The 241,655-nt window shown below is 50.6% G+C and overlaps 13 protein-coding genes, 3 long non-coding RNA genes, 32 other non-coding genes and 4 pseudogenes across 86 annotated transcripts; 40 read left to right on the top strand and 12 right to left on the bottom strand.

The window, feature by feature from the left end:
- The first annotated feature begins 13,158 nt into the window (after positions 1-13,158).
- Positions 13,159-24,418, top strand: MMP25 (matrix metallopeptidase 25). The gene is made up of 10 exons (XM_086376146.1): positions 13,159-13,291; positions 13,731-13,863; positions 15,511-15,646; positions 15,754-16,046; positions 20,617-20,793; positions 20,878-20,962; positions 21,128-21,210; positions 21,574-21,726; positions 21,812-22,069; positions 22,234-24,418. The coding sequence occupies exons 1-10, from the start codon at positions 13,202-13,204 to the stop codon at positions 22,500-22,502; spliced, it is 1,677 nt and encodes a 558-aa protein (XP_086232272.1). The 5' UTR covers positions 13,159-13,201; the 3' UTR covers positions 22,503-24,418.
- A 2,226-nt stretch (positions 24,419-26,644) lies between these two features.
- On the top strand, positions 26,645-30,914 carry LOC147345588 (interleukin-32-like). The gene is made up of 7 exons (XM_086376147.1): positions 26,645-26,684; positions 26,805-26,846; positions 28,332-28,370; positions 28,513-28,569; positions 28,924-28,950; positions 29,124-29,183; positions 29,674-30,914. The coding sequence occupies exons 2-7, from the start codon at positions 26,832-26,834 to the stop codon at positions 29,986-29,988; spliced, it is 513 nt and encodes a 170-aa protein (XP_086232273.1). The 5' UTR covers positions 26,645-26,684; positions 26,805-26,831; the 3' UTR covers positions 29,989-30,914.
- A 6,234-nt stretch (positions 30,915-37,148) lies between these two features.
- On the top strand, positions 37,149-40,677 carry LOC147345587 (uncharacterized; annotated as a pseudogene). The gene is made up of 7 exons (XR_015154878.1): positions 37,149-37,217; positions 37,338-37,379; positions 38,853-38,891; positions 39,034-39,090; positions 39,445-39,471; positions 39,647-39,706; positions 40,192-40,677. The product of XR_015154878.1 is annotated as an uncharacterized LOC147345587 (transcript).
- A 6,408-nt stretch (positions 40,678-47,085) lies between these two features.
- On the top strand, positions 47,086-51,275 carry LOC147345586 (interleukin-32-like). 5 transcript variants are annotated; one of them, XM_086374320.1, is made up of 7 exons: positions 47,086-47,312; positions 47,442-47,476; positions 48,928-48,966; positions 49,098-49,151; positions 49,984-50,010; positions 50,188-50,241; positions 50,701-51,275. In XM_086374320.1, the coding sequence occupies exons 2-7, from the start codon at positions 47,462-47,464 to the stop codon at positions 51,019-51,021; spliced, it is 510 nt and encodes a 169-aa protein (XP_086230446.1). In that variant the 5' UTR covers positions 47,086-47,312; positions 47,442-47,461; the 3' UTR covers positions 51,022-51,275. The 5 variants fall into 5 exon arrangements, with proteins under 5 accessions (XP_086230446.1, XP_086230448.1, XP_086230445.1 ...); XM_086374322.1 differs by lacking the exon at positions 49,098-49,151 and having other exon boundaries at positions 47,188-47,312; XM_086374319.1 differs by lacking the exons at positions 47,086-47,312; positions 47,442-47,476 and having other exon boundaries at positions 47,942-48,966.
- A 2,650-nt stretch (positions 51,276-53,925) lies between these two features.
- ZSCAN10 (zinc finger and SCAN domain containing 10) lies at positions 53,926-58,608 on the bottom strand. Of its 2 annotated transcripts, none has more exons than XM_086376143.1 (5): positions 58,019-58,608; positions 57,439-57,706; positions 57,160-57,233; positions 56,925-56,982; positions 53,926-55,761 (listed from the first exon to the last, which is right to left on the bottom strand). In XM_086376143.1, exons 1-5 carry the CDS (start codon positions 58,415-58,417, stop codon positions 54,191-54,193), a joined length of 2,370 nt encoding a protein of 789 aa, XP_086232269.1. In that variant the 5' UTR covers positions 58,418-58,608; the 3' UTR covers positions 53,926-54,190. The 2 variants fall into 2 exon arrangements, with proteins under 2 accessions (XP_086232269.1, XP_086232270.1); XM_086376144.1 differs by having other exon boundaries at positions 57,160-57,224.
- Positions 58,609-70,538: 11,930 nt separating this feature from the next.
- ZNF205 (zinc finger protein 205) lies at positions 70,539-83,286 on the top strand. Of its 20 annotated transcripts, none has more exons than XM_086376098.1 (8): positions 74,684-74,784; positions 75,461-75,602; positions 76,846-77,029; positions 79,236-79,449; positions 79,706-79,797; positions 80,172-80,292; positions 81,701-81,802; positions 82,062-83,286. In XM_086376098.1, exons 4-8 carry the CDS (start codon positions 79,266-79,268, stop codon positions 83,126-83,128), a joined length of 1,566 nt encoding a protein of 521 aa, XP_086232224.1. In that variant the 5' UTR covers positions 74,684-74,784; positions 75,461-75,602; positions 76,846-77,029; positions 79,236-79,265; the 3' UTR covers positions 83,129-83,286. The 20 variants fall into 20 exon arrangements, with proteins under 20 accessions (XP_086232213.1, XP_086232208.1, XP_086232219.1 ...); XM_086376097.1 differs by lacking the exon at positions 76,846-77,029 and adding an exon at positions 75,770-75,844; XM_086376096.1 differs by having other exon boundaries at positions 74,684-74,944.
- A 6,271-nt stretch (positions 83,287-89,557) lies between these two features.
- Positions 89,558-95,602, top strand: ZNF213 (zinc finger protein 213). 2 transcript variants are annotated; one of them, XM_086376125.1, is made up of 6 exons: positions 89,558-89,840; positions 91,627-92,126; positions 92,737-92,860; positions 93,350-93,414; positions 93,619-93,742; positions 94,070-95,602. In XM_086376125.1, exons 2-6 carry the CDS (start codon positions 91,728-91,730, stop codon positions 94,720-94,722), a joined length of 1,365 nt encoding a protein of 454 aa, XP_086232251.1. In that variant the 5' UTR covers positions 89,558-89,840; positions 91,627-91,727; the 3' UTR covers positions 94,723-95,602. The 2 variants fall into 2 exon arrangements, with proteins under 2 accessions (XP_086232251.1, XP_086232252.1); XM_086376126.1 differs by lacking the exon at positions 94,070-95,602 and having other exon boundaries at positions 93,514-93,647.
- A 990-nt stretch (positions 95,603-96,592) lies between these two features.
- Positions 96,593-103,172, top strand: LOC147345581 (putative caspase-16). 11 transcript variants are annotated; one of them, XM_086376103.1, is made up of 11 exons: positions 96,593-96,865; positions 96,945-97,085; positions 97,179-97,374; positions 97,487-97,575; positions 98,467-98,577; positions 98,719-98,886; positions 99,453-99,675; positions 99,997-100,113; positions 100,506-100,580; positions 101,047-101,150; positions 101,756-103,172. In XM_086376103.1, the coding sequence occupies exons 1-11, from the start codon at positions 96,791-96,793 to the stop codon at positions 101,867-101,869; spliced, it is 1,413 nt and encodes a 470-aa protein (XP_086232229.1). In that variant the 5' UTR covers positions 96,593-96,790; the 3' UTR covers positions 101,870-103,172. The 11 variants fall into 11 exon arrangements, 9 of the variants coding, with proteins under 9 accessions (XP_086232229.1, XP_086232231.1, XP_086232232.1 ...); XM_086376105.1 differs by having other exon boundaries at positions 96,597-96,865; positions 101,864-102,028; XM_086376104.1 differs by having other exon boundaries at positions 96,694-96,865; positions 96,992-97,085.
- Positions 102,583-102,655, top strand: TRNAR-CCG (transfer RNA arginine (anticodon CCG)). Its single transcript has one exon. It is a non-coding gene; the product is annotated as a tRNA-Arg (tRNA).
- A 703-nt stretch (positions 103,173-103,875) lies between the features above and the next one.
- Positions 103,876-112,420, bottom strand: LOC147345577 (uncharacterized). Its single transcript, XR_015154875.1, has 2 exons — positions 111,934-112,420; positions 103,876-106,021 (listed from the first exon to the last, which is right to left on the bottom strand). It is a non-coding gene; the product is annotated as an uncharacterized LOC147345577 (long non-coding RNA).
- On the top strand, positions 104,885-104,957 carry TRNAR-CCU (transfer RNA arginine (anticodon CCU)). The gene has a single exon. It is a non-coding gene; the product is annotated as a tRNA-Arg (tRNA).
- Positions 111,050-111,122, bottom strand: TRNAK-CUU (transfer RNA lysine (anticodon CUU)). The gene has a single exon. It is a non-coding gene; the product is annotated as a tRNA-Lys (tRNA).
- Positions 112,090-112,161, top strand: TRNAP-UGG (transfer RNA proline (anticodon UGG)). The gene has a single exon. It is a non-coding gene; the product is annotated as a tRNA-Pro (tRNA).
- A 2,616-nt stretch (positions 112,421-115,036) lies between the features above and the next one.
- TRNAP-AGG (transfer RNA proline (anticodon AGG)) lies at positions 115,037-115,108 on the top strand. Its single transcript has one exon. It is a non-coding gene; the product is annotated as a tRNA-Pro (tRNA).
- A 535-nt stretch (positions 115,109-115,643) lies between these two features.
- On the bottom strand, positions 115,644-115,716 carry TRNAK-CUU (transfer RNA lysine (anticodon CUU)). The gene has a single exon. It is a non-coding gene; the product is annotated as a tRNA-Lys (tRNA).
- A 3,221-nt stretch (positions 115,717-118,937) lies between these two features.
- Positions 118,938-119,009, bottom strand: TRNAP-AGG (transfer RNA proline (anticodon AGG)). Its single transcript has one exon. It is a non-coding gene; the product is annotated as a tRNA-Pro (tRNA).
- A 2,252-nt stretch (positions 119,010-121,261) lies between these two features.
- On the top strand, positions 121,262-121,334 carry TRNAK-CUU (transfer RNA lysine (anticodon CUU)). Its single transcript has one exon. It is a non-coding gene; the product is annotated as a tRNA-Lys (tRNA).
- Positions 121,335-122,693: 1,359 nt separating this feature from the next.
- On the bottom strand, positions 122,694-122,766 carry TRNAK-CUU (transfer RNA lysine (anticodon CUU)). Its single transcript has one exon. It is a non-coding gene; the product is annotated as a tRNA-Lys (tRNA).
- A 3,550-nt stretch (positions 122,767-126,316) lies between these two features.
- Positions 126,317-126,389, top strand: TRNAK-CUU (transfer RNA lysine (anticodon CUU)). The gene has a single exon. It is a non-coding gene; the product is annotated as a tRNA-Lys (tRNA).
- Positions 126,390-127,585: 1,196 nt separating this feature from the next.
- Positions 127,586-127,657, top strand: TRNAP-CGG (transfer RNA proline (anticodon CGG)). The gene has a single exon. It is a non-coding gene; the product is annotated as a tRNA-Pro (tRNA).
- A 2,091-nt stretch (positions 127,658-129,748) lies between these two features.
- On the bottom strand, positions 129,749-129,821 carry TRNAR-CCU (transfer RNA arginine (anticodon CCU)). The gene has a single exon. It is a non-coding gene; the product is annotated as a tRNA-Arg (tRNA).
- A 1,159-nt stretch (positions 129,822-130,980) lies between these two features.
- Positions 130,981-131,053, top strand: TRNAK-CUU (transfer RNA lysine (anticodon CUU)). Its single transcript has one exon. It is a non-coding gene; the product is annotated as a tRNA-Lys (tRNA).
- Positions 131,054-134,593: 3,540 nt separating this feature from the next.
- TRNAP-UGG (transfer RNA proline (anticodon UGG)) lies at positions 134,594-134,665 on the top strand. The gene has a single exon. It is a non-coding gene; the product is annotated as a tRNA-Pro (tRNA).
- A 783-nt stretch (positions 134,666-135,448) lies between these two features.
- Positions 135,449-135,520, top strand: TRNAP-AGG (transfer RNA proline (anticodon AGG)). Its single transcript has one exon. It is a non-coding gene; the product is annotated as a tRNA-Pro (tRNA).
- A 429-nt stretch (positions 135,521-135,949) lies between these two features.
- Positions 135,950-136,022, top strand: TRNAK-CUU (transfer RNA lysine (anticodon CUU)). The gene has a single exon. It is a non-coding gene; the product is annotated as a tRNA-Lys (tRNA).
- Positions 136,023-137,187: 1,165 nt separating this feature from the next.
- TRNAP-UGG (transfer RNA proline (anticodon UGG)) lies at positions 137,188-137,259 on the top strand. The gene has a single exon. It is a non-coding gene; the product is annotated as a tRNA-Pro (tRNA).
- Positions 137,260-138,040: 781 nt separating this feature from the next.
- On the top strand, positions 138,041-138,112 carry TRNAP-AGG (transfer RNA proline (anticodon AGG)). The gene has a single exon. It is a non-coding gene; the product is annotated as a tRNA-Pro (tRNA).
- A 427-nt stretch (positions 138,113-138,539) lies between these two features.
- Positions 138,540-138,612, top strand: TRNAK-CUU (transfer RNA lysine (anticodon CUU)). Its single transcript has one exon. It is a non-coding gene; the product is annotated as a tRNA-Lys (tRNA).
- An 877-nt stretch (positions 138,613-139,489) lies between these two features.
- On the top strand, positions 139,490-139,561 carry TRNAP-UGG (transfer RNA proline (anticodon UGG)). Its single transcript has one exon. It is a non-coding gene; the product is annotated as a tRNA-Pro (tRNA).
- Positions 139,562-140,344: 783 nt separating this feature from the next.
- Positions 140,345-140,416, top strand: TRNAP-AGG (transfer RNA proline (anticodon AGG)). The gene has a single exon. It is a non-coding gene; the product is annotated as a tRNA-Pro (tRNA).
- A 734-nt stretch (positions 140,417-141,150) lies between these two features.
- TRNAK-CUU (transfer RNA lysine (anticodon CUU)) lies at positions 141,151-141,223 on the top strand. The gene has a single exon. It is a non-coding gene; the product is annotated as a tRNA-Lys (tRNA).
- A 1,161-nt stretch (positions 141,224-142,384) lies between these two features.
- Positions 142,385-142,456, top strand: TRNAP-UGG (transfer RNA proline (anticodon UGG)). The gene has a single exon. It is a non-coding gene; the product is annotated as a tRNA-Pro (tRNA).
- A 434-nt stretch (positions 142,457-142,890) lies between these two features.
- Positions 142,891-142,963, top strand: TRNAK-CUU (transfer RNA lysine (anticodon CUU)). Its single transcript has one exon. It is a non-coding gene; the product is annotated as a tRNA-Lys (tRNA).
- Positions 142,964-143,789: 826 nt separating this feature from the next.
- On the top strand, positions 143,790-143,861 carry TRNAP-UGG (transfer RNA proline (anticodon UGG)). Its single transcript has one exon. It is a non-coding gene; the product is annotated as a tRNA-Pro (tRNA).
- A 1,270-nt stretch (positions 143,862-145,131) lies between these two features.
- On the top strand, positions 145,132-145,203 carry TRNAP-AGG (transfer RNA proline (anticodon AGG)). Its single transcript has one exon. It is a non-coding gene; the product is annotated as a tRNA-Pro (tRNA).
- Positions 145,204-147,681: 2,478 nt separating this feature from the next.
- On the top strand, positions 147,682-147,754 carry TRNAK-CUU (transfer RNA lysine (anticodon CUU)). Its single transcript has one exon. It is a non-coding gene; the product is annotated as a tRNA-Lys (tRNA).
- A 546-nt stretch (positions 147,755-148,300) lies between these two features.
- Positions 148,301-148,372, top strand: TRNAP-AGG (transfer RNA proline (anticodon AGG)). Its single transcript has one exon. It is a non-coding gene; the product is annotated as a tRNA-Pro (tRNA).
- A 2,668-nt stretch (positions 148,373-151,040) lies between these two features.
- On the top strand, positions 151,041-151,113 carry TRNAR-CCU (transfer RNA arginine (anticodon CCU)). The gene has a single exon. It is a non-coding gene; the product is annotated as a tRNA-Arg (tRNA).
- Positions 151,114-152,514: 1,401 nt separating this feature from the next.
- On the top strand, positions 152,515-152,587 carry TRNAK-CUU (transfer RNA lysine (anticodon CUU)). Its single transcript has one exon. It is a non-coding gene; the product is annotated as a tRNA-Lys (tRNA).
- Positions 152,588-161,727: 9,140 nt separating this feature from the next.
- LOC147345550 (olfactory receptor 1F1-like) lies at positions 161,728-165,224 on the top strand. Its single transcript, XM_086376132.1, has one exon. It carries the CDS (start codon positions 163,904-163,906, stop codon positions 164,858-164,860), a length of 957 nt encoding a protein of 318 aa, XP_086232258.1. The 5' UTR covers positions 161,728-163,903; the 3' UTR covers positions 164,861-165,224.
- Positions 165,225-168,894: 3,670 nt separating this feature from the next.
- LOC147345548 (olfactory receptor 1F1-like) lies at positions 168,895-172,529 on the top strand. Its single transcript, XM_086376135.1, has one exon. It carries the CDS (start codon positions 171,410-171,412, stop codon positions 172,265-172,267), a length of 858 nt encoding a protein of 285 aa, XP_086232261.1. The 5' UTR covers positions 168,895-171,409; the 3' UTR covers positions 172,268-172,529.
- LOC147345549 (U6 spliceosomal RNA) lies at positions 169,593-169,689 on the top strand (annotated as a pseudogene).
- Positions 172,530-177,039: 4,510 nt separating the features above from the next.
- On the top strand, positions 177,040-179,402 carry LOC147345547 (olfactory receptor 1F1-like). Its single transcript, XM_086375603.1, has 2 exons — positions 177,040-177,114; positions 178,340-179,402. Exons 1-2 carry the CDS (start codon positions 177,040-177,042, stop codon positions 179,285-179,287), a joined length of 1,023 nt encoding a protein of 340 aa, XP_086231729.1. The 3' UTR covers positions 179,288-179,402.
- A 3,196-nt stretch (positions 179,403-182,598) lies between these two features.
- LOC147345546 (U5 spliceosomal RNA) lies at positions 182,599-182,714 on the top strand. Its single transcript, XR_015155119.1, has one exon. It is a non-coding gene; the product is annotated as a U5 spliceosomal RNA (small nuclear RNA).
- A 7,664-nt stretch (positions 182,715-190,378) lies between these two features.
- On the top strand, positions 190,379-191,336 carry LOC147345545 (olfactory receptor 1F1-like; annotated as a pseudogene).
- Positions 191,337-194,524: 3,188 nt separating this feature from the next.
- On the bottom strand, positions 194,525-205,772 carry ZNF200 (zinc finger protein 200). The gene is made up of 5 exons (XM_086376129.1): positions 205,593-205,772; positions 204,544-204,870; positions 203,704-203,795; positions 203,275-203,398; positions 194,525-196,811 (listed from the first exon to the last, which is right to left on the bottom strand). The coding sequence occupies exons 2-5, from the start codon at positions 204,788-204,790 to the stop codon at positions 196,093-196,095; spliced, it is 1,182 nt and encodes a 393-aa protein (XP_086232255.1). The 5' UTR covers positions 204,791-204,870; positions 205,593-205,772; the 3' UTR covers positions 194,525-196,092.
- On the top strand, positions 197,752-197,854 carry LOC147345544 (U6 spliceosomal RNA). The gene has a single exon (XR_015155110.1). It is a non-coding gene; the product is annotated as a U6 spliceosomal RNA (small nuclear RNA).
- Positions 205,773-205,825: 53 nt separating the features above from the next.
- Positions 205,826-217,236, top strand: LOC147345541 (uncharacterized). Of its 2 annotated transcripts, none has more exons than XR_015154873.1 (2): positions 205,826-206,235; positions 216,874-217,236. It is a non-coding gene; the product is annotated as an uncharacterized LOC147345541 (long non-coding RNA). The 2 variants fall into 2 exon arrangements; XR_015154872.1 differs by having other exon boundaries at positions 205,840-206,235; positions 216,871-217,236.
- On the bottom strand, positions 210,824-211,987 carry LOC147345542 (pyrin pseudogene; annotated as a pseudogene). The gene has a single exon (XR_015154860.1). The product of XR_015154860.1 is annotated as a pyrin pseudogene (transcript).
- Positions 210,824-226,100, bottom strand: MEFV (MEFV innate immunity regulator, pyrin). Its single transcript, XM_086376065.1, has 9 exons — positions 223,557-226,100; positions 220,729-221,550; positions 218,126-218,505; positions 217,610-217,705; positions 214,523-214,753; positions 214,101-214,123; positions 212,580-212,695; positions 212,370-212,402; positions 210,824-212,019 (listed from the first exon to the last, which is right to left on the bottom strand). The coding sequence occupies exons 1-9, from the start codon at positions 223,831-223,833 to the stop codon at positions 211,988-211,990; spliced, it is 2,010 nt and encodes a 669-aa protein (XP_086232191.1). The 5' UTR covers positions 223,834-226,100; the 3' UTR covers positions 210,824-211,987.
- Positions 226,101-227,195: 1,095 nt separating this feature from the next.
- On the bottom strand, positions 227,196-230,665 carry LOC147345539 (uncharacterized). The gene is made up of 2 exons (XR_015154877.1): positions 229,950-230,665; positions 227,196-228,137 (listed from the first exon to the last, which is right to left on the bottom strand). It is a non-coding gene; the product is annotated as an uncharacterized LOC147345539 (long non-coding RNA).
- Positions 230,666-235,719: 5,054 nt separating this feature from the next.
- Positions 235,720-236,520, bottom strand: LOC147345538 (mitochondrial import receptor subunit TOM20 homolog). The gene has a single exon (XM_086376140.1). It carries the CDS (start codon positions 236,399-236,401, stop codon positions 235,964-235,966), a length of 438 nt encoding a protein of 145 aa, XP_086232266.1. The 5' UTR covers positions 236,402-236,520; the 3' UTR covers positions 235,720-235,963.
- Between the last annotated feature and the right edge of the window lie 5,135 nt (positions 236,521-241,655).

Genomic DNA, 241,655 nt, shown 5'->3' with positions numbered 1-241,655 from the left:
GCTGTGGCGCACAGACTAAGCTGCCGTGCGGCACGTGGAGTCTTCCTGGGACCCGGGAGCTAACCCGGCTCTCCTACATTGGCAGGTGGAGTCTTAACCATGGGACCACCAGGGAAGTCCTGAAGTTCCCAGAACCGTCACTTCTACAGCAAGCTTCTGGTCAGACAAGGCACTGAGTCAGCCCAGGTTCAGGGGAAAAGGAGTAGCTTCTGCCTCTCCGCGGGAGTAGAATTTGCGGTCATTTTTTGGGCTCCTTCGGCTTTAGTAAATATGGCCCAACTGGTTTCCAAATGGTAGGTATTAATTTACACTCTGTAGTAAAAAGTCTAACACCATTTCTAATGTTTGTTGATGGCCTAAAACAGGCTTCCTCTTCCTTCTTGTCCCACATCTGGACAGAGTAATAAGAAGGCCCTGATGCCCGCTCCCATGCAGAGGAGAGAAATTGAATCCAGGAGCGCTCTGGCCAGAGTGCAGGGGCCCTCAGCCCAGCCTCTCCCCCTGACCACAGTGAACGCCCCTCCTCGCCCTCTCAAGCCATTTCAGATCTGCTGGAGCACCTGCCCGGCTCACCCCAGGAAGCCTCACTATGTGAGTCACCAATCTCATCCTGTTCTCTTGCTCCGTGTGGCCTCATCAATCTTCACATCTGAACCACATTTATTTTTAAATGTAATTTTGCTTATTTATTTGGGTCTTAGTTGCAGCACGCAGGATCTTCAGTTGCGGCTTGTGAACTCTTAGTTGCAGTATGTAGGATCTAGCTCCCAGGCCAGGGGTTGAACCCAGGCCCCCTGCATTGGGAGCATGGCGTCTTAGCCACTGAACCCCCTGCAGAAGTCCCCTGAACCAAATTTTGTGTGGAAGGTTTGATCCCATTACAGAGCAACCATGAAACATACTCCTATAAGCAGAGTGTGAGTTTCATCTGGCCCGAACCTAACGAATACAAGGCTTTTTAATTTTTGCCAATCTGATGACGGACATGATATGAACTAATAGAAAACTTATTTATCAGTCTCTGCTCTCAGTTTCTGGTGCAAAGCTCCTAAACCCCTTGTTAATAACGAGGCTAGAAGAGATGAGACTTTGGTTAAGTTGGTGTCAGTGAAGTGGGTTTTGCTGGAACTCATGGAAACAGGTGGGTTGGAAAGAGAAAGGATGCAAGGGCAGGGGTTGCAGAGATTCTGGTTCCTGGTGGCCATATGGTCACCCACAGTCTGGAGAAGCAGCTGTGCTGTACTCAGATTTTTGTTTTTGTTGTTTAGTTGCTCAGTCATGTCTGATTCTTTGCAACCCCATGGACTGAAGCCTGCCAGGCTACTCTGTCCATGGGATTTCCCAGGCAGGAATACTGGACTGGGTTGCCATGCCCTCCTCCGGGAGATCTTCCTGACCCAGGGATCGAACCTGTGTCTCCTGCACTGGGAGGCGGGTTCTCTACCATTGAGCTACCAGGGAAGCCCACTCAAGTACTGAAAGTAACAGCTGGCAACAGAATTTAGGAATGGATCCAACTCCCAGGGAGTTGGTTTAAGGGAGGCATAAAGAAATGAAAACTAATAAGAATAAGGCAAACTATTAATATTCTGCCAGCTATTGTTGTTATCTGTAATAGCTAGAAGGAAAGTAAAAGGGAGTGCTGGCTGGAATCTTGGTACTGGGCAGATTTTGGTGAATCTGAGGTTTGACCACTAGTCTAGCGCCAGCCATGGAGGGAAGAGTCACGCTGGGACAACTGTAAGTACCTCTGAGACCTCGAGTCACCAGGAAGGGAGTCAGGGTGTAGGGAAGGGCAAACCCAAGGAGCTACTGAGAGCAGGGGACAGCCTGGAGGGGACTTCTCGTTTTGTGTATCCTTATCCTCACCTTCTTGAAGACCCTTTACTGAAAGGGATGGTGAGAGTTGCTAGCTTAGGGGCTGTTCCCTGGTTCTGAATCTGCAGAGTGTTGAGGGCATGTCTGAGTCGGGACACACAGCTCAACATGAAGCCATCACAGATGGTTTTACGGTCTCCAGCCCTTCAGGAGGTTATTTCCGAGGGAACAGCCAGCCTGGTAAACTAAAAGCCCCCATAAGGTCTAATTTCCCTGAGAAGGAGAAATTAGAAATTCTCCATCTCCCCTCATAAACACCAAAAGGAAGGCTCCAGATGAAGCGGCTGATAATGCAGTTTGCCATCCACCTGGGATGACCCGGAGGGACTTTGGGATGACCTGGAGGGACTTCCCTGGTGGTCTGGTGGCTAAGACTCCATATTCCCAATGCAGGGGGCCCAGGTTTGATCTCTGGTTGGGGAACTAGATCCCACATGTTCCAACTAAAAGGTCCCCTGCGCCGCCACTAAGATCTGGTGCGGCCAAATCCACAGACATTAAATATAAAGTGACCTGGACGTTCACCCACTGAGGCTGCCCCTCACCAGGGTCACAGTACGTGCTGTGGTTGGGGTGGCCCTTCTGCATGAGTACCTCAGATAACCTGACTGCTGCCAAAACCAAAGGACAGTTCAGGAAGCCTTATGAATTTGTGGTCCCAGCTCCCCCTTCTGGGTCTTACTAAAAAAAATCAGGCTAATTAACAAGAAAATCGGGAAAGGCAGAGTAGAGAATCAAGAGACAGATCTCAGCAGGTGAACAATTTTTAAAGGGTTATTAAAAATAAGGTGAATAAAGTGAATATCGACAGAATGAAACAAAGGAAAACAAGCGGAGGGAGGGACTTCCCCGGTGACCCAGTAATTAAGACCCAGGCTTCCAGTGCAGGAGGCACAGGTTTGATCCCTGGTTGAGAACCCTGCATGTGGCCAGAAAAAAAAAATGGGAAGCTAGCAACGTGGGGAGAAGGCAGACTTGTGTCCCAGAACTCTCTCTGAAGTTCTGCTTGGCCATGAAAGTTTCGAAAGAGAAAAACGGAAAGTAATCTCAGCTAATCATTGATCGCCATCCCCCTTTGCAGGCAGCCTTGTAACCTTTCTTTAGATGTTACCTTGTTCACACAATTTCTTTGGGAGATTACTGAAGGGGAAGCTAAGGAAGAAATCTAGCCATCTGTTAATTCCTTTTTCTTCATCTCTATTTCTTTGATCTAAGGAAAGAAACAGGTTAGGCAAAGTATTGTGTGAGCAAAAGATTTGAAAAGTGGGCTTGGGCCGGAGGTTAGTTACAATACGGCTTTGCTAAAGTGACAAGCCAAAAGGGACCTCCTGCAGAGAGCTCTTTCCTGCAAAAAAAACCCCAAAAAACAAACCTCTTTTCCTGCAAAAAGTTGCTTACAAATCCCCACTCTTGGACATCACTCCATTTCCACAGCATCATGGGCAAAGGTCTGTCTCCTACAACTTTCTCCTGCTGATATAGGGTGCCTATTCTTAGAGTGGAATATGTCGACATGGGTCTGGAGCATCTCTGCTGACAATTTCAGTTGCCCACTCACACATGTGGCCAGAACAAGCTACAGTTATTGTGACGCCCACAAAGATACAGCCTATTATGAGCGATAGCATTAATCCCATTCTCTTGGGGACAGTTCTTGGAATGATGCTCACTGTAAATTCAGTATTGCTCAAGATGGCGCAGCTTATATCATGGCTGCTGTCTGGTCATCATTCAGTTAGCCTTTTCCCCCAGGAGCAGTTACAGTATCTGTAAAACAACTCAGGAGTGTACATCCGACACTGAAAGGTGCTGTGATTCTATTGTCCGGATCATTAACTGCTTGAGCAGGCTCTTGTGACTCAGGGAGGCTCGGGAGGCTTCAGCTTTCCTTTTCTCCTTCGGCTGTGCCGGGTCTTCTAGTTGTGGTACGTGGGATCTAGTTCTCTGACCAGGGATCAAACTTGGGTGACTTCAGCTTTTCTATAAACAAGAGGCAGGGGCATGGAAGGACCTTTGTGTTTGGGGTGGGAAGGGTACCACAGTGTTCTGCTCAGTTTCAATTCCTCCCTTCTGCCTCCCCGCAACCAACTGCTTTCTATCCCAGTAGATGGGTTTGCATTTGCTAAACACAAAAGGAATCATATGGTTTTCCAAAAATTAACCTTTTTTTCTTATTGTGGTATAATACACGTATATGAAATTTATCATCTTGACCATTTTTAAGTGTAGAGGTCAGCGGTATTAAATACAGTCATATTGCTGTGCAGAAATGAGCACCCTCATTCCCACAACTCCTTTCAGCTTATAAAACTGAAATTCTGTCCCCATTAAACACAGACTACCCCTTCTCCCCACTCTTGGCCCCCAGCAGTCACCACTGTACTTCCTGTCTCTGTGAATTTGACAACTCTAAGTACCAGATATTCGTGGAATTGAATAGAATTTGTCTGCCATTAAGTCTTTCTCAGGGCTTCCCAGGTGACGCTAGTGGTAAAGAACCCACCTGCCAATGCAAGAGAGAAAGAAACGCAGATTCGATCCCTGGGTCAGGAAGATTCCATGGAGGAGGGCAGGGCAACCCACTCCAGTGTTCTTGCCCGGAGAATCCCATGGACAGAGGAGCCTGGTGGGCTACAGCCAGGGGTTGCAAAGAGTCAGACACGACTTAGCACGCACGCACACGAGTCTTCCAGGGACAGTTTTCTGTCAATGTTTTTCCTTTGAACTGGCCATGTTTCCTGCCTCTTTGTTTGCCCTGTGATTTTTGTTGAACACCGGACATTTTAATCTAATAATGTGGTAACTCTGAAAATCAGATTCTCTCCCTTCCCCAGGGTTTGTTGATTTTTGTTGTTGTTTGGGAGCTTTTTTATTTTTATTTCTTTAATGTTATAGGCTGTCTCTGACTGAAATGTGAATTCTATATGTTCTTAGGTCTTTTCTGAGCCTAGGGCACACTCAGTCACTTTCTAATTTTCCCCACGAATGTAGTGTTTCTTCTTTTTTTGTAATGTCCTCTTCTTTAGTGTCTGACTCCTGAAAGGGGAAAATCGAAAAAAGGTGGTGAAAAAGGGGTTCGGCCCTTTAAACCCTCACTTGGGAATGAGGGGTCGGAGGCTGCAGCAGGGGGCAGGGGCTGCAAGAATGACTTCCGCCCCCTCTGTCTGCACCTCGGTGATAAGCCGTCACAGCCCAGATCCCCCACCCCTGGAGGACCGGCTTGTTTCTGCTCACGGTCCTTTCTGCAAGCCCTCCAGGTGGGGGATGGGCGGCTGCTACCAGACTGAGAGCTGACAGGATGCCCATTTACAATCGGAGGCTTCCCCTTGAAGTTGGAAGCCTTCAGGGTTCCAGAACAGTTCCATCAGAGAGACTCTGCCCTGCAGTTGCTGTCCAGGTGGGGAGACAGGTTTCTGGTGCTTCTTGCATCACTATCTTCCAGAATCTTCTCTGATCCAAAGCCTTTTGTACAAGAGTGGGAAACTGTCGGGGTGGGGTGGGGGGAGAAGGGAAGTTCCCAGCACTCCTGGACACAGGAGCCTCACTCACTGTGGTACCAAAACTCTGTGTATGAAGCCCTGACTTGGCTGCAATTAGATTGAGAGAACAGAGCACAGAATGGCAAGAGTTCATGACCTTATGGAAGGCGGGAAGTTTAAAAAGCCTTTATGTGAGCAGTTGTGTCTCCTCTACCTAATGTTTCATGGGAATGAATATTATGTCCTACTGGGCACATTTCCCCTACCTGGTATCATAAACTCCAAACCTATAGATGAAATCACAGGGTCTGTGGAATTAACGTAAAAGTTCTACTAGTTGGAATTCTACTAATTGGAATATTCAATCAGACTTTATGTGAAGTGCCTCTTTTACCTGAGTGCAATTATGGGATCGAAATGAAAAGATTTCAATGAAATTTTAATTTCCATGAAATTAGAAGACACTTGCTCCTTGGAAGAAAAGCTATGACCAACCTAGACAGCATATTAAAAAGCAGAGACATTACTTTGCCAAACAAAGGTCTGTCTAGTCAGAGCTATGGTTTTTCCAGTAATCATGTATGGATGTGAGAGTTGGACCATAAAGAAAGCTGATGCTGAAGAATTGATGCTTTTGAACTGTAATGGTGGAGAAGACTCTTGAGAGTCCCTTGGACTGCAAGGAGATCAAACCAGTCAATCCTAAAGGAAATCAGTCCTGAATATTCATTGCAAGGACTGAGGCTGAAGCTCCAATATTTTGGCCACCTGATGTGAAGAACTGACTCACTGGACAAGACCCTGATGCTGGGAAAGATTGAAGGCAAGAAGAGAAGGGGACAACAGAGGATGAGATGGTTGGATGGCGTCACTGACTGGATGGGCATGAGTTGAGCAAGTTCCAGGAGCTGGTGATGGATAGGGAAGCCTGGTGTGCTGCAGTCCGTGGGGTTGCAAAGAGTGGGACATGACTGAGCAACTGAACTGAACTGAACTGAATTATTGGATTGACACTGTATCTGACTGGGCACTGTTTCCCTAAATAGTACTGTGAAATGGAAGGTGTGCAAATCTGAATTTCAAGCAAGGTTAAACAGGAATCAGCAAGATTGCCCGAGTCCACACAGTGTGGAATAGAAGGTGGGGTGCTGGCTCAGACAAATCTCTGCGCAGTAGCCCTATGTGGAGTGTAGACTGTGGCTTAAGGCAAAAGCCTGTGAGCATGCCCAGTGATGACTACTGGGACTTTGAACTAGAGAGTTTCCAGGGTTATTTACTACAGTAAGTCCCCTACATATGAACAAGTTCCATTCCAAGAGTGTGTTTGGAGTCCAAAAAAGCTAATCTAGGTACCCAGCTAACACAATCAGCTATGCAGTCCTGAACTGTAATGGTCTTATAATACTTTTCACTCAAATAGTATATTAAAAAACAAAAAATAAAAGAAACATTTTTAATCTTACCACACCATACCCTGAAAAGTACAGTAATACAGTGCAACAGCTGGCATACAGGGGCTGGCATCAAGTGAACAGGAAGAAGAGTTACTGACTGGAGCAGGGAGAGGAGGTGGGAGATGGGAGAGCTGAAAGGTTGTCAGCAATAGGAGACGGACAGCAAGCTGTAATGTCACTCGCACCTTATGTGACTGGATATGCCAGTGTGCACTTGCATCTTTGAAAGTTTGCAACTTGAAGGTTCCTAGATAAGGGATTACAGTACCTAGTTTTCAGATGTTAACTGAAGCTACCCTATGACTGAAGGACATACAATGATCTTGAAAGCTGAAATATCCATAACGTCTAGGCAGATGTCAGAAAAATGCTCCAAAGGAGATGGCAGTGCCCAGAAATGTCCCACCATAAGATGGAAGTGGTTTTCCCAGGATGGTGCTGCCTGGGGAGACCGTCAGGAGCGGGGAGCCTCTTCTCTGAGGACTGAATCTGCATCTATGTGAGCAGTTCTGAATTCCATCTCTGGACAGGGAATGCCCCATTAACAGCTCTTAACTGACCTTCAAATCGCTGCTCGGTCTGTGGACAGTAGTTCCCAGGTGAACAGACAATCTCGTCTTTGGAAGATCACCACTCTGATCAAAGAAGGTGAAAACAGGTCAGCCTGGTGGGCTGAACTGCAAGCTGTTTTCCGAGCTGTGATGGGAGACTTGGCGGTGGTGAAATTTCCTATGATTTGGTTTCTACAGACTCACGGTCAGGCAGGAGGGTGATGGAAAACTAGCTTCTTAAAGGGATGCCTGGGGACTTCCCTGGTGGGCCAGTGGTGAGGACTCCTAACCTGTACTTCCACTGCAGACCTGGGTTTGATTCCTGGTTGGGGCACTAAGATCCTGGAAGCTGAGAGGCCAGGCCAAAAACAAAAAATTAGAAATAAATAAATAAAAGGATGCCCCTATGGGGCACAGCCCTGTGGAAATCACTTTGGAAATCTGAGGGCACTTGTAAGTAGGATATGACATTTCAGTGTCCATTGCTGGAACCCTCTTCCAGCTTAACAAGCACAGATTCAGTGTGTTCACTTAAGGTAGCCACGACCTGGACCCATGAAATAAGTGCGCATGGGGCCCCTGCAGCAATATTGAGATGGGGCTGAATCTAGGCATGGTCCTCTTATACCCCCTCCTGGGGTGGCATGTTCTCTGGGGGGCAGGCCTGGATCGTAACTGGCAGGTGAGGCTAATGCTGATGTCCTGGGGATGCACATGTGTCCTGCCTGGAATTGACCCCAACTCTGGAGTGGGCTTTGCTTACCCAGTGGTAGATACAAATGCTCAGAATGATATAAGAGATCTGCAACAGAAGATACTGTGCCAATTTGCGTGGCCGGTCATCATTTCTTCAGACCAAGGACCCCACTTGGTTGCCCGTGATGTCCAGAGTACCCGTTTGGTAGGGAATTGGAGCAAGCAGTTGAAACACTAGTTGTTTAAAATGAGACCAATAAAGAGCTGGGTTACACACCTCCACTTGTAACACAGATATGAGCGTGGCCAAAGGAGTGTCCCCACTGGAGGATGTCTCTGTTTTTCTGGTGGGTCTGGGGAAGACAAAGTGGAGAGAACCGCATTTTTGCCAAGGCAGGAAGATACCCATACACCAACTCATTTTTTTTGTTGTTGTTTCCCATCACACCATTTTTTTTCTTCCCATCTGGCTTCCCAAGTGGCGCTAGTGGTAAAGAACCCACCTGCCAATTCAAGAGACATAAGAGATGTGGGTTTGATCCCTGGGTCAGGAAGATCCCCTGGAGGAGGGCATGCAACCCACTCCAGTATTCTTGCCTGGAGAATCCCATGGACAGAGGAGCCTGGTGGGCTGCATAGTCCATAGGGTTGCAAAGAGTCAGAAGTGACGTAGCACACACCTGCTCCTGTGATCAGGGCTGCAAATACAAGTGCCCAAGACAGCAATGATTCCCAAATAAGAGACAGAAACACTACTTCAAACCTTATGTCAGAATTCCTAAGTGCCTGCTGGGGCAACATACGCCTTCACCCCCCGACAAAGTTAGTGTCGACAGCGAATGCAGCTACAGTGGTGCTGTTTAAAGATAGCTCACCAGCTCCAAGGCTGTATCCTGAGCCCTCCACCTCCCACCTGTTTCTGAGACAAAAAGGAGCAGGCTCTCAGAGGCAGGTTCCCCCGGGAACTCTTGTATACAGTTCAGTCGCTCAGTCGTGTCCGACTCTTTGCAATCCCATGAATTGCAGCACGCCAGGCCTCCCTGTCCATTACCAACTCCTGGAGTTCACCCAGACTCACATCCATCAAGTCGGTGATGCCATCCAGCCATCTCATCCTCTGTCGTCCCCTTCTCCTCCTGCCTCCAATCCCTCCCAGCATCAGAGTCTTTTCCAATGAGTCAACTCTTCGCATGAGGTGGCCAAAGTACTGGAGTTTCAGCTTTAGCATCATTCCTTCCAAAGAAATCCCAGGGCTGATCTCCTTCAGAATGGACTGGTTGGATCTCCTTGCAGTCCAAGGGACTCTCAAGAGTCTTCTCCAACACCACAGTTCAAAAGCATCAATTCTTCGGCGCTCAGCCTTCTTCACAGTCCAACTCTCACATCCATACATGACCACAGGAAAAACCATAGCCTTGACTAGACGGACCTTTGTTGGCAAAGTAATGTCTCTGCTTTTGAATATGCTATCTAGGTTGGTCATCACTTTCCTTCCAAGGAGTAAGCGTCTTTTAATTTCATGGCTGCAGTCACCATCTGCAGTGATTTTGGAGCCCAGAAAAATAAAGTCTGACACTGTTTCCACTGTTTCCCCATCTATTTCTCATGAAGTGATGGGACCAGATGCCATGATCTTCGTTTTCTGAATGTTGAGCTTTAAGCCAACTTTTTCACTCTCCACTTTCATTTTCATCAAGAGGCTTTTGAGTTCCTCTTCACTTTCTGCCATAAGGGTGGTGTCATCTGCATATCTGAGGTTATTGATATTTCTCCCAGAAATCTTGATTCCAGCTTGTGCTTCTTCCAGTCCAGCGTTTCTCATGATGTACTCTGCATATAAGTTAAATAAGCAGGGTGACAATATACAGCCTTGACATACTCCTTTTCCTATTTGGAACCAGTCTGTTGTTCTATGTCCAGTTCTGTTGCTTCCTGACCTGCATACAGGTTTCTCAAGAGGCAGGTCAGGTGGTCTGGTATTCCCATCTCTTGAAGAATTTTCCACAGTTCATTGTGATCCACACAGTCAAAGGCTTTGGCATCGTCAATAAAGCAGAAATAGATGTTTTTCTGGAACTCTCTTGCTTTTTCCGTGTTTCAGCAGATGTTGGCAATTTGATCTCTGGTTCCTCTGCTTTTTCTAAAACCAGCTTGAACATCAGGAGGTTCATGGTCCACATATTGCTGAAGCCTGGCTTGGAGAATTTTGAGCATTACTTTACTAGTGTGTGAGATGAGTGCAATTGTGCGGTAGTTTGAGCATTCTTTGGCATTGCCTTTCTTTGGGATTGGAATGAAAACTGACCTTCTCCAGTCCTGTGGCCACTGCTGAGTTTTCCAAATTTGCTGGCATATTGAGTGCAGCACTTTCACAGCATCATCTTGTATACAGACCAAGGTGTAAATCAACACTTTGCTTTTCTTTAAAAAAAAAAAAAAGCTCACCAGTTCTGCACCTGTGTGACCACAGCCTCTGTGGGCCGAGGAGGGAGACACCGACTGGACTAGCATCGCTGCCTGCAGTCTGGACCAGGACAGTAGCCCAACCTAATGTCCCTTCCAAAGGTGGAAGCCTTTGGGGAATCAATGCAGAGAAGGCGGAACAGGTTCAGTATAGAGAAGGCGCAACAGGAGCTAATATAAAGATAAATTAATTATGTCATAAGGGAAAGCCAGTATTACATTAACGCCTTGAAAGAGGCTCAGAGCAAGAGATGATATTGTCTCTTAGCTCAATTACAACCAGATGCCCGGAAGGGTGAGGCCACTTGTGCCAAGACTACTCTTGCTTTTGGAACCTGACAAGATCAGATGGAAGCCTGCAACCTCATCCTGGCTACGGATGGGGGTGATTGCTGACTGCGTGGAATTCTGTGACATACCAGTGTCTTTCAAGTTACATATTGTTTTTTGGGGGGCTTATTTAGGTGCACTGGTTGTAGCCCGTGTGCTCTTTAGTTGTGGCATTCAGGATCTAGTTCCCTGACCAGGGATAGAACCCTGGGCCCCTTGCACTGGGAGCACAGTCTTAGCCATTGGACCACCAGGAAAATCCCAGTGTTTCCCTGAGTTCTGTGAGCTGGTCTAACAAATAACTGAATCCAAGGAGGGGGAAGGCATGGGAACCTCTGACTTGTAGCCAACTTGGCTGACCTGGGGTGACCTGCAGACCTCCTGCCTGCATCTGAAGCGGGAGCAGTCTTATGGGCCTGAACTCTTAACCTGTGGGATCTTAGATAACTCTAGCTATGGTCAGAACTGAAGGACACCCTGGCTGGTGTCACACAGAACTGTCTGATGCGGGAAGAAACCCCACACATCTGGTGTCAGAAGTGTTGTGAGTGTGGCCGTGTGCAAGAGAGCAAAGGAGACCCAGGAGGAGGAGGAGGGGACGTTTTCATTGCACACGGGGATCCAATATGGACTGAGCCGTGTCCCTAAATACATAGGTTGAAGTCCTAATCCCCAGCCCCTCAAAATGTGACTGCATTTGGAGACAGGACTTTAAAGAGGCCATTAAGGTAAAATGAGGCAGTTGGGGTGGGTCCTCGTCCAGTGTGACTGGTGTCTATGAGAAGCGGGGATATGGACACCAAGACACCAGGGCTGCCTGGGCAGAGGAAGGACCACGGAGCCACCTGCAAGGTGAGAAGCCTTGGGAAAAACAACCTTGCCTCCAGAAGTAAGGAAATAAACTGCTGTTGTTCGGGCCACCTGGTCTGTGGTGGTTTGTTCTTGCAGCCCCAGCGGCTCAGCACAGGATCTCGATGTTTTAGTTTGCATTTCTACCTTGCTAATCCTGCTCACTGTTTATTTTGTTTAAAAGGCACACGGGGGTCCCATCGCGGCCCAGCTCTGAGACCGCCCCCCCCCCGCCCCCGACAGGAAGTCCACCCCCGCTTCCTCCTCATCTTTTTCCAGCTGCTCGGCCTCCCAGCACCCGGCTCCCCGCGGGCGTGAGCGGCGGCTCTGCCTCCCGGGTCTCTTCCCATTCGCCCCCTCTTCTGCGCTGCGCTCCAACCGACCTGCCACAGGCGCTCCAGCTCCTGCGATGTTGTTTAGTCTCTAAGTGGTGTCCGAGTCTTTGGGACCCTGTGGACTGTAGCCCGCCACGCTCCTCTGTCCAAGGCACTTCCCAGGCAAGAACAGTGGAGTGAGTTGCCATTTCCTTCTCCGGGGGATCCTCCTGACCTAGGGATCAAACCTGAGTCTCCTGCATTGGCAGGCGTATTCTTTACCACTGAGCCACCTGGGAAGCCTAGCGAGGATTTTAAAAGCCTAGTACTTGCCCCTAGGTAGTCCCCGGGTCTGGGATCTAGAGACGCTAGAACCTCGGCGTGGGAAGCAGAGACCCTCGCAGCCCACGTAGTTAGGGGAATTAATTCGGGGACCATAGGCAGCCCCAGGCGCGCACACCCGGGCGGCGGGGGGGCGGGGTGGGAGGAGTGCGGGGCTGGCAGGGATGGGCGGGGGGCGTGCCGCGGCCCCTTGGAGGGGGAAGTAGCCCAGCCGCCCGCCGCCCGGAAATCCCCTAGCCGAAGCGCCGGCCGCGCGCCCGGGGGTCTCCGGGAAGGGCGGTGGGGGAGGGGAGGGCCCCGAGCCGCCCCTCCCCCGGGCCGGGCGGCGCGGATCTGAGAAAGCAGAAGCGAGCGGCCCTCCGGAGAGTCCCATTAGAGCAGGGATCTGGGAAGAGAAACTTGCGGCCGGGCTCTCTGAAGCAGTCTGGGAGGCCTTGGATCCGGTAGGGTCTTTAGCCATCACTGACGACGTAAGGTTGGCCCCAGCAGTCTTCGCCTTCCCCGCCCCGCCCCCGCCCCGCCCCGCCGGGCTAGCCCTCCTGTCCGGACGACGGGCCGTCGGCGCGGACCGGACCTGTGCGCACCCCCCGGAGGCCGTGCCGCAGACCCGGAGCCCGCTCCCTCTCAACCTTCCCGGCCCTCGGCTGGACGCCCCAGTACCCCCCGCATCGTACCTCCCAAGGTCCCGGGTCCCCGCGCGCCACCCTTTCACCCCCTTGCCCACTCCTCGTACGCGGTGCCAGGTCCCTTGAGCCTCTCCGGGCCCCCGACCTCCTCCCCAGATCTCCAGGGCGGTGCGGGGCAGGTCCCCGGGAGCCCAGCCGGCCGCCGGGGAGGAGAGCGCCATGCTCCGGCTCCTGGCCTTGCTGCTCCCGCTGCTGCAGCCGCCCGCGCGCGCCCGGGAGCCCTCGGCGCAGGACGTGAGCCTGGGCGTGGTGAGTGCAGGGGTCCGCCGGCTCAGACCTGCAACAGAGCTGAGAGAGGGGAGCCCGGGGCCTGGACTTCTGGGTTCAGAGAAGGCTGGGGACGCTTTCCAAATGTCCAAAGAGTGACCGAGGATGGAGACTGGGGACCCGAATCCTTGGATTCGTGACCGAGGGTGGAGACTGGGGACCCGAATTCTTGGATTCGTCAGGAGGTTGAGGGCCGGAATTTGGAAATCTGAAAAAGGGTTGGGGTGGGGAAGTGGGCACTCTTGGGAACAGATGAACACTAGCAAAGCCGGGGCTGGAGGGCCTGGACCTTGAGGTGGGGAGCAGACGGTTCCCCGGGGCTGGCCATGCCTGGTGAGTGGTGAGGCTTCCAGGATGGTGGTTGGATGGGAGAGTCCCTCCACAAGCCTTTCTGCTTCCCCTGTTCCCAATTCTGGTCTAGGACTGGCTGACCCGCTATGGCTACTTGCCGCCCCCTCACCCCGCCCAGGCCCAGCTGCAGAGCCCTGCAAAACTGCGGGATGCGATCAAGGTCATGCAGAGGTTTGCCGGCCTGCCGGAGACAGGCGTCCTGGGTACGTGGCCTCCACCCCCTCCCCAGCCCTGTCTTGGCCCTGCACCCAGCCTGACCATTGTTGCCCACACCACCAACTGCAGGGTCTAAACATCTGCATGTAGCTGAATCACCAGGGTCTATGAACATGCTGACCTCAGGTCCCAACCCTGGAGGTGCTAAGACATTCCTGTTTCAGTAAATATTTATCAGGAATCTTTTCCCGATGAACTGACATGTGAGGTCATTCCAGGCTCCACTGGTATAGTGGCGAACGAGGTAGATGAGGTCCCCGCTCACGTGGAGCTAACGTTCTAGAGGGAGAGAGGCTCAGAGCAATAACAGTGATGAGTGTTCTGAAAAAAATAAAATGTTAATGATCCTCAGGGGCTGGTCCGGGCAGGGCAGGCCCCTCTGAAATAGGTCACGTGAGCTGGGAGGAGCTCATGTGACATGAAGAATTCCTAGGACACAAAGAGGGGGAATGTGGGAGGCGATCTCGCAGGCCGGTGCAAAGGCCCTGTGGCAGACACAGGCTTGTATGCCTGTGATGAAAGGCGGACTGCAGAGCCAAACAAGAGCCAGGAAGGGTGTTTTGGTTTGACTTCAAAAGTGATAAGAATCGCTGAGAGGGTTTGAAGGAGGGAGGCAAGGAGACCTGATTTACAGTTTAGTTTCCTCTGCTTACTGGACTTCCCTGGTAGCTCAGATGATAAAGCGTCTGCCTACAACGCGGGAGACCTGGGTTCGATCCCTGGGTTGGGAAGATCTCCTGGAGAAGGAAATGGCAACCCACTCCAGTATTCTTGCCTGGAAAATCCCATGGACAGAGGAACCTGGTAGGCTACAGTCCATGGGGTCACAAAGAGTCGGACACGACTGAGTGACATTTACTTTACTATTTACTGCTTACTGGTGGAGAATGGAGAGTGGGGAGCACAGAGACCAGTGTTCAGGCAAGGATGTGATGAGAAGCAGTGAATCCAGAATGTGTATTTCAGAGGCAGAGCTGAGAGGCTCCTCCATTGGGTTAAATGAGAGGAAGAGGGAAGCAGAGGGGTCCCGTCCAGATGCGAGGGAGGTAGAACCTTCTGGCCCCAGGATGTGCTCAGTTGCTCCTTGTCACTTCAAACGACAAGATGAGGTTGGACCTTCATGTGGAGCTGAGGGGACTGCTGGGAATGGAGCTGAGCTGGGCAGTAGGATTCCGGGTGACCTGACCTGGGAGGGGCTTGCCACCAGAGACCAGATACCTGGCTGGCCCGGGGACTTTGAACTTGACCTGGATGTGATGGGGACTCGGGAGCTAGCCTGTGAGGTGTGAGTAGCCTCCTAGGGGCTTCCAACCTTTAAGAGAGGCATTCTCCTGGCACCCCCAGGGTTCTTTCTCTGGAGTCCAGCTGCCAGGACTCAGGTAAGCGGGCCGCTCAGATCCTGGCCTGAGACTCTTGTGTCCATCCAGGACCAGGTGTGAAGGGTGATCATACCCAGAGGGCAGTGCCATAGTTTGGTACGAGCTGGTGTTCAGAATCAGATAGCCCGGATCCCAGTGCAAGCTGTGGGGCCTTTGTGAGCAAGTGTCTGTAGCTCTTGGAAACTCAGTTTGCCCATGGAAAATGCTAGCTCGCGCCTGCTGCTGATTCCCCGTCTGCCGCAACCTCTCCTGCAGACCCGCTGACGGTGGCCACGATGCATAAACCCCGCTGCTCGCTGCCCGACGTGCTGGGGGCAGCAGGGCTGGTGAGGCGGCGGCGCCGGTACGCTCTGAGCGGCAGCGTGTGGAAGAAGCGGACACTGACGTGGAGGTCAGTCCTGGTGCCCTGTTGACCACCCTGGGGCTGCCCGCTGGGCCCCAGCTTCTTTTGTCTGCCCTCTCTCCTCAGAGCCCCTCACTTGGCCCTCCTCTTTCCAGGGTCAACTCCTTCCCCCAGGGCTCTGGGCTGAGCCAGGAGACTGTGCGGACCCTCATGCACCACGCCCTGACCACCTGGGGCGCCGAGTCAGACCTCAGGTTCCAGGAGGTGGGTTCGCAGGGGCCCACGGAGCCTGACATCCTCATCGACTTTGCCCGGGCCTATCACCAGGACAGCTACCCCTTCGACGGGCAGGGGGGCACCCTGGCCCATGCCTTCTTCCCGGGGGAGCACCCTATCTCTGGGGACACGCACTTCGACGATGAGGAGACCTGGACTTTTGGGTCAAAAGGTACCATCTCCCCTCTTCTGAGAGGTCCCCTGTCCAGACCTGCCTGTCCTTAAGAATGAAGTTTACATTACGTTTACTGATGGACACTCTATCAGTTGGGCTTCTCTAGAGAAACAGAACCAGTAGGATGGGTGTGTGCACGTGTGTGTGGAGAAAGTGATTTACTTTAAGGAACTGGCTCACAGAATTGCAGAGGCTGGTGAGCTCCAAAATCTGTAGGGCAGGCCTGCAAATTGGAAATTCAGGAGACTTGATGGTGCAATTTTGAGTCCAGTATTTGCAGAGCAAGGCAGCTGGCAGGCTTTCCATGTTGCCGTCTTTGGGCAGAATTCTTTCTTCTCCAGGAAACCTCAGTTTTGGTTTTTAATGCCTTCAACTGATTAGACGGGCCCCGCCCACACTATGGAGGATAATCTGCTCTACTTACCGTGGCTTATAGATGTTATTCATGCTGATAAAATAACCTCCACAACAACATCTTGACTGGTACTTAATCAGGCATTGGGGCACCCTAGTCTGGCCAAGTTGACACAGAAAATTGCCCATCACAGAGGGGAAGTCCAAGTTGGGGCCAAGGACTCAAAAGGGCAAGAACTCAGGTCTGCCAGTAGCTGAGTCAGAAGAGTAACTGGCAGTTGCTACACAGGGTGTCACAATTACGTGGAATCACAACAGAGGAAGTCCTTAAGCCTGGGGGTGCTCACACAAAGGCTGGCTGAAGGGATGGGGACTTCCTGGAAGCGGTGACTTTGCTTGTTTCACATATGTAGACAGTGCGTGCCAACTAGCGCCCAGGGTCCCACTCTCCTGGAGTACCAGGGTGGGGGTGGGAGGGGACATATAAAGCACAAGCCAGTGAGCTCGCTGAGGCCAGGGGAGTCAGAGGTGGGGGTACAGGGGTGAGGATCGGTCTGGGATATTCGGGGCTGGAAGGCACACACGTGCTGTTAGGAGCGGACCGCAGAGGATGGAGGGCCAGTCTCATATGATGAGGGGCCTGGGAGGGCATGTGGCGGGGCCTGGACAATGGGATTCCAAAGGCAGTGGGAGCTGTGGGAAGTTCTGCATTCCAGAGATACCACTGGCTGCCCTGGGGGGCAAGATGGGGACAGGGAGGCAGGGAGGTAGCTGGGGGTCCAGGTAAGAGATGGTGGGGGCGATGGGAGTTGGGCTGGAGGGCAGTGGGCAGCTCAGTGGGGAGTCCATCAGGATGGACAGAGATTGGGATCTGATTGGATTCGGCAGCAAAGGGAGTGAGGATGGCCGGATACCAGCCAGGTTTCTGGCTCAAAGGCCCTGGAGGATGGTGTCCCATTAATGCAGGTGAGAAGAGGGCGGGGAGGAGGAGCAGGCTGGGGAGGGCAGGTGAGTTCAGGTCGGGGCCTGTGTCTGCAGCGCCGAGTCGGTGCAGGTGGTGCGTTGATGATCCAGTATCTTGTGCTAGAATTTGGATTCCTCCAACTCAAGTCAGGTTTCCCAGGACTGGCGCGTGAGAGGAAAATTCTTGTGCAAGCAGTTTTGGGGGGCACGTTCCCAGGGGAAAGGGAAGCAGGAGAGACGTCGGGGGAGGGAGGGGGGAGAAGCTAAGCTAGGATGTGGTCTCAGCTGGAGAAGAGCCTGACCCCGCAGGGAACTCTCTGGAGTTCTCTGGAGCGTAAATAGCACCCCAGGGTTGGTTCTGCCTGGAGGCAGGGGGCCCAGCTCTCCCACTTCCCATCCCTGGAACTGCTGGGGGAGGCTGGGCCAGGAGGGAGAGCCATTTGCTGGGGATGGGTCCTCAGGCTCTGCAGACGGACTCAGGTGAGGTGGGGATAGCAGACACAGATCCACCGCAGGGAGGCTGTATAACAGCATTTAAGAACTTGGGGTTGGAGCTGAACTCAATTCAGGGTTCCCCCGCCTGCTGCTGCGTGTGCCAGTTACTTGGCCTCAGAGGGCTCAGTTTCCTCACCTGAGGAATGGGGATCATAGTATGTACTGGTCTCATGGGCTTGCAGATGAAACCAGTAATTCATCTACAGCTCTCAGCACACTGTTCACTGTTGGCCACTATGAGCTGGGTCTCCCAGCACATTTGAGAGTTGGTGGTACCTGGGGGGTCAGGTTCCAGGAGAAGGTAGAATGTGAAGACCAAGTTCAGAGGTGGGGAAGTCTCACAGTTAAGGGGAGGGCAGCAGGTGGAGGGGTTGGGGAAGGATGAAAGCAAATGGAGAAAAACTAGGCTGAAAGGTGATTAGGAAGACAAGTGAAGGAGGAAGTGGGCAGCAGTGAGCGGGGCTTCAAGTCATCCAGTAACTTACTTATGGTTGGATCTCGCCATGTGGGGACAAAGTGACCTTAGTGCCCAATGGCTTGGTGGGTGGAGGGAGAATCCAGACCACAGAGGCATGAGAGGAGCTGAGCAACAGAAGGCTGAGTTCAGACTGCTGAGCAGAGAGCTTGCTGGCGGGGTGCGGGGTGTGGATGGTGGGCAGACAGGTCCAGGGGGTGCCCTAGGATGAGGGAGTCTTGAAGACTCGGGGACAGTGGATGAGACAATAGAGGTGGGGGATGAGTGTATGAATCGCGGATTAACGGATGGATCAATGAACTGATGAACGGACACACGGATGGATGGAGGGACAGATGCATGCATGCATGAAGGCAGAGATGAACGGATGGGTGGGGCTTTGTCCTTGTCCTGGAGGAGGTGAGTGAGGCAAGGATCTCTCCCAGGGCAGGGCAAGAAGCAGGAGATGAGCTGGTGGGGGATGAAGCTCTGTGCCCCATGAACAGAAGCTTACCAATGACACAAGCGGCCTGTCTTGATGAAACAGGAAATTTGTCATCTAAGAGTTGCGGGCTGGGGCTGGGACTGGGTAGCACCTGGAGGGGCTTTGAGTCTGGATTTGAGGCTGAATGGGGGGAGCAAAGGAGCTGCCTGCTGAGGCTGTGGGTGAGGGTGAGGGGAGGTGCAGAGGACCCCCCAGAGATGAGCACCGGGAGTCTCTGCGGCTGGATCTGCATGGTTGTGTAATTTCCCTAGCTAAATAGCGTGACAAGGGTGCAAGGAAGGGGTGTGGCCAGAGGAGAGGCAAGGACACCGGGTGGGGCACGTGGTAAAATACAAAAAAGATCTACCTGATTAAGACACCAAATGTCCTCCGTCCAGTTTCTTAGAAAAAGCTCTCAGCACATATTGAGAAAAGCCACAGTCAACATGGGAATTCATCAGTACTTATGAGTTTGACAGACATCTGAAACCACTGCTGAGAAGCAGGACAGCCCAGCCAGGGTTCCGTCTCTGTCATTTAACTTGACCTCTCTGTGCCTCAGTTTCCTCACCTGTAAAATGAGGATAGGAGGTAGAAGTAATTGAGGAAAAGCCTTTGCTGCTCTGCTCACGACTCACTCATCTTGTCCTTAGATTCTCACTTAGTGGCCTTGACGGGTGGAGAGAAATTTGCTTTTCAGTTCACCAGGTTACTTCCAATAATTGCACTTTCACCACTGCTCACTCTAGTTAGACATTTCCATGACAGTAGATCAACCTGGGGGTGGCGGGGGGCGCTGCTTGTCTCTTGCTGTCTCTGTGCCTTCTTAGCCTCTCACTGGCTCGGGAATCAATGAGGAGCTGGGATTCAGCCAGCAGCTGGGAGCGTGGAGACAGCTTGGTCCTGGCGCCTGGGCTGGGTCCCCAGGGAAAAGCCTTCTGTGGTCAGAGAGGTTGGGCGCCAGGGCCAGCGGGCTGTGGTTAGAGAGTGCTTGCTAGAGCTTCGAGTTCCGAGTTCCGAGAGATGCAGGCTGCAGGGGTGGGGGATGGAGGCTGTGGGATGGAGAGATGGAGCAGAAATAGAGGACTGGGGGTCCTGGGCACTAGCCGGGTGGGGATGGAAGGAGGAGGAGGGGGGCCATGGAGTCTGACCTACCTTCCCTGTGGGTGGGAGTGAGAATGGTGCAGAGGGGCGGGGCCTCTGGAGCTGCCAGAAGGGAGTTTCCCCAGAGCTGGGGCTCCCTCCAGAGAACCACACACCCAGAGGATCCTGCTTCCTCTAGAATGTTTCCTTTTTTTTTTTTTTAAAGAATATTCATTTATGCATTTGGCTGTGCCGGGTCTTCCTTGCGGCCCTTGGGATCTTGCAGCCTGCAGGCTCTCAGTTGCAGCCCGTGGAATCTAGTTCCCTGACCTAGACCCCCTGCATTGGGAGCGTGGGGACCAGCGGGGAGGTCTCCCCACATGTTTCTGTATGTTGCCTTGCTGGGGCAGGGGCTCCATCCTTATACAGTTGCTCCTTCCCCTGTCCATGCCGTTTCCTCCTGCTCTTTCCCTAGTCTGCTCTGAGGTCTTTTCAGCCCGTCCCCCCGGTGTGCAGCACTACCAAACCAGGCTACAGGAGACTATCTTCCGAACAAGTGCACCCACAGAGGAGGGAAAAGATGACTCAGGGAGGGGGTCCGCGCAGAGGAGGCCACGGCCACCTCGGAGGGTCTCCTGGCTGTGTCCACCAGAAGGCCCCTTTCTCCGGGGCTTCCTGGGGGCGCCAGGGTGGGGGTGGAGCCCGGCTCCAGCGCATTCTCCCTTCCTCCCCAGATGGCGAGGGGACGGACCTGTTTGCGGTGGCTGTTCATGAGTTCGGCCACGCCCTGGGCCTGGGCCACTCCTCAGCGCCCGACTCCATCATGAGGCCCTTTTACCAGGGCCCAGTGGGCAACCCCGCCGAGTACCGCCTGTCTCAGGACGACCGCGAAGGCCTGCAGCAGCTCTACGGTACCGCAGGCGGCGGGGTGCTCGCCCCCTGGTGGCCTCTGCAGTAGCCTCAGGGGACCCAGCCCTGTAACCCTTTCTCCACAGGGAGAGCACCCCAAACCCCATATGACAAGCCCACACGGAAGCCCCTGGCTCCTCCTCCCCCGCCCCCTGCCCTGCCCCCGGACAGGTGAGTCCTCTCCAGGTAGGAGGCTTTGGATGCGCTCCCTAACCTCAGGGTCCTCCTCTCCAGATGGGCAGGTGAGAGTCCTTGCTTTGTAGGATGTGGTAAAGGTTAAATAAAAGGAGCGGGACCCCGCCCCTCCTCTCTGCTCACCTCTCTTTTCCTTCCCAGCACCCCCCAACCCCTCCCTGATCGATGTGATGGCAATTTTGACGCCATCGCCAACATCCGAGGCGAAACTTTCTTCTTCAAAGGTAAGTGACTTCCATCTCCCCGGACGCATACAGCTGGCTTCGCATCCACTTAGAGTGACCCGCCGCCCGGGCCCCGAGGGTCGCAGGGATGCCGGACTTTCAGTGCCAAAAATGGGAAACTCCTGGCCCAGCCGGTCACCCTAGAGCCACTGCAGCCTTGATTTTTGATGGACCTGCGCCCCCCGCCCCGCCCCGCCCCCAGCGGTGGGAGGGGAAACCCTGAACTGTGTCCAAGCCACACCCTGGCGGGCAAGGTGGGTGCGCGGTAGTAGAGGGGTGTACAGAAGGGGTGACCTCCTGCCATCTCATCTCACGCCTATACGCCCACCCCTTCTTCCAACCCCCAATCGCCCCCCAACCCAGGCCCCTGGTTCTGGCGCCTCCAGCCCTCGGGACAGCTGGTGTCACCCCGGCCCGCCCGGCTCCACCGCTTCTGGGAGGGGCTGCCAACCCAGGTGAAGGTCATTCAGGCCGCCTACGCCCGTCACCCGGACGGCCGGATCCTCTTATTTAGCGGTCAGTGCGGTCCGGGTTTGGGGGCGGGGGCGCTAGCGCGGGGCATGCGCAGCGCGGCTCACCCGGGCCCCTGCCCCGCCCGCAGGCCCGCAGTTCTGGTCGTTCCAGGACCGGCTGCTAGAGGGCGCCGCGCGCCCGCTCACCGAGCTGGGGCTGCCCCCCGGGACGGAGGTGGACGCCGTGTTCTCCTGGCCGCTCAACGGGAAGACCTACCTGATCCGGGGGCGGCAGTACTGGCGGTACGACGAGGCGGCGGCGCGCCCGGACCCCGGCTACCCGCGCGACCTGAGCCTCTGGGAGGGCGCACCGTCGGCCCCCGACGATGTCACTGTCAGCAACACAGGTGGGAGAGCTCGCGCATCCGGGGGACTGGGCGATGGGGGCCCAGGGACCGTGGGGGTGGTGGGGCCTACAGACCCCGGGGTGGGGGGAGAAGCGGTGCGGAGAGAGGGGTTTGGAGGGTGGGCAGGCGTGCTACCAGCCCCTGAAACATCTCCTTCCCCGCAGGTGACACCTACTTCTTCAAGGGCCTCCACTACTGGCGCTTCCCCAAGGGCAGCATCAAAGCCGAGCCAGACTCCCCCCAACCCATGGGTCCCAAGTTCCTGGACTGTCCCGCCCCCACTGTGGGCCCTCGGGCCCCCAGACCCCCCAGAGCGACGCTTAAGCCCGGAGACTGCGACTGTCAGTGCGGAATCAGTCGGGCTGCGGGGCGGCCTTCGGTGCTCCTCCTGCCTCTTCTGTCCCTGCTGGTGGGGGGCCTGGCCTCCCCCTGAAGGGAACCTGCGGCTGCGTGGAAGGGAGCGGATCGCCCATGGGGCCCCTGCGGGTTGTGGCTGTGGGAAGTCTGTCCCAGGGGCTGGGCTCAGCCAGGATGCAGCTGGGGATGCAGGTGGAGCTAAGTCCAGGAGGGCGGAGACACAGGGCCGGCCCTGGCACTGAATGCCCTGAGTGTGGCCTCCTGGGCCTTCCTTCCTCCCCTGACCCTTCCTTCCTCCCCTGCCCCTGGCCATGACCCCGCAGGACTCTCCTTTTCCCGGAACACCTGGCCTTTCCCGGAGCTCAGGCGGCTGAATTCCTGCAGCCCCACCCCGCCTGCCAACAGCAGCAGCTGTCCCAAGTGCTTGGCTCTACAGGACAGCCCCACTCCCCCGTGCTGAGCAGGCTCTCCAGCCTCTGCTCTAACGTTTCTCATCCTGTCCTCCCTCCACGATGTCCCAATCGAAGCACATTGGTGGGGTCCCAAACCCAGCTCTGCGACCACTCCAGAGCATGTGTCCCAAGTCCGGGGTGACATCCGTGGTTCACACGTGGGTGATGCTCCTCAGATGGCCCACCCCTGTGGCCCATCCTTTCTGGTCAGCACGCTGGTACCAGAACCACCCACATTCAGTACGACACCCTCCTGCTCCTAAAACACCTCTCCCACCACTTCACCTGAGCCTCTGCCACCCTCTCCAGAACCCCTTGGCTCCCATCAGCTCAATGCTGGTGGGAGGACAGTGGACTGGTCCCCTCTCAGTCTGGGGTCACTGCCTCCTCAGTGTTCCTGGGTGACAGGTGGGTGGAACCTGGGCCACCTCAATGACCCCCTTCCCCACTGAATTCAGAATCTAAATGAGTGCCTCTGCAACTCTGCTTCTGGAACATTCCACACAGGGTGACCCAGGAAGGGAGTTCCCTGGTGGTCCAGTGATTAGAATCTGGTGCTCTCACTGTCATGGCCTGAGTTAAATTTCTAATCCCAGAACTCAAATCCTTCAAGCTGATCGATGTGGTCCGAGAGAAAGAGAGAATGACCTAGGGAACTTGAAAAATGCGGATTCCATGTCTTCACTGTGAATCCTCACTCTGGGTCTGGGGCCAGGAATCTGCATTTGAACAAACTGGGTGGTTGATGTGGGGGTGGGCTGGGGGTGGCCCCGATCTTCAAGGGACCAGGGCCAGCAGCTGCCATCTCAGGTCTCTGTCTTCTGACTTGTGCGTCCCCTCCATGTTCTCCACCCAGGGGCCAACCTCTTCCTGTGTTTACAGAGCCTACTCACAGCCTGGGTGAGAGAGGTTCACCCCCATGGCTGGAGTCACATACCCACCATTTCTTAATGTGCCACCAGCCTCAGCGGGCCCTCAGTGCTGCAAGAGCTGACTCAGGGGCATGGAGCCCAGCGTGGTCACGACCAGGCCAGAAGGAGGATGACAGCCCGGTGTCTTCAACCAGCCAGCCACCTGGGAATTCAAAGGCACCAGAAGCCATCTGGGCCTCTGTCAGGACCCTTTCTAAGTATGAGGAGGAGGAAACTTGTCTTCAAAAAGCTTATCAGCCCCGAAGCAGGACAATAAAAATAACAGGAGAGAAACCCCTTCATTTCCTCGGAGCAGTGATGGAGCCCCAAGGCGAAGTTTGGTGGCAGGAACGTGACAGACCCGAATCACTGTTTTCCAGAAGAGGCTGGAATCCAGCATTGATGGGGGACAGGGTGGCTGAGGATGAGCTGGGGGGCAACCAAGAGTTGGTTGGAGGCGCCCAGAGAGGGATGTCCCATGTGACACCTGAGGCTCCTTTCGCTGCAACAATGGACACTTGTCCAGCCTCTCACACGTCATGAAGTCAGGTTCACAAAAATGCCACATGGTATTGAATTATGTTATTTAAAGAATGGGAAATAAATGAGACAAATTATTAAAATATAAACACTCAAAACTTTAGTATTTCAAAGGGCAACACCGGAAAAGTAAAAAGACACAGAATGGGGACAAAAAGTTGCAGATGATACATGTGGTAAGGGCATGGAGCCGGAAAACTTATTCGACCGTTGTGTGTGCGTGCACGCTCAATGCTGTCTCCATGGCCCCATAGACTGTAGCCCCCCAGGCTCCTCTGTCCATGGGGTTTTCCAGGCAACAATATTGGAGTGGGTTGCCATGTCTTCCTCCCAGGGATCTTCCCTGACCCACAGATTGAACCTGGATCTCTCGCATTGCAGGCAGATTCTTTACCACTGAGCCTGGGGAAATAGTCTAGTGGTACCTCAAAAAGTTAAAAGCAGACTTAGGGATTGCATGGTGGTGGGCCATGGGGATGATGGCTTAGGGGTGCAGGATGGTTTCTGGAGATGATAAAAGTGTTCTCAAATTGATGGTGATGATGGTTGAGTAGTACTGAGCATTAAATTAGGCACTTTCCTGGGTGAATTGTATGATATGTGAATTACATCTCACTAAAACTCTATAAAGAAAAGGGTTCAGCCCAACGTGAGACATGAAATGCCTTTCAGGAGGTGGCCTTTCTGAGACAGATGTGGAGGTGCCCAGTGTCATGTCTCAGGCAGCCAGATCACTGGAAATACGACCTGGAAATGAGGTGTGCAGCTGAAGCAAGTGAAAGCTGCTCAGCTGTGCCTGACTCTCTGACCCATGGACTATGCAGTCCATGGAATTCTCTGAGCCGTGATACTGGAGCGGGTTCCTTTCTCCAGGGGGATCTTTCTGACCCAGGGATCAAACCCAGGTCTCCCGCATTGCAGGCGGATTCTTTACCCTCAGCCACCAGGGAAGCCCACAGCTAAAGCAAGTGTGGCTCTGTTGTCTCCCTCCCGCCCGGAGTTTTGAGGTGGCTCAGGGAAGGATCTGGACTTCCTGGGTGTGGGAAGGGAGTTTCAGACAACTGAACGGGTCCCTAAGGGGCAGGGGTGCCGGCTGGGGTATGGTGGGTCCAAGAGAGACTTTCCCTGAGGAGCAGGATTCGTAGGTTGTCCCCGTGGGGTGCACACGGGTGGCCCATCAAGAGCCCGGTTCCTCTTCAAGGATATTAGACACTGAATCGTGTTCCCCTAAATTCACACAGTGAAGTCCTAACCACCAGCGCCTGGAGGGGGGTCTTTACAGGGAATCAAGTGAGCATGAGGCCCTTAGGGTGGGCCCTAATCCATTATGACTGGTGACCTTAGGAAAATGGGGAATTAGGAGACAGATACTTGTCTAGGGAGGGCACCATGCAGACCTGGAGACATCTGTCTACAGGCCTAGGAGAGAAGCCTGGAACACGTGCTTCCCTCAGGGCTCTCAGAGCAACCGCTGCCTGCTGACGCCTTGATTTCAATTTCGAGGCTCCACTGTGAGCGTAAATGTGTGTTGCTGAGACCCGGGTCTGTGGCTCTTTGATGTGGCAGCCCTGGGTCTCTAAGACGGATGCCAGGCCATGGCTGTGAGGGGCTGTGGTCTCAGGGGGAGGTGGGCCAGGCTGGGAGAGTCAAGCCCTGTGGGGCTGGCCAGGGCCAGGGAGACCCCTGCCATGGTGACTGAGGCCCGGGGGCCCGAGCAGGGCTCAGGAGACCCTGGTGAGCGGGGCCCAGACGGCCAGCAAGGCTCCCTTCTGCCCCTTCTGAGGGACACATCCTGTGGGTGAGGCACACAGGCCCGGCCCTGCCCTGGATGCAGGGGAGAGTCTCCACCTCAGGGCCCCTGCAGGTCCTGTGACTTCCTGAGGGCAGGGCAGCTACAGAAGCTTCTCTGGATGTGGGGTGCAGTCTGTTCAAGGGCCCTGGTCGGCTCCCCCTGAAGCTTCCTCAAACTATCATCCCAAGTCTGGACTTTACCCCGTCCCTCCGCGTGCTCTAGCCGATGGTGGGGGGTCCTAGCCCAAGCTGGGCTCACAGATCCCCACCCAGCTCAGGGAGAAGGGTCCTGTCCTGGGACCCTGAGTGTGAGGGACACGCCCTTCCCGCCCCGCCCCTCAGATTCTGGCTCCACGTCTTCCCCTCCTTCTGACTCCCCCCCTTCCTCTTCTGTTTCTGCTTCTATTTCTATCTCAGTTTCTGTCTCAAACACACCCAGCTGACCCTGCCTCCTCCTGAGCAGGGCTCCACCCTCTCTGCCCCTCCCTGGCCGGCTCTTAAGTCGCTGGGGCTCAGCAGGCAGCGGGGCAGTGCTCAGCTGGAGCTCTGGCTGCAGGATCTCAGGTGAGGGGCTCTGGGGAGCCCGGCGTGGGGGTGGGGGAGACCTGCAGGCGGAGGACCCTCCAGGGTGGTGGGCGAGCCCTCTTCTCTGAAGCACTTTTCCTCCCACTCTTCCTCCACCAGGTCCCAGCGGGAGGACCCTGAGCCACCATGTGCTTCGCTAAGGTGAGTGACAAGAGATGAGGGGAGAGTGGGCCTGGAGTCTCATTTGCCACCTGTCCCCGCTCCCACCAGCTCAGCCCCAGCCCTGCTGACTGCTCTGTGCACAGCAGCCTCTGTCCCACCCTCCCTGGGCCCTGGGGTGGCCGCAGGAGAAAGTGAAAGTGTGAGTCGCTCAGTGGTATCCAATTCTTTGCGAACCCGGGGACTGTAGCCCACCAGGCTCCCCTGTCCATGGGCTTCTCCAGGCAGAGATACTGGAGCGGGTTGCCATTTCCTTCCCACTGGGGAAGCAGAGGGTCAAAACATGGGACCCGGGCCATCAAAGCGCCCCAAAGCGTCTCACAATGACCCTGGTCGAATGCTCTGCTGTCACCATCCTGAAATTCTGGATAATTGTTGACAAGCACGCTCCAGTTTCCTGTTGCTCTGAGCCCTTTCCTTATGTAGCAGGTCCTGGCTGTGGGGCTGGGGCTCCTGCTGGGCGTTCGGTTTGGGGGGCAGCTCAGTGTGGGGGCCTGTGTTGGGACCCAGGAAGGAGCAATGGACCAGGGAGTGAGTATAGGAATTAGAGTCATCATGCTGGTGGGTGAGCCGGATGTGGAGCGTCTGCAGTGTCCTAGGAATCAGCCATCCTCGGGCTCCTTCTAATGCTTATTCCTATTTATTGAATTTCTTTTGTCTCTGAATGATCTTAGTTGCAGCGTGTGGGGTCTAGTTGGCTGGCCAGGATTTTCACAGAAAAGCTGAAAGCATTTCTCTCAGGGCCTGGATCAACAGGTGAAGCCATGCTGAGCTCAGAGTCTATTCTTACCCTTTGGGGTGCCCTCCGCCCACTGTCCCACTCAACTACCTAGTTCTGAGGGTGACCAGATGCTCAGGAGCTCCAGGCCATGGAACACCGGTGTCTGGCAGTGGTCATTGTGGGCTGACCCAGGTTGAGTGGCCAGGTCCAGTGAGAGGATGAGGGCAGAGAGTGTCCCCATGGACCTGCGAGGTGTTTACTTGCCCAGTCTTGTGTGATGCTGGGCTGACAGGATGGGGCCCCGGGACACAGGGTATGCAGACGGGAGCCCTGCAGGCGCTATGAGCTGCACTGACCACACAGGGCCAGGAGGGCAGCAGGGACCCCCCAGATTCCCGCCGTTAGGTGGAGTCCCCCGTGGGGTCAGTGGGGCACCTCCCTCCTCCATGACTCATAAAGCGTCTGGAGGGATAGGGGCTGGGGGCCGGGGGTCTGCAGGGTCAGATGTCAGGAAGACTGGCCACCGTCTCTGTCAGTGCCTCAGACCCAAGAGGACAGTGCCAGTTCCTCCCTGGTCAGCTCTCAGCGGGATCACGGAGGGCTAAGCATCTGGGAAACAGGTTGACCCACCTACTCCAGGGTGAGCGTCCTCCTTGGGTGAGTGTGCGTGTGTGTGTGTGTGTGTGTGTAAAACAGGTCTCGGTGGTTACAAGACCAGAACCTGAGTTTCACTGTTACCTCCACAGGGAGTCCCACATAACCTGGCTTCTCTGAGGACCAGGATGGTAAGAGGCTGATCCCCACGAATAGCTGGGGGCTCGGGAGGCTTGGGTTTTGCTGGGTGAAGCCGAGAACGATCTGGCCCACTTGGGACCCAGCAGGGAAAAGAACCGAGCTTCTTTTACTCAAGTCCATCTCTGTTCACAGCACAACCGGGTGGATGATTTCTGTGATGAGATGGGAAATGAACCAGAAGAAGCACAGGTGGGTCAGTGTGCCCCAACCCCGACCCTCCCCAGTGTGAGGGAGGTGGGGTGGGTTCAAAGTCATGGTGATGATGAGGGTCACAGCTCAGCGCCCAGTCCTTACACTGGACAGATGCACACCTGTGTGGCAGGTGAGTGCACAGGGAGGGGATACGGAGGCCAGGGATGCTGAGGGCGGCGTCCAGGCCACAGGGCAACGAGGGCAGGGCAGGGATGCCAGAGCATGGTCCCCGGGTTGAGGGTTAGTTATTGGGGTGACTGGGCAGAGATGAGAACTAGCTGGGCCTTGGGATTCAGGGTGAAAGTGAGAGAGGGTGGGGGTGTTTTAAACAGAGTGTTTTTTCCCCACCAGATGGAGGCAGTCCTAGCAGAGATGGAGGTGAGTTTGGACCTTGCCCCATGCTAAGCGTAGTCCTCAGAGCTGGATCAGCCAGGGTATGGGGTCTGGGGCCCTGGCTCCCTTCAGACTCACCTGGATGCACGGGAGGCCAATGGGGACCACTGACCTCAGCAGGGAGGCAGGAGTGCAGACTGCACACTTCCTCTCCCCAGGAGGGACTCAGCGAGGACATCTGTGAATTCATAGAAGATCACATTCAAGAGAACCTTCCCGTGAGTAGGAGCCACTGTCTCAGTGCCTTCCTTCCTTCCCCTCCCCACTGGTCTCTCTTGTCCTTGGGGCTGCTGCAAGTGCACAGAGCTCCCTGGAGTGGGGGATGAAGGGGGGGGTCCCTGAAATCTCAGGTGGTGCAGCCTTGCGGGCATCAGCCTCCCCACTCAGCACATGGTGGCCAGAGCCCTGGACTGAGCTTCCTGCTATGAGCCCCGTGGGCCTGGTGCTGGGTTCAGAGGCCAACCACCTGCAGGCAGGTACAACCAAGCGCCAGGGTTCGTTCTTCAAGGGGAACCGAGGGGCCAGGCCCAGTCTCTGGGAGAAGTGCTCATGTCTGCTGAGCTGTTGGCCTGAAGGCAGGCAGTCTGGGTTGGCCTGGGCTGGGCTTCTGAGCCCCAGCCTCTTACAAGGGCTGGGAGGCCTCGGTCAGGTCAGGACCAGGGTCTGCCTCTCCCAGGGCAGGTCCCTGAAAGGCCCCCATCCATGCAGGAATCCCTGCAGGAGTCCAGTCCCTTGCTTCAGGAAGCACGGCAAGGAGTACGCCGCAGAATCCAGAGACCTTCAGTCTCTGCCCGTCTGGAGGTCCAGAATCCGGAAGAGAGCATCTGGGCCAGAGCCCTGGGGAGGTTCCAAGTAATTCTGCAGAGTCTCCAGCAGCGGTGTTGGGATGCGCTCACCTGGCTGCGGGAGAAGGCGGTCACCTTCCTGGAGGCCATCTGCAGTGTGGTGAAGGCCGTCTGGGGAGTGCTGACGGATTTCTGCTCCTCTGTGGGGCAGCTCTTCGGAAACCTCATCCAGGTCTAGGAGCCGCAGGTGGTTCTGGAGGAACTCCTCCTCATCTAGGAGGCCCTGCACCATCCCCTTCCCAGAAACCATCTTGTGAAGCGACCTTTGCACTCCTGCTCACCCTTGACCCATCCTTTAACTGCCCTCACCTCCTGTCCTGCAGGGACGACACCACAGCATCAGGCCAGGTTTCCCTTCTCCAGGTCTGACCTGTCTGTCAGGGACAGGGATGCTCTGCTGACCCAGGGATGTGGGAGAGGCTTGGAAGCCCGGAGGCGCCAAGGACCAAGGTGCCTTCCGTGGGTCAGCATGCCTCTGTGCCTCTGCCTATCGCTCCAAACCATGTCAGATGGGGCGCTGAGCTGATCCTCAGCGAGGGGGACCCCTGAGGGCCGGCTGTGGGTCTCGCAGGAGGAGTCAGTGGTGGACCCTGACCCTGACGTTAGCGTCTTAGTGCCCTCATCATCCTAAGTGACCCAGCTTGCTGTCACCTGAGGCCCCAGCAGGGCAGGAGACCTGGAGGAAGGCTCTCCCTGTCTCCTGGGCCTGCGCCTTCCTGTCTGAGGAGGACAGCAGCCTGTCTGGGAGTTCCGTGTGGCAGAGCCCCATTCCGGCCACACCCTTCCCCCTTCACTTCCAGGGGGTCCCTCTGACAGGCCTGACTCTGGAAGGCCTACCTCTGGCCTGAGTTCCCTGCTGCAAGAAGCCGCCCACTGCCAGGCCCTGAGCAGCCTTGTCTTCCTGGCCCCGTCCCTGGCTCACCTCCCCATCAGTATGCAAGTCTCCTGTGCTAAACCTGCTCTTGACTATTTCCTTTATTTCTTTTTACATAATGACCTTACATCTGATATACTACTTCTCACGATAGTGAGGTTCCTCAGTTGATATAAGGAATAAGGTTTTTTTTTGTTTAACATTAAATTTCTTCACTGTTTCAACGTCAATATGAGTTTGTTTTTTGTTGTTGTTTTTAGATTAAATCTTTTCTCCATTTCAATGTAAGTTACATGAAATACATTTTCTAAACATTCCCCCTCCCAAAGAAATGTTTCAGTTTTTGACCAATGATATGTGATTTGTGCATGGACAATATAAACTCAGGAGGTAACAGAACAAAATCCAATAAAAATATGGAGGAAAGAGTCCTCCAAGGTGCAGGAGGGAGTGATGTGAATGGAATAGGTGCAATTTCCAGGGATTCTGGGCACAAGTTTCTTCCTTCCTATGGAGAATTCTGAAACAATGAAATATTACTTATGTGAATATCAGTCATCTCACTTCTTGGACCTTTTAACCAGCACATGCAAGTTATAGACAGCAGTTTTCATGGGTTATTTGCTGTAAAGCAGATGTTTTGTACTCCATTTAGCATAGGATAGCCATTTGAAACCCTTAGGTGGTATTTCATGGGATAACAAAGGTCCATCTAGTCAAGGCTATGGTTTTTCCTGTGGTCATGTATGGATGTGAGAGTTGGACTGTGAAGAAGGCTGAGTGCTGAAGAATTGATGCTTTTGAACTATGGTGTTGGAGAAGACTCTTGAGAGTCCCTTGGACTGCAGGGAGATCCAACCAGTCCATTCTGAAGGAGATCACGCCTGGGATTTCTTTGGAAGGAATGATGCTAAAGCTGAAATTCCAGTACTTTGGCCACCTCATGCGAGGAGTTGACTCATTGGAAAAGACTCTGATGCTGGGAGGGATTGGGGGCAGGAGGAGAAGGGGACGACAGAGGATGAGATGGCTGGATGGTATCACTGACTCGATCGACGTGAGTCTGAGTGCACTCTGGGAGTTGGTGATGGACAGGGAGGCCTGCTTTCTGCGATTGATGGGGTCGGAAAGAGTCGGACACGACTGAGCGACTGATCTGATCTGATCTGATCTGGTGAACTCTGGTCTTTTATGCTTCAGCTCAGAAAGAATTCAGGGAGAGGCGAAAGGAGCCTGGCAGCCTTCAGTTCACGAGTGGCACAGTCAGACACAACTGAGGACCTAAGGCTCTCACTGACCTGTCAGACCCCGTCTCATCTGCAGGACGCTGCTCTGCATCTCCTCGCCTGCGCAATAGTCCTTGGCTGGGGGCCAAGCTCCTTTCTCTCCTGTTGGGGTCTCTGCACATGCTGCTCCTTTTGCCTGGGATGCCCTCCTTTTTCTCCGGGGCAGCCCTGCCCCTCTGTTTCAAGCCAGGTCTCCTAAGGCCCCACCACATTCCCTGGCACGTGGGTGGGCTCAGGAAATAATCATGCCTTGATATGCTGTGAGTGCTGTCGCTCTGTCGTGTTCGCCTCTGCAGCCCCACGGACTGTGGCCCACCAGGTCCCTCATCCATGGGATTTCCTAGGCAAGGATACTGGAGTAGGGTGTCATTTCCTTTTCCAGGGATCTTCCGAGCCCTGGCATTGAACCCAGGTCCCTTGCATCTCCTTCATTAGCAGTCAGATACCTTACCATTAATGACCCCCATGCTGTGGGTTCTCCCAGTTCCTCAGTCTCTTAGCTGACCTGTCCTCTCTCCTGGAAACATTCCTCCCAGGAGTCTTGCAGGAGTCTTAAACCTAAACCTGTGACATGTGCGGACTCCCGTATCCCTGTCTTCCTCCCAACACCTAAACGACTGAACCTTCCAGCCCCAGGCTCAGAGCTTTCCCTTCCAGCTGTGCCCAAGAAACACCTCTACTTTCCAAATCCAGTTGTCCTTCAAGGATATCAGAAGTCACACTGTGTCTCCAGATTCCTATGCCGAAGTCCTCTGAATGCCACGTCATCTGGAGGTGGTCTTTACAAGGGATCAAGGTGAACGTGGTCCTTGGGGTGGGCCCTAATTCATTATGACTGGTGACCTTATGAAAATGGGGGATTAGGAGACACATACATGTCTGGAGAGGATTCCGTGTCAATGTGGAGATGGCTATCTAAAGCCTAGGAGAGACCTGGAACACAGGCTTCCCTCAGGGTTCTCAGAGGAACCATACCTGCTGACACCTTGACCTCCACTTCTAGGCTCCCCTGTGAGAGAATAAATGTGTGTTGTTGATATATGGGTCTGTGGTTCTTTGTTATGGTGGTCCTGGGCCTGGAAGACTTATGAGAAGGCCATGGAGGTGCTGGGCTGAGAGAGGCTGTTGCCTCAGCAAGGAGGCTGGCCAGGCTGGGAGCGACAAGCCCTGTGGGGCAGGCCGGGGCAGGGAGACACCTGCCACTTCGCCTTGGATCAAGGGGACCCCAGAGGGCTCAGCGCCCAGACGGCCTTCATTCTCTCCTGAAGGCCCCAGTCTGTGTGCCAGGCAGCCCAGGCCACTCCTGTCAACAACTGTGCCAAGCTGTTTGGGTCTTTAGGGACAGGCCCCACCGTCCACCCCAGGACCCTGAACCCCAGCCTGGCTCTCCGGCGTTCTATGATGTTTGACTTCTTCTCCTGCTTCTGTGAAATCCAATCAACCCACATTGCTGGGGACCCCACATCAGCCCTGAGACCACCCCTGGTCACCGTGCCCCAAGTCCTGGGTGACATCACTGCTCACACATAGATGATGCTCCACAGTTGGCCCCGTGTACCTTCTTTCCGGTCAGCACCCTGGAACCAGAATTGCCACTTTCAGGGGGACACCCTCCTGCACCTGGACCCCTCCCTGCTCCTCCACACCTGAGCCCCTGCCGTCCTCTCGGGAGCTGCTTGGCTCCCATCAGCTCATGCTGGTGGGAAGACAGTGGACTGGCCTCCTCTCAGTCTGGGTCACGGCTTCCTCATCGTTCCTGGGTGATGAGTGGGTGGAACCTGAGCCACCTCATTGACCTCTGCCCACCCCAGACTCGTCACAGAATTCAGGATCTAAAAACCAGTGCCTCTGCAAATCTGCTTCGGGAATATTCCACACAGGATGACCCAAGAAGGGAATTGCCTGGTGGTCCACTGGTTAGAATCAGGTGCTTTCACTGTCATGGCCTGGGTTAAATTTCTAGTCCCAGAACTAAGATCCCTCAAGTCGCTTGATCTTGCTGGGAAAAAAAAAAAAAAAAAAAACACAGAGAGAGAGCATGACCCTGGAGACTGAAAATGCAGATTCCATGTCCTCATCTGAATCTACACTCTGAGGTCTGGGGACAGGAATCTGCATTTTAACAAACTGGGTGGTGGGGCGGGGCGTGGTCTTCCTGGGCAAGGGAGCTGGGCCAGCACCTGCATCTGTTTGTCTTGTGGCTTTTCTGTGTCTCTGCCAAGTTCTCTAACCTCTTCCTGTGTTTACTGAGCCCAGCTCATCGGCTGGGTTAGAGAGGTTCACCCCCCATGGGTGGAGTCACAGACCCCCCATGGGTGGAGTCACAGACCCCCCATGGGTGGAGTCACAGACCCACCATTTCTTAATGTGCCACCAGCCTCAGCGGGCCCACAGTGCTGCAAGAGCTGACCCAGGGGCATGGAGCCCAGCGTGGCCATGACCAGGCCAGAAGGAGGATGACAGCCCGGTGTCTTCAACCAGCCAGCCACCTGGGAATTCAAAGGCACCAGAAGCCATCTGGGCCTCTGTCAGGACCCTTTCTAAGTACAAGGAGGAGGAAACTTGTCTTCAAAAAGCTTGTCAGCCCCAAAGCAGGACAGTAAAAATAACAGGAGAGAAAACCCTCATTTCCTTGAAGCAGTGATGGAGCCAGGCTGAAGTTTGGTGGCAGGAACTTGACAGACCGGAATCACTGTTTTCCAGAAGAGGCTGGAATCCAGCATTGATGGGGGACAGGGTGGCTGAGGATGAGCTGGGGCGCAACCAAGAATTGGTTGGAGGCGCCCAGAGAGGGATGTCCCATGTGACATCTGAGGCTCCTTTCGTTGAGACAATGGATACTTCTCCAGCCTCTCACTTCATGACGTCTGCTTCACAAAATGCCACATTGCATTGAATTATGTTTTTTAAAGAATGGGAAGTAAATGATATAAATTACTAAAATATAAGCACTTAAAACTTTTGTATTTCAAAGGGAAACACCGGGAAAGTAAGAAGACAACCGATAGAATGGGGAAGAAAATTTGCAAATGATTCATGTGGTCAGGGCATGGAGCCAGAAAACATTTACTACTCTTGTGTGTGGTCGTGCACGCTCAATGCTGTCTCCGTGGCCCCATAGACTGTAGCCCCCTAGGCTCCTCTGTCCATGTGGTTTTCCAGGCAAGAGTATTGGAGTGGGTTGTCATGTCTTCCTCCCAGGGATCTTCCCTGACCCACGGATTAAACCTGGTTTTCAGCATTGCAGGCAGATTCTTTACTGCTGAGCTACCAGGAAAGCCTGGGGAAATAGTCTAGTGGTACCTCAAAAAGTTAAAAACAGACTTAGGGATTGCCTGGTGGTGGGCCCTGGAGGCTAAAGGGTGCAGTATGATTTCTGGAGATGATAAAAGTATTGTGAAATTGATGGTGGTGATGGTTGAGTAGTACTGTGCATTAAATTAGGCACTTTCCTGGGTGAATTGTATGATATGTGAATTACATCTCACTAAAACTCTATAAAGAAAAGGGTTCAGCCCAACGTGAGACATGAAATGCATTTCAGGAGGTGGCCTTCCTGAGACAGATGTGGAGGTGCCCATTGTCACGTTTCAGGCAACCAGATTACTGGAAATACGACCTGGAAATGAGGCGTGCAGCTGAAGCAAGTGAAAGCCGCTCACCCGTGTGACTCTTTGCGACCCATGGACTATGCAGTCCATGGAACTCTCCGGGCCATGATAGAGGAGTGGGTTCCTTTCTCCAGGGGGATCTTTCCGACCCAGGGATCGAACCTATGTCTCCTGCATTGCAGGCAGATTCTCTACTCTCTGAGCCACCAGGGAAGCCTGCAGCTGAAGCAAGAGCAGCTCTATTGGCTCCCTCCCACCCTGGAGTTCTGAGGTGGCTCAGGGAAGAATCTGGACTTCCTGAGTGTAGGAAGGGAGTTTCAGACAACTGAACGGGCCCCTAAGGGGCAGGAGGTGCCGGGTGGGGTCTTGTGCACTCAAGAGAGACTTTCCCTGAGGAGCAGGATTCATAGGTTGTCCCCGTGGGGTGCACACGGGGGGCCCATCAGGAGGCCGGTTCCTCTTCAAGGATATTAGACATTGAATCGTGTTCCCCTAAATTCACACAGTGAAGTCCTAACCACCAGCACCTGGAGGGGAGTCTTTACAGGGAATCAAGTGAGCATGAGGCCCTTAGGGTGGGCCCTAATCCATTATGACTGGTGACCTTAGGAGAATGGGGAATTAGGAGACAGATACTTGTCTAGGGAGGGCGCCATGCAGACCTGGAGACAGCTGTCTACACACCTAGGAGAGAAGCCTGGAACACATGCTTCCCTCAGGGCTCTCAGAGCAACCGCTGCCTGCTGACGCCTTGATTTCAATTTATGAGGCTCCACTGTGAGCGTAAATGTGTATTCCTGAGACCCGGGTCTGTGGCTCTTTGATGTGGCAGCCCTGGGTCTCTAAGACAGATGTCAGGCCATGGCTGTGAGGGGCTGTGGTCTCAGGGAGAGGTGGGCCAGGCTGGGAGAGTCAAGCCCTGTGGGGCTGGCCAGGGCCAGGGAGACCACTACCACGGTGACTGAGGCCCGGGGGCCCGAGCAGGGCTCAGGAGCCCCTGGTCAGCGGGGCCCAGACGGCCAGCAAGGCTCTCTTCTGCCCCTTCTGAGGGACACATCCTGTGGGTGAGGCACACAGGCCCGGCCCTGCCCTGGATGCCAGGGCCCTGGGGAGAGTCTCCACCTCAGGGCCCCTGCAGGTCCTGTGACTACCTGAGGGCAGGGCGGCTACAGAAGCTTCTCTGGATGTGGAGTGGGGTGCAGTCCGTTCGAGGGCCCTGGTCGGCTCCCCCCGAATCTTCCTCAAACTATCGTCCCAAGTCTGGACTTTACCCCGTCCCTCCCCATGCTCGAGCCGATGGTGGGGGGACGTGGCCCAAGCTGGGCTCAGAGATCCCCACCCAGCTCAGGAAGAAGGGTCCTGTTCTGGGACCCTGAGTGTAAGGGACATCCCCTCCCCGCCCCGCCCCTCAGACCTCTGGCTCCTTGTCTTCCCTTCCTCCTGACTTCCCCCCTCCCCCCTCTGTTTCTGCTTCTATTTCTGACTCAGTTTCTGTCTCAAAAACACCCAGCTGACCCTGCCCCCTCCCCTAGCAGGGCTCTACCCTCTCTGCCCCTCCCTGGCCAGCTCTTAAGTTGCTGGGGCTCAGCGGGCAGCGGGGTAGTGCTCAGCTGGAGCTCTGGCTGCAGGATCTCAGGTGAGGGGCTCTGGGGAGCCCGATGTGGGGGTGGGGGAGACCTGCAGGCTGAGGACCCTTCAGGGTGGTGGGCGAGCCCTCTTCTCTGAAGCACTTTTCCTTCCGCTCTTCGTCCACCAGGTCCCAGCGGGAGGACCCTAAGCCACCATAGGCCTCACTAAAGTGAGTGACGATGAGAGATGGGGGGAGAGTGGCCCTGGAGTCTCATTTGCCGTCTGTCCCCGCTCCCACCAGCTCAGCCCCAGACCTGCTGACTACTCTGTGCACAAAAGCCTCTGTCCCACCCTCCCTGGGCCCTGGGGTGGCCGCAGGGGAAGTGAAAGTGTGAGTCACTCAGTGGTGTCCAACTCTTTGCGAACCCCGGGACTGTAGCCCACCAGGCTCCCCTGTCCATGGGCTTCTCCAGGCAGAGATACTGGAGCGGGTTGCCATTTCCTTCCCACTGGGGAAGCAGAGGGTCAAAACATGGGACCCGTGCCATCAAAGCGCCCCGTCTCACAATGACCCTGGTCGAACGCTCTGCTTGTCACCATCCTGAAATTCTGGATAATTGTTGACAAGCACGCTCCAGTTTCCTGTTGCTCTGAGCCCTTTCCTTATGTAGCAGGTCCTGGCTGTGGGGCTGGGGCTCCTGCTGGGCGTTCGGTTTGGGGGGCAGCTCAGTGTGGGGGCCTGTGTTGGGACCCAGGAAGGAGCAATGGACCAGGGAGTGAGTGTAGGAATTAGAGTCGTCATGCTCGTGGGTGAGCCGGACGTGGAGCGTCTGCAGTGTCCGAGGAATCAGCCATCCTCGGGCTCCTTCTAATGCTTATTCCTATTTATTGAATTTCTTTTGTCTCTGAGCGATCTTAGTTGCAGCGTTTGGGGTCTAGTTGGCTGGCCAGGATTTTCACAGAAAAGCTGAAAGCATTTCTCTCAGAGCCTGGATCAACAGGTGAAGCCACGCTGAGCTCAGAGTCTATTCCTACCCTTTGGGGTGGCCTCTGCCCTCTGTCCCACTCACCTACCTAGTTCTGAGGGTGACCAGATGCTCAGGGGCTCTGGGCCATGGAACACCGGTGTCTGGGAGTGGTCATCGCAGGGAGAGCCAGGCTGAGCACTCAGGCTCAGTGAGAGGATGCGGGCAGAGAGTGTCCCCACGGACCCGCGAGGTATTTCCTTGCCCAGTCGTGTGATGCTGGGCTGACAGGATGGGGTCTCCGGACAAGGGTGTGCAGACGGAGTCTTGCATGCGCTGTGAGCCCCACTGACCACCCAGGGCCAGGAGGGCAGCGGGGACAGCGCCAGGTTCCCACTGTTAGGTGGAGTCTCCCGAGGGGTCGGTGGGGCACCTCTCACCTCCATGAGGCATCAAGTGTCTGGAGGGGAAGGGGCTGGGAGCAGGGGGTTTGCAGGGTCAGAGGTCAGGAAGACTGGCCACTGTCACCGTTAGCGCCTCAGACAGGAGAGGACAGCGCCAGTTCCTCCCTGGTCAGATAAGCGGGACAAGGAGGGCTAGGCATCTGGGAACCAGGTTGACCCGCCTATTCCAGGGCAAGGGTCCTCCTTCAGTGAGTGTATGTGTGTGTGTGCGTGTGTAAAACAGGTCTCAGTGGTTACAAAGCCAGAACCTGAGTTTCACTGTTAAATCCACAGGGACTCTCACGTAACCTGGCTTCTCTGAGGGCCATAATGGTAAGAGGCTCATCCCGACGAATAGCTGGGGGCTCGGGAGGCCTGGGTTCTGAGAGGTGAAGCCGAGAATGATCTGGCCCACTTGGGACCCAGCAGGGAGAAGAACCGAGCTTCTTTTACTCAAGTCCATCTCTGTTCACAGTACACCCTGGTGGATGATTTCTGTGATGAGATGGGAAATGAACCAGAAGGAGCACAGGTGGGTCAGTGTGCCCCCTCGCCGACCCTCCCCAGTTTGAGGGAGGTGGGGTGGGTTCACAGTCACGGTGATGATGAGGGTCACAGCTCAGCACCCAGTCCTTATACTGGACAAACGCACACCCGTGTGGCAGGTGAGTGCACAGGGAGGGGATACAGAGGCCCAGGGATGCTGAGGGCAGCAGCCAGACCACAGGGCAACAGGGCAGGGCAGGGATGCCAGAGCATGGTCCCCGGGTTGAGGGTTAGTTATTGGGGTGACTGGGCAGAGATGAGAACTAGCTGGGCCTTGGGATTCAGGGTGAAAGTGAGAGAGGGTGGGGGTGTTTTAAACAGAGTGTTTTTTCCCCACCAGATGGAGGCAGCCCTAGCAGAGATGGAGGTGAGTTTGGAGCTTGATCCCTGCTAAGGGTAGTCCTCAGAGTTGGATCAGCCAGGGTATGGGGTCTGGGGCCCTGGCTCCCGTCAGACTCACCTGGATGCACAGGAGGCCACAGTGGGGACCCCAGACCTCAGCAGGGAGGCAGGAGTGCAGACTGCACACTTCCTCTCCTCAGGAGGAACTCAGCGAGGACATCTGTGAATTCATAGAAGATCACATTCAAGAGAACCTTCCCGTGAGTTGGAGCCACTGTCTCAGCGCCTTCCTTCCCCTCCCCACTGGTCTCTCTTGTCCTTGGGGCTGCTGCGTGTGCACAGAGCTCCCTGGAGTGGGGGATGAAGGGGGGGTCCTTGAAATCTCAGGTGGTGTAGCCTTGTGGGCATCAGCCTCCCCACTCAGCACATGGTGGCCAGAGCCCTGGGCTCAGCTTCCTGCTATGATCCCCGTGGGTCTAGTGCTGGGTTCAGAGGCCAACCACCTGCAGGCAAGTACAACCAAGCACCAGGGTTCGTTCTTCAAGGGGAACCGAGGGGCCAGGCCCAGTCTCTGGGAGAAGTCGTCGTGTCTGCAGAGCTGTTGGCCTGAAGGCAGGCAGTTTGGGTTGGGCTGGGCTGGGCTTCTGAGCCCCAGCGTCTCACACGGGCTGGCAGGCCTCGGTCAGGTCAGGACCAGGGTCTGCCTCGCCCGAGGCAGGTCCCTGAAAGGCCCCCATCCATGCAGAAATGCCTGGAGGAGTCCAGTCCCTTCCTTCCGGAAGCACGGCAAGGAGTACGCCGCAGAATCCAGAGACCTTCAGTCTCTGCCCGTCTGGAGGGCCAGAATCCGGAAGAGAGCATCTGGGCCAGAGCCCTGCAGCGACTCCACGGAATTCTGCAGAGTCTCCAGCAGCGGTGTTGGGATGCGCTCACCTGGCTGCGGGAGAAGGCGGCACCTTGGCTGAAGGAGAAGGCGACGGCCTTCCTGGAGGCCATCTGCAGTGCGGTGAGGGCCGTCTGGGGAGTGCTGATGGATTTCTGCTCCTCCTGGGGCAGCTCTTCAGAAACCTCATCCAGGTCTAGGAGCCCCAGGTGGTTCTGGAGGAACTCCACCTCATCCAGAAGGCCTGCACCATCCCCTTCCCGCAAACCATCTTGTGAAGCGACCTTTACCCTCCTGCTCACTCTTGACCCATCCTTTAACTGCCCTCACCTCCTGTCCTGCAGGGACGACACCACAGCATCAGGCCAGGTTTCCCTTCTCCAGGTCTGACCTGTCTGTCAGGGACGGGGATGGCCCCAAGGACCAAGGTGCCTTCCATAGTCAGCATGCCTCAATGTCTCTGCCTGTGGCTCCAGACTGTCAGATGGGGTGCTGAGCTGATCCTCAGCGAGGGGGACCCCTGAGGGCCGGCTGTGGGTCTCACAGGAGGAGGCAGTCGTGGACCCTTATCCTGACACTAGCATCTTAGTGCCCATCATCCTAAGGGACCCAGCTTGCTGTCAGCTGAGGCCCCAGCAGGGCAGGAGACCTGGAGGAAGGCTCTCCCTGTCTCCTGGGCCTGCGCCTTCCTGTCTGAGGAGGACAGCAGCCTGTCTGGGAGTTCCTTGTGGCAGAGCCCCATTCCGGCCCCACCCTTCCCCCTTCACTTCCAGGGGGTCCCTCTGACAGGCCTGACACTGGAAGGCCTACCTCTGGCCTGAGTTCCCTGCTGCAAGGAGCCGCCCACTGCCAGGCCCTGAGCAGCCTTATCTTCCTGGCCCCGTCCCTGCCTCACCTCCCCATCAGTATGCAAGTCTCTCAGACTTTCCCCTGCGTTCTCCGGTGCCCCTATGCTAAACCTGCACTTGACTATTTCCTTTTATTCTTTTTACATAACGACCTTACATCTGATATACTACTTCTCACAATGGTGATTATAACCGTTGATAGTATGGATATTTTGTTTAACATTAAATTTCTTCCCCGTTTCAACGTCAATATGAGTTTTTGTTGTTGTTGTTTTTAGATTAAATCTTTTCTCCATTTCAATGTAAGTTACATGAAATACATTTTCTAAACATTTCCCCTACCAAAGAAATGTTTGTTTTTGACCAATGATATGTGCTTTGTGCATGGACAATATAAACTCGGGAGGTAACAGAACAAAATCCAATAAAAATGTGGAGGAAAGAGTCCTCCAAGGTGCAGGAGGGAGTGATGTGAATGGAATAGGTGCAATTTCCAGGGATTCTGGGCACAAGTTTCTTTCTTCCTATGCAGAATTCTGAACAAATGAAATATTACTTATGTGAATATCAGTCATCTCACTTCTTTGACCTTTTAACTAGCACATGCAAGTTATAGACAGCAGTTTTCAGTGGGTGATTTGCTGTAAAGAAGACGTTTTGTACTCCATTTAGCATGGGATAGCCATTTGAAACCGTTAGGTGGTATTACATGGGATCCGAGGAACTCTGGTCCTTTATGTCTCAGCTCAGAAAGAATTCAGGGAGAGGTGAAAGGAGCCTGGCAGCCTACAGTCCACGGGGTGGCACAGAGTCAGACACAACTGAGGACCTAAGGCTCTCACTGACCCGTCAGACCCCGTCTCATCTGCAGGACGCTGCTCTGCATCTCCTCGCCTGCGCAATAGTCCTTGGCTGCTGGCCAAGCTCCTCTCTCTCCTGCCGGGGTCTCTGCACATGCTGCTCCTTTTGCCTGGGATGCCCTCCTTTTTCTCCGGGGTAGCCCTGCCCCTCTATTTCAAGCCAGGTCCCCTAAGGCCCCACCACATTCCCTGGCACATGGGTGGGCTCAGGAAATAATCACGCCTTGATATGCTGTGAGTGCTGTCGCTCTGTCGTGTTCGCCTCTGCAGCCCCACGGACTGTGGCCCACCAGGTCCCTCATCCATGGGATTTCCCAGGCAAGGATACTGGAGTGGGGTGTCATTTCCTTGTCCAAGGGATCTTCCGAGCCCAGGCATTGAACCCAGGTCGCTTGCATCTCCCTCATTAGCAGTCAGACCCCTTACCATTAGTGCCTCCCACGCTGTGGGTTCTCCTAATTCCTCAGTCTCTTAGTTGACCTGTCCTCTCTCCTGGAAACGTTCCTCCCAGGAGTCTTGCAGGAGTCTTAAACCTACACCTGTGACATGTGGGGACTCCCGTAGCCCTGTCTTCCTCCCAACACCTAAACGACTGAACCTCCCCACCCCTGGCTCAGAGCTTTCCCTTCTAGCTGTGCCCAAGAAACAGCTCTACTTTCCAAATCCAGTTGCCCTTCAAGGATATCAGATGTCACAATGTGTCTCCAGATTCCTATGCTGAAGTCCTCTGAATGCCAAGTCATCTGGAGGTGGTCTTTATAAGGAATCACGGTAAACAAGGACCTTGCTGCTGCTGTTGCTGCTAAGTCGCTTCAGTCATGTCCGACTCTGTGTGACCCCAGAGACGGCAGCCCACCAGGCTCCCCCATCCCTGGGGTTCTCCAGGCAAGAACACTGGAGTGGGCTGCCATTTCCTTCTCCAACGCATGAAAGTGGAAAGTGAAAGTGAAGTCGCTCAGTCGTGTCCAACTCCTAGCGACTCCATGGACTGCAGCCTTCCACGCTCCTCCGTCCATGGGATCTTCCAGGCAAGAGTACTGGACTGGGATGCCATCGCCTTCTCCGATGAGGTCCTTGGGATGGGCCCTAATCCATTATGACTGGTGACCTTATGAAAATGGGGGATTAAGAGATACATACATGTCCGGAGAGGATGCCGTGTCGACGTGGAGATGGCTATCTACAAGCCTAGGAGAGACCTGGAACACAGGCTTCCTCAGGGCTCTCAGAGGAACCATACCTACTGATCCCTTGGCCTCAACTTCTAGGCTCCCGTGTGAGAGAATAAAGCAGTTCCTCTTGGGAACTGCTTGGCTCCCATCAGCTCATGCTGGTGGGAAGACAGTGTGTTGTTGATACACGGGTCTGTGGTTCTTTGTTATGGTGGCCCTGGGCCTGGAAGACTTACGAGAAGGCCATGAAGGTGCTGGGCTGAGAGGCTGTTGCCTCAGCAAGGAGGCTGGCCAGGCTGTGAGCAACAAGCCCTGTGGGGCAGGCCAGGGCAGGGAGACACCTGCCACTTTGCTTTGGATTAAGGGGACCCCAAGGGCTCAGAGCCCAGACGGCCTTCATTCCCTTCTGAAGGCCCCAGTTTGTGTGCCAGGCAGCCCAGACCACTCCTGTCAACAACTGTGCCAAGCTGTTTGGGTCTTTAGGGACGGGCCCCACCGTCCACCCCGGGATGCTGAACCCCAGCCCTGCCTCTCTGGGCCCTCTGTGATTTTTGTCACCCTGTCCTCCTTCTGTGACATCCCAAGCAACCTACATTGCTGGGGACCCCACATCAGCCCTGAGACCACCCCTGGTCACTGTGCCCCAAGTCCTGGGTGACGTCACTGCTCACACATAGATGATGCTCCACAGTCGGCCCCGTGCACCTTCTTTCCACTCAGCACCCTGGAACCAGAACTACCCACTTTCAGGGGACACCCTCCTGCACCCGGAACACCTCTCTGTTCCTCCACACCTGAGCCCCTGCCGTCCTCTCGGGAGCTGCTTGGCTCCCATCAGCTCATGCTGGTGGGAAGACAGTGGACTGGCCCCCTCTCTGTCTGGGGTCACTGCTTCCTCATCGTTCCTGGGTGATGAGTGGGTGGAACCTGAGCCACCTCATTGACCTCCCCCCACCCCAGACTCGTCACAGAATTCAGGATCTAAAACCCAGTGACTCTGCAAATCCATTTCTGGAATATTCCACACAGGATGACCCAAGAATGGAGTTGCCTGGTGGTCACTGATTGGAATCAGGTGCTTTCACTGTCATGGCCTGAGTTAAATTTCTTGTCCCAGAAGTAAGATCCCTCAAGTCCCTTGATCTTGCCAAAAAAGAAAACAGAGAGAGAGCATGACCCTGGAGACTGAAAATGCAGATTCCATGTCCTCATCTGAATTTGCACTCAGGGTCTGGGGACAGGAATCTGCATTTGAACAAGCTGTGTGGTGGGGGTGGGGCGTGGTCCTCCTGGGCAAGGGAGCTGGGCCGGCAGCTGCATCTCTTTGTCTTGTGGCTTTTCTGTGTCTCTGGTAAGTTCTCTAACCTCTTCCTGTGTTTATAGATCCCAGCTCATCGCCTGGGTTAGAGAGGTTCACCCCTCATGGGTGGAGTCACATACCCACCATTTGTTAATGTGCCACCAGCCTCAGCGGACCCACAGTGCAGCCCAGAGGTGACCCAGGGACATGGAGCCCAGCGTGGCCATGACAAGGCCAGAAGGAGGATGACAGCCCGGTGTCTTCAACCAGCCAGCGACCTGGGAATTCAAAGGCACTAGAAGCCATCTGGGCCTCTGTCAGGACCCTTTCTAAGTATGAGGAGGAGGAAACTTGTCTTCAAAAAGCTTGTCAGCCCCAAAGCAGGACAATAAAAATAACAGGAGAGAAAACCCTTCATTTCCTCGGAGCAGTGATGCAGCCAGGCTGAAGTTTGGTGGCAGGAACGTGACGGACCCGAATCACTGTTTTACAGAAGAGGCTGGAATCCAGCATTGATGGGGGACAGCGTGGCTGAGGATGAGCTGGGGGGCAACAAAAGTTGGTTGGAGGCGCCCAGAGAGGGATGCCCCATCTGAGGCTCCTTTTGCTGTGACAACGGACACTTCTTCAGCCTCTCAGACTTCATGAAGTCTGCTTCACAAAAATGCCACATCGCATTGAATTATATTATGTAAAGAACCGTACAGCTTCAGGAGTTGGTGATGGACAGGGAAGCCTGGCATGCTGAAGCCCATGGGGTCTCAAAGAGTGGGACTTGACTGAGTGACTGAAATGAACGAACAGTCCCAAGATAACAATGCAAAAGCTTCTGTGTTTTAAAGTAAACCATCAGGAAAATGAAAAGACAACCACACAATGGGAACAAAAATTGTGCAAACGATGTATCTGATAAGGGATTGGTACCCGGAGCATAAAACTCTTCTGACAACTTAAAATAAAAAGACAAATACCCCAGTTTAAAAACGTGCTGAGGATCAGTGTATACAGTTCTCCAAGAACTGTATAAACATGGTCCACAAACACATGAAGGGTTGCTCAACAGCGTTTGTCTCCGGGGAACTGCAAATAAAAATCAGGGTGAGATACCACTTCATGCCCACTAGGATGCCAGAATCAAAAGGTTGTGATAATAAGTGCTGATGAAGATCAGGCAAATTCGAACTTTGATATACTGCTGCTGGCAATGTGACGTGGTTTTATGACCTTGGGAAATATTCCAGTGGTACCTCAAAAAGTAAAAAGCAGACTTAGGGGTTGCCTGGTAGTGGGCCCTGGAGGATGATGGCTTAGGGGTGGAGAATGGCTGCTTGAGGTTGTTAGGTAGTTAGAATAGGAATCAGGAGTCCAGAATGGCAGTGGCTAAAAGACAAGGAAGGGAAAAGCCAGCGAAAACAGAGCAAAGGAAGGTCCGAGGACCGGAGTGAGGACCTCAGGTAGAACCAACAGCACTCCTGGCTGGCCCAATTTACATAGTGTGTTTAGGGGTCCTCAACAGTCAACCCAACTTACGTGCAGGCAGGTTTCGTTTTTCAGTTTGAAGTAATCAGCTGCTAGCATTTTCAGTGTGAATTAGTTACCAAAGTTCCACAAGAACAGGTTTCCCGTATTAATCTAACATCTGCGCTTTTAAGTTTTACTCAATTTTAATTAAACAGGCAAATACACTGGACGATATTGTACTAAACACGGGGGTGGACTCGAGAAGAGAAATCACTCCAGGGTGAGGCTGGTTGGCCTCGCCCACAGTTGGCTCTAATAGCTGTCTTTCCCCACAACACACACCCCGCCTCTGCCACACACCCCAACAGACACACACATACAGACACACCGACAGACACACACAGTGAGCCTTGGCTCCACTGGGAGAGAATATACGTGTGTCGCTGAGACCCGGGTCTGTGGCTCTTTATTATGGCGGCCCTGGGTCTCTGAGACAGACACAGGGCCATGGCTGTGTTGGGCTGTGAGGGGCTGTTCTCAGGGGGAGGTGGGCCAGGCTGTGAGAGTCAAGCCCTGTGGGGACGGCCAGGGCCAGGGAGACCCCTGCCACTGTAGCTTGGGACTGAAGGGCCCCCCCCATGGGGCTCAGGAGACCCTGGTCATTGGGGTCAGTTGGTCAGCAAGGCTCCCTTCAGACCCTCCTGGGCCCCATCCTTTGTGTCAGGCAATCAGGCCTGGCCCTGCCCTTGATACCGGGGCCCCGGGGAGAGTCTGCACCTCAGGGTCCTTGCAGGTCCTGTGACTTCCTGAGGGCAGGGCGGCTACTGAAGCTTCTCTGGATGTGGAGTGGGGTGCAGTCTGTTCGAGGGCCCTGGTCGCCTTCCCCTGTATCTTAACCCCCACCTGGTTGACATCCTTTTCTGGAGCTCCGCAAGCTTCCTCAACGTGCTGTCCCAAGTCTGGACTTCCCTGTCCCTCCCTGCCCCCTAGTTGATGGGTGCGGGTGGAGGGTGAGGCCCTAGCTGGGCTCAGAGATCCCGTCCCAGCTCAGGGAGGAGGGGCCTGTCCAGGGACCTAGAGTGTCAGGCACACGCCCTCTCCGCCCAAGCCCCTCAGAACTCTGTCAGCCCATCTTGCCTTCTTTCTGTCTTGGCCCTGCTCTAGTTCTATTTCTGTCACACACACACACAAACCCCCGCCCCAGCCGGCTTCCTGGGCTCTTCGATGGCTCCACCCTCCCACCCCTCCCTCCTCTGCCCTTAAGTCCCTGACTCTCAGGGGATGCTGAGTCTGGACTGCTCTGCAGTGGACTGCTAGCTGGGGCTCTGCCGCAGGCTCTCAGGTGAGGGGCTCCGGGCGCCTGGGCTGAGGAAAGAGGGGAGACCTGCAGGCAGAACTTGCTCCAGGGTGGTGGGCGAGCCTGCTTCTCCAGATCACTTTTCCTCACACCCTCCCTCCCACCGCCTTACAGTGGCAGAGCCTTGGAGCACCATGGCTTCCGCTAAGGTGAGTGATCGCAAGAGTGGGGAGAAGGTTGGGCCCTAGAATTTCCTAACTTGCCTCTGTCCCAACCTCCCTGGGCCGAAGTGGGGGACCCTCCGGGGAGATTGGCCTTGAAGACCTGTGACCCATGCAGTTGACAGGGTCCTCTCTCACAGCGATCCGGGGCGGCGACGGGGAGTGCTCTGCTATCTCTACCCCGACATTCTGAACAGTTACTGACACAGACCCTATACAAGCCTGTTGCTCTGAGCCCTCTCTTTTATTTCATTTGGAAAATTCTCAGCTGGACTTCAACTATTTGTTTTCTCTCCATTTCTAAAAGGGTTTGTGCACAAAGATTTCTCTCTCTCTTTCTGTCTCATTCTCTCTTGCTCTCTTTATTTTAACTTTTGATTTTGTGTGGGAATAGAGACGATTAACAATGTTGTGATAGTTTCAGCCATACATATACACGCATCCATTCTCCCCCAGACTCCCCCCACCCTAGAGCCCCGTCCTTACGCAGCAGGTCCTGGCTCTGGGGCGGCATTCCTGCTGGAAGACAGGTATGGCAGCAGCTCTGTGCAGGTCCTGGTGGGCTGGTCTGGGCTGCAGAGAACTGAGGAACCAGAGTCATGGGACAAAGGAGTCACTTTAGGAATTAGAGTCGACATTCTGGTGAGAGAGCTGCAAATGGAGGGTCTCCAGGGTCAGAGGAATGAGTCATCTCTGGAGACTTTTTCTACAGCCTGGAAACCTGGGGGTAGAGGCATGTGGTGTTTTACTAGAAACATTTCTAGCATTTCTCTAGGGCCTGGATCAGCAGCTGAAGCCACGCTGAGCTCAGAGTCTATTCTTTCCCTTTGGGGAGCCCTCCCCACTCTGTACCAATCCGCCCACCTCAGTCCTGAGCATGATCAGATGCTCAGGGGCTCTGGGCCATGGAACACCGGTGTCTGGGAGTGGTCATCTGGGGTGACCCAGGCTGAGCAGCCAGGTCCAGCGAGAGGACAATGAAGGCAGCAGAGTGTCCCCACGGCCCCGCAAGGTGTTTTCGTGCCCAGACACGTGTGATGCTGGGCTGACAGGATGGGGCCCTGGGACACAGGGTGTGCAGACGGAAGCCCTGCATGCCCTGTGAGCCACACTGACCACGCAGGGCCAGGAGGGCAGTGGGGACAGCACCAGATTCCCGCCGTTAGGTGGAGTCTCCCGAGGGGTCGGTGGGGCGCCTGCCACCTCCGAGATGGTGTCAAGTGTCTGGAGGGAAAGGGGCTGGGGGCCGGGGGTCTGCAGGGTCAGAGAACTGACCAGTTCCTCCCTGGTCTGCTCTAGTGGGACCACGGAGGGCTAGGCATCTGTAACCAGGTTGACCCGCCTAGTCCAGGGAAAGGGTCCTCCTTGTGTGAGTGTGTAACAGGTCTGCAATGGTTGGTGAGGTCTCATCAGCCTGGGTGTTACTGTCATCTCCACAGGACATCGACGATTTCATCAATTCCCTCAAAGCCAAATTGGTAAGAAGTTCTTCCTCATGTATGGTTAAGGGGATGGGGAAGCTGGGTGAAACTGAGAATGTTCTGGCCCACCTGGGACCCAGGAGTGAAAGGACCAGGCCTCTTTGTCCCAACTCTGTCTCTCTTCACAGTTTCAATTCGTGGAATTGTTTTGTACAAACCTTCAAAAGAAGTCTGAAGAAGAGGTGGGTCAGTGCACTCCCCTCTGTCCAGTTTAAGTGGAATAGGGTGGCTTTGTTGCAGGAAGGAAGACCTTTTCCAGCGCCTGAGAGTGGGCTCTTGTCTAACACTCGGAAATAATTCTCTGAGGAGACATACGTGCTGACAAAGCAAGAGAGTTTATTGAGAAAGGGCGCCCGGGTGGGGCGCAGGAGGGTAAGGGAAACCAGGAGAACTGCTCTGCCTGCTGGCTCACAGTCTTGGGCTTCATGGTGATGGAATTAGTTTCTGGGCTGTCTTTGGCCAGTTGTTCTGACTCGGAGTCCTGCCTGGTGGCGCACACCTTGCTCAGCCAAGATGGATGCCAGCGAGAAGGATTCTGGGAGGTGGTCAGACACGTCCTGTCTCCTTTTGAGCTTTCCCCAACTCTTCCAGTTACTGGCAGCTTGTTAGTTCCCTGTTCCTCACTAGGACCTCCTGTCCTAAAATTACTCAGGCAGATGGTTATGGTGGTGCCTGGCCAGGGTGGGCAGTTTCAGTCAGTGTGTTTCCCCTAACAATTTCATGATGATGGTGATGATGAAGGTGATAGCTCAGGGCCCAGTCCCTACACTGCACAAAATTCACCTGTGTATCCATTGTATCCACTGACTGCACAGGTGGGGGATACGGAGGCCCAGGGCTGCTGGGGGAGGTGTGCAAGTCACAGGGCAGTATGACAGAACAGCAGTGTCAGATGCCTGGTCCACAGCCACCGGGGGAGAGGGGACACCAGTGAGCACAGACTCGGGCTTGAGATTGAGACTCGAAGTGAGAGAGGGTAGGGGAATTTTAAACTGAGTGATATTTTCCCAATAGGTCTGCTCAGATCTTATTTTAATGGAGGTGAGTTTGGGTCTTGCCCTTCCCCTGAAGTTGAGTCCCCAGGGTTGGGATCAGCCAGGGTACTGGGTCTGGACGTCTGTCTTCCTTCTGACTCTCCTGGACCCATGGGAGGCCCAGTGGGGACAACAGAGCTCAGCTGCAAGCCACGTGGGCAGTCTCCACATTTTCTTTCCTCAGAGCATATGCAGTGCAGATATGGCTGACGCCGTGGATGCTCAAGTTAACAACTCGGTGAGTTTGAGCTGACATCTCAGCCCCTCTTGATTCCCTTCCCCACTGGTCTGTCTTGTCATTGGTCCTGCCACAGGTGCACAGAGCTCCCCGGAGCGGGGCTGGGGGGCCCTGAGAGCTCCGGAGGGCAGCCTTGGGGCATCAGCCTCCTCACTCAGTGTGCGGTGAGCAGAGCCCTGCCTTCAGCCCCCTGCCTGTGAGCCCTGGGGCCTCATGCTGAGTTCAGAGGTCATTCCATCTTCAGGTACAATAAAGCACCAGGGCTCATTTCTCGAGGGGACCCAACGACCAGGCTCAGGTTTTGGGAAAAGTCCTCTTGTCTGTGGAGCTGTTGGCAGGAAGGGAGGCAGTTTTCATTCATGGGCTTCTGGGTCCCAGAGTCTCCTAAAGGCTGGGAGGCCTCGGCTCGGTCAGGACATTGCCCCAGACATGTACCTGAACAGCCTCCCATCCCTGCAGGAATCCTGTCCATTGCTTCGTGAAACACTGCAGGAGTTGCGTCGCAGAGTCTGTGAGCCCTCTGGCTCCTACAGTCCCCCAGGCCAGAACCAGCCCTTTGACTCCTCCACTTCAAGGAATTGGTATGACTGGATACTTGAGCTATTTAAAGAGCTCCTGCAGCGACTGCAGCAGAAGTTTCAGAAAGCCCTGGAGTGGCTTCATCAGATAGCGGCTGCCTGCCTACAGGGCTTGCGCATAGCGGCTGAGGCCGTCTGGAGAGTGTTGAATGATTTTTGCTCCTCTCTGGAGCAGCTCTTCAGGAGCCTTATCCAGGTCTAGAAGCCCCAAGGGGTCCCCAGGGAGCTTGGCCTCATCTAGACGCCTCAATTTCCCCTTCTCACAGGGCATCTTCTGATGCACCCTTTACCCTCCTGCTCACCCTTGACCCATCCTCATAGCCTGCCTCACCCCCTCCCCTTCAGGGAGGGCACCACCCAGCCCATCTAACTCTCCCTGCCTGAATTTTCCTGCACCAGGTCTGACCTGCCTGTCACTGTAGTGCTGATGTCCTAATAAAAGTCAGTTGACCCAAATGGAGTGTCTGTGTGGATGAGAGGCTGGGGGTCGGATGGCTACAGGCAGAGGTGGTGGGTCAGATGGATCCAGGTGGGGGTCCTGGTGCTGGATGGATAAGCAAAAGCCACTGGACTCTCTAATCTGTAACTGGGAATGAAGGAGGAAACAGACAGAACAGGCTCCATCTTGCAAGCAGGACTCCATCTTGGGTCAGACTGTGGACTTTGAGCTATGTGCCCAGTATCTATGGAAACGATGTACCAACTGGAAAACCCCCCACCGCCGATGGAAGAGCCCCAGGGCTCGTACCTAGACTCTCCATTGCCTAAAAGAATTCCCTAATTATCTGTGTAACCAAATAGAATCATGAATTCTATTATGCTTATTGGGATATGACCACAGGCTTATTGATAATTGTCCACTGTTAACTACTTAGGCTCAAGGCATATGATCACAGGTTAACTTTGATTGTATCTTTCTTTTTCCTTTATTTCAGACTGGTTTCAGAGAATTTGGGGAGGTGGGTTTGAGCATGTACATTTAGGGTATATAAGGGGTCCTTGGCTAAGAGGAGACTCTACCTCAGGCCCCCTGGTGTAATAAACTGCACTCCACTATCTGCATTGTCTTTCTGAGTGAGTTTGTTTCCCAGAACAGGAACACTGGTCGTGGACTGACTGGTGGGGAGGACTGGACCATCACACTCCTAGGGCACAGGGAGCTTGGGGGAGGGGCTTTGACCCCTCTTGTCTTCTCCTGACCTCTCTCTCCTGGCCTTCAGTACTCCAGCTGGGGCTTGGAAGCTCTACCATCTTTCTTCCAAGACCAGAGCCCCAGGGGCCAGGGGAAGGGGAGGGAGGGCGCCCAAACCTGGGCCAGGAGGGAAAGCAGGGTAGGAGGGCGGGAGTGGGCTTCTGGGCCTGTGGCGTCCCTCACCTGGGCCTCAAGGCAGAGACTGGGGGCCAGCGAGCAAGGCCTGAGGGCCAGCCTGGCTCACCACCTCTGAGGACACATCCCCCTACCCTAGGTCCCTACCTCACCTCCCCAGCCCTGACTTCCTGCCTCAGGGAGGTACCCACAGCAGTTTTCAGGGGTTCTCTGTAGCCCAGTCTTCCTCCCCACCCTGAAGGGCTGCACTCCCCCAGGCTCAGAGCTCTCCCTCCCAGCTGTGCCCAGGAATCACCTCTACTTTCCCCAGATTCAGGGCTGGTTCTCCTTCAGCTGCTTGAGCTCTGGTTGATGAGTTCACTTCCTTTCCACAAGCATTTGCTAAGGAGCAGTTATGTGTCTGGTTGATGGAGGGGCAGTAATTAAAATATGGTATTTTTGTGGTTGAAAAGCCACCGGGTAAAGGTATTGTGCTCTGGAGCTGGAGTGCGCTGCTTTTCTCCTCCTGTATTCTTACCAGAAGTCATGTGATTTAAAATCTGTGCACCAGAGGAAGAGGCCAACCAAGTGGGCCTGATGGGCAGGAAGAAGGTGGAGCAAACCTAGAAACCAGCTCCCGGTTTTTAAGAGGATTATGGGCGGTTGTGCTGTGCTGTGTTCAGTCACTCAGTCATGTCTGACTCTTTGAGACCCCATGGACTGTAGCCCACCAGGCCCCTCTGTCCATGGGGATTCTCCAGGCAAGAATAATGGAGTGGGTTGCCACATTCTCCTCCAGGGGGTCAAACCCAGGTCTCCTGCATTGCAGGTGGATTCTTTACCGACTGAGCCATCAGGGAAGTCCAAGTGGAGTGGGTAGCCTATCCCTTCTCCAGGGGGTCTTCCTGACCCAGGAATCCAATCCGGGGCTCCTACATTGCAGGCAGATTCTTTACCAGCTGAGCTACCAGGGAAGCCCCTATGCGTGATTAGGGGTCCCCCAACAGTCAACCCAACTTACCTGCAGGCAGGTTTAGTTTTTCAGTTTGAATTAATCACCCACTAACTGCTAGCATTTTGTTTGAATTAGTTACCAACCTTCCACAAGAACAGGTTTCCCGTATTAATCTAACACCTGGGATTTTAAGTTTTATTCAATTTTAATTAAACAGCCAAATACGCTGGAGGATATTGTACTGAACACAGGGGTTAGTGGTGGACTCCAGAGGAGAAATCACTCCAGGGTGAGACTGGTTGGCCTTGCCCACAGTTGGGTCTAACAGCTGTCTTCTCCCCTCACAATGCACACATGCATGCGTGCATGCACGCACGCACACACACACACACACACCCTGACAGCATACACACACACCCCCTGACAGACAGACACACACACACACACACACCCTGACAGATACACACACACACCCTGACAGACATACACACACTCACAGTGAGCCTTTTCCGGGGGGAGGAACTCTCCTTGGATCCACTCCCACCCAGCCTGCTCTTGAAGGGGTGGGGGAAGCAGAGAGCATCACCACAGACCCAGTGGAGAGGGTAACTGCTGCTGCTAAGTCACTTCAGTCGTGTCCAACTCTGTGTGACCCCATAGACGGCAGCCCACCAGGCTCCCCCGTCCCTGGGATTCTCCAGGCAAGAACACTGGAGTGGGGTGCCATTTCCTTCTCCAATGCATGAAAGTGAAAAGTGAAAGTGAAGTCGCTCAGTCATGTCTGACTCTAGCGACCCCATGGACTGCAGCCTACCAGGCTCCTCCATCCATGGGATTTTCCAGGCAAGAGTATTGGAGTGGGGTGCCATTGCCTTCTCCAGGTGGCACTTAAAAAAAACATAAAGAGGGGCCATGTTCAGAAGGCTGTTTTACTTTGGGTATTTTAAAATACATTCCTGAGGTCTGGACGAGATGCTTCTGTGCAAGGGAAGAATTACCATGCGGGGTCAGTGGAGCCAGAGGGAGGTGACTGGAGGTGGGTGGGAGCAGGGCGCGTGCGCGGCAGCCCAGGGAGATGCGCTGCGATCGGCCCCGCCGAAGCGGGAGCAGCTAGTACAGAGTCTCTCGGGCGTGGGTTCTCAGGTGGCGCAGCAGGTGGGAGTTGCGGCTGAAGCTGCGGCCACACTGTGTGCACGAGTAGGGCCGGGCCCCAGTGTGCACCAGCATATGCCGCAGCAGGTTGCAGCTGCGGCTGAAGACCTTGCCACACTCCGGGCACTCCTGGGGGGGCTCAGCCGGCCCAGATGCGGCCTCGTCCCCCGCCCCGGCGTGGGTGGCCAGATGCCGCTGCAGGTGGGCGTTGCGCCGGAAGCTCCGGCCGCATTGCTCGCAGCTGTAGGGCCGCTCGCCCGTGTGGCTGCGGCGGTGGCGGGCCAGGTTGGAGCTGTTTCGGAAGCGGTGACCGCAGGTGTCACAGACATGGGGTTTCTCCCCGGTGTGGATGCGCTGGTGGCGCGCCAGGTGGGCGCTCTGGCTGAAGCCCTCGCCGCACTCGCTGCAGCGGCAGGGCTTCTCGCCTGTGTGGCTGCGCCGGTGGCGGGCGAGGTCCTGGGTCTGGCTGAAGCTCTTGCCACACTGGGTACAGTGGTGGGGCCTTGGGCCACCGTGGGTCAGGAGGTGGCGGGCGAGGCCCGCCCGCCGCATGAAGCGCTTTCCGCAGTGCGGGCATCCGTAGGGCTTCTCGCCCGTGTGCACCCGCTGGTGACAGACCAACTGGGAGCTCTGACTGAAGCTGCGGCCGCACACCTGGCAAGAGAAGGGCCGCTCGCCCGTGTGCACGCGCCAGTGGGCCCCCAGGTGCTCGCTGCGCCGGAAAGCCTTGCCACACTCGCCGCACACATAGGGCCGGCGCTCAGGCCCGGGGCGCAAGCTGCCCGAGCACTCGGAGCACTGGTGGCCCTTGTCCTTGGCGTGGATCCGCAGGTGGCGCTTGAGGCTGGAGCGGCGCTGGAAGGTCTGGCCGCAGTGGGAGCACAGGACTACGGTCAGCTCGGGGGGTGCCGGGGGCTTGGTCTCCGGGGTGCCGCCGGGGGGCTTCTGGTCCTGGGCGTGCGCCAGCAGGTGCTGCGTGAGGCGCGCCCGGCGCTGGAAGCCCTGGCCACATTCGGCGCACAGGAAGGCGGGCTCGGAGGAGTGCGTCTGCAGGTGTTTGTTCAGGTGCGAGCTCTGGCGGAAGCGGTGGCCGCACAGGTGGCAGGTGTGCGGCCGCTCGTCTGTGTGCGTGCGCATGTGCAGCTTGAGGATAGAGCTGCGGCCGAAGGCCTTCCCGCAGCACAGGCACAAGAAGGACCGCGCGCCCGGGTGTGAGCGCAGCTGGTGCGCCTCCAGGCGGGCCAACTGCGGGAAGCTGATGCCGCAGTCTGTGCAGATGAACTTGAACTCCGGGTCCGACTTGGGGGCGTCCTCGGCTGCTTTGACCTTGAGAACGTCACTCCTGCCTGGAGGGGACATTTCTCCTCCGGGGCTGCTCGTCTCAGGGCCTGATCCTAGCGACTGGGCGTGGGGCTCTTCTGCCACCCTGGGGCTCTCTGCCTGAGAGTTTGCTGAGGCAGCCGAGGGCCAGGACACCCCTTTCGGCTCTTCTGCCTTAAAAGCCTCTTCTAGGGTTCTGCCTCCAGTTCCTAAAAAAGAAGCAGAAAACAGGACAGGTCGGGCTTTTTCAGAGGGCCTTCTGGGAATCGCTAGAACCTCAGTGCCCCGAAGCGGAAAGACACCAAGAATTCTGCAAAGTTTGTAGGTGGGCAGAGGGTGGGGTAAAACCCAAATAACATACAGTTTACCAGTTGTAAGGTGTATAATTCTGGTCCATTAGGCCTGTTTATAATGTCAGGCAATCATCACCACTATGTCATTCTCCCAAATGGAGACCTATATCGGTTAGCAAGCCTTCCCATGACCACCGATTTTATTTAATTAATTAAAATATTTATGTATATATTTGGCTGTGCTGTGTCTTAGTTGCAACACACGGAATCTTCATTGTAGCACGTGAACTCTTATTAATAGTTGCCACCTCGTGGGATCTAGTTCCCTGACCCAGGCTCCCTGTATTGGGAGTGCAGTCATAGCCAGTAGACCACCAGAGAAGTCCCTTATATTATTTAATTTTAGCTGTTGTAATTAATTTTATTGAAGTATAGTTGATTTACAATGTTGTGTTAATTTCTGTTGTATAGCAAACTCTTTCAATTATATATATATATATCCTTTTCTCTTATGTTTTATTACAGGAGATCGAGTAGGACATTGTTGTTTTTCCACTGTATTAATATATGTAATAATTGGTATCTGCTAATCCTAAACTTCCAATCTACTCCTCCCTCCCCCTTGGCAACCACGAGTGTTCTGTGTATTTCATAGATCAGTTGACATGTGTCATATTTTAGATTCCACATATAAGTAATACCATACAGTATTTGCCATGACCACATTTTTTTTTTCTTGGCCATGTCAAATAGCTTGGGGAATCTTAGTTCCTTGACCAGGAATTGAAGCAGGGCCCATGGCAGTGAAAGCCTGGAGTCCAAACCACTGGACCACCAGGGAATTCTCAACCACTTATTTTAAAAGCTCAGAGTTTGGAGGGGGGGCGGTTGATGATTAGATGCAAAGAGCCTTAAAATTATATCTATATAGATATGGACATATCAATATAGATCTATATAAATATATATCACCTCATCAAAATAGCTCATTTTTAGCCAAAGAGGCCAAAAAGTCAGGGGTCATCTTGGACATACAAAAAACCTTCAGTGGTCATAAACCCAGGAAAAGGCTGTCTCACCCAGAGGATGCACAGGCCAAGCCTTCTTTGCTGGGACGTCCTCAAAGGTCAGGGACTCCTGTGACAAAGGGATGGCAGAGATTGTCAGTGAGTGAGGAACGGGGCTCGGGGACCTAAGAGAGATGAAGAGCTCTCCAGGTTTAAATTAAGGAAGACAGGGGTTTGCTGAAAGCAGAGTCGGAGAACATTGCAGAGCAGGAGATAGGCCTGGAGTGAGGGCACTCGCCCAGCTCACCAGCACTGCTGCCAGCTCCTGATCTCCCGAGCTCTCCTCTGGCCACAGCTCGGGGCCCTGGAGGGCTGACGGCACTGGGGGGAGACAGAGAGCTGTGAGAAGGCAGCCCTACCACCGTGCGGCCTCGGGGTTGTGCAGCCATGGCCAGGGCCCTGGGACTCTCCGCCATTCCCGCCAGCTCAGGAGGCCGCCCCCTTTCCCTCCCTGCCCACACCCACCTGGCCCCCCAGCTCCCCCCACACCCCAGGCCTCCATCTCCCTAGGGCCCCGGCGCCTCACCGCTCTCTTGCGGGGCCTGCAAAGTCCTCTTGGGACCTGGGCTCAGTGGCTGCCTTGAACTCAGGGGGCGTCTCCAGTCCCCCATCTCAGCAGGCTTGGAGGGCCCCGATTGGGATGGCGGGAGCGCCTGTGATGGTTCCAGAGCTGGAGGCCCTTCTGAAGCTGCTTCCTTCTTGGGACTGTGGCTGGAGACTTGGAAAGAGCCCCCCTGTTCCTCCAAGGTGACGTCTGCACGGGGACAATTCTTGCCAGCATTAAAACTGAAATCCTGTTCAGAGCACACCCATGTCAGGGGACAGACAGGACAGTAATCCATGTCCTACTAACTCCGAAGGGCAGTGGCACGGTGGAAAGATGAAGCTCAGACAGGGAGGGAGGGAGTTAGGAGGTCAAGAAGGAACTGGCAGAGGAAGACAAGTGGGACCTTAGTGCCCCAACCAGGGATCGAACCCCCTGCCATGGAAGCACGGAGTCTTAACCACTGGACCACCAGCAAAGTCTCAGCTCAGTGATTTCTTAACAGGGTGATAAAGTCCCTGCCTTTCCCCCTGCTGTCCAGCCCACTGGCCGCCCCTCTTACCAGCGGCCCTACGTTGCTAGACTCCCTCTGGACACCTTCTAGCAGCAGTACCACCTCTTCACCATCCCTGAGCTGCTGGCCCTGCAGCCGGGCCAGGAGGTGTGGGGGCAGCACACTCAGGAACTGCTCGAGCACCAGCAGCTCCAGGATCTGCTTCTTGGTGTGCAGAGCCGGTCGCAGCCAGTGGTTACAGAGCTCCCGGAGCCGGCTCAGGGACGCCCTCGGCCCCATGTCCTCCTGGTACTGGAAGCACCTGAAGAGCTGGTGAGCCACCTCAGGCCGGGGCCTGGCCTCTGGCCGCCCAGGGTCCTCCTGGCTGGCAGCCTCCTCCTCTTCCTCCAGCTTGACTGCTCCGAGCTGCTCCGGCTCCCCTGCAGCTGGGCTGGGTTCTGCAAGCATCCTTCACCTTGGGGACTCCTCACCGTGGTTGCTCTCGTGTTCAAGTCTCTCCCTCCTGGCTCCCACACCTGGGGTGTTAAGGGGTGCCTGCAGGTGTGGTCTCCAGAGGAATCTCTTCTCAAACGGGTCACGGGTAGTGGCTCAGCCTGACCAAACAAAGCAGAGAAATCAAATTGCTCAGTATCATCCATTCCTTCCTGCAGCACTGAGAAGGTCACCTCGGTTTGCCCCAGGGACCAGAGTTGGCAGCCCCGAAAGAGGACAGTCTGGCTGTCCCTGCCTCTTGATATGGTACCACAGGGGGTACCTGGCACCACTGAAGGGGGAGTCCTTGCCAAAAATGCTCCGTCGCAATCCAATCCAGCCTTTAGACCCAACTTCCAGTTAAAGGGCATTGCAGGGAATAAGAACAAGTTGGCGGAGAGGCTAAGAGTGATAGTGTTTAAAGATACAAAGTTGTAACAAGTAGTAAATAAGCCATAGCGATCTAATGCACAGTATAGCAAATACAGATAATAATATCGTACTGTAATACATTATGTAATATGATACTTATTGCTACATCTGAATCATATTATAATATATAAATAAAATGCTGTATATCTTAAAGTTACTCAATGTTACATATCACATTTATAAAACAGGGACTTCCCTGGTTGAGGAACTAAGATCCCACAGGCCGCACAGCGACTAAGTCCGGGCTCCATGGCTAGAGAGAAGCTCGTGCTCTGCAACTACCGAGCCCATGTGCCGCAACTAAGACCCAACACAGCCAAAAATAAATAAATAAAATATTTTAAAAACGATTATAAAACAAACAAGCCAAATGATCCATTGAGTAAACAGCTGAACAGATCCGAAAGACCGGACATTCCCAGAAACCTGGTCCAAGTTCTTCCAAGTCTGTTATAAAAAAATAAGTGCCTGTAGGCACATTGCTGTAGAGGAGACTAACAGCTGATTTAAGGAAACGTGCGAACCTTGACTGGATCCTGACCTTTAAGGGATGGTGGTGCTAAAAGTTATTCTGGGAAAAAAGCTTTGGGGAAATAGTTGGGGAAATCTGAATCTGGTGGAGCCCTGGGCAATAAGGGAAATGACTACTAACTTCTGAGATGGGATTCCAGCCTTGCACAATGTTGGAAGTGTCTTCATTCTTAGAAAATGTTAAGGATCTGGAATTGAAGAGGCGTGAGGTTTCATCCACACTTATGGATCAACAAGGCAAAAGTGGCAAAATTATAGCAATTGTCGAATCCGGGAGGTGGGCGTATGGATGTTCATTGCATTGCTCTTTCAACTTCTCTGGAAGTTTGAGAATTTTAAAGATAAAAGGGTGGGCGGTGGGTATAGTTCATGCATGGGATCACTCCTTAACCAGACGTCCTGATTCTCACTTTCTGGTGCTGGAGGTGGCTTTCAGGGGTCAAAGCCAAGATCACCCAGCTGACCAGGGCAGGGCTGACCTCCCAACTAGTGTCCCAGTCTCGTTCCCTGGGTTCCATCCCAGGAGACAGGCCAGGATGAGCCAGGGAGACGGGGTCGGTGGGTGGGTTTCCACATGAGAGACTAAGCTGACTGCCTTCAGAGGTTTGTGACACATGTGTCCCCGAGGCAGGCCAAAGCAGAGAGGTGTACAGTAGGTGCAGCCTGGGGAGCTGGGTGATGAGTGGGAGATGCAAACATTTCCCTTTCTTTCCTAGTTTTTGTTTTTGTTTTTTTTTAAAGAAATCCTGGATTCTTCCTTTGTCCACTGGGAGGTATCCATCACAACATCCCTGTGAGTCTAGCTAACAATAAAAAAAAAAGTGCTTCTAACTTGGCAACAGGGGGCACTGGTTCTGTAAGACTGTTCCTTCCTTTGGGGCTAGCAGAGACCTACCTAGGGGGAGGTTCAGCCCCACCCCTAGAGGACTCAGTTCAGTCCTTCAGCACAACCCAGCCAGGAGGCTTACACTTCCAAAGAAGCTTGTACTTTTGTTCCAGAGCTTTGAGGCACTTTTATTTTATGTTTTGGCTCAGCCACGTGGCTTGCAGGAACCTAGCTTCCTGACCAGGGATTGAACCTGTGCCCTTGGCAGTGAAAACGTGGAATCCCAAGTCACTGGACCGCCCTGGAACTCCTGAGTCACTTTTATATTTCAATCCGGGCAGGGATTACTTTATGGATATGGAAACCTAAGTTCCAACATCTTTTTGCCCTCCCTGTTCTCCAGCCTCAGGGCTGCAAAAAAGCATTTTCCAGACCTGTTCCCCTACCCACACATGAACATCCAAGGCAGAGACTTGGGCAGAAGCCCTCCTGCATCGCTTCCCACCAGGTAAAGGCAGCAGAGCGGTGCCCACACCTGCAGACTGTACACGCTGGGCGCACGTCTAAGTGCTGGCTGTTCTCACTGAGTGAAAACACAAACAACCATGGCTAATAGCTCGTCCTATCATGACCATGTTACAGCCCAGGACACCTAGACACAGAGATACAGACATTCTTCCAAGAAGGCAACCCAGCCTTGGTGATGGAGTCAGGGAGAGGTCGGCCTGGCCAAGAGCTTTGATAGTTTAAGCCCTCTTCATTCGGGGTTGAGGGATCTCTGAACCTCCTTTTCAGGTGGGGTGAGTGGGGGTTGAATGCGGTTAAAGAACACAGGAAACTGAGCCTAGCACTTCCCAGCTCAGAGGAGAGGGTTGTGATGCTAAAACACAGACCCAGGCCTGTGTCCTGGCTACCTGACCAGCCCCCAAGCCCCAGCCTCCCTCCACCCCCTCCAGCATCTTCCCAGCTTCCCTTCCTCTCCCTCATCTTACCCACTCCTTCCTGCCACTCTCCAGTCTCCCCCAACCACTCCAGAATCTCCCAGCTTTCCCCACCTCCATCCTCTCCCCCAGAGCCTTGTTCAACTTCCGTTCTTTCCTACATGTTGGCACACAGGGTTGCTTCCACTCATTGACACCTCTCTTCTGGGATGCCACACACATGACCCACCTATCTACTTTGCAGTTGTAATTATTGAGGAAGGCATGCAAACATGTCTGGGGCAGAAGAGGTCTTTACCTTTCAAGAAAACGGGTTTTTGTTTTCTTGTGTTTTGGTAGCATGAGCAAAAAAGTGACACAGAACCAGTCACATGTGATCAGAACGCAGTGTTAACAGCTGGCATGTACTGAGAGCTTCTCTGCTTAGGGTCGCTTCATCTCACTGCATCCCAAGCAGTAAACTATAATTTCTCCATTCGACAGGTGCAAAGACCAAGCTCCTAGAGGATGGGTGACTTGCTCATGGTCACACCAGGGGAAGCGAAGATTTGCTTTAAGGAGAGAACACCGATCTTACGGTGCAAAAGCTCAGAAACAGAAAAGGACCCAATTACCCTCCTGCCGTGTGCGATCTGCCTAGTCTAAACCCAAATATTACAGCACAAATCTGAAAAACTAAGGGCATTCAAATTTCCAACCCTCAGGCCTAAACTCTTGGGATGCCACAAGCTTCAGGTGAGGTCTCACCAAAAGGTTTGAAAGAGGTGGAATTCAAGGGACGTTGGCCTGGAGAGTCTCTCCCGCCCCCAAGTCTGCAGGACAAAAGCTCTGTGAATATGCGCATCTGTAGGGGGTGAGCTGGGTTGCAAGAGGCAGGGTGTGGCGCTCTTCAGCCATCCTCCGGTGTTTGACCAGCTTAACTTGGAGCCTAGAGTGGCGGAGAGGCTTAAGGTAGACCAGCCCGGGTGGAGGTGCAGCCGCAAGACCCGCCCAGACAACAGGGGCGCCCAGAGCCGGGGTCCTTGGCCAGAAACTTTCCCTTGCTCCCTGGATCGCTCGTCTTTGTTGGCTGCGCTCCCCTCTAGTGCTGAGCTGAGTCGAGGAGCCCAGTCAGTCCACCTGGGGGAACGTGGAGCCTGCCTTCTGCTCCCCAGAGGGCATAGCAAGCCCACGTCACAGGAAGTCCCGCGATCCTCCCAAATGCCCCCACTTACACAGGCCTCCCAGTCTTCCCAGCCCTGGACTCCCCAGCAGTGGGCTTCCCAGCACAGACCAACCACGTCCGCCCAAGACTCTTCTGGCACTCTAATGCCTTATCCCACCAGCCCGCCAGAGGCCTGGAGCCCCCTTTCTCTCTCCAAGCTACAAGGAACCCCTTAAGTTTGTCCTTGGCAGCCTGCACCCCAGCCTCTCTGCAACTCACCACTCGTGGGGGTGTTCTCTGAGGGCCCCTAAGGCCAGAGTCAGCCTCAGCCAACCTGGGGAAGGACTCCGGGAAAATGGAACAGGAAGTTGCCTGCCCCAATCCCATCCAGGTGGTGAGGGGGGCTTCCTTGAGTTAACCCTTAACCTCCCAGTTTGGGAGTGGTTTGGGGAGAGGGCGGGGCCAGGGAAATAGACAAAGCAGCGGGTTAAGATTCCAACCCTGGCTGGCATTTGAGAGTCTAACTACCCCTCCGACCCACCTAGTCAGGACCGGCCCTGTGCCCCTTGAGGGTCTGTCAACCTGTATGTTTGGTGGGGGCCAAGAGCTGCCATTTAAAAACGCTTGCTGGGGTTTCCGTGGCAGTTCAGTGGTTAAGACCATGTGCTTCCACTGCAGGCGGAGCAGGTTCAAGCCTGAGTCTGGGAGGTCCCCCTTATCTCCATGTATGGCCAGAAAAAAAAGCCTGCTGTGTGCGTGGTTCTTTGGTCAGCATTTCATTCATGCAGCAAATCTTTGCCAAGGGCCTGCTGTTGGTGTTGAGGATACTGAGCTAAATGTGAGGGACAGTTCCAGACTTCAGGGGGTTTACAGGAGCAAACCACAGGTACTAAAAAGAAAACAGAGCAGGACCACGTGTTGGGGAAGAGAGGTCGCCTGTCGACACTGCCGCCTAAATCCCTCCCAAGAATCTTTAGGGGTGGGTTCTGTCCCCTCTTTATCAGTGACTAAGTGGGGCTCCCAGGAGCCTCACCAACAGCCTTGAGTCCAACTCCAAAGTCAAGCCTTTCCCTTCGCTCTAAAGGGCCTTTTTGGGTCACGTCCTTGGCCCCAGAGGGATGCGCGCCTCCCTTTGGGGAGTCCGTGGTGTCCGGCTGGGCGTCCAGGGCGCCTGCTGTTTGGGGGGTGCTGGGCCACATTCTCAGTGGCCGACCCTGCGCTCGCTCTGGTTCCCCGGGGCGGGTCTGGTCTCCTGCACTGACAGCACCTGGACTTTGTTCCTTTATTTTAACTGTCTAGTGTGGATCTCACCGGACAGTGGGCGGTATCCCTTCTCTGCTCCGTGCCTAGCGCCTGGCACATGTGAGGATGGACGGAATGCCTGAGGAACGGCCGGGCAGAGCCCCCCGTCCTGCAATGTTTACTGGCACCGTGCGGCTGGCGCCCCGCGAGGCTAACTCCCCGCACTTTACGGGTGGACGGGACGGGGCGCTGCCGGGAACCTCACACGGGGCGGGACTATGAAACCCTACCATGGTCGTAGAAATGAGGCCACACCCCTGGGCGTGGCCGGGGCGGTGGAGAGGAGGTGTGTCCTGCACCCCTTCACCTCCTCCGGGCCTCCACGCCCCAACCCGGGCACCGCCTCCCCGGCCCCGCCTCCATGACCCACCCGCGCGCCGAGCGCTGCGGCCCTATTTGACTAGGCGAGGTCCGAGCCCTGCGACCGGGAGCAGCGGGCCCCGTCCGGACGCGATGGGGCAGAGCTGCAGAAAGGTCGTGGCCTCCTCGGGTAATGATCCGACGTGGTGGTCTTGGTGCATCGGGCCTCAGTGAGAACCTCCGGGAGCTGGCCGGGAGCGCAGCGGCCAGGCTCGGTGATCGCTGCTGACAGTGACTTCCAGGCGTCCGACTCAGGTGCACACCTTCCCTGGAAATCTGTCAGAAAAGCAGAAATGGAGTTGACCCAACCCCCAGAAACAGCGTCCCGGCAGCAAGGCAAGTGACGCAAGATCAACACTAGCTTTTGGCCTCCTCCACCACTAACTCGCCGCCCAGCGATGGGCCCTGACTAATATCCGTGCTCCTGGCCCATCTCGCGCGCGCATCATTCATTCGGGGAATTTGCTTCCCTGAGTGCGTCCAAGCGTGGTCCCTGACCCCAGGGACCCAGTGCTGAATACAAACACGAGTGCTGCCCCCTTGAGGCTTACAATCCGGGCAGGACCAGATCACTGAGGAGAGGATTCCTTTTGACTTTTATTAGCTCAAATTGGAGAAGGCAATGGCACCCCACTCCATTACTCTTGCCTGGAAAATCCCATGGTCGGAGGAGCCTGGAAAGCTGTGGTCCATGGGGTCGCTGAGGGTCAGACACGACTGAGCAACTTCACTTTCACGCATTGGAGAAGGAAATGGCAGCCCACTCCAGTATTCTTGCCTGGAGAATCCCAGGGACGGTGGAGCCTGGTGGGCTAACGTCTATGGGGTCACACAGAGTCGGACACGACTGAAGTGACTCAGCAGCAGCAGCAGCAGTTCAAATTACTTCGCAGAAAAAAATAGGGGGGCAGGGTGCTTAGGGGAATTCCCTGACAGTCCAGTGGTTGACTCCGCGCTTTCACTGTGGGGCGGAAATTCAGTCCCCAGTGGGGGAACTAAGATGCCGCAAGCCAAAAAAAAAGAGGCTTAATGCACATTTAAGTCCCTTCAAATTCGTCCTCATCTTTGAAAATACACTCTCCTGTCCCAGAGTGTTAGCCGCTAAGAGAGGAAAATTCTTGTGAAGTTGCTGGTTTGTTACTTTACTCCATTTAGTAAACGATAAACGCATCCCGAAAGGATTTCTAATATACATCCACCTGTTTAGTGTATATATCAATATCTTCTAAAATTATCTTGAAAGTGAACACAAACTATTCTAGTTGTTACCTTAGATTTTGGGAAAGTAATTGGTGTCTAAAAACAAACAAAAAATAAGCCCCAACTTACCATTTATTTATTAAATATGAAAAAAAGTGTCCAGTATTATCCAGGTCAGCGAAAGTCCTTGAAAATACTGATGCGGTCTTCATCTTTTCTGTTATCTCTTCAGAGATTGCGAAAGAAAAACAAGTTTCTTGTATTTTCAGTTTCCATAGGATTCCTCCATTTAGAATAATTCAGGGCAAAAGAAGAAAATCCTTCTCCAGCTCTGGGAAGAGCTACTGTTAAAAACACTATGATCCCTTGATTAGGCTCTGGCTTATCCAGGGGCTTGAGCTTCCCTTGTGGCTCAGCTGGTAAAGAATCCACCTGCAATGCGGGAGACCTGGGTTTGATCCCTAGGTTGGGAAGATCCCCTGGAGAAGGGAAAGGCTACCCAGTCCAGGATTCTGGCCTGGAGAATTCCATGGCCTGTATGGGGTCGCAAAGAGTAGGAAACGGCTGAGTGACACTCACTATCCAGTGGCTTAAGTACGTTTCTAAACTGCATTAGTAACAGCTTAGCATTTTCCTCTGGGCAGCTGCCATCTTAAAGGAGTAATTAGGAGTGTTTATGGCACAGTCAGAACCCTCACTAAGGACCAGCCCTGGGACAAAGGCACTGGGCATTCTGATGAGAGCAGGAGTGAGCACTGCCTGTTCAGCTCTGTCTTGAGTGTCTGTAAATGAAAGCTGTCCCCCAGGCTTTTCAGCTTGTGTCTTTGGCAGGAGCCAGCCGTTGGCTCTGCGAGCTCCAGCTGCAGTCAGCTCTGCCAATTGTTGCTGTGTGACTTGGGCAGGTCATTTAATTGCATCCCGTCACTGTGCTGCTCAAAGCTCCTCCATGGCTTTCTGTGGCACTCAGAACTAAGTCCAGACAGCTCGGCCTGGGGCTCAGCCCAAAGCCCCTTCCTGCCACGGATCTCATCTTCTGTCCTCTTTTCCTTTGCCTTTCAGTTTCTGAACATGCCACACTGATCCCACCTCACTACCTCATTATTTTTATATATGTAAGAAATTTTGAGATACATTCTTTCATTTATTCTGGCTGCACTGGGTCTTGCTCCTGGTATTCGGACTGCTTTTGTTGGGGCACACCAGCTCTTGAAGGGGAGGGGGCGGGGAGGGGGGCAGTGCTCAGCAGGGCAGGCTCAGTTGCCCCGGGGCGAGTAGAATCTTAGTTTCCTCACCAGGGATTAAACTCCGTGTTCACTGCATTGGAAGGTGGATTCTTGACCACTGGACCACCAGGGAAGTCCTCCTCTTCATTCTTTTTTTTTTTTAATGAGTTGGTTTAATTCCAGGTGGTACAGAAATCAGGACAGAATAAAGACTTAAGAACCACACTTTGGCAGGAATCTGGGCTAAGTTTACTATGATCTCACAGTTAAAGCAGAAAAAAGTGAGAACTAAAGAGAAGGTGAATCACTGTATGATTTATTTATTTTTAACAGAAGTTTTTTCTTAAAGGTACAATAGGTTCCAAGACAACACTTCATTCTAGCTATGTGTGTATTAGTCACTCAGTCGTGTCCGACTCTGCAACCCCATAGACTGTAGCCTGCCAGGCTCCTCTGTCCATGGAGTTTTTCAGGCAAGAATATTGGAGTGGGTAGCCATTCCCTTCTCCAGGGAATCTTCCTGACCCAGGGATCAAACCTGAGCCTCCTGTATTGCAGGCAGATTCTTTACCATCTGAGCCACCAGGGAAGCCCCTTCATTCTAGCTATAGGTGGTAACAGATGTTATGGCAGGGAATCCAGATGTTTAAACATGCATGAGATTAAGGATCGTCATTGCCTCAGACACTCCCTTTTCCCAGATTTCTAAATTCTACCTGTGACCAGAGGCCCCTTAGCTTTTAGTTCCTCAAGATTCTTCTGCTCTTTCTGTATCAGTTTGAATGCTTTATTTTCCTCATCTATCTCCTTGGCTTGCCTTTGTGGTTGGACATGGTACCTGCCACCCCTTCCCCAATTTTATTTTAATTAATTAATTTATTTTGACCACAACATGCAGCTTGTGGGATCTTAGTTCCCTGACCAGGGATCGAACCTGTGCCCCCTGCATTGGAAGCATGGAGCCTTAACCATCTCATCAGTCCCCAAGTTCCATAGGTCTGATAGCCTGAACATTGCTTACATCTGTGTTTCTCTACCTCCACTGCCACTACCAAGTCCAGGTCACCACCATCTCTTGCCTGGATCATAGCAATGGCCTAACTGGCTTCTTTTCATTCACTTCCTTTTTTTGTCTCTCCCACCCCACCCCACCCCATACACTGCACAGCATGTGGGAATCTTAGTTCCCCAACCGAACCCCTTGCCCCCTGCACTGGAAGTGCAGTCTTAACCACTGAACCACCAGGGAAGTCTCCCTCCTTTTTTCTTTTAAAGTGAACTTTTAGGTGAACTGCACAAATATGTGCACAAACTCAAAATGAAGAACATCTTGAAATTCCAACTGAAAACAGCCCTTGAGCCAACATCCCAATCAAATCAGAATTCACTGGTACTCTACTCTGGTGCCCCCTTGTGGTCACTTCCATTCCCCCATAATCTCGATCTTGACTTCCAATCACAGCAGATTTGCTTGGTCTGTTTTGCAACTCCGTGCAAATGAAGTCACACGAGAGGAACTCTCCTCTGACCTTACTCCACAGTGGGGGACTCATCCACGTGTTGCTTATTCCCTGAAGATACGCCCCCGTGGTGGTGTTTATTCATTGTGTCGCTACGTGAGCGGGGAGGGGGTTCAGTTTGGGCCATACTTAATAGTTCTTGTAGGTCTCTGGGAACCATACAGGTGTGTGACTGTGGGGCGTGTGCCCAGGAGGGAATCGCTGTGTCACAGGGTATGTGGATATTCAGGTTCAGAAGGTTCTGTCCCACCTGTGCAGGGAGCTGGTACCATGTCCTTTCCCGATGTCTGCAGACATCCTGTGCGTTTCTCCGCTCAGTCCTAGGACCAGCCATTTCTCCACGGAGCCCTGATTCCTATCATTACTGATTTTTTTCACATTATAAAGCATTCACAAAAATAGGATTTTTAAAAGGAGAAGTAAAACTAATGGAAGTTCTACATTTCTTTTCATACCCAGTCAAGTGAAAAAAAAAATAGAGATATTTGTGAAAGACCACATGATATGTAGAGGAGGGAGTCTGCGAGCTGAGGGTAGGGGGCAGAGACTGCATGCAGCAGGATGAAGGGCTGGAAACATTAGCTGAAAACGACATCAAGGGCCGGTGTCTGAGTGCCATTGTCATCTGCTCCCATGAGTGGCCTCCAGGAGGGTTCTCTGATGCATAGCCAGTCACAACGCCTCCTAAGTGCCCGCATCCCTGCATCAGTGTCTTTCACTTTTGTGAGTGAGTGCGGGCTGAAACTCTACCCAAGACTGGGGGACACTTTAGGGTATCTGACAGCAGGAGGCAGACAGAGCAACAGCGAAGGGTATTTAGGGATAATGACAGTGACCTGGTTTCCTAAAAATGCAGCAACTTCTAAGGAGAAAATAAGTTAATTTACTCTAATATCTACCCCAAAGAGCCAGGTGGAGTGACTACTGAGCTCAGTCTCAGTAGACAGTCCCCTTCCTACCTGTACTGTAAGCTGTCTTTGGTGCCCAGGTAGAGACAATGTTCTGGAAGGTGGAATGTGGGTGTTTGGGAAACATCCAGTCAACTCTACATTTCTGGGGGCTTTTCTGGTCCTGGTGTTCATGGGTTGCCTGGCTGAAGCTGCCAGACTTGACAATCATGGTAAGAAATGCTTGGAGCTGCTGCCTAGGGAGGAGCCTCCTTGTCCTCCTGGAGCTTGCCCAGGGCAGGAAAGGGCCGTATGTGCCAACTGTGATGGGCAGACTTCTGAGCCAGCATCACAGCTGAGATCCAGGAGCCAGGTTTGGGGTTGGCAGTCTCTCTACCTGCCCTGTTTGCAAGATCAGAGGTTAGGGGCCTCCCTGGTGTTCCCGTGGTTAAGAATCCACCTTGCAGTGCAGGGGACACAGGTTCAATCCCTGGTCCAGGAAGATCCACAAGCCTCAGGGCTAAGCCCCAGTGCCACAGCTACTGAGCCTGCACTTTGAAGCCCGAGAGCCAAAACTACTGAGCCCATATGCAGCAGCTACTGAAGCCCACAAGCCCTAGAGCCCATGCTCCATAAGAAGAGAAGCCACCGCAAAGAGAAACCCACACACCACAACTAGGGAGTAGCCCCCGCTGTCCACAACTAGAGAAAGCCCCTGCACAGCAAGGAAGACCCAGCACAGCCAATACCAAAGTATTTTTCAAAAACCAGATGTTAGTCTGTTCACTCCTTGCAAAGAAGCAAAGGTTCCATCATAAGAGCTGCTGGGTAGTTTCAGTTGCTGCAAGGCTGGGGCATCAAGGAGTGGGTGGTGAGTAGATTGTGATGTAGCCACACAACAGAATGTGCCACAGTTACAAAACAGCAAGGCACTGCTTGAGAACGGCAGAACTCTTGGCACATAACCGTCTGTCCAAATCTGCACCAAGACTTGACCGAACTCTAGCACGGCTTCCAGCAGCATAAGGCTATGATGACTGCAGCCCCCCTTTAAAATGCCTGCCCGAGATAGCTCCACATTGTAGAATTTACTATTTGTTCTAGCCAACACCTGATGATGGGCCCCTCACCTCACTTTCTTAGAGCATTTACTAAACAAGGCTTATAATGTGAACATATGTCTCTTTCAACCCAGAAGCATCCCTCACAGCCCTGAGAGTCATACCTGTGAAATGTACTCATCAGAAAGAACAGGGCCTGTGTCTCCCTTCCCCGTGGGAGGATGGACTCCGAACTCCCACATCTGCCAGCTGGCAGACACCCCCCCTCCCCCCCCTCCCCCCTGCATCTTCACTGACCGGCTCTTTGTGATTTTTCACTTTTCTGACTCTACTGACCTCCCCACCACACCCCAGTTCTCCCTTTGAAACACCCAGTCACCTCTGCACATAGGATGGAGCTCAGCTCTTTGCCCTGCTGTCTGTAGATACCGCATAAAACCTGTTTTCACCACTTACTAATGTCTGGTTGTGTTTATCTTTGACAGGCTGCATGCTTTGCTTTCTCTATTTCTATGTTTTTCATACTGAACATCTGTAAGATATGTGTCACCTACGTAGAGGGGGCAAGTCAGCAGCATACACTCTCATTTTTGGAACAAAACTCCCATCGGACGTGGAAGGGCGGAGATCCGTGGCCCGGGAGGCTGAACTGAGCGCTGGGCGGGAATTCGCGCTCGCGGGTCTTCGGAGCCGGCGCTCTCGGGCAGAGGGCCCTCGCGCAGCCAGCCCCATTCTCCCCACGGGGAACTCGAGGACTCCCGGGCGTCCGCCCCTCGGTCCTTATCGCCCCAGTTGCCCACGTGCCCCTGGTCCACAGGCGGGCTCCACGAGAGACCCAGGAAAACCGGAAGTTGAAATGGGCAGCCGGACGGGAAACGTGGGCACACCAGCCAAGGTCAGGTAGCAACAGGATAGCCCTCCAGGCCGGGCGGGACTGCCCTCAGGGGCGCGGACGAGAGCGCGCAGGTAAGGGAGACTGGATTGCGTTCTGTGGGAGGGACCATGCGGAAGATAGCCAATCACAGTGTCTCCCGCGGGCGCGGGGCGGGGTAGAGTCGTTGCCTGGACGACGCGCTCCCCGCGTCCGTATTCTGCTGGCAGCGCCATCTGGGTTGTGCCGACTTGTGCGTGTCCTGGGCCTCGCGTGGCTCCGAACGCGTCCTCCAGCTGCCACCTCGAAGCCAGGGGATGGAGTCGCGGGTTCCCTCTACGCCTCCGGGGGTCAGCGGGCCGCCGGCCGCCCGAACACTCACGACATGGTCTCCAGCTGCCCTGAGAGTTCTTAGTTATTTTCCTTCTTAAATTTTTTTTTAATGGCTCCATCTACCTAACACTTATCAGTTCATTTCAGTCGCTCAATCGTGTCCGACTCTTTGCGGCCCCATGGACTGCAGCATGCCCGACTTCCCCGTCCTTCACCAACTCCCGGAGCTTGCTCAAACTCGTGTCCATCGAGTCGGTGATGCCATCCAACCATCGCATCCTCTGACGTCCCCTTCTCTTCCTGCCTTCAGTCTTGCCCAGCATCAGGGTCTTTTCCAATAAGTCAGTTCTTCGCATCTGGTGGCCAAAGTATTGGAGTTTCAGCTTAAACATTAGTCCTTCCAATGAATATTCAGAACTAATTTTCTTTAGAATGGACTGGTTTGATCTCCTTGCAGTCCAAGGGACTCTCAAGAGTCTTCTCCAACACCACAGTTCAAAAGTATCGATTCGTCGGCGCTCAGAGTTCTTCATAGTCCAGCCCTCACATCCATACATGACTACTGGAAAAACCATAGCTTTGACTAGATAGACCTTTGTTGGCAAAGTAATGTCTCTGCTTTTTAATATGCTGTCTAGGTTGGTTATAGCTTTTCTTCCAAAGAGCAAGCGTCTTCTTTTTCTTCTTTTTCAGTGGTTAACATTTGATCTGATATTACTCGATTATTCCTGTTTTTCTTGACTTCTCTCACATTCCTTTATTTGCCTTATCCTCTCTCTTTCCTAAGGCTAAATAAATCTCTGCAGTGCCCTGTCTCCAGCCTGGTTTAACCGTCTTAATTAGTACATATTTGTTTTTGTTTTTCTTGTAGCAAATGATTTTTTCCCCTCGTTTTTATTATCCTGGCTGTTTTTGTGAGGTCCTCTTTAAGACCTGAATCAGCTTGCAGGCCAGTCTAGGGGTAATTCACAGAGTTATTGGGTTGACCAAAAATCCATTTTGTCCAACCCAGTATTTACTAAAGATGGCATTTTCTTACTCAAGCTCACTGAAGTCACAGGATACCAGAGTTGGCATTTGTTGAGCATTTCCCGTGCCCGAAGTTCCAAAAAGCCCCTTCATCCGTGACAATTCTTTTATAAACAGGCTCCTGAGGTAAGTACACCCCTAACCTGGTGGCCTGTGAACGAGACAGCAGATGTCTTCTGCTGGAATTGTATACAGTTCTTAAACTGCTTGTTGGTTTTGGTCATGAACATCCAAAACATCAGGATATTCCACATAAAAATTGAATTCTTTTGTGGCTTCTCTTGAAAAATCCTCAAGTTTTTGGCTATATCAAACCCCCAACCATCCCCTTTAAACAAAGTGTGGTTTCTTGAGAACCTTGAAGGCCCTCTCACTCCAGTGTTACACCCCGAGCACGGATCGTTTATTGTACTAGCTGGTTGTGAAGTGAAAGTCGCTCAGTCGTGTCTGACTCTTTGTGACCCCGTGGACTATGCAGTCCATGGAATTCTCCAGGCCAGAATACTGGAGTGGGTAGCCTTTCCCTTCTCCAGGGGATCTTCAGTACTACCTGGTTACTGAAATCATTTACGTTTTTGACCGCTTTACTTATTGACTCACTCTGCCCTGGCACCTTTCTGAAGTCTTTCAGGGACTGCAATTCTCACACAGCAAATATTGATAATCCTTCCTCCTAGACGGTTTCCTCTCATTTCCAAAGAGTTAATGTCTGCCATATAGTAGGTACTCAATAAATATTTTCTGAACAGTTAAATAAATGCTGAGACTTTATTTGGTCTAATTTAGGTGATCCCATATTGGCATCCAAACCTGTGGGCTTTCTCAGTATCCCTGAAGTAGCCCCTTTTGTCTGATAGAGAAACATTTGCCCAGGAATCAGGACACACACTCTCTCTCTGCCCTTGGTATATTCCTGGGTCTGCCATGTGTGAGATGGTCCACCTCAGGGTGAATTCCTTTACTCTGGACACCGACTTGATGAAGAAACACTCCCAGACTGCACAGTTCATCTTTTCCAAGGCCCCTTGTGCCTTTTCCCTCAGTTTATAACCCTCTCTGGCTTGAAAACACTATTTATTGACCAGAATCAAACTCCAGGGGTAATTTTTCTTTCATCATTTTTCATTTTTTCATTTTTCAATTTTTCATTTCTGACAGAGTAGTAGAATCCCTCAGAATTCTAGGACTCCTAAAACAAGTTGAACTCCACAAGCAGAATTGCAAACCCAATTTGCTGCAAACCCCCAAAATGCTGCAAGGGCCAAGTGGGGAACCAAAGGTGGTAAACTGAGAGCAGATTCCCTAATGGGAGAAATATGGGTTCAGGATTGCTCTGGTTGTTCTTCTTTCTCAAGACAGTCAATCTCATGGGGACTCTCCTAAGTTTTGTTTTGGGATCTAAGTTTTTGTTGTTGTTGTTGTTGTTGTTTTTAATTAAACCCTTGTTGAGTGCACATAGCAAGCACACCAAGGGGGTGGTACAGGGGCCAGTGGTGTCTGTCTTCCTGGGTGACGTGGATGCATCTCGGAGGACTCTGATGGGCAGAAGGCAGGGGGCCTGGGAACGTTTGCAGGAGGAATCTTCCTGGTATCTGCCTACAGGGCTGACCCTCACCCCTTTCCTGACACCCGGTCTCCTGTGCCCTGTTAAGGAGGAATGGGTGCCTTGCCCCAGGAAGAGAAGCATAGTCTCTGCTCTCCTATTTTGGGAAACTTAGTTCTCAGGGTCCGAAGGAAAGATAGAGGCAGAGAGGTGGACTATGAACCCACCAGAGGTGGACTATGAACCCTCTCCTGTGCGGAGAGGAGGAAGCCTGTACCGGTTTCGGAGAGAGGAAGGACATCATTCGTGCGGGACCGTGAGCAGCATGGACGCCCGGCTCGGGCGGGTGGTTGCAGCCGCAGGGAGGGCTGTCTGAGGGTTTGGGACCCCATGCTGGGTCAGGGGTGGCTGGGTCAGGCCCCTATGTCACTTTTACCCCTAGCCTTGAGAGGGAGCTGGGGGTAGGGGGAAGGTGTCTGGAAAAAAATCAGATCAATCCCACATCTTTCCAAGGTGTGAGGCATGTGGGGTAGTTGTGGGTAGAGAGTTGTTCCCAGGTCTCTCTGTTTCCTAGGATTGCTCTTAGGCAGCGAGACCTCCATGCCAGCCTTAAGGTGAACTCAGAGGACCTGCTGACCACTCTGGGAGCCTTAAATGAAATCCAAGGATGTCTCCACGGAGACACCGATAAGACCTTCAGAAACTGTGTACTGAAAAGGAGCACCGTGTTCCTCCACTGGGCAGTGTCCGTCCTGTAAGGACAGCTGCAAATCTGAAACGTTTTCAAATATCAAAATCCTTCGACAAAATCTATGTTCCCGCTTTGGCGCCCCTGCTTGGCTGGTTTCACGAGTACAGGCCGGGTAAAGCGGTCGTGAGCCAGCAAGGAGGATCTGGGGAGTCATCTCCTGACCGGCCGAGAGCAGGTGCAGCCGGCCTCGGGACCCCAGACCCGGAACCCTCCAGGCTGGGAACCCTGTAGGGCTGCAGCTGCGCGGGGAACGGGATCTGGGAGGGACTTCCTGTCGTCCCTAATCCCGGTCTCCACCCGGCTCCTTGCGCCCGGTGCAGGCTGCGGAGACTCCTTTCCCCGGGGGCGGGGGCTCCGCCGCCCGTAGCGCCCCCTCCGCCTCCACGTCGGTGAGAGCGGGGCTGGGAGGGCGCCTGGATCCCGAGAGCCGCGAGGGTGGCCGGCTGGCAGGAAGGGCCGGGGTCAAAGGTGGAAGGCTACGGGCTGGCGGGGAGAGGAGGAGGCCTGGACCGGGTTCGGAGAGAGGAAGGACATCATTCGTGCGGGACCGTGAGCAGCATGGACGCCCGGCCCGGGCGGGTGGTTGCAGCCGCAGGGAGGGCTGCTGACAGCGGGCGGCTCAATTTCGGGATCCCAGGTGGGACCGAGTCAGGTCGAGGGCAGGGTGTGTGTGTGTGTGTCCGGGGCCGGGAGACTCCGGAGCCTCGATTCCTCCGCCGAGCTGGCTGCGGCGGGCGGGGCCCCACTCAGCACCTGTTTGGTAGCATCTCTGCAGATCTTTACGCTCTTCGTGACGGGAGATACAGATTCCAAATTCCCCCAGCTTTCCCTAACCCAGCTGCTCTGAGATTCGGAGTTGTTGCTTCAGCGATAAAGGGGATCACAGAAAACAGCATTCAGTCAGAGCGAGGAACCAAAAACAGTTTAGAGAGGGAGGCCGTTGGAGGGCGTCCGGGAGGCTTTACGTCCGATTGGGGCCAAGGATGGGTCTGGTCCCGCGTGGGGATTTCGGGGCTTTCAGGGGGTGTCCAGGGGACGCTGGCTGATTTCCTTCTGCTCCTCCAGGCTCCTGGCCAGAAGCTGGAGGGGGCTTGGCCAACACAAGCACAAAACGACTCAACGGTGCTTTCTGGCTCTGAGATAAAAAAAAATGTCTGCAGACGACGGAGGCATCCGGGCTGCCCAGGACAAGGAGAGAGCCCGAGAGGTATGAATGGGGTGTTGGGAAGGGGAGGCATGCACTGGAAGGATTGGAGTGGGAGGGGATTTTCAGGACAGGGCATTTGAAAGAGTTAGACTCTCTGAGGGAGCAAGGCTGGTAAATGAGTTTAGGGGTGTTGAAGAGAAGGTATGATGGGAAATACCTTCCACCAGGGAATTGACTTCTATGGGACTGTTTTCCTTTGCCTGGTGAATTCATAGTCAGCAGACCAAAAGCTATATAATATGGTAAGGGGGTTACATGGGGGGTCCTACAGGTGGGATTTGCTCTGGGCAAATGGGCACATGGCAAGCCTCACCCCTCTGCCTGGGTCCCCAGCTCCTCTCACTCTGGGCCTGAGCACTTAGTCCTTCCTGTACCTGTGTGTGTGTAATTAACAACCTGAGGGAGGACCAGGGTCACCAGCCGTGGGGGAACCTGAGTCAGCTGCAGCTGAGTGTGCGACCTTGTGCAGGGCCCCTGGCCTCTGGGAACCAGGCGTGTCATCTGTAAAATGCGGATCATGTGCCTGCCATGCCCACCTGTCTCGCCAGGTGGTGGGGAGGCTGGGAGAAGATAATAGGCAGGGGAGTCGTCTCTGTGCAGCTTGTCAGCCCCTAGGAGCTCATTACTGCAGCTTGTAAACCAGCACCACCCATAGCAACTAGATCCTGGGTCAGAGCAACCTGGAACTCCTCAACTAGGATTCCAGTGGCTGCAAGTGCAAAGACAAATCAAGTGTTTGTTTTCTGTGTTCATATCATAGAAGCACAAAGAATTTTTACCGCTGCTCAGTTTCCCTTCCATCATGCCTTTGTAACACCCAATGGGCCTCACAGGCCCATAGCATTCTCTGCTGATGTTGGATTCTGTCAGCTCCCACAGGAGAGTGATAATAATAATTACCAGCACCGCTCTTTGTTCATCTAGAACTTTCTGGAGAGGGTAGCTCTCGCATGTCACCAGTGCGGAGGTAGAGCAGCTGGGTCTCAGAGGCCACCAGGCCCATGTGGCTCCCAGGCACTCTGATTCCCGGCTTGAGGTGTTTCTCGTCCAGACCCTAACCTGTACCCAGGTGGTTGGGAGGTGGAGGGATAGACTTGAGTTCCCAGCAGGAGGCTGGCTGGTACCCAGTGCTATGGGTGAGATGAGGCCTCACAGGACCTCCCAGTGCAAGGGAAGTGACTTTCCGCAATGCTCTGCTCTGCTTTGGGCTGAAAGGCTAGTGACCAGAGGTTATGGATTTCAGCCCCGGCAGCCTGACTCCAAAGCCTGCCCCTCAGCCTCCCAGAGGGCTGGGCCCTGAGGCTGCTGTGAAGCGGGCAGGGAGGGCCCTGGAAGTCCCACCGTGGGAGGCAGTGCTGAAGGAGACGAGCCTGGGAGTTTTCTTTCCATCAGACCTAGATGGACGCAGGGACTCAACACATTTAGAGGTACTCTTAGACTTTTTCCAAATCAGAAACTCCAGCTTCTTTGAGCAATTGAGTAAGGCCTGAAATGGCCCAAGGCCACAGGCCTTCCTGTCACTTTCAAGAAGTGGTGGCCCTGGAGGTGACTTGCAGGTCAGCTCCACTTGAGTTCCAGTCTTGGTCAAGTCACTCCCAGCTCTGTGACCTTGGGCCATTGTCTGATCTCAGAGCCTGGGTGTGTTAGGTTCCTGTGTTTGCTGTAACAAAGGACCACAAAATGGGTGGCTTAAAACAACCAGAATTTATTCTCTCACACATTTGAAGGCCAGAACCCCAAAATCAACGTGTTGGCAGGGCCCCCTCCGAAGGCTCTGGGGGAGGATCCTTCCTGCCTGTCAGCTTCTGGCGGCTCCAGGCGTCCCTGGGCTTCTGACAGCATCGCTCTGATCTCTACTAACAACTTCACGTGGCTTTGCCTCTGTTTCTCTGCCCTCTATTTTGTTGTTTTGTTTTGACTTGTGGGGTCCTAGTTCCACGATCAGAGATGAAACCCTGGCCCTTGGCAGTGAAAGCTTGGAGTCCTAACCACTGGACCACTGGGAAATCCTTGTGTCCTCTCCTTATATACAGACACCAGTCACTGGATTTAGGGCCCAACTGATTCCAGGATGATTTCAAGATCCTTAACTCATTACATCTGTGCTGAGTTGCTTCAGTTGTGTCCGACTCTTTGCGACTCTATGGACCTTAGACTCCATTACATCTGAAAGACCTTTAATCCAAATAAGGTTCCAAGTAGACATGAATTTTGGAGGAACACTATTCACCCGACCCAACTACACTGTTTCCTCATGTATTCAGTTCAGTTCAGTCGCTCGGTTGTGTCTGACTCTTTGCAACCCCCTGAACCGCAGCACGCCAGGCCTCCCTGTCCATCACCAACTCCCGGAGTCCACCCAAACCCATGTCCATTGAGTCATTGATGCCGTCCAGCCATCTCATCCTCTGTCATCCCCTTCTCCTCCTGCCCTCAATCTTTCCCAGCATCAGGGTCTTTTCCAGTGAGTCAGCTCTTCGCATGAGGTGGCCAAAGTATTGGAGTTTCAGCTTCAACATTAGTCCTTCCAATGAACACCCAGGACTGATCTCCTTTAGGATGGACTGGTTGATCTCCTTGCAGTCCAAGGGACTCTCAAGAGTCTTCTCCAACACCACAGTTCAAAAGTATCAATTCTTCTGTGCTCAGCTTTCTTTATAGTCCAATTCTCACATCCATACATGACCACTGGAAAAACCATAGACTTGACTAGACGGACCTTTGTTGGCAAAGTAATGTCTCTGCTTTTTAATATGCTGTCTAGGTTGGTCATAAATTTCCTTCCACGGAGTAAGCGTCTTTTAATTTCATGGCTGCAATTACCATCTGCAGTGATTTTGGAGCCCAGAAAAATAGTCAGCCACTGTGTCCCCATCTATTTGCCATGAAGCGATGGGACCAAATGCCATGATCTTGGTTTTCTGAATGTTGAGCTTTAAGCCAACTTTTTCACTTTCATCAGGAGGCTCTTTAGTTCTTCTTCACTTTCTGCCATAAGGGTGGTGTCATCTGCATATCTGAGGTTATTGGTATTTCTCCCAGCAATCTTGATTCCAGCCTGTGCTTCCTCCAGTCCAGCGTTTCTTATGATGTACTCTGCATATAAGTTAAATAAGCAGGGTGACAATATACAGCCTTGACATACTCCTTTTCCTATTTGGAACAAGTCTGTTGTTCCATGTCCAGTTCTAACCATTGCTTCCTGACCTGCATACACATTTCTCAGGAGGCAGGTCAGGTGGTCTGGTATTCCCATCTCTTTCGGAATTTTCCACAGTTTATTGTGATCCACACAGTCAAAGGCTTTGGCATAGTCAATAAAGCACAAATAGATGTTTTTCTGGAATGCTCTTGCTTTTTTTTAGAGAATAACAATCCACACTGCTATGGGAGGTGTGAGGCTCACGTTGGGAAGAGGTGTCTGCCCCATGGGCACCTGCAGGGCCATGTCCAGCCTCCCTTCCTTCCCCCATGATCCTGCTTGCTGGTGGGCATGAACCAGGGTGTGCGGGTCTTGGGGACGGAGAGGGGAGCAGGGCAGTCTTGCACTTGGGTGTACGCTCCACCACCCGCGGGGTCTGCCTCTGTGCCTCCCATCCTCTGTCCCAGTGCTGATGCAGCCGTCATTCCTAGACTCCAGGTCATGGGCATTCTTGTCAAGAAATGCTCTCTGAGTCAGAGGGGACAGTGCCTCTAGGAGAGGCCCGGGAGTCACCCCACATCAAGATGGAGCCAGAGGAGCCGCACCCTGAAGGGGTGTCACAGGAGACCAGAGCTGAAGGAGCGCGGGGCTGGGTGCCCCTAAGCCAGGGCACTAAGGAGAAAGTGTGTTTCCTGCCTGGAGGAGGTGAGAAAGGGAACGGGGAGAGGGGCCCTTTCCCTGCTCCCAGCCCAGGTAGGAAGACCCAGGTGTCTGCCCCACCTTCCCTGCAGAAGCTGCCCGACTCACCCTCAGAGCCCACTGACCCTCCTCTCGGGTCAGGTTGGGGGGTGGAGTTGGAGGCAGCGGGGGGTCCCTGGTGGGCCTGGCATTCATTTACTCCCGGGAGCAGGAGGGCCAAGCAGGGCGAGGTGGCCGCCTGAGGACCTCTCTCCTCTCTCAGCCCTCCCAGCCCCCCAGACCCCTGTGCTCTCCCGCGAGGGGAGGACCAGAGACCGGCAGATGGCTGCGGCGCTTCTCACCGCCTGGTCCCAGGTGAGTGTCCACATCCAGGGCTGGAGGCAGAGCCAAAGGACATGGAGGGACAGCATCTGTGACAGAGCTGTGCTCCGGATCCTAGCGCTGGACCTGAGGGTGGGAGCCAGAGACCCTGAGCTTTGGAAGTGGTGCCGAAAGGGAGTCTTGCTTTTCTCCTGTGCTGTCCACAGTCGCATGGTTCTTGCCCCCAAAAGTCTTCCTTAGGCAGCTGCCCTGCTTCACCAGCAGACCCAGGGCGGGCCTCACCCAAGTCGGCAGGATGGGGGTCCAGGTCTGTCCTCGTCCTGGCACCACTGAGCGCCTCCACCATGTCCTGATGAATCCTGGAGATGGGGCATGTCCTGGAGAGGGGGCCTTCTGTGTTATTTCAGATGCCGGTGACCTTTGAGGACATGGCTCTGTACCTCTCCCGGGAGGAATGGGGGCGGCTGGACCACACCCAGCAGAGCTTCTACAGGGAGGTCCTGCAGAAGAGGAGCGGGCTCTCCTTGGGTAAGGGCTGGGGAATCAGAGCGGGGCCCGTCCACTGCCACCTCCTCTCCCATTTCCAGGGCTTGAATCCCCTCTTGCAGTTCATCCGGACCCCGCTGTCCTATAGAACCTTCCTAGTGGTAGACGTGTTCTTTCTGTGCTGATGTGGTAGCCACAAGCCAGATGTAGCTAGTGAGTCCTTGAAATGCAGCTGGAGCCACTGAGCTCTTTTATCTCATTTTAATCAGCTCAGATTTGAGTTGAAGTAGCCACGCATGGCCAGCAGCTGCCATGCTGGACAATGCCCATCTGGAGACTGTGCTCTAGTTCTTCCCTAGCTCCTTCCAGTAGCTCCCCTTCTTCTCCCCTCCAAGCCCAGCTTCAGAGGTGTCTGAGCAGAAAGCTTGGCTCCGGGCCAGGCTGCAGGCCCAGGGGACAGGTAACGGTGCCAGCTGGTCCCTCCGGGCCTTTGACTCTGAGCTGTTACATCCCCCTCCCAGGGCCATGTCCTCTTCTCAGAGGGGCCTTGGTTCCCTTGGTTTTTCTCATGGTGAGTATTTAAGTCCCAGGGCTTTGACTCCTCAGTTTTAGGCTCTAGTTTTCATGACAGAATTTTGTGAGGGTTTATGGAAAAATCAGAGCGTTCATTTGGTCAGTCAGTCTGTCTGCGTGTCTATTATACACCGCCTAGTCCCGGTGGAGCCACAGACTGGGTGATTCCGCCTTCTGACTTTGGTGGTGGGCCTCAGGATCACAGCAGTGGCTCTGCTCACGCCTGTAATCATCTCAGGTTTGCTCGGCACCCAGTGTTGGGACTCTCTGGGGCCTCAGCCAGCAGGTCCAGGGAGATCAGATAGAACCAACCTCCACTCGCAGCCCCATGGTGGGCCTCATGAATGCCCTAAACCACCCATTGGTCCACACATTCCTTCCCTCCCATGGGGCTTGGATCAGGTCATGAAGCCCGGGCCCCCTCTGCTGTCTTCCTGGCTTGACCAGAATTCCTAGGCCCTCAAACCTGGGGGACTTGGCAAATGGGCCTGGTCCCTGACTTACGGGTGGTCGGTGTCCCTGGCCCTCTCAGCCAGGCCCTCCCTCTGGCCTCTCTCTGCCCACTGCCCCTGTCCCAGGAGCCCTCTTTGTGGTCCTGGGAAGGTGCAGGTGCAGGAGAGGAAGATGCATCTGGATTCTGACTGAGGGGGCCACTGCTGGGGGCTGTGTGACACAGGGGTGGCCAGCCCTGAGAAGAGTGTCCGGACGATGCCTGGGAAACTGTGTCCTGAGAGGGTGTGGCCATCTGGATTTGCCCTGTGTTTGCAGAGCTGCACCCCCTCTTTCGCTCCATCACCTCTCCAGGGGGTGGGTGCTGGTATCTCCCACTGTGCAGCCCAAAGGGCCCTGACTGAGCGCAGCATCTCTTTCCAAGCAGGGTTTCCCTTCAGCAGACCTTTCTGGGCCTCTCAAGTGCAGGGCAAGGGTGAGGCCCCGGGCTCCAGCAGGCAGTTGGGACATGAGGAGGAGGAGAAAAGAGGTGCGTGCAGAGGGGACAGGTGGGCGGGGTAGTGGGGTCTTGGTTGTCACTCTTTGATGCCCCAGGTCAGCACGGGCTGTTTCTTGTGGGGTGCAGACACAGAGCCCCTCCTGGGGCCGGGCCACCCACCCCCGCTCCTGTGTGGAGGTGGCTCTTGCTTCCAGGGTGCCCCGCAGGTGCTTGCCCTCATGTCCATCTCCAGAACTCCCCTGGGGCCCTCATGAAAGCCTCTCTCTTGCTGGAAACCCTGTTTATCCAGGAGTGGTGGAGGTGGACAAGGAGGAGCTGGCTGCATCCCTGGGAGCCCTTGGCGATGCAAAGTCCTTCAAAAGCAGAATGGGAAGAGCCCAGGGGGAGGCCCCGCGGTGCGGGCAGCGAGCAGCCAGCGGCCAGAACTCAGGGCCAGCCAAGGACGATGTGCAGCCCTGTCCCGTGGAGGAGGCACAGCTGGAATCAGCCCCGCCTGACACCGACCTCCCGAAAACCCAGGAGGGCCACTTCGCGGAGCAACCCAGAGAAGGGGGGACGGCCGCCCCCGAGAGCAGCGAGGAGGGCCTGGCGCTGGACAGCGAGGCGGGCAAGAAGACCTACAAGTGCGAGCAGTGCGGCAAGGCCTTCAGCTGGCACTCGCACCTGGTGACGCACCGGCGCACGCACACGGGCGAGAAGCCCTACGCCTGCACGGACTGCGGCAAGCGCTTCGGCCGCAGCTCGCACCTCATCCAGCACCAGATCATCCACACGGGCGAGAAGCCCTACACCTGCCCATCCTGCTGGAAGAGCTTCAGCCACCACTCGACGCTGATCCAGCACCAGCGCATCCACACGGGCGAGAAGCCCTATGTGTGCGACCGCTGTGCCAAGCGCTTCACCCGCCGCTCGGACCTGGTCACCCACCAGGGCACCCACACGGGCGCCAAGCCGCACAAGTGCCCCATCTGTGGCAAGTGCTTCACGCAGAGCTCGGCCCTGGTCACCCACCAGCGCACCCACACCGGGGTCAAGCCCTACCCGTGCCCCGAGTGCGGTAAGTGCTTCAGCCAGCGATCCAACCTCATTGCGCACAACCGCACACACACCGGCGAGAAGCCCTACCACTGCCTCGACTGCGGCAAGAGCTTCAGCCACAGCTCGCACCTCACTGCCCACCAGCGCACCCACCGAGGCGTCCGGCCCTATTCCTGCCCGCTGTGCGGCAAGAGCTTTAGCCGGCGTTCCAACCTGCATCGGCACGAGAAGATCCACACGGCGGGGCCCAAGGCCCTGGCCATGCTGATGCTGGGGGCGGCCGGGACTCTGGCAGCACCCCCGCCTGCCCCTACCTAGGAGGCTGGGAGGGAGGGGCCGGGGCATCTGGTGTGGGAGTGTGACCTGGGAGACCCAGGAAGGGAGGCAGGGAGGTGCTGGCATGGGGGTGGCAACACAGGAGAAGCTCAGATGAGGACCAGGCATGCTCGCCGCAAATTAAAGGCCTTGGAATTCAAGCGACAGCCTATAGCTTCCTTTCATGGGGCCCTGGAAGCTGATCCTGGTCTCGTGGGGAAAGTGGAGCCTTCCGGGGCAACTATGCATTCTCACTCAGTCCTCTGAGAAGGCACCTTCCTCCCCAGCCTTTACCTGGCTTGGGACCCATTCCAGAATCTAGAGGTTTCCAACCTGAAGCCAACCAGCCACTTCTGCTGCTGTTGTCATTAGGTATTCCCGCTGAGCCCTGGACCCTGCCATGCCTCTTTTCCTAGGGAGTCGGGAGCAGGGCAGAGTCAGCATGGGAATTCATGCTCAGTGTCTTCTGCCTACTTTGTCTCCTGTCTCAGGCACTAGGGCCTGCATTTTGTGGCTGCACATTTTCACCTGCATCCCTGGGGTCCCAGCTTCAATCCAGTGAGGATTTCTCACTTACCAGGGACCCCCTACTTCTCCTGGTCCTTTCTGAAGCTGATGCCATCTCCTGCTCCTACTTCTCACCTTGGCCTCTTTGCACAGTTCAGTTCAGTCTCTCAGTTGTGTCTGACTCTTTGCAACCCCATGGACTGCAGCATGCCTGGCTTCCCTGTCCTTCACCAACTCCTGGAGTTTACTCAAACTCATGTCCATCAAGTCAGTGATGCCATCCAACCATCTCATTCTCTGTCATCCCCTTCTCCCGCTTTCAATCTTTCCCAGCATCAGGGTCTTTTCAGATGAGTTGGTTCTTCACATCAGGTGGCCAGAGTATTGGAGTTTCAGCATCATTCCTTCCAATGAATATTGAGGACTGATTTCCTTTAGGATGGACTGGTTTAATCTCCTTGCAGTCCAAGGGACTCTCAAGAGTCTTCTCCAACACCACAGTTCAAAAGCATCAATTCTTCGGCGCTCAGCTTTCATTATAGTCCTTTGTAATTTGCCCTGCCTGAGCCTACCTGCCTGTTTTACCCTTGGCCTTGATGAAATTAAATGAAAACTTCGAGTTCTTAACCACTGGACCGCCAGGGAATTCCCCGGCCCAAGTCCTTGCTAAAGGCATAATGCCGTCCCCGGGCCGGGCCGGGCCGGGCCGGGTCGGGGACGTCGGCTGATTCAGCACTGGAATAGCCTGAGAAACTCCTCCCAAACTCGTGTGACCTCGCAGAGTTGGCGGTCTGGGTGTCGCCTTATATCCAGGAGGACGGGTTCCATAAGGTCCCGCCCCTCCCACGTTGGCCTTTGCCAGTCAAGTGTCGAGGCGGAGTAGGGGTGGGCTCCAGCAAAAGTGACCAATCACGACCGATGTTTATTCTCTAGGCATCCGCTCCCCCGCACGCCCCCACGCCGCACGGTTGCCTGGCAACTGGTCGACGCTTTGGGCTTTGGAACTTTGTCTTTTTCGCTCAGCTCAGGCCCCTGGCCTACCACCGAGACTCCAAACCTCCTGCCGTCCTAGAGAGGGGGCGGACAGAAGGCGAGGGCTCGGGCCACAGCCGCTTCCAGCTTAGCTTCTTGCGGAGAGCTGAGATTTGCTGCCCAGAGACCCCGGGAGCCCGAGCCCAGAGACCACATGAGGCCCTGGAAATGGCTGGCCTGTGCACGGTAGCCGGCGAGTCGTGGCCCCGGTACAGGAGCTCAGCGAGAGCCCAGACGCCTCCTGCCGGCACACTAACACCTGCTGAGCCTTAGAGCAGGGCCTAACTGGGCTGCCTGGAAGAGTCGGGTGTGGAAACGGCCTGAAGAAGACCTTGATTCTTTTGCTGGGACCCGGGTAAAATGAGGCAGTCCATACTGGAGGGGTACGTGGTGATGAGTGGCGCGCAGGGGTGGATGGTAAAGGGCGAGGAAACGTTAAATACGGGCTTTGCTGCATTCACTCCTTCATTTTTCAAATACGAAATGAAAACGTGCCTTCCAGGTCCTTTGCTAAATATCGAAGAATAAGCGATGCAAAAGCCAGACAAGATCCGTGCCCTCAAGGGGTTCCGCTCTAGTAAGGGAGACTAACAAGCAGTGTAAACGTATAAATGACATATACATTACTTTCAAGTAGTGACAGGTGCCAGAAAGAAAGGAACCGGGTGAAGTAAGGGAGGATGTTAGGTACTGGTTGTCGGAGACGGCCCCTCCCAGGAAGGAACGTTCAGGCTTTGGGGGTAGGACCTTCCAAGCTAAGGAAACAGAACGGATAAAAGCCCTGCCCTGAGAAAGAGATTGGTGTTCCAGGAGTTGAAATGACACCAGTAGTGGAAGGGAGGGGTGGGGGTTGATTAGAAAGGTGAGACTGAGAGAGGCTGTGGCCTGCGATTTCTCCCTGGTGTCTTGTGTGAAGGGTGGAGAACGGGCGTTCTTGAAGATGGTCCTACCGTGGCGTCCGCATTCTCATGCTCCTCGGCCATCCAGAGATGTGTGATCAGGCAGGCTTCCTGCCTGGGTTGCAGAGGCAGGACTCTGTGGCTTGTGCCTGTCACCTCCTGGAACTAATGCCAGTTTTTCTGTTCTCAACTAACAAAGCGCCAGTTGAGCCCTAATGATTAAGATCCAACAGGCCACTGACCAGAACAAGCTGGGCTCAAATCTTCCAGGGAAAGTGGAAAAGATGCCTGGGAGGTCCTAACTCCTGCTGTCTTTCGTGCGTGAGTCCTCTTTCCTGTGGCATGACCGTTTGACAGGCTCCTGGTGATGCATAATTCCCTGAGAATAACCATTCTTTATTGAGTGTTTCCTTGTGTTAAAAGTTAGTATTAGGCTAAGTAGTCTATGTGTATTCTCTCATTTATTTAATCTTTATAACAACCCTATGAGGTAATGAATCAGGATTCAGTTCAACTGCAAATAATAGAGACCCAAAATAAAGATGATCTTAAACAAGACAGAAGTGAATTTCTTAAGACAACACCTGTAGGTGGGCTGGAGATAGCTTATGGCAGGACTGGCATGGCAGCCCTAATCCACAAAGTCAGTAGATACCTAGACTCCTCCAAGCCTGCTGCCCCACCACCGTTAAAATCTCACCTCACTGACCCCAAACAAGCAGTGGGACTTAACCATATGTGCCGATTTTTAAAATTTTAACCAAATGGGAATATTATGTACAACTTCATGTTAATAAATCTGAAATTGTTGATGAAAGGGATGATTTCCTGGAAAAATCATAATATCAAGATTTAGTCAAGATCACATAGAAATTCTGAATATCCAGTATCCCCTAGGGAAATTATAAAAATAAAAACAATGTATTTTTACCATTTTTCTTTAAAGACTGGAAGAAAACCTGATTTTAGCTTGGGTTTAGGTTTGACAGGAAAGGCACTAGGACCACTGTCAATTTTCCAGTAGGCTGGGTGAGAAGAAAGACTCAGCTCAGAGGCTTTGAACATTATTTGCTTGAGATGGGGAAAGACTTTAGGTGGGGAAATCAGCTACCCTGCATAAAGTGCGCTCTGTGTGTGCATGCGTGTACGCAGTTGTGTCCGACTCTTTGAGATCCCATGGACTGCAGCCTGCCAGGCTCCTCTGTGCATGCAATCTCCCAGGCAAGGATAAACTCTTAGTAGGCAGTAATGCTAGTTAGGGTTTACATTCTGGTTAAAATAGAGATCCAGAATAAGAGTGGCTTAATCTCAGGATCTGTCTCTCTCTTACACCATCATCTGGGCATAAATCCACCCACAATTATCAGGAATCCAGGCACTTCCACCTTCTTGCTTTGACACCCATAGGGTTAGTGTCATCTGCATGGTCCATGCCCCCATGTCCAAATTCCTGCTAGCAGTTGGGGAAAAGAGAATAGGAAGATAGAACCCCTTTCTAGTAAGATACATACAGCACATCTGCTCATGTATCATTGTCTTCAGTACAAATACATGGCCATACTTCAATGCAGTAGACTGGGAAATACATAGTCTTTATTTTTAAGGGCCACATGCCCACTGAAAACTTACTATTGAAAGAGAAAACTGATACTGAGGAACCACTAGTTCTTCTTCAAATGAGAATAGATGCTCCATAATACAAGCATGGAAATATATATCAGAGACAAACAAAATGTATTTTCATTACCCAAGCCAATGATGCCTGCTGTCCTGAGTTTTTTCAATATTTATTTCTTTTTATTCATTCATTTATTATTTTTAGCTGCACCAGGATCTTAGTTGTGTCATGTGGGATCTAGTTCCCTGACCAGGGATCTCGAACATCGGCTCACTTCATTGGAAGTCCAGAGTTTTACCTAACCAGAGGGAAGTCCCTGTCCTGATTTTTAACACTTTGGGAGTTCTGGACAATGCTATACGACAAAGAAAAATAATAAGTACAAATTCTAGAAATGAATATAACTTTTATGGAAAGAAAAATTTTACTCTTTACAATATATATTTATATTTTCTAGCTAGAAAAATAAACTAAAACTATCAGAAGGAAAAGAAAATGCAATAAGATGGTCAACTTCAATATAACTACATACGAATAATTTACCAACTACCAGGAATGCCCAATAGAGTATTTGGTCGGTGTGCCGGCTATTAATTTATTGTCTCTCAGACCCCCCCCAGTAAACCCCTTTGGTCCTTCTTTTTGATAATGGAGCCAGATTCTTAGACGTTTCTCCTTCGCCAGCCAATTAGATGTTAGTCTTTGTCAGTAGAGGGCGTTGGAAGAACACTAAGGCCACAATGCAAAAAAACCTCCTGTGCCGTTCTCCCCTGGGGCCAGTAGGGGGCGGCGAGGGACCCAATAACATCCACGTCATCAGTCTCAATTGAACAGACTGGGCTCATCCCGTCCAGTAAGTTGTTCGAACAAATACAGAAAGGTGTATGCAGTGAAGATCTACAAATACGGGAAAATGGAAACAACCTAAGTGTCCACGAGTAAGAGACTTTAACTGGAATATGGAACCTTCCTGCTCTGGAATACTGTGCAGCTTGCAAGATGGATTTTATTTATAAATGCTGCTTTGGAAACATACCTTCGATAGACTTTTGAGCCAACGAAACATAACTTAAATAGAACGATTCCAGATATATATTAGAAATATTCATAGAACACTGAAATATTAATAGTGCTTATTTATGAATGACCTTACTAGATATCCTTTCAGTTATTTTTATCTTTAGTTATTCAACAAATATTGTGCCGAGCACAATATTTTAGGTGATGGAAGTAGAGCAGTGAAAAGTCTGATCTTGTGAAAATTATAGTCGAGTAATGGATTTAAATATTATACAGATACATCAGGTAGTGATAAAGGTTGGGAAGAAAAATAAGGCAGGGCAGAGGCATAACAGCGGGGGGAGGTAGGGGGCAGGAGCTGTTTACATAGGGTTAGGAAAAACCACTTTGATGGAGTGCCACGTGAGCTGACTGAGGAAGCTAGCTTTGTGGATATGGATACCTTGACAAGTTTATTTTCTTGCCTACACTAAGGATGCAATTCTTGCAAAATCAAACAACCAGACACGAAAGGATTTTCCACTTCAGAAAAAGATTTTGGAGCCTCAGATCTCCAAAACGAGTGAGGGTGGAAGCACGGACAGATGTACAAAGCTTTTCCGATGCGGCCCCCCTGCTTCAGATTGTCCCCAGCCCGGAGAGCCCCGCTGTCCTTCAGTCAAATCTATCGGTGGCAGAGGGCGGGGGTCCTTCGGGGTGAGCGTCGCCGACGGCCGCGTCCGGCTGAAGAGACCCTGGTCGACTCTCAGGGACAAAGAATCGCCGCCGGAGGTCCCCCGCCCCTCACTGAACTACTTCCACAGCAAGCATCCACTAAGAGCAGATGAAGGCTTGGGCGGGACCCTATAAGCTATAAAGGGGTCTCCCAGCGCCGAGCTCCAGCTCCTGGACCACGGTCCCCCCAGTACTCGACCCACTCTGGAGCGGGAAATGCCGAGGACCGACGGAAGAGTCCGCGCCTGAGCATCCCTTCCGGCGGAACTGGCGTCCCACTCGTAGCTCGGATAAGCCATGTATCTGCCCACCAGGCGAGTCTTGGCTTCCCCTTTACGCCCTTCAGGGGCCAGAGGAGCACCAAAAAAACTGAAAAACCAAGAGAGATGAAGACTGTGCGAGTCTCCTCAGACTGGGGGAATGGGTGCGGCTGTGCATGGGTCACTGCCTTCTGATTGGCCATCCTTGGGAATTCTGCCCATTCATTGGTCATCCGTCAGAAAGAAGGCGGGTATAGTGGGAGAACGGCCTCCTGGGGAGTGTAGTGCTTAGTGCGTGCCTCGACGCGTGCGCTATGTCGCTTCCCAGCGGGCCCCGCGCGAACTTCCGGCACCCAGAGCAGGCGGCGGAAACTGGGATCGCCTGGGCTGTTGTGGGCGGTGTGTGTCTAGGGGCGGGACCGGCGACGCGGCCCGCCAGGCACCTTAGTTTTAGTACCGGTCTCTGGGCGGCCCGGCCCGGCCCCCGGAGGCTTAGGCCGAAGGGGCCGCGCACCGCTTGGAGGTGCGGAGGGGAAAGCCTGGGGCGTCGCTTCAGCCGCCCGCCCCTCCGCCTCTCATCTCCGGGCAGGCAAGGCTCCTGGGACCCTGGCGGGGCTCCGGCCGGGTCCGCGCTCCCGACTGCCGAGTCCTGCTGAGCGACTCTGGTGAGTCCCTGGCTCTCTCCGAGCGGAGCCTCCTCCTCGGTCACTGGCGGATGAGCGTGGAGAGCGTACCTTTCAGGGGTTTTGTAAGGAGTAGGAGAATAAAGTAAAGGACGTGCTTCGCGTATAGTAGAAAAGAATTGGAAACGATCTGAGTGCCTCGCTCAGCTGGGATGGGTACTCATTAAGAAACGAGTATATCCGTACTGCAGGATCTCCTAGAGTGGCTGCTGAAGAAGCATTATTAGGTAGAAAGGCAGATTACTAAACCGTGTTGCAGTAAGAACTCATTTATGTAAAAACACGCACAAAGCACTCCCCTTCCTCCCCCTCCCTCCCCCTCCCCCCATTTCTGTGGATACATTTCCAGTAATTGCTCCGGGAAAGATTTGGGAGGTCAGCTGTCAGACTATTAATGGGGGAGCAGCTGCAATGTGGAAGGAAGAATTTCTCTTTGATGTATTACTGTATTGTTTAAATCCCTCCTTTTATTACAATGGTTCATAATCACTTTTTTTCTTGAAACAAAAAAAGCAATTAAAGGGCTTCCCTGGTGGCTCAGTGGCCAAGAGTCTTCGACTGCCAGTGCAGGAGACATGGGTTGGATCCCCGATCCAGGAAGACCCCACAGGCCGCGGAGCAATTAAGCCTGTGCGCCACAACTCCTGAGCCCACGTGCCACAACCAATGTCGCCCCTGTGCCCTAGAGCCTGTGCTGGGCAACAAGAAAAGCTAGTTCAATGAGAAGCCTGCGCAGGGCAACTAGAAAGTAGCCCCACCAGTGTCCACGACTAGAGAAAAGCCAGTGCAGCCAAAAGTAAAATAATTAAAATTACTTAAAAAAAAAGCAATTGTAGAAACCCAAAATACACACGTTTCACTGTGGTGTAGAGTTGCAATAAGGTATAAGTATGTGTCATGTTCATGTGTATCTATGGATAATGGATGGCTCCAGGTGGTGTCTCTTTTGGAATTAAGTTTTCAGATTGAGAAAGATAATACAGCACATATATTGTATAACAATAACACTACCAGGAGAATCTGGGACAACACTCAGTAATCAAAACATTAGTTTAAAAAAAAATTTTTTTTTTGGAAGCACCACAAAGTTTGCAGAATCTTAGTTCCTCAACCAGCGATTGAACTCAACTCCCTAGCAGTGAAAGCATCAAGTCCTAACCACTGAACCAACCACAAAATTCCCAGTTAAAAGAATTTTTTTTTTTTTTTAATTGAAGAATCATATACAGAAAATACATCAGAAGTTCAGCCTGGGAGAAGGAAATGGCAACCCACTCCAATATTCTTGCCTGGAAAGGTCCATGGACAGAGGAGCCTGGCGGGCTGCAGTCCATGGGGTTACGTGACTGAGCACATGTGCATGAGGGTTGTGGGAGATGGGTTGGTAGCAATAAACTGGTGGAACTAAAAAAAAAAGAATTCAGCTTGATGAATTTTTATGAACTGAACAAATACATTAATATTTCTGCCATACAACATATGAACATTTACATTACCTGGGATAAAAGGAAATTATAAATATGCTCATCTCACGTCAGTAGACCAGGTGGTGAAAACCTGGGAGTTTGGGATTTGGGAACTGAGGATAAGGGGCCTTGCACCTGTACTGGGAGGAGAGAGAGAGAGAAGCATGAGCTAAACATCAGAGGAGCGCCTATAAAGGCCCTAAGGTCAGGAGGAATTGGAGCTAGAGTCCCTGGACGTCCTTCCAGGCCGGTGCTTGCTCATATACCACGCCCCCCGCCCCACTCTTTTGCTCTTTCCCCAGGACTGCCTGTCCAGATGCCAGCCCCGCTGCCACTGGGGAACCCTCTGGGAGACTGAAGACCCAGGCTGAGGCTGACTGGCCCTGAGCCCTAGGCCAGGGCGATGGCAGCCCCCCCAGAGCCTCAGGACCAAGCCCCTGAGGAGGGAGAAGGGCTTCTGATTGTGAAGGTAGAAGATTCCTCCTGGGAGCAGGACCCTGCCCAGCCAGAGGACCACGGGGACCCAGAGGTGTGCCGCCAGCGCTTTCGGCAGTTCTGCTACGGGGATGCAGGCGGGCCCCACGAGGCCTTCAGCCAGCTCTGGGAGCTCTGCTGCCGCTGGCTACGGCCTGAGCTGCGCACCAAGGAGCAGATCCTGGAGCTGCTGGTGCTGGAGCAGTTCTTGAGCGTGCTGCCCCTGGGCGTCCAGGACTGGGTGTGCCAGCGGTGCCCAGGCAGTGGCGAGGAGGCTGTCGCCTTGGTGGAGGACCTGCAGAAGCAGCCAGTGAAAGCTTGGTCACAGGTGAGGGGCCCCTCCCCCACCTTGGGGGCACCTGGATGGCATGTGAACTGAGGAGAGCTGGCTGTCTCCCTAGAGATGAGTCCTCCATAGGTCAGAGGCGGGGGTTGGAGAGGACACGGAGAGCCGAGGGAGCGTCCACGGGAGCTTGTCATAATGTGTGGCCTTTCTGAAAGATACCATCCAAGTGAATCTGGTTTCTTTTTGGTGACTTTGGAGGGCAGCAGCAGGACCAGAGGAGGCATGTTCCGAGAAAGCAGCTTTTGGCTCCACAGGATCTGCAAACGTTTATTTGTGTTCTTGGGAGGCATCTGGGGAGATGCTGATGTGTTGCCTGGGAGTGGGGTCTTGCCCTTGACAGGAAGGTCTCCCACCACGGCCCCTTGCTAAGTGGCTTTCTGATTCTGGCCTTTGGAGGCTGGTCCTTGCCTCATGCTTGGTCGGGGAGATAACACTGCCCAGTGTCTTCTGGTCTCCCTGGGGGCTCCGTGCTGACCACCTTGCCCACCCCCAGCCTCCTGAGGAATGTGTCCTGTGTCTCCTTCCCAGGGATTAAACTCTGTCTCCCCGGTCTGGTCTCGATGCTGATGAGCGTGTTGTGGTTCCTGCACAGGATGTGCCCTCAGAGCGGGCGGAACCTGAGGCTGCAGTCCAGGGGTCCCAGGCCCAGGGGCCTCCCTGGAGGGCGGGGACACGAAGCCGGCCACCTGTACCCTGGGAGCCGCACAGCCGTGGTGGTGAGTAAGCTTGAAGGTGGCAGAGTGGCTGGTCAGGGGCCTGAGTCCTTCTCAGGTGTTACCCTAAGGGGAGCAGGTAGGGTATTTCTGTTCCAGCAAGGCAGGGTGTGTGTATGTGGGTGTGTGTGCAAGGCATGTGGTGTGTGTGTGTACAAGGCATGTGTGTATGGTGTGTCTTTGTGTGTGCAAGGCATGTGTGTGTGTGGTGTGTGTATGTCTCTGTGGTATGTGTCTATGTGTGGCATGTGTGTGTAAGGCATGTGTGTGGTGTATGGTGTGTGTCTGTGTGTGTGTGTCTGTGTGTGGTGTGTGCATGGTGTGTGTATGTGGGGTGTGTGTGTGTGTGTGTGTGTGTGTGTGTGTGTGTGGCATGGGTGTCTGTGTGTGTAAGGCATGTGGTGTGTGTGTGTGTGTGTGAGAAAGACAGCATGTGAGAGCCCTTGCTGCCGGCCTGGGCCAGGCTATCTGAGGCTCCATTCTTCCCCACAGCCCAGCTTCCAGCTCTTAAACAGGGGAGCACCAGAGAGACGACAGATAGCTGCTTTGCCTCTGGGGTGAGTTACCCATCCCTTTGTCCCCTCTGACCCTGATGAGTCCCTGAAATGGATCTCTCCTTCTCACAAGGCCTCCTCCATCCATCCTTTTCCTGCCAGGACCCATCCTGTTCCCATCCCAGCGCCCTTCCTATCTCCACCCATACCTGCCTGGGGAGTCCTGAGCAAGGCAACTCTGAGCTGGGCTTCCTCACCTCATTCTAGGGACCTGTGACATTTGGAGACATTCCCTTTTATTTCTCCCGGGAAGAATGGGGGTCCCTGGACCCTGCCCAGAGGGATCTCTTCTGGGACATAAAAAGGGAGAACTCTCGGAATGTTGCCCTGGGTAAGCATTGGGCACAGCCGGGGCTCTGGGTGGGATCCCAGGCATAGATTGTTTAAGCCTGTAGTTAGTAAGTGGAAGGTGCGGTAGATCGGTTAGGTCTGTAGTTAGTAAATACGTCTGTTCCGGAACCCTGGCAAACCCCTTGGGTGCTCCAAACGGTTTCTCTGCCGTCGTTCTCATGTCCCTGTTGCATGGAGGCTGGTCTTCTGGAGTGCAGGGCTGTCAGACTGAGCGCCCAGGCGCTAGCCCGGAGCCCCGTTCCCGCTCCTCTCCTCTGTGGCCCCGGAACCGCATGGCACTTAGGAGGCTGCCTACTATCCCTTGCAGGTTTGGGGCACAGGAGCCACAGTGAGAAGTCCCGGCTGGAGGAGGTGGTGACGGCGCTCCCGGACCAGGCTGCTGGCAACGAGACCGCATCCTGGAGGCCGGAGGAGGCCTGGGAGGGTGGGGCCCGGCCGGGGGCGCCCCGGGGGCGGGTGGTGGGGGCGCGGCGGGGCCGGCCGCCCACGCACCGGCGGCAGCTCCGGGACCTGGCGGCCGAGAAGCCGCACAGCTGCGGCCAGTGCGGCAAGCGCTTCCGCTGGGGCTCCGACCTGGCGCGCCACCAGCGCACGCACACGGGCGAGAAGCCGCACAAGTGCCAGGAGTGCGACAAGAGTTTCCGCAGCTCCTCGGATCTGGTGCGCCACCAGGGCGTGCACACGGGCCAGAAGCCCTTCTCCTGCACCCAGTGCGGCAAGAGCTTCAGCCGCAGCGCCTACCTGGCTGACCACCAGCGCATCCACACGGGCGAGAAGCCCTTTGGCTGCAGTGACTGCGGCAAGAGCTTTTCACTGCGCTCCTACCTGCTGGACCACCGGCGCGTGCACACGGGCGAGCGGCCCTTCGGCTGCGGTGAGTGCGACAAGAGCTTCAAGCAGCGCGCCCACCTCATCGCCCACCAGAGCCTGCACGCCAAGATGGCCCAGCCTGTGGGCTGAGGACGGGAGCGGGACCTACCCACCCGAATCCACCATCTCAGTGTGGCTTCCCGCTCACGGAACCGGCGGCCCTGCCCTCCTGGGACCCTGGCTGACGCCTCGGGGCATGGAGTCCTCCGTGACCTCACTGCCAGACTTCTAATGCTCCAAGGTTTTTCTTGCCCCTCGTTTCCTGAAGCCCCAGCACGTTGCAGGCGGGTGGCCTGAGCACGGGGGAGAGGCTGACACACAGGGAAGTCAGGACTCGGGCAGGGCCTGGAGTCCCCATCCCAGAGCCCTCTTCAGCCCTGCTTGGCCCCGTGGCTCTTTGCTCCCAGCCTCTGGGCTGGGTCCATGGGCCAGGCCTTCTGTCCTGCCGTCCTGTGACTTCCTGTGGGAGGGAGGCTAAGCCTCAGGGTGCTGCTGGGGTCGGGGGTCGGGGGAGGGGTCGGCCCACACCTGTGAAGAAGTGGATCCTGGGCTCAGAGGCTTGCTGGCCTCCACCCCTTTCCATGTCCAGGCACTGGCCTCTCTGGCCTGTCCCAGCGGCACAGAAGCTGCCCGCCTCTGCTCTCAGCCAACCTGCCCCCAGCTGAGTTCCCGAGAGTCACCCTCCACCAGCTGGGGAGGGCGGCGTGGGCTCCAGGGACAGAGGCCAACTGTGCAGACGAAGAACAGGGCCGGCCGAGGCTGGCTGCCTCCGCTGCCCCCCACCCCCTCGAATCTCGGGGTTTACGGTACTTCATGCTAGTGCTCTGTCGGCACGCTGTTGCTGACTCCTGAGGCATTGCAGTCCCTGCAGAAGGGCATTCACAGGGACTGACCACAGGCCCTCCCAACGAGCTGGCCCAGCTGGCCTTAGAAGGGCAGCAGAAAGATGAGAATAAACATGGAAACTTTCTCCAAGCTTCTCCTGTTCTTTTGGTGGCTGCTGGGAGTGGGGGGTGGGGGGGCCTGGAATTCATCCTGGGCCTCCTGACCTGGTGGTTCTGTAGCATCTGGTGCTGGACCGTCATTGGGTGGGGCCACCGTCTCAGCTTCTGGGTGGCCTGAGCTCCAGGGGCTGCCGTGAGCCTCGGGGGCGTCCCCGTGTCAGCCAGCGCCTGCCCCGGCCTGAGGACAGCTCACGGTGGGACAGCCGACACACCCTTCCCTACCCTGCAGGAGAGTGGGCGGCTAACTGGGGGCCGGGGTTTTCACTGGGGCCCGCGCTCTGTCCCTTGAAATGAGACAACTTGGAGCCCGTGACTGGCCAGGGCAGGGGCTCGTGCTCTTGCCTGGACCCTGTGCTGGACCCTAGGGAGGGAGTACTGCTGAGATGAAATGGACACCAAGCAGACTTTCACATCTGACCCTCCCCTGCCTGGCCTGGGCCTGGGCTCCTGCGGAGCTGGTGGGTGTGTGCTGAGATCACCTTCTACCTTGCCAAGTCCTTTCCAGTTCAGCAGGTGGTGGCCTTGGGGCCACCTGCAAGACAGTGGGGGTGAGCCGAGACAAGATGTGTTGTCCCCCAGTCTGTGCGCCAGCCTCTCTGGCCCCCATGTAACCCAGGCTTCATCCCAAGGTTGCTGGACGGACCCCATTTCCCCAATGAAGCTGCGGGGCTCTCCCTGGAGAGCAGAGTCCAGCCAGGGGTTCCTGCCTCTGGGGTGGTGCCTTCGCTGCTCCCCATGCCCCCAGGCTGGCAGTTGCTGTGTGGCAGGCTCCTATACGTGCCCTGAATGAGTGAGTAGGGGTGGTGGGTGGCGGGGGCAGGGCATGAATTTTTTCAGTGCTGGTGGCGGCTCAGAAGGGAGACACTGGAGTGTAACGAGATCAGATAGCAGGTGGGCCAGAAGCTAAGAATAGACTGGGCACAGGCTCCTGGCGCAGGTGGGGGTGTGTTAGTGCCAGGCAGGAAGTAGCCAATGGGAGCCAGGGAACAGACCAGGGCCTAGGGGTGTCCAGGACCCAGGGTTCCAGGGCAGGGGGCAGAGTCCAACTCTTCTCATAAACAGAGCTGATGGGATAAGACTCGGAGAGAGGCCAGGCCCTGGGACCCAGAGCATTGGCACTGAAGCTGTTCGAAGGAAGCCCCGACATCATCCCCATGGCTTTCTTGGTGGCTGGGACCCTGCAGGTGGCCTCACAGGTGGCGGATGCTCAGGAGAGCCTGGGAAGAAAGGTAGGTGCTGTCTGGCCTAGCCCCTCGCTGCCTCCAGGTTGAGCCCCACCCTGGCCCAGCTCTGGCCTTGCCTCCCCAGGGTAAGTACAGCGTGAAAGACCCAAGGGTGGCCCTGGCCCTCTGCAGCCCTGAGGTGTCAGCCTCTACGGCCGCTCTCCTGGAGGGTGTGTTCCAGACCCTGGGCTTTGAGAGCTGCCGGAGGCAGGAGGCCTCCATCCAGGTGAGCCCTCACCTGCCCCCACTCCCCCAACCTCTGCCCTCAGCCCCGCCTGGGGCCTCCCTGCACTCAGGCTGGCACTCGCTTCTGCCCCAGGGCTTCCGTGGGGAGCTGACGAGGTTCCGGGAGCAGCTGGATGCCCATGGGGGCTCGGTGGGCTGTGCTTTCGTGGCCTTGGTGGCCCGCCCCTGGCAGCTGAGGCAGTCGCAGCAGCTGGTCCGGGAGCTGAGCCGCTGCAAGGCCCTGTGGGGCCGCCCCAAGGTCTTCCTGCTGCTCTTCAGCGCTCCCGGGGGTGAGTGGGCCGGCCGAGCCCCCGGGTGGGGGGCCGAACAGAGTGGGGGTGGGGTGGGCAGGAGGGCCGAGACCCTCCCTCCAGGCCCGTGTGCTGCTGCTTCTCCACCCAGCTGTCCCCGAGCCTGGGGCCTTCCTTGCCAGCCTGGGCGAGCTCTGCGGCCGCCGTCCTCACTGGTCACTGCTGCAGCTGCTAACGGAGGTGAAGGCCCAGGCGGGGCGTCCCGGGAGGGGTATGACGGCGCCGATGTGTTCTCTAGGGGGCCAGAGAAACCACCCAGAGGGAGGGCCTCCAGGTACTGGGGAGGCTGTGACCCTGGCTGAGGCCCGATCTCATCCCCATCTGAATCCATTACCCCCACTCATGCCACAATAAGGCTTGTCTACACATGGGCGTCAGCCTCTAAGCCTCACTTCCCATCCCCTCCCATGCCTGTCCTCAACCCACTGAGGGCACCCCAGGTTTTCCAGCATCTGCTCAGCTCTGTGCCTTTGCCCAGGCTGCTCCTCTGCTTGGAGTCCTGCCCCCCCCCCACCCTGTCATCCCAGCCTGGCACAGACCCTCCAGGCATCAGCTGTGCCCCTCATCACCCAAGGGTGGGTGCTTGAATTCCCATCCACCCCTGTTCACACTCACCCAGCCATGACGGTCCCATCAGACCTGTGGGTCCCTGGGAATCAGGTCTGGTCTTGAGGCCCAAAGTTCTCACTGGGCAGTGGGTGGTCATTGGCTGACCCCAGAGGTGAGGGTGGGCCCCAGCTCTGCTCCACAGTTCTCCTTAGGTGGCGCCCACCCCACGGGCCTTCCCGGGTGGGCCCTGACCCACTCTGGGAGCACCCCACCTCGGTGCCGGGCCAGGGAGCAGCGTGCCTAATGGCTCGGCCACTGTCTCCCTGCGGCCATCCATGTCTTGGAATTCTGTGACCCTGAGCTTGACTAGGACCTCCCTCGGGCCTTCCCTTTCTTTCCTGTCTCCTCCCTCCATTCTGGCAGGGGATCCCAAAGAGCCTGGCCAAGCTGTTCCCTGGAGCCAGGGCACCCCCATAACTGCACCCCCACAGAGTGGCCGCCTGAAGAGTCCTCTGCCCCTAGGTCTTCTCCAGGACAGCTGAAGAGTCCGCAGGGGCTGCCTACTGCCCAGTGCTTCGGAGCTCCTTGCGGGGGGCACTATGCCTAGGGAACGTGGAGCCCTGGGGGCCCGAGGTGAGGAGGCAGGGCAGGGGTCCAACCACATGGCAGCAGTTCTGAATGGGATGGAGGCATGGAGGCACGGGGAGACCTGGGCTGGGGCAAGGAGCCGGGAGGTCCTCCGACTGCATTGAACCCACTTAGCCCTGTCTGTAGCCAGAGCCCGGCCCCAGCGCTCAGTATGACCTGTCCGGGGCCAGGGCCGCCCTCCTCCTGGCTGTGACCCAGGGCCGGCTGGGGGCCCAGCACGATGTGGAGGCGCTGGGGGGCTTGTGCCAGGCCCTGGGCTTCGAGACCACCCTGAGGACAGACCCTACAGCCCAGGTGAGGGGAAGCCCAGAACTTCTGAAGGTCCTCTGAAGGAAGGGTACCCCCCACCCAGACCCTGGGGACTCTGTCCGGGGCCTCTTACCAATTGTGGGCAGAAATGCACCCCCAGCCTCCCTGTTGCATGCATGCATCTATGCGAACCCACTTCCCTGCTCCTGCAAGTCCAGTCTCCCGGGCCGCTGCCACCTCTCACGCCGGCCCCTGCTCAAGGCTCTAGATGGACCCTCAGGCTTTTCCTGGGAGGGTCTCTCGTTCCTTCCCAGACAGCTGTCAGCTCACTGCTCTCCCCTCATGGCCCTTAACTTTTTGGTGCAATTTCTCCGTGGTGATCGGAGAACCAGCTGCAGGAAGCTGGATCCACATCACCTCCAATGAGGCCATGCCAGGCTTTGCAGCAGGGAGGTTGGTTAAAAAAAGGTCTTACTCTCCCTGGGCCTGAGGCTGGCAGGAGGTGGGAGGTAGTGTGGGCTGAGGGCTACCGAAACCACCCAGGAAGGGGACACCAGGTACTAGGGAGGCCATGACACTGGCCCAGGCCCGATCTCATCCCCCACTCCCAGACTTTCCAGGAGGAGATGGCCCAGTTCCGGAAGCGGCTGGACGCCCACAGGGGCCCCGTGAGCTGTGCCCTTGTGGCCCTCATGGCCCACGGGGGGCCTCAGGGGCAGCTCCTGGGGGCTGACGGGCAAGAGAGGCAGCTGGAGGTGCTTGTGCAGGAGCTGAGCCACTGCGGGGCGCTGCGGGGCCGCCCCAAGATCTTCCTGCTTCAGGCTTGCCGTGGGGGTGAGCAGGCCCCGGGCCCGCCCTGGAGGCCTGCCTCCTGCTGCCCTTCCTCTCCTCATCCTGCGCTCAGCCTCTCAGGACTTGTTGTTCACCTCCTCCAGAAAGCCTGAGCACTCCCCTTCTCCTGCCCGCCTCCCAGCCTCTCCTAGAGGTCATGTCCATGAACCTGAGCCTTCACCCTCAGCACGTGTCATTTAGTGTTCTGAGTGTTTCCGGCCTGGCAGGCTGGCCCAGAAGCTCTGGGGGTTGGGGGCTAGAACCCTGGAAGCACCCTGGGGTGTCTTCTGAGTGAAAGGACCTGACTGTCCCCTCCATCCCCAGGGCACAGGGATGCGGGCGTGGGACCTGCAGCTCTCCCCTGGTTCAGACGCTGGCTGCGGGCACCACCAGCCACCCCCTTCCAGGCCGATGTCCTCCACGTCTGTACTGATGTGCAAGGTGGGTCTGCCTACCGGAGGGCTTGGGTAGGGCTGGTGGGGAAGCTGCCAGAGGGCATTTCTGGGGCTTTGAGCTGGGATCCTGCTGCCACCTCTCTCCTCTCTTTGCCAAGAGGACAGGAAGGGAAACCTTCCTAAAGGGTAAGGACCTTTGAAAATCGAGAATTTTTCCCCCTGCTTGAGCCCGAAACAGCCCTGGAGACAGGAAGGGAAAATAGCTCTTCTCAGGTCACACAGCTGGTAAGTGGCAAGGCTGAGATTTGAAACCGGATCTGTCTTTCCTGCCCTGCACTCTTTCTACTGCTTTGTGTGCCCTTGAGCCGGACTTGAGGGGGCCCTCGGGGAAGGTGGAGTCCTGGGATGCTGGGTAAAAGGTGTCGGTCCCTCTTGCAGGCAGGTCCTCCAGGGGCCCCACTCCAGGGAGCCCTAACCAAGCAGATGTGCTGATGGTCTATGCAGCCGCTGAAGGTAAGGTCATCATGAAACCCAGTTACACAGAGCCCAACCTCCTGGCCAGAGATCTGAAGTGGCGTTAGGGACATCTGGGGCTTGGCTGTTGGGGTGCAGCCCCATTGCAGTTAAGCCATCTTTCTTCCATATTTATTTTTTGTGACAATAGTAACATGGAGAGCTCAAACTGAGGGCTGGCTCTGCTAAGCACTTGACTTGACTCCTCTCGTCTAGGCTGTAAGGTCCATGAGGTCCACATAGTGGGTTCACAGTAAATGTTTCTTAGACATCGAGTCCATGGTATACTCACTCCACAAACCTTGAGCAACAACTTAATCCAGAAGCAAGAAGGCGCTGCTCCCTACCCCAAACCCTGGGGTCCTGTGTGCTTGCCCCCTCTTCCACTAACAAAAGGCCCCTGGGGACTGGAAGGCAACTGGGAGGGGACCAATTGTGACCTTCTGGTCCTGGACCCCTGGCCTAGGCTGTGTGGCCTATCGGGATGAGAAGGGCTCAGACTTTATCCAGACGCTGGTGGAGGTCCTCAGAGCTGACCCCAAGGCAGACCTCCTGGAGCTGATGACTGAGGTGAGTTGGGGGGTAGTGGGGGTGGCCTGGGGAGAGGGACTGGATTCAGCCTTCTTCTCAGCTCCGGTGTTCTGCTCACCTCCTAGTCTTCCTTTTGCTGAGGGAGGAAGTCCTTTGCCCTCAGAAACATGAGATAGTTGAACACACAACACTGGGCACTGGACAGAGCCACGGCCAGCAGTTATTAGCCACATGTGCTCACAGCTGGGGGACAAGGCCACCTTGGGCCCCACAGGCCATTCGGGGTTGCCCTGGGGAGCAGAGAGAACCAGCAGGGGCTGCAGACACAGGCCCTGTACATGCAGGATGTGGGGTACTTGTTGGACTAATTTCACAGGTTGGCAGGGAACTGAAGCCCTTCAGGATGAGAGAGGGGGTGGAGGGCATCTGATCTGGTTGGTGGGGGAACTAGCCGCGAGAGGGGCCTTCCCTGCTGGGTGGGGGGCACATCTAACAAGAGCAGGGAAACCGAGGGGGCCTGTGAGCCCCAAAGATGTCAAGGCAGCACTTGAAACTCCAGGCCTCACAATACACTGAGTGCCAGGCTGGGCGCGGGCGTGGGGAACCTGGCCGTCCTGGACACAGGCTGAGTGTGGTCCACACAGGTCAATCGGCAGGTGTGTGAGCTGGACGTGCTGGGTCCCGACTGTGATGACCGCCGCAAGGCCTGTCTGGAGATCCGCAGCTCCCTGAGGCGCCGGCTCTGCCTGCAGGTCTGACCGCGCCTGCGGCCACCCAGGAGTGCTGACAGTGGGGGGCCGCACACCAGCACCGCCAGTGACCCCGTCCACCCCTCGGTTTCCTCTCCTAAAAACGGCGCGATAACACAGGAGGCTCGGCTGGCATGGAATAAACGTGGTGATCGCTGGACACGTGAATAGCGCCCGCATGCAGAGAACTAGGACAATAAGCGAGATGATGTATGAAGCGCCGGGCACTTCGGAGGCTGGGCCCACCGGGGGAAGACGGGGCTAAGAAAGCCCCACGTGGGCTGGGCGGCGCTGGATGTCCTGGGAAGGGGAAGCCCAGGGTCCACAGCACCCTCCCAGCACCCCCACCCCACCTGCACCGCACGCTGGGGCCGCGGACGGGGTTGGACGGCAGGTTTAGTGGTGCTGCGATAGGGGAAGCAAAGGGGCTGCGGGAGCAGCGGGCAGCCCCGCCTCAGCGTGGGCCTGGGGCTGTGGGAGAAGAGATCAGGAACCCTGGGGACAGGAGGGGCTTGGGCAGCATCACGCGGGCTCGAACTCTGAGTTGCACGGCCACCTCAGCGGTGCTCAGTCACGCCGCCCAGCTGCGGGCTCAGAGCCCGGCTCACCAGGAGCCCCGGGGGCGAGGCGCCGGGCCAGTGTGCGCACGCGCACTTAGGGGCGGCACTACGCAGGCGCTTGCAAAAGGTTTATGAGAAAAGCTGAGAGACCATCCTTCGCAAGGCCGCGTGGCCTAATGGATAAGGCGTCTGATTCCGGATCAGAAGATTGAGGGTTCGAGTCCCTTCGTGGTCGTTGCAGCGTTCAGTTTTCCTCCTTAGATTTAAAATTTTCCGTGCCTCCCAACTGCTCCTTACGCAAGCCTAGGACCCTCGGGCTGTCAGCCACACTCCCTCCTGCCCCTCAGATGCATCCCTGCTGCTAAGAGACTTGGAACCCCAAGGTGAACCCTTGGGCGCTGTGGGGAGACCCACGCTGATCAAACCCGGACGGACTGCTGACCCTGGAACCCCGGCCATGAGTCCCAGGAGCCCAGGGGCGACTGGCTGCATGAATACAGTTCAGATGACTAGAACTGCGACAGATGAGGGGTTGGACTTTTGCGGGGTGGCCCACCCTCAAGGGGTCGGGGGCATTTAAAAATATAAAAGATTATTGTGATGAAAAAGTTTTGGAAATAGATAGAAGTGATGGTGGTTGCGCAATACGGTAAATGTAACTGATGCCACTAAAATGTACACTAAAAATGGTCAAAATGGCAAATATAATGTTACGCACATATTTAAACACTAAAAAATTTTTTTAATTATAATAGGTAATTTCGATTTCTTGCAGTGAATATACCCTTAAATGGTTCAGTTCAGTTCAGTTCAATCGCTCAGTCGTGTCCGACTCTTTGCGACCCCATGAATTGCAGCACGCCAGGCCTCCCTGTCCATCACCAACTCCCGGAGTTCACTCAGACTCACGTCCATCGAGTCAGTAATGCCATCCAGCCATCTCATCCTCTGTCGTTCCCTTCTTCTCCTTCCCTCAATCCCTCCCAGCATCAGAGTTTTTTCCAATGAGTCAACTCTTTGCATGAGGTGGCCAAAGTACTGGAATTTCAGCTTTAGGATCATTCCTTCCAAAGAACACCCAAGGCTGAGCTCCTTTAGAATGGACTGGTTGGATCTCCTTGCAGTCCAAGGGACTCTCAAGAGTCGATTAGTGTGAATGTATATTTAAAATTTTAATGTAAAGAATATGCCCAGGATTGAGCCATCATTTTACCCAGAAAAAATGACTGTCCCTGAGGAACCAAGTTCTGGCTAAGGAATTTCTGGCTAAGTGGAATGACCAAGGCGATGGGACCTTCTCCCCCCAGGGAGGACGGTGGGGGAATGGCAGCTGAGCCTGTACCCCAATAGAGGGCGCAAGTAATCTTGAGGTCATGGGGAGTGTCACTGTCTCCTTTATCAGTTTCGTGATGTTTCAGTGGTTTGCTAAGGACTCATAAATAAAAAGAAGAGAAATTGCACTAAGATAAACATTTTAATTATTTCCCCCACTTTTACTGAGATGTAATTGACATACAGCACTGTATAAGTTTAAGGTGTACAACATAATGATTCAATTCACATACATCACAATCATTATTACAATCATGGTTTAGTGACCATCCATCATCCTTGTGATGAAAACTCGGGGTTTACTCTCTTAACTCTAAAGATGAGCTCTTCTAACACAGCAGTGTTAATTATCTTTATTATGTTGTACACTGTATCTCAGTACTTCCTTACAGCTGGAAGTTTGTACCTTTTGACTGCCTTCATCTAATTCCGCTCGCGCCTCCCCCGACCCCACTTCTGGGAACCACAATGACAAATATCTTCGAGAGGGGAAAGAATACCCATCTTCTGATAGGAGAGTAAACGCCGGGCTCTCTGATATTACAGTTCCACACTCTACACACTGAGCTAGGTGGGCATATACAGAGCCATCACGGAGGGTCCTTAGGACAAAGACCTAAGACCACTGGGCTCTGCTAAAAACCGCGTAGATTTGGGACTAGGAAACACTCTTGGTCTAAGAAGCAACGCGAAGAGGAGAATGAAGGTCGTGACCGACGCTTTCCCCAAGCTCCGGGCTGTGCCCTCTCTCCCCTTCGCGCCCACATTTTGCCTAGTGAACTCCTTATTGATGCTAGTTCTCACGGGACGTAGATTCTCCTAAAAGAAGGGGGAAAGAGCTCGTCCGGGATTTGATGCCCAGACCTTGTGTACCCTAAGCGAGGATAGTATCCCAGTCAAGACGGTGGAGCTAACTGCTACCTTGGGTCTTTGAGCAGTTTCCTTCGCGCATGCGCAGTCTCCCTGGGGTCCCGGGATGCTCGGGGGCGGGCGGGATCTGAGCGAATGCACCGGTCGCATATGGTTGTCAGGAGGACCAAAATCAAGCCAAGCTGGAGCCGGGATGCTGTACAGAACCGCGGGAAGGTGAGAGAGAGGCTGGTCTAAGACTGTCGAAAAAGGTTTTTCATCAGCCCCGGTGGCCTAATGGATAAGGCATTGGCCTCCTAAGCCAGGGATTGTGGGTTCGAGTCCCACCCGGGGTAAAAGGGAAAAAAAAAAAAAGTTGTATTTTAAACCTTCTAGAGCAGGGGGGATAAAAGTTAAATGAAGCCGGCTGTCTACTACCCGAGTGGGAAATTAAGGCCCCCCAGGGGGTTACTCAGCCAGCCGCCACCCTGAACGAGTCTCCCATAAAAACATGCACGTTTTCAGATGTCAGAAGAGTGCTTGCATTCTTTACGTTATTTTAACAACCGTCCCTTCTACTTGATATAGAAATAATTATTCATTTTTCTAGATGTATTAATTGTATTGTGGTTACTTATATTTTAAAAAAGTCTATTTTTTATAAACACAGCCAGTTATTTAGAGATTAAATTATGTGACAGCCAATGTGCTTTAAAATAGTGGGCTGGGTAGTGACTACAGTTAATAGTATTGTACTGTATACATGAAATTTGCAAAGAGAGATCTTAAGCGTTTTCATCACACACATCAGGTAATATGTGAGGTGATGGATGTGTTAATTAACTTCACTGTTGTAAATATTTTACGATGTAAATATATATATCAAACCGTCATTGTACACCTTCAATATACATCATTTTTATTTGTCAGTTATATCTCAGTAAAGCTGGAAAAAAAGATAATGGACTGGATCGAGGTATACACAAAACAAGTTTTTCTATGAGGTGATAATGTCTTAACTGAACACATTATACTATTTTTCTCTGCTTTAGTTCTTGCTTGAAATAGTCCATGATGAAGTTTTCTCTCTTTTAAATCCATGCAATATATGCCTTCATCCTCAAGGTAAAAATCTCCCAAATTTCAGGGCATGGTGGAGAGTAAAATTAGAAACCTCCTCTACTACATACCCACAGAGGAGATGATCGCTGAGGCTTTGTCATATATATAGATGCAAAGATATTACTTTGCCGTCAAAGGTCCGTATAGTCAAAGCTGTGTTTTTTCCAGTAGTCATTTATGGATGTGAGTGTTGGACCATGAAGAAAGCTGAGCACTGAAGAATTGATGCTTTTGAACTGTGGTGTTGGAGAAGACTCTTGAGAGTCCCTTGGACTGCAAGGAGATCAAACCAGTCCATCTGAAAGGAAATCAGTCCTGAATATTCATTGGAAGGACTGATGCTGAAGCTGAAGCTGCAATACTTTGGCCACCTGATACAAAGAACTAACTCACTGGAAAAGACCCTGATGCTGGGAAAGAGTGAAGGCAGGAGGAGAAGGGGACGACAGAGGATGAGATGGTTGGATGGCATCACCAACTTGATGGACATGAGTTTGAGCAAGCTCCGGGAGATGATGATGAATAGGGAAGCCTGGTGTGCTGCAGTCCATGGGGTTGCAAAGTGTTGGACATGACTGAGCGGCTGAACTGAATTGCTATATCTCATGGGCTTCCCCAGTGACTCAGTGGTAAAGAATCCTCCTGCAATGCAGAAGCTGCAGGAAATATGGGTTTGATCCCTGGGTTGGGAAGATCCCCTGGAGACAGGAATGGCAACCCACTCCAGTATTCTTCCCATGGTGGTCCATAGCATCACAAAGTCCATAGGGAGGTCAGACCCACCTCCCAGAATATTGGAAATAAAAGCAAAAATAAACAAATGGGACCTAATTAAAATTAAAGGCTTCTGTACAACAAAGGAAACTCTAAGCAAGGTGAAAAGACAGCCTTCAGAATGGGAGAAAATAATAGCAAATGAAGCAACTGACAAAGAACTAATCTCAAAAATATACAAGCAACTCCTGCAGCTCAATTCCAGAAAAATAAACGACCCAATCAAAAAATGGGCCAAAGAACTAAACAGACATTTCTCCAAAGAAGACATACAGATGGCTAACAAACACATGAAAAGATGCTCAACATCACTTATTATCAGACAAATGCAAATCAAAACCCCAATGATGTACCATCTCACGCCGGTCAGAATGGCTGCTATCCAAAAGTCTACAGACAATAAATGCTGGAGAGGGTGTGGAGAAAAGGGAACCCTCTAACTCTGTTGGTGGGAATGCAAACTAGTACAGCCACTATGGAGAGCAGTGTGGAGATTCCTTAAAAAACTGTAAATAGAACTGCCTTGCTGCTGCTGCTGCTGCTAAGTCGCTTCAGTCGTGTCTGACTCTGTGCGACCCCATAGACGGCAGCCCACCAGGCTCCCCCATCCCTGGGATTCTCCAGGCAAGAACACTGGAGTAGGTTGCCATTTCTTTCTCCAATGCATGAAAGTGAAAAGTGAAAGTAAAGTCGCTCAGTCGTGTGTGACCCTTAGCGACCCCATGGACTGTAACCCACCAGGCTTCTCAATCCATGGGATTTTCCAGGCAAGAGTAGTGGAGTGGGGTGCCATTGCCTTATGACCCAGCAATCCCACTGTTGGGCATACACACTGAGGAAACCAGAATTGAAAGAGACACGTGTACCCCAGTGTTCATTGCAGCACTGTTTATAATAGCCAGGACATGGAAGCAACCCAGATGTCCATCAGCAGATGAATGGATAAGAAAGCTGTGGTACATATACACAATGGAGTATTACTCAGCCATTAAAAAGAATACATTTGAATCAGTTCTAATGAGGTGGATGAAACTGGAGCCTATTATACAGAGTGAAGTAAGCCAGAAAGAAAAACACCAATACAGTATACTAATCCATATATATGGAATTTAGAAAGATGGTAACGATAACCCTGTATGCGAGACAGCAAAAGAGACACAGATGTATAGAACAGTCTTTTGGACTCTGTGGGAGAGGGAGAGGGTGGGATGATTTGGGAGAATGGCATTGAAACATGTATAATATCATATATGAAACAAAAAAAGAAATTATATGATAATATATTTGATAAAAATTTACAAAAATAAAGTAAAAGCAAAGTCCATAGGGTCACAAGGAGTCGTATATAACTGAAGCGACTGTATATATATAGTATATATGCACATAGTTTTCTTTTCCTTTTAAAGACCATGAACGAGATTCTTCTGATCCTCCAGCTCTGGGCTTACTTCTTCTACTTTCCCAGGCACCTGGGGTCCTGTCATCCCTTCTCAAATCAGGAACTTCATCTCAATGCAGCATCTCCCACCATCATATGTGGCCTGCAGAGAACAGTGACCACAGAGCTATCCAAGCTGCCAGTGTTTCCCTCACTGACGTCTCTCCCTGACTTATGGAAGGGAGTGTCCTCAGGGCCCTCTCAGTGGGGTGGTGGGTGTGCTCATCAAATATGACAGACTCATTGAAGCATTTCTATCTTGCAGAGTCTGAGTTCCTTTCTTTACATGATGCCAGGGACATTCTTGAATTCTAATCCCCTTAAACACAGGCCACCACTGTGTTCAGTCCTTAGCCAACCAACCAAGAAACATTCAGCTGCATGAATAACATTTAAACACAGGCTTTAGCCACTCCTTTGCAGTCAACCTGCTCTCGTGTTTCAGGAGTGTATTATCCTCTGTCATTTAATAAAAGATCTGTCTGCTAAAAAAAATTAAGAAATAAACACAGGCTTGCTGGGATGTACGCCCAGAACAATAACTTCACTAGATCCAAAAATCACATCCCGTCCTCTTTATTCTAACATCCTCAGATCCATTCCCACACACGTTCCCTAGTTTTCTACCAGCATCATTCTTTGGGCATATGAATGAGTTCCTCCCAGGCGAGCCTTTGTACTTGCTCCTGCAGCGTGCTGATCTAACTGTAGTTATGGGACAACCAGCGTTAGAGGGTAACAAGGCTGGCTGGTGTGGGCTTTGAGGAGAACTCTCCTCCCCTTGCAAGACAACCACTCCAGGTGAGATTATTGTGGTATATTCAAACAGAGGAAAGCTACTTTCCCCAGATATCAGAACAGTCTGTTTTCACTGGCAAGGGAGACTCCAAGTGACTCAGGGGTTCAAGATCTCAACTTAGTCCAAGACCACCTAAACTTCTCCAGGCTTTGGCTCCACTCCTTCGTAATCAACGCCTTTCCTTTCACAGAAAAGATCTCTCGAGGCTGTGAACTCAACTTACAGTGTCATTCCGCAATATACATCATTCAGTTATGTGTTTGATTTTCAGCAGTGTCAGCCCTGCAGCTATACGATTATTCTATGGCTGACAGAAAATATCCCTGGATCTCTGGGCGTGACTTAGGCTGAAAGTTTAAAGGCCTGATCTTGTCATTTTCTTTCTTCAAACAAACAGGCGCCCCCAGGGGAGTCCTTCCCACATCACAGTCCTTGTGGTCACCTCTACTGCTGCAAGAGTCAAGTGCAGGAGCCACGTGGTCCCCCAGGGCACCTGCTTCTGTTGGCACTTCGTCATAATCAACCACGTGATAGGCGGCTTAATCACGGTGCTGCTGCATGTCAGGCGTTACCAGTATCCCATTTTCCACTGGCAAGGAGCTCAAGTCCAAATTCATTACCAAACCAGGGTCCAGGCAGCAGTCAATAAACCCATTTGTTGGTGGGGGGAGGGTGGGAGTAATGGGAAGAGGTTGTTACAAAGATACAAAGTTTTAATTATAAGATGAATAAGTTGTGGAGATCTGATGTACAGCATCCAACTATAGTTAATAATACCTTATTGTATACCTGAAATTGTTAAATGTAGACCTTAAGTGTTCTCAACACACACACACATACACAAAAGGTAATTTTGTGAAGTGATGGGTGTCCGGCTCGGTATGTGGGATCTTAGTTCCCCACAATGTTCATGAGCTGAACACCCACCCCACGACTCCCATCCCTCACCTTGTCTTTAAAACCTTTCCCTGAAAACCCTCTCTGGAGTTTGAGCCTTCTGAGCACTAGCTGCCTGGACTTCTTGCTTGGAGTCTGTAATAAACTCCTTCACCACGACTCAGCACCAGTAGATTGGCTTTACTGCACGAGGCTGAGCCGACTCAAGTTTGGTTCCATAACAATTCATTCTTAGACTGTTTTAGGACATATTTTAGGACACAACTATTTTAGGACGTATTTCCTAGAAAAGCTGAGACAGGGATTTTTGTGTAATCGGTTAGTGAAGGGAACATTCTGAGGAGGCATCTGTAAGGGAGAGGAGGACACAGGATAGACAAATGGGCTAGTTTTTAAATTTATCTCTCCGGCTTCATTGTGGGAGCCAGTTCTTTACAATCAATCATAATCTCTCCCTAACTTCCCCCAGAAAGACAGACTATAACAGAACTCTGATGAGTACAGTCGGGTCCCTCTCTTTTGGGTGAGTAGGGTGCCCCAATCCAGCCACCAAGAGAGACACGACCTGGCAGGCACCTCCCCAAGCCCTCTCCTGCCCCTCTCTTACCCCCACCTTGGAACCTAGATCCCCAGATGACCCAACATCCTGAGAGCCTCAGGAGTGGCATCGCTAAGCTTTCCAGCTCCCCTGTCTCACTCTCAGAAAGGAAGTCACATCCTCACTGCTGCTTCTTGGGGAGCGGAGGACCTCACCTCTATCTGAGGTGTCCCACGACTTCCAGCTTTCTACTTTAGAAAGGAGATGAGGAGCTCCCTTCCCTGCTCATCTCCCCCAGGAGGGAGGAAAGCGCAGCGGATGCCTGTGGGGACACACAGGGTGCGAGGAGGCGAGGCTCCTGGCTGGGGATCGCCCCTGGATACAGACGGAGCACCGTGTAGGTCCCGGCGCAGGGCCAGAGTTAGCTGAAAATCCATCTCCTAGTCTCCTCTTGTTGCTGTCGTTCAGTATGTAGAACTCAGACTGATCTCATAAGAAAGTGGGTTCCAGTCCTAGTTTTGGGGACAATTCTTGGCCTTGCCGGGATCTCAGGAATTGCAAGAAAATTCCTAGAGGAAGATCCCGCGTGCGGTAACTAAGACCTACTGCAGCCAAATTAAAAAAAAATTTTTTTTAAAGCTCCTAGAAAAGGATTTCTCCGTGTGCTGAAACTTACAGTTTCAGCTTTTAAATTCCAAAACACATATAATGAAACAAAGATGAAACAAGATGCTCTGCTGAGACTCAGTGTGCCAGTCTCCCTGGTCTAGCAACTTCGAACTCAGAAAGAAGCCCCGTGGGAAGAAGATTAGTTTATATGGACCTTGTCGCTCTCTAAAATCACTTTGGTTTAGCTGTAAAGCCCTAGGGGCAAAAGCTGCGCCCAACGTGGGGCTCGAACCCACGACCCTGAGATTAAGAGTCTCATGCTCTACCGACTGAGCTAGCCGGGCTGTTGCGGAAGGGGGAGCTACAGTTCTCCTGAACTTCGCTGAACCTAAAACTAGTAGAGACGCACTCTGAATCCCGCGCACATCGCCTCCCTCCGTTAGGGTGTGGCAGGTGCCGGGTTCCAATCACCGGCGATTTCTCATTTTCAAACTCTCAGCCCCTTTCAGGAGAGGTAGCATGGCAATCCACTCCAGTATTCTTGCCTGAAGGATCCCAGGGACGGGGGAGCTTGGTGGGCTGCCGTTTATGGGGTCGCACAGAGTCGGACACGAGTGAAGCGACTTAGCAGCAGCAGCAGCAGCAGCAGCAGCAGCAGCATTAAGCCGATCGGGAAGGGTTGATGGCCTCGCCTCCGGGACAAGCCGGGAGACCTTCCTTCCCCGGAGGGTGGGGGTGGAGTAGGGGGATGTGGACCCCTTGCTCGTACAAAAATTTGGAGCAGCTGCCCTTCGGGGAGAAGTGAGCACTACCCCCAGTTCTGACCCCTACATCAGGTTCCAGATCCGTGAGGGTTTCCTGCGGCCGAGCCCAGACCAGGAGGGACCAGGAGAAGCTCGAGGGTCACCCCGGACCGGCCGGATGGGAGGTGGCCGAGTCTCATTCTCCTCGTGTCGCATGTTGGGTGAAATTTCTGTCCTGGGGTCCACCATGGGAGACCACATTCGCCCAGCAGCACGGTCCCTCCCCCTCCTCTAGCTGCTGCGGACTGCGTGGCCCTCGTGGCCGGGGGTGGGGGTGGGGGTGGGGGGATGGGAGCGGGGCGGGGATCTGGCTCCGCGGCCCGGGGGCCAGAGCGCGCGGGAGCCCCCTCACCCGGAGATTCCGGCCGCGCTGCGCCTCCTCCTCTCCTTCTCGAATCGAAACCAAAACCATCCACAGGATCTGGCTGCGGATTCTCAGGCCGGGATCCGAGGGCGGAGCCGCGGTCTCAGGCCTCCAAGGACAGGCACCAGGAGCCACTGTAACACCGGCTCGTTGGTCTAGGGGTATGATTCTCGCTTTGGGTGCGAGAGGTCCCGGGTTCAAATCCCGGACGAGCCCAGCGTTTTTTCTTTTTCCCTTTCCCCAGACACCAGCTAGCTTTCGGTTTGAAGACTTCGTAACTCTGCGGAGTCCTGAGGGACCGAATCGTGGTTCCCGCCGGCCACGATCCGATCGTCCGCGCTCGGTTCTGTTCTGCCAAGTGGCCATCACTGCGCTGGGGTCGCTCTGGGCCTGGCGCTGGGGGAGGAGACCGAGATGAGTCAGTCTCGGCTCTCGGGAGACCAGCTCCGTGTGCCAGACGGTCACTGGACTGGGTGATGATGTGACTTGGGGCGTGTGTTTATACTTTGGGTAATAAACTCAAATTTTATGACCCAAGTAAAGGACAAGCCCACGTTTCAATGCCTTTCCTATTCGAGGGTCTGCCCAAAGGGTCTTCCACGACCCAGGCAAGGAAGGAAACCGCAGAGGAGACTGAGCATGGGGCCACAAAATGGACCACCAGTCCCCACCGGGGTCCAGGGGGCGGTGCTCCGGACACGGGGTCTCCTCTCCCGCTAGAAGAACCGCGGTGTTTTCATAGGTTTTATTATTATTTTCTGAGGCCAACAGATCCAGCTACTGAGAAGATGGCTTATTACAGTTTCCAAGAGGAGGTGGCACGTCTCCGTGGGGGGAGGGGGGACGGGGACGCACCAGTGTCGGAAGGAAGAAGAAAATGTGGGCAGGAGACTTTCTTGTGGCTTCAGGGAGGGTGAAACAGGTCAGGCAGGGAAGACAGGTTTAAATGGCTGGCTGAAATAAGTTCGGTGGGCTCGGGGGCACAGGTGCTGTCCCTGGTTGTCTGTTTCCTGGCCTTGAGGTGACTCTGCAGGTGGATTGTGGCCCAGAGGGTGAGAGTTTGATAAAACAGGTGGTCGTGGGCTGTGGACCCTGGGTTGGTTGGTTTACCTTTGAAAAATGCCTGCTGACGGAGGAATTGTTTGCTATCTCGAAGAACTGACCAGGTCGGTGGGCCTGGAAGATCCCCTGGAGTAGGAAATGGGAACCCACTCCAATATTCTGGCCTGGAAATTTTCCATGGACGGAGGAGCCTGGCGGGCTACAAGCCATGGGGTCGCAAAGAGTCCAACACGACTGAAAAACTGAGCACAATTGACCAGGGAGGAAGGTTCAAGAGGGAGGGGACATATAACTTATGCATGATTCACGTTGATGAATGGCAGAAACCAACACAATACTGTAAAGCAATTATCTTCCAATTAAAAATTCAAAAATAAATGTTTTTAATGTTAAAAAAAAAAAAAAAAGAATTGCCCAACCTTGGGAGAGGCCTTTGCTCCAGAGTCAGCAAGGTTCCAGACGTCTAAACAACAGAATACAGAAAAGACATGGCTGATACAGGAAGGGATTGAGACTTTGGTAGGAATCTGAGGGCCCCCAATCTAGGCAGCTTTCTGATCCCGGGCCCAGAGTCGGGCCTCCCCAGGGTATTAAGGCACAGAGCCCCTGCCAGGCGAGCTGCCACAGGGCCAGAGCTGCCCAGCACATGCAGAGGGGGCAGGGGGCTGGTGACCCTCTTCTCTGATCTAATCGCCCCAGTTTCTCTGGTTAAGCCTGGAGTCTTGCATGCTCGGTGCCCCTTTCATGCCTCCTGACTCTCAAGTCCCCTACTGAGTGCGTTTCCTGAACAGAACCCCGGGTCCCATTTGGATGTCCAGGGAGGCCTCTTTGGCCTTTGAGGCCTAGTGGGCATCAACCAGGGTAACCAGGCTCCCTGGCCAGCACTTTCTTCCCCCACAGACAGAACCTTTTAAGACTCGCATTCCTTGAAGGGAAACCACCACTGCCTCCAGCAGCAGGTCCACTCATCTTTGTGTCAGGGGTGCCCCTCCCTCCGAGCTGCCTCAACCCCCTCCCTACTTGGGCACCCAAGGTCTGCTGTCCTCTACGGCAGGCCCTGAGTCTAGGTTCTGCCTGCAGCTGGGGTCTGACTGTCATCTGTCCAGGGAACGGGAAGTGAGCACTGCAGAGGAAGCTCCCTGTGGAGCTTTTTGGCATCAAATTTGGCATCAAATCCCAAAGGAGCCCCATTTGCTTTTTCTGCTCACTTTAGGGCTGAAACAGAACTCCTGGCAGAGCGGGTGTGGGTCCTGGCCCTGTGAGAATGGATAATGGGGCAGGCACAGTGGGTGGTGGACCCAGACCCGCTGGATGCGAGTGGCCAGAACAGGGTCACTGAGGTCAGGGGTCCGTGTGTGTTCAGTGGACAGGAAGTCACCGTGACCCAGGTCACATCAGCGGCGACAGCACCTTGGGGCATCTTTTCTGAGCAACTTCCTCCCTTGTCCTTTTACTCCCTACTTAAACCCCCACCCATCGCTGGGGCCCCTTCCTGGCTACGGTCTGCACTGGGATTCGAGTCTGGGACTCTGGAGGCGGTTCTCCAGGCTGGACCAGCTATGAGACTGGCAACCCCTCGGCAGGTGTTTTCAGTGGGTGCTGGAGGAGCCAGGTGGTCCCGGAGGCGTCTAGGAGCCCGCGACGTCGAGGACGGGATCCGAACTCTACTTCCAGCTTCATTCTGCAGCCCAGGCCTCAGTCCGGTGACAGAGGCGAAATGGGGGCGCTCTGCTGAGCTGATCGCCTCAGTGTTCCTTGTACAGAGAAGGAGAGGGGAGGAGCCGAACCCTCCAAAACCTCCATTGGAACTCGCCAACTTGGAGCCTCAGCGTGGGACAATGAGGAAAGTCCCATGTCCGCCCCCTCCCACCCCTTCTCCCACCCCCGTCCACGGAATCAAATCCTTCCATTCATGACACTCACGGGGAAAAGGGAACCATCCATGGACTGAGGAATCAGGGACAGTCCCGGACCAGGGAGGACAGAGCCACGTTGAGCTCATCAGGAGGGGAGGAGACTACCATTGTGTGGCTCGTTGGTCTAGGGGTATGATTCTCGCTTAGGGTGCGAGAGGTCCCGGGTTCAAATCCCGGACGAGCCCAGCTTTTAATAAAAGGCTGTGTCCCGGGGACACACTGTTGTTACGTTCACCGGATATGGATATTCCCACCTCAGCTGTCATCCTCATCCTTCCGAGCAGTGGTCTGGGTTTCTCAGATCTACAGGGCCACTCCTGGTAGAGAGAACATGGAACTCGGTTCTCCCCTGACTCCCAAAGAAGCATCCTAGTGTAAGCTGAGCTTTTTATGACCGTGGACATGTTGTCCTGCAGATGCAGAGATAATAGTAGCTGGCTCGCTCGCTCCCCTAAATAAACCAAAGGAAAAACTGGTGTGTGGGTTTGGTCTAGAATCCAGGTTCAAATCGTTAATGGATCTATTTCTAGGTTCCTTTGGTTAAAGAAGTTGAGAAATCTGGTGAGTTAGCAGATCCACTGTAAGGAGTGGACATTTTGGGCTTATGAGAGCTTGGGCAGGGTAGCGCGGTGCAAAGTCACAGGCTGCGTGACTTCACCTTTGGTGCATTTTGTTCCTAAACAGAAAGGCAGGAATTGCTTAGAGATCCTGTCAAAAGGACGCCCAACGTGGGGCTCGAACCCACGACCCTGAGATTAAGAGTCTCATGCTCTACCGACTGAGCTAGCCGGGCACATGTGACCGGTAGACTCCAGCCAAGCTTCGGAACTTGACTGGCTGTGGATCACCCCAAATGACTGGGTGGGGTACGTCCCTGGGTTAGCAGGGATGTGGAGTCCTCTCAGGGCCTTCTGTGTGTTTAGACTGCCCAGAATTCCCCGAATCCCCAGCAGGAAAGAGGCCTTGCAGGGGCAGGGGAGTTGGGGGGAAGTGGGAGGGGTGGGTGAGTGAGGGAAAATGGGGGAGTCAGGGAAAGTGGGGGGAGTTGAGGGGAGTAGGGGGACTGGGATAGAGTAAGGGACATGTGGGGTGAGATGCCACACTGACAGAGGGACAGACAGACAGCTGTTCAGCAGCTGCCAGGAGCCCTGCAACTGGCACAGAACTGAGGGTGGACCTGCCCAAGCTGATCGGGATACTCCTGGATGAGGAGACCAACTGAAATCGGGCAATGGCAAGGGACCCACCACTGTATTTGCACAAACAAACCCGTGAACTGAAAAGAATTGTTAGACATGCTGGATTCTACTGGATTCTATGTTCACATAACACCATCCATGCTTCCTGCGCATTATCTAAAATAAACTTTTTTTTTATTTAAAGTTTTATTTTGCCCAACCCTTCTCGGTCTGTCCTTTGGGTGATCTTGAATTGTTGGAACCAAGGACCTGGTGGTGGATTGCTGGAAGGGGTTGGAGACCCCGGGGCACCCACCAGGACACCTACCCTGCTCACTCCTGTTTCGGCCAGTCTCCCAGGATTCAGAATCAGAAGTGAGGTGGCCCTGGAGGAAGAAAGCAGATGCTTGCCCCGCACTTGTGAGACCTGGGTAGGCTGAGGATGAGGCTACCCTGCCACATCCCCCTCCCAGCTTGCCTCTCTAGAGCAGAAAGCCACTTCAGATATACAGTGGACTGGGAGTGAGGGCAGAGGTTATCTGCTCCCCCCCATCCCCGCTACCCCAAATTCTGGAGACAGGGTGCTTCAGAGAATTTTCTGAGGATCCCTTGAGATTTCAGACTCCACCAGTCCCCATGTGCAGAGCTGGCCTGCATCCTGAAACCAGCCAGCAGAATGCAAAGGGAGGTTAGGAGGCAGCAGGAGCCTGCAGGCACTGAGCACCATAGAATACTGTGGGGCCATCCTTAATGCTGTTGGATGTGCACATGGCATTAGATTATTTTAAAACGGAGGACTTTATTTGTAGAGTTAAGGCAAAAAACTTTTATGGGTGAAACAATGTCGTACACAGGTTTCAAATATACACAGAGACAGGGGAGGCTCTGGTGTGGGGGTGGGGGATAAGGGGTTATGTGATTCTGCTTCATTTTTTTTTTTCAAAACTTTTAAAAGTAAGGTTTATTTTGAAAACTTTATTCTTTGATCAAAGAATGGAGAGGTGCAAGTACATCCTCTTCTAAATTTTATTTATTTTTTTAATCCACCAGAAACTTTCAGCGATTTCATTTCTCTTTTTCTTTTTTTAGTTACTATTTCTTCTAACACTGTTTAGCCCCATCTTTCTCTTCTCTTAGGTCTTCAAGACTCCAATATTATATATTTTGTTAAAGCCCCACAAAGCCTTGAGGCTCTGTTACTTGGTTTATTTTTTTAAGTTTATTTTCTCTGTTCTTCAGATTGGGTAATATCTATTGTTATATCTTCAACTGATTCGTCTGTCCTGTTGATCCTGCCATTGCCTGTCAATTAAGTTTTTTATTTTGATTATTGTATGTTTCTGTTCTAAGCTTCTCAGTTGGTTATTCTTTATTTTATTTATTTGAGACTTTCATTTTTAAATTTGTTTTAAGTGGCTTGTAATTGCTCTCTGAAGCATTTTTACATGGCTGCTTAACCACGTTTGCCTTCCTTGGCCGATGGTTCCAATACCTGAGTCAGCTTCTCTTGATTGTCATTTATCCTTCAAATTGACATTTTTCTGGTTCTCAGTTTCATCAGTGGTTTTCAATTGCATCTTGGACAGTTTCGGCATTATGAGACTCTAGATCTCATTTAAATCTTCCGGGTTAGCAGCCTTCTCTGAGCAGGCGCCCCCCGGTAGGGAAAGAGGGGGTCACCCTGTTGCTGTCTGCTGAGGGCAATTCCCACAGGATGGGACCTGCTGGGTCCCACACTGCTGGGCTGGAGTGAGAGTTCATACTGTCCACTAGGCTTCCGCCGACGGCCCCTGGCAGGAGGCAGGAGGGGCGCCTCCTACTGCTCCCCGAGTGAACAAAGAGAAGGTTGGGGGGAACGTTAATGTCCATCATTAGAAGCCGGATTAAAGCAGGGCGGGGGAGGAGGGGACGCTGCTACTAGGTGCTGGGCCAACGGCCCGGACGTTTCAGGTCCCAGGAGGGGAAAAGGGAGGTGAGGAGACACTTCGGCCGAAGTTAAGGGGTCCATTTCCTCAGGTGGATGCTCGGAGCAGTCCTGCACGGGCTCCCTACTATCTCCTTTCACCCCGTGGGAAGAGGGGTGGTGGTCCAGGGGAGCTTTCCGACCCCGCTGCTGCTGCGCTAAGTCGCTTCAGTCGTGTCCGACTCTGTGCGACCCCATAGACGGCAGCCCACCAGGCTCCCGCGTCCCTGGGATTCTCCAGGCAAGAGGAGTGGGTTGCCATTTTCCTTTCCAATGCATGAAAGTGAAAAGGGAAAGTGAAGTCGCTCAGTCGTGTCCGACTCTTAGCGACCCCATGGACCGCAGCCAACCAGGCTCTTCCGTCCATGGGATTTTCCAGGCAAGAGTACTGGAGTGGGGTGCCATTGCCTTCTCCGCCCGACCCCGCACGGGTCATTAAGAACAGCAGCAGCAAAGCCGGGCGGCCACATGTTCCCCGGGCCGGAACGGACCCGGGAGCCTTCCCAGACCCGGGCGGGGAGGAAGCGCTGCTCTTCATCGCGCGGCAGCGTTGGCGCGGCGCGCCCCCTGGCGGCCAGGCGGGGAAAACCACCTGCCTGTGCCGCGCGGCACAGGGACGCGGGCAGGGTTCGGCGTCCCAGGCGGGAGCTGTGGTCGCCCGCTGTGCCTGGGGCTCTCTCTTCATAATTCCCACCCGCTAAGCTATTTAATGTGGAGCCCAAATTCAGGACTCAGATTCTGGACCTCTAGCCCTTCCGCTCAGGCTAGCGGGCTGAGTGGATGGGGTGGGCGGGTGATGGTACATCAGACCACACTTGGTGTCCACAAGAGGCCCTGGAATAGGTACACTGGGAGTTCTGGGGATAAAAAGATGGGCTCGTCCGGGATTTGAACCCGGGACCTCTCGCACCCTAAGCGAGAATCATACCCCTAGACCAACGAGCCACAGTAACACTTTCTTTGCCCATTCCATATTATCGTCACATCACTTCCCTGTCCAGCCTCAGGGCCACGGCTCCCCGCTTCCGAGGTGCTTCACAAAGGGCTTCCGAGGTGCTTCACAAAGGGCTCCGGTAAGTTCAGTTCTCTGCCGTCTAGAAGAGGAGAGTGCAGTGTCGCCGCCCCTGTGCGCACCAGGTCCGGGAGCCTGATCCTCTGGACATCTGGTACTCCGTTCTGCCTCCCCTAGTCCTGGCTCGACTGGCGACGCCAGGCCACCATCACTGAGGCCTCCACCGCAGAGGAACTTGAGGGTCCTTTCCTCTCTCTACAACCAAAGGCTGGGGACTGGGAACAGAGCTGGAGCCGCGTTGCCTGGATTCTTCTGCTCCCGACAAGGCCACGAGCTACACAGCTGTCAGTCTTCTCCATGGAAGAGAATTATATTCAGAGAAATGTGGGTCTCCTGAGGCTTAGGGGCCACGTGCACTGGTCACCCCAGAGGAGCAACTAATGTGGCCTGGGCCTTTCCCAGGGCCCTCCCGCGGGAGCCTCCATCCCTGAGCTGGTGGCCTTGTCCACAGGCCACCCGCCACCACCACCATCCCCGGGCCCCTGCCCCGGAGGCTCTGCCCTCTTCAGAGCTCGGCAGAGGGCCCGCTCTTCCCTGTACACCCAAGCCCAGGCCCTAAAACGTTCAGAAGAGCTCACACCTAGATTCTGCCGGGACTTGTCAGACCTGAGATACCACCCTTGCATGTCCCTGTTGACCCTGCGACCTCAGTGACCCTCCTCCCCACTGTGCATTCTGACTCATCCCACACACTCCATGTACCAGGCCCTGTGCTGAGAACTCTGCAGGGACCAGCTCTAAGGGCACCAGCCCCAGTGGGGGAGGCTGTGACCTTTGAGCAGACACACACACACACCTGGAAGGCCAGGAAGGCTGGTTCGAGTGCTGACCTGGGGGCAGAGAGAAGAGGGGGAGATGTGGGGCAGAGCAGAGGCAGTGGGGTTGACTGGAGTGGGTGTTGGAAGAGGGGCTGATGCAGGGTCCACGGGTGGAAGGATGGGAAGACTTAGCCTTGTTGTGGGGGAAGGCCCAGGGCCTGCTGGGTCTCTTGGCCTTTTAAGCCAGGGATCGTGGGCCCGGGCTCCACCCGGAGCAGGAACAGTGTGTTGGGTCTTGGAGAAGGTTTCTATTGCCCGGGTTTGGGGCAAATGGAGCTTCAGCTTTGGGTATTAGCATTTCTGATCTCCTCCAATGGACCTTCAAAGCTAGAGCTGTCACTTGGTACTGTGGGGGGGGGGGCGGGGGAGGGAGGCAGGGAAGGGGTCCCTGGAATGTCCCAGTCTAGTCCTTCTGACTTTTCAGTAGCGGCAGCTTTTCTAGACTCTGGAACTTTGTGGGTAAGAGGAGAGAGGTCAGGAACACAATCCTACCCAGGATGGGTTTTCCAAGCTCAGCAGGAATGGTAAACAATGTGCCCCCCCCCGCCCCACCCCCCACCCCCCATCCCCCCATCCCCCCACCCCCGTCCCAGAGACCTTCTGAACAGACGAAGCATCCTGGGAAGGGCCCAGGATCAGTTTCTGACTCTTCCAAGATAGTCCCAAGACACAGGTGGTCGTGGGCAGAGCAGTGGCTCCCTGGAGTCGCGGATGCGAGGACCCTACACAGGAGCAAAGGAGTAGCCCACGAGCCCTCCCCTCTGGGACTCTGTGGTGCTGCGCATAGGTCAGAAGAGGAGCGCAAGGGGCTGATTCTTAAGGTCATTTTAAACAACTGAAGCCATAAATAGATGGGAGCTCAATCATGAGTTAGATTCCGGATTACATAGGCAGAGGGAGCCATGATCCGGGCTCCTCTGAGCCATACTCGGACCCAGGAGAGGGGCTGTTCCTTGCCCCCACCCTCAACCCCCGAGGACCACCCTGAGAGACCCTGACCCAGGGCTGTGACTAATGGCCCCAGGCCAAAAGTTCCACTTTAACAGTAAGAGAAAGAATCCCTGCCTGCCGACAACTGCATGAGAATGGGGGTCCGGGGAGAGGCGGCGGAGGGCGCGGGGAGGCGGAGGGGGGACGATGCCCAGCTGGACGTCCAGGGACTGTGCCAACCGCCTGAATGCCCAGAGGGCGGGCTCCAGGACGCCCGCACCTGTGCCGATTTTTTTTTTTCTTCTTCTTCTTCTTTTTTTTTGCAGGACCCGCCTTTGGGACTCAGCTGCGGGGAGTCAAAAACGCCCCTCGTCTAAGCCCGGCTAGCTCAGTCGGTAGAGCATGAGACTCTTAATCTCAGGGTCGTGGGTTCGAGCCCCACGTTGGGCGTGTGCTTTTTGGATGATGAAGAGGCCACAGGGGCGGCACACCACCAGAAGGAAAATACTAAGAACCGTTTCCAGAGGTTTTTACCGATACAGGCAGCCAGGGGACCTACGTTGCCAGCAACCTAATCGGTTCCCTGGATCGTCACACATTTCAGCCGCAGACTTCCGTCTCCACCTTGAGCGAAGCGGTTCAGACCTTTGGCCCGCCAGCCAGCTTTTGAATACCTGGCCCGAGAAGACGCCCAGCCCCTGGATCTTAGATTTAGTAAACCCCGAGCGACCGGCGCCGCTGCACTTGACTAGGAGCTCATAGAACCCCGGACTCCGGGAGCCCCAGGGTGCCCGCCGCCCGGGGTGTAGGTGCCGGCGGCGGGGGTGGGCAGGGCGGGGATGGAGGGCGACTCTCCGGGCCCGGAGCGCCCCGGCCAGTTCCAGGCACCGAGGTTTGGGGAGCGCCATCAGGAGGCTCCTCCGAAGCAGGGCTCCCCGCGTGCCTGAGGAGGGGCTGCTCAGAACTTCCCTCCCCAACCCGCCCCTCACCCCCGGGCCCGGCAATCGGTGGTCTCTTATTTGGGGGGGGGGGCTCTCAACTTTGCTCCACTCTCCCCAGTAAAAAGGACATGGACACGGGGCGTTTCGCTTCCCTATTTGGGGGAAAGCGAGGATGACGGGATACAGTTTCCATCAGCGGATTTTCTTGTTTTCTCTCAAGGGTCTAGCCTTCTAAAAGGGCAGGCTGGGTGTTTGACGGGAGCAGGTTTGCTTTCTTTTTTGGTAGGAACCCAGACTTCTCTTAGAGTGCCATCAGCGAGGCTGCCCCTGCCCCTCCCCCGGACCCTTGGAACTCCAGGTCCCAGGACCCAGGCTGCTACTCCGGCCAGACTAAGGCACACTTAGTCTCAGGAATATTTCCTGGTGTTCTTAGGTGAAAAGAAAGAACGGTCTGGGGTACAGAATAGTTAGGTCCGTATACCTTAGTAGCTTTATGGGAGGGGGGTGGAAAAGTCTTACCTTCAGGACCAGTGTTAGCTGTGGTTGCCCTAACAAATTACCACAATCTGGGCAACTTGTGTGTGTGCGTGCTAAGTCGTCTCAGTCGTGTTTGACTCTTCGCGACCCTATGGGCTGTAGCTCGCCAGGCTCCTTTGTCCGTGGGATTCTCCCGGCAAGAATACTGGAGTGGGTTGCCATTCAGAGGATCCTCCTGACACATGGATCGAAACTGCGTCTCTCTGTCTCCTACATTGGCAGGTGGCTGCTTTACCAGTAGCCCCATCTGCAGATATGTGTGGCTAGGATTCTGTGAATGCTTGCTCCACATGGAAGAATCTGAACTCCCTTACCAGCTTAACAAAAGCTGCGCCCAACGTGGGGCTCGAACCCACGACCCTGAGATTAAGAGTCTCATGCTCTACCGACTGAGCTAGCCGGGCTGCTTGTTTACCCTGTCTCTCCTTTGGAAGATCGATCCCTGTCCATAGGTCCCTGCTGTGCACAGCTTGGCTTCTCCCAGTTTTTTCGAAAAACTGCCAGGAAGCCTCAGGTTTGAAGGCTGCGAGGGCGCGGGACAGCCTTGACCGTAATTTAGAGACTTGCTTAGCGGGGCGGGGAGGGGCGAGGTGGGGGGCGGAAGCTGACCCAGACGGACAGGCATATGGAGGCCCCGGAGCGCGCCGCGCTGAGACACCGGTGCCTGGGCCCCTGAATCCCATGCACGTCACGGGACCCCGCACGCAGGAGGCGGCCCCACGAAATTGTCTTCTTGCTTCCCAGATATGGGATCAGAACCCAAGCTTCCCCCAACCGTCCCTCCCTCCCGTGAGGGCCGGAGGGAAATCAGGACCCTCTTGCAGACGGGAGGGCAAGGTCACTAAGATAGGTGGCACAAGGCGTTCTTTTCTACAGTGGTCTGGGGGTGAGTCCCCAGGGCCTGCGAGAGCTCCTAGGGCCAAACCTTGGTCCCCCTGACCCCTGCCCCGAATACTCACCACTCACTTACCACGCCACGCCCTACCCCGCCCCGCTTTAGGCGGCCCGCCTGAATTATCCAGAACGACCCAGGAGACCCGCTGCAACCCTGGGACAGGGAACCCGGTACCCAGGGGGTGTGACGCAGTGTCCAGCCAGGGCCAACTTCTTCCTTCCCAGTCAGTTTCTGGAATAAGGAAGGGAACTGTGAGGCACCTAGAGCTACACGGGGACTTTGGGAGCCCAGCCCAGGAGCCCCAGGGTCTGCCCTGGACCCTAGTCCCCCTTCCTGGAGGGTGAGACTTGGCTTTGATCCAAGGTCAGTGGCTGGGGCTGGTCAGTTGGTCTCCAGTTTGGGTTTCACGGGGAGCCCTCATGCAGTCCCTGCGACTGGGCCTGGGCCAGAGGGAGAGCCCAGGGGCAGTGGATGGGTGGAGAGGCGACCTCCCCAGCCTCTGGGGCCCACAGTGTCGATCTCATTTCTCTCTGGAGAGTAAGGCAGATCCTCCAGCCACAAGCCCCCCTTCCCTCCGGGGAGGGAGGATCTGGGGGACCGCCTAAACTGAATGAGGGAGAGGAGAGAGGAGGACGTGGATGACACCAAGGACAGTCAGTAAGATTATGATAGCTTGTTGGTGTAGGGGTATGATTCCTCCTTTGGGTGCATGAAGTCCTGGGTTCAAATCCTGGACAAATCCACTTGTTTAAGGCAGTTCAGTTTCAAGTTTTATGACGCTCTATATATGTTTGATTCTGGAGAGAGAGAGATATATATAACACCTAATAAATATACTACTGTTCAGGCACCCTACCTTCTGAGATTCTGGATGACCATGAGCATTAGGACACCATTCAACCCAGCACAGTGCCTTTTTGAGAAGAATACTGTTAATACTATTTTTATATTCCTTTTGAATAATCATCATTATTTTCTAATGGAGTGTGTGCACTTGATGGGCCCTGTACAGCTTCTCCAACCCCAGAATCAGATTGAACACCGCCACTCTAAGTTCCCACTCACATTGATTTTCCAGCAGTGCTTGCTTTTTCCACAGAAGCCACAGAAAACTTAACTTTGCAAAAAAAAAAAAATATATATATATATATATATAATCATAAAACTTGAAACTGAACGGCCTCGAACCAGTGGTTCACATAGAATGGTGTCTAATGGATGTTGACTATTGCTCTTTCTCTCAAAACTTCAAAACATCCCTGGAAAATTTAAAATGCCATAAAGGTGCCTTCACACACAGTTTGGGGACTGCAGAACTAGGCCAAAAGTGTTGCCCTGAGTACAGGAGTCATGTGGTTTAGGAACAGAAGAGGCCATCAGAAACAGCTCCTGCAGGTGGCCCCTTGGGCTGGGTGTGGGGGTGATTGCTATGGAAGGGGCTACCCTTTGAGCCCAGTCTTTCCCCCTGCCCCAGGGGGCCCTGTCTGCCTGAGTGACACCCTGAGCCAGCAGCCCCACACTCCTAGCTGGCTCCAACACCGAGGGCTGTTGGTCTACACAGACAGTACAGCCAGGCCCTGCCTGCTTGGTTCTGAAGAGAACTCTTGGGGTTGAATTCGGGACCTCTCACATCTAAAGCAAGAAAAGCACCCTCAGAACAGAGAAGTCCTTCTGGCTGGTGGTCCTTGGCATCTGCTCTCTCTCAGTCTGATGTATATCCTCATCTCTGCAGTCTGGAATGCCAGTGTCTGTGGTGCTGAACCACTGACAGATTTTCCTAAAACAAAAAACAAACAAACAAAAAAACCCCCTAAACCAGCTAACCATAGGGGTTCATTTGGGATTTGAACCCAGGACCTCCCACTCCCAAAGCAAGAATCACACCCCTACACGAACAAGCCACAGCATATGGGCTCCTATTTTTCCTTGGTGTCATCCACGTCCTCCTCTCTCCTCTCCCTCACTCAGTTTGGGTGGTCCCCAGATCCTCCCTCCCTGGAGGGAAGCAGAGCTTGTGGCTGGAGGATCTGCCTTACTCTCCAGAGAGAAATGAGATCGACACTCTGGGCCCCAGGGGCCAGGGGATCGCCTCTCCACCCATCCACTGCCCCTGGGCCCTCCCTCTGGCCCAGGCCCAGTCGCAGGGACCGCATGAGGGCTCCCCTTGAAACCCAAACTCAAGACCAACTGGCCAGCCCCAGCCACTGACCTTGGATCAAAGCCAAGTTCACCCTACAGGAAGGGGGACCAGGGTCCAGGGCAGACCCTGGGGCTCCTGGGCTGGGCTCCCAAAGCCCCCGTGTAGCTCTAGGTGCCTCACAGTTCCCTTCCTTATTCCAGAAACTGACTGGGAAGGAAGAAGTTGGCCCTGGCTGGACACTGCGTCACACCCCCGGGTACCGGGTTCCCCCTCCAGGGTTGCAGCGAGTCTCCTGGGTCATTCCGGTTCAGGCCACACGGTCCGCCCTAAATCAGGGTGTAGGTTGGGGTGGGGTGGGTAGTGTGTATTGGGGGCGGGGGCCACGGGGCCCAGATTCGTCCTCAAGAGCTCTTGCAGGCCCTGGCGACTCACCCCAAGACCACCGTAGATAAGAACGCCTTGTGCTACCCATTTCTAGTGAGCCTAATCTTCAGGACTCCGTCCTCCGTCTGCAAGAGGGTCCTGATCCTCCCACCCCACGGGAGGAGGGATGGTCGGGGGAAACTTGGGTTCTGATCCCATATCTGGGAAGCAAGAAGGCAGTTTCATGGGGCTGCCTCCTGCGTGCGGGGTCCTGGGACCGTGCATGGGGCTTCAGGGGCCCAGGCACTGACCTCCCAGCGCTGCACGCTCCCACCTGGCCTCCATCTGTCCGTCTGGGTCAGCCTCCCCTTTCCCCCCTTCCCTGGGCACCCTAGGCAAGTCTCTGCATTTCAGTCGAGGCCGTCCTGCCCCCTCGCAGTCTTCAAACCTGAGGCTTCTTGGCTGTTTCTCAAGTAAACTGGAAGGGGCCAAGCTGTGCACAGCAGGGACCTATGGACAGGGGTGGTTCCTTCAAAGAAAAAAAGATCAAAGAGCCGCCCGGCTAGCTCAGTCGGTAGAGCATGAGACTCTTAATCTCAGGGTCGTGGGTTCGAGCCCCACGTTGGGCGTAGCTTTTGTTAAGCTGCGTTAGGGGAGTTCAGAGTCTTATGCGGCAAGCAAACATTCACAGAGTCCTAGCCACACCAATCACAGATCCCGGGGACCAAATTTCAAGACCTCGAACTAGGAAAAGAAAACGGCAACTCACTCCGGTATTCTTGCCTAGGAAACCCATGGCCGGAGGCGCCTGGTCCGCTACAGTCCAGAGTCAGAAAGAGTCCCACACGACTGAGCAGCTAAGCAACAACGACGACCTAGGGTCACGGAGAAAGCATGGAACTTTCATAAAGAAGGAGACAGGGAAGATCTTCATTTCTTGATGGTTTGATCTTTTGGAGGTGCCTGCTGGCTGGTGACAGACTCCCAACCCCAGGGCTAGCTAATTCCTAGAGGAAGTAAACAGTTTGCAAACCAACAAATTCAGTCCACACACTGAGTCATGTCTTTATCTAACTTTCACACACCAAGCCAATATTTCCCCTGGCCCGAATCACCCAGGGCTTGATCACCCAGCCCCCACACCCTAAAACCCACTGAACTGTTCAAATGAGCCAGCCCCTGTTGACTCCACCCTGCCTTACTTTTCCCATGGAAGGGATTTGCCCAGAACCGCAGGAGGCTCCCAAGGTGGTCCTCTCCCACCGTGTGGGGCTTTGGGGATCAGAAGGGGGATCCGCCACTCTTCTCCCGCGCACAGGCTGGCAGTCCTGGGGCCAGGCGCATAAGGCGAAGCGGTCACCTCCTTCCCCTGATCCTCCTCCTCTGGAGGTTCTAGGGCACAGGCCCCACCTTAGGGGATCGGCGCCTGCTTGATGCCAGTCCCCTGTGCCTGCCTGCTCCGTAGCCACAATCCACAGCCCCACGCTGTCAGCCTGAGGCTCGGGGTCCCCTGGACTGCCGGTGCTCGTCCTGTAAGATGCCCTCCCGCTCATCCAAGCCTCTGGTCCCACGCCCCCCGCCCCCCGCCCCCATGTTTCTGCTGCTCACTCCCCTAGGGCGGGGATCAATCCCCCTGTGGTCCAGGAATCAACCCTTCCTGATCCTGGCTTAGCGGGCCTCTCTTTCTGCCCCTGCTGGCCTGGGTTTCCTGGGTCTCCCCGCCCCAATTCAAGGGCCCCTCTGCCAGTCTACTTCGGAATAAACCTGACTCGAGGAAGGATGGGAATAGTTGTAAACGAAGAGTTGAGAGCGACTTTGCAGGGGTGGCTCGTTGGTCTAGGGGTATGATTCTCGCTTCGGGTGCGAGAGGTCCCGGGTTCAAATCCCGGACGAGCCCAGGTTACCCTTTCCGGGTTACCTATAGTTTTAGAGCCCGGAGAACCGAGAGCAAACCTAGAGATTTATCCGGCCACGGTTGCTGCGCTCCACTTCAGGCCCCTCCTTGTTGATGCTGACCCCGGCTCACACCCCTCTACCTCTCCCGAGCCCGGGAACCTGAACTCACGGTCCCTGCTCCAGCGCACAGCTCTGCTCGGTTCTTCCTTCCCCGCACGCAGCTTTTTCCCGAAACTGGACACGGGTTTCTTCCGGCTGGTCCGAGATGCGTTGGTAAAGGTGTAAAAATACACATTGGCTTTTGAAAACTCGATCCAAATAAAGTAAGAGATCTGATAACTTGTTGAAATGATACTTTAGATATATATTGGTTTAGTTAAAATATACTGCACTTAATTTCACCTTTTTGTTACTATTTTAAAAATCTGTGGGAATTCCCTGGTGGTCCAGTGGTTAATCAAGATTCGCCGTTTTCATTGCTGGAGTCTCGGGTTGATCCCCAATAGAGTAGTTAAGATCTGACATCTAATAAGATGTTAAATAGAAATTTGATTGAAGGCATTCTTCTTTTGTTCCAGAATTCAAAATTCTTCCACTACATACATTCACCATTGGAAGGGAGGCTTATACATGTGTATGTGTGTGTGTGTGTGTGTTAGTTGCTTGGTGGTGTCTGACTCTTTGCAAGCCCATATACTGTAGCCCACCAGGCCCCTCCGTCCATGGGATTCTCCAGGCAAGAACACTGAAGTGGGTTGCCATTTCCTTCTCCAAAAGGAACTATAGAAAGAAAGAAAGTGAAGTCACTCAGTCGCTTCCGACTCTTTGCGACCCCATGGACCAGAGCCTACCAGGCTCCTCAATCCGTGGAATTTTCCAGGCAAGAGTACTGGAGTGGGTTGCCATTTCCTTCATATATATATATATATATATATATATATATATATATGACTTATTTACATTGTTGTAGGGCAGAAATCAACACAACATTGTTAAGCAATTATCCTCCAATCAAAAAATAAAGAAAAAAATATATTTGCCAACTTTTAGTTTAGCTCATTGAATTTCTTACCTGGCAACTTGGAACCCCACGTATGTGTTCTACTGGACAGGATGGAAGCTGCAGCCGCTTAGAATCCAACCTTGAAGGTCCTACAGTGTCACTTCAGCCCTACATTATTATATGAAGAAGTCACAGCCACAGTTCACTGAGGTTCAAGTGGGGTCAGTCCAAAGACCCCCACTCCTCACTGCAAAGAGTGTCAAATAATTTGTGGTCATTAAAAAAGAAAAAAAAAAAGCTTTATTCAGACTCACAGATATTTAGAGAAAAAGCCAATGGCTACCAGTGAGGAGATGGAACAGGGAAAGGGGCATATGGGATAAGGGATTAATAGGTAGAAACTACTATGTACAAAATAAGCTACAATGATATACTGTACAACACAGGGAATAAAGTCAATTTTTCTAGTAATTATGAATGAAGTATAATCTTTAAAATTGTGAATCACTATATTGTACACCTGTAACATAAAATATTGTACATCATTTATACTTCAATTTTTTAAAATTTTTATATAATAGAGTGTAACACATTTAAAGTACACAATTTCATACATTTTGACATTTGTGTACTCCCAAACCATCACCAGAGTCAAAATAATGAACAAATTCATCATCCTCAACATTTTTCTCATGGCTTTGTTATCTCTTCCATCTACCCCTCAAACACTAGTTTGCTAAGAGTTTTTAAAATCAGGAATGGAGGTTGGACTTATCAAGTGCCTTTACTGCATGTATTGAGATGATCATATGGTCTTTTTCAGTCTATAAAAAGTACATTGATTTTTAAATGTAAACATTCTAAATAGTTTAAGGACATATCAGAACTTTAAAGATTTTGCTCCTCTGTGACATGTCCCTTATCCCCTAGCCAGCTCCCTTCCTTCCTCACTTTCACTGGAGACACCTAAAGAAACACCCGTCCTCCAACTTTGGGGGTCCTAGAAGGTGCAGCTCTCAGGGATGAGGTTGACAACAGTTTTTGCTGACAGAAGCCACCCCAACATACAGATGCCAAAATGTGACCGATTACCCCGGGTGGGACTCGAACCCACAATCCCTGGCTTAGGAGGCCAGTGCCTTCTCCATTAGGCCACCGGGGCGTGCTCTTCAGGCGCTCGCTTCCTGTCCAGGACCCGCCCCTTCTACACTTAGAGCGCGAGACTTCTGTTCCAGTATTTTGCTGCGCTGCTTCCTTTGTTTAGGGACAAGCACGGGCTTGGGATATATGCACCCTTGTGCCCGGTACCCTAGGGTCCCAGGGTTGCCCAAGTCCCCCCGCGCCTGGTGGGGATGGAGGAGGGAGTCGGGGTGGAGGTGGGGGTGGTGGTGGAAGCCACCCTGAGTGTGTATCACCGAACCCCGGACCCTAGAACACCAAGCATAACCTCACCATCCCCTTCAGGGTATCGGCACCGAAACTTCCCCCAGGTTCCCTCTCTCGGAGCAGAGAATCCCGCCTCTGCCCTAGTTGCGGGGCGGGGGGCGGGGGAGAGGGGAGGAAGGGCGGTGTCAGGGCGACCAAGGACCAGAATGCGTCATCTTCGTTCTGGCTCTTTGGTTTAAGGGTACGGTGCTGGCCTTGGGGGCGACTGGCCCTTCACGACAGTCTTGGGCATCCCCGAGTTTCCAGACACTGTCGCTTTCAGGAGGGGCAAGCCGGGAAAGCTCCAGGAGGAGGGGATCCATCACCTCTCCCCCCTTTTTAGTGCCCAGCACAGGGAAGGCGGTGGCTACAGACTTTTCCTGCTGGAAGAAGTGTCCCTCACCCTCTGCTCGTCTCACCTGGAGACTCAGGGGGACCACGGGACCCGGATGGGACCTGTGGGCAAGGACCGAGTTGGGGAAGGAGATGGAGTTCAGAACCTCCGCACTCGTCCTCCGAGCCGCGCGCGGCACCTTGTCCCACGACGACGCCCTTGGGGCTCGAATCCGGGACCCGATCTGGGATGATGCTAAGGAAGGGAGGAGGTCGCAGCTTCTCGCACTCCGGGCGTCCAGGCTGAGGACTCTGCGACCCCAGACCACAAATTGCCCCTACCGGAGCAAAGGGGACTCGCTGTGGAGGCTCCAGCGAGTACTCGCTGGAGCGAGGGACTGGGGACCCGACTTTCCTCTGCGGACCTAGAACTTGGGTCAAGAGTGGAAGACAGCAGCTCCGCGATTCAGTGCCTGTAACCTCTGGCAGGAGGAAGAAGATGGGAAGAAAAGGCGATGTAGGAGTAGCCAGCCAGTCACCTGGGCTTGACCTGTTCTAGCAAGGCCCGGCTAGCTCAGTCGGTAGAGCATGAGACTCTTAATCTCAGGGTCGTGGGTTCGAGCCCCACGTTGGGCGGGGTTTCCTATTTTGGGAACCCCTGTCATTTGCATAGGCTTTGCATGGGCTTTTCAATAACTCCGAATCCGATTTGGAGAAATCTTCCTGAGAAACGGCTTCCCTGGTGGCACAGCTGGTAAAGAATCCACCTGTAATGTGGGTAGACCTGAGTTCCATCCCTGGGTTGGGAAGATCCCCTGGAGAAGGGAACAGTTTATGGCTCCAGTTTTCTTGCCGGAGAATTCCAAGGACTGTATAGTCCATGGAGGGTGGCAAAGAGTCAGACAGGACTAAGCGACTTTCACTTTTCTGAGAAAACAAACACAAAGTCTTAGTCACCTTATCCTATGAGGAGGAAGAAAGGACACCGATTTGGGGTGTGATTTTCCCCTCAGGAGACATTCGGGGCAGAGGGAGCAGGGAGGGTGTGTCTTAAACAAGAAAAGACAAAGCCAGGCCTGGAGGGGTCCCTGCCCTATTGCTGTGGTGTAGGTTCTGCTCCCTGACTGACTGGGGTCTCCGTGCCTCAGTTATACTCTTCAGATGGCTTTGGATGGTTCCATAGGGCCCCTGGTGCCCTCACACCAAGTGAGACTCACATCCTACCCCTCTCTGCTGTTGCTAAGTCACTTCAGTCATGTTGGACTCTGTGCGACCCCATAGACATCAGCCCACCAGACTCCCCCACCTCTGAGATTCTCCAGGCAAGAACACTGGAGTGGGTTGCTATTTCCTTCTCCAATGCATGAAAGTGAAAAGTGAAAGTGAAGTCGCTGTCTTAGCGACCCCATGGACTGCAGCCTACCAGGCTCCTCCATCCATGGGATTTTCCAGGCAAGAGTACTGGAGTGGGGTGCCATTGCCTTCTCTGATCCCTCTCTGTGGGCAGATTCAAATGCTGGACAAGCCCTTCCCTTGCCCTCAGGACATTTTTGTGGTGTGCCTGGAATGACAGACTCTGATTCCAGGTGCTTTTACTTTATGATGGAGAGCAAAGGGGTTGAGACAGGAGGGAGTAGGTAGTGACAGGGAGTCCTGGGGTCCAAGCCCTGCTCTCCCCCCCTTGCCCTGGGTATCACTTTGGGACACTGTGGACTGATCTATGTCCCTGACCCACACATCCATACTTCCCTGCACAGACTCTGTCCCTGAACCTCAGTTTCAGGAGCACTCTAGTAACCTTGTGGAGATCTAGGAAATCTCCACACCCAAGTGGCTGGTGGCCTGGGGTTTTGAGCCTCCCTCTAGGTGTGAGTGGTCCAGGATGCAAATCCTGGGCAGTTCTTTTAGGGTTGGGGGAGGGCTACAGGACCAGGCTCCTCTATTCCCCATCTGGACTTCACAGATCTGGACCCACCAAGCCTGGGCTCTCAAGGGCCTCTCAAGGGCCCCATCTGTAGAGTGGGGATAATAGCAGCTCATGCCTCAAAGATTTGCTTGGGATATTAAGTTAATTTTTTTTTTGGTAAATCATTTAGAACAGTGTCTCAAGACTGCAAAACTAATTCTTGCTTGAGCTTCCATCCTGTCTGCCCACCACAGGCCACCTCCCTGAGCCAGGCAACTCTGGGCTGCTGGAAGCACTGGTTTTCTCTCTGAGGCCCCCTCCCAGCTCCCTGGGCCCACTCTTGTCCCACACTCTTCCACACCTCACTCTCTTCCACCCCACTTTGGGCAGAAACCTGAAGAGTCTTGTCCCAGATGGCAGCTTCTAGCTCTGGATCCTGAGGGTTCCCATCAGTGATCCGACCAGACTCAGAGTCAGTTGGGGCTCAGCAAAATATTTTGGCAGAAGGAACCCACGGCTCAGGCCTGCTTTCCACCACCCTGAGGCAGGAGCTGTGTCCTCATATTCCTGGCGCCTCCTCAAGCTGACACACCCACATCCCCTGGCCTTATGGTGGGGACTGGAGTCAACATGTGGGCCTCAGGCTGTGTCAGAGCCCGGAGAAAGACCGAATTCAACTCAGTACCAGGCAACATCCGGGATCTCAGGCTGCGTCTGACTTTGGTGGTTTGGGTTGAGGGCCACCTGTGCAGCTGAAAATACCCATAATCTGAAGCAGACCCTGGCATCATCCTGAGCCCAGACGTGGCTTTAACAGATATTTGGCAACAGCAAGTAGGTGGGCCCATCCTCATTTGGGGCCGAGTGTCCGTCTACACGTTGTGAGATCATCCCGCTTGGGTCTGCCCTGAGTTCTGTCCATGCTGCAGGGCTTCTGGCCGCCGCTGAGCCACCAGCCAACTGCCGTCCATCCGTCAGTGCGGAGCCCCACTGCAGCCCCGCACAGCTCCTCCTCTGTCTGAGGACACCACAGATTCTAGGCAGTCTAGACACTCAGAATGCCCGGAGAGGACTCCATGTCCCCTCTGACCCCGATCCTGCCCTCTCCTGTCATTTGGAGTGGTCTATAGCCAGTCACCTTCGGAAATTCGGAGCACGTGGCAAAGCGCAGCTGCCCGGCTAGCTTAATCTCAGGGTCGTCGTGGGTTTGAGCCCCACTTTGGGCGACTTTTTCGATGCCTTTTTTTTTTTTTCTCTGTATATTGTGGATTCCTGTCCCATGTGAGCTAGTTTTCTACTCCCAGCTGTCCACTCCCGACTAAAAACTGCCCTGTTAAAGGCTCAGTGAGTGGAAACACATAAATTCCTGATCACCATAGGCGTCTATGCTGGGTCCTGCCCTCGCTGTGGTCCTCTCCTTTGAGCGTTTGGGCCTCTCGTGGGGGCTTGTAGACTCCCATTTTTGGAAGGCGAGGGGAGTAAGGAGTTCAGGACAAGGCCAGAACTAATGCCCGTTAAAGCTGACAAGCCCCCCAATTAAAAAGTGTGAAGACCTAGGCTGCCCGGGGAATTCGACCCTTTTGCTCCTAATGGAGACTCCTAGTGGCTCAGCTGGTAAAGAATCCGCCTGCTATGCAGGAGACTTGGGTTCGTCTCCCTGGGTTGGGAAGATCCCTTGGAAAAGGGAATGGCTTATGGATCCAGTATTCTGGCCTGAAGAATTCCACGGACTGTATAGTCCATTGGGTCACAAAGAGTCGGACACGACTGAGCGACTTTCACTCACGCCTGAACCAGTGAGCCTTCCCTGGGAACCTCCGCCTTCTCCTCCTCTTGCTGAGATAGTGCTCTGTTTGGAGGAGAATTTGGTTCAGATGTCAATTAAATAGAGGGATAAAAGGTTGTTCCGGTAGTTGCAGAGTCTGCTTTGCCTCAGGTCCAGGCACCCCCGATAGGTCCTGGAGAGAGCCGCCTGCGGGCGAGGTGCAGGGCTGGAGTCAACGGCAGCCACTTGAGGCCAGGTGGGTGGGTGGCTTCAGGGACCTCCCAAGAACGGAGAGCTGCAGCTTCCCAGTCTCCCTCCATCTCCCACAGCAGGAGGAGCCAATGAGCTAACCATCTGTCTGAGGCCGGAGTTCGGCTGCGAACCCGCGACCTCAAGAACCCACAGAGCGGGTTTTGCAGGTGCACACACTGACAACTGAGCTACAACGGCGAGCTTCCCCGGAGTCACCTGCAGAGGGAATGGGGGAGGGGTTGTTGTGTGTGTCGGCTCGTTGATCTAGGGGTATGATTCTCGCTTTGGGTGCGAGAGGTCCCGGGTTCAAATCCCGGACGAGCCCGTTCCTTTTCTTTAAAAGGAGAACTGCAGGTCGACCTGATGGAGCGTCGGGGAGACGCAAGGTGTGTCTAGGGCATCTGAGGCCAGGACCGCTGCTGTCCGGCCGGATCAGTCGGTAGAACAAAGCGACTCTCACATTCAGCCTCGGGGGTTGGGGGCCCCACGTTCGAAGAGGGCTGTCTTGGTTTTGACCTGCGGGGGCGGGAGCGGGGAGCTGAGCCGGGAGAAGCGCTAGCAGCACGGGAGGCCGAGGCGGAGGCGGTGTCCTCTCGATGCACTCCGCCGGCATTTGTTGAGCGATCACCCGGGGCCACGTCTTGGGGGTTCGGCCGCCCGCAAAGCGAGCGTCCCAGAGATCGAGGCTCCGGGACCCTCCGCGCCCCCGCCCGCTCTCGAGCGCTCCCCACCTGCACGCGCGACCCGGAGTCCCTCTCCGGCTTTGTCCAGCGGGTCCCCTGCGCTCGCGGCTGCGAGGTGGCCTGCGAAGTGACCGATGAGCGGCGCGGGGACAGAGGCCGAACGCCCTTCCTGGTCCGGGGCTCTCTGTCGCCCGACGGCGGAAGGGAGGCGGCGCGGACCCCGGACTGTCGGAGCGCAGGGGCTTCTGTCCGTTTTGCCGGCCCGGGAGCGCTGGGTTTTCTCCGCGCGCACCATTCTTGGCACCCCGCACTTCCCAGTGGGTCTGAAATTGGGGTCTCCCTTCGGCACCACCTCACTGGCGTCGCGGGTCCAGCTCCCAGACACCACGGCATCAGAGAGGGGAGCCAAAACCCGTAGTGTGTGCGGCTCGTTGGTCTAGGGGTATGATTCTCGCTTAGGGTGCGAGAGGTCCCGGGTTCAAATCCCGGACGAGCCCTGCTTTTCTTCCCCACTTGCGGGTCTCAGGGCCCACTCTGTGCCTCCCCTTGTCGTCGTTTCAAAATTTTCATTGAGGCCCAGTAGCCAAAGTGTCTCCACGAGTGTCTTTACAAGCTACATTTTCAGTCCGAGTTCCAGACACGGAAGACTGAGAGAGGTTCCCTTCCTCTGCATTAAGAGCCGGTGGTTCTTCGCTTGCAGGTCTCTGAACCGTCAAGCCTGGGTCCCACAGTCCCAGGTCAGGAGGCCAGGATATTGGCGTGCAGAGAGGAGATGCGCTGCTGGCATTTGCGTCTGGAGCCCAGCCCCGCCTCAAATCCAGTCCCTCCACGTCCTCGCTGACCCCGGGACTTACTCCATCCTGTCATTTGGGGCGGTCCACAGCCGTCAAGTTCCGACACTTGTCTGCAGACGGCTCTGTGCAGCCGCCCGGCTAGCTCAGTCGGTAGAGCATGAGACTCTTAATCTCAGGGTCGTGGGTTCGAGCCCCACGTTGGGCGTAGTTTTTGCCACCTATTTGGATTCTTGGCTCACGTGGGTTGGTCTTCTGCTCCCAGCTGTAGATTTCCGATTTAAAACTGCCCTGTTGGAGGCACAGGGTGCAGACATACAGATTCCTGCTCACCTTAGGAAGCCAGCCTGGGTCCTGCCCTCAGAGTTGTCTGCTCTTTGTAGCAGATGGGCCTCTATTCGGGATAGCTAGACTCCCATTTATGGAAGGTCAAGGGAGTAAGCCGTCTACGGGGTCGCACAGAGTCGGACACGACTGAAGTGACTTAGCAGCAAGGGAGTAAGCAGGTCAGGACAAAGCAAGAACCAACGCCCTTTAAGGGTCACAAGGGTTTTCCTCCTCAGGGAACACTGCTGCTGCTGCTGCTGCTAAGTCGCTTCAGTTGTGTCCGACTCTGTGCGACAGCATAGACGGCAGCCCACCAGGCTCCTCTGTCCAAGGGATTCTCCAGGGAAGAACACTGGAGTGGGTTGCCATTTCCTCCTCCAATGCATGAAAGTGAAAAGTCAAAGTGAAGTCGCTCAGTCGTGTCCGACTCAGCGACCCCATGGACTGCAGCCTACCAGGCTCCTCTGTCCATGGGATTCTCCAGGCAAGAGTACTGAAGTGGGGTGCCATTGCCTTCTCCACCACCAGGACTGGTTCTAATCAAAATACAAAAGAGTGTAAAAACCTGAGCCCCTCCTCCTTCCCCTGGACCTGGGATCCATGGCCGGAAACCGCCTCCCCCTCCTCCTCTCGCTCAAAAACGTTGCACCGTTGGGGCAGAATTGGATTCAGAAATCTAGGGTTCTTCCAGAATCTGTTTTCCTCACTTCCTCAGGAGGCCCAGGCACCGCCCCACCCCCCACCCCCCATCGGTCCCCGTGTGAGGACGACTGCAGGCGAGGTGTTCTGGGCGGCCAGTCTCCTGCCTCCATTTGAGGCCAAAACTGATCCGAGCTGCAGCTGCGGGGTCTCCCTCCAGCTCCCGCCGCAAGAGGAGCAGATAATCTAACCGTCTGTCTGCAACCGGAGTTCGGCTGCGAACCCGCGACCTCAAGAACCCACAGAGCGGGTTTCGCAGGTGCACACACTGACAACTGAGCTACAGCGGCGAGCTTCTCGGGAGTCACCTGCAGAGGGACGGGGGGAGGGGGTGGGAGGTGTGTGTTGGCTCGTTGGTCTAGGGGTATGATTCTCGCTTTGGGTGCGAGAGGTCCCGGGTTCAAATCCCGGACGAGCCCGTCCTTTTTCTTTAAGAGGACTGAAGGCAGACCTGGTGGAAGCTTCGGGGAGACGCAAGGCGCGCCTAGGGCATCTGAGGCCAGGACCGCTGCTGTCCGGCCGGATCAGTCGGTAGAACAAAGCGACTCTCACATTCAGCCTCGGGGGTTGGGGGCCCCACGTCCGAAGAGAGCTGTCTTGGTTTTGACCTGCGGGGGCGGGAGCGGGGAGCTGAGCCGGGAGAAGCGCTAGCAGCACGGGAGGCCGAGGCGGAGGCGGTGTCCTCTCGATGCACTCCGCCGGCATTTGTTGAGCGATCACCCGGGGCCACGTCTTGGGGGTTCGGCCGCCCGCAAAGCGAGCGTCCCAGAGATCGAGGCTCCGGGACCCTCCGCGCCCCCGCCCGCTCTCGAGCGCTCCCCACCTGCACGCGCGACCCGGAGTCCCTCGCCGGCTTTGTCCAGCGGGTTCCCTGCGCTCGCGGCTGCGAGGTGGCCTGCGAAGTGACCGATGAGCGGCGCGGGGACAGAGGCCGAACGCCCTTCCTGGTCCGGGGCTCTCTGTCGCCCGACGGCGGAAGGGAGGCGGCGCGGACCCCGGACTGTCGGAGCGCAGGGGCTTCTGTCCGTTTTGCCGGCCCGGGAGCGCTGGGTTTTCTCCGCGCGCGTCATTCCTGGAACCCCGCACTTCCCAGTGGGTCTGAAATTGGGGTCTCCCTTTCGCACCACCTCACTGGCGTCGCGGGTCCAGCTCCTAGACACCACGGCATCAGAGAGGGGAGCTAAAATCCTTGGTGTGTGCGGCTCGTTGGTCTAGGGGTATGATTCTCGCTTAGGGTGCGAGAGGTCCCGGGTTCAAATCCCGGACGAGCCCTGCTTTTCTTCCCCACTTGCGGGTCTCAGGGCCCACTCTGTGCCTCCCCTTGTCGTCGTTTCAAAATTTTCATTGAGGCCCAGTAGCCAAAGTGTCTCCACGAGTGTCTTAACAAGCTACTTTTTCAGTCCGAGTTCCAGGCACGGAAGATTGAGAGGTTCCTTTCCTCTACATCAAGAGCCGGTGGTTCTTCTCTTGCAGGTCTCTGAACCGTCAAGCCTGGGCCCCACAGTCCCAGGTCAGGAGGCCAGGATATCGGCGTGCAGAGAGGTGATGCGCTGTTGGCGTTTGCGTCTGGAGCCCAGCCCCGCCTCAAATCCAGTCACCCCATGGCCCCGCTGACCCCGGGACTTACTCCATCCTGTCATTTGGGGCGGTCCACAGCCGTCAAGTTCCGACACTTGTCTGCAGACGGCTCTGTGCAGCCGCCCGGCTAGCTCAGTCGGTAGAGCATGAGACTCTTAATCTCAGGGTCGTGGGTTCGAGCCCCACGTTGGGCGTAGTTTTTGCCACCTATTTGGATTCTCTGCTCCCAGCTGTAGATTTCCGATTTAAAACTGTCCTGTTGGAGGCACAGGGTGCAGACATACAGATTCCTGCTCACCTTAGGAAGCCAGCCTCGATCTTGCCCTGGGAATTGTCTGCTCTTTGTAGCAGATGAGCCTCTATTCGGGATAACTAGACTCCCATTTCTGGAAGGTCAAGGGAGTAAGCAGGTCAGGACAAAGCAAGAACCAACGCCCTTTAAGGGTCACAAGGGTTTTCCTCCTCAGGGAACACTGCTGCTGCTGCTGCTGCTAAGTCGCTTCAGTCGTATCCGACTCTGTGCGACCGCATAGACAGCAGCCCACCAGGACTGGTCCCAATCAAAACACAAAAAAGTGTAAAAACCTGAGCCCCTCCTCCTTCCCCTGGACCTGGGATCCATGGCCGGAAACCGCCTCCTCCTCCTCCTCTCGCTCAAAAACGTTGCACCGTTGGGGCAGAATTGGATTCAGAAATCTAGGGTTCTTCCAGAATCTGTTTTCCTCACTTCCTCAGGAGGCCCAGGCACCGCCTCCCCCCGCCCCCCGCCCCCCATCGGTCCCCGTGTGAGGACGACTGCAGGCGAGGTGTTCTGGGCGGCCAGTCTCCTGCCTCCATTTGAGGCCAAAACTGATCCGAGCTGCAGCTGCGGGGTCTCTCTCCAGCTCCCGCCGCAAGAGGAGCAGATAATCTAACCGTCTGTCTGCAACCGGAGTTCGGCTGCGAACCCGCGACCTCAAGAACCCACAGAGCGGGTTTCGCAGGTGCACACACTGACAACTGAGCTACAGCGGCGAGCTTCTCGGGAGTCACCTGCAGAGGGACGGGGGGAGGGGGTGGGAGGTGTGTGTTGGCTCGTTGGTCTAGGGGTATGATTCTCGCTTTGGGTGCGAGAGGTCCCGGGTTCAAATCCCGGACGAGCCCGTCCTTTTTCTTTAAGAGGAGGACTGAAGGCAGACCTGGTGGAAGCTTCGGGGAGACTCAAGGCGCGCCTAGGGCATCTGAGGCCAGGACCGCTGCTGTCCGGCCGAATCAGTCGGTAGAACAAAGCGACTCTCACATTCAGCCTCGGGGGTTGGGGGCCCCAAGTCCGAAGAGAGCTGTCTTGGTTTTGACCTGCGGGGGCGGGATCAGGGAGCTGACCGGGAGAAGCGCGAGCAACACGGGAGACCGAGGCGGAAGCGGTGTCCCCTCGATGCACTCTGCCAGCGTTTGTTGAGCGATCACCCGGGGCCACGTCTTGGGGGTTCGGCCGCCCGCAAAGCGAGCGTCCCAGATATCGAGGCTCCGGGACCCTCCGCGCCCCCGCCCGCTCTCGAGCGCTCCCCACCTGCACGCGCGACCCGGAGTCCCTCGCCGGCTTTGTCCAGCGGGTCCCCTGCGCTCGCGGCTGCGAGGTGGCCTGCGAAGTGACCGATGAGCGGCGCGGGGACAGAGGCCGAACGCCCTTCCTGGTCCGGGGCTCTCTGTCGTCCGACGGCGGAGGGGAGGCGGCGCGGACCCCGGACTGTCGGAGCGCAGGGGCTTCTGTCCGTTTTGCCGGCCCGGGAGCGCTGGGTTTTCTCCGCGCGCACCATTCTTGGCACCCCGCACTTCCCAGTGGGTCTGAAATTGGGGTCTCCCTTCTGCACCACTTCACTGGCGTCGCGGGTCCAGCTCCCAGACACCACGGCATCAGAGAGGGGAGCTAAAATCCTTGGTGTGTGCGGCTCGTTGGTCTAGGGGTATGATTCTCGCTTAGGGTGCGAGAGGTCCCGGGTTCAAATCCCGGACGAGCCCTGCTTTTCTTCCCCACTTGCGGGTCTCAGGGTCCACTCTGTGCCTCCCCTTGTCGTCGTTTCAAAATTTTCATTGAGGCCCAGTAGCCAAAGTGTCTCCACGAGTGTCTTAACAAGCTACTTTTTCAGTCCGAGTTTCAGGCACGGAAGACTGAGAGAGGTTCCCTTCTTCTGCATCAAGAGCCGGTGGTTCTCCGCTTGCAGGTCTCTGAACCGTCAAGCCTGGGCCCCACAGTCCCAGGTCAGGAGGCCAGGATATCGGCGTGCAGAGGTGATGCGCTGTTGGCGTTTGCGTCTGGAGCCCAGCCCCGCTTCAAATCCAGTCACCCCATGGCCCCGCTGACCCCGGGACTTACTCCATCCTGCATTTGAGGCGGTCCACAGCCGTGGGAGAAGGCAATGGCAGCCCACTCCAGTACTCTTGCCTGGAAAATCCCATGGACAGAGGAGCCTGGTGGGCTGCGGTCCATGGGGTCGCTGGGAGTCGGACACGACTGTATAACTTTCAAGTAGACAACCTAAGCGACTTCACTTTCACTTTTCACTTTCATGCATTGGAGAAGGAAATGGAAAGCCATTCCAGTGTTCTTGCCTGGAGAATCCCAAGGACGGGGGAGCCTGGTGGGCTGCCGTCTCTGGGGTCGCACAGAGTCAGACACGACTGAAGCGACTTAGCAGCAGCAGCAGCACAGCCGTCAAATTCCGACACCTGTCTGCAGGTGGCTTTGTGCGGCCGCCCGGCTAGCTCAGTCGGTAGAGCATGAGACTCTTAATCTCAGGGTCGTGGGTTCGAGCCCCACGTTGGGCGTAGTTTTTGCCGCCTATTTGGATTCCTGCCCCACATGGGTTGGTCTTCTGCTCCCAGGTGTCCATTTCCGACTAAAAGGTGCCCTGTTGGAGGCACAGGGTGCAGACACACACAAATTTCTTATCTCCATTGATGCTTTTGAAATGTGTTGTTCGAGAAGACCCTTAAGACTCCCTTGCACTACGAGGAGATCAAACCAGTCCATCCTAAAGGAAATCAACCCTGAATATTCATTGGAAGGACTGATGCTGAAGCTCCAATCCTTTGGCCACCTGATGCCAAGAGCCAACTCATTGGAAAAGACCCTGATGTTGGGAAAAACTGAAGGCAGGAGGAGAAGGGGGTGGCAGAGGATGATGGTTGGATGGCATCATTGAATCAATGACCGTGAGTTAGAGCAAACTCCTGGAGTTGATGATGGACGGGGAGGCCTGGCGTGCTGACGTCCATGGGGTCACATAGAGTCGGACACGACTGAGCGGCTGAACAACAGCGGAAGCCATGCTGGGTCCTGCCCTCGTCCTTGTCAGCGCCTTGTACCGGTTGGGTCTCTCATGGGGGCTTGTAGACTCCTATTCCTGGAAGGTCAAGAAAGTAAGCCGATCAGGACAAGGCAAGAATCAACGCCATTTAAGGCTCACAGGGGTTTTCCTCCTCAGGGAACACTGGTCCCAATTTAAAAAAACAAAGTGTGAAAACCTGAGCCCCTCCTCCTTCCCCTGGACCAGGGAGCCATGGCTGGAAACCGCCCCCCGCTCCTCCTCTAGTTCAGTCACGCTGCTCCGTTGGGGCAGAATTGGATTCAGGTGTCGATTAACTAGAGGAATATAGGATTCTTCCAGAATCTGTTTTGCCCGCCTCCCTCACTCAGGCCTCCCTCACTCGGTCCCTAGGTGAGGCCTCTTGCAGACGAGGTGCCCTGGGCGCGCGGAGTCTCCTGCCTCCGTTTGAGGCCAGAACTGAGCAGAGCTGCAGCTGCGGGGTCTCCTCCAGCTCCCGCCGGACGAGGAGCAGATAATCCAACCGTCCCTCTGAAACTGGACTGCAGCTACGAACCTGTGACCTGGGGTTCGCAGGTGGGGACACCGACAACTGAACTATGGCGGCGAGCTTCACCGGAGTCACCTGCGGAAGGACCGCGGGAGGGAGCCAGGTGTGTGCGGCTCGTTGGTCTAGGGGTATGATTCTCGCTTTGGGTGCGAGAGGTCCCGGGTTCAAATCCCGGACGAGCCCTGCTTTTCTTCCCCACTTGCGGGTCTCAGGGCCCACTCTGAGCCCTTCCATTGTCGTTTTAAAATTTTTCATTGAGACCCAGTAGCCAAAGTGTCTCCGTGAGTCTCCTAACAAGCTACAGTGTCAGCCTGTGCTGGAGGAACGAGGAACGGAAGACAGAGATGTTTCCTTCCTCTGCATCGGGAGCCCGTTCTTCGCCGGTGGCAGGTCTCAGAACCGTCAAGCCTGGACCCGAAGGTTCTCGGTCAGGAGGCCAAGGCATCGGCGTGGGGAGAGGCGATGCGCTGCTGGCGTTTGCAGCCGGAGCCCACCCCCACCTCAAATCCAGGCACTCCACTTACCCACTGACCCTGGTACCTGCTCCATACTTTCGTTTGGGGCGGTCCACACCCCGTCAACTTCGGAAACCTGGCCATAGTCGGGTACCCTCAGCCGCCCGGCTAGCTCAGTCGGTAGAGCATGAGACTCTTAATCTCAGGGTCGTGGGTTCGAGCCCCACGTTGGGCGTAGTTTTTGCTGCTTGTTGTGGATTCCAGTGCCACGTGTGCTGGTTTCTGCTCCCAGCTGTCCATTCCCGACTAAAAAGTGCCCTGTTGGAGGCACAGGGTGCAGACATAAACAGATTCCTGCTCACCATAGAAAGCCACGCTGGGCCCTGCCCTCGCCTTGTCTGCTTCTTGTAACGGTTGGGCCTCACATGGGAACTTCTAGACTCCCATTTCTGGAAGGCTAGGAGAGTAAGTTCAGGACAAGGGAAGAACCAGCGCCCTTAAAGGCTGATAAGTCCCCCAAATTAAAAGGTGTGAAGACCTAGGCTGCTCTGGGAATTTGACCCTCTTGCACCTAATGGAGACTCCTACCCCTGGACAATAAGCGGTCCTGAGGAACCTCCTCCTCCTCTCGCTCAGAGACTGCTCTGTTGGGGGAGAAATTTGGTTCAGGTGTCGATTAAGTAGAGGGATATAGGGTTGTTCAGTAGTTCCAGAGTCTGTTTTGCCTCAGGCCCAGGGACCCTTCGGTCCCTAAGAGAGGCCTCTTGCGGGCGAGGTGTTCTGGGAGGGAAATCTCCTGCCTCTATTTGAGGCAGAACTGAGCAAAGCTGCAGCTGGATCGGGGGGTGGGGGTGGGGGGGGTGTCTTCTTCCAGTTCCCGCCGCACGAGGAGCAGATAATCGAAACGTCGCTCTGAAACCGGACTGCGGCTGCGAACCCGCGACCCGGCGATCCCCGAGAGCCGGATTCTCCGGTGCGCACGCTGACATCTGAGCTATGGCAGCGAGCTTCACTGGAGTCACCTGCAGAAGGACTGGAGGCGGGAGAGAGAATGATGTAGTGGCTCGTTGGTCTAGGGGTATGATTCTCGCTTTGGGTGCGAGAGGTCCCGGGTTCAAATCCCGGACGAGCCCGTCCCTTTTCTTTAAGCGGAGGATTGAGGTTTGGTCTTGTGGAAGCATCGGGGAGACGCAGACTAGACAGCGTCCTCAGAGAGAGGGACATGCGGTAACGCTCCTGCAAACAGAGTAAAGGAAAGTGCCTCGTAGGCTGCCTTTGGGCTCCAGGTCTCTGATGATTCGGGAGGATCACTGCTCCAGCCCCCAATCAGCCCTACTGTAACTTAAAGTTGCATTTTAGTGGCGGGGAGGCGGGGAGAGAGAAAGAGACTCCCGGGCTTCCCTGGGCACAATTTCATTCTTGTGTCGGGGTATCGTCCCCGGGGCTTTCCCTGATGAGAGGGTGAAGAAATGGGGCTAAGTATCCGGAGGGGCTGGGGAGTGGCTGGACGTCGAGGGAGAACATATCGACTGCAGACTCTGCCCCGACCTGACCCCCGACTCCTGGACGCGGGCTCTCGCTGCTCCGAGGGCGGCCTCCTCCTCCCCAGCCCGACTGCAGGGCCCGCCTCCTCCCCCAGCTGGGCTGGGAGGGGCATCGTGACCCGTCCAGGTGCGCGGTCTGGTTGATGGGCTAACCCGCCCCCCTCTAGGGACCACCCCCAGATCAGGCCATCCTAGGGCATCTGAGGCCGGGACCTTTGCTGGATCAGTCGGTAGAACAAAGCGATTCTCACAGTCAACCTTGTGGGTTGGGGGCCCCGCGTCCGAAACGCGCTTTCTAGGTTTTGACCTGCGGGGGCGGGAGCTGGGAGCCGACCCGGGAGAAGCGAGAGCAGCGCGGGAGGCCGAGGCCGAGGCGGTGTCCCCTCCGTGCACTCCGCCGGCGTTTGTTGAGCGATCACCGGGGGCCACGTCTTGGGGGTTCGGCCGCCCCCAAAGCGAGCGTCCCAGAGATCGCGGCTCCGGGACCCTCCGCGCCCCCGCCCGCTCTCGAGCGCTCCCGCGCACCCCGGAGTCCCTCGCCGGCTTTGTCCAGCAGGTTCCCTGCGCTCGCGGCTGCGAGGAGGCCTGCGAAGTGACCGATGACCGATGAGCGGCCCGGGGACAGAGGCCGGCCGCCCTTCCTGGTCCGGGGCTCTCTGTCGTCCTAGGGCCGAGGGGAGGCGACGCGGGGCTCCGGATTGGGGGAGCGCTCAGTTTTCTCCGGGTCCATCAGTCCTGGGATTCTGCATTTCCCAGTGGGCTTGAAATTGGAGTCTCCATTCCGCGTCAGTTCCATGGCATGGCCGGTCCAGCCGCGATCCCACGGGTGGAAGAGGAGATCCAAGATGCGTAAGCATGTGGCTCGTTGGTCTAGGGGTATGATTCTCGCTTAGGGTGCGAGAGGTCCCGGGTTCAAATCCCGGACGAGCCCTATTTTTCCTCCCCAGTCGGCGGGTCTCAGGAGCCACTCTGTGCTTCCCCTTGTCATTTTAAAACTTTTTTTGAGGCCCAGGAGCTAAAGTGTCTCCACGAATCTGGCCACAAGCTGCTTTGTTAGTCCAAGTTCCAGGCACGGAAGACTGGAGAGGTGTTTCCTTCCTCTGTACATAAAGAGCCAGTTTTTACTCGGTTGGAGGCCTCTGAACTGTCAAGCCTGGGCCCCACAGTCCCTAGTCAAGAGGGCAAGGCATCCACTTGGGGAGAGGCGATGGGCTGCAGGCATTCGCATCACTCTAAATCCAGTCACTCTACCTGGCGTGGACTCATGCGTCTTCCCTCCTTCCTTGCCGGAAGTCAGCAGGAGTCCAGGGACTTCCGGCACCCCTGGGTACCCAAGGTCCTGGGCCCCAGCGCCTGACAGGAGCCAAATCCCCTCTGCCCTGTTCTGCGGAGGCCGCCTTTGAGGTGCAAGAGGTGGACACTGGGACCCCCACCCCCCTGTGGGGTCTCAGGTGCTTGCCGGGATGTCTTCAGCATATGCTGGAAAGAGTGCCATGGGACGCCACAATGAAAAATAACAAGGAAACTAGGCATCATGAGCAACAACCAGTGAACAATAGATGTGAAAATAAAGTTGGAAAAATGCTAGGATTAATAGATACAGATTATAACACAACTATCCTTACTATGTATAAAGATATGAAAGACAATAATGAAAATATATTTGAGAACCGAAGCTATGTAAAATGCTCTAGAAGAATGAAACAGGACTGTATTTGTTTAAAAATACGCAAAAAGTGAAACAAATCTCAATAGATGTATGCAATGGTTTCGAAATATGAAAGAAATGGTAAACTAAAAATACGTCAAAATAAATAATATACAATAAACAAAAAACCTAAAATATCCTAATATTACAAATTAAGCAATACACTTCTAGAAGTTATATGAGTTAAGGAAGAAATTACAGTAGGATTTAAAATACTTTGAAGTAAATGATGATGAAAAATACTATATATCAAAACCTTTAAGACACAGCTAAAGCAGTAGTTAGAGGAAAATTGATAGCCTTAGATGTGTATAATAAAGAAGACAAGCTTAAAGCTAATGACAAGAAATTAGAAAAAGTACAGCAAAAAATAAACCCAGATAAATTAGAACAAGGGGAGAAACGATGAAGAGCTGAAAATAATGATGTTGATGGAGAAGGAAATGGCAACCCACTCTAGTACTCTTGCCTGGAAAAGTCCATGGACAGAGGAGCCTGGCGGACTGCAGTCCATGGAGTTACATGACTGAGCACGCATACATGAGGCTGGAGGGAGATGGTTGGTAGCAATAAACTGGTTGAACTAAAAAAAAAAAAAGATAATAATGATGTTGAAAACAAGCATACAAGCATACAATAGAGATTAATGACAAAAAGTTAATGCTATTGATGAACTCTGCAAAAACTGAATAAGAAATAATGACAGAAGATACACATAACCCATGTTAGAGAATGACTTTACAGTTATTGGATAAATTAAGAAGATAATAAAAGTATATTCTAAATAACTTTGTGAAAGCTGTTAGTACCCATAACTTGCCCAAATTATCTACAAAATACTGCAGCAAATTTCAAGTTTGTGGTGAAACCTTGAAAATATTCTATCTGAGGTTAGAAATGCAACAAGGATGCTGACACTCTCTACTTCTGTTGAACATTTTATTGGAGACAGTGAGTCACCCCATACATTGCTGGTGGGAATGTAAAATCGTACACTCGTGCTGGAAAACACTGTGGCATTTCTTTTAAAAACTAAACTTATAACCACCATATAACCCAGCAATTTGGGTTTTTTTTTTTTTTTTAATCATTTATTTATTTTAATTTGGCTGCACTGGGTCTTAGTTGCTGCATGTGGGATCTAGCTCCCTGTCCAGGGATCGAACCCAGGCCCCCTGCATTGGGAGCGCAGAGTCTTAGCCACTGGACCACCAGGGAAATCCCGCAATTTGGGTATTTATCTCAGAAAAATGAAGACTTCTTTCTGTTCACACAAAAATCTGTACACAAGTCTATAGTTGTTTTATTCAAAACAGCCAAGAAACTGGAAATAATCCAGATGTCACCCCAGGGGTCAATTGTGCATTTCGCCCTAGGTTTGTGCTGCTCTCTCTGTGCGACTTCGCCCAGCTCCTCCTCCCTAAGCCCACCGTCAGGTGAGCTGGGTGGGCACAGGGGCCAGACTGGGTTCTCCAGCTACGGGGTGGTGAGGGAAGTCCTGGACTAGAGAAACTGTTATCGTAGAAGGGATCGTAGATGGAGAGTGGAGCTTGAAGCAGGGACTCCCTGTGAGGCCCAGGAACCTTTGGCTACTGACCACCCGACCCTGGTGTCCACGTCTAAGTCAGTACCCGTCACCTAGGTCCCATCACCTTCACATTACCCCATCAATATATGCAAGGGTAGGGTTTCTTCATGGTTGCCCGGCTAGCTCAGTCGGTAGAGCATGAGACTCTTAATCTCAGGGTCGTGGGTTCGAGCCCCACGTTGGGCGTTGTCTTTTCTTCGTTTGCACCTTTTGGAGTCCGGAGAAACTCAGCAGGTGAGCATCAGTGAGCATCAGATGAATACCAGGATACTACACCTTGGGGAGCGCCTTTTCCAAGCAAGGCAATCCTGTGACCTGCCATCAAAGGGCACTCAACTGCCCAGCCGGACCCACAGCTCCTTGCTGGCTTTTACCCCAGCTCCTCCTCAAGCATGTTCCTGGCTGCAAGAAGTGTCAGCAAAGTCACCTAAAGGCCAAGCCGGGATGCTAGTACAGCCCGTCTTTCCCGGCGTTGGGCTTATTGCAATCTGAGCACAGGGACCACTAGACTTGCTTGGGGGCGGGGGTGCGGGTAGGGTCCAGGGGCTGCTTCCCAACTTGCTGGCACAGGAAGCTCTGGCGTCCTCCCCTTGCCCACTAATCTATGAGCTCAACACTTTCCCATGGGTCTGAAATCGGAGTTTCCTCCCCGCCCCACCTTACTGGTCTCCCGAATTCCATATCGGGGATGCCACGGAGTCACAGAAGAGACCCAGAGGGTACAATTTGTGTGGCTCGTTGGTCTAGGGGTATGATTCTCGCTTAGGGTGCGAGAGGTCTCGGGTTCAAATCCCGGACGAGCCCGTTTATTTCCGTTTTTACATGAAAACTGCTCTTCTCTAGAGATTTGAGAACTACGCCAAGTCCCCAGATCTTGTACTTCAAAGCTCCACACTTCGAGAGAATTAGAGAAAACATTTAAAAGCTTCAAGCTGTTTCCAGATACTTTTAAACTTTTAGTAGGAGTCTTGGGGATTCAGGGGTGTGGACATCACCGTGCGGAGCAATTTCTTCGGGGCTTCGGTCAGGTTAAGGCCGGCAGGGGAGAAAACCTGAAACAGTCTCCCCAGATCACCTACCTTTCAGGCTTCGAGTCCAGCAATTAATTACTCCACTGAGACTCAAACATTCCTGCTAAGTGTCCAGTAATGTATTGGGCCTGACTCCGGCACCCAAGGCCTTCCTCCTCTTTCTTGATTCACTTCTCTTCCTCCTTCTCTCCGTCTACTGTCACCCCTCACCTGGGCACTCCCAGGTCTGCCCTGGCTTCAGAGCCCCAGGTCAGGGAAGGGTTCTGGGAGCCAGGGTTGGGCACGGAGACCTGGGGCCCATGCTGTCAGGATAGGGGTCCTGTCCCCCGCTCTGAACCTCAGGCTGTGTTGGGCCCCATTTTTGGCGGCTGGGGGTCCAGGTGGAGTTTGAATTTGACCCTTAAGGAGCTCCAAATCTGGAGAGCTGCTTTCAGTAAAGCGCAAAGACTCCCCACTTCCAGGGGCAACCACATGCCAGGGTCAGTCACCCTGTAGGTCTGGGTCACCACTGATGGAGACCAGGGCCATCCCTCAGGCCAAATCTCCTCTTTTTCCAGAGTCTGCTGCAGAACTCCAAGGCTGATTCGACTATTGGATTTGATTTCCTGGAGGGAGTGGGGGAACCATCTCTCTCCAAATTTGTTAAAAACAAACAAAAACACTTTAACTTATTGGTTAAAAAACTATAAACAGTTTTAAAGAAGTTATAAAGAAAAACACCCTGGCAGAGTCGAGGTTTCCAGTAACACAAATGGGTTTTGGGGACCAACCCTCTTTATAAAAACAACTGAAAATGTTGGATATAAAAAACAAACAAACCTCAAGGCAGTGAAGAGCTTGCTTTTGGAAAAGTCAAGAAATTCCGGGCCCAATTTAAACGGATGTGGCAAACCAGAGAGACGATGGCGGCCCGAAGTTGCCGTGGGACCAGGGACACCTGCCAATCTCGGCAAACGTGACCGCCTTAGGCTCCGGGAGACCGAGGCAGAGCCCAGGATCTGCTCTTGGGTCCCCCCTGGAATCTGTGACCCCCAAAGACGAGTATGAACAGGAACACACTCGTCCCGCCACAACGCCGCCAGCTGCTTCTGCAATGCGTGTTCCCCGGCGTCTCCTCCTCCCGGCCCCTTTTACTAAATAAAATACAATCGCTTTAAAAGGCGAGCCTGTGCGGAGACCGCGCGCACCCGTGGGACGAAGTACACCCGAGGCACAAGGGGCCCACGTCTACAGCATCCTGTTTCCTCTCAGCGTCCGCCGTGTTGTTCCCAGGCTGGTTTCTCCCCAGTCTCCGGGCCGGTGGCTCCCGCGCCCCCCACTCCTAGCCCGCCGCTTCATCCGGGCGGGTGGCCAGACTGCCAGGACCAACAGGACAAAGGAGATTAGAAGCCGCGGCAACTGAATCAAAGTTTGTCCTCTGATTCTGTCCTGGATTTTTTTTTTTTAGTCATAAAGGACTTATTGGAGGAGATTGAAGGAGATTGGAATCTGGACTGCGCATGGATAATCTTGTTGTTCGAGTGACAAAGGATGAAATCGGGATAGGGGGTGACGAGAGGAGAATTTGAGGTCCCGGGAGCTCTCCTGAGGGGATGCGGTAGGGTGGGGGTGGGGGTCGGATCTTGAGCGGCTCTGGATTCTGCTGACTTTTTACCCTTCGGATTAATTATGAACTTCAGTGAAGAAAGAAAGGTGGGTGGTGAGGGAAATTGCAGGGGGTGTGTCCCAATCCCGCGGACTTCGGCTTTGGGCAGCTCCAAGGGTGTGGTTTGGCCTGGAAAAGCGAGGTCGGGCGGGGCGTATTCTGCGGGCGGGCGGTCTCCCGGACGTTGCCAAGCCCTGGGTGACGATGCCCAACGCAGGAGGCTTTGGGGGAAATTCTGACTGCCGCCTGCGGCTGAGCCTCGGCGGGCGCGGAGGGGTCGCCTCCCCTGCTCGCGGTGTTGGCCCCGCACGCCTTCTTCCAGCCCTGCGCTCACCCGGGTCTTCTGTCCAGCCGCGTCCCCGGAGGACTGAACGTTTATCACACACGCCGCAGGGTGGTCCTGCCCAACGCGCCGCGGACTGATGCAGCCAGGGACCCTCACTGCTCGCTGCATCTGTCATCCGCAGGACAACCCAGGGCGTTCCGGAGCCTGAGACTCCCGCTGGAGGAAGCCGACAAACCGGACTCCGGGGAGCGCTGGAGGAGCCGCGGGAATGCAGGGAGAGGAGGGCGCGGCGGGCGGCGAGGGCGCGGCGCGCACAGGAGCTCTGTCGCGAGTCGCGATTGTCTGTTTCGCTCAGGACTCTGTTCCTTGGCGACTTGAACAGAGACTGGGACCTTGTAAGGACTCAACCAGGTTTCTAATAAGCACCCAAACCAATTCCTGAATCACTTTCTAACTACTGGCCACTAGTTATTCCTTCTTCCCAAGTTCTTGGGGACAGTCTTGGCAGCAGCCCCAGTGGCCTAATGGATAAGGCACTGGCCTCCTAAGCCAGGGATTGTGGGTTCGAGTCCCACCTGGGGTAGTATGAAAGATGGCCTGTCTTTCCTTAAATGGAGAGTTGCATTTTGGATCATTAGATAAATAGATCATAATAGATCGTAAGATACAAAGATTCCCCACAATCTCTAACAAGGAAGGACAAAGACGGCGTTCCCGTACATCTAAATGGGAAAAAAATATGTGGTTACACATACATCTTAATGTGGGAATATGTGTGGTTTCGTTCGAATTTTGCAAAGCAGTCTATTCTTTGATCCTCTAATTCCAATTCTTTGAATCTGTCTCAGAGATAAAACGACTGATGTAAGTACAAGGATGTTTTTATTGCAGCAGAGTTTGGTAAATAATAAATAAAAGGGAGTTGGGAATGGCCATCTGTGGGAGACAGATGGAATATACTTTCCTTCATTAATACTGTTCAACCTCAGAAAAGAATGTTCAGTCTATCCCAGTCGACTTGGAAGTTCTTGCTCTGAAAGGCGTGCTTGATGCATTTCTTACATAACAAACAGTAACTCCTAAGCTGCAGCTGTCCCTGCATGACTGTACAGAAAGGAATCAGGTGTGGAAGGACCCAGGAAGGAAGGGGAGAAAAAAAGAAGCTCTAGCAAAATGCAGAAATACACAGATCAAAAACTAAACAGAAAATGTGGACAGCAGAGCTTGCCCCTTTGAAATGTGGGTGTAAGAACTGAAGGGGTACTTAGGGGAGAATTGAAAGTAAGGGGGGCAATGATAACGTTGACTTGATCTGGGTTAGGACTGTGGGTGATTTTCTGCCTGGACTTCTGTTATTTCAATATAGCTACTTTTGTGACTTTTTATAATCACAGGCCAGGAGAAAGCGCCCCATGTCCTCAGAAACATCTATTTTCTTTTCTCTTTCTTTCTTCTTTTAATAACTGAAGAGGGCAGGGCAAGTTTCCTAACAGGGAAGAGAGAATCACCCCTTAAAAGACTCCTACCGCACTTCCTGCTTGCCTGTTGTGTTAAAAAACTGCAGGCGTCGAGTCTGGTGAAGAAGGAAACAAAAATGAACAGCAGCAATTTCCTTTGATCTGGAGTCTGGCCCCCTTTCTTCCTCTTTCTTAAAAATCTAATTTGTCAACTGCGGTATCCTCAGTGCTTGGCATACATTAAGCGTTCAATCAACACTTGAGTGAATGGATGACTCTATTAGGCGAGTGACCTCTGGTATGTTGGGACACGTTTGGGGTCCAGAGCTTATGGGAAAATGCATGCTCCCCGCCAGGCGGTGCAGCCCAGTTCGGTGGGTTTCGCTGGCTCCCAGCCCAAGGAGTCCCTGCTCCGACCGGACTCTTATCCTCCCGCAGCAGCTGTTGGTGGTGGTCCCACTTCATCTTCAGGGTCTTGTCAGGTAGTAGGTGCACACTATCTCCTGAAGAGTGTAGATTCCCTGTGAGCCCGGCTAGCTCAGTCGGTAGAGCATGAGACTCTTAATCTCAGGGTCGTGGGTTCGAGCCCCACGTTGGGCGTGCAGGTTTTTTTTTTCCTTTTTGCAGGGGAAGGCACGAAAGCCAGGATTCTCTTAAATACATACCAAAAGGTGTCTTTGAATGAAAGTTCTTAAATTTAGCAAGACTTAGAAAGATGGTATCTATAGTACTATATCAATTTTTAAAAAGGGCAACCAAGAAAACAATTACAAAAAAGAAAACAGAATAAAAAAAGACAGCCAGATATAATGCCTCCTGAGGGAATCCTGGAAGCAGCAAATGTCACATTTGTAACAAACAATTTTCTAGTAGGGGCTTCCCTCATGCAGAAGGCAATGGCAACCCACTCCAGTACTCTTGCCTGGAAAATCCCAGGGACAGGGGAGCCTGGTAGGCTGCAGTCCATGGGGTCGCTAGGAGTCGGACACGACTGAGCGACTTCACGTTCACTTTTCATGGTCCAGGGGCTAAGACTCTATGCTCACAATGCAAGGGGCCCAGTTGGGCACTAGATCCCACATGCCTCAACTAAAGACACCGCATGCCTCTACTAGACCTGGTGCAGCCAAATAAATAAATATTTTAGAAAATTTTTTTCTAGTAGCCTCATTAAATTCTTAAAAATGAAGTCAATAAAATAATATATTTTATCTTATCTGTGCTTAGTCGCCCAGTCATGTCCAACTGTTTGCGACCCCTTGGACTGTAGCCAACCAGGCTCCTCTGTCCATGGGATTTTCCAGGCAAGAATAACTGGAGTGGGCTGCTATTTTCCTCCTCCAGGGGATCTTCCCCACCGAGGGATTGAACCCATGTCTGCTTGTCTCCGGCACTGCAGGCAGATTCTTTACCTGCTGAGCCATAACTAAGTTATTATAATTTCCCACATAATAATATACAAATTATCAATGAGATGCATTATAGTCTCAACCTCAGTACTTTCGAAATTTTGAATCAGATGGTTCTGTCGGGGGTGGGGGGAAGGGGGGTTGCCTGTGCATGGCAGAATGTTTAGCAATATCCTTGGCCTCTAGATGTCAGTAGCCTCCTTGTGACAACCAACAATGTCTCCACACACTGTCCAAAGTCCTCTGGGAGGCAAAGTTGTTTCTAGTTGGAGTCATTTGTCTAGAGAACCAAGGGCATACATACTGGTACAAACAGTTCACATGTGGAATCTGACAGGAGGGCTAACTTGACAAGGGCCAGATGGCAGGGTCATTTCATCCTGAGACAGCCAACTCAGAAGGCAGCCTGGTAAGGTCAGGAAATAGGCTGTGTACAGGGGACTTTGTTGGCAAGGCAAAGTTGCTGGACTTTGCTGTACAGTCAAAGCTATGGTTCTCCCAGTACTCATGTTTGGATGTGACAGTTGGACCATAAAGAAGGCTGAGTGCCAAAGAATTGATGTTTTTGAACTGTGGTGCTGGAGAGTCCCTTTTACTACAAGGAGATCAAACCAGTCAATCCTAAAGAAAATCAACTCTGAATATTCATTGGAAGCACAGATACTGAAGCTGAAGCTCCAGTACTTTGGCCACCTGAAGTGGCTGACTCATTGGAAAAGACCTTGATGCTGAGAAAGATTGATGGCAGGAGAAGGGGACAACAGAGGATGAGATGGTTAGATGGCATTACCGACTCAATGGACATAAGTTTGAGCAAACTCTGGGAGATAGTGAAGGACAGGGAAGCCTGGTGTGCTGCAGTCCATGGGGTCGCAAAGAGTCCAAAAAGAGCTAGTGACTGAACAACAACAGCAACAACAAGAGGACTTCACAAATACGTTACTATATTGAGATTAGCAGGAGCCAGATTTCTTGCTGGTGGAGTTGGAAAGCAAAGGCTTCAACAAATCCTATGGTGTTGCACTGGAGTTGGAGTTATTACTAACGTTTTCTGGTAACTTGGTAACTGTTGTTTTGCTGGTAAAGAGGATTGGTGGTAGTGACTTCATAAAGGTGAAGTAAAAGTGAAAGTGAAGTTGCTCAGTCGTGTCCGACTCTTTGCGACCCCGTGGATACCAGGCTCCTCCCTCCGTGGGATTTTCTAGGCAAGAGTACTGGAGTGGATTGCCATTGGTGGCTCGGAGGGTAAAGCGTCTGCCTGCAATGTGGGAGATCTGGGTTGATCCCTGGGTTGGGAAGATGCCCAAACGAAGGGAATGGCTACCCACTCCAGTATCCTGGCCTAGAGAATTCCATGGACTGTATAGTTGATGGGGTCGCAAAGAGTCGGATATGACTGAGCGACTTTCACTTTCACGTTATGATCTCAATCCTTGCATCTCCTTATATCTAGAAAAGCACTAAATCCCTTCATGGTGACATCAGAGCCTCACTACTAGCAGAAGACTTCATAAAAGCAGGTCTTAAGTGGTATATTTTCCTGCCTGCCATCAGCATCAGTTTTCTGTATTTCTTAACTGGCATAGTCTATATAACGAACTTTTCGCTTTTTCCCGTGTCCGTCCGTCGCAAGGAGAGGAGCTGCCGCCCTGTAGGCTCATAAGCAAGGGATGGGCGTGTGGAACCTCCAGCCTCTAGGTCAGGAGGAATAAGCAGACTCAGCACCGAACCCAATAGGCCGAAGGCCCGCAATGCCTTCAGTTAAGACGGGCTCATTCATCCCAAGACTGCGAGTGCGGAGCCGCTGCTGACTGCAGAGGGGTCAGGTGGTGATGGAGCGGAGTTCCGGCCCGCGAAAGCAGGCCCCTTTATACGTGCGGACCACCAGCCCCACGACCGCCCGGGCCATCCACCGCAGCCGCCGGAGTTGCGCGCGGCCGCCATCCGCAGAGCGCGCGCCGTCCTGCGCAGCCCGCAGCCTGTGATGTTGGAGAAGAAGCGGACCTGCCTCACCCACAGCCCTTGGACGACTTCCTTCCCCGAAGCAACGACGTTGTCTCCGACTCTCCTAAAGAAGCGGAGAAAGAGGGAGGGGAGACGGAGAGGGAGAAGGAAGAAGAAAAAGAGTAAATGCTAAGTTCATTCCTTTAATTGTTCATTTTCACCTTCAGTTATTCAGGAGATCCGGTTTGATCCCTGGGTGGGGAAGATCCCCTGAAGGAGGGCATGGCAACCCACTCCGGTGTTCTTGCCTGGAAAATCCCATGGACAGAGGAGTCTGGGGGGCTACAGTCCCTGGGGTCGCACAGAGTCGGACAGACCTTAACGACTAACACTTAAACTTGTTTATGGCAAATTACCTTAAATTTTCTCTTTTAAAAATAGCGTTAATACTGATTCACAAATTTTGACATATTTAATATTTTATAATCACTTATAGGACTTCCTTGGTGTAGGGAATATGCTATGCACAGGCCTGTACTATAATTAACAGGGCTTCTTTGAAAAATAAGAATGACTTTCTCACCACCCCCAGGCAAAGGGCTGGGAGCAGTAAAAAGTATATCATGGAAAAACATCTTGAAAACAAGATGTTGAAGTACAGATATGACTGATGGAATGCCATTAGTGAAGGTTCTCATAACCAGAGTCTTGAGGGAGTTGCTGAGAAAGGTTGTCACTAGCTGTGGGGCTAAACAGAGTCATGAAAGGCCTGAAGGTTTGACATTGAGGACTGTGCATTATATTTCTTTATCCCTGATCTGAGACTGTAAAAAAACAGATATCTAGAGCACGTACAAGGCAGTCAGATCAGATCAGTCACTCAGTCACGTCCGACTCTTTGCGACCCCATGAATCACAGCACGCCAGGCCTCCCTGTCCATCACCAACTCCCGGAGTTCACTCAGACTCATGTCCATCGAGTCAGTGATGCCATCCAGCCATCTCATCCTCTGTCGTCCCCTTCTCCTCCTGTCCCCAATCCCTCCCAGCATCAGGGTCTTTTCCAATGAGTCAGCTCTTCGTATGAGGTGGCCAAAGTACTGGAGTTTCAGCTGCATCATTCCTTCCAAAGAAATCCCAGGGCTGATCTCCTTTAGAATGGACTGGTTGGATCTCCTTGCAGTCCAAGGGACTCTCAAGAGTCTTCTCCAACACCACAGTTCAAAAGCATCAATTCTTCGGTGCTCAGCCTTCTTCACAGTCCAACTCTCACATCCATACATGACCACAGGAAAAACCATAGCCTTGACCAGACGAACCTTTGTTGGCAAAGTAATGTCTCTGCTTTTGAATATGCTATCCAGGTTGGTCATAACTTTCCTTCCAAGGAGTAAGCGTCTTTTAATTTCATGGCTGCAGTCACCATCTGCAGTGATTTTGGAGCCCCCAAAAATAAAGTCTGACACGGTTTCCACTGTTTCCCCATCTATTTCCCATGAAGTGATGGGACCAGATGCCATGATCTTCGTTTTCTGAATGTTGAGCTTTAAGCCAACTTTTTCACTCTCCACTTTCACTTTCATCAAGAGGCTTTTGAGTTCCTCTTCATTTTCTGCCATAAGGGTGGTGTCATCTGCATATCTGAGGTTATTGATATTTCTCCCAGAAATCTTGATTCCAGCTTGTGTTTCTTCCAGTCCAGCATTTCTCATGATGTACTCTGCATATAAGTTAAATAAACAGGGTGACAATATACAGCCTTGACGTACTCCTTTTCCTATTTGGAACCAGTCTGTTGTTCCATGTCCAGTTCTAACTGTTGCTTCCTGACCTGCATACAGATTTCTCAAGAGGCAGATCAGGTGGTCTGGTATTCCCATCTCTTTCAGAATTTTCTACAGTTTATTGTGATCCACACAGTCAAAGGCTTTGGCATAGTCAATAAAGCAGAAATAAATGTTTTTCTGGAACTCTCTTGCTTTTTACATGATCCAGCAGATGTTGGCAATTTGATCTCTGGTTCCTCTGCCTTTTCTAAAACCAGCTTGAACATCAGGAAGTTCACAGTTCAAGTATTGCTGAAGCCTGGCTTGGAGAATTTTGAGCATTACTTTACTAGTGTGTGAGATGAGCGCAATTGTGCGGTAGTTTGAGCATTCTTTGGCATTGCCTTTCTTTGGGATTGGAATGAAAACAGACCTTTTCCAGTCCTGTGGCCACTGCTGAGTTTTCCACATTTGCTGGCATATTGAGTGCAGCACTTTCACAGCATCATCTTTCAGGATTTGAAATAGCTCAACTGGAATTCCATCACCTCCACTAGCTTTGTTTGTAGTGATGCTTTCCAAGGCCCACTTGACTTCACATTCCAGGATGTCTGGCTCTAGGTGAGTGATCACACCATCGTGATTATCTGGGTCATGAAGACCTTTTTTGTACAGTTCTTCTGTGTATTCTTGCCATCTCTTCTTAATATCTTCTGCTTCTGTTAGGTCCATACCATTTCTGTCCTTTATCGAGCCCATCTTTGCATGAAATGTTCCCTTGATATCTCTAATTTTCTTGAAGAGATCTCTAGTCTTTCCCATTCTGTTGTTTTCCTCTATTTCTTTGCATTGATTGCTGAGGAAGGCTTTCTTTCTTTCTTTTTTTTTTGTTTTTGAAGAAGGCTTTCTTATCTCTTCTTGCTATTCTTTGGAACTCTGCATCCAGATGTTCATATCTTTCCTTTTCTCCTTTGCTTTTCTCTTCTTTTCTTTTCACAGCTATTTGTAAGGCCTCCCCAGACAGCCATTTTGCTTTTTTGCATTTATTTTCCATGGGGATGGTCTTGATCCCTGTCTCCTGTACAATGTCACAAACCTCATTCCACAGTTCATCAGGCACTCTATCTATCAGATCTAGGCCCTTAAGTCTATTTCTCACTTCCACTGTATAATCATAAGGGATTTGATTTAGGTCATACCTGAATAGTCTAGTGGTTTTCCCTACTTTCTTCAATTTAAGTCTGAATTTGGCAATAAGGAGTTCATGGTCTGAGCCACAGTCAGCTCCTGGTCTGTTTTTGCTGACTGTATAGAGCTTCTCCATCTTTGGCTGCAAAGAATATAATCAATCTGATTTTGGTGTTGACCATCTGGTGATGTCCATGTATAGAGTCTTCTCTTGTGTTGTTGGAAGAGGGTGTTTGTTATGACCAGTGCGTTTTCTTGGCAAAACTCTATTAGTCTTTGCCCTGCTTCATTCCGTATTCCAAGGCCAAATTTGCCTGTTACTTCAGGTGTTTCTTGACTTCCTACAAGGAAGTAGATGTTAGCAATAAAAGGCATGCAAGGATTAGGATCTGGGCTTTTGCCTGCGAGCGGCATCAGCCCTCTGATCCCCACCTTATTTCTGAGTCTTATTTTTCCTTATTCTTCTGCAGAAATGCTCCCTCAGGTCGGTTCGTTGTTGCGCTGGTCCCAACACTTGGTAGGACTCTGTGGTAAAGAATACGCCTGCCAATGCAGGAGACAAGGGTTTGATCACTGGGCTGGGAGGATCCAAAACGCAGAAGAGCAACTAAGCCTGGGAACCACAGCTACTGAGCTCTAAATCCATCACAATGAGAGGCCCTTGCACAGGCAACACTGGAGAAAAGCCTGCACCGCAATAAAGACCCAGCATAGCCAGAGATATATAAATAAATAAAAGAAGTAGTTTTTAATCACTTATAGGTTTTTGTTTTGTTTTGTTTGGCTGCACTATGCAGCTTGTGGGATCTTAGTTCTCACACCAGGGGTGGAAAACTGCCCCCTCCACAGTGAAAGCCCAGAGTCCTAAACACTGGCCATCCAGGGAATTCCCTATTATTCTCTTTGATGCTTAAATTATTCCAGATTCAACCAGTGGGAGAGCCCTTTCAGGCTAGCATCTTTGTTTATTTTCAAAAATCTCTGTTTATCACAAATCTTCAATTTGAAAATTTTCAATCCTGAAGAAAATTGAAAGTTGAAAGAATAGAACAGGGAATTCCCCAGCAATCCAGTGGTTTAGGATTGCATGCTCTCACTGCCCAGAGCGTGGGTTGAGTCTCTGGCCTGGGAATTAAGACCCCACAAGCCTCACGGCAGGACAAAATAAAATAGTACATTAAGCATCATATATGGATACGGTGATCCATTTGAAAGTCATTTGCAGTTCATATGCATCCACATTGGACTTTGAGCCTTTCCTTATTTTTTGGCACACACATAATGTTCTAGACTCACTCACCTTACTTTTTTTCTGCCCACACCTGGAAACAGCCCTTTCTGTAAGGAATCCTGTTTCCTTTTAGTAGAGAATGGTATTTAGAAACCAAGATCTGGGTGCTAGGTATGCTGAATGCTACTGGATTGTCATTAATTATGGTTTTTGTTTTTTTTAGTTCACTCTAACTTTTAAAATCGCTTACTAATTTATTCTTGTGTCTTGAGTATTCCTTCTCCAATCCTTTGCTTAACTCAGGTCAGTTGATGGAGTGACTCTAGTGGATCATAGTGTTACGTAGGTAGAATAGGGAAAAGGAGTCCAAATTGGCGGTGGCTAAAAGGCAAGGAAGGGAAAAGCCCGAGAAAATAGAACAAAGGAAGGTCAAAGGAAGGTCCGAGGACCAGAGTGAAGACTTCAGGTAGAACAAACAGCACTCCTGGCTAAGCCCAATTTACATAGGGCAGGCCCAGGTGGAGGAAAAAGCAGATAAAAGGAGGAGCCAAAGCGTTTGCTCTCTTTCTCTCCTGCGTGCTGCGCTCTTTCTCTCTCTCTCTCTCTTTCTCTCTCTCCCCCTCCCCTGCGCACTCCTCCACTCTCTTCTCTTTGAGTCTTTGGGTTGGCGTGCCCTCACGCTTTGAGGATGGATTCTCCTGTTATCTTCTAAATAAAATAGAGCTGTAACACTGATTTGCTTAAGAGCTATAACACGGTTTGTCCAAGACCCAAGAGCTGTGACTCGCCGAGGGCTTTAATGTCCGTCACTCCAAATCTTTGTTGTGATGAGACAAAGAACTGAGGAACGTACACTCGCGTGACAATAGTAACTGATATTTATATATTTTGTTTATATATATATATAAAACATATATGTTTGTGTTCTGTGTACATATATATGGAACATATATGTATATGTGTTCCATAGCATTCCTTCCCATTTCTTTCCTTTCTCTTTTCTTCTGGATATATTTGTGAGACTACTCCTTTCCTCCATTTAGTCCTGGTGATAAATTTCCATCACTGAATTCCCGTATGGAATGGCCTGGGTTTATGACACATGTTGACCAGAATACCCCACTTTCCCACCAGGCATGGTTAATTCTGATCTGGGCATATGATTCAAGAAGGATTGATCATAATCTTGCCTAACAACAGTGCCAATAAACTGATAGAAGCGCCCTTCTATGGTTAGTCTGGGAAGACGTGAGTTTGGACGTACTGGTGGCTACCTTCTTGCCACATGGAGAGAGTCTGCAGAGTGAAGACAAACAGAAGCAAACAGAGTAGAGGATAGAGAAATACAGGTCCTGATGTCATTATTTGGGCCCCTGAATCTAGCCCTGTCTGAAACACACAGGCTTTGCAAGAAGAACTTTGGGCTTTGCAGTTACATCAACAAATAGAGTCTATTTCTCCTTAAGCTGATAATCCAGTCACCATTCTCCTCCCCCTCCCCAGATCTTTGATAATTAATTTCGTATGTGGGGAAATTGGCCTATTTTTGGAGATGGAATGTAGAGAACTTGATGTCATAGCATGTATCTGATGGAGATGTGAAGGCTCATTACAGTCCTGAGATTCTTATTTTGAGTTACTGCATGCGTGCTGGGTCACTTCAGCCATGTCCGACTCTTTGCAACCACATGGTTAGCAGCCCGCCAGGCTCCTCTGTCCATGGGAGTCCCCAGGCAAGAATACTGGAGTGGGTTGCCATGCCTCCTCCAGGGCATCCTCCCAACCCATGGATTGAACCCACATTTGTCTGCTATATTGGCAGGTGCGTTCTTTACCACTAGAGCCACCTGGGAAACCCTTTGAGTTACTGGGAGCAGGTTAAAGATGTTTATTAAAATGCCCTAGTTAGCATAGGAAATACATTGATGATCAATAACCCAAGTAGTGGATGACTAGCTAGAAAGTGAAAGTGAAGTCGCTCAGTCGTGTCCGACTCTTTGCAACCCCATGGACTGTAGCCTACCAGGCTTCTCTGTCCATGGGATTTTCCAGGCAAGAGTACCAGAGTTGCTTGCCATTTCCTTCTCCAGGGGGTTTTCCTGACCCAGGGATTGAACCCAGGTCTCCAACATTGCGGGCAGATGCTTTACCTCTGAGCCACCAGGGAAGCAGAAACACTCTGATGTCTAAAGGACCTTTTTTTTTTTTTTCTTTTTTTAAAGGAATTCAACAGTCACTTATGACCCAGGTGTATGGTTTTTATGAGTAACCCTTTAATACTATGAACTCAGGGAAGTAAATTGCAATGCATAAGATTAAAGGCTTTATTTGGCATCTTAAAGCCAGATCTTGCCCTCAGCACAAATACAACACTATGTACTGGACTCAGGAATTCTCTGTTCCTCATTAACATCCGTGTTCTACCAATTTATAAATGAATTCAGCAATGTTTCCTATTTCTACCTCATTTACCCCCAAATTAAAATATAGAATGTAAGATTTTTCCACTGACCCATTGTAAAAATAACTATTGACATATGAAGATAAATATGTGACACTATTTCCAAATGTTATTTATCCCAAACACAGGTGATTAAGCAGAAAACAAAGGGTATAAACATCACAAATAACTTTAACCTTCACCTAGTGGTCATGGTCCTAGCCTAGTGCATTGATGAAGTTAGAGGTCATGGGTGTTTAACATAAATTACCTCATTTAATCTCACAATTCTACAAGGTGATTATTATTTCTCCTTTCTACAGAGAGTGAAAATTTGTAATTCTCTGAAGATCGGTAGCTTTCTCAAAGTCATACAACCGATGATGTGGGTCTGGAATTCAGTACTGATCTAGGTTATCCAAAGTTTAACCCTTATCCAGCTTCATGTGTATTTCCCAGCAAGGCTAGGTGGGGGATAAAATATAGAATTGGGAGTTTTCTCTAGCAGAAGGATTGCGGATGCTGACGATCCCCAAGATTACATCATTTCCAGTGTTGCCAAGTCCTGAAGCAGCAATTATATAACTCTGATGACAGGTCTTTATTACCAGTGTTGGATCCAAAAAAAGCCCACAGAGGAGAGGAGACAGTGACTATCTGCTTGTCTCTAATGAGGCCCTCAGGGCATATGGCCCTAGTGGCCATCTAGTCTCCTGTAAAGAGCTGACCATGTGATACCCAAACATCCTTCTTGCACAAAGGGCTGTGTTTGTGCACCCCATCCCCTTGTTCATGCAGACTCAGCCTAAAAACCCAAAGATGAGTCCCTCTCCTTCAGAAAAAAAATCTCTTGCCAGGTCTAGAAAAGAGAAGCAAACATGGGAATTCTGGGGACCATGAAGACTACATTCTTCCTGGGTAAGAGTCAGATGGGTGGGACTTCATCAATCATTTATTTATTTATTTATGTAAATTTATTTATTGGTGGGCTGCTGTCTATGGGGTTGCACAGAGTCAGACACGACTGAAGCGACTTAGCAGCAGCAGCAGCAGCAAGGTGTAAAGCCTTAAGGGGGCGCTCCTCATTACATCTTCCTTTAGTGACTTTGTAGAAACAGTTCTGAGCTCATCTGCAGTTCTTGCTCGGGTATAGCCAGAATGTTTTATCTGTTTATGAGACTCTGAACTGTGAGGAAAACAAATGGGCTGAGTTTCTGCCAATCCTCTGGGTTGTTTCCATTTTAATTTTAGGAATTTGAGTTAGGGAGCTCAGCACACATAGCCAAAAAGGCTGACTCAGAGCTCTGTAAATTGCTCCAGAAATTTGAGCCCAGGAAGAAGTAGCAGCGATACTATCATTAGTAGCAGTTTTTGATTGATCATTATATCATCCTCAGAGCAGGTGTGCTAGGAACGTGTAACAGCTACAGATTAGAGGTAAGGGAACTAAAAAATATTCTCTAAGGCAACATCACTAATGATATTAATATCAATGACATCAGTACTCTGTTTCAGGGTATATGCTTACTACATGTCAGTCTCTATGTCAACCTTTTACACTTGTGTTATCCAGTACTCATCATAAATAATAAAGTCTCTATTAATATTCCTGTATCTGTAGTGTTTCTGATACTTACATTAAAAAATACATGATTATGGTAGAAAGTTTAAACATACACAAAAATTATGGACAAAACCACTGTCACATTTTCTCAGTGTCCTTCTAGAGGTACAGCACGAGCATAGGGAAACAGCCCTCATTTTGCTAATAAAAGAGGCACAAAACATATCTGGAGAAAAGTGCTAATGCCTCAGCAAGGTTTTAATACCACTGCCTTTTTCCTTGCATTCTTCTTAATTGCCCCATTTTGACCATCATTTCCAGACTTTTGAATTTTTCCTGCTGCTGTCTGCTTTTGGGTCTAGGCTCCCAGCCACATGGGAGAGGCGAACCAGTCGAGAGTCTCTGAGTTCCTCCTCCTGGGGCTCTCCAGGCAGCACCAGCACCAGCAGCTCCTCTTCCTGCTCTTCCTCACCATGTACCTGGCCACAGTCCTGGGAAACCTCCTCATCCTCCTAGCCATCAGCATGGACTCTCGCCTGCACATCCCCATGTACTTCTTCCTCTGCAACCTGTCTTTCGTGGACATCTGCTTCTCCTCTACCACTGTCCCCAAAGTGCTGGCCAACCACATACTCGGGAGACAGACCATCTCTTTCTCTGGGTGTCTGACGCAGATGTACTTTGTTTTCATGTTCGTGGACATGGACAATTTCCTCCTGGCTGTGATGGCCTATGACCGCTTTGTGGCTGTATGCCACCCCTTACACTATTCAGCGAAGATGACCCCCCAGCTCTGTGTCCTGCTGGTCACTGGGTCGTGGATCATCGCCAACTTGAATGTCCTGTTGCACACCCTGCTGATGGCTCGACTCTCCTTCTGTGCAGACAATGCCATCCCCCACTTCTTCTGTGATGTGACCCCCCTCCTCAAACTCTCCTGCTCTGACACACACCTCAATGAGGTGGTGATTCTGACTGAGGGTGCCCTGATCATGATCACCCCATTCGTTTGCATCCTGGCTTCATATGTCCTTATCACCTGTGCTGTCCTGAGGATCCCATCCACAAAGGGGAGATGGAAAGCCTTCTCCACCTGTGGCTCCCACCTGGCTGTGGTGTTGCTCTTCTATGGCACCATCATTGCTGTGTATTTCAACCCTTTGTCCTCCCACTCGTCGGAGAAGGACACTGTAGCTACTGTGATGTACACGGTGGTGACCCCCACGCTGAATCCTTTCATCTACAGCCTGAGGAACAGAAACTTGAAAAGGGCTCTTGGAAAAGTGGTTGGCAGGAAAATGTTTTCTGTCTCAGGAGAGAATCAAAACTGAGCCTCCTCCCCATGCAGATTTATTTTCTTAGTAACTAAGTAGCTGTTGAGCCGTTTTGCCAAGGGCAGTCTGGAAGGAAACGTTGATGGACAGGGAGGCCTGGCGTGCTGCAATTCATGGGGTCGCAAAGAGTCGGACACGACTGAGCGACTGAACTGAACTGAGGGGCATGTAGAAGACAATCACTATTTATTTGTGGACCTAATTCACCTATAACCCTGCTGCATCTACCAAGTAAAGAGACGTGTTTTTTTTTTTTTTAATGACTAACTTTTGAATTATTTTACAACCACATCCAATTTTTTAAGTGGTATGTTTAGAAAGATACAGGTTCCACATATTTTTGAATATTAAAGTCACCTGGAAGTTATGGCCCACCCACTGATGTCCAGGTCCCAGCACAGACCAAATAGATCAGAATCTCTGGATGTGGGGCCCCAACACTGAGGTTTTAGAAATCTCGCGATTCTATTGTGCAGTCAGGATGACGAATCACTGGTCTCCATCATCTTATGCGCTCTCTGTCATGGTGAGTCATAAAGACTGGGTCACAAAAACGCTCACAAGAGTGGTTATGAGACGCAGATAAAGAAACAACCGAGTGAAATATGAGGACTAAAGTCGATAGTAATATTTCAGGTGAGACTCAGAGGCTCAGGTGGACTTTCGGTTCAGAGCTTGGAGAGGCGAAGCGGCGCAGAATGCGGAACCCCCCTGTGAGCATCCTGATTGGCTGTCTGATCTTAGGCGGCGGGGTCATCCGGGCAATTTTTGGTACTAGGAATCCAAATCAACATTTGCCCCTTGCTTTCCTCCCTGGCTAGCAATCCTCCGCCACACCTTCAAACCAAGTCAAATGCCACCTCGTCCTCCACGAACCCTTCTGATTCTCGAGCTCTGTTTTTTCCTTTGGTTTATTCTTCCCCTCCACAAGGATTTCCCACATATTATGAGACAGTCCATACCCAAATTCACATGCTATTCACTTTATTCCCTAGTGTCTGGCACTGCTCTTAGACCAAAGGCAATACTCAGATCTAGCTGAAAGAAAAATAAAAAAAAAGGATGAATGAATGTCGCCTAAACTTTTATCTATTTTGGCTGTGCTGGGTCTTCATTGCAGTGAAGGGGCTGTGTTACCCAGAGGTATATACCATCTTAGTTCCCCAACCAGGGATGGAACCCGCATCTCCCACATTGGAAGGCAAGTTCTTTACCAGTATATCACCAGGGAAATCCTCGCCTTAACTTTTAATTTGAACATTCTTGCTTGAGAAGTTTAAAATTTGCCTCATTTAAAAATCACTTGTTACTTGACAGGTAATACCTACATACTATGGAACATTAAAAAAATCATTAAGAAGAAGATCAAAATAACTTGTAAATTTGCTGCTCCAAGATAACTTCAGTATTACACATGGGAGAAGGCAATGGCACCCCACTCCAGTACTGTTGCTTGGAAAATCCCATGGACGGAGGAGCCTGGTAGGCTGCAGTCCATGGGGTCGCTAAGAGTCAGACACGACTGAGCGAGTTCACTTTCACTTTCCACTTTCATGTATTGGAGAAGGAAATGGCAACCCACTCCAGTGTTCTTGCCTGGAGAATCCCACGGACGGAGAAGCCTGGTGGGCTGCGGTCCATGGGGTCACACAGTCAGACACGACTGAAGTGAGTTAGCATAGCTTTAGAAAAGTTGGCTGCACTTTTCCCATTTGTGTTCTCATTTTCCACCTCCTTCTTCCCATCTCAGTAAAAGTCTTAGAAATTTGATTTTAATGGCCATATAATATTTTATCCACTCATGGATTTGCAATTTATTTATTCATTGACTCTGGACAACTTAAAGTGTCTCTGTGCTATAAATAACACAGCTGTACACTTCCTGGTGTAGACATCTTTGTGTTCTTTAGTGTCACAGTTAGCCTACATACATATTGCCCAAACTTGGAGTAAAAATTAAGGTCATCATTCCTTTATTTCTTCATTATTTCTGTCCCACCCCACCTGATAAAACTGTCAGGAAGTCAGTACCTTTCTCTTGGTGTCAGAGCATCTCAGAAATTCACTCAAAGGAGTCAGTCAGTCTTGCTTTCTGCTGCCAGGTGGAGAGAGAATGGAGAAGTTGGACCCGCCCAAGGCCATGATTGTGTGAGTTGCTAGAACCCAGTGTAGCTACTGAACCTTGATCTTGTTTGATCTCCTGGAGGCCTGTTTTGCTGCAGCATTGATGCTCGTGGCTCACATCCCTTTGGGGTCCACCTCTGGCCTCGGGTCACAGCTATTGGAGGTCAAGTTTATTTTATCCTCCATAAAATTCTGACTCTGCTCCGTGGTGGCTCCATGCATGGGGGCTCCCAACTCCACTCTGTCAAACCAGCTCTGCCCGTGAACACCCAGCTCAGATTTACCCTTCTACCTTTGAGATTCCTGCTGGATCCTTGGGGTCTTTTTTTATGTGGAATGGACTTCAATCAGATTTCTTCTACATCATAGCTGTATCTGTGAATCAGGATTCACATAAGTGTATATGAAGATGATAATATTTGGATATTGATTGATTTGTAAAGTAGTGAACATTTTAACTATTTTCTCTATAATATTTGGATGTTGATTGATCTGTAAAGTAATAAACATTTCAACTATTTTCTCTCTGTATATTAATAGATTTTACCTTTTGATTTGATGCTGGGTTATGGAGGGCATGGGGCTTCATGAATGTTACACATTCATCATAGATTGTATCTGTTAGGAACTGAAAGATCTTTATCCTCTTTAATCCTTTTTTCATCTTAAAGCAGGCTTTAGTTAATATTAAAATCACATCTCTACTTCCTTTCAGCTTGTGTTCATTCATTCTCTCAGACTTTCTAAAATAGTTGACTTGATGAAGGGTTCTTTCCCTGTGTCAGTGTCTTTTTTCTTTTTTTTTTAAGCTTCTAGTACACTAGAGAAAATTAGAATATAATTCTATACTTAGAAAGAATAGTCACTGATGAATGTTTCCATCTCCCATTCCCGGCTACAAATAAAGGAAACAGACTTCCCTGGTAGTCCAGCGGTTAAAAATCCACCTGCCAATGCAGGGGACATGGGTTCCATCCCTGGTCCAGGAAGATTCCACACCTTCCTCGGGGCAACTAAGCCTGTTGCCACAACCACTGATGCCTGCACTCTGGAGCCCAGACTCTGAAACAAGAGAAGCCATGGCAATGAGAAGCCCTCGCAACTAGGGAGTAGCTCCCCACAGCCAGAGAAAATCCCCGTGCAGCAACGAAGACCCAGTTCAGTCAAAAATAAATAAATACATTTATTTAAAAAAACACAAGTATAAAATTAATACATGCTTTGTAAGACACAGTTCTCCATGTGTTTATTGCTTTTCTGCACATTTTGTGACCAGAGACATTCACTTCTTTTGTTCTAGACCATTTGTTCAAGGATGTTTCTATAATGAACAGCACTGGAAGATAGAAACAGTGTGTCTTTCCAGAGCAAAGGGCAGATTTTTCACCATCCAGTGTAGGCAATGGCACCCCACTCCAGTACTCCTGCCTGGAGAATCCCATGGATGGAGGAGCCTGGTGGGCTGCAGTCCATGGGGTCGCTGAGGGTCGGACACGACTGAGCGACTTCACTTTCATTCACTTTCCTGCATTGGAGAAGGAAATGGCAACCCACTCCAGTGTTCTTGCCTGGAGAGTTCCAGGGACAGGGGAGCCTGGTGGGCTGCCGTCTATGGGGTCGCACAGAGTTGGACACGACTGAAGTGACTTAGCAGCAGCAGTGTAATGTATTCTTTTCGGGCAAAGTTCAGCCAGGCTTATCCCCAGTGACAAGATCTGATTTCTTAAGCTGAGGAATCCTCTCCTGTGACACATGCATTGTGTATGCAGGTGGTACTTGTCCTTGTCACATCATTCTCTGAGAATCGGGGCTTAGGAACTGGTGTAAATGCAGGCACTCTGGCTCCTGCCCCTGCTGGGAGTAACACAGGCGTGCCTCATTCTGTTTTGCTACATAGTTACTGCATTTTTTTTTTTTTTTTTTAGCAAATTGAAAGTTGGTGGCAACTCTGTGTCAAACAAGTCTCTTGGTGCCTTCTCCCCAGAAACATTTGCTCACTTTGTGTCTCTGTCCTATTTTGGTAATTCTTGCAATATGTGAAACTTTTTCATTATTATGATAGTTTTATAGTGACATATAATCAGTAATCTTCGATGTTACTACTGCAAAAGATTCTGGCTCTCTCAAGACTCAGATAATGGTTAGCACTCTTTTGGCAAAAAAAGTATTTTTAAAGTAAGGTATGGGGCTTCCCTGGTGGTTCAGTGGTAAAGAATCTGCCTGCCAATGAAGGAGACACAGTGTGATCCCTGGTCTGGGAAGATCCCACATTCTGTGGAGCAACTAAGCCTGTGCACCGCGACTACTGAGCCTCCGTTCTAGAGCTCATGCTCTGCAATGAGAGAAGCCGCCGCAGTGAGGAGCTGCACACCACAACTAGAGAGTGACCCCCACTTGCTGCGGCTAGAAGAAAGCCCACACAGCAACGAAGACCAAGCAGGGCCAAAAATTAATACATATGTAACATTATTTTTAAAATAAAGTAAGGTATGTTCATTTTTTTAAAGACACAATGCCACTGCATAAATAATTGTCTTGCCTACTTTTTGGCCTCCTTGTACCACATGATGATGGTAAAAAATATTGTCTAAGGTTTAGATGTCACTCTTGGGTCAAAACTTGAAGATACTAGAAATGAAGACAGATTAGCATGGCCCCTGCGCAAGGATGACACGCAAATTCGTGAAGCGTTCCATATTTTTTCTGGGAAAAAAAAAGAAATGAAGACAGCACTATGGCGATAAATCCCAGACAAAATTCCCTGAGACCTCAAACCTGGGACCTGGCTGATCTGGGCCTGTGCCCGTAGATGGAGAGACTCAGTTATTAAATCCTTGTTCTTCTCTCTAATGAGGCTCTTGGGGAACTTGGTCCCAATGGCTGTGAAGTTTTTGCAAACACCTGCCCTGTGATTGCCCCAAATATTATTCCTGTGCAGGGGACTAGGACCATGAACCCTGCTCCCCACTCACAGCACCTGTCTGTGTTTCTAAGACATTCTGGTCCTCAAAATGGATGGAAGCACTGATGACCGCTTATCCAGACATGAAGAATGCTTGATGGCAGTAAGCACCAACCTCCCCCAGGTAAGAATACAGCAGTGAAGATACTGATATCTATTAAGACAGGAAATCTTTAAAGGAACCTCCTCTGCTATGTCTTCCAGATGCAGGAAGTTAATAGCAGGAGGTCATGAGTCCATCAGGTGTCACTCAAGATGAACCCAGTAATGATCAACTGTTCCTCTTGTTTCTTTAAGAGCCATGTATGAGTTAGGTGGGTAGGGGAAGAACTGGAGTATTTAAGCAGAGACTATATACTCAAAGGGAGAATGCAATGGCACCCCACTCCAGTACTTTTGCCTGGAAAACCCCTTGCACAGAGGAGCCTGATAGGCTGCAGTCCATGGGGTTGCAAAGAGTCAGACATGACTGAGGGACTTCACTTTCACTTTTCACTTTCATGCATTGGAGAAGGAAATGGCAACCCACTCCAGTATTCTTGCCTGGAGAATCCCAGGGACGGAGGAGCCTGGTGGGCTGCCATCTATGGGGTCGCACAGAGTCGGACATGACTGAAGTAACTTAGCAGCAGCAGAAGCATACAGTCAAAGAGTCATGCTGTGTAGAAGCTTGCCTGTTTTTCAGATTTTTTAAATAAAAATTTCGTCAGTTATGCCTCAATAAATCCTCAATAAAATACAGGGGAGAAAACAATGGTATTTTCAAGATAATAATACACCATCAGCTGATTGTTCATCGGCTTCCCTGGTGCCTCAGTGGTAAAGAATCTGCCTGGCAATGCCTGCCAATGCAGGTTGGATCCCTGGTTCAGGAAAGATCCCCTGGAGGAGGAAATGGCAACCCACTTAAGTATTCTTGCCTAGAGAATTCCATGGATGGAGGAGCCTGGTGAATGATAGTCCATGGAATCGCAAAGAGTTGGACACGGCCTCGCAACTAAACAAGCAGTTGTTTGTTCTATTCACAGCTCTTCCAGACCAGTCAGCAAAGAGTGTCATTCCCCAAAGCAGCCACATGAGGGCTAAAGTCTTAGGCGCTCAGTCGTGTCCGACTCTTTGCGACCCCATAGACTGTAGCCCATCAGGCTCCTCTGTCCATGGGATTCTAATAGCATAAGAATCAGTGAGTCCAATGGGGAAAACATCAGAACTGAGTGTTGGAGATCAGGAGCGTAGGTGGGGTGCACAATGGGAGTAGCAAATCTGTAAACTGATTTGTAAATGTGATCCTGCCTGGAGCTATTGACCCTCCTTGTCTGGGTTTCTGATTTCACTGTTGTCTATTCACCCAGATTCAGCTTAGGAGAGGGGCAAACCAGTCGAGTGTCTCTGAGTTCCTCCTCCTGGGGCTCTCCAGGCAGCCCCAGCAGCAGCAGCTCCTCTTCCTGCTCTTCCTCACCATGTACCTGGCCACCGTCCTGGGAAACCTGCTCATCCTCCTAGCCATCAGCGTAGACTCCCGCCTGCACATCCCCATGTACTTCTTCCTCTTCAACCTGTCTTTTGTGGACATCTGCTTCTCCTCCACCACTGTCCCCAAAGTGCTGGCCAACCACATACTCGGGAGACAGACCATTTCCTTCTCTGGCTGCCTCATGCAGATGTATTTTCTCTTTGAGTTTGCTGACATGGACAATTTCCTCCTGGCTGTGATGGCCTATGACCGCTTTGTGGCTGTATGCCACCCCTTACACTATTCAGTGAAGATGGCCCCCCAGCTCTGTGCCCTGCTGGTCACTGGATCATGGGTCACTGCCAGCTTGAATGCTCTGTTGCACACCCTGCTGATGGCTCGACTCTCCTTCTGTGCAGACAATGCCATCCCCCACTTCTTCTGTGATGTGACCCCCCTCCTCAAACTCTCCTGCTCTGACACACACCTCAATGAGGTGGTGATTCTGACTGAGGGTGCCCTGATCATGATCACCCCGTTCGTTTGCATCCTGGCTTCATATGTCCTTATCACCTGTGCTGTCCTGAGGATCCCATCCACAAAGGGGAGATGGAAAGCCTTCTCCACCTGTGGCTCCCACCTGGCTGTGGTGTTGCTCTTCTATGGCACCATCATTGCTGTGTATTTCAACCCTTTGTCCTCCCACTCGTCGGAGAAGGACACTGTAGCTACTGTGATGTACACGGTGGTGACCCCCACGCTGAATCCTTTCATCTACAGCCTGAGGAACAGAAACTTGAAAAGGGCTCTTGGAAAAGTGGTTGGCAGGAAAATGTTTTCTGTCTCAGGAGAGAATCAAAACTGAGCCTCCTCCCCATGCAGATTTATTTTCTTAGTAACTAAGTAGCTGTTGAGCCGTTTTGCCAAGGGCAGTCTGGAAGGAAACGTTGATGGACAGGGAGGCCTGGCGTGCTGCAATTCATGGGGTCGCAAAGAGTCGGACACGACTGAGCAACTGAACTGAACTGAGGGGCATGTAGAAGACAATCATTATTTATTTGTGGACCTAATTCATCTATAACCCTGCTGCATCTACCAAATAAAGAGACGTGTTTTTTTGTAATGACTAACTTTTGAATTATTTTACAACTACATCCAATTTTTTCTCTTTAAGTGGTATGTTTAGAAAGATACAGGTTCCACATATTTTTGAATATTAAAGTCACCTGGAAGTTACTGCCCATCCACTGATGTCCAGGTCCCAGCACAGACCAAATAGATCAGAATCTCCGGATGTGGGGCCCCAACACTGAGGTTTTAGAAATCTCGCGATTCTACTGTGCAGTCAAGATGACGAATCACTGGTCTCCATCATCTTATGTGCTCTCTGTCATGGTGAGTCATAAAGACTGGGTCACAAAAACGCTCACAAGAGTAGTTATGAGACGCAGATAAAGAAACAACCGAGTGAAATATGAGGACTAAAGTCGATAGTAATATTTCAGGTGAGACTCAGAGGCTCAGGTGGACTTTTGGTTCAGAGCTTGGAGAGGCGAAGCGGCGCAGAATGCGGAACCCCCCTGTGAGCATCCTGATTGGCTGTCTGATCTTAGGGGGAGGGGTCATCCGGGCAATTTTTAACACTAGGAATCCAAATCAACATTTGCTCTTCCTTCTGCCGGGACCCACGCCCCTTGCTTTCCTCCCTGGCTAGCAATCCTCCGCCACACCTTCAAACCAAGTCAAATGCCACCTCGTCCTCCACGAGCCCTTCTGATTCTCGAGCTCTGTTTTTTCCTTTGGTTTATTCTTCCCCTCCACAAGGATTTCCCACATATTATGAAACAGTCCATACCCAAATCACATGCTATTCACTTTATTCCCTAGTGTCTGGCACTGCTCTTAGACCAAAGGCAAAGATCTAGCTGAAAGGAAAAAAAAAAAAGGATGAATGAATGTCGCCTACACTTTTATCTATTTTGGCTGTCCTGGGTCTTCGTTGAGAGGCATATACCATCTTAGTTCCCCAACCAGAGATGGAACCTGTATCTCCCACATTGGAAGGCAAATTCTTTACCCCTAAATCACCAGGGAAATCCTTGCCTTAACTTTTAATTTGAACATTTTTGCTTGAGAAGGAGTTTGAAATTTTCCCCATTTAAAAATCACTTTTGTTACTTGACAGGTAATACCTACATCGAACATTAAAAAAATCACTAAGAAGATCAAAATAACTTGTAAATTTGCTGCTCCAAGATAACTTCAGTATTACACATAAATATAGCTTTAGAGAAGTTGGCTGCAGTTTTCCCATTTGTGTTCTCATTTTCCACCTCCTTCTTCCCATCTCAGTAAAAGTCTTAGAAATTTGATTTTAATGGTCTTATAATATTTTATCCACTCGTGGATGCAATTTATTTATTCCTTGACTCTGGACAACTCAAAGTGTCTCTGTGCTATAAATAACACAGCTGTACACTTCCTGGTGTAGACATCTTTGTGTTCTTTAGTGTCACAGTTAGCCTACATACCTATTGCCCTAGCTTGGAGTAAAAATTAAGGTCATCATTCCTTTATTTCTTCATTATTTCTGTCCCACCCCACCTGATAAAACTGTCAGAAAGTCTAGTACCTTTCTCTTGGTGTCAGAGCATCTCAGAAATTCACTCAAAGGAATCAGTCAGTCTTGCTTTCTGCTGCCAGGTGGAGAGAGAGAACCGGAAGTTGGACCCACCCAAGGCCATGATTGTGTGAGTTGCTAGAACCCAGTGTAGCTACTGAACCTTGATCTTGTTTGATCTCCCGGAGGCCTGTTTTGCTGCAGCATTGATGCTCGTGGCTCACATCACTTTGGGGTCCACCTCTGGCCTCGGGTCACAGCTATTGGAGGTCAAGTTTATTTTATCCTCCATAAAATTCTGACTCTGCTCCATGGTGGCTCCATGCATGGGGGCTCCCAACTCCATTGTGTCAAACAAGCTCTGCCCATGAACACCCAGTTCAGATTTACCCTTCCACCTTTGAGAATCCTGCTGGATCCTTGGGGTCTTTTTTATGTGGAATGGACTTCAATCAGGTTTCTTCTACATCATAGCTGTATCTGTGAATCAGGATTCACATAAGTGTATATGAAAATGATAATATTTGGGTATTGATTGATTTGTAAAGTAGTGAACATTTTAATTATTTTCTCTATAATATTTGGATGTTGATTGATCTGTAAAGTAATAAACATTTCAACTATTTTCTCTCTGTATATTAATAGATTTTACCTTTTGATTTGATGCTGGGTTATGGAGGGCATGGAGCTTCACGAATGTTATACATTCATCATAGATTGTATCTGTTAGGAACTGAAAGATCTTTATCCTCTTTAATCCTTTTTCATCTTAAAGCAGGCTTTAGTTAATATTAAAATCACATCTCTATTTCCTTTCAGCTTGTGTTCATTCATTCTCTCAGACTTTCTAAAATAGTTGACTTGATGAAGGGTTCTTTCCCTGTGTCAATGTCTTTTTGTTTTTAAGCTTCTAGTACACTAGAGAAAATTAGAATATAATTCTATACTTAGAAAGAATAGTCACTGATGAATGTTTCCATCTCCCATTCCCGGCTACAAATAAAGGAAACAGACTTCCCTGGTAGTCCAGCGGCTAAAAATCCACCTGCCAATGCAGGGGACATGGGTTCCATCCCTGGTCCAGGAAGATTCCACACCTTCCTCGGGGCAACTAAGCCTGTTGCCACAACCACTGATGCCTGTACTCTGGAGCCCAGACTCTGAAACAAGAGAAGCCATGGCAATGAGAAGCCCTCGCAACTAGGGAGTATCTCCTGCTCTCCACAGCCAGAGAAAATCCCCGTGCAGCAACGAAGACCCAGTTCAGTCAAAAATAAATAAATACATTTATTTTTTAAAAAATCACAAGTATAAAATTAATACGTGCTTTGTAAGACACAGTTCTCCATGTGTTTATTGCTTTTCTGCACATTTTGTGACCAGAGACATTCACTTCTTTTGTTCTAGACCATTTGTTCAAGGATGTTTCTATAATGAACAGCACTGGAAGATAGAAACAGTGTGTCTTTCCAGAGCAAAGGGCAGATTTTTCACCATCCAGTGTAGGCAATGGCACCCCACTCCAGTACTCCTGCCTGGAGAATCCCATGGATGGAGGAGCCTGGTGGGCTGTAGTCCATGGGGTCGCTGAGGGTCAGACACGACTGAGCGACTTCACTTTCATTCACTTTCCTGCATTTGAGAAGGAAATGGCAACCCACTCCAGTGTTCTTGCCTGGAGAGTTCCAGGGACAGGGGAGCCTGGTGGGCTGCCACCTATGGGGTCGCACAGAGTTGGACACGACTGAAGTGACTTAGCAGCAGCAGTGTAATAAATGTATTCTTTTCGGGCAAAGTTCAGCCAGGCTTATCCCCAGTGACAAGATCTGATTTCTTAAGCTGAGGAATCCTCTCCTGTGACACATGCATTGTGTATGCAGGTGGTACTTGTCCTTGTCACATCATTCTCTGAGAATCGGGGCTTAGGAACTGGTGTAAATGCAGGCACTCTGGCTCCTGCCCCTGCTGGGAGTAACACAGGCGTGCCTCATTCTGTTTTGCTACATAGTTACTGCATTTTTTTTTTTTTAGCAAATTGAAAGTTGGTGGCAGCTCTGTGTCAAACAAGTCTCTTGGTGCCTTCTCCCCAGAAACATTTGCTCACTTTGTGTCTCTGTCCTATTTTGGTAATTCTTGCAATATGTGAAACTTTTTCATTATTATGATAGTTTTATAGTGACATATAATCAGTAATCTTCGATGTTACTACTGCAAAAGATTCTGGCTCTCTCAAGACTCAGATAATGGTTAGCACTTTTTTGGCAAAAAAAGTATTTTTAAAGTAAGGTATGGGGCTTCCCTGGTGGTTCAGTGGTAAAGAATCTGCCTGCCAATGAAGGAGACACAGTGTGATCCCTGGTCTGGGAAGATCCCACATTCTGTGGAGCAACTAAGCCTGTGCACCGCGACTACTGAGCCTCTGCTCTAGAGCTCATGCTCTGCAACGAGAGAAGCCCCTGCAATGAGGAGCTGCACACCACAACTAGAGCGTGGCTCCCACTTGCTGCGGCTAGAAAAAAGCCCACACAGCAACGAAGACCAAGCAGAGCCAACAATTAATACATATGTAACATTATTTTTAAAATAAAGTAAGGTATGTTCATTTTTTTAAAGACACAATGCCACTGCATAAATAATTGTCTTGCCTACTTTTTGGCCTCTTTGTACCACACGATGATGGTAAAAAATATTGTCTAAGGTTTAGATGTCACTCTTGGGTCAAAACTTGAAGATATTAGAAATGAAGCCAGCACTATGGTGATAAATCCCAGACAAAATTCCCTGGGACCTGGCTGATCTGGGCCTGTGCCCGTAGATGGAGAGACTCAGTTATTAAATCCTTGTTCTTCTCTCTAATGAGGCTCTTAGGGAATTTGGTCCCAATGGCTGTGAAGTTCTTGCAAACACCTGCCCTGTGATTGCCCCAAATATTTTTCCTGCACAGGGGCCTAGGACCATGAACCCTGCTCCCCACTCACAGGACCTGTCTGTGTTTCTAAGACATTCTGGTCCTCGAAATGGATGGAAGCACTGAAGACCGCTTATCCAGACATGAAGAACGCTTGATGGCAGTAAGCACCAACCTCCCCCAGGTAAGAATACAGCAGTGAAGACACTGATGTCTATTAAGACAGGAAATCTTTAAAGGAACCTCCTCTGCTATGTCTTCCAGATGCAGGAAGTTAATAGCAGGAGGTCATGAGTCCATCAGGTGTCACTCAAGATGAGCCCAGTAATGATCAACCGTTCCTCTTGTTTCTTTAAGAGCCACATATGAGTTAGGTGGGTAGGGGAAGAACTGGAGTATTTAAGCAGAGACTATATACTCAAAGGGAGAATGCAATGGCACCCCACTCCAGTACTCTTGCCTGGAAAATCCCATGCACAGAGGAGCCTGGTAGACTGAAATCCATGGGGTTGCAAAGAGTCAGACATGACTGAGGGACTTCACTTTCACTTTTCACTTTCATGCATTGGAGAAGGAAATGGCAACCCACTCCAATATTCTTGCATGGAGAATCCCAGGGACGGAGGAGCCTGGTTGGCTGCCATCTATGGGGTTGCAGAGTCAGACACGACTGAAGTAACTTAGCAGCAGAAGCAGCATATAGTCAAAGAGTCATGCTGTGTAGAAGCTTGCCCATTTTCAGATTTTTTAAATAAAAATGTCGTCAGTTATGCCTCAATAAATCCTCAATAAAGCACAGGGGAGAAAGCATTGGTATTTTCAAGATAATAATACACCATCAGCTGATTGTTCATTGGCTTCCCTGATACCTCAGTGGTAAAGAATCTGCCTGGCAATGCCTGCCAATGCAGGTTGGATCCCTGGTTCAGGAAAGATCCCCTGGAGGAGGAAATGGCAACCCACTTAAGTATTCTTGCCTAGAGAATTCCATGGATGGAGGAGCCTGGTGAATGATAGTCCATGGAATCGCAAAGAGTTGGACACAGCCTTGCGACTAAACAAGCAGTTGGTTGTTCTATTCACGGCTCTTCCAGACCAGTCAGCAAAGAGTGTCATTCCCCAAAGCAGCCACACGAGGGCTAAAGTCTTAGGCGCTCAGTCGTGTCCGACTCTTTGCGACCCCATAGACTGTAGCCCATCAGGCTCCTCTGTCCATGGGATTCTAATAGCATAAGAATCAGTGAGTCCAATGGGGAAAACATCAGAACTGAGTGTTGGAGATCAGGAGCGTAGGTGGGGTGCACAATGGGAGTAGCAAATCTGTAAACTGATTTGCAAATGTGATCCTGCCTGGAGCTATTGACCTTCCTTGTCTGGGTTTCTGATTTCACTGTTGTTTCTTCACCCAGATTCAGCTTAGGAGAGGGGCAAACCAGTCGAGAGTCTCTGAGTTCCTCCTCCTGGGGCTCTCCAGGCAGCCCCAGCAGCAGCAGCTCCTCTTCCTGCTCTTCCTCACCATGTACCTGGCCACCGTCCTGGGAAACCTGCTCATCCTCCTAGCCATCAGCGTGGACTCCAGCCTGCACATCCCCATGTACTTCTTCCTCTGCAACCTGTCTTTTGTGGACATCTGCTTCTCCTCCACCACTGTCCCCAAGGTGCTGGCTAACCACGTACTCAGGATCCAGACCATCTCTTTCTCTGGGTGTCTGACACAGATGTACTTTGTTTTCATGTTTGTGGACGTGGACAATTTCCTCCTGGCTGTGATGGCCTATGACCGCTTTGTGGCTGTATGCCACCCCTTACACTATTCAGCAAAGATGACCCCCCAGCTCTGCGCCCTGCTGGTCACTGGGTCATGGATCACTGCCAGTCTGGATATGCTCTTGCACACCCTGCTGATGGCTCGACTCTCCTTCTGTGCAGACAATGCCATCCCCCACTTCTTCTGTGATGTGACCCCCCTCCTCAAACTCTCCTGCTCTGACACACACCTCAATGAGGTGATGATACTGACTGAGGCAGCCCTGATCATGATCACCCCGTTCGTTTGCATCCTGGCTTCATATGTCCTTATCACCTGTGCTGTCCTGAGGATCCCATCCACAAAGGGGAGATGGAAAGCCTTCTCCACCTGTGGCTCCCACCTGGCTGTGGTGTTGCTCTTCTATGGCACCATCATTGCTGTGTATTTCAACCCTTCATCCTCACATTCTTCTGAGAAGGATACTGTAGCTACTGTGATGTACACGGTGGTGACCCCCATGCTGAATCCTTTCATCTACAGCCTGAGGAACAGGGACTTGAAAGGGGCCTTGCAAAAAGTGATTGGCAGGAAAACATGCTCTTCTTGATGATGGTACCATAGATCTTTCATTGGCAGTTGTGTAAATCTTTGCCAATTCCCTGAAATGTAGCAATCTGTCAGTGTCTACAAAGAACTCAGAATAAAGAAATACTCTCAGCAGATACTTAGCAATGACCTGGGACTTAAGTACAACCCTTTAAACAGGTAATTGCATTTATTTCTAGTTACTGTATTTTAAATTACTTTGCCAAAAGGTCGTTTTCATTTCTAAGTGATCACTTTTAAAAGTTACACATAACAAATATTTTTGCATTTCCCTTCTGGAAATATTCTCAGAAACCACTATTGGTTTTCAATCTCGGATGTTTGATATTATCAGCCATGGAGCTTTGAAAGTGTATATACTAATGCTGGGCTAAACCTTGACCAATTAAATTAGTATCTTTGTGCTGGGACTTGGGCATTAGTTATTTTCCCCCCTAAAGTTTCCCTAGGGGTTCTAATGCACTTACAAAAAATAGTTTTATTTATTTAGTTTTTGGCTGTGGTGGGTCTTCCTTGCTGCAGTTGGGCTTGCTCTAGTTGTGGCGAGCAGGGGCTGTTCTTTATTGTGGCATGTGGACTTCTCATTGCAGTAGCTTCTCTTGCTGCAGAGCAGAGGCTCTAGGTGTCCTGGCTCAGTAGTTATGGCACATGAGCTTTGTTGCTCCATGGCATGTGGGATCTTTCTGAATCAGCAGTCTAACCATTGTCCCTTGCTTGAAGGTGTATTCTTAACCACTAGACCACCAGGGAACCCCAATGTACTTTCTCGGTTGGCAATCAGCTGAGTGACTGGAGCGATGCATTTACAAGCACCATCTGGATTGCTGGCAGTAAGCAACCTAAGGATCCACAGGGTTGCTGCAGCCAGACAGTGGAATGAATTCTCCCTCAGAACATTCAGAAGGAAGCAACCTTGCCAACACCTGGATTTTGGACTTCTAGTCTCCAGAGCTGTGAGATAAATTTCTGTTGTTTAAAGCCATCTAGTTTGTGGCACTTTGTTACAGCAGCCCTTGGAATCTAATATGGTATCCCCACAGAATTGCTTGCCTTTTCCTGTATAACTGTCTTCTGCAGTTTTTTTGCATTCTTCTTGGGTCTTCCATTCTGGCAATAAGGATTGGGTCATCTTTTTTGAAATTGTGAAGAAGTAAGAAATTTATGCAAGTTTTGCTGTTGCACTCCAAAGTGCAAAAATTGCAGCCGTTGTGTGTAATGAGTGCTTAGTTAAGATGGATGGCATTTCATTTGTACACTCAGCGTTGGGCACTGGGTCTGGTTCATGTAAAGTGTAGCATGTTTCATGAAGAATGAGTAAGTAGCTTAAATCAATTTCCTTGAAGTAATTATTTTGTTTTTTCATTCTCATGCTCCCTACCTCAGTTAGACTGTATCTCCACTAGTGCAAGGACCAAGTTTTTAATTTTTTTTCAATTGGCATGTAGTGGTTGCTCTAGAATTATTATTTGCCTAAATAAATGATTATATGACTGAATCAATATGGGGAAGTCACTGGAGAGGTAGATGAGAAAGTTTCCTGAAGGAGTTGATGGGTTTGGCTCAGATCTCCACCACCTTTCAAGTGTTATGGAAGCCTATATACATGTTTTAATGTAGTTTTTAATGGTTAATTTTTTCCAAAACATTTTCACAAAAATTAACCCTCTTGTCCTGCTTTCTGTAATTTTTCACTTCTCTCCTTGAGCCCCCACCATCCCCTCTCTTGACTCCCTCATCTCCCTTCAAAAGGCCCAATAACCTCTGCAGAAACTGTGCTCAAGCTTCTTCCCTTGCTGTCAGTACACTAGTCCCCCACCCCCTGCCCCGTTATTCACAGTTTCACTTTCTGCAGTTTTAGCTACTCATGGTCAACTGTGGTTTGAAAAATATTAAATGAAAAATTCCAGAAATAAACACTTCATAAGTTCTCAGTTTCACACGATTACGCGTAGCCTGATGGAATTTAATGCCACCTCTGCTCTGTCCAGCCCAGGACGTGAATTATCTGTTCATGCAGCACATCCTGACCATTAGTCACTTAGCAGTTCTCTGGGTTTTCAGGTCAACTGTCCTGGTATTGCAGTGCTTGTGTTCAAGTCACCCCTTATTTTACTTATTAACAGCCTCAAAGTACGAGAGTAGTGATTCTGGAAATTCAGATTCACCAAAGAGAAGCCATAAAGTGCTTCTTTTAAGTAAAAAGATCGAAGTTTTCAACCTGATAAGGAAAGGATGAAAAAAATATGCTGAGATTGCTAAGATCTACCATAACAATCTTTTTTGAAATTGTGAAAAAGTAAGAAATTTGGAAGGACTGATGCTAAAGCTGAAACTCCAGTACTTTGGCCACCTCATGTGAAGAGTTGACTCATTGGAAAAGACTCTGATGCTGGGAGGGATTGGGGTCAGGAGGAGAAGGGGATGACAGAGGATGAGATGGCTGGATGGCATCACTGACTTGGTGGATGTGAGTCTGAGTGAACTCCGGGAGTTGGTGATGGACAGGGAGGGCTGGCGTGCTGCGATTCATGGGGTCGCAAAGAGTCAGGCATGATTGAGTGACTGAACTGAACGGAAGAAATTTGTGCAAGTTTTGCTGTTTCACTCCAAAGTGCAAAAATTACAGCCATTGTGTGTAATGAGTGCTTAGTTAAGACGGAATGGCATTTCATTTGTACATGATATTTTGAGAGAGACAATATTCACATAATTTTATTACAATGTGTGTGCTCAGTTGCTCAGTCATGTTGGACTCTTTGGGACCTGGTGGACTATAGACTGCCAGGTTCCTCTGTCAATGGAATTTTTCAGGCAAGAATACTCGAGTGGGTTGCCATTTCCTTCTCCATTTATTACAGTATATCACTGTAAGTGTTCTATCTTATTAATTTTATTGTTAATATCTTATTGTGCCTATTTTATAAATTAAACTGTATCACAATTATGTTAGTACAAGAAAAATACTATATAGACGGTTCAGTAGATCCATAGTTTCAGGTATTCACTGGGGGTCTTGGATCATACCCCCCAAGGATAAGGGGGAATCATTGTAAGTACTGAACAGAGTCGGCTTCACCACTTTAACTAATGTCTGGTTGATGTTTGTATTTGACACTAAGTTCAGTGGAATCAAACATCAGTAATATTTTCAAAATCTAGTTCTCTTCCTATTTTGGCTTCAAGAAAGAACTGCCGTCTTAGATATTTTCTCTTGATCAACGGAAGCTCTATTTACTGAGTTTGTCTTTAAACTTTGATATTTTGTTCCAAGATTTTTTTGCATTGATTTCGCTTTGAAAAAACACCGCATCGATACTCTGGTTTCTTTTCAGAACATTTAACTCTTTCGCCTTTTATTAAAGATTTCTGCAGAAAGGAACAATTCTGAGTTTTTACCCAACTTTTTGAGGCCCTGCACTTGCAAGGCGAAAAAAAACAGAACAACAAAAACCCCACTGCACTGAAATACGCTTTACTTTGGACGTTAAGCTTTCGGGGGTCCCGGGAGTTTTCCATCTCCAGCACCCACAACCCCACCTCGGTGTTAAGGAGTCTGCTGCCCTTTACAGGGCGTCCCTATGCACGCCCCTCACGCGCATGCGCAGGGCAGGAGGTGCGGACACGGTGTGACCTCTTCCCGGAAGCACTGAACAGGCCCTCGACTGGGCCAGTCAGAGGCGGCGTGGACAGGCTTGCCTTGCTCCGCCCCTTGCCGCTCCGCACCCACGTGCTCCTGCCCAATTAGATAGGCGGGAGGCGGAGTCTCAGCTCTGCGCGGTCTCCTTGGGAAAGAGGGGCGGATTCTTTCACCGGAAGTACCGCAGGCTGGGACCTCCGGTGTGGAGCGGATGTTCAGCGATGTAGTTAGTGGTTCTGCCTTGACCTCAAAATGCTGCAAAGAGGCCCTCTGGGGTTGGTGCCTGCTAAATCTGGGCAACTGGTGGATCCCATGAGGCTTCCACACGTCACCTAGTCCCGGTCCTTTAGGTCTCTGTTCAATCTCTCTGGAGTTCCCGGTTAGGATGGGTCCCGAGGTTTTCAGGATTCCTGTCTCCTACTAACAGAGCCTGAAACTCTAGGAAGTCAACGTCTGAGTTCCAATCTGGATGTCCTTTCAAAAGGCAAGGTGGACTGGGAAACCAGCACCGCAAAAACCGGTGTACCCTATTCGGGGTAAGGGCTCCTTTTACTCCATTGCTGAGGGCTTGCTACCGCCCAGTGTGATCCGAGGACCTGGCGTCACTGCCTGGGCGATTGTTAGGAATGCCTAAGCTCAGGCTCCATCCCAGACTTTCTGAGTCAGAACCTTCACTTTAAAAACATTCTAGATGATTTCTGTGCAGGTTAATTTTTGAGAATCTCTGCCTTCGGCTTCCCGAGATTTCTAGTCTAGGAGGCAGTGTTGATGTATATAATTGCTTCTGCTACTACTTAATCAAGATGACATAAGGAAAGTGATGGTGAGGGGTGATATAAATACAGTTTATGGTGAGCATGGTTATTTGGGAATGTGCAGAAGCAGTCAGGAAAGGGAAACTGATGTACACGAGGACGTGCTTAATCAACCTGAAGTCGAAAGACTGATAGCATATGTGTTAGGGATGAATGAATCTATTCATCAACTTGGCATCCCACCAACATCGTTTCTAACCAAGGAACTCACTTTATAGTAAAAGGAATGCGGTAGCCAGTTGTCAGGATAGTCCTGGGCAATCCTGCTGCTGCTAAGTCGCTTCAGTCGTGTCCGACTCTGTGCGACCCCATAGACGGCAGCCCACCAGGCCCCACCGTCCCTGGGATTCTCCAGGCAAGAACACTGGAGTGGGTTGCCATTTCCTCCTCCAATGCATGAAAGTGAAAAGTAAAAGTGAAGTCACCCAGTCGTGTCCGACTCTTAGCGACCCCATGGACTGCAGCCTACCAGGCTCCTCCATCCATGAGATTTTCCAGGCAAGAATACTGGAGTGGGTTGCCATTGCCTTCTCCGTGGGCAATCCTAGTCTTGTGTAATCTCTTCACACAGTGAATTGGGCTGATTTATGTCTCAATGTACTGGGGCTTCTGTAACAAAATATCATGGACTGGGTAGCTTGTGCATAACAGAAATTTATTTGGGGGACTTCCCTGGTGGTCCAGTGGCTAAGACTCCACAAGCTCTCAATGCAGGGTGCCTGGGTTCAATCCCACATGATGCAACTAAGAGTTCAAATGCCTCAACCGACCCCACATAATTCAGTTAAGATCTGATGCAACCAATACATTTCTTTGAAAAGAAATTTATTTTTCACAGTTCTTGAGGCTAGAAAGTGTAAAATCAAGATCCTGGCACGTTTGTTGTGTGGTGAGAGCACACTTCCTGGATCATAGATGGCAGTTCTACTGCATATGGTAGAAGGGACAAGGGAGCTGTTTCAGGGCTCTTAGAAGGGTGCTGATCCTGTTGGCGAAGGCTCTGCCCTCATGAGCTAATCACCTTCCATAGGCTTCATCACCTGAGGATTAGGATTTCAACATACAAATTTTGCTGGGACATTCGGTCTGCAGCACTGTGTGAGTTATAGGTTTTTACGGAAATGATGCTGTGTGACTTCTAGAGGTCAGTATTAAAGATACTGTGGCTTCTATGCTGCTGTCTTGAATCACTTGCTCGGGGGGAAATGAGCCCCTCTGTTGCAAGGACATATCAAGTTAGCTCCCTGGAGAACTCCACACGAGGAACTGAGGCTTCCTGCCAATAGCAATGTGTGAGCAAGCCATCTTGGACGCTCATCCTCCACCACAGTTGAGCTTTCAGATGACTGAGAATCTGCAGATAACTGCAGTCTTATGAGAGGCCCTGATCCTGAACCATTCCACTAAAACATTCATGACTGGATTCATGACCTATAGGAACTGTGTGATATAAATGTTTATTGTTTTAAGTTGCAAAGTTTTGATATAACTTGTTACTTGACCACAGATAACTTACACAAAGGATAAGGCCGGTGTCCATGGGATTCTTTGGTGTTTACTTCCACACCATTACCAGGAACAGTTGACCTTAGGAATAGAGAAATGGTCTTTTAAAGACTCAGTTTTGACCCCAGTTGAGGTTACCAGGTGGCTAAGTGGTAAAGAATCTGCCTGCCAATGCAGGAGACTTGGGTTCAGTTTCTGGGTTGGGAAGATCCCTTGGAAGAGGAAATGGCAACCCACTCCAGTATTCTTGCCTGGAAAATTCTATGGACAGAGGAGCCGGGCAGGCTGAAGCCCATGGGGATGTAAAGAGTCGGACACGACTGAGCACACATGCACATAGCAAGGCTACCCTGTAAGATTAGGGTGCTGTTTTATAGAATACAGTATAAGTTTCATACCAGTGGACAATATATGCCAAACTTTTTCCCAGGTAGCAGTTTATGGGTCAAGGAAACAAGAGGTAGAAGTAGGCACCTCTTTTTGTAATACCTCTTGATGTACTTGTAACATTTTGCTTTTTACCCCAGCAGTACTGGGCTCTGAAGAGACTTCCTGCTGGCCAATATGGGATCCTTTTGCTACTGGATGAACTGAACAAAAGGAGATTCTAATATTGTTAGGAGTTTGACTCTTTATAGAGAGTAGTTTTTCTGCTGCACAGTGGTAGCAGAGACGATTATGGGTAGAAAGATCTCCCTGAGAGATTCTGGAATTGCCATGTCCTGTGATGGGAGTTAATAAAAGACTGCTGCTGCTGCTGCTAAGTCACTTCAGTCGTGTCTGACTCTGTGCGACCCCATAGACGGCAGCCCACCAGGCTCCCCTGTCTCTGGGATTCTCCAGGCAAGAACACTGGAGTGGGTTGCCATTTTCTTCTCCAATGCATGAAAGTGGAAAGTGAAAGTGAAGTCGCTCAGTTGTGTCCGACTCTTAGCAACCCCATGGACTGCAGCCTGCCAGGCTCCTCCATCCATGGGATTTTCCAGGCAAGAGTACTGGAGTTGGGTGCCATTGCCTTCTCTAGGAGAGTCTTATATGGGCAAGATCATAAGAAGGGCAGATCTCTCAGACATGAGAATTTAGGTTACTATTCAGATTTTTTTAAAACCTTGAGTAGCTGAGGTGCTGGCTAAAGGTAAATGAAACATGAATTCAGTTGTGGATAAGGGACACTTCCCAGGTGGGTCACTGGTTAAGAATCCCCCTGCCAATGCAAGAGGCGCGAGTTCAATCCCTGGTCTGGGAAGACTCCACTTGCCACGGGACAACTAAGCCGGTTTGCCACGACTACTGAAGCCCACACTTTAGAACCTGTGCTCCGTAACAAGAGAAGACACTGCAACAGGAAGCCCACGCACTGCAACTAGAGAGTAGTCCCCACTTGCAGCAACGAAGACCCAGCCCAGCCAAAAAAATAAAAATAAATAAAAAAATTTAAAGATTGTGGATAAAGGAAATTATTGATATCAATTAATCATTCGTGACTACCTATGGAAATGAATATTACATCATTCAGTCATATTTCCCTCTTTCTGTTATGCTTATATTTATCTCTTGAGGTAGTTAGCTTTCTTCTTTTCTCTCCGTCCTTCTGTTTTACATGTATGTAGTATATGTAGTTATTGCTTAGCCTTCAAGTTTGATTCAGAAGTTATAGAAAGTCATATTGGGATCATGATTGGAGAAGGGAAGATCTTAGTTTGGCTCCTGGATACAGTAACTCATGTTCTTCTGTGGTGAGAAGGATACTTGTATTACGTTAGACCAGAGAATTTCTCTATTGAAGGGTAAGTAGGTGAGAGGAGTGTGTGTTAATATTACAGCTGGGAGGATGGATTCCAATGGGAGTTTATCTTCTTTGGCTTCCCAACTTCTGTGACTCCTTCCAAAGCTTAGGTAAAAATACCTACCTTGTCATTCTGGTGGGGAAGAAAAGCCTACTTCTTCCTGTGTCACAGGAAACTGAATCACTTCTATCCCAGCCCCTCTAGGAGCTAAGCTGTGGGCATGTGTGGACCCATTAGATATCCTGAGTCAGCCTTGACACAAGAAAGGGAGCAAGGAGATTTTCCTAGCAGTGGCAGCTATTGCAGCAACAAGGGATTGCTGGGCAACAGCGCTTCTGGTGGCAACTTGTGCCCAGTGCTAGCTGTGTCGGAGTCATGAGCTGTGAGGTTCATGCTGGGATAAACCTGCCAATCCAGCCTGTGCTGTGGATGATCTGGGCCACTCTAGCTGCCATGTGACCTCCTGAGCCTACTTCTCCAGTTGCTCCATGTTTTTAAAGTAAGAATTATCAGTTTCAAGAAATCTTTTTCTGCTTAATTGGCAAGACTCTATTATTTTCACCTAAGAACTGTGAGTGAGGCCACAGTACCCAACCATCAGAAAAGGACTTGAGGGACTTCCCTGGTGGTCCAGTGGCTAAGACTTCAAATGCAGGGGGCTCGGGTCAGGGAACTAGATCCCACATGCAACTAAGAATCCACATGTTGCAACTAAGACTGGGCACAGCCACATGAACAAATATTAGGGGCTTCCCGGGTAGCAGTACTGGTAAAGAACCTGCCTGTCAATGCAGGGGATGTGGGTTTGACCCCTGGGTCGGGAAGATCCCCTGGAATGTGCTGTGCTTAGTCACTCAGTCTTGTCCGACTCTTTGTGACCCCATTGACTGTAGGCTGCCAGGCTCCTCTGCCATGGGGATTCTCCAGGAAAGAATACTGCAGTGGGTTGCTATGCCCTCCTCCAGGGGATCTTCCCAAACCAGAGATCAAACCCAGGTCTCCCTCATTGGAGGCAGATTCTTTACCATCTGAGCCACCAGGGAATTCCCTGAATAGGGAATGGAAACCTGCTGAAGTATTATTGCCTGGAGAATCCCGTGGACAGAGGAGCCTGGCGAGCTACAGTCCATGGGGTCACAAAGAGTTGGACATGACGAGCACACACAAAGAAAGAAACATTTAAGCAAAGAAATATTTTTTAAAAAGGAAAGGACTTGAACTCTGAACAGGGTGGCCACTAATATTCTCTCCAGCTCATTGCTGTTTCTGTGCTTTTTTTTTGTTTGTTTGTTTTTCTGCATAGATTGTTCCTTCTCCATCTCTGAGGCAGACAAGAGAGAGTTGCAAGCTTCTGGATTTCCCCATCCAGACCAAGTCATACTGGGAATAACCCACAGGTCCTCAGCATCAGTGCAAAGTTCCAAATCCATCACAAATCCTCACTGGGAGGAGATGGCGGGTTCTAAATTGGGCTGCTGGAGCCCACACTCCTGTGAGTATGGATTGATGACCATCCCCAGAAAAGGCTGACCCACACTGTGTGCTGGGAAGACATCCCCACAGAAGTCTGCTCTGGGAGCCTGGAGTTTCTCAATTGTGAGATGCTGTGCTGTCGGCTACATCTCTCCCTCCAGGCTGATCCTTTACATCAGATGCTTTACAGGAAGAAGCACAACTCTCCCCCACCCCAGCTTCCCTATCCGCAAATACATCACTAGCTCTACAAAGAAGAGGCTCATTCAGATAACACTGCAATAACCCCACTTTCTGAGCTAAGAAGAAGACCTTTTAATAGCTGAATTGTCAAATACATAAGCACAAGCCCAGATCAGCAAGGTGATGAAATTGGAGATTTCAAAGGATTTTCTCTGGGACTCCTCTCCACCCAGACTGCTTTATCTCCAAGTTCTGATCCTGAAGTTAGATCACATACTTTGTTTTCATTGTTGGGCTCATAGGGACCAGGAAACAGGTGGGACAATTATTTTCTGCTTGTCTCTAATAAGGCTCTCAGGGAATCTGATCCCAATGGCCATGGAGGCTACTGTAAGTAACCATTTCTGGCCAACCCTGTCCCCCCTCCAAAAAACATCCTTCCTGCAAAGAAAGCTGAGGTCATGAACACTCTGCTCCTCACCTGCTCAGGACCTACCTATCCTTCCAAGCCTTTCCAAACCTTATAATAAAGAGGAGCCCTGGCCAGTTCCTCAAAGGTGAAGCACACTTGATGGCAACAGCACAAGCTTCCCCAGGTGAGATGGTAACAGTCAATATTTCTTTCTTTTTTGGGTTGTGCTGAATAGCATGTGGGATCTTAGTCCCCTGACCAGGGGTTGAACCCACACCCCCTGCAGTGGGAGCTCAGAATCTTAACCAATGGACCATCAGGGAAGTCTAAATATTTCTTTATTAATGGGTGGAGTTTTTGGAAGGACCTCCTTCATTAAATCTTCCAGATCCAGGGAGTAGGAGCTGTCCTCAGCTGGAGCCTGAGATAAACCCAATACCAACCGTTTCTCCTCTCTACGAACTACTAAGTAGGAGAAAGACTGGGAACCTTAATAGAGACACACATAGCGGCAGGGGAGGGCTGTGCATTATTTTATGTTATATTTGATATAATTTTAAAAATTAATCCAATGGGACCAGCATCATGTAGGACTGGGAGTTGGAAGTTGAGGGTGTGGGGAGTAGGGGCAGATTCGGACCGAGCAACTCTGCGTGCATGGAGTCACTTCAGTTGTGTCCGACTTTTTGTGACCCCATGGACTGTAGCCCACCAGGCTCCTCTGTCCATAGGGTTCTCCAGGCAAGAATACTGGAGTGGGTTGCCATGCCCTCCTTCAGGGGATCTTCCCAACCCAGGGATTGAACCTGCTTCTCTTATGTCTCCTGCATTGGCAGTGGGTTCTTTACCACTAGTGCCACCTGGGAAGCCCTTGAGCAACTCTGAGGGAGGGTTTATTAGCATAACTATGGTTGCTGCTGCCGCTGCTGCTGCTAAGTCGCTTCAGTCGTGTCCAACTCTGTGCGACCCCATAGACGGCAGCCCACCAGGCTCCCCCGTCCCTGGGATTCTCCAGGCAAGAGCACTGGAGTGGGTTGCCATTTCCTTCTCCAATGCATGAAAGGGAAAAGTGAAAGTGAAGTCGCTCAGTCGTGTCCAACTCTTCAGGACCCCATGGACTGCAGCCTACCAGGCTCCTCCGTCCATGGGATTTTCCAGGCAAGAGTATTGGAATCGGATGCCATTGCCTTTGCCGCTGGAGCTTTGATTATTGCACCCAAACCATTAGCTTCTAGGTTTCTGACCTCTGCTTCTCATCTCTGCATCTTAGTCCAGCCCCATGGTAGAGGCGAACCAGTCGAGAGTCTCTGAGTTCCTCCTCCTGGGGCTCTCCAGGCAGCCCCAGCAGCAGCAGCAGCTCCTCTTCCTGCTCTTCCTGACCATGTACCTGGCCACAGTCCTGGGAAACCTGCTCATCCTCCTAGCCATCATCATGGACTCCCACCTGCACATTCCCATGTACTTCTTCCTCTGCAACCTGTCCTTCGTGGACACCTGCTTCTCCTCCACCACTGTCCCCAAGGTGTTGGCCAACCATGTACTCAGGAGCCAGACCATCTCTTTCTCTGAGTGTCTGACGCAGATGTATTTTGTTTTTATGTTCATGGACATGGACAATTTCCTCCTGGCTGTGATGGCCTATGACCGCTTTGTGGCTGTATGCCACCCCTTACACTATTCAGCAAAGATGACCCCCCAGCTCTGTGCCCTGCTGGTCACTGGGTCGTGGGTCACTGCCATTCTGGACATGCTCTTGCACACCCTGCTGATGGTTCGACTCTCCTTCTGTGCAGACAATACCATCCCACATTTCTTCTGTGATGTGACCCCCCTCCTCAAACTCTCCTGCTCTGACACACACCTCAATGAGGTGATGATTCTGACTGAGGGTGCCCTGATCATGATCACCCCGTTCGTTTGCATCCTGGCTTCATATGTCCTTATCACCTGTGCTGTCCTGAGGATCCCATCCACAAAGGGGAGATGGAAAGCCTTCTCCACCTGTGGCTCCCACCTGGCTGTGGTGTTCCTCTTCTATGGCACCATCATATTTTTGTATTTCAACCCTTTGTCCTCCCACGCAGCGGAGACAGATGTAGCAGCTGGTGTGATGTTCTCTGTGGTGACCCCCATGCTGAACCCCTTCATCTACAGCCTGAGAAACCAGGACATAAAAGGGGCTCTTGGAAAAGTGATTGCTATGAAATTTTTTTCTGCTCAGTAATGAAATAGGCTAAGAAAAGCCCAAAGGGAACTAATTTCTAAGAAAATTATATTTTTATTTTTTCCATCATGTAAAACTTAAAATTTGTCTTTTAATCTTTATACTAGAAACCTATATCATGATCTTCCACTTACATATTATAATAGTCTTTCTAAACTTCTGAATAGTCTCCACAATTTTATTTTCCTTCCCTTCTGTATTTCCATCAAGTTGCTCTAGCAAAGTAAACTCACTAGTCACCCTGTTACTGAATTAAAACATAAAGGAAGTATTACTATTTAAAAGTACAACTTTATATTTTGAAAATGACTGCAGAAAATAAAACATTGATAAATAGATGGAACTGGTTAAAACATCACTGAGAAGGATGAAGGATAAAGACAAAAAATAGGGCAGTTCCCCTTAACTTCAGAGAGAGCTACGATGATATCTTTTATGAAAATGGACAGAATTTGAATCCAAGGCGATTTCTGTTTATAACAATTTTTTATATTCTTTGTAATTGTGTGTTGGTATTTTTGTCTAAAGGGATAAATGGTAAGCATTTTCCATTTTTAGTCTTATATATCCAAGAATTATTTGTAATAAGAGGGACAATACCTGTTCTTCCAAAGTCTGAAAGAAATCCCCAACCTTTGCTCCATGTATTTTTGTGCTCTATTAGATACAGGCATATTTATCTGTTTTATATAATCTTGTTTTATCTTTTTACTGTTATAAGGTATCCCTTTTATCTAGAGTAAAAACTTGTCTAATATTTTGTCTAATATTATTGTAACCATTCAGGTCTTCTGTGGTTTCTATTTGCATGACATCTCTTTGCATCCTTCTTTCAATTCAATGTGTCTTTGAATCCAGTGTGTACCCTGTAGACAACATATACTTTGATCATGTTTTTTAATCCAGTTTAATGATCTCTGACTTTTGATTGGATTTTTAACCCACTCACTTTTTTTTATGGCTGTACTGGGAAGCATGTGGGATCTTAGTTTCCTGACTAGGGATTGAACCGGTGCACCTGTGTTGGAAGCACAGAGTTTTAACCACCTGACTGCCAGTGAAGTACCCCCACTCACTTGTAATACTAATATCTACCATTTAACTTTCTGTTTTCTGTGTCCTGTGCCTTTTTTGTCTTTCCTGCTCTTTTGCATTTATTCTGTACTTTCTAATGTAGCATTTTAACACCAGTAATTTTTACTATATTTTTTGGGTTTTTTAGTGGTTGCTCTAGGATTAACTGATCATCAGCATCAGATTTATACTAGCTTAATTCCTATTGTATACAGAAATGCTTCTTCTATATGGTTTTATTCCCTCCCCATTTTAAGCATTATTATGTATTATTGGTTTACATATTGTATCAATGTTACAAACAATACATTCTTATAATTATTACCTTACTGTCTGCCATAATTTCCTTAGTCCTATAAAGCTTTATAGGACTTTGCTTCTTTGCTGTTATTGGGAACTATATTGCTTCACAGATGTTACATTTCTATGTGCTATAGGCCCAACAATACATTCAGTTCAGTTCAGTCGCTCAGTCATGTCCAAATATTTGCAACCCCATGAATTGCAGCACGCCAGGCCTCCCTGTCCATGACCAACTCCCAGAGTTTACTCAAACTCACGTCCATCGAGTCGGTGATGCCATCCAGCCATCTCATCCTCTGTCGTCCCCTTTTCCTCCTGCCCCCAATCTGTCCCAGCATCAGGGTCTTTTCCAATGAGTCAACTCTTCACATGAGGTGGCCAAAGTATTGGAGTTTCAGCCTCAGCATCAGTCCTTCCAATGAACACCCAGGACTGATCTCCTTTAGGATGGACTGGTTGGATCTCCTTGCAGTCCAAGGGACTCTCAAGAGTCTTCTCCAACACCACAGTTCAAAAGCATCAATTCTTCGGCACTCAGCTTTCTTCACAGTCCAACTCTCACATCCATACATGACCACGGGAAAAACCATAGCCCTGACTAGATGGACCTTTGTTGGCAAAGTAATGTCTCTGCTTTTGAATATGCTATCTAGATTGGTCATAACTTTCCTTCCAAGGAGTAAGCATCTTTTAATTTCATGGCTGCAATCACCATCTGCAGTGATTTTGGAGCCCAGAAGTCTGACACTATTTCCACCGTTTCCCCTTCTATTTGCCATGAAGTGATGGGACCAGATGCCATGATCTTAGTTTTCTGTATGTTGAGCTTTAAGCCAACTTTTTCACTCTCCTCTTTCATCAAGAGGCTTTTGAGTTCCTCTTCACTTTCTGCCATAAGGGTGGTGTCATCTGCATATCTGAGGTTATTGATATTTCTCCCAGCAATCCTGATTCCAGCTTGTGCTTCTTCCAGTCCAGCATTTCTCATGATGTACTCTGCATATAAGTTAAATAAGAAGGGTGACAATATACAGCCTTGACATACTCCTTTTCCTATTTGGAGCCAGTCTGTTGTTGCATGTCCAGTTCTAACTGTTGCTTCCTGACCTGCATACAGGTTTCTCAAGAGGCAGGTCAGGTGGTCTGGTATTCCCATCTCTTTCAGAATTTGCCACAGTTTATTGTGATCCACACAGTCAAAGGCTTTGGCATAGTCAATAAATTACCTACATATTATCTTATCCAATTGCTTTTAAAATTGTTAACAGCTTCTCGGGGTGCTCTCCCTGGGAACTTGACTTTGCACGCTCTACATGTGGGGCACGGAAGGCATTTGCTGGGTGTGGGGAAGGGGTAGGGTTCTTGAGAGTCACCTACCCAAACATCTTGGGGACTCTGTGGCCCAACCTTGGGCAGGGGACAGGACCCTCTCACCTCTGGGACCTCACCCTCGCCCTTTTCTGTCCAACAGTCATTTAGCCTTTGAATTTTTTTGGGTGTGCAGGTGGGTCCCTCTGCATAACTGGGTAAACCCTGGCCAGACTTGCAAATGAGTAAGAGAATAATGCTGACAGCCTGTTTTGTCCCTTATTTTAAAGGGTACAGTAGGCTTGAAATACACAACATGGATAAAGGCCTGTTTTAATGTGGCTTTTAAGTGTTGGGGTTCCTTTTTCTATCTTGGACTACGACTCAAGACAACTGTATCATAAAACATCCTTCTCTTAGTATGCTTTGTACCACAACAAAGTTTAGAACCACGTATTTTAAATGTAACAACAACAAAAAAGAGCAACAGGCAGAAAGGAAGAAACAAAACTATTATTTATAGATGGTATAATTTTTAATCACAAATTTTAACAGAACCGAGAAATTACTGAAAATTACATTCACAGAAGTAGCTAGTTTTGCAAATATATAATTAAGAATAACTTTCCTATGCAAGAGCAATAACCAACTAGAAAAATACAATTGGGGGAAAAAAAACAACTATTTACAAAAACAAAATTTTGTGAAGAACTTACCTGAAGAAAATTAGAAAAAAACATACTCAGAATACTCTAATCAATGGAAGGTAGGTTTCTGGATGGGAACAAAACGTGTAAAGGTAATTTTCCACCACTAGTGTACAGGATTTGGCCTATTCCAATCCAGATACCAAATTACAACCTAAGGAAATCTAAGAGAAGCAAGACTGATGGAGAATCTGAAAACGACACATCATAGGATGGGTCCTGTGAAGGCACCGCTGGCCTTGCCTCCGGCAGACAAGTCAGGAAAGTGTGGGTACCAGGAAGCCACAGAGAACAAATGTCCACTACAATGAGGACACTGGAACCCTATCTCCTGAGGGGTAATGTGAGCGAGCCACTGGAGAGATAATGTCTAAAAGTAAAACACTATGCTTGTGAGGTAGTGACCACCCATTGCCAAAGGTCTGATGTGAACTAAACAAATGTCAAGGTTCTTGACCAGCCACGGATCCAAGCCTATGTCTTCTTCCCCCTCTGTACGTTCCTGGGGTTTCCTTCCTGGCAGGTTTTCCTGACTCAACAGAGGGACAAAATTCAGAAGTTTTTCCAGGAGCAGGGCTGGGTGGCCAGGCCTGAGTGACCCAAACTTCTTCCGGCAAGGCAAAGGCATGAGAGAGCTGTTTGAGCAATTAACAGCTGCACAAAATACAATAAGAACAGCAGACACTTTTAAATTACACTGTGAAGAGGATTTCTGTAAACATCACTTTTCACCACAAACTGCAAGTTATTGAAATTGATCATTAGTTTTTAGATCACATACAAATGATGGAGTAAGTCTTTGACATTCAGTTGCTGTGTTTTCCTATATTCCAAAGTAAACAATCCCTTTCATCTCAAGCTTTCAGGGTATCTTTAGATGGTGATATGAATGGCTGATAAAAGCTGTTGACTTATTACCAAGTCAGCAGTTTGGTTCTTTTAGGGGAACAGTTTCAGATAAGGATCTTTACATTATTTCTCAGGTGTGAATTCCTATGTGTGTGTGTGGGAGGAATGGAATATTCTGATACTTTCAGTACACTTATCAGTCATCACCTTAAAGTAAACAGCCCCCAGACTTGTATTTCAAAGCCTTTTTTGGGAAAGGGATCTGTGAGCTGTACATTGTTGCGTAAGTTCACAAAAGAAAGCTCTCTGTCCAAAAAGCCTGGTTGCTAACTGAGGTATAGCCCTTGAGGATGTTTTGTTTTCCCTGTGAATTTTCTAAAAACTTGAGGTTTCAGCAAACTTGAATATTTATCCGATTTTGGCTATAATGAGGTTTTCTTATCTGTAACTTTTCAGACAGCCTGGCAATTCAGAATTATTTATGGAATATTTCAGTTTGAGGGGGTATCATCAGACCTTTCCCTCATGTCACTTCTGTTTTCGGGTCTTACATGCTGAGTGGGTTTTTTCATGCCGGGTACAGTTCGACAGCCGACCAAATCTTCTCCCACACTTTTTACAACCATATGGCCTCTTGGCCTTATGACTCTGCAAGTGAATCACAAACTCTTTGTTTTCTGGGAAGGTTTTCCCACATTCTGGACACTTAAGTATCTTTTCCCTTATATGGATTCCTTCATGGCGACTTCGATGAGAATTCTGACGGAAGTTTTTCCCACACTGAGAACATGAATAAGGCTTCTCTCCTGTATGGATTCTCTCATGCTTATTAAGGTTTGTTTTATGATTAAAGCTTTTCCCACAGTGACTGCAGTCATAGGGCTTTTCTCCAGTGTGAGTCCTCTGGTGGGAAATAAGGTAAGAACTCTCATTAAATTGTTTCCCACACAGTGGACAAGTATACCATCTTCTTGTTCTACGATTTCGGGTAAGTGCGATAACATTAATATCCACGTATTTTGAGAGTTCCTCTAGAGGAGTATCATTTTCAATGGTAACTAAAAGATTTCTCATTTTCCTTTCCTTTGGAATAGATGTATTTAATCTTTCTTCTTTTTGGCAATCTGGAGACTGCTCAGGGACCATGGAACAATCCATTTCATCACAGTCTGAAGACTCTTCTCTATGATCTTCATCCTCTACAGGTTCTGTCTGAAGCTCTTCACCCTCAGGATTACTGCCACTGACTGTTGAAACAGAGAGAAAATATAATAAGTTTTGAGGGATATGATACCATGCAGGAAAACCCAAGTTATATTTCTCATGAGACCACAACCTTGAAAATAAGAAATCTGACGGGCAAACAGTTGCCATCAACACTTCCTCATCCTTACTGAGGATGGGATACATGACTGATAAATCTTCCCTTACCCATAATGAAAGCACATAGTCCTCTCTCTTTTTTTTTTTAATGAAATGTGTGGAACTAGACTGAAAGATTTCCATGTCTGTTTTCTGAATAGGCACCAATTACTCAACAAGTTCATACTGATCTTATATTATGTGTAAATCACTGAGCTAATAAGGACCAGGGGGTGAAGGACATAAATATTTTTTTTTAAGACATAAATATTAAAAGGTACTACTTGTAATCTTTAGGAGGCTAGTAAGTAAATGGTAAGATGAGTTACTTCCAGGTTTTCACTATATTATAGTATTAGCTAATATTATAACATCCAATATAGTGAAAAACTGCAAACAATTCAAATGACCACAACTAAAGGAGGCAAAGTATTTTCACACAGTGTATTATTTTTTAGGATATAAAAGGATTACTACAGCGAACTTTCCTGGCAATCCAGTGGTTAAGAATCTGTGCTTACACTGAATTTGATCCCTTGTCAGGGAACTAAAGATCCTGCATGCTGCACAGTGTAGCCAAAGAGAAAAAATGATCTACATTAAAAAAAAGACTACTACAATTGATAAAATGAAAACTATGGTAGAAGTCAATGGTTGTCATTTTTCAAGGGAGAATGGAAACTAGTGACTGAACAGGATCACAAGAGGGATATCTGGGGTATTAGTTGATTTTAGACAAATGTGTTCATTTTGTGGAAATCTGAGCTGTATACTTAGGACTTGTATTTCCAAAAAAAGCCTATGTAAAATGACAGATTACAGCACTTGCTCTGGCAGCACATATACTAAAATGGGAAAGATACAGAGAAGACTAGCATGGCCCCTGTGCAAGGATGACACGCAAATTTGTGAAGAGTTCCATTAAAAAAAAAAAAACAAACACCAGATTACAAAGACTAGGTAACAAAGCAAAAAAAAAAAAGTATGCTATGAACAGGTGGAATGACAAGGGACTTTGCCTGACTCTGGGCAACTTAGTGAAATTAAAGGATGACATCAACCACTTTAGATAATGTGACTGATCCTAAAGCCAGAATGTGAATCTCTGCTGGATTTAGCACTTTCACACCAATAGATTTCTTTTTTAAAAAATTATTTCATTTAATGATCCCCTTAGGATAATGAAAATGTTGGGCCAAAGCACAGGACAATTTTTTTTTTTTACTGCAGCTCTTAAGATGAACTGACATACTGCTTTCCAAAGGAACTGTACAGATTTCAATATAACCATCAACATGTGGCTAGGTATCAATTTTAACTAATCTTGCTGGTAGTAGATATAATTTTCAAATATTTAATAGGTATAAAATGGTTTCTCATTGTAGCTTTATTTTGCACTTTGATTATTGCAAACTAATAATTTATCTATTGGCTGACACATTTATAAATTTAAATAAATTTTATAGCACTTCCCTGGTGACCCAGGGATTGAGAATCTACCTGCCAATGCACGGGACATGGGTTCGATCCCTAGTCCAGGAAGATCTCACATGCCGAGGAGCAACCAAGCCTGTGCACCACAACTACAGAGCCCAAGCACCCTACAGCCCATGCTCCGCAATAAGAGAAGACACTGCATTGGGAAGCCCGAGCACTGCAACAGAGAAAGCTAGCCTGCAGCAACAAAGACCCAATGGAGCCAAAAATAAATAAAAATGCATAAATTGTATATATTATAAATCTTAATCTCTTTATCATTGATATTTTTTAAATTAAATTCTTTTTCTATAATAACCCCACAACTTAAAACCAGAAAATCAGTCTTTTAAAATCCAATAAATTTCTATTGTTTTCTGGCCATTCTTTTATGACTTATTTTTATTTAACTCTGATACTTTTGAAGTTCAGTATCACACTGTTTGTTGTTCGTAACATGTCTAATATTGGTAGAGTTAGTCAGAACATTCACTTCTTTCACCAATTTGACAGAGTACATTTACAGTATAAGTCTGGAGGGCAGGCACTGATATCTTTACCTGATTTTAGTTTTCCCATTTAGACCTGTTTCTCTCCAATATTCAAAAAATCTCTTCTATTTACCATATAAAACATCTCTCTATATTACTCCTATGTTATAGTCATTCTGAAGGAGAGCTCTCATTATTTTGTGTTTAAGAATGCTACTGATAATTATTTATTTATTCCTACTGACCTACTGTAAAACTATTAAATATTATAATGTTTTAATTGATCCTTTAAAATTTTCTAAATATAAATCACATTTTGATTCCCCCTCTTTTCCAATATTTATTCTCCCTAATCCCTTTTTCTTATAAACATTAGGTTAAATTAAAGAACTAAATATCTGTTTTGAGAACAATTAACTGAAACTCAACTGCATTTTACATTCCTTTATTGTACTAACTTTAAAAATAGAGAAGAATTTTAGTAGCTGATATATTTATATGGCTCTAAATCAAAATACGAAAATTACACTGAAAAGCCTTACTTTAATCCCTGTCTCATTCCAATCCCAAAGAAAGAAAGGCAATGCCAAAGAATGTTCAACCCCATAGTTGCATTCATCTCACATGCTACCCAAGTAATGCTCAAAATTCCTTAAGCTAGGCTTCAACAGTATGTGAACTGAGAATTTCCAGATGTTCAAGCTGGATTTAGAAAAAACAGAGGAACCAGAGATCAAATTGCCAAGATCTGGTGGATCGTAGAAAAACATCTACTTCTGTTTCATTGACTACGCTGAAGCTTTTGACTGTGTGGCTCACAACAAACTGTGGAAAATTCCTAAAAGAGATGGGAATACCAGACCACCTTACCTGCCTCCTGAGAAATCTGTATGCATGTCAAGAAGCAACAGTTAGAACCAGACATGGAACAACAGACTGGTTCCAAATTGGGAAAGGAATATGTCGAGGCTGTATATTGTCACCCTGCTTATTTAACTTATATACAGAGTACATCATGTGAAATGCTGGTCTGGATGAAGCACAAATTGAAATCAAGATTGCCAGGAGAAATATCAATAACCTCAGATATGCAGATGACACCACCCTTATGGCAGAAAACTAAGAAGAACTAAAGAGCCTCTTGATGAAAGTGAAAGAGCAGAGTGAAAAAGTTGGCTTAAAACTCAACATTCAAAAAATGTAAGATCATGGCATCCGGTCCCATCACTTCATGGCAAATAGATGGGGAAACAATGGAAACAATGACAGACTTCATTTACTTGGGCTCCAAAATCACTGCAGATGGTGACTGTGGCCATGAAATTAAAAGACCCTTGCTCCTTGGAAGAAAAGCTATGACCAACCTAGACAGCATATTAAAAAGCAGAGACGTTACTTTGTCGACAAAGGTCCATCTAGTCAAAGCTATAGTTTTTCCAGTAGTCATGTACGTACCTAGAATTTACTACACTTTATCTGTTTAAATATTTATTTTGTCATAAAAAGTTTAAAAATTTTTATGTATTTACCTTACTGATCTTTTAAGACTTCTAGATTTTTGAGTCTTTATCAGAAAAGTCATCCTATCCCATGGTTATAAAGGAATTCACCCACATGCTCTAATTGTTTTTTAAAAAACATTTAAAATCTTTGACCCACCTGGAGTTCTTGGTGTGCAAAGTAAGATATGACTCACCAAGAGGCTAAGTTTTCATTGGACCTTTTATCAAAAAGTCCCTCTTTACCTTGCTGACTGGGGATTCCAACTTTATCACAAACTAATCCCCATGTGTATTTGAAGCTATTTCTGCACTTCTTCGGAGAAGGCAATGGCACCCCACTCCAGTACTCTTGCCTGGAAAATCCCATGGATGGAGGAGCCTGGTGGGCTGCAGTCCATGGGGTCACGAAGAGTTGGACACGACTGAGTGACTTCACTTTCACTTTTCACTTTCATGCATTAGAGAAGGAAATGGCAACCCACTCCACTGTTCTTGCCTGGAGAATCCCAGGGATGGGGGACCCTGGTGGGCTGCCGTCTCTGGGGTCACACAGAGTCGGACACGACTGAAGTGGCTTAGCAGCAGCAGCAGCTGCACTTCTTATTCCATCCCACTGGTCTAGCTACTCACATGCCAAAACTATATATTGTTTTCATGAAAGGTTTTAGAGGCTGCTTAAACACTTGGTAGGCTATAACTCTCCTGCCTCACTGCTCTTCTTTCCAATTTTCCTGGTTATTTGCAGTTATTTTTCCACTTGAATTTGAAATCACACTGTCCAATTCCAGGGGGGGAAATCCTATTGGTTTTAGTAAAGGTACTCATTGAATTCATAAATTAATTTCGGGAGAACTGACCTTTTCAGTATTAAATCTTTCTAACCAAGAACATGATATTTCTTTCCATTCATTCAAATTTACTTTTGTGTCCTTTCAAAGTGTTTTATTTTCCTCATCATTTTTGTACATTTCTTAAGTTTATTTCTAGATGCTTAATCTTTTTTTGTTCCTAATGCATATCTTCTAAATCACTAGTCTCCAACCTTTCTGGAACCAGGGACTGGCTTCATGGGAAGATAATTTTTCCATGGACAATTTGGGTAGGAGGGTGGGTTTCAGGATGATTTAACCACATTATACTTATTGTGCACTTTACATCAGCCCCATCTCAGATCATCAGGCATTAGATCCTGGAGGTTGGGGACCCCTGTTCTAAATGACTGTATTTCCATAAATGATTTCTGTATAAAAATTTTACATCTCATTGCCTTACTGAATCAGAGAAGGCAATGGCACCCCACTCCAGTACTCCTGCCTGGAAAATCCCATGGACGGAGGAGCCTGGTAGACTGAGGTCCATGGGGTTGCTAGGAGTCGGACACGACTGTGTAACTTTCAAGTAGACAACCTGAGCGACTTCACTTTCACTTTTCACTTTCATGCATTGGAGAAGGAAATGGCAAGCCACTCCAGTGTTCTTGCCTGGAGAATCCCAGGGACGGGGGAGCCTGGTGGGCTGCTGTCTCTGGGGTCACAGAGTCAGACACGATTGAAGGGACTTAGCAGCAGCAGCAGCAGCCTTACTGAATACACCTATTATGTGTAATAAGTTTTCAGACATTCTCTAGAATTTTCCAGCTACACATTTATATCTTATGTAAATAGATGTAGTTTTATCTTTCTCTTAAATTCTTGTATGTTTAGTTTCTTTCTCATTTAACTGTACTAGCTAACACCTGAAAAGAAGGTGAAAGTGTCAGTTGCTCAGTCATGTCCGACTCTTTGCAACCCCATAGACTATAGCCTGCTAGGTTCCTCTGTCCGTGGGATTCTCCAGGCAAGAATACTAGAGTGGGTAGCCATTCCCTTCTCCAGAGGGTCTTCCCAAGCCAGGGATTGAACCCAGGACTCTTGAATTGCAGGCAGACTCTTTACCATCTGAGACACCAGGGAGGCCACCCAAAACACAATGTTAAATAGTAGTAGTGATAGTGGGCTTTGCTGTTGTATCCTAATTCTAGTGGGAATGCCTTTCAGTGTTTCCCATTAAAGATGATAATGGTGGGACTTCCCCGGTGGTTTAGTGGTTAAGACTTTGTCCTCCCAATACAGGGGGCCCAGACTCAATCCTTGTCAGGGAACTAGATACCGCATGCGGCAACTAAGAGTTCACATGTTGCAAGTAAGACTTGATGCAGCCAAATAAATTATTAAAAAAAAAACAACCCTGCTCTACTACTTACTGCTGTGTGACCTTCAGCAAATTTAACTTTTCTCTACTTCAGTTCCATCACCTATAACATAACAATGATTCCTATACCCCACAGTGCTATCATGAGAATTACATGAGATAATAAATGCACGTAAAGTACTTAGAATAGTGTCTAGCACATACTGGCATACATGTGCTTAACAAATGCTAGATAATACTTCCATCAAAAATGGGATATATTTTCTCTTACACTAGTAGGCTTCACAGCTATTGAACACCAATGACAAAATGAGACTTAAAAAAGAATTATCAAGTGTCCAATGAAAACAGTGATGTAAAATGTATCTGTTGAGAATACCACTGGATGCAGAAAGTGGATTCAGAAACAGTATGCGTGCGTTTTCTGTTTAAATGTTTGATGTTAGCACATTAGCCACAGGTCTTGATTACCAAGAGAGATGCCCTCCACCCTTGCTGCCCCAAAGATACAGGAAAAATGGCCACTCACAGCTGGAGAAGGCTCTGCCACATATAATAAAACAAAAATATGCATGTGAACATGTACTTAGCTGGTGTGACCAGTGTCTCAAAAAAAAATTTGAGATGAAACAGAATCATGCTTTTCCCATAGCCTTCAATCTAAACTTACAAGGGACTTGATTTCTTACCCAGTAACATCATCTCCCCAATGCTGTCTTCTTCCATCTCTGAGGTGGGCTGCTGAGCAGGATCCAGGCTTACACATTCTTCTTGGGAGTGAAATACATTCAAATCCTCAAAGACCACCAGTTTCTGAAAGAACAACAGGCCCCTTTCCTCTTAGTAACAGAGGTTCCTTGACAGCCTCGCTGTTAAGAAAGACTGAGACACAAAGATTGGGGAAGGGATGGTGAAAGGGATCTACAAGTCTCACGCAGACGGGAAAGCCAGGCTCAGAGAGAAGCCAGAGGAAAAACAGAACACAGCTGTCTAAGAAGGCAGTGAAGAATGAGCCCAGTCTCCCTGCTGACTCCCTAGAGTGTGTTTTTATACGTGGGAGGGCTGCGAGAGCAGAGAGGGCGATGCACCCAAACAGTGAACAGGAAAGCTGAACCCACCTCAGATTCAGATTTCAGACACAGAGATACTGTCTCCTGTTTCTGCTGGATTTCTTCTCTAGGTAGAAGCTTCACTAAGGGGCGAGGTTGCCCTGGGGAAAGAGGAAGCTGCAGTTAAAGGAAAGTCAGTGACTCTAATACAAAGATTCTACCCACATTTTGAAGCCAGATCATTGCTTCGGTAGGTAACTCATAGTTTTTTCTGCTCCTACGAGCCCAGTCAGAGGTCAAGCCTCAAACCACAGGGTCTTGAACCTACATGGCGTCTTTTCATTAAAAAAAAAAGGTGATTCCCCTAAGCACCTTTTAAAGTTTCCATTACCACTAAGGGGAAGGTTGGGGTAAAGTCTGAAGATGTCCATAGCAAGCACAAAAGTTTACAAGATTCCACATAAGCTGAAGTCAATTCAATAATTCATCAACGTTTCTTTATCGTAAAAATATACTCCCCAGGCTTCCCTGGCAGTTCAGTGTATAAGATTCCACCTTTCTAACGCAGGGGGCGCAGATTTGATCCCTCGTTGGGGAACTAAGATCCCACATGCTGCATGTTATGGCAAAAAAAAAAAAGATTCCCCCTCCCCAATGTGTGAGTAAAAGTGACACTACAAAAAAAGTTAGTCTATTCTATGGCTTTACACACACTTAGCAAATCACTCAAACCCAGCTTGAAGGAAAAAAAAACAAACAAACTCCCTCTTCCTGGCATGTTGACTTATTGGAATCAACTCCTTGTTTCAACACCCACCTTCCTAACTTGAATTCCCTATTACTATGGAAGCCTAGCTCAATCTCCAGTACCACCCTCTTTCTTCTAGTGAAACAGTATATGCTTCTTACCTCTATTCTGAAGGTTTGAGCTCACATCCTTGACAATAACCAAGGTCTCCTTGATTTTCTGACTGGGTTGGACTAAGCTTGGCTTGGGCAAGAAGGTGAGGAAGTGCTCCAGAACCAGTTGGTGGATGGTCTTGGGTCCACTAGTAGCATCTCGAAGTAGGTCTTGGCCCAGCTTGGAGTTGGGAGGGACTCTCAGTATAAAGGACCGCTTTGGCTTGGGGGGCATAGGGACCACTTTTGCAGCCATCGTGCTTTGAAATCACACACCACACTTGTTTCTGCAGAGCTTCAAGAGCCACCTCTTACTGGAGAAAACCTGTCAGTCAGCTGTAGATGAGAGAAACCATGGGTCAGGCTGAGCATACCTCTACTCCAATATGTTTCTTGGGCAGTAAGGCCACGTGAAATCTACATCAGTAAGGAAAGATAAGCTGGGGTAGGGAACTCACAACTGAAAGGAAGACCCCTGAACCTGATACTCTCAGCAAGACCTGAAAGGAATATCCTGCGAATGGAAGCTGATGTCCAAACCTCAACGGAGCAAAGACAACCGGCAGAAGACCAAGGGTCTTCCTCACGATAATGTGAAGGGCAAACTCCATTAGGAAAAATGGTTTCACTCACGCTGGAAAAAAAAAGGGGGGGGGAAGGGACAAAAGACAGGAAATCCGAGGTTCAATAACGAGGGCATCTGGTTAGAGGTCAGCTTGGCCACTGAACCTGGCCTCATCGTAGCCCTTGTACCTCATGTCCCTAGGATGTCCTTCAGGGGGCAGTTGGCCCAAGGAGCAACCGCAAGGCTGCATGAGAGGGTCTACATGTGGCCAGCCGACTGTTTTCCGCCCTCAAAGTCTTGTAAGAGGAACAGGGGGCATCCCAGTAGGGCCCACCGGGCCAGGCCCACTCTGCAGCCTCTCCCACTGGCCAAGGAGCATCTTCACCGCAAAGCCCAGCTGGCGGCATTGCCTGGGGTGCGCTCCAGCAATGGCCCCTGTTTCGCTCCCTAGAGGCCGCCTCAGTCTGGTTCCCGCCCTCCCGGAGCCCCTCACCTTTTGGGGTTCTGCTGTGCCTGGGCGCACGCTGGGGACAACCCCGGACCCAGACTCAGGGGGGAGACTGGGAAACTAGGCGCGAGAGGCCCAGCCCAACCCTCGCCCTTCGGGGTGTCCTCACTGTCAGCCAGCTATTATTTGTGTGAGCTGCGGTTAGTTGGTGAGGACGACCGGGACGCGGTGTCTTCTGGGAGACCGGGTGCCTAGGCGGCCGTGACGTCACGCCCGGTGCCTTGTTTCCGGTGCGGAAGCCTGGTCTCCTCGCTTGGAGCGGGCAGTCTGCGCTTCAGAAGGCGAGGCTCGAGGCCGACCAGCAGGACTTTCAGGACCGCAGGGAGGCCAGGTTGGCAGCATCTGCTTTCTCTGCGGCTGTACCTGGGAGACGGAAAACTAAAGGCTAGCTCCAGCCCGCCAAACCTGGTTGGCACCACTCCAAGTACGGAAGGGCTAACTACAGGGGCTGCTGGGAAATGTAGTTCAGCGCCACACAGCCAATGGGAGATCGTCAGGCTCAGCGGTTGGGGCCGAGCAGGATCGGGGCTCGACCGGAAGTGGGCTGTCGGGAGGACCGGAAAGTCTGTGCTAGGTAGCCGCAGTTTCCGCCGCAGCACCTGGGGTCTATCAAAAAACTGAGGTGGCGGTGAGTTGGTGGTGGGTTCTGGCCTCTATCAGGTCTAGGGTTCTGTTACAGCCGTCTCTTTCGGTAGGGGCCGCCCGTTGGTCAGAGCCGGGCGACGCTCCCCTCTCCTGTATGCCAACTCCTACACTGCGGTCTGGACCGGCCATCTTACTTTCTGAGGAATCGTAATTGTCCATTCCGCTTCCGTTCTCCGTTTATCTTTTCTTTCTGCCTTGTTCACATACTCGGTTCATTCGCCAGGGAGGTATTGGTCAAGATTTTGGGCCACACAAGAGCAGAGATTGCCTTATTTCTCTGTGTAAAGTCACTGTCAGTCAGGATGACTAAAGTGAAAATATAAACGAGTCTCGTTTCTTAACGGAAACTGGGTGATTCAGCCATGGTCTAAAATGTGTTTTGAAGAGACTATTGTCAAAACTGTGTGGCCAAAAAAAAAAAAACCACAAAAACTGTATAGCAACAAGTTAAAGAATACCTGTCTTTCCAGACATCAAAATTACGAAACAAAAACAAAAACCTTCTTTAATCAAAGCTGTATAGTTTGAACTACGAGTGAATAAATAGAACAATAAATGCTAAAATTGGTCTGAATATATGTCGACTTGTATGAAAGGGTGGCTTTTTGGTACTAGCAAAAGTTGTCTGTTCTTCCTGGAAAAAAGGAAGACTCCTGTCTTTATATACCCCCAAATTGGGATTTAATAGCCAATGAAAGCATATTTACAAGAACGCTAAGTTTAATATTGAGACAGAGTAGGAAACTGAGGTGCCTTAAAGTAGAATATAAACTTGTGAGAATGTACTAAAAAAAGAAACTTTAGAAAATAATATTGATAAAGTCAAACAAGCGGTAGACTGGAATGTAATTGTGCAAGATAAGTCAAATAAAGAATAAGGCATTCCCAGCGCGCAGAGCTCCTGCCAACTGACCGAAGACTGAGGCAAAGGCCATGGAACCATTCCATAGAGGAGGAAAGCTAAATGATACTGACATTTGAAAAGATATTTAGTGGGAGTTCCCTGACAGTCCATTGGTTTCATTCCTGGTTGGGGAACTAAGACATTGGATGCATCACAGTGTAGTGAAAAAAAGAAAGAAAGAAAAGATGCTTAGCCACAGTTTGGCAGTCTTTCAAAATATCAGCATAGAATTATTATCAGTTCAGTTCCGTTGCTCAGTCATTTCAGACTGTGGAACCCCATGGACTGCAGCACGGCCAGGCTTCTCTGTCCATCATCCACTCCCAGAGCTTGCTCAAACTCATGTCCATCCAGTCAGTAATGTCATCCAACCATCTTATCCTCTGTTATCCCCTTCTCCTCCTGCTCTCAATCTTTCCCAGCATCACGGTCTCTTTCATGAGTCAGTTTTTTTCATCAGGTGACCAAATTATTGGAGATTCATCTTCAGCATCAGTCCTTCCAATGAATATTCAGGGCTGATTTCCTTTAGGATTGACTGGTTTGATCTTGCAGTCCAAGGGACTCTCAAGAGTCTTCTCCAACACAATAGTTCAAAAGCATCAAGAATTACTATGCTGCTGCTGCTAAGTCGCTTCATATCGTGTCCGACTCAGTGCGACCCCATAGATGGCAGCCCACCAGGCTCTGCCGTCCCTGAGATTCTCCAGGCAAGAACACGAGTGGGTTGCCATTTCCTTCTCCAATGCATGAAAGTGAAAAGTGAAAGTGAAGTCGCTCAGTCATGTCCGACTCCTAGCAACCCCATGGACTGCAGCCTACCAGGCTCCTCCGTCCATGGAGTTTTCCAGGCAAGAGTACTGGAGTGGGTTGCCATTGCCTTCTCCGATAGGATCAAATAATTCCATTCCTAGGTATAAACCCAAGAGAAATGAAAACCTATACACAAATAGCATTGTTCATGCTGAAAAGTAGAAACAACCCACTTGTCTGCAGAACAGATTAAGAAGATGTATATCCATATAATGAGTTATTTAACAGTAAAAAAGGAACAAAGCAGTGATACATGCTGCAACATGAATGAACTTTTGACACACTGCTGAGCCAAAGAAACCAGTCACACAAGACCATATATTGTAATTCTTATGTGAAATGTCCAGAACAGGCAAATCCATAGAGATAAAAAATAGTTAGTGGTAGTCTTGGCCTGAGGGCAGAGGGGCAAGACCAGTGACTGCTAATGGGTGCAAGGCTTGTTTTGGGGGTGATGAAAATGTTGTGGAATTAGTGTTGATCCACACATTGTGGATATACTAAAACCTATTTAGTTGTGTATTTAAAAGGGTGCATTTTATGATATGTGAATTATATCTCAATTTAAAAAAACCACCTGATAGGGAAAATTACATCCTACAAATACAAATATTTAATACTTAAAATATTTATGTAAAAGTACTACAAAAAACTCATTGAGTATCTGGATCCCACATAGCAAGTAGTTAAAGGAACTGTACCATTTTTATAGACTTGATGGAAGCAGTTTTTAACATGTTGAGGTATGGGGAAGTCATTCTTGCTTAAAAATGATTTGGCTTGAACTTTATGCTAATTAGAATAGCCTGTTTTATGGGTTGTCTGACTTACATTGTACATATTCTTTAACCATTAAAAAAAAAGACTACAGCTACCAGATTGTTGAAAATGTCCTCTTTGAAGATAGGGATAAATGTTCCCCTCCCACCCCCATAACGCCAATGCTAGTACTCCATTAAAGATGAGGTTCTCTTCCCAGACACCAGGGTCATGCTAACTAGTTGTGTGCATGCTAATCTGCCTCATTTGAAACCTGTCATGTTTGATGTTTTTTGTTCTTTTTTATTAATACTACTTTTTGGCCATGCTGGGCCTTTGTTGCTGTGCGTGGGCTTTTCTGTAATTGCTGGGAGTGAGAATTACTCTCTTGTTGCAGTGTGTGAGCTTCTCATTGTGGCTTTTCTTGCTGTGTCTTGAGCTTGAATAGTTGCAGCCCGTGAGCTCAGTAGTTACAGCTCTCTGGCTTTAGAGCACAGGCTCAATAGTCGTGGAGTATAGGCTTAGTTGCCCCACGGCATGTGGAATCTTCCTGGCCAGGGATCGAACCCGTGTACCCTGCATTGCAAGGCAAATTCTTAACCACTGGACCACCAGGGAAGCCCAATGTTCCTTGTTCTGCCAAGATATAAGACTGTGATTCAGGCATCCAAAATAGAGCAGGATAGTGATTTTGATTTAATTTCAGACTTGTGCTTGCATCATTGAGAACCTCAATTTTCTGAACTGTATCAGACTCAAGGATAGCACAAACCATTCTCAGAAATGTATCTGCTAGTAGCTGCCAGCTGCAACCTAATGGGCCAAGGTCTCCCCTTGTAACTTTGCAACCATTTTGGACCCCAACCAGTCCTTACTTAATAAGCACTCTTATTCTTGCCAGCTTCAATTATAATTCTTGACAAACAACTTATGTAGCTTTGGGGTTTTGCCTGTATGAACCTCCCCCCATTTTGAGGTTCTATGGAACACAGTTCAAGTACTTCTTAAATCTGTGTCTCCCAGGCTGTTGTCCTCAGTTTGGCTTGAATGAAACTATTACTATTATGGATTGTTTATCAAATATGTGTGTTGACAGAATGAAGCAAAAAAGTAGAAGTTCACATGGAAAAATTCATAGCCTCAATTTCAGGTAATGAAGTAAAACACAGGTAAAATCTCATTACATTTCTATCATATCGGCAAAAATTTTGTAAATGATCAACACTGCTTCAGGCATGAAACATTTAAAATCTTTCTGAAGGATTGTATGGCCAACCACTGAAAGTATTGTCAAATAGTTCACGTTCTGAAACAGTTTTAGGAACAATTGGAGGAAAAATCATGTGTATGGGAAGGTGGCAGAAAACGTACACCAAGCTGTTCATGGAAAGATAGCAAGGGAGAATTGGTAACAACAAATGCCAAACCCAGGGAACAGCTGAGCAAACAGGGCACGTGAGCTGTGTCAGCATGTCGATTATGCATGTAGAACAAAGCTCCATGAAGAAAGGAAAGCATGTGTTTTGTGCTCTGGTCACAACCATGGAGAATCTAGGCTCCACTGTGAAGATGGGAAGAGGAGTTGGGGTAGCAGGAGTTTGTGGTTCAATCTTCATTTGATCCTCCTCTTTTCTTACATCCCTCTCTATATGTCATTTTATTCTTTGGCTGTGTTAATTTTTTTCTTTTGAAGTATAGTTGATTTACAATGTTGTGCTAATCTCTGCCATACAGCAGTGTGACTTGGTTATACACATACAGACATTCTTTTTTTATATTCCTTTTCATTTGGTCTATCCCAGGAGACTGGATATAGTTCCCAGTGCTATACAGTAGGACCTTGTTGTTTATCCATTCTCAACATAATAGTTTGCATCTACTGTCCCCAAACTCCGAGTCTGTCCCTCTCCTTCCCCCTCTCTCTTTATGTCTCTCTAAATGGAGAATGAACTAGAACCTAACATTCCACAGACCCACAGATTGGCCGATAGAGCTCAGGAAGAATAGTAACAGCAGCCCCATCTCCTTCATGGTCTTCTGTATGCAAACAGAATCTCACAGTAATCAACTGAGTGACAACAAATGCAATTACAACTACATTTTCTAAGCGATTTATTTATGAGGTCCAGCCACAGTTCATTAATCCAGGTACAAAAGTGATTTGTAGTGATCTAGTCTGCTTGTTTTTCTTCAGGCTTCCTAAGTCCTCAAGACAGGGGAAGGTAGAATGAAGGAACACATCCTTGCCAAGGGTCCTGAGGGAAAATGAGGATGGGCTCTGTCTCAGGAGCATCTTAGGTGCTAATTCTTAAGGATTTATTAAGCAACAGCTGTGTACTCTGAAAGCCTTGTATCATCTGTATGTGTGTTCTCTTTATCCTTACCACTATTTGTGACCTACTTCTGCTTCTGTTCCATAAACTCCTTGGGCACGGGGACTGTTTTTTTATTGATTATATTCCCCACAGCACTGGAACCCAGTAATGACTGTCGAGTGTATGGATTCAAGATTCAAAGCCAGGAGCCTGAAGGGAGATGCAAAGTGTCCGGTATTCAGGGAGGCCGTGGCCACCCCCACTGGACAGATGGTCAGAGGATCCATGTTCTTCTCTCCATCATGTGTCCTGGGGCTGAGGATAGTTTGAAGGGGCCCAGGGGGAAAGTAGCCAGTGGCTGTGAGGGATGTGGGATTTGGCTGTCACATTGTAAAAGGAGATGTCCCCATCTTGTAGTCAACCGAGATGCCCCCATGCCAGCAGGGCTCCCCCATCTGGATCTGGAGAAAGGTGCATGCCTGGCATTCAGTTTACTGCCTCATTGTTTCTACCAAATGCCCATTCTCTGGTGACAGAGTCATGTTCTCCTTGCTGCTCGTGGCTGCGTTGCAGACACCCAGGACCCACCCTGGCTTGTCTCCCACCTTCACTTCTCAGTCATGGTGGCTAGAGAGCAGGCTCAGAGAGCCCAGCACCACGAATCAGCTATAGAATTTTCCTGGACTAGCAGGTAGATGGTCGCACTTTTTTTCCCCAAGGCTCTCACTCTTCACATCATCAGAGAAGATGAAAGATGAGGTTGGAGTGGACAGTTTCTGCTTCCAGAATCACATTAACTGCAGAGAGAACAGAATTCCTGACTTCAGGTCCATGGACAACATCCCCACAGGGTTTTCCCCACATCCAGGAAACGTGGACAGGGTCCTTCTTCAGGAACGCACTGGGGGACCGAGCAGGGACCCAGCAGGCCAAGGCTACTCGCCTCAGGGTGCCTGACCACCAATCAGTTCTGCAACTACAGAGAAAAAGGAGATACGGGCAATGCTGAGCATCCCCAGTCAGAGGGACTACATCTGCCCCAATCCCCACAACAAGGAAAGACAAGGACCCCTCCTCCCTGCTCAGGACCTGCCTGGCTTCCTCTGACTTCACAGGCTGCCATTCCTCCCTGGCACCCAAGCCGGCCTTGGATATTCTGTGGTCTGGCAGTGACCCTGGCTCAGAGACTATGAGAACTTGTCATGACTTTTCTCCCACCTTTGTTATAGGTTTTTTTTTTTTTTTTTTTAAATCTTCTAAATAATGCCTAGAAATCAACAGCACAAGGGACCCCTGGCCAACACAAACTACCACCACCATACTCACCATTGAACGTTTCCACTTCTGAGCGCAGGGTCTCTAAAAGGAGAGAAGGAGTTTGAGTTAGGTTCCCCAGATGGGGACAGATCTGGGACAGGCTGAAGGCAGAGTCAGAAAGGACAAGGAAGATAGAAAAGGGACGCCAGGGGGTCCGGGCTACATGGCTCTTGAAGGCAGGTGAGGGGGCGCCTCCCATTCTCCTGCAAGCCCACCTACCCAAGAAGTGCTTCACGCGCTTCTCCACAAACTCTGATTTCTGGTAGAGCAGGTGGATCTTCTCTTTCACCTCTGGTGGTGTGGCCCACAGCTCAGGGACAGTCACCATCTTGGCCCTAGAGGCAAAAAGACCATTGGCAAAAGAGGGCTGGAGCATGGGGGTGGCCCAAGGTCTCATGAACTGGAAGGGAGGTGCAGCTTCCACCAGGCACACCCAGCCCAGACCCACTTCAAAAAGAAAGCTTCCTTCCTGGGCTTCAAGTTCTAAACACTGGTCCTCAACACTGGCCAGGGGGTGGGCTCTCCAGGGGAGTTTTAAAAACCACAGACACCAGGGGACTTTCCTGGCAATCCAGTGGTTAACACTCCGAGCTTCCAGTGGAGAGGGTGAGGCTTGATCCCTGGTTGGGGAACTAAGGCCCTGCATGCCGCAGAGCAATTAAACTCACACAAGGAATACCCAGTGCAGCCAAAATTTAAAAAGGAATAGGGGATTTCCCTGGTGATTCACTTGTTAAGACTCCACTGCAGGGGCCACAAGTTTGATTCCTGATTGGGAAACTAAGATCCAAGATGCAGCCCAGCCATAAAATAAATGTAAAAAAATAAAAGGAATGGAATTCTGGCACATTCTACAACATGAATGAACCTTGAAGATACGCTAAGTGAGATAAACACAAAAACATAAATACTGCATAATTCCACTTATATGATGTAGCTAGAGTAGTGGAATACATAAAGACAGTAAAATGGTGGTTGCCAGGGGTTGGGGGAGGGGAGATTGGGAAGTTGTATAATAGTACAGAGTTTCCGTTTGGGAAGATGAGAGAGTTCTAGGGTTGGATCATGGTGATGTTCAGTACTGTGATGTATGATGATATGAAGGTACTCACTGAACTGTACATTTTTAAATGCTTAAAATGGCAAATTTTGTGTTACATGTATTTCACCACCAAAAAAAATTCTTCAAAAAAATGGATGCTTGGGTCATACTCCTGAAGATTCAGATTTAATTTTTCAGCCAGGGCCTGAATGTCAAGATCTTGTAATGTTCCCTTGAGTGATTGTAGGTTCCAGCCTCCTTCCCCTTCCCTTCCTCCCCTCCCTTCCCCATCTCTTCCCCTTCTCTTGCCCACCCCCTCCACCGCTGCCTGCTGGGCTTAGAAGATCCACTTCTGGAAAGTGCCTCTCTCCCTGTGCCTGCAAGCAGGCAGTCCTGCAGGAACGGTTTTCACAAGGTGAATTGCACAGGACACGGGCTGTTCGGGGAGGTTTCCTAGGAAGCCACCACCATGCGATAGGCATGTTCATTGGGTTCCATCTTCAATCCCACACTCCCCTCCTGATCATGCTCCCATTCTCCCTACACAAATCCAGAAAGGCCTTTGGAAGCTGCAGGAGATGGGAGGAGGCACATCCCCAGGGTTGGGAGCATCTCCCTCCTAGGGCTGCCTCTCCAGATGCTGCCTGCAGGACCCCCCCCCCCCCCCACCAAGGGATCATCAGGGGACCTCTTGGTACCTGTGCAAGGTGACTCCAATGTCCTAGGAGAGAAAAGAGGGAAGTTCTCCATCACCAGTGTTGTAAGGGCTGTGCTCACTCCTGTTCTCCCTGCCCCAGAGTATCAGCAAAAACAGGGCCCCTCTCCCCAGTTCTAATCACCAAGGTGGCAACTCAGCTGGGGCCTGCCCACAACCGTACCCAAAGTCTGCTGACACCTGGGAGATGCCGGGGGATCCCCTAGATTCTAGGCCACCATGGGTTCCTGAAAATGCATTGCAGGGGCCTGGGCACAAGAGGCATTATGGGTCAGCAAGGACAAGTCCCACCCCAGCCCCAAGGGCCTCACCACTGGGTTGGGGAGAGCTGATGGCAGTATTGGGAGCCCCTGTCATCCTACTGGGCACAACGGACAGAGGAAGGCCAGGCTCAGCCGCACTCACCTTCATAAGCTCCCACTCTGGCTGGCACTGCTTGGCCTCCAGCTCCCCAATCAGCTTGTCGAGAAGGGCGATGTCCCTTGTCCTTTGGGTGCCATATGTCTCCCTAACCTGGCCGATGGTCTGGCCCAACTCCTCTAACCAGGCCACAAAGAGCCGCTCCTGCTGCTCTAAAAATTGGCACAGCTGCTCCAACTGGTACTGGATTCTCTGCTTTTGGGTTTCAGCTTGTTTCTGGGGAACAGAAGTCAGGGAGGTGTAAGGGCCTGTGTGCTCAGGGAATACCCAGAAGGCCACCTTCCAAAGGGGGAGTCCTCTGTCCTCCCCCTGAATGGGGGCAAGTCAGTCCATCTATTTGGATGCAAGTGAACTTGACTTCCAATACTCTTGCACACTGGCCACCCATGACTTTCTCATCACTAGAAAGTTGCAATGGACAGGTGAAGTTGCTCTAGGATAACTTTCTTTCATCCAAGGAGGGAGAGGACCCTTCACATAGACTGTATAGAAGAAACCTCATTTTTGGCTCAAAAGGACAGGACTAAATCTCTCAAGTTCTTTTGAACCAAAAATGTTTCTGCACCTTTTGTTGTTAATTTTTAATATGGGCACATTCATTGATTAGCTAAACTGCTAGACACAGCAAAGACTGCTAGTGGGTAGAACTCTGGTGTAAATTCCAGACAGCCCAGGACCTCCCAGGACGCTTTGTGGATGTTTGCCTGGCCCCTGTTCCCCTGCCACCTGTGGTCTCCTAGTTGACATATGATAGTGGTTTCGACACTGCCTGGTATTTTTCTGTAATTAAGGAGTAAGACTATGAACTCGATGCGTGCAGAACCACACACCTTCCACGTTACAGTCAGCAGCCTTTGCTGAATCACATGCTGGGTTTCGAATGTGGAAGAGTGTTCTCCCAGTCTTTACAGCACAGCACCACAGACACACACCTGTGCCTCTGGTCCGCACGAGTCACTTTCCCCATCACTCACTGTCTGAGTCTAGACTATCAACAACAAAACCAAGACTGGGTTGTGGCATTTGCTGTTTCTGTGGCATAGATGGGCTTCTCTGGTGGCTCAGACGGTAAAGAATCTGCAGTGCGGGAGACCTGGGTTTGTTCCCTGGATTAGGAAGATCCCCTGGAGGAGGGCATGGCAACCCACTCCAGTATTCTTGCCTGGAGAATCCCCATGGAGAATCCCCATGGATAGAGGAGCCTGGTGGGTTACAGTCCATGGGGTTGCAAAGAGTCAGACACGACTGAGCAACTAAGCACTAAACATGTGGGCATAGATACTCCCACATGTGTCTAACTTGAGACATGTGGTGAGTCTCAAGCTTCCAATGTGATGTTCCTAAACATGGAATCTGGGACACCTTTTGTGGTTGATGGCAGTAATGTGGACTTTTTTTTTTTTTAAGAGGACGGGTCAACCGTCCTGTTCAATGGCCTATATTCTAAAATTCTCTGATAGTTTTGCTCATGATTAAATTCAGGAGAAACATGGGGTAGGGGGTGAGGGTGCCATAGACCTAATGCCATGCTCTTTCTAGCCCATCCCATTGGGAGGCAAAGACTATCCAGTTTGCCATCATCAGTATAGGGATTCTATGGTTGGTAACTGGTTAAGGAGGGGTCTACTGGTCACTACTGTAAATATATATTATTTCCTTTATAATTACTGAGTAATTTGGGGAGTGGTAGTTTGAGAGTATATAAGTATGCTGTTCTCTGCTGGTTTTTTCCTAAAAAATTTAGCTTCTGTTGCTGATCCCTGTTGGTGCCAACTGTATAGTGGAAATCTTCTAATTCAATTATTCTTCTTCTGTACTTGTTTTAGCTGGCTTTCTGCTGTAAAAAGGAGGTTTCCTACCCTCTTTTCTATGATTAAAAAATTTTTTTTTCATTATTTGAAAAAGGAGGAGGAGGTGAAGGCCTGAAAACAGCATTTCCTTTTCATAAGGGCCCATGTCACTGCATCTGAAGGGAAGGCTGGACACTTTTCTTTCCCTGAGCAGCCCAGGCTCCTGCCTCAGCGTCCTCCACTCCACCAGGAGCACCCCTGACCTCTGCTCCACCCACAAGTTCAAGCCACCTGGGGTTATAGGAAAGGGTTTTCATTTGACTACCATTCAGCTGGCTCAGAGGTTAAAGCGTCTGCCTGGAATGTGGGAGACCTGGGTTCAATCCCTGGGTCAGGAAGATCCCCTGGAGAAGGAAATGGTAACCCACTCCAGTATTCTTGCCTGGAGAATCCCATGGACAGATAAGCCTGGTAGGCTACAGTCCATGGGGTTGCAAAGAGTCAGACACAACTGAGCAACTTCACTTTCTTTCTTTCTTTCAGCAGTTTCCCAAAAGTCAGACACCTGGACATCTGCCACCCCCCCTCCTTCTCATCCTGCCCTTTGTTTTCTTTGCCTGTTTCTCACTGCCGTGTGGTGGGTCCTGACAAGTTTGGAATTCAGGGAGATGAAATCCAACCAACAGAAATGCATCAGACAAATCAAGGCTCTGTGGGTTAGTTAGGCACCTCCGCACGAAGGCAAAACAGAAGCAACTAAAGCATCCAAGAGTCTGGACGACACCTTAACAGGAAGGCTACTAAGTGGTACTTATTGGAATCTGCAGTGTTACAGAACCACAGTTTTAAAAGACAATGTCCACTTTAACCATATATTTAAAAAATAAATATGGCTTTTGTAAAAAAAAAGATAACAGCAATTATGAAAACAACATGGAGCAGTATTTAAAGTAGAAAGTCTCTCCTCCCCTTTCCTCAATCTCATTCCTCACTTACAGCATCCATTTCTCTAAACCATTTTGTGGTGAGTCTAAGAAAGTGTGACCGGGTCCTGGGAGATGCCCCTTGCTGGAGGTGGACTCCATCCCCAGGGACAAGCTCATCTCTGGACACCTGTTATTCCCTGCCCCCCAGGAGCAGACGACTCTAAATATGTGATCAGCTATGTTTCCCTGTGAGCCAGTACAGGACTTGAGGGACCCCTGCTCACTCTGGGTTCCCTGCTTCCTTCTACAGGGGTGAACCCAGTCAATGACAGGCCACAGACCACCCCCAACCTTACCAGGGAGTTCACTGTTTTCTTATCGCCCTGAGATCTCTGCTCCTCTCCAGATTTTCTCAACTCCTTCAGATGGTCCAACTGCTTCTGAATTTGCTCCTGAAAAACACACACACAAAAAACATTTGTTGAAGCTTAAACTTTGGCCCCTGCCATCTTTAGTTGGTGCCAACCCTAGATGGGAAAATTTGCTTCAGGGAATAAAGCTGGGGGTGCTGCAGCCAGGAGCATGGGGAGAGGTAACCAGAGGAAGAATGACCCCATCACACCAAAAGAAGCAGAGCCAAGAGGTGGTGAGGAAGATTTCTTGTAAGCACCTGGATTCAGCCAAATCTGAAGTTAGATTCCCATAGACCTCTGAGCTACGTGCAGCATCCCTCTTTGCTGGCTCTATTTGTATGTGTTTGCCATTTACAGCCCAAGAATGCTGGCTAATGCACCAGCTCCTAGCGTTTCAGGGAACCCCTCTGGTGTGTTCAGGTGCCCAGCAGAGAAGGGTCCCAATGCAGGAAGCCCTACCTTGTATTCCAGGGCAGCCTCCTCAATGGGGCGCACCCGGTGGCCCCGGTGCTCCTGGCTCAGCCGGCAGATAAGGCAAATGAGCTCCCCATGGTCCTCGCAGAAGAGCAGCTGTGCTTGCTTCATGTGACGCTCACACTGTGGCAGGCTCTTGGGGTTCAGACTGGCCATCTGCAGGCCCTCCTGCCACTCACGGCTTCCATGGCTCTTCCCCGGGAGCAAGTCCTGGCACCGGGGGCAGCTGGCTGAGCGGCTGAGTGAGGCCTCAGGGTCCCTGGAAGCCGCAGAGCAGCTGCAGGAGATGTGCACACAGCTGCCACCAACCGGGTCTCCTTCCTGGGCACGGCAGAGAGGACACACAGCCTTGTCCTGCAGCCTCCCTGAGGACACAGCAATGGAAAAAAAAAGCTCCTGAGTGACAAACCCAAGATGCTACCAGGGGACGCTGCAAATCAGCGTGGTGAGAATCTGTACCTGGGATGTGAATATTCTCTGTTAGACTGAGGCCTTTTCCTAGCTTGGCCTCCCCCAACTTCCCTCCAGTGAGAACACTCGGACTGAGGGCTAAGGCCTGGATCTCATGCCAGTCCTGAAACTTGGAATTGTCAGGCATTTATCCTAAAGAAAGGCGTTTTGCTATAAATTCTATGCCTTCCTCCTGCACATACACTGACACAGGTGGTATAAAGATGGGAAGACATTCTACTGGTGTTGGCTTTACCACATACCACCACTGAGAGGGTGCATAACTTGAGTTCTCAGGGGATGGTTACTCGCTAATGGTTGAACCCAGAGACCCTAGCAGAACCCCTGGCACCTGGTAAACATTTGGGACGTGTGTGTTGAATGAAGGAATGAATGAGCCACTGCTCACATTGTAATTCAGAAAACATGATGTGAAAGTACAGCAGTAACTTTACAAGGCTGAAGGGTGTAACCCACCGTGATGACCTACAGCCGTGACCAGCTCTGCTCCAAGACCAGCACAGCTTCATAAAACAGAAATAATAGGAGACACAAGAGGAAATAGAAACACACTTAATCCGCGAGTCCCCTCCTACCACCTCCTCTCTCAGGGTCCCAGGAACTCATATCTGTAAGTGAGACTGCGAGCTCCCCAGTGACAGTTTCCCTCTTCCCTTATGATGACATTGTTTGTGGTCCATATTACTGCTTCCTCACCCCTGCTCCCCCAAAACTACATTTCCCAGCCTCCCTAGCAGTTAGGTGTGGTCATGTGACTCCAGACACACCTCATTTCATTGCACTTCCCTTTATTGGGACACTTCATTTTTTACAAAATAAAGGTTTGCGACATCCCTGTGCTACCAGATGATGGTGAACATTCTTTATCAATAAAGTATTTTTAAATTAAGGTGTGGATGTTCCCTGGTGGTCTGGTGGTTAGATTCAACCCTTTCACTGCCATGGCCCAGGTTCAGTCCCTGGTGGAGGAATGGAGATCACACAGCCATGCAGTGAGGACAAAAATAAAAGGTATATACATTGTTTTTTTAGACATAATTGTACACTTAATACAGACTACAATATAGTGTAGACATATATACTGGAAAACCAAAACTTTGCTGTGACTGGCTTACTGCAATATTTGCATTATTGCAGTGGTCTGGAACAAAACCCACTTTACTGCTGAGGTATGTCTGTACATTCTGGCCAAGAAGCTGTAAACAGAGGCATCATGGGCAGCATCTAGAAACTTCCAAAAACCTTCCCTAAGTGATACCATTCTCCTTTGTCCCTCCATCCTGTTGCCTGGAATGAGGATGCTACCATCTGAGACCATGAGCTTCAAACTCTGTGGAGCAGAAAAGCAGCAGGAGCTGGGGTTCCTAGCCAGAGGGTACCACATTCATCCCAGACTATGTGTCATTTTTGTGAAAGGGGAACAAATGTCTATCTTGTTTCAGTTCTGTTACTTTGGTGTTTCTGTCATTCACAACCCATCATCCTAAGTTCTGCCTCTAGTAAAAGAGACCTACAATTTTGGCCACCAGCTTCCTCTCTGCTCAGAGACAGACTGGCAGAATCTCAGCCCCTTGACATACTGCCATGGAGTACTGTAAGGTGATATTTACCTAGTCTTTCCCAGATGATCAACCTGAGGTTCAGAAGCCCTTGGGGATTCTAAAGAAGTGTCTAAGAGCTAACTAGCTGAAATGTATTCAACATTGCAACATTTTGTGAAGATGTGCAGATATGCCTTTTTTCAGGATTCAGAACCTACAATCAGATTTTCAAAGGATTGAGGCCCTCAAGGTGGACTCAAGGGTCCAGTGAAATGGTTAGAGTAGAGACAAAAGCAGGCTTGTGCATCTTCCCAGGTGGTGCAGTGGCAAGGAATCTGTCTGCCAGTGCAGGAAACACAGACACAAGTTTGATCCCTGGGTTGGGAAGATGCCCTAGAGTAGGAAATGGCAACCCACTCCAGTATCCTTGTCTATGAAATTCCATGGACAGAGGAGCCTGGCGAGCTACAGTCCACAGGGTCACAAAGAGTCAACTGTGCACACACACGGGAAAACCTGCACCAGTCATCATTCCTAAGGATACCAGGTCTTCTGGACCCTGAGGTCCTTTCTTACCTGAAGATGGAGAGACTTCTGGATCTGAAGGCTCATGGGGCACACTGGAGGCCTTCGGAGCCCCAGTTCCACTCCTCTCTGAAGGAGCTGTGGGTTCTAGATGCTCCCCAATCATCATCTTTCCAGCCAGTGGTACACTTAAAGGTGTATTCCTGAGTGCTGTCCCCTCCAGGGTCGTGGCATGCCCTGGATTCCTGAAGCCTTTCTCCAGAGTCACGGTCGGTCCCGTTTTCAGAGTGGCCACTTCGCTGGCAGTGGTTGCTGAGCTTGGATTCTCAGTGTTCATTTTCTCCTGAAGCAGAAGAATTTCTGGATTGAGGGGTCCTGTCTCTTCTGGAGAAATGGTAAGTTCAAGACTTTTGGGTCGCTTCTTTCCTGAAGGTAAATATACTTCCGATATCTTTGTTTCTTTCCTTCCTGGGGACCCAGCCAACGACCCGCTGGTGAGTCCCTGGAGCCTTCCTGCAGAGCTGGCGTTCCTCCGCAGCCTGACGCTTGGACAGCTCCCTTTCTCCTTCTCTCGCGGCACCTTGGTGAGGAAGGGGCTTCTCTTGGAAGACAGAGTCGTGTTCTTGGCCCCCAGCTTGCTCTGCACCTCCAGGCCCTCAGAGCCTTTCTGATCTCGTTGTTTGCCCAGAGGCTTCTTCTGGGGCCCCCTGCTAGCCTCAGGCTGGCTGGAGGGTGGGCAGCCAGCCCCATCAGCACTTTGTCGCTGCTTGTCACCTTCCAGACCATCTGGGGTCTTTAGGCTCTTGGGCTTCATCTCCCCAGAGGAACCCGACATTGCTGAGCTGTCTGTGTCACTTTCTTGTATCCGACACTCTGAAAAGACAATGAGATGAAAAGGCATGGGAATGCCCGGTGCTCACAGTCAAGATTTGGGGAAAGGGAGAGAAGAGAGAACCCCCTCAGAAATTAGGGAAGTTCAGGACATTCTAGACAATGGCAGTCAATTAGCATTTAATAAGATCATATTCATTATCTGCTGTCTTATTTCTGAAGTAGTACTTTTCAAACTTTTTTATGCAGAAGTTGTTTCCAACATAAGGTCTTACATAGAATAGTTTATTGGTATACAGTAATTGGTATACATTTGTGTGTGATTTACAGATCTACAAAACTCAGTTATCAGTCAATAAAGATAGGTGCAAAAGTTTGAAATCAAGGGTCATGAGGAACAGGGTGGAGAACACGTGTACACCCGTGGCGGATTCATGTTGATGTATGGCAAAACCAATACAATATTGTAAAGTAATTAGCCTCCAGTTAAATAAATTCACATTAAAAAAAACTTTAGAAGCTAATATTTTGCTGTAAATTTGGTTTCATGAAATGAATAAAATCCTAACTTATTCAGTTCAGTGTAAACAGTTTAAAAAACAAGTTTGCCTGGAAATGTCAGGGCAATATTTAATTAAACATAAATGACAGAAAGGGCTGAATTTCAACATCTCCATAAAAAGGAGTTCAAGTATAGTATGAACTATCACACTGATGGCCTCCAGTATTTTAAAATTTGGTTAATGGCACATTTTAATATGAATTTGTTAGTTTTGTAAGTTAAACAATTCATAAATTTTGAATCAAGTATTTGCCAACTTTCTAAAGAATCCCTGAAATGTCTTTCTGGGATACAATTTGAAAACCACTACTAAAGAAAATAACCTATAATTAGCACCTTAATTTTTGGTTTGAAAAAGTCCATAGTAAAATTAAGATTGCTTAAAACACTTTGTTGTTGGCTTTCCAGGAAAACATATTTTACAAAAACTGCCTCAGGAACTGGTGAAAAACCCTGAAGAGGCTCATAACCAAGTTTTAAAATAAAAAAAAAATTAAAAATTATCCTCATTAAATTATACCAGGTTCAGATTACAGTCTAGCTTTATCACTCTTTCAAAGAGCAGAGAAATTTTGTTATGTAAACTGCTCTACCTCATAGAAGGACATGAAAAGCATTCCTGATATATTCTTAAAATCTAGATATAGAGGCGCTGCGAAGTCGTGTGGAGGAGCGCGCCCCCCAGCCGCCGCAGCCCCTCGCCGTTGCGGTATTTTGAAAAAAAAAAAAAAAAGAAAAAACAAATCTAGATATAGAAGAAAATTTCAGACATCGAAGAATAGTTTTTTTAAACTGGTCCCAGAGTAGCGCCCCTGCCCCCACCAAATCTCAAAAAAAAAAAAAAAAAAGACTCTCGAAAAGCAGAAATCCAATAGACCACATTCTTTGATCACAGTGTAATAAAATCAGAAAGTGACAGCAAAGGGGTAGAAGAAGAAGGAAGGAAAAGAGGAAAGAAAGAAAAGATGAAAGAGAAATAAGGAGGGAAAGAAAGAAAAGGAAGGAAGGAGAAAGCCCTTTTGAGAATTTTAGAATACTTTTGTGACATGTGTTAGAGGAGAACTCAAAACTGAAAAGAGATAACAATGTTACCCATCAACCCAGTTGATAGGAGTGGTTAGTTTCTTGCTCAACCGAAGATACTCGTCTGTAGGTGTTAATGTCAAATGAAGTGAAGGACTCTACCAGCAGGCATCCAGCCCCTGCCTCTCCTGATCTGGCCCCATAATCAGAACCTCAACCTCCTGGGTTTGTTTGTTTTTTTAAAGCCACTGGGAGCTTTAGCTTTGCTCCAGCTGCAAAGACCAGAGAAGGGGACAGAACTTGATCAGCTGAAGAAGTCACAGGAGTTGTCGCAGACCTGGGACTCCGGACCCCCAAGTCAGTATGCACTGGCCTGAACACAAGTTCCCTCTTGTACCTTCCTCCCAACTCCACGAACAGCCAGCAGTTGCACTGAAAGAGGAGGGCGCTTGGGGCCGCTTACCTGTGCTGATCACCTGGTGAAGCTCCTCTGCCAGGAGGTGCTGGTTGATGGCCCTCAGGACCTGCAGGGTTAGCTGCACGGCATACTCCTCCCCATAGTGATTGACCATCAGAGAGGCCAGCTTCACTGGCTCGGCTGTCTGCAGTTGGCCCCGGGGGATCCGGAGGTGCTCCTTCTCCAGGCTGGTGTTCTGCAGCTTGAACTTGAACTTCTCGAAGTCATAGGGCAAAAGCTCTTCCAGGGAGTAGAGTAGATGGTCACTCCGGGTCCTGACCATGGTGGTGACCAGAAGAGACTGCAGGCAGTCGTCCTGCTTCTGAGGGAAGAAACTACTGTCTGTCCTGGTGCCCAGAGAGTGAAAAGATGCAGCTTGTGAAATAACGGAAAAGGCACAGGAAGTGCTCTGTGTTTTGGTGGGGAACCAAGACTAAGGCTGTTAGTGTGTCATTGCTGGCTTGCATCCTCTTCTTCAAAGAATCAGAGGTTTTTCCAGGTGGGAGGGCTCAATGCCTTGTCAGACACATGGTGGTCCTGCACGCCAGCTGTCACTGACCCAGGCTGGACTTCGGAGTGGTGGGTTAGTCTTTGAGGGAGGGTCTGGGATTGGATTCCAGATTCTTGATCTTTGGAAGCCTCTCAGATGCTTCCCTCCTTCCTCCCAGGAAGGTGGGAGTGGGAGTGGGGAACAGAGTCCCTGGTCCCATGCTGGAGAGAATCACAATGAGGGTCAGTCCCTCTGGTCAGCTTCTCTCCTCCAGACTCTTGGGGTTTTATTAACCCTCTGGAGCCAATGGTAGGAGGATGAGGAGCAGCAGATACAGCCCTGCAACTCTGCCCTTCCCTGTCAGAGGAGACAGGCGAGGTCTGGAGGCATGCCAAGAGAAAAGCCCTAGGATCACTCCTGTGGAAGTAGTTCCAGTTGTCTGGTTCTTCCAGCAACATAAAGGCCTAGGAATGCCACGCCTGGGACCACCACCGTGACTCATTTGTCCCAGAGTTGACTCTGCCATGACTTCCTAGGAGCAGACCCCGGAGGGAGGGCATCATACACGTACGGTTACTGAACACATGTTCTGGGCCAGGATGCTGGAGAAACAAGGGTGAAAAGGTGTCCTTAGGGCTCACAGCCCAGTGTGGGGCCCCAGCCATGGCCCCGAAGCTAATGGACGTGGTGTGGGCGGAGTGACTTCTTCCTCTCTTAACTGCTCTCTCTCTGCTACAGTGATTTTTATCCTCAATTTTGTTTCTGAAAAATTTCAAATCCACAGAAAAGTTAAGAGCATAGTACAACGAACACGTATATGCTCTCAACCCCTGTTCATCAGTTGTTTACATATTATGTTTGGTGATTCTCTCCCTCTCATACACCCGTGCACACTTCTGCTTTTTCTTTTTTGAAGCATTTAGGAATAAGTTGAAAACATATCAGGTATCATTCCAAATACCCTAACCATCCTAAATATTAAGAACAAGAATATGAGGATAATTACTTATGTATTTATTTATGGCCACGCCTCTGGGCTTGCGGAATGGAATCTTAATTCCCCGGCCAGAGACTGAACCTGGGCCACAGCGGTGAAAGCACCAAGTCCCAACCACTGGACCGCCAGGGAATTCCCAAGGATATTGTTTTTTTTTTCCAAGGATATTATTTTAAATAATCACAATACTGTTATCACACTCAGGGAATCTAATATTGTTAACAATACTACAATCCGTCTGTAATCAAATGCCCCAGTTATCCTGATAATGTCTTTGATAGCTCATTAAAAAAAATTTTTTTTCCTAACTAGAATCCAGTCAGAGATCATGCATTGCTTTTAGTTGTCATATCATTGTAGTCTCCTGTCATCTAGAACACTTTCACATCCCCCCATCTTTTATTTTTTAAATTTTTATTATTAATATTTTTTTTTTTTTGGCCTTGCTGTGCAGCATGTGGGATCTTAGCTCACCAACCAGGGATCAGACCTGTGCCTCCTGCACTGGGAACAGAGTCTTAATCACTGAACCACCAGGGAATTTTCTCCCCTCACTTTTTAAAATTAATTAACTTGTTTATTTTTGGCTGTGCTGGGTCCTTATTGCTGAGTGTGGGCTTTTATCTAGCTGCGGAGAACAGGGGCTACTCTCTGGTTATGGCACAGGTTTCTCATCACAGTGGCTTCTCTTGTTGCAGAGCATGGGCTCTAGGGTGCTCAGGCTTCAGTAGTTGCAGCACATGGGCTCAGTTGCTCCGAAGTACGTGGGATCTTCCCAGGCCAGGGATTGAATCTGTGACTCCTGAGTTGGCAGGTGGATTCTCATCCACTGAGCCACTAGGGAAACCCACCCCTCACCTTTTGAAATTCTTCCTTTGAAGACATTAATGTTTTAAAAAAAGTCTGTTCCAAGCACAATGTCCCTCAGTGTAGATTTGTGTGATTGTTTCCTCATTATTAGATTGAGGATATATCCTGTTTATCCTTGAGATCTCTCCATTGTAAAAGGTCATTTTCTTTCTTTGTTATTAACATGTAAACTGGCATGTGGAAGGGTCTTGTGCTCTCAGTCTTTCACCCCATGGTGTTAGCCTTCATTGATGATCCCTTCCTAAATCAGTTGCTAGAGTGGTGGTTGCAAAATGGTGGCATTTCTATCACTGAGTTGGCAAATAATGCCATATCCTGATTGAAACTTGCTGTCTTTGTCATGAAATGTTTGGCTTACAGATATTTTTCCAAATGTTTTGTTGGTGATACAGTTACCCCTGAATGATGCTTACTCTGTGCCTTTTTTTTAAACTCTGTGCTTTATACCCATTGTTCTCTAAAATCTGTGCAGCATCCCTTCAGAGCAGGATTCATTCAGGATTCACTACAGCTGGGATTAGTGGGTTAGAGACCTGCCCCAGAGTCAGGGTTCAAACTCACTCTATTAACCACTTTGTAATACTGTCTCCCTCCAATAACGATACTTTATTTTACTATTCATCATTAACCCTGGATGTCACCTTTACGGCTGACCAATGAGGCTCAAAATGGGCCATGCTGATCATTCCAGCAGGTCAGTGACAGCATTCTGATGTCTGGCTGAACAAACAGCCCTGAGTATGATCAACCTGGGATCAAGGCTTCCTTGAGTTTCAATTGGTTGAATTTATATTGATGGTCCATGTGCTTTGTATTTTACAGACTATTCAGTGTTTGGGATTTAACAACTGATAACATCTGGTTTTCTGGATCCTGGTGAGAAAATAAGACTCAAACCCAACATCTTCCCTTAAAAAAATGGATGAACTCAAATGCACCTTTATGGTGCAAATATCAGATGTGTGAAATTCTCAGGTTGGGCCAGAAGGGTTTTAACTGGGATTTTTCTGGGACCAGGACCTGCACAAGATTCTGGAAGGCAGTCTCCCACTGCTTCCACAGAAGTGATGAAATTGTGCAATGCCACAAAGCATCCTTCCGGTTCCTGGGAGCTCTGACGCTGATCTGACTGGCCAGGAAACTCCTCTAAGCTAAGACTAAGGTACCTATGACTAAACTTCGTAGGAAGTGGGACTTTCCACTCTACAGCAGGATGTTTTGCAATTTCAGTGACGCTTTTTGCAACAGGAGCAATTCTGAGGCAGAGAGGTATTGAAAGATAGTGCTTTGTTGCTGCTGAGGCTTTCCTAGGTCAAGAGAGGCTCACAATGCTTTCATTTTTTGCGGTTCCAGTTATTTTTTTCCTTTTTAATATTTATTTATTTGACCACCCCAGGTCCTAGTTGAGGCACGCAGGATCTTCGTTGCCAAGTGCGGGATCCCCAGTTGCGGCATGTAGGGTCTAGTTCCCTGACCAGGGTTCGAACTCAGGCACCCTGCATTGGGAGCTCAGAGTCCCAGCCACTGGACCAGCAGGGAAGTCCCATCCAATGATATATTTTTAAAAATTTATTTATTTATTTATTTACTTTTGCCTGTGCTCGGTCTTTGGTGCTGCTCAGGCTTTTCTCTAGTTGCAAAGAGCGGGGGCTTGCTCACTAGTTGTGATGCGCCAACTTTTCAACACAGTGGCTTCTCTTGTCAGGGAGCACGGGCTCAAGGGCGCCCAAGCATCAGTAGCTGCAGCACATGGACTCAGTATTTGCGGCTCCCGGGCTCTAGAGCACAGGCTCAATAGTTGTGGCACACGAGCTTAGTTGCTCTGCAGTATGTGGGAATCTTCCTGGATCAGGAATTGAACTCGTGTCTCCAGCATCGTCAGGCAGATTCTTTACCACTGAACCACCAGGGAAGTCCCCAGTGATTTTTTTTTTTTTTTAATGAAGAAATGTGAAAATAGCATTATAGTCTTCAGGATGCATTTTAGATGTTTGATTAACAAATGGAGTGTTGATGAGCTCTTCTTTCTGTACATCTGTGACTATACATGTCTGTGTGCTTATTTGGGGACATGACAAATCTAGATCCAGTGGAACTGCTGCCAAGGGTCCAACCTGTGCTGTCAGCCCTGACACTCTGACTTTTTCTCCATTCCTGGTCATCAGGGGTATCACATTCGACAATATTCAAGTTTGCATCATTTGGGGCCTTTAAAATCAATATGTATTACCTTTATAATAAGAAAAAAGATAAGTTAAAAAATCATTTCATAATTAGTTTAGCTTCAAAGCACATATCAATCCTGTCTCCCCAACCCTCATGATAAAAGAGGTTTATGACGTTGAATATAATTAAGTGAAAGTGTTAGTCAGTCAGTCATGTCTGACTCTTTGTGACACATGGACTGTGGCCCACCAGGCTCTTCTGTCCATGGTATTCTCCATTAGAGAATACTAGAGTGGGTAGCCATTCCCTTTTCCAGGGGATCTGAACATAATACATATCTATTATTAAGAGAATAGAAAGCCCTGTTGGGAAGATTGTGGAAGAGTTCCTGTGTTAATCTGAAGTTGAAAATAATGGATCCCACTGTGACCCAAACTCTCCCTCATCCACCAGTATATTGAATTTTAAGGGAGAAATCTGAGACTTTGAGAGGCTAACCATTCAAGTTCAAAGTGAGTTTCCAGGTAATGAACTTCCCTCTGAGAAACATATTGTAGCTGTTGTCTCTGCTGCTGCTGCTAAGTCACTTCAGTCGTGTCCGACTCTGTGCGACCCCATAGATGGCAGCCCACCAGGGTCCCCCATCCCTGGGATTCTCCAGGCAAGAACACTGGAGTGGGTGTTGTCTCTGAGGGTGAACCAACTTCTGGGACAACCTCTGACTCCCTCAGTGGGTGGAAAAAGTGGGAGAGGATGCCAACTCTCCAAAGTGGGGTGTGATGGGTGGTTTTGACCTGTCCCAGGTAATGCATTAAGAGTGTCAGAATAGGTCACCAAATGAGAGCTTCATTTGCATTATGGTAACCTTAAACCAGAGGCTTTATATGTTATAAAGTACTGTGTTTGCTCTTTAGTTGCTAAGTTGTGTCTGACTCTTTTGTGACCCCATGGACTGTAGCCTTGCAGGCTCCTCTGTCCTTGGGATTCTCCAGGCAAGAATACTGGAGTGGGTAGCCATTCCCTTCTCCAGGGGATCGTCCAGACCCAGGGATCAAACAGGGGCCTCCTACACTGCAGGTAGAAGCTTTACCATCTGAGCCACAGGGAAGCCCCATAAAGTGCTATGCTATGCTATGCTAAGTCACTTCAGACGTGTCTGACTCTGTGTGACCCATAGACCGCAGCCCACCAGGCTCCTCTGTCCCTGGGATTCTCCAGGCAAGAACACTGGAGTGGGTTGCCATTTCCTTCTCCAGTGCATGAAAGTGGAAAGCAAAAGTGAATTTGCTCAGTCGTGTCCGACTCTGAGCGACCCCATGGACTGCAGCCCACCAGACTCCTCCATCCATGGGATTTTCCAGGCAAGAGTACTGGAGTGGGGTGCCATTGCCTTCTCCTAAAGTGCTATACACATTATTTATTTTGATTGTTAAATCTAGATGGAGAGTAAGTGGGTATTCATTTTACTCTTTAACTATTTAAGTATTTAAACATTTTGCATGCCGCCCCCCCTGCCCCATGGGGGGCATGTGGAATGGAGGATCTTAGTTCCCCCACTAGGAATGGAACTCGTGAACCCAGCAGTGGAAGCATGGAGTCTTAACCACTGGACCACCAGGGAGGTCCAAACATTTTACAATTTAAAAAATTGGAAAAAATGTTGTTGTTTGTTCTACCAGTATTTATATGGCCCCTATTAGGAGGATGGCCTTGAGCACACAGTCCCTAACCGCCAAAGGCAACTGCTTTCCCTTCCATGCATCCTTTGAGGTTAGGTTTACCTAATTCTGTCTCTGCTTCCACCTCCCACTCCTCATCACTGGCAGAGCTGACCCCTCCTTCTTGGTGCTCTGGTCATTTCATTCCTGCTCCTCACCTTGCATTGAAATGTTGATGAGTTTGGAAGCTGCACGGAGTCGTGAGGCAATATGGGACTCCAAGATCTAGGAGTTGTGTGACCTGGGCAAATTATTCCACTTCTCTGAAATTGTTTTCCTATCTGTCAAATAGGTTGATAATGGAAGTCAACCAGATAATGTTTGCAAGCGCCGCCGGCATCGTGGAAGAAATCCTAGCTTCATTCTCACGCCTAGCACGCCGTGGGCGGTGTCCACGGATGTGGACAGGAGATTCCTGCTGCAGCACTGTCATCACCTTCAGGACCCCTTCGGTCCAAACTCCGCGCTTGCGGCAGGAGCGGTTCGTCTGGAGGAAGAATGGCCCGAGGATAAAGGGGAAGTGTCACCGCAGGGCAACAGCAGGCGGGCAGGCGCTGAGGTTGAAATCCGCTGGGCACACCATCTCTGCCAGGAGCCCGCAGGGCCTACTGGAGGCAGAGAAAGGCCCGACAGGCGCGACTCACCGCTGGGTCTGCCCTCGCAACGCCCGCATTTGTGCGCAAGACGCTCGGAACTACATCCCCCAGGAGGCCCCGGGAGTATGAGGAGTCAATAGGAAGACAGGTGGGCGGGCCCTCCAGCGCCGTGTCTCTTAGCGGGTGCTGGGCCGCCGTGGTGAAGATTGGCGGCCGCAGTGGCCTCTAGCTGCTTCCCGCCTGAGCGGCCGCTTGCCGTGCGCAGAGGAGGCGCGGTCGTAGTGGCTGGTATCCCGGGAGCTACGCGGGCAAGTGGAATTCGCTCGGCCGGCGGCGGCCGGGGACTCGCGGGCTTCGGCGCCACGGGGCTGCGCTGGATCTGTAGGTCCTCAGTCTTTCCGCCCCTGATGGTGCTGTAGATCACTCATGTTTACGGCAAGTATTTACTGAGTGCCTGCTGTGTACCTCTTCCAGTGGCAGGGGCGAGGTGGTCACAGGCAGGCAGCGTCCCTGCCTCGAGGAGCTTATCACCCGGGGAGGAGAGAGGTGTGTAAACGGTAATTTCCAATCCTAGAAAGAGGTGTGAAATAGATTGTTCAGCCCAGCACCAGCACTGCCGACTTCTCGGTTTTCAAATGCTGCCCCTACTAATCCTGATTAGTAGCGATTCTTAAACTTGTCTGTATCGTGATTCCTTTTGAAAAATCTAGTCATATGGCCATGGACCGTTAGGGCAGTGGTTTTTTGGCCGCGCCGCGCGGCTTGCAGCGTCTTAGTTCCCCGACTGGGAATTGAACCCCGGTCTGGTAGTGAAGGAAAACGGAGAAGGAAATGGCAGCCCACTCCAGTATTCTTGCCTGGAAAATTCCATGGACGGAGGAGCCTGGTAGGCTACAGTCCATGGGATCGCAAAGAGTCGGATACGACTGAGCAACTTCACAGTCACAGTCTGGTAGTGAAAGCGCTGAGTCCCAACCAGTGGACTGCCCGGGAATTCCCTTTCGTTTTTCTTGTTTGTGTTTTTCAGGAAAGAAAGAAGAAAAAAAAAGGCACATGCATCTACAGTTACGTATATCACTTCAGGGGCTTCATGGACTTTCTGAAGTCCACCTGCAGAAATCTGCAGGGGGTTCTAGATACAGACACCCCTTCCCCAATGTCAGCTAGAGCAGCCCCTACGTTTTAACTGTTTTACCTTCAAGAAATATTTCCTTTGATCCAAATCTACTGCAGGAGAAAAGTAAAAAAGGGAGCACCCAGGTTGATGGTCTAGCTGTAATTCTAGATCCAACATTCTTTTTTGAAGTCCTTGCCATGAAGTCTACTTCCTAGTCTCAGATAAACATAACTAGACTGAATTCTAGTTAACTAGACTAGCATGGCGGTGTGGGGGGGATCTTCTTATTCAGATCATTCTCATTCTTCTGGAACATTCCCCTGCCTGCTACACTTGCCAGTTAGTTAGAAACTGTAAACAATTTAGATGACTATCACTTGGGGGCTGGCTTAGTAGTAATTTTGGACAATCTGTTCTATGTGCTGTACTGCATCCCTTGAAAGGGCGTGGAGATTTGCAGAAATGGGGCCACCGCCCACTTTTTGACCTTTCTGGTGAGCCTTGGAGCTGTCATGGTGCCTGTGGGTGTGTCATTTAGTTTGCTATGTGTTACAATGAGAACTTCCCAGGTGGTGCAGTGGCAAAGAACTCGCCTGCCAATGCAGGAGATGCAGTTTCAGTCCCTGAGTTGGGAAGATACCCTCGAGGAGGAAATGGCAACCGACTCCAGTATTGTTGCCTGGAGAGAGGAGCCTGGAGGGCTACAGTCCATGGGGTTGCAAAGAGTTGAATATGACTTAGCCACCAAGCATGCCTCCCTTGAAGTATGATGGATTTCCATGTGCTAATGTGCAAGGATGGTCAATATATTAATATATTATTAAATGAGAAGAGCACGTTTACCATGAGATGTGATAGTATAATCCCATGCTTTTAAATAACAGGGGAAAAATTTTTTTTTTCTTGCCTGCGTGGCATGCAGGATCTTAGTTCCCTGACCAGGGATCAACCCTTGCCCCCTGCAGGGGAAGTGTGGAGTATTAACCACTGGATCGCCAGGGAAGTCCTAGGAAGAATAATTTTTAAAATTTGAAAATCTGAAGATAGATTCAAGAAATAATATGGCAACCTCTTGAGAGTAGAATTGGGATTAGGAGGTTGTGCTTTTTACATTTTAAAAATGTTCTCTATGCATTTTTGTGGTTTTCATTGAGGATGTAAACAGTTTATGACACATGGAACATACTCCGTGAATATATTTCCAGTGTAAAACTTAAAAGGCAAAATAGCATGCTCAATCTTAGAGGCAGACTTTCATACTTTGCTCATTATTTTTATAGTAAAAACTGTAAAAAATCTCATTACCTGAAATATTTTTTAACTGGAATGCAGAGGATTAGGAAAGTGGTTTTTAAAAAGCAGATTGTGCCCATAGAGAAACTAATGTGTGAAGTTTTCAAGTAGTACGTGAAGTTTGCCAGTAATGAACACATTGTTCTTGTTGCTTAGTGGCTAAGTCGTGTTTGACTCTCTGTGATCCTATGGACTGTAGCCCGCCAGGCTCCTCTGTCCACGGATTCTCCAAGCAGGAATACTGGAGTGGGTTGCCATTTCCTTCTCCGAGGGATCTTCCCAACTCAGGAGTCGAACTCAAGTCTCCTGCATTGGCAGGCGGATTCTTTACTGCTGAGCCACCAGGGAAGGAAGCACTGCACAGACCTACCTGCAAAGTAGGCGCACACTCAGAAACATACACACAGGGCAGGTATCAAATTAACACAGACTTTTTAACGAGAATCTATAAAGTCTCATACCATCACTCCCCTGAAGATATAGAACTGAAGCTAAAATTTTAAAAATATAGTTGAAATAAGAAAAATGACTGAAAGGCTGTTTGCTCAGGAAAGCCTTAGGACAAGTTTCTTCACCCATAGATCAATATCAAAACTCAGGTGGCATTTCACCTATCCTGTAGAGGGCACCCTCACATGTGAACTCTGCGGCTGCAGCTGGAAGCACAGTGGACACCACCCTACTCCCATCCCCACCCCCAAGAACAGTCCGCCAGCAGCTTTCCTTCTTTGCAGCGCAGGGGCTCTTTCTGTCCGCTTCAGTTATTGCAACACACAGGCCTCAGTGGTTGTGACTTAGTTGCTCCGCGGCATGTGGGATCTTAGTTCCTGAACCAGAGATTGAGCGCGTGTCCCCTGCGTTGGTAGGAGGATTCTTAACCTCTGGACCACAAGGGAGGAACTGGAAGCAGTTCCTAATGCTGCTGAGAGAGGATTTCAGGATGGGTATGCATTTCAGAATTAAAGATCATGGCGTTTCCTGGAGGGCCCTTAGGATGTATTTTTGGGAAACTGTGAAAGTACCTGTAGGCAGAGTATACCATGCCTCACTCCTTACCATACTGTGAGCCCCTTGAGGGTGGATTCAGCAGTCTGTTTCTTGAGTTCCTTGATTTTAGCCTAGATAACATTCTCAACACACTGTGAAAGAATTGCTGCAGATTCTGGAAAGTCACAATTGAAAACATTTTTAAATGGCTTCTGCAGGATTTCTCTGCTTTCAGAAAAGAAACAACATGACATCTTAAGGAAGACTGTCTCAGCTAGAGAAAGGACCTCTTCTAGGTCCTTTTGTCTCCTATCTTTATTACCAGCGTTAATTAGGTAGGCTGCTATTAACAGTTGCTGTACAAAATCTGCACAGGGAATTCCCTGGCAGTCCAGTGGTTAGGACTCCGCACTTTGACTGACGAGGGCTTGGCTGGGCAACTAAGATTCCACAAGCCTCCTGTCCTGGCCTAAAATAAAATCCATATGATAAGGAGGAGGGAGAAGGGTTCAGGATGGGGAACATGTGTATATCTGTGGCGGATTCATGTTGATATGTGGCAAAACCAATACAATATTGTAAAGTTAAAAAATAAAAAAAGTTTAAAAAAAAGATCAGGAAAGAAAAAAAAATCCATATGATAGTTTTTTGTTTTGTTTTGCTTTTAAACCTCTTTGTTTTTTTTGTTTTGTTTTTAAAACTTCTTATTAAGGGAAGAGGAGGTAAAAAACAAAAGCAAACACCCAGGAGGCAGAATTGGAAAGCAATTAAACTCCTCTATCTCACTTCCCCTTCACTTACCACCAAGGATGCTTCTGAAGACACAAGAACACTTGAGCAGTCCAAGACTGTTCTAGATTTGGTCCTAGAGATGGATCCCTTGTTTTCTAGGGCTTTGAGTATAATTAACAAGTTTTATTAAATATAAGTCTGAAGAAAACTGAAATGAACTTTTCAAAGCAGAAATAGAATGAATCTCATTTTCTAATGAATGAAGTAAAAAAAAATTTTTTTTTTTTTTTTTTAAGTACCAAGGATCTTTATTCTTAGGTCTGATATTTAATCTGTGGCTGCAGATAATATGTCACTATTTAGAGGATAAAAGGTCCCATTGTCTTCATTCAAGTCTTCAGCCACAAAGTTACACTTTATTCTCGTACAAGATAAGGGTTGGTAGGGGATTAAGGAGGTACACTGAGGATAAAAGCAAAAGGGAACAAACACTTTTACAAGCATATCGTCCCAGTCACCGTGAAGGTTACGTTTCAGGTTAATTTACAAAAGTAGTGACAGAACCATGATTTCAGTGAAAATCAACACGTTATGCCTTTAAAAAACCAGAAATACTAAGTCAGGCAAGCATGCGAAATTCAGAGTATAAAAAAACAAGGGCTGGCTGCCCAAACAGGTATTTCCCTCAGAAAGAGGGATTTGAAAATGCCGCACAGAACCAAAGGAATTAGAAGCTGAATTAGCACACCCATTTCCTCAGTTTATATATGAGGCAAGTGGGCAGACATTAACTGGTAAAGCTTACTCAGCCAGATTAAGAATGTACAGACATCCAATTCCTGGTGCCATCTGCAACTACATGTATCTAAAATACAAGGAGGTAAATATCCAGAATACATCAAACCCACTGATTTAAAGAAAACATTTCAAGGGAGGGGTGAAGTTGTTGTTATAGCATAGCAGCACATTACACATATTTAAGAGATTAAATGGAAAGAAATAATCTCTTAATGCTCAGTTTTGATCAACACAAGTTTCCAGCCAACTTTCTGATGTAGAGCAAAACAAGTATATTCTTCAGTTTTCTTCTACATTTTTTGGGGGCCTATCTTTCAAAACTGAGCACCGGGTATTTTTAATGTAAGTAATGGGATGTTATATGTACATTCTAATCACACATTTTAAGAATAAACAAAATGCATATTTCAGTAATTCATAGTGTATTTATAAAATGAAAAGCTCTCTATCAAAATACACTTTTCACTGGGAAAAATAAATAAAACAGACAAATGGATCTACACAAAGTAAAAATTAACTTTGGTAGACTTCACTGTGGAGGACAGTCCATAACAAGCTTATCTGCCCTTACTCCCAAGAGCCGATCATCTTCTGAGTTAAGATTTTAAAAATATGTTTTAATTGAGATCATTATGTTGACATTTGTTTCTCATTCCACATCATCTTCAGCCAAGCTCTGAGCACTTACAATTCTCTGACTAATTGTTGGGAGCTTAGTCAGAAGCATCTGGAACACTGGTGGCGGAAGAGTTTGTTGCAATACTTGCAGTAACTGCTGTGGCTGTCCACACACAGCAATCGCATTTGTCAGATGGTCCACACCCTTCTCATATTCACCTTGAGCTAGTAATTCTTCACCAAGCTGTATTTCTTCTAGAAAGAATTTCTGAACGGCTTCAGCATCTTTAAGGTCAGGTAACTTGGAAAGCCCAGCTCTCTCCTTGGCAAGCTTCTGTTTCTTTCTTCGTTCTCGCAGCCTGTTCTTGAAGTTGGGGTCACTCCGTCTCTTGCGGTCGAAGTAAATGCAGTAACCGATGAAAAGGGCCCCGCACACGCCGGCGGCGATGGCGCTGTTCCGGCCCACCATCTTCTCTCCACCGAGGAGCCGGGTCGGCTGCGGCGGGGCCCGCAAAGAAGCCGTTGACCGCGAAGCCTCGGATCCGAGTGCGCGGCTCAGTCCAGACGCCCCCAAATTTTTTTTATATAGAGAAATTTTCTGAAGCAGTTTGAGCAGTTGGCCAACTCTTGGCTCAAAGAGGAAATAATAAAAATGACAGTGATGGGAATTCCCTGGTGGTCCAATGGTTGGGGAACTGAGATTCCACACACCACACAGCCAAAAATAGAATATGAAAACTGCAATGACTATTTTGAAATCATCAATAAAGACATTACTTTATATAGAAATTACGAAATACAACCAGAGCTGCACATGGAGGAAATTGTTGTTGTTGGGTCATTAAGTCGTGTCCAACTCTTTGTGACCCCATGGACTGTAGCACACCAGGCTTCCCTGTTCAGGCACCCCTGTCCTTCACTGTCTTCCAGAGTTTGCTCAAATTCATGTCGGTGATGCCATCAAACCGTCTCATCCTCTGCTGGCCCCATTCTCTTAGAAAAATATTTACAGCCTCAAATGCTTTTATCATAACAAAAGCAATAAAATACATTGATGTTTATTGAAAGTTTATTTTGTATAGAGCCTGAGCTTAAATATATTTCATTAACCTTTATGGTACTTATGAGGTAGGCACTGTTTTTTGCCCTTTTCAGAACACTTAGAAGCAATAAGATATATCCATGCAGTGTTCTATGTTCTTAGTTTCCAAGAGGTATTATTCGATATCTCTCTTGGTTCAAAGCTACAAACATTTAATGTTTAGTATGTATAGGGTACATTACAGGATAAAGAAATGAGTTATTGCTGTTCTCTGTCTTGTAAAACTCTAGTCATGTGTGTGATGTTGATATATGTATATTGGAAGGGCAGGGGAAGATTGTAGTTAATCCTTCTAGTTAAGGAGAACTGTGTTAAGTGCTATAAATGATCTCTAAACAAAGCACTAACACCCAAAAAAGATGTCCTTTTCATTACAGGGGTCTGGAATGCAAAAGTAGGAAGTCAACAGTTACCTGGAGTAACAGGCAAATTTGGCCTTGGAGTACAGAATGAAGCAGGGCAAAGGTTAATAGAGTTCTGCCAAGAGAACGCGCTGGTCATAGCAAACACCTTCTTCCAACAACACAAGAGACAACTCTACACATGGACATCACCAGATGGTCAACACCGAAATCAGATTGATTATATTCTTTGCAGCCAAAGATGAAGAAGCTCTATACAGTCAGCAAAAACAAGACCGGGAGCTGACTGTGGCTTAGATCATGAACTCCTTATTGCCAAATTCAGACTTAAATTGAAGAAAGTGGGGAAAACCACTAGACCATTCAGGTATGACCTAAATCAAATCCCTTATGATTATACAGTGGAAGTGAGAAATAGATTTAAAGGACTAGATCTGATAGACAGAGTGCCTGATGAACTATGGATGGAGGTTCGTGACATTGTACAGGAGACAGGGATCAAGACCATCCCCATGGAAAAGAAATGCAAAAAAGCAAAATGACTGTCTGAGGAGGCCTTACAAATAGCTGTGAAAAGAAGAGAAGTGAAAAGCAAAGGAGAAAAGGAAAGATATAAGCATCTGAATGCAGAGTTCCAAAGAATAGCAAGAAGAGATAAGAAAGCCTTCTTCAGCAATCAATGCAAAGAAATAGAGGAAAACAGCAGAATGGGAAAGACTAGAGATCTCTTCAAGAAAATTAGAGATACCAAGGGAACATTTCATGCAAAGATGGGCTCGATAAAGGACAGAAATGGTATGGACCTAACAGAAGCAGAAGATATTAAGAAGAGGTGGCAAGAATACACAGAAGAACTGTACAAAAAAGAGCTTCATGACCCAGATAATCACGATGGTGTGATCACTGACCTAGAGCCAGACATCCTGGAATGTGAAGTCAAGTGGGCCTTAGAAAGCATCACTATGAACAAAGCTAGTGAAGGTGATGGAATTCCAGTTGAGCTATTTCAAATCCTGAAAGATGATGCTGTGAAAGTGCTGCACTCAATATGCCAGCAAATGTGGAAAACTCAGCAGTGGCCACAGGACTGGAAAAGGTCTGTTTTCATTCCAATCCCAAAGAAAGGCAATGCCAAAGAATGCTCAAACTACCGCACAATTGCACTCATCTCACATGCTAGTAAAGTAATGCTCAAAATTCTCCAAGCCAGGCTTCAGCAGTACATGAGCCGTGAACTTCCAGATGTTCAAGCTGGTTTTAGAAAGGCAGAGAAAAAAAAGAAAAAAGAAAGGCAGAGGAACCAGAGATCAGATTGCCAACATCTGCTGGATCATTGAAAAGGCAAGAGAGTTCCAGAAAAACATCTATTTCTGCTTTATTGACTATGCCAAAGCCTTTGACTGTGTGGATCACAATAAACTGTGGAAAATTCTGAAAGAGATGGGAATACCAGACCACCTTACCTGCCTCTTGAGAAACCTATATGCAGGTCAGGAAGCAACAGTTAGAACTGGACATGGAACAACAGAATGGTTCCAAATAGGAAAAGGAGTACATCAAGGCTGTATATTGTCACCTTGCTTATTTAACTAATATTCAGAGTACATCATGAGAAACGCTGGGTTGGAAGAAACACAAGCTGGAATCAAGATTTCTGGGAGAAATATCAATAACCTCAGATATGCAGATGACACCACCCTTATGGCAGAAAGTGAAGAGGAACTAAAAAGCCTCTTGATGAAAGTGAAAGAGGAGAGTGAAAAAGTTGGCTTAAAGCTCAACATTCAGAAAACGAAGATCATGGCATCCGGTCCCATCACTTCATGGGAAATAGATGGGGAAACAGTGGAAACAGTGTCAGACTTTATTTTTGGGGGCTCCAAAATCACTGCAGATGGTGACTGCAGCCATGAAATTAAAAGACGCTTACTCCTTGGAAGGAGAGTTATGACCAACCTAGATAACATATTGAAAAGCAGAGATATTACCTTGCCAACAAAGTCTGTCTAGTCAAGGCTATGGTTTTTCCAGTGGTCATGTATGGCTGTGAGAGTTGGACTGTGAAGAAAGCTGAGTGCCGAAGAATTGATGCTTTTGAACTGTGGTGTTGGAGAAGACTCTTGAGAGTCCCTTGGACTGCAAGGAGATCCAACCAGTCCATCCTAAAGGAGATCAGTCCTGGGTGTTCATTGGAAGGACTGATGCTGAAGCTGAAACTGCAATACTTTGGCCACCTCATGCGAAGAGTTGACTCATTGGAAAAGACCCTGATGCTGGGAGGGATTGGTGCAGGAGAAGGGGACGACAGAGGATGAGATGGCTGGATGGCATCACTGACTCAATGGACATGAGTTTGGGTGAACTCTGGGAGTTGGTGATGGACAGGGAGGCCTGTCGTGCTGTGATTCATGGGGTTGCAAAGGGTCGGACACTACTGAGCCACTGAACTGAAATGAACTGAACTGAAACAAAGCACTGGCAAAAAGAGAGGGAAAAGGTAGAAGTAGTGACAGAATTCTTGGGTTCTAAAATCACTTGCAGACAGTGACTGCAGCAATGAACTATGAAGACATTTGCTTCTTGGCAGGAAAGCTATGAGGAAACCTAGACAGAGTGTTGAAAAGCAGAGACATTGCTGACAAAGGCCCATATAGTCAAGGGCCTTGGTCTTGATCATAGCCTTAGTCAAGTCTATGGTCTTCCCAGTGGTCACGTACAGTTGTGAGAGCTGGACAATAAAGAAGGTGCAACACCAAAGAATTGATGCTTTCAAACTGTGATGCTGGAGAAGACTCCTGAGAGTCCCTTGGATTGCAAGGTGTTCAAACCAGTCAATCTTAAGGGAAATCAACCCTGAATACTCGTTGGAAGGACTGATGCTGAAGCTGAAATTCCAGTATTTTGGTCATCTGATGCGAACAGTTGACTCATTGGAAAAGTCACTGATGCTGGGAAAGATTGATGGCAGAAGGAGAAGAAGCGTCAGAGGACGAGTTGGCTGGATGGAATCACCAGTGCAACAGACATGAGGTTGGGCAAACTTCAGGAAATGGTGAGGGACGGAGAGGCCTGTCATGCTTCAGTCCATGTGGTCGCAAAGAGTTGGGCACGACTGGGTGACTGAACAACAACAACAACAAACGAAGCGCTAATAGTTCGAGATGAGGCAATGAAGAAGGGAAGACGACCTCAACGGAGACAGGTTACCTTTATTCAGGCAAGGAGGGGCGACAGTTGCTCTAATGACCAGGCTGAGCGCGCGGGATCAGGGAGGCTTCATATTTAAGGGGATGTTTGTGAAAGCGCTACGGAAGATTTGGTCAGGCGGGGCATTCTGAGTAATGTTTAGTTGAGATGGCAGTTTGCGGTTGAACGGGGGTGGGCGGGGGGTCCCCAGGCAGGGGATTGAAAGTCTTGGGCTAGTGCAATCTGCCAGAGTATCAGGGTGGGACTTTAAGTTCAGTTTTGTTTTCCCTGAAGTCAGGTGGTCCAGCATGGGCCTTTGAAGTGGTTATCTCCTTTTTCCAGGCCCGAGGATTCCTTCATTCCAACCTTGAAATCATAAAAAGATGGGGGGAAAGGGCACCATATCTCTCTGGCTACTTCCTGCTGGGTAGGGGTGACGGCTCTGGGTCTGGAATGGAGGCCTGTCCTAGGGCCCAAGGTCTCCTTTTCCTGAGGTTGAGGTGAGGCTCTTGAGAAGGAGAATGGTCTTGACTTGGACTTGAGAGATGGCCCAAATCCGGTCTTGGAGAAACCTTTGAAAGATATTGAAGAGACAGGGTCCAAATAAGAGGAATAAAACAATAAGTACCAGTGGTCCAGAGAAAGGGAGCAACCAAGGGAGCGCCAGTTTGGAGTAGGCTTTGGGGAGTGGAAAGATTTTGTAACTGTTTTTTGCTGCATTTGATTCTGTCTCTTAAGTTCTCTGACCCTTCCCTGGACTATGCACGTTTCATTAACAAAATAGCAGCAGTCATCTCCTAGGAAAAGGCAGGTTCCTCGCTTTCCGCGGTGAGAAGGTCCAGGGCTTGTCTGTTTTGTAGGGCCATAGAAGCTAATGAGCTAATTTGTCTTTGGACTGAAACAAAAGATTCCACACCTGCTCCATATCCTCATTAAGTTCTTGGGACAGCTTGTAGTAGAAATGGGCGGAGGTCGAGATGCCCCCAATCCCTGTGCCCAGGGCTGCTGCTATTGCCAGTCCCAATCAGGAGGGGGGCCACGATAGCTCATTTTTTCCTGTGGGAATGTTCCAC

Source organism: Bos grunniens, chromosome 25 (genome assembly GCF_055505025.1).
Source record: "Bos grunniens cultivar Pamir isolate PY7600 chromosome 25, Bosgru_T2T1.0, whole genome shotgun sequence".
Taxonomy (NCBI): Eukaryota; Metazoa; Chordata; class Mammalia; order Artiodactyla; family Bovidae; genus Bos; species Bos grunniens.
Note: the sequence above shows the minus strand (reverse complement) of the source record. Positions and strands in the feature narration are given on the sequence as shown.

Coding starts and splice junctions, on each gene's coding strand:
- LOC147345548 (XM_086376135.1), top strand. CDS start 171,410: ATGTACCTGGCCACCGTCCTGGGAAACCTGCTCATCCTCCTAGCCATC.
- ZNF205 (XM_086376082.1), top strand. CDS start 75,546: ATGTCTGCAGACGACGGAGGCATCCGGGCTGCCCAGGACAAGGAGAGA. Junction 79,450..79,705: donor GTGTTTCCTGCCTGGAGGAG/GTGAGAAAGGGA, acceptor CTCCTCTCTCAG/CCCTCCCAGCCCCCCAGACC. Junction 80,293..81,697: donor GAGGAGCGGGCTCTCCTTGG/GTAAGGGCTGGG, acceptor TCTCTTTCCAAG/CAGGGTTTCCCTTCAGCAGA.
- LOC147345538 (XM_086376140.1), bottom strand. CDS start 236,401: ATGGTGGGCCGGAACAGCGCCATCGCCGCCGGCGTGTGCGGGGCCCTT.
- LOC147345550 (XM_086376132.1), top strand. CDS start 163,904: ATGGGAGAGGCGAACCAGTCGAGAGTCTCTGAGTTCCTCCTCCTGGGG.
- MMP25 (XM_086376146.1), top strand. CDS start 13,202: ATGCTCCGGCTCCTGGCCTTGCTGCTCCCGCTGCTGCAGCCGCCCGCG. Junction 13,864..15,510: donor GCCGGAGACAGGCGTCCTGG/GTACGTGGCCTC, acceptor CCTCTCCTGCAG/ACCCGCTGACGGTGGCCACG. Junction 16,047..20,616: donor CTGGACTTTTGGGTCAAAAG/GTACCATCTCCC, acceptor CTTCCTCCCCAG/ATGGCGAGGGGACGGACCTG.
- LOC147345581 (XM_086376102.1), top strand. CDS start 96,791: ATGGCTTTCTTGGTGGCTGGGACCCTGCAGGTGGCCTCACAGGTGGCG. Junction 100,581..101,046: donor GGTCTATGCAGCCGCTGAAG/GTAAGGTCATCA, acceptor CCCCTGGCCTAG/GCTGTGTGGCCTATCGGGAT. Junction 101,151..101,755: donor TCCTGGAGCTGATGACTGAG/GTGAGTTGGGGG, acceptor TGGTCCACACAG/GTCAATCGGCAGGTGTGTGA.
- LOC147345586 (XM_086374318.1), top strand. CDS start 48,880: ATGGTTGGTGAGGTCTCATCAGCCTGGGTGTTACTGTCATCTCCACAG. Junction 48,967..49,097: donor ATTCCCTCAAAGCCAAATTG/GTAAGAAGTTCT, acceptor CTCTCTTCACAG/TTTCAATTCGTGGAATTGTT. Junction 49,152..49,983: donor AAAAGAAGTCTGAAGAAGAG/GTGGGTCAGTGC, acceptor TTTTCCCAATAG/GTCTGCTCAGATCTTATTTT.
- ZNF213 (XM_086376125.1), top strand. CDS start 91,728: ATGGCAGCCCCCCCAGAGCCTCAGGACCAAGCCCCTGAGGAGGGAGAA. Junction 92,127..92,736: donor CAGTGAAAGCTTGGTCACAG/GTGAGGGGCCCC, acceptor GTTCCTGCACAG/GATGTGCCCTCAGAGCGGGC. Junction 92,861..93,349: donor GGAGCCGCACAGCCGTGGTG/GTGAGTAAGCTT, acceptor TCTTCCCCACAG/CCCAGCTTCCAGCTCTTAAA.
- ZNF200 (XM_086376129.1), bottom strand. CDS start 204,790: ATGGCTGCAAAAGTGGTCCCTATGCCCCCCAAGCCAAAGCGGTCCTTT. Junction 203,399..203,703: donor GTCTGAAATCTGAATCTGAG/GTGGGTTCAGCT, acceptor TTGTTCTTTCAG/AAACTGGTGGTCTTTGAGGA. Junction 196,812..203,274: donor TGGGGAGATGATGTTACTGG/GTAAGAAATCAA, acceptor CTGTTTCAACAG/TCAGTGGCAGTAATCCTGAG.
- MEFV (XM_086376065.1), bottom strand. CDS start 223,833: ATGGTCAGGACCCGGAGTGACCATCTACTCTACTCCCTGGAAGAGCTT. Junction 214,754..217,609: donor AGAAAACAGTGAACTCCCTG/GTAAGGTTGGGG, acceptor TCTGTTCCCCAG/AAACAAGCTGAAACCCAAAA. Junction 212,403..212,579: donor GCGCGTGAAGCACTTCTTGG/GTAGGTGGGCTT, acceptor CTCTCCTTTTAG/AGACCCTGCGCTCAGAAGTG.
- ZSCAN10 (XM_086376143.1), bottom strand. CDS start 58,417: ATGCTTGCAGAACCCAGCCCAGCTGCAGGGGAGCCGGAGCAGCTCGGA. Junction 57,234..57,438: donor GCAGGCCCCGCAAGAGAGCG/GTGAGGCGCCGG, acceptor GTCTCCCCCCAG/TGCCGTCAGCCCTCCAGGGC. Junction 56,983..57,159: donor AGGAGCTGGCAGCAGTGCTG/GTGAGCTGGGCG, acceptor CCTTTGTCACAG/GAGTCCCTGACCTTTGAGGA.
- LOC147345547 (XM_086375603.1), top strand. CDS start 177,040: ATGGATGGAAGCACTGAAGACCGCTTATCCAGACATGAAGAACGCTTG. Junction 177,115..178,339: donor TAAGCACCAACCTCCCCCAG/GTAAGAATACAG, acceptor TTCTTCACCCAG/ATTCAGCTTAGGAGAGGGGC.
- LOC147345588 (XM_086376147.1), top strand. Junction 28,570..28,923: donor ATGAACCAGAAGAAGCACAG/GTGGGTCAGTGT, acceptor TTTCCCCACCAG/ATGGAGGCAGTCCTAGCAGA. Junction 29,184..29,673: donor ACATTCAAGAGAACCTTCCC/GTGAGTAGGAGC, acceptor CCATCCATGCAG/GAATCCCTGCAGGAGTCCAG.